Genomic DNA, 288358 nt, shown 5'->3' with positions numbered 1-288358 from the left:
TTTTTGGATCTTGCCTCAACATGCCTCTCCCTCTTTTCTACAGCTGGAAACCGGACCTCCAGGATGCCTTTCTCCAGTCTTGGATGGAGAATTTGCTATATGCCTTTCCCCCATTCCCAATGATTCAGAGAGACCTTGCCCATGTGTGTCATCAGACCGCGGATGTGGTCTTGGTGACACCTTGTTGGAAAGCGCAATCTTGGTTTCCGATGGTGATGTCACTCTCATGTGATCTTCTGATACAGATTCAGTCATTACCGGATCTTCTTTTGGATCTGAAGGGGCTTCCTCATCCTGTAGTGCTCAAGGATCGCTTACTGCTTATGGTGTGGAGAATTTCGGGGGACAATGGCAGGTGCCTGGCTTTTCACAGTAGGCTATGTTCTTCTTATCCCAGTCATCAGTCGCAGTACCCATAAAAGGAATGCTGCACCTTGGCGGTGATAGGTTAATTGGTGTGATGAACGGTGTGTGGATCCCTTGGGGACCGTTGTGCAAATAATAGGGAATTTGTTATCTCGTCTGGCCTCTCAAGGTTTGGCAGAACTTCTGTTCTGCCATCTCGGCGGTTCATCTTCATCTGGACGGTAGACCAGAAGGGGAGCATCCTTTGGTGTGCGAATTGCTTTGGAGTACCAGGATGGTGTGTCCTCCTGCTCTCAAATATTTAGTCTTCTGGGATATTGATGTGATCCTTCATTTCTTGCAGGCATGGCAAGTGAATGAGGATGTCACAAGTAAACAAAAATCTACTAAGTTAAGTCTCCTTTTGTGTTTTGTCTCTTGTCGCTGGGTCTCAGACATCAAGGCACTGAATACAGCAGATAGGGTATTTACTCCCTCTGGAGTGTCTTTTCATATTTCTCAACCCACCAGGACAAATTTCTGTTGTGTTAGTTACCCAGCTTTGCCTAACAACCAAAAGCTGTTTGTGGTTAAATGTATTAAAGCTTATGAGGATTGTACCCTTGAAGTTTGCAGGAATCATACAGGGCAGTTGCTTATTTCTCTTCAAAAAGCTTTTTTCCCAATTCCTCCGGCAGCGCTGGGCGTATGGGTCAGGTGGCTGTGGGCTGAAGTTGGCATTTGTGTGTCCGTCTTTAAGGCACATTAGTGGTGCCATGGTGTTAAGTCCTTCTTTAAAGTGTCTAGACTAGAGGATATTATGTTGGCAGTGGACTGGTCATCTGATTCCATATTCAAGATGTTTTATCACAAAGTTGCTTCAGGTGTGGTGGCTCAGCTTTAAACAAGCGTAATCAGAAGCCTCCTTTCCAGACATATTAAAAAACAAAGTTCTAGCTAATGCGTCAAGAATTTTCAATTGTATTAAGGAGACGGAGGCGAGGATTATCACACCCAATTTATACTTGTTGTATATTGAAATTTGCTGATGTTTATTATGCAATGGTTGGTTAATTACATGACCTTGTAGTTTTTCATGTGTTGCAACAAGGTATTTTGGTACCTTTTTTGTCTTGATAGGCAAGGATTCCAATTGGCATATTCGCTCCATGGGTTCTGATCATTAGCCACAGCAGTTCATGAGGGGAGCTACAGGCCACGACTTGAAGGTCGAAGTTTCCTTTGTTCCCCATTACGGCATCCACGGTGGTGGCCGTTCCTTCTCCCACACCGCCAGCAAGATCTGGAACGCACTGCCCCTCCTCCTACGAGCAGCAGCCTCCCAGGCCGACTCTGGGAAGTGACTTAAGACCTGGTTCTTCGACTGAGACCTTGCAACTCCAGCCCGGGATACCCTCAGGGGTGGTAGTTTTAGTGCTTTACAAATACTGATTGATTCATTCATTGTATTCCTCCAAGACAGCTACACACAATAAAGAGCCTCTAGCAGAACCAACGCATCACCTCTTCTGTGAGGATGCTTCCAGCACGAGTAGTTTGCATCGACCACACAGTTCCCAGACTCATCGCACCATACGGGCCCTCGCTTCACGAGTCCTTCGCTTAAATCTTTTAGATTGCATATCTCCGGTGCTTCTGATTGGATTTTTGTCATTTTGGTCTTGTTTTATTAAATAAAATTTACTCTATTGTTCTAATGTGTTGTGGGTCCTTGTTGAGTGGAGTTTTTACATTATTATTATTTAAAGTGTTGCACAAATACTTTACACGTTGCCTCTGAGTTAAGCCTGACTGCTCTGTGCCGAGCTAGCTGAGGGATGGGCACAGGATAATTTAGGGTTTGCCTGTGGCTTCACCTGGGCAAGGTTTGTGGTTGCTGAAGGAGGAGGGTTTATCTCCCTCAGCCAGTAGTCCAATTTCCATACAGTAACCTAGAATAATGTAACGTAGCATAACATATGACATGTAACATATAAGATGTAACATATTATACCAGCAGAACCTAAAACATATATAATAGCATAATGGGACTTGCATGAAGTATTGTACCTTACCCACAGCTAACTTTGTCTTCATGTGCTCGCACCTGATATAGGTGTGTGTAGGACAGTACAGCGGACACTCACAGAGCATAAACCAGATATGTAGCCACCTGTTCACTGCAGGGTGTACCTACGTAGAAGGATTGTGTGCTGTTGCCTATGTAGAAAGATTGTGTGCTGTTACTCGAAATATGTTCAGTTTCTGGTGGTGGTGCAGAAAACTGCTAGACCATCAACGGCACCTTAATCATTTGAGATTTTGTCCACGGGGTAGAATTCCTCCTTGACTGACTGTAACTGCGCCGGCGAGTCAGGGGAATGAATGTGGGTGTCGCTGTGCGTCACAAGCACAACTGGATGCAGGAAGGAGGAGACTCCACTTTGGGGCACACTAGTGGTCGAAGTGGGCCAGTTCGGAGGGGCACGATGTGCCCATACTTTTTAGATTCATGAAACACCATTCCCCTACTTTTTTATAAAAAGACAACTATCTCGGGAGCATTAAGAAAGTTTAAATTCCTCAGCAAAGGTATCCTTCAGTGAGTCTCCTGTGCGGTGAAACCGAAAGCCGAGTTGACAGCTAAACAAGCCTTCCTGCCAGGGTGCTGCTGCCTGAAAGTAATGCGGATGTGTGCAATGAGTTAATCTGCAAATGTAAAGAATGCTTGAGGGCCAATTGACCTAATCACTGGAAGCTTTGTGATGACAAAGGTTTATTCTTTTTGAGTGGTAGTGCAAAAAGTTACCAACTGGGCTGTGAAGTGTGTGCTTTCAACTGTAATTGTATTTATATATCACACTTATTACACCTGGAGGTGTTGGAGGGGCAGTAATGTAAAAAAAATGCACTACTTATACACTGGGCATTACTAAAATATATATTTTGGAAGAACTATTTTATCATAAACGTTTTGCGCATTTTGTAGCAGTCTATCTTAGACTATGGGTAATGCAGGTTTAAAATAATGAATTGCATATTCACAGTGTTTTCTGCCCAGGCTGTGACCTCACTGCACTAAAAGTCACTTTTCTCTACTGCACCTGTCTGGTTACACACAGATCTCTGCAGAGCATTCACTGGGAGGTTTCATAGTGTACTATCGTGCAATTCCCAGAGTAACAACTTTATAAATTTATTTTTCCTTTAATCTGCATGTTACTTTTTTATGTAGCTACCTGAGGACGAAAGACCAAAAAAACGTAAAGAATATTTGATTTTTTTAGCCGCACCTTTGGCCCCGCCCCGGCTCACTGACCCCCCCCAACCCCCTCGGCATCAGAGTTCCCACACTTCTTCAGTGCACTTGGAGCGCTGGGGCCTCTCACGGTGACGGTGACTGGGCCCTGACCCCCCGTCTCGTCTCTCATCACAAGGTCGCAGTCACAGATGGAGTGTGCATGTCACATGAACCTGTTCCGCCGGTATAGACCCCCTTTGTGCTCGTGAAACAGGCTCACCCGTGACCTGTAACTGTTTTTCTTACCTTCCCCGCATTTCTCACGAATTCTTCCACCAGGCAGCGCCCCCGGTCCCGCAGTTCTCACCCTGATGAGTAGTGGCGATGGTTCTCTCCCCTTTCACTCCTTTCGTGACGTGTTTCTAATGAGCATCGTCCCTGGGCACTGCCCCATCCTAGTTTCACCGGCGCAGATCGGTCGTTGTCGCTCTGGTCTTTGCACACGTTGTCTGGACACTACACAATCACGCCCTCTGCTGCCCGACTGACTTCATGCTGTGGCTGGGCCATCAGTCACAACTCACTCTGCGCCTGCTTGCAGATTCACATGCTGTGTGTGCGAGCCCCTATGTGCAGGTGACTCACTGAGACATTCTTAGAATTTTATACCCGGGCCACCTTGTCCACCACGCGACTTTGGCAAGTAAAAGTCTAGAAATGTCCTCCACGGCCTGAGAGGTAGCTCGTGGCAGGCAGAGGATATTAATATGTTATTTTTATTATTTCTGAGGAAAGACCGCGCTTTTTTGGGGGCGGGGGAAGGAGGCGGCCGTGTCCTCGGAAATATTGGAAGTCACTGATTTTCACCACTGAGGCAGCTCCCGTCCTGGATGCTGGGGCCGATTTGGGGGAAAGGGTCCTATGACCCAGCAGACCTGTTAAATATAAGAGGCACGAAGCCCTAAACCCTCCATGACTGTGGGATGGTTGCAAGAATCGCAGTGGTTAATTTGTAGATAGAAACGTGCCGGTGCCAAAAGCTCTCCTGTGAAACACGCGGCTGCTGCACTGAATACCAAGACAATGTAATCCTAAAGCCATCTCGGCACCTTTATCTCATTTACCGCCACTCCCTGCCCCTTCAGCTCACTCTGGCAGCTTGCTTTCTTTCTTTGTGACGCCTTTTCATGTTTCACTTCCTCCTTTCCCATATGTGTCTTTTGCTCGCAGACATTGCCTAATGCAGAAAAACAAGTGCCGGTCACCAAAAATAAGTGCCGGTGCCCCCGGCAATCACCGAATAAAATTAAGCACCGAAGAATTGTTAACGTGCAATCAGTCGGAGATTTATCTGTGGGGGAAATTCTTTCCATAAATTGTAATCCTTGAGAGCCATCTAAAAATATCTAAACAAATTCTCATATTAGAAATCTGGCAGTAGGTTCGGGTGACATTTTTGCAATAATAACCATATCTCGAAATGACTTTTGTGTGGTAGTTTGTTTGAAAGTACGCGAGGTGTGCCCTTGTGCACCAGGGTCATGGGAGATAACCCCATTTATGTATGTTCCACAGTTTCTTAAGTCATGCGGTAAACATTGCTATCCTAAGATGCAGGGATGCCGCCCGCATCCACCCTCCCCGGTTCCCACCGGACGTTTCTGCTTGAAGACTTAATACTATGTGGAAGGTGTAAATCGACAAAAAATATACTTTATGTGCCAATACTTGTGAGCCCTGTGTTTATATGGCGGGCCTTATAAAAGTGACAGCCGGCAGCTTTAGGAGTGAGGGGCCGGGGTGTGGGGGTGGGGGGGAAGCGCACATAAACACACACACACACACATTCATTCTTTCACACACACTCACGCACATCCATTAACAACACTCATACCATTCAAACATGCACGCACGCAGCAAACATTCATTTTACAACATCACACACACTCATTCTTTCACGCACGCACGCACATCCATTAACACTCATAACATTCAAACATGCACGCACGCACCAAACATTAATTTTAAAAGATCACACACACTCATTCTTTCACACACACACGCATGCACATCCATTAACAACATTCATAACACTCAAACATGCATGTGCGTACCAGACATCAATTTAAAACATCTCACACACACACACACACACTTACCTTCAGCCTCCAGGTCCCAGGAGGGTTGGGACTGCTGCCTTCCCTCATTGGCAGCAGTCCCAGCCTCGTCACAGAGTGGGATGGGCTCAGTGAGACTGCTGACCCCACCCCACTCTTTGACGAAGTGTCACTGATTGACACTCGCCCTGGGCGCTTCAGGACTTTGACCTGAAGCGCCCAGGTCAAAGTCAATGGGTGACGCTTTCCTCCTCACCCAGGGGAGGGCCTCGAGGCAGCTTTGCTGAGCTGAGGAGGTCACGCTCATAGGAGCTGTGACCTCCTCAGCACAGCAAAGTTCAACTCAAGCATGCAGGAGTCTGCCAAATCGCGCATGGCTCACTCCTGGCGGCCTGAGCTGAACATGGAGAGTGTCTGTCAGGCTGACCTTTGCTCAGCCTGACAGACACTCTTCTTGAGGGGCAAAAGGTCGGGGCGTGTGGCCCCTCCGCCCTAAAGGACGGGCCACCACTGCCTTATAATGTCTCTGGCCGCTGCCTCATGACGCTTCCTAGTCCTGGCTTCAAACAAAACCCTAGAGACTGTGAGGTCAGTTCACAAAAGCTGGGCTGGGCTCCTGTTTCTGCATTGGTCTTCACCTAGAGCTAGGTAGCAATGGTTGTACCAAGCCCATGCGTAACGTAAGCCCCCCCCCTGCAAAGTACTTGTGGGGGGGCTCACCCCTGGACGCAGTCAGGGGCCTGCCGCCTGTGCACAGTGTTCTGTGCTGAGGGGGGCTCTGGAGCTCGCTGCCCTCCCTCCCCGCAGGGGCTGTGGGGACCTTTGTTACGCCACTGAGCCCATTTAATCTGCTACAGAGTGGTCGTGGTCCAAGGAGTGAAGTAGACCCTTGCACTTACTCTTCTGCTGGCTGGTCAGTCAGTCCTCCTTCCCTCCCTTGACACCTCCGAGATGCTTAGACTGGATGTTGGCCAAACAGCAAGTTCTTTAGAGCTTTCCAGGAACAAGGTAAAACCACGATGTCCAAAGCTGCCTCTATTAATGTCATTATTTTTTTAATTGCGTTTTTTCCCCATAAGGGTGGCTTGGCTCCTTGTGACCTCACGGGTCTTTACCTAACTTTTGGTCTGGTGCTCATGGAGGGATTCTTGTCAAAGTTGTATGACTTCAACAAGTGTTCTGATAATGTTTGGGAGAACATATCTCTCCCTAGGGCGCCCAGAACCTTATATAAATCATAGCGCTTCACAGACGGAACAGGGACCTATATTCTGTGCAAATAATGGAGTCTGACCACCCTTAAAACACTTTAGGCTTTGCAAGGAGCATGGGAAGGGCTGTATAAATGCCCTTACATAAATAAACATCACAAATCAATAATGGAGGCTGCATTTAGAATACACGAGATAGTAAAAAAGATTTCCCATTTGAAAAAAAAAACAATTTGCCATACAATATCGATTCACTAATCTAAATTATAAATCTTTTTGATTTTTTTTCTAATTTGTAATTCGAATTGTGGTTTATCAACTCATTCTGTCTTTGTGTTCAGATTTTGACAAAGAATACATGAAATATGGACCCAGAGTTATGGTTCAGATGGTCTGTCACATCCCCTTTGCTGTACTGAAAACGTTCTCACATCTCTATCGCTGCAGCCAAGTTATACGAATTCTAGAGGAACAGTATTATCATCCATTTTATGGATACAAAATAAATATATTCTATGATCGAGAGGAGGCGGCGAGGAGTTGTTTTGGCCCTAGAGTGCAACACAACAAAAGTCTCCTAGATACATGAACCTATAAGAGGCACAAGTGACTGACCACCAGACAGATGTAAAGGCAGGGACCAAAGATGGGGAACAGGCAGCACCCGGACACCAGCAGCAAGAGCTGAGACTCTTTCAGTATGAGGAAGAGAAGCACCTCCCTGCAGGTACCAGAGGCCAAGACTGCACGGAAATGTCAGGAGAGAGCTTTAATATCTATCTATCTATCTGTCTATCTATCTGTCTATCTGTCTATCTGTCTATCTGTCTATCTGTCTATCTGTCTATCTGTCTATCTATCTGTCTGTCTGTCTGTCTGTCTGTCTGTCTATCTATCTATGCCACTTTCTTCCATCGCAAGATCAGCGACCTCCACGACAGCTTCGGACACCAGACCCAACCATACACCACTGAACCCGCTTCCCCGGACATCACCCTCAACAACTGGACCCACATCAACACGGAAGAAACCAAATCCATCATGAACTCTCTCCACTCCGGCGCCCCTTCGGACCCCTGCCCGCACTTCATCTTTAACAAAGCCGACTACATCATCGCCCCGCACCTCCAGACCGTCATCAACTCTTCTTTTTCTTCTGCTACCTTCCCCGAATGCTGGAAGCACGCTGAAGTCAACGCCCTACTAAAGAAACCTACGGCTGACCCAAGCGACCTGAAAAACTTCCGCCCCATCTCTCTTCTATCTATCTATCTATCTATCTATCTATCTATCTATCTATCTATCTGTCTGTCTGTCTGTCTGTCGGTCTGTCAACACACACACACACACATATATGTATAAACTTAAAAAAAAAAACAAAGGTTACAGGGACTCACATTTTAAATGTAACAAACCGTAGAAATTCACCTGTTAGAGTTATCTCAAGTAACTATAACTTGTGCCCTAGGGTAAATCTAACTTGTCCCCCCGCCATGCACAGTTTTTTTATGAATAATTTTACAACAAATGTTACAGTGAAATTATAAATGTTATAAAAGATGTCATGATTGCTGTATCATCTGGGGTAATTAGCAGTGTATGGCGACGGCATGAGTTATAGTTACCTTACAGCATGAGTTATAGTTACTTTAAATAACTCTAACAAGTGAATTTGTACAGTTTTGTACATTTAAAATGTGAGCCTAACTATAACGTCCTTGTAACCTTTATTTTTTTCAGTGAATTTCTATGTTTTTGTAACATAAAGTAGCTTTCATTACTATATGTTAATCCAACCATCACTACGCACTTCTAGACCCTGCAGCCAACCCCCCAACCACCCAACCTCACGCTGGGCACAGCCTTTAGGCCTTGCACAGCAGGAGTTGGCCTCCGCCTTTCTCTCTGGGTGTGAGCCGGCATTGCTCCCACAAGCAGGGAGCTGCTTTAAGTAGCAACTCCCTGCATGTGGAAACAATGGTTTCATCTGTCTTCCCTGCTTGCATTTGTGTGCAGAGCGCAAGGGAGAGCTGTTTGACAGCTCTCTCTTGCTGAAAGCAAACTTTGCTTTTGCTTGGTGGGAGCTGTCAGTTCCCACCAAGCAAAAGTAAACAACTCTGTCCTGGGGTGGGCATCCCGGGACATAGAAGGAGCCGCCCATGGAGGGTGGCAGTCCCCAGGACCATCAGTGGCTCCACGAGGAGGGCCAAGCAGCCCCCCTCCAACAAGCATAGCACTGGAGAGGTGGTCCTGTGGGGGTTCAAAACAGACCCCCTATCATTCTTATTATTATAGCCCTGGTGAGGTGATGGTCCTTGGGGCTGTAGGGGCGCGCAGCCCTAAACTCTATTTAAATATAGCCCCAGGGAGGTGGTGGTCCCCAGATCTGTGAGGGGGCAGGGCAGCCCCCTCGCATTCATTTTGATTATAGCCCTGGGGAGGTGGTGGTCCTCGGGCTGTGGGGGGCCTTGTGGACCCCACTGGATTACATTTGATATTAGCCCAAGGGCTGCGGGGGCTAGGTGGCCCCGCACACACATAATTTTATTTGCCTCAGGGAGGTGGAGGTCCCTGGGGCAGGGGGTCCAGGCAGCCACCTGCATTAAAATATCAATGCCCCAGGACTTGGCCCACCTGGTCAATACAGATAAACAAGCGCAGGAGCCCGTACTTTAAAAACAAAAACAAATTCACTGGATTCACAGATCTGCTGCGAATCATGGTGAAAATAAAAAAGGGTTTTTTAGCTTTGGGGTGGTCCCTTTGGGACCCCAGGACCAGAGCTAAGGGGTCAGGAATACTCTACATTGTCCTCTTATGGTTTTTTTTTTTTAATCTTTTTTTCTGGGATACATTTAGCCCTTACTGGGTAGGTGAATATAAATGAAAACCAGTAAAAAAGATATGAAAAATAAAGCGCTACAAAACCCTTGTGATCAGGCTCAGCGCTTATTTTTAAAAGCACACTTTTACTGTAAACATGCCAACTGAAATGGTCAAAGGTAAAACATTTACACTACGAAAACAATAATTTTTAAGGTAAAAACATGTACAAACTAAATAAATAGTTGTTTTAATGTTTTTATCTGATTATGAACAACATAGCCTTTCCCTTAACTGAAAGCGGGGAAAGAATGCAAACCTATGGGCGGTGTATTCGAAAGAAATGTAAACTGTAACAGCACAGTGCGAAGAGCACTTTATCTCTTCCTTGAGTATGAAACAGGATGTGGGACCTGATCCCATCTTGTGTAAACATGGTGATACAGATAGGGATGAAAGTGTCTTAGAAGAGACACTTAAGGTTAGTTGGCAATAACCAAAGAAATGCGAACATCTGTCTGGGACTGTGGTGTCATTAAAGCCTGTAGGAACTTCAACCGGTGACCTGTTGGAAACTCACAAATAAGGAAAGACCGAAAACATAAGCTGGAAAATGATGAGGATAGAAACATACAATCTATTTAGAAATACACACATATAAGCGTGTGAGAGTGTGAATTTTCTACTATGTTTATTAATGATTTTTCTACTAAAATGTGTAATGAATTAACGTGGAAAATGAGTGACTTTTGAAAATGTTCGTATTTTCAGTTCTTAGCTGAGTGAAATTCTAACTAAAAGCCGTGGTTATTCTCCATGATTCAAAAGCTTACATAAAGGTGTTTTTGAAGTTTGTGTAGATGTGTTCACAGCTACCCCTAGTGGGTTGCAGCGTTATGTCTTACAATGTCATGTTTTAACCAAGCATTGCATAAGATGAAATATCCTATTGTTTGAGAATGTTACTAATATCTGGTCTTTCCTCGAGGATGGAAGTGAGTTGAAACAGTAAAAGTTTCTTCCTGAGACAAGATATTCGAGCGGCGGTGAAACAATTGAGCTACAGACGGGACGGAAGAGGAAAAGTTATTCTTGAAGAAAAAGTTATAGTTAGCGTAGATTTGTTGTGTTTTAGGTCATCAATTCAGTTGTTGATTGGCTGAAACCAAACCACCCCATAGACTGACCAATCATAAGCTTATTAGATTTTAGTTTAACAACTTGGGTAGAATTCTTTAGTAGTTAGTATGATTATTACAATTTTAGAGTTTGGAGAGCAGACTGGAGCAGATGAAGTTCGTATTGGCTGAGCGGGTTAGCTGTCGTTAGGCCGTAACTGATGGTGTCCCCTGGCTGAAGCATACTACTTGCTGTTTCTACTTTTACCATCGGTAATGTACGTCACTGTAATGTAATATGTATCTCTTTTGCTCTCTAGGTACCAGCTACAACTTATGACTTAATTGCTGCATAGTAATAATATATTTTTAATCATTTACTGAGATAAAGGGTTTTCTCTAAATTTGTGTTACTAAATTATTTTCACATGAAGCCCAACATGTTGATGCTAATTTGTGGTTAGTGAGGGAACTAATTTTGAAATGACATGTTTTGAAATCATCTGATGCTGAACTAATGTATACTTTACCATTATTACCGGTCTTTGTATTATTAATAAGAGTGATTCTTTTGGAGATAATTTAATTGTCTTGATCAAATTCAGATATATAGAACACTTTAACCAACCGCTATTGATCTTGTATGCTTATCATTTGTGTTTGAGAGTTATTTTCGTGACATCAGCATTGTTAATATAGGGAAAGAAATATATGAATTATTCTTAATAAACTGGTGTGATTGAAGTTTGAACTATTGATTGTTATTAACATTTGTTGTTACTCACGACGTTCATTGATGACATCCCCTCAAACCTATTTCGCTTCGATCCATCGTCCTCTAGCGCGGAGTCCACTATTCACTGTAGAGAATAGCTAGGATTCTGAGGCACGTTAGCAAGCGCATACGCCCAAAATAAATACAATGTACACCAACTGAGGCACCCATTTGAAATAAACATAGTGCGTGTTTATAAACAACGAAAACAAAAGAAATATATATTGTGTGTTAAAAAACCACATTTGGCACAACATAATCACGCTGTGGTCGGAACCCCTCCAAAACATTAGATTCCTAAAACACAAACCAAAAAACAAAGCAATAGAAATATACCATTGATGTAGAAACTAGAATTCCAACCACAAAAGAGCATACGCCCAAATTAATTATAGTGTACATGAGCTGAGGCACCTATACAGAAGAAACATACCATGTTTTTATAAAGGTACGTAAACTAATGAAACATACCATGTGTGTTTACAGACTTGCGCTGTAGTCTGAAAGGCAAAAAAATAAAAATAAAGAGCACAAGCAGGATCTAGAAAACGAAAACAATTAAATTATAACATTGGTGTATAAAGTCCAAATTCAACCACGTTTGCTCATAAGGTCCAAATAAATACAGTCTACAGGAGCAGAAAAAACAGTGTACATTATCAGTGGCTCGAAAACGCAAAAAAACTACTGTGTGTTAATAAAGTTGAAATGGCCCTACAGATGCCACCACATAATCACTCTGTAGTCGTTACCCCATTATAAATAAATACCTAAAACACTCCTATCAATTTTGAAAGTACAAACGTAATATACGGACCACAGAAAACAATAAATACACTCTACGTGAGCTGAGGATACAGTGTACACAATACAATTTTTTAAACCGGCAAACACCTACCATATGTTGCCAAAGTTTAAATGCCCCTACAGAAGCCACCACAGCATCAAGCTGTAGTTATAATCACGTTTAAAATAAGTTGATTCGAAGCGCCAGGGCCGCCATGGGAATGAGCTCGACAGTTATTGGCTCCCTGTGTGAATGTCTAAAAAGGATCGCGGTGGGGATGAAAGGCAAACCAAAACCGGAGGAGGGGCCATCACACGCTGAAATAGGAGGAAGCGTGACATAGTGTGATGGCCAACAGAAATGTTTACTTAGTGAAGTGACCTGGGATGGAACCCAGCACACAAAGCTGGGACATTTCACCAAATGCACCAATAAAAATTAAGCATTTAAGACAAGCACAACAAAGAATACAAAGAATGAATAGCAAGAGTTGGCGTGGTTAGAAGCCCACAGAGAGATTACAACAGACAGAGCGCTTCTGCGCTCGACTCCAAAAAGGGATCTTTCTGTGCCAAGAGCTACCTTTTTGCCAAATTTCATGTAATTCTGTCCAGTGGTTCGGGCACTATTACTGTTCAAAATCTTTATAGGAAAAAGAATGGGGAAAAAGTGTTTTGCCACCCCCCATTTTTCTTGGCCCCTGCTTGATGGATCACCCCGAAACTTTCTAGACAGCAGCGGAAGTGACCACCATTTTCTTGTGAAACATATTGTGAAGATTTATCAAACAGCGCCAAAGTTATTAGCAAAACAATAAATGCTTTTTACATAGAAACTAGGTCTTAACTATAACTACCTAGTGGTGACCACCACTAGGTTATCTAAGATTATATATATATATGATATATATATAGATATGCTTGAATAGAAATCTGATTTTCAGGTGTTTTGGGTCCAATGCGTATACCTCTTTCTGCCTTTGAAGTTGGCAAACTTCAAAGGAAAGTCTCTGTTGTTCACAAGATCCTGCCTTGCCAGGCCAGGTTCCAGGCTCACACCAGGGGGTTGGAGACTACATTGTGTGAGGGCAGGCACAGCCCATTCAGGTGTAAATGCCAACTCCTGCCTCCACTCTAGCTCAGATGGCCCATCAGGATATTCAGGCTACTCCCCAACTCCCTCTGCCTCACTGTCTAGAGGGAGTTCACACCAGCCCAACTGTCAGCCTGACCCAGACAGGGAATCCACAAACAGGCAGAGTCACAGAATGGTTTAAGCAAGAAAATGCTCACTTTCTAAAAGTGGCATTTTCAAACGGACAATTTAAAAAGCAACTTTACCAAAACATGTATTTTTAAAATGTGAGTTCAGGGACACCTGTGAATTGCAGGAATAGTAGGGGGCCATACTTTGTCTGATGTCGCTACCACTGAGGTACAGTCTGGATGGCAAGCTGGATTGACAATTACACCTTGTTTTACTGCCCCGGAAGATTTGTAGGGGTTCGGTTTCGACTTAACACTTTTTAATAACTTAGTGGAAAGGAGTAGTCATCCAGAGTTTTACCTTTTATCTGTGCCACTACAGGCAGAGAGGCCACACTCACTAGTTGTTCTGGATGGCTCTGGGACCTCTTAGTTTCTGCCAAGAAGTGAAGACAAGCTTTCTATAATCAGGAAACAGCAGCAAACTGATTGAACCAAGTTGGTATTTGCTTGCGCTCTGCCGATCAATTTATGTAAATTGTCTCGTTTGCAGTCAATACTGGCCAAATATGTGGCTAATGTGTTCCATAGATCAACTTGCATGTCCAGTTTATCAGAATTATAATTTATGGCCGAAATAGTTGATAGTAATGTTTGTAAAAACTGTGGCCAGACTGGACTAGTAGAGTCTGCTGTGATGTTAGCGGTAGCTTTGGGCTGAACACCCGGGGCTCGCCGCAGATTCTGTGTGGAGAACGATAGATCCAAACAGGTTGATCATTAGGCTCCTTACCATGACTTGGAATTTAAAAGTCTGAGGCCCACCTGTTAAATGCTCTGTAGTACTGTTTGTGAAAGTTGCACTCTTAGATTCCATGCACAAAACACCGCTCTCCTCCACTTCTGCAACAGTAGGCATCTTTTAAAAATAGGCCAAAAGAGTTGACTCACGAGGAGCAAGTCACCTTGCTACTTATTTGGGGCGTGATTCCAACGAGACCAGGAGACATAAGAAGGTCCATGCTTTGAGGATTCGCAGAAGTGGTACCTGATGCTGGTGTTGGAGAGGCCAGAGATGTAATATGTAAAAGCTGCTGACTGCTCCCCTGGCCTGACAGGGGTTAGTCCTTAGTTCCATAGGGGTAGCTCCCAGCCTGCTCTTCTTGCACCTTTGGATGATTAAAGGCCCTCTTCTTGCTTTACCCGTCTGCATGGTCCTTGAAGGTCGTAGTGCCGCCTCACCTGCCCTCATTGGCTTGTCTACTGGTCTAAGGAGGAGGGGCACAAGCACGCTATTTGACTCGCTGATATCGCACCCAAGAACGCTGCTCCCCGGCCACACCACGCCGACTCCTGTTATGCCTGCCTCACCGCGGCTGCTGCTGCTTCATCAACAAAAGGAGGTGGAAACTAGCAGGCAGTGGACAGGGGGTGGGCCGGAGACACAGGTGAAGCAGGTAGGGAAGCAGAGAGCGCATTTCAGCACCCAGGACTTGGGAAGTGAAACACTGGAGCGATGGAGCGGCGAAGCTACTTCCTTCTTCCAAGTGGCCTCCTGATGAAGCTCTGCACAGCACAGCACTCTCTGGAACTGGAATTATGACCACCATGACCACCTTAAGGCTTTCAGGTCTAAGATGCTGGGCTTGCTGCTGGGGCTCCACCCAATGATGAAATTAGGAAAGCAACAGTTTGAGCCGGGGAGTGAAAGCTAAGCTGTCTGCTCATACAGATAAAGCATTGTTTAAGCCAGGATGTTACATGAGCACCCAACATCTCTTTATAAGGAAGGTCCTATATCCTCAGGATGCTAAACAAACATGACTGATTTACACACGTAGTGACATCAGTTGCCAAAATGATGCTTATCCTTTCAGACATTTTACCCCACTGTGGTCATCCAGTGAAAATAATTAGGAGGGTCTTTGAGTCAACTGTGGATATGCTTGAGTAGTCACTGAACTATTACAACAGCTGGTAACCCTTTCTCCAAACATTCATAGCAGACACAAACACACCCCAGACACACATGCCCAGTAAAGACTGACCAATACTACAGGAGAAAAATGCTTGAATGACATTTCTATTTCCATTCCTCCACGTCTATTCTTCCTCGTTACAATCATTTCATCCAATAATAACTAGAACAGGGAAGCTGCCGGGGGGCGGGGGGGGGGCATTTGTATTTCAAAAGTTTATAAATTCAGCAAATTCACAATGTTTCAAACATACAACCCCTGTCATTACCGGACATGGGACATAGGGCTGATGAACATCTACTCTTAAAATACCACAGAGGACAAATGCATCCTGCCACTCCCCAATACATAAGTAGATGTAAGAGAGTGCTATGTAGCTTTCTATTACCATCAACATGCCCTCACAGTGGTGTACTACAATTCTAATAATAAAATAGTCATTCAGCATAAATTAAATGAGGTGTAAGTAAAAGAAACCGTGGCCCAAAACAGGCAAAATCAGTTTTCCGCTGCTGCCTATCCAGCCCTGCCAAGTTTCCCAGGTCCATGAAAGATGTGCTGCCCCAGTCTAGGCTTTTATTTGAAGTCTGAATTGAATAATGCAATGATAAAACAGGACTACAAGTCCGAGAACAAAAAAAAAAAAAAAGAAAGCCTGGCCTGGAGCATCACAGCACGCATAGATTTGGGTTGCTTGGCAGCTATGCAGAATTCACTTCATTTTGTGAATTTCGCCATGCTGCATAGTTATTCAACCATTCATGGCAAAATTCTAGCAAAGGAACTACAAAAATGACCAGAGAACAAGCAGCAGTTGTATTTGGTTCCTGTGCCTTTTCTTTAGTACAAAAAGCGTCCATGTGTTAAAAATTGCCACGATGATAGATTTCATGCTAAACTATAAGTGCTAAATGACAAACTTGCATTTTGTGTATTTATGAGAAAACAAATTATGCAAATTTCTCACACTCCTAATTCCAAGCAGGTAAAAGCTACTTCAAGTAGCAGTCTGCAGGGGCATGGTTGCATTAATAATGGTGACGGGGCGGGGTGGGGGAAGGTGGGTCTTTGAAGTGTGTATAGTGAGACAGAACTTATGCCCTGGGACAAAGAAACACTGACATCGTGGCAGGTCTACTCCAAAGCTGGTAGTGGGACAGACCACGCGGGGATGGGGAGATCCGCAATGGCTATGGGACCTACTGGCACAAGGACATAATGATACATGGAAACTAAAGGAGGGACAGGAAAACACCAGCAACAGGACAGGCAAAAACAACAAACTTGGAATGGGACAGAGACAGACTAGTAGGGAAACACAGGTGCACTGGGATCGGGACATACTGACAAAGTGGACCAGTGTTCCTGGGGCGGGGATCCACCACACTAACTTTGGGGTACAGAGACCCTGGCAGCTAGACTTAGCCTTTTGGGAATTGTCAAGGGACGATGAGTCACAATGTCTCACAAGAAAAATGTAAAAAAAGCACGATCTAGCAAGCAACCGTAATGTATCAACCATGCACACTGTAGCAAGAAAGATGTAAAAAAAAAGCACGATCTAACAAGCAACCGTAATGTATAGAACATGCACACTGTAGCAAGAAAGATGCAACAACAAAGCACGATCTAACCAGCACGGGCAATGTATCAAACATGCACACTGTAGCAAGAAAGATGCAACAACAAAGCACGATCTAACCAGCAAGCGTAATGTATCAAACATGCACACTGTAGCAAGAAAGATGCAACAACAAAGCACGATCTAACAAGCAACCGTAATGTATAGAACATGCACACTGTAGCAAGAAAGATGCAACAACAAAGCACGATCTAACAAGCAAGCGTAATGTATCAAACATGCACACTGTAGCAAGAAAGATGCAACAACAAAGCACGATCTAACAAGCAAGCGTAATGTATCGACCATGCACACTGTAGCAAGAAAGATGCAACAACAAAGCACGATCTAACAAGCACGGGCAATGTATCAAACATGCACACTGTAGCAAGAAAGATGCAACAACAAAGCACGATCTAACCAGCAAGCGTAATGTATAGAACATGCACACTGTAGCAAGAAAGATGCAACAACCTTTCACCATACACTCGGCAAGCATTTTTGTACCAAGAAGCCATAATGTACCAAGAAGGCACGGTGTCCAGTCTGTGCATAATGTATCAAGCACGCTTTATGCAAGAAGAAAGACAGATGTGACAATCATGCATGATGAAGCAGGAATGATGTAACAACTGATATAACAAATACAAAAGATGTAACATACAAGCATAATAAATGAAAGAAATGAAAGAAACAAACCTGATATAATGAGGTTGTAGAAAAACAAATGTGAAACATTATTCATCAATCAGTAATTATACAAAGGGATGTGATGTAACAGTTGTATATCATAATATCAAATTCAGAAATGTTGTCTGACATAAATATGATGTCCTTAAGTTACCAACATATTGTCCAATTGGGCATAGATTTTGTATTATTAACTCCCACTGAGTGATAGCTTTGTAGGCAAAATTTAGGATATTTATTTCAGACAATTTTCAAACAATAATGTTCTGATACCATATTTATGTAACAATCAAGGATGATTTTATAATCAGCTTTTATAATATAGCCCTATAGCTCGCTGCCGAGGGCTATAACGGTTGTCAAAAGCCCTGAACTTGACTTATAGGCCTGAGCTGCCGGCAGGGCCTTTAACACCTGGTGTAGCGAGAGATAAGGTGATTTCCATAGAAACACTGGATGTTGTGCCTCACGCCAAGACTCAAACCTTCCCCAGTTTCCAGGTCGCCGCTCTAACCCTTACGCTAGCACTCGATAGCGCTTCTGTATTCATCTCCATTTTATGAATGCTGAGAGCACAGCTGAAGCTTTAACGGGGAAGGAGACTTCTAGTTAGTGACTAGTTAGTCACTTTGGTACCATAATTACATGATGGGAGCGCCCGCAGTATTCATTTCACCTTAAACAGCATGGAGGCCGTATTTGTGTTCTTCACTGAGACGTTTCTCAACGTGCTAGCGCTGCTAACCCAGGTTACCAGATGAATTTAAAGGGACAGATTTGTGTATCTTCACTATGCACCTGGGCAGTGTCCACATTATGCACCACGCTCCCTGTGTGCCTCATCGGTGCCTCACCATCAGCGCAGCATTTTTCCTGCATCCCAGTCCCTCCATTTCGGCAGCGGGGGCCGCTGGTGTGACCGTTCAAGGATTACCTTAACTCCCTGAAAGGGAGCGCGGGCATGTTTGTTTCCTAGAGGACTGACACCACTGGGGCACATCCCTTTATTCTTAAACAACGTGTTCAGTGGCAACGCGCATCGACCGCACATTGGCTCACCATACTTTGTGTTTTACTGGGGGAAACCGGACCAAGGGATCCCAGCATTGCCGTACTGCTCTCCTCCCCGTCGGGAGCTACATTCTTCATTTTTCATTGAACTCACTACAGACATTGGAACAGAAATACACCGGTTCTACCGCATCAGTACTACATGCAAGAGTCTAAATCCCTCAATGCTGAACTAAAATTACAATATAGGTTCAAAAAAGGAGCCCGGTGCTGAATTGTTGCTATTTTGACTTGCCTGATTTATAGTTGCATATCTCTTGATTTAGGTACGGGAATTTTGTCATTTTGGTCTTGTTTTACACAAATAAATAATCTTTATTTTTCTACATTGGTGTGGAGTCATTTTTAGGGTCGAGCGCACAAGCGCTCCGTCCCTGTTGTAATCTCTTTTGGGCTTGTAACCACGGCCATGTTATCCCTGTCACTTTCATTGGTCCGTGGGCTTGCCTTTTAAAATCTGCTTGCTTTTATTAGTGAAAGGCATGCCTATGTCATGCCTTTTCCGGTGTTTAGCACTCCTCGAGCGCACCAGCCAACTACTGAAAACTTACGAGGCTCAATGTTTTCAGCCTGCTTTCTACACTACTTTATCTTTTTATTTTCCACACAGCACGGATTGCACTGTGTTTTACATAGCGTGATCGCGCTCATTTTTTTCTTTCAATTTGTGTGGCAAGAAAAGTCTGGTTAGGAGCTAATACCTCTAACTCAAGCAAATGCGAGACCAAATGCTTGTTTGGGGTGTTTTCACTATGGTACTGTAAGTATGCCCCTCGCATCGCCCCCTCCTTCATCAAGCACCCTCCCTAAAGTACAGCAGGTCCTACAGCACCAACCCCAACCCCTGCACCACTAGCTGCATTGGCATGCAGCAAACTCAAATCTTGCAGCCACCCCCCCCCACACACCTCCTTTCCCCAAGTAGTGCACCCAGAAGCAGCAAATGTACGCCACGATGTACAGAAAAGGCCCTCAAAGCATAGCCTGCCATATCAATACCACCAACCAGAGCACCCTCGGCTATCCAAGCACCAGCAGCCACGCTCAGCTCCGCCAATGTACATCAACCTCACCTGTGGGACCCACCTCCATTCGAACTAAGGGCCCCTGCACAGCTTCTGCCATGGATTTAAACTCTGGCCTGCAGCCATCACCTCTCTGCCAATGTCGGCACCCACAATCCCCCCTCAAAATATATCTCCGTCCTGACCTGCAGCAAGATTTGCCCCTGTAGTTTCCGGTGCGGAGCCCCAGCACTTATTTTTGAGGTCCGGCATTTATTTTTCTGTCTCAAGCATTTATTGAGGACAAAGTACACATAAGGGAAAGACGGAGGAAGAAAAAAACAAAAAAGCATCACAAAGGGAGAAAGCAAAAAGCTGCAAGAGTGAGCTGAAGGGGCAGGGAGTGGCTGTAAATGGATTAAAAAGGCCAGAGATGGCTTCAGGATTAGGCTGCCTCAGTATTCCGTTCTCGCACATTTAATTGCAGCATCCGCTTGCTTAAGAGGAGGGCTTTGGGCACTGGCACAATTTAATTTACAAATTAAGTACTGAGTACGGGTCATGCCAAAGCGCTCTCCCAGTGCACCTCTCTAATCTTCTTTCTTGAACATTCTCTCTCGCCCTCTCTGTCTGTGTTTCTCTCCTTCTCTTGCCAAGGACAGGTACAGTAATATACATAGTTTGCTCATTAGCCTAAAACGTATTTAAAGTCTCTAGCAGTTACCAGCCTGGACTAATGCCCCATTCGCAAAGGTGTAAATGTATTTTTTACAAAACAAAAGAAAATTATTAATTATTATATAGTCGAAACCTATTGCATTTACCAATGCTTGTTTGCTGTGTTAATGGTCTTAAAATACCTGATACACCCCTTAAATTGTTTGCACCATCTGACTGTGAAGTCCCCGTCATTCCCTGCTCAAACCTATCAATGATGGACAGACCCATGCGACCAAATTTTTTTCCCCAAAAAAATATATATGCATATCTTATAATTCTGGTTGGAATTGAAAAAGAAGCCATTAAAACATGGTTTTTGCTTGCAAACTCGAGATTATCTGAGTTATTCTCTTCACTGCTCCCTTTAAAATCTCTTCACCTCCCGTACTCATGTGCATTCCTGACTTAAACTTTACTGGTGACAGGTGTTGTCTGTGCTTCAGGAGGAAGGTACCGAGAAGTCTGTACAGCACACGTGGGGGCCAGTAATGAACAAATCACTTAACTGCACTGAGAGAGAGGGCCGCAGTGCTCTCCAATGGGGCAGTGAGCCTAAACTGATTAACACACTGTATTATAAACAAAAGACCTCGGTCTGGCAGCTGGGGAAGACACGATGTTGCAGGTAGAGCAGCATTCACTCAGATTAGGCCTGCCAAGTGCCATGCGCATGCGTGATAATGCCCGATCCTTGCGGGGATGTGGATACATCACTGGTATGCGTAACATTAACCCGAGATGCGTGGCACTTGGCAGGCCGAGCGTCCACCAGTTAGCAATCACTGCCTGGACCAAGGGCCTAGGTTCGAGTTCAAAAAGGTGGACCATAGAAACTATAAACATCTTATCTGTCCCAGACATGTCTTTTGATTAAATAAAACACTCACTTGAGTTTTGCCTCACCAGCAAACCTCTGGCCCACTGGAGATAGGATGGAAACCACCACCACACCCCAAAGCAGACCAGAAACCTTGAGCGCAGCTGACACTTCTGAGGCACGTCCAGGACACCACCACCGCCTCCGGCCTAAACTGAGCAATGCGTGCAGCAATGCGGGACATCCGCTTACATCGAGCTTGAAACCTAAATAAAGCTGATTTGAATAGTGAAGCAGAAGCGTCCAATAACATTTTTCTAGCCGGGGGTCATGTATGTGGTATTGTGGGTCTGTCAAACTCGGTGTCAACCTAGTTTCATGCTTCCCGAGTGGAATTGCAATTGGTTGTGACGCTCATCGTTGCACTGACTCATCCACTCATGCATCCAGAGTAAAACATATACACAAACCTAACAAGCAGAATTAAGACACGTTTAAAAGAGTAGAAGTAGGGACCAGGAAAACAGTTGTCCCCAAATGTGTTGAGTTTATGCGTGACATAGAAAGAAAAAGTTACAAGCATTTGCAATGCAGTGGGTCTCGTGTTTGCTCGAGTTAGAGCTATTACCATAGTAAATTCCTAACTGGACATTTGTTGCCACATAAATTGACAATGAAAAGTAAAACAGTAGACAGAAGCGAGCTGATTCAAAGTGCCACGGCTGCCATGAGCGTGAGAGTTATTGGCTCCCTGTGTGAATTTCTAGAAAGGATCGGGCTAGCATGAAAGGCAAACCGAAACCAGAGGAGGGGCCATCACACGGTGTAGCAGGAAAAAGCGTGACGGAGTGATGGCCAAAAAAATGTTCACTTAGAGAAATCGCGGGGGAGGGAGCTCAGCACACAAAGGAGGGACATTTCACAAAATGCACCTATAAAAATGAAGCATTTAAGACAAGCACAACAAAGAATGAATAGCAAGTGTGGGCGTGGTTAAAAGCCCACAGAGAGATTACAACAGGCCAGCACACTTGCACGCTCAACCCTAAAATATTAGACACAAAACAAGATGACAATTGAATGGTGTTGTTTGGAAGCAACAAGTCGGCTTTCTTGAAATGATAAAACAGTGATGCTCAGTCTGCAACTACATTCCAAGATGACCGCTCAGTAAACCTCACACTGAGCAGCGATCTTGTAATGCTATTGGCCATAGTGTGTTGTTGTAAATATCCAAGATGGCTGACATGTTGGCGGTCAACTTGGAACTGTAAAACATTGTTGCATTATGGACAATACTAATACATATGTTTTTTTCACAATTAAAAAATAACTCAGGCCAACTTCCTTTGGCAGAGCTTTTCAGAATGATCAGGTCGGGCCTTTGTTGTAACCTGATATAATAAACACACCAGGCCTATGGCAACTGATACAACGTTTCATAATGAACCAATAGGATGCATTGCTTGATCCTTGGCTTGACACCATAGCCATATCCCACCCACTTTATTGAGCTGAAGCTTTTATCAATTCATGGGAAATACTATTTTTCAGGGGAATCACATGTCTTCTGCCCAACCAAAACATGTACACAGCACCCAAGATATGGGCTGGAGCCTACGGTCCTCTTCTAGTAATGATTCTCAAAGCTCTTGTCATGGTGATCACCGGTCACCCCGGCAGGAACATTGTAATACGCTTGGGGGGAATTTCACCACCATGACGTTCTACTTGTGAGTTTGACGGTCCCACATGGTACCAGCAAACTCATAATGAGGCCCTGCATTTTTTACGATATTCATTTTCTGATATATTTTTGTTTTGATATGTGTATGTTTCAGTATTGTGTCACTGATTCTGAACATTTTACTCATGGCTGCCACAAAAAATTACACAGCCATAAGAAATGTGTTAGTACTGGCCAAGAAGTAGTGGGCTTGCAAATCCAAAATACATAACTTGGATTCACATACTAGCTTCACATGCGAACACATGTATATTAGCATGTTGTAGTGTATTCTCTTGGTTTCTGCTGACCTTTGACCCTTCCCTCCTCCTTCTCAGTCGCGTCTCCTCCGCCATTGCGGAGGAGAGTCACCCTCCGCCAGCAGCAGAAGCTGCAAACCTTTCACTACAAAGAGATAATAAACTATGTTTATTATTCCGTTGTTGTGAAAGGGGCGGGCTATGGGGTGACGAGCAGTGAGGGGAGTGTACCGTGTACTCCCCTCAGTGCGCATGTATGTTTGGCCGGCCGTCTCAGGCCGGCCAAACACATATGCGCAGTAGGCTCTCTCCAGCCTGGCACTGTGTTTCCAGGCTGGAGAGAGCAGACACAGCCTCCCAGTCACCCGAGAGGGCACTGGCTGGGTGCTTTGAGACAATTTTAAAGCTGCTCTGAGAAGCATCAGGATTGGCCGCAGGGCAGGCTGGCAGCCTGTGTCTGCACTGCAAGATGGAGGAGCGGCGTCACAGCGAGAAGCGGAGCGGAGGTAAGTTTATTTATGTTTTTAAGTTTATTAAAATTCCTTCCCCCACACCTGCACGCGACGCCCTACCCCCTGTAACCATGACAAGCCGCAACTGCTCCTTCTAGTGCACGCGGAAGTGCTGCGTAGTCATGTTGTCCCATTGCCAGTAAAGTCAGTGTCTGACTGTGGACTCGGCGTACTGCTGCACCACTGATGCCTACTCCAGTGTTCCTGTATTGCAGATTACAAGCACACACACTTCTGCTCTTCCATGTCAGAATGTGTCTGGGAGATGCGATAGGTAGACAATGAAATCAGCCACACCTTGGGTGGCATTAAGAGGTGTACTGTTAATTTATGAAGATTAACTCAGCGCCAGAGAGGCTGTTCTAATTCACTGAATTACAATAAAGGCAAGCTTTAATTTGTATTAATCAAATTGGTTTGGGCGATAAAACGATGGAATGGGCCTGGGGCGAGAAGAAACATCTCTGTGAGGAGTCAGGACCAGGTTTATAGGTGGCAAAGGCCTTGTTCCCAGAGCTTTTTACCAGTAATGAAGCCATGCCATGGTCAACAGCATGGGGCGTAGCTTCAGGGGGGTGTTTGTTTGGGTGTAACACCTTTCTAATAAATGTATTATGCAGCAAATAGTTGAGAACAGGTGCTTTCATTAGGGTATGGTGAGGTGTCTGTATTTCACCTTGGATGTTTACATGCACAGACTAAAAACACACACAGACAGACTAAAAACACACACACACACACACACTCTAACTCTCTCTTTTTTGAAGTTCTTAAAATGTTGGTCATTTAAAAAAATATTTTGTATTAAGTGCTATTAACAATCTGCACTGCTCTCTCTCTTACCACTGCCCTTTAAGCCCCCTAATATCCTGCTTCTCAGATAATGTGTGTTAACAAGATAAGCCAGAGTGACTGTTGGGGAGTGTGAAGCTCACACCCCTCCAATCTTGCAGCCCAAGCTGGGCCCCTGCAGCAGCGGGCCTTTTCCCAGAGATGTCCGGGTCCCCAGAGATGTCAGGTGGAGGGGCGGTGCCGCAGAACAGGTTGCGGAGGTTGACTTTGGCACAGGGACAGGCAGGCCTGTGCATTCCTGAGGGGCAGGTGGACGTCCGGGTCCCCTGAGATGTGTCAGTTGGAGGTGCGGTGATGTTGAATGGGTGGCCGAGGTTGACGTTGGCACAGGGACAGGCCTGTGCGTTCCTGAGGGGCAGACGGTGTCCGGGTCCCCTGAGATGTGTCAGGTGGAGGTGCGGTGCTTTTGAACAGGTGGCTGCGGGTGAACGTACAGGGACAGCCTGTGCGTTCCTGAGGGGCAGGTGGTGTCCAGGTCCCCTGAGATGTGTCAGGTGGAGGTGCGGTGATGGTGAATAGGTGGCGGGAGTTGACTTTGGCACAGGGACAGGCCTGTGCGTTCCTGAGGGGCAGGTGGAGTCCGGGTCCCCTGAGATGTGTCAGGTGGAGGTGCTGTGATGTTGGATAGGTGGCTGCGGGGGAACGTACAAGGACAGGCCTGTGCGTTCCTGAGGGGCAGGTGGACGTCCAGGTCCCCAGAGATGTGTCAGGTGGAGGTGCGGTGATGTTGGATAGGTGGTTTTGGATGACGTCGGCACAAGGACAGCCTGTGCATTCCTTAGGGCGCAGAGGGACAGGCAGACTCCGCCTTTCAGCCAGGAGCCGGTTTCTCGGTGCGTGAAGCAGAGTTTCAGGTTTGTGACCCGCCCCCTGAGGAGGAAGCGGAGCTGCTTGGATTGGGGAGGGCAGCAGACTCTGTGTCCCGGGACCCCCACCCCTGCATTGACGGTGAGTGCGCGCAGGGGAGGTGCTTTCAGCCTCCCTGACCCACGGCTGCTCAGTGTTTGGTTGTATCCTCATTGGGTCGCCCTGGGTGCTGTTGTCCTGACGCTGTGACAACTGATAGCGTATCACGTCACTGACATGCAAGGAATAGTGCGGACGGTGCCCACCGGGCATGGCATCTCCCATGGCAGAGGTGAGGCGTGAGGGAGACGGCGCTTGCACAATTATTCTGCAAAACTATGCAGACTATCTTTAAACTGAGACCCTGCTACGGAGAGGTGGCGATTGAATGACGGTGGTGGTGTTGTGTGTGTTGGGGATGGGGGGCTAGGGGGGGGGGGGGAGCCTTGGGGGTGACTAACTCTGCTCACCTCCTCATGTCTTGGTGATCATGGCGCGCTCTGAAGTCAGTGCACGGTGACATCGTGGCGCTTTGCTCACAAGCTGTCAAAATACACGAAGAGGTCAGAAGCTCTTTATGGGAGGGAGTGTACGTCACTGAACCGAAGTATGTAGCACAGGGCTTGAGGCTAAACAGCCGCCCCTGTCCCGGAAGTGCACGTTGAAAAAACTTGTGAAGGAAACAGAACTTTCTTTCAGGCTTCACACACGGGCAGATTTCTGTCTTTTTCACAAAGAGCTTTTGGACGAAGATTCCGGTGATTCAGCTGTGATCACATGATGATCAGCACAGAACCCCGGTTACTGTTTGCAGTTCCCTGATTATCTTTCCGTGTTCTTTCTTACATTCAGTTGACATTTTTGAGAATTGTTTCTGTAATCTGTTTCTGTTTGTAAAAGACACGACCAGAATTATTATTTAGTTTTAGGATTTGTCTCTGCGACACTATTAGTCTCACTAGTTTGTTTTTAACGTTGTCTAGTTCCCAAGAATCGAATTTGCAGTTTGAAGTTCCTGTTGCGCTGTTTTCACAATGTGTGTTCTTGGGCAGACGTATGAATTTTCTCATGATCCAGATTGTCCGCCTAGAAAAAGATCCACTGTCAGTGGGGCACAATTACCTCTTGATCTAGACTCGGTGCAAAGTGCGAAATCTGGTGGAAATGTTTATCTGTCTATTCTTGCACTGCAGGGCACCAGGAGAGGTGCAGACATATCAGTCACTCCTGTGTATTGCAATGGCAGGTACCACTGTGTCCGACTTGTTGATTAGTACCCCTTGCAAAATGTGCACTAGGGGTAGTTAAAGGCACCCAATAAGAACATATAGTATTTGCACCTGTTGTAAAGCATCATTTACGTCAGTTGTTGGGTGCACAATCGCACCCAAATGCATGGTGCAAAATATATTTGTGATAGTGTGTTTTTCTACCCATTTTTAAATGACATTCCCATTTGCTTGAAAATAATTGATCACCATACCGTTTCTTTGCGGTAATTTCTGCAAGTGGTACCATTTCACCTTAAATCCATTTATTGCCTGTTGTGTTGCTGTGAGGGAGGCACACCGTGGAAAGTATATTGATAGTTGCTAAGTCACTTTAATGCAGATTCGCTTGGGAGGATAAAACCTGGGAGGGCGTGAAAAAAACAATTTACGTCCATTTTACTCCCACAGGACACTTAACTCTCCACTAGACCGAAGAAATGCTGAATGGATTTTTGCCAGACTTGGCGTCGTAAAGCCAGCACTTTACTCAGAGGTGTGCATCTGCTTGGGGTGGCCTAAATCAATTCAATCGTTTTCTGAGACATTAGCTTTGCAAAAGGGTGTTGGGTGAGCTTTAAAGGGTCAAAGATACAGATACCTTGAAAATTCATTTTCATGTCCTTTGCAAATCCTGATTCTCATTTCTTCCCAGGATGATGCATTCGTAAAAAATACAACTTCAATTGGGAGAGGGAGAATTTCTTTCCTTCGGCCAGGGCAGGATTCACTGATCCTCCAGAGGGTTTTATTGGCTGGCAGCACCTGGGTTTTTTGTTGTGGAAGCCATTACTTGAGATATCTGGCACCTAAGCCTGTGCTCTCAAAATTTTAAATGAACAACAGCGAGGTCATAATTGGGCGATAGAGGACCATCTCACACCAGACACATCTATCCATCCTATCTATCTATCTATCTATCTATCTATCTATCTATCTATCTATCTATCTATCTATCTATGCAACTATCTCTGTCTATGTAACCTTGTCTGTTTGTGGAGTTCTGTCTACCTGACTTTGCAAACCTCTCCTTTTTTCTATCTTTTCAACACTTTTTACCTGTTTGTGATAACGATTTTCAAAAACATTACAAAACAATGTATTAGCAAAGTGACTGGCAGACAACGGCTGATCACTTGCCTTTTTTAGGTCTGGTGATATATTGTACATAGTATTGTGTGCTTTTTGCAAACCAAAATCATTTTTGCCTTCTGCCAAGATTTTTTTAGATTGATAAGGGCACACCAGCTTACTTTACAAAACGTTTTGCAAAAACCACAACAAAAAAAACAATAATTGCCAAAGCCAAAAGGCTGGTGGTTAGCGCCAGTCCTCGTGGCTTTGCCAATGCTTGTTAAAGTAGCTACTTTGACAATCTGCAAAAGGTTCGCTGCAGAACAGTCCTTTGAATTTTTAGTTGTGTTTGGTGATTATGCGGGTCATTATGACCCCGGCGGTGAGTGGTAATGTGGCGGCAGTACCGCTAACAGGCTGGCGGTACATACTGCCACATTATGAGAATGGCGGGTTGGCTGCTGCCAACCCTCCACTTCCCCACTCAGACCGCCATGGCGGTAGCAGCCGCCGGGCCAGAGAGATCAATCTCCAGCCCGGCGGCCGCTTTAGTACTGCTGGTGGCTTTTTGAGCCAGACTACCACCATAGTTTTGCGAAAACCATGGCGGTAGGCCCTACAGGTGACAGGAAATTCCTTTCCTGTTACTGGTAGGTGGCTCACCCACCCCCTAACACTCCCCAGACACCTCCCACCCCTCCTCCATCCACGCTCCCCCATCTGATCCCCGACCCCCCGTACACGCACACACCTGCAGACACGTGCCACGCATACACCCACTCACTCACACTGGCATACATGCATACATAAACACATAAATCCAGTCATGCTCGCACACATTCGTACACATATTCACACTGACATGCACTCACATTACCATTCTTACACGCATTCACACACATGCATACACCCAGGCAAACAATACCACACACACAGACGCATTAACACATACACTCACACATTCATGCACACAACCCCACACACACACAACACCCCAGCCCCCTGTCGGAAGCCCAACTTACCTTCTTCCAGGTGGTCTTCCGGGAGGGAAGGGGCGCTGCTACCGCCAGCAGAACACCGCCAGGCAGTATCACAGGTCATGACACGGTTGGCAGCGGTCTACTGGCATGGCAGAGCTGGTGGTAGCAGCGTCACCTTTCCACCATCGTCCAGTAGGATCACTGCCGGATTTCCGCTCTTCTTGAGGCGCAAGTCCAACTGTGGTCATAATCTGGTGGATCGATGGTACCCGCGGTGATCGTCTTTTGGTGGCCGTCAACTCGGCAGTAGGCGTTTTTTACCGCCAAGGACATAATTAGGGCCAATATATTTGTATTTTAGATCGTAGATGAGACAGGAGATATTCTCCCATTAAGGACTGGTGTAAACACCTCTGAGCTGCTGTTTAGTATGAAAGCCATTTGCTTTACTGTCTTTGAGGTTCTCACATAATTGTCAGATCTATAATGTGTTATTGTAGAGAATGTCAGGAAATGCCACAGGGAGGCCTTAGCAGTGTTCCAGGATTGGCCTGCAACCCTTTTTTGTGATACTATGAGTGACGCTTCACTGCCAGGACAACAAAGCACCTTTGTTCATGTAGTGTGAGGCATCTCAGAAAAAGAGTCCTTTTTGTACAGTGTATTAGTGTAAACATGTCAATAGTCGAATAACTGCATTAAAGCGGCTACAGTGCTCCTGGTGTCTTGATACAAGGTCTCTAACCTACTACTTGCTGCCTTTTTCTAACAGGATTTTCCCTGAAACATTAGTAGTGTCATAGAAAACTGCTGGGCTATTCACAAATGTAACTTATGCTTGTGAGTAATTTACACATGCAATTTACTCTTTCACCTTTGAGCAACTAGGACTTTCAGTTGTCCACAAAATCAGAGTGTAAAGATACTCAAAAGTCTAGACTTACAGATTGACATCCCCTGTAAAGGAGGTGGAGACAAATTTAAGAGTGTAATTTACTACTGCCAAAAATGAAACTTTAACAGGTCCAACATCACACATGTCCAAGCACTGATAGGGCAACATTATCCCATAGGTAAACATGGGTACAGGGTGGTAAAATAAAACCCCATAGGAAATAATGTGAGCACATATTAAATTATTTAACATAGGTTAAAATATAAATAAATAAAATTCATTGTTAACAAATACGTAAAATTAAATCATATTTATTATTAAACTACAACATAATTTAACAACTGTTTTTTATTTATACCTCAATGTAATACTCATTTTTATTAAGAGATAATTAAACTACATTTAATGTATTCTATATATCACATTTAATCATTATTAATGCATCATTTAAGAAAGTATTATTTTTATTTTCAGTGAGGATTTTTTTTTAACTAGTCAGGAAAACTATAATAAATTTAAATGAGTTATCTATTTAATACAGAATTAAGTTAATAATGCTGTAGCATTGTTTTCCTTCTGTTCTTCATTTAAAATAAATATATACAACTGTTTTGCAATAATATATACCATAAAATGGGGTTTCCAATTTAATATAAAGCTTAATAAACCTCATCATCAGGGTCATTCAAAGGCATAAGTCTTGATACAGTGACTGCAATTTCACTTCTTAACACAGTGGTGAGGTCAGTAACAGATTTGTGATTTGGCCCAGAAAACTGATGCCCAGCTCTCCTGGCGTGCCTCGCAGATCACTCTCCTCCAGCGTTCTTAGAAGACCATATTAGCAGTGAGGTCTTGCTGTTTATGGCCTAACCTGGACAGTCACACCTCCTGCAAGGTTGGAAGGCTCCTTCCCTCTCCCAACAGGCAGGAGAGCTTCTGGGCTCTTTGGTCAGATGAACAGCTTCTTCCAGCAAGGCAAAACTTCAGTTGATGTCCACTCAACTTTGAGGACGCTATCTGTGAGGCAGACACCAGCTCTGATTGCACAGCAGGCCTCAGAGTAAGATAACTTTCACCTGGAAAAACAAGTGGATCACTTCCTTCCACTCTCCATCATGATTGAGGCAATGAATAGACCAAGACACAACATTGTATTGCATTCATATAACATTTTCCTAATCTTTAAGGCATGATGCATAAGAAGTACCGCAGCGCAACAAATGTCCATCGAGTGCAAAGGTTTTAACAAAAAACAAAGGCAGCCTACAATGCCGCATGGAGGCATTTCTGTGATGAGGCCTTAAGTAAAGTATTCTTGGTGCATTAGCAAACTTGCATGTCAAGAAAAATGCGTAGTCGACTGAGCAGAAAGGTCATCACACTAACAACATAGTGCCCATAGTTGGAAAAGGTACCAAAAAGTAGCAATGCCTGGGTGGAAACGTGGCAATAGGAACCTCATATGTCTATTAGTCACAGTATGTAGATAAAATAGAAAATCTTCATTGCCTGACAGATGTTAGTGGCTGATCAGTGCCTCAGTCATGGCCTGCCTCTCTTTACAAGACATTAAAAACAAAGCTTTAAATTCCCATGTAGATAGACTACTCAGGGAATTAGGGTTATCAACATGTCATATCTTCCCAGATGACTATATTAATTCCTAATATACTTTATCAAAGGTATACAGGTGGCATTGATCTATTGGATGTCTCAGTTTTCGTCCACAACGAATGCCATAAGCAGAGAGAATGGAGCCTTAATATGTCCACCAGAAAACCCAGTCCCAACTCCCTATGATCTAAATAGTTTGAGGTGCCACATGGGACTACCAGTAGTCTCTTCAATAAATCATTTGCAACAATTTGTATTGACAATCTATGTAAAGCCACATCCCTGTGCCATATCTTGCTACTGAGAGGCACTTTGGGCCAGATGTACGACCTAGAGTTTTGCGACTTGCAATTTGCGACTCGTTTGTGAGTCAAAAATTGCTAGTCGCAAACCATATGTACAACAGTGTACCTCACACTGTTTGTGATCCCCAATGGGGTCGCAAATGACCTACCTCATAAATCATCATGAGGATGGTTGCAATTTGTGACCCTATAGGGAATGGCCACCCTAACAGGGATGGGGGCCTCCTGGGGACAGCAGACCCCCATGTTTGTGATTCATTTTAAATAAAGTAGTTTTTTTTTTAAATGCAGCCCTTCCTTACAGGAAAACGGGATGCATTTCAAAAACAAAAATGAAAAGGTTTTTTTCCATTTTTTCAGAGCAGGCAGTGGTCCGTGGGACCACTGCCTGCTCCGAAAAAATATTTTTGCTACCATTCACAAAGGGAAAGGGGTTCCACAGGGACCCCTCCCCGTTTGCGAATCGGTTAGCACCAATTTGAAACTGCAATTGTTTTGTGACCGTATTCACGGTCACAAAACAATCGTACTTCACACTGCAACTCGCAATTAGGAAGGGAACGCCCCTTCCTAATTGCGACTTGCAAACCCTATTTGCGATTCGGTAAAGAGATTACTGAATCTCAAAATTGGGTTTGTGCATCGCCAAATGCTATTTTCTTGTCACAATCGGCCCGATTCACAGAATCGGGCCGTTTGTACATGTAGTCCTTAATGCATTAGACTGCTCTTCCTTATGGGACTTGGTGCATACAGACAATTGACTTTCAGTGTCCACCCTATAAATAAATCACTAGCTAAATAAATGAATGAATGAAAAGACATGAGGAATGTAAGTCCCATATGGCAATAATCCTGATGCTTTAATAAAGGATGCTCAGAATAAGAAAAACACACACCACTAGGGTACTACTAGAGTACCAGAATTACTCCTGGGGGGTAGCATACTCTCTTACATACCAACTAATCATTGCACTCACGGGGGTTACATCAGGGAGAACTGTATGCAGGAGGAATGGTATAGGCAAAGGCAAGGCCAGGGTGGGAGTAAGTGTTGTGGGTGCTCTAGACAGAGAAGGGGGTGAGTAAAAGAGGGACATCACCATTCTGCAGTTTAAGTCGAGGTAGTGGAGGTTTGGGTGTTATCGTGAACAGGTGAAGTGAGATGATAAGTCTTAAAACTGCTGAGTTCCTCAACCTCTCTTGTGACCTGGAGAGGTGCACACAGCGTACCCACATTTTGCTGACAATGGACTTCTGTCCCTGTCATGGGTTTAGGATGTAGAGATGTGGTGGTAATGTACTATGTTTTGTGAGTCAATAGTTGTGACCAAACTTGTTTATCTTTGTCACTGGAGGGGAGGCCTACTGGCCCCTTCATGTAAAGTTCCAGTTCTGTGCCCTAACACAGGCCCTAGTGCTAAAACCCCAAGGGTATAATATGCATGTTTGTGTATATGGCCTCTATGATACATGCATTGTGTGTATGAGTGAGCCAGAAATGGAGGCTTTTTTTGGATCACCCTGGCCTGTTCTGTACACAGGATGGAGTTAATGTTGTTATCCCAGACAGTGGAAGTATATTATCGACATTTGTGAAGATGGAAGGAGAAGACCTAGACACTTATGTTGGGTCAGGGGAAAAAGGCTTCTTTAGAAATTCAATTAGGCTGTTTGTCGACAATAGCTGTTAATTATCTTTCCAGCAGCAATGTCATTTGGTAGATGGCAAGGATGAAAGGTGGAACTGCAGCCTCTGTTTACTGGCTGAGTATGGCCAGTACAGAAAGCTCACACCTTTTTTAGCTCTTTTGTGGGTATTCCAGGATAAAGATTACCCTGCTGTGAGAAGCATCACTCTACACAGGCTCTGTCTAGAGAATAGCTGCAAAGGACACTTGAAAGAAGAACAACCGCTAACTGGTTCAGAAAGTGCATACAGTAGATTCACACATCCTGTCTGCTATGACTGTATGGAGAAACACATTTCTGGACTTTAGGCTGCAGTTGGTCCATGAGCCCTGCAGTGTCTTGGGTGACCAGGAGGGGGTGTCTTAAATGGCCCTCTCTACAGGGTCACCCCCAAATGTTTTGCCTTCCCCCTCCTACTTTTGCTGGAATTTTGCTCTTGTTGGCCTTAGAACTTTCCACTGCTAATCAGTGTTAAAGTGCTAGTACTCCCTCCCTAAAACATGGTTTAATCAGTTTATACCCAATTGGCATATTTAATTTACATGTAAGTCCCTTGTAGAGTGGTTTACGGCATTCCCAGGGTCTGTAGATTAAATGCTACCAGTGTCCTGCAGCACTTACTGTGCCACCCACCTAAGTAGCTGATTGCAGTGTCTCATTGCCATGTCGACGTGGCTTTTAAAAACCCTTGCTAAGCCTTAAACTCCCCTTTTATTACATATAATCATGCCTATGGTAGGTCATAGGTAGCCAATGGGGCAGGGTGCTGTGTAATTAAAATGTAGGACATGTACTTTTAAGTTTTACATATTCTGGTAATGAAAAACTCCCAACTTCATTTTTAACTACTGTGACGCATACCCCTCCCATAGGAGTCCTTATTACACTTAATAAGCTGTAATTCCTAAATGAGAGGAGGTAGCTATATCATGTTTGGTACCTATGAACTTGTAATAATAAACACTCTCTAATGGTAAAGTCAGAGGTACAATTACAATTTTGAAAATGCAGCTTTTAGAAAGTTGCCATTTGCCTTCCCTTGTGCCTGCAGCCTGTCTTAGGTTACATGACGGGGTGTACTGACAGGTAGGACTGTGAGTAGTCCTCCCAGTTACACAATAATGGGATTATCAGAACCTGAATGGGCCATTAACTAGCTTGATGGGGGACGGAGCTAAACATAACCCCACTTGCACCTCAATAGGCTGTGCCCTGTCTACTCACAATAGGCTTAACGACCCTGTGATGTCAGGGCAGCCAACTTGGACCCTGTGCATGGGAGGCACAAAACTCCCAGAACTTTAAAGGACCTTTACAGAAACTTCTCCCCCCTTCTAGGAACAGGCCACCAGGGTATAAAAGTAGGGCTCTTAGACTCACACTTCAGTTCACTACTGAACTTGCTGAAGGACTCTCAGAAGACGCCTACTGCTGTGACCTGCTGTGCACTCTACCAGCCTGCTGCTGTACTTGCAAGGACTTCTTTGCTGCCTAGAGCCTGCCTTGGATCCTCAGAGGTCAGCCCTGCTGTTGAGCCCTCCATCTTCACCTGCACCCAGAATTTCTTGAAGTGACTTTCAAGGCTAGTTTGCTCAAGGCTCAAGAGGTCTCCATCCATTCCTAGACCCTTTGTTTTGGTGCTAAAAGTACCCAGTTGACCAATTTCCTAACCTGAGTACTTATACAATATTTGACCAACAAGTGCTTTGAGAACCATATGAAGATAGGGACCAACATGCTCGCCTATCCGCCCGAGGTGCATCCCCAGTCAGATTGACTTTGTAGCTTGTTTTTAAAGTATTTCCAAGTTAACTCAGTGATCATAATAACTCCATTCCCTAAAGAATGCCTAGTTGTTTGGAGGTCCAAACAAATGGCAGTTATAGAAGATAAAAGGGTGATCAGACATATTGGCCCAGTTATTAAATGGAGAAATACCAAACGATATGCTCTTTGATTTTAATAAACAGAATTCTAAAGAAGTTGTGGTATGTCTGCAACTGGATGCGCGGAAAAACTAAAATTAGGGTGGCAATCAATACCATGGGGGCGTTCAAGGGGCGGTTGACAGGCACCAATACCGCAAAGGGGATTAACATGCAGGTTGGTTTGATAAAATATGCACTTAAGGTGGCACTTAATAAGGTACCTCTAGTTCCACAATGAAGTGAAAACCTGTAGGCATAATCAAAAACGTGCCTTCCAGATAAGACAGTCTGGGATTAGAGAGAAAGCCTGGATGACCCTGATAGAAACAGTTAATAATAACAATACCTCTGCTTTTTGGATATTAATGAATTTATCATATTTTTGCAAGACTTCTGCACCATCATTCAGGTGAATATTACAGCAGATAAATGGATCAAACATTTTAGTGACATCTATAATAAGCTAGCCATGACCGAGGTTGATGTAGGCTAGAGCTCCAAATGAACCTTTAGTATTTAAATTCTCAGAGGTACATTCGGCAATCAACTCAAGCAGAGGGGAATGAAGCTCCGGGTCCAGAAAGGGTCCCTTTGGACATATTTAAGGCCCATACTGGTACCCGGGCATGATTATTTATGAATGTCTTGAATGCAGTTGACACCTGCTTAATGCCCAATTCATGGTTGCAGTCTATACGTCCATATTTAAGAAGGGTGACAAGAAGATCCAATATCTTATCAGTCTATATCTCTTTTGGACTCACTAATAAAGGCGGTGGGCTGTATCCTAATTGCTTGATGAATTAATTAGGTTGAGGAGGAAACTATCCTAACTGACATTCAGTATGAGTTTAGGCAAGGGCTAGAAACTGTGTGTCAGGCAATGAATCTAAAACTGGCAATTAGTAATACACCCCATCATCTCCAGAGAGTTCCCTTCATCTGGTGTTCATGGATATCTCCTGTACAGTCGATTGTGTGAATCATTCTAAACTATGACTGACAAGGTTGCATATGAGAAATTGTTTAATTTCTCTGGCATCTATACTCTGACATTTCTGCTAAAGTATGTTTGGTCCTAACAGTGAGTGCACCAAATCCGGTATATTGACATGGGGTAAGACAGAAATCTGTTGTAGCACCCTGTCTATTTTTTTGTATATAGGTTTTTATTGGCATTTTAATATACAGTGCATAAGAAAAAACATGAAATCCATAATTTCACATTAACTTACACCTTGATTATGTCCGGACTACTGTTCTGGCAAGATAAAAATTGCTTTACATATAAAATACATATTAGAGTACACGAGAAGGTCGTCCATTCATTCCTCTCCCACCTGTGAGAACCAGTGTCCCGGGGTCCCGCCCCATCTACGTTGGCCTGGAATTGGCCTATGTCTGTCCCTGTTACAACCAGTTCCATCTGCATTCCATTATCAGCACTATCTAGTCTGTCGCTTCCCCCCTCCCTGTGTCTCCTGTCGCTTGTGTGCACACTGTCTCATTCTAGCTAAACAGGTCATTCAGTAAGGTTGCCCAGATATATATGTCCACCCCCAGTTTTGGGTCTCTGCGTGTATGCCACATGTGACATTCATCCACAATTGCCTATTCTAACAAATCCCCTTTCCACTCTTGCAGTGTGTGGACCCTAGACGATAACCAATGTATAGCCAACTGCCGCTTTGCAAACACAGGCCCAGCAGCGCCAAACTTCTCAATATCTTATGGGATTTACTGTAAGGCAAACTCCCCAATAAACAGTAGCCAATTTCCTTGGGTATCATCCTCCAGGTGCCTCCCCCCAATACCACCAACACCTCCGCCCAGTAAGCCTTCGTGTCAGGGCATAGCCACATCATATGGAGGAAATCAGCTTCCTCTCGCTCACACCTCGGGCAATGTGATGGTCATGATGGCTAGATGCTGTGTAAGGTTTTAGGGGATAGATATACCTGGTGAGTCAGTTTAAAGCGGGCATCAGAAGCATCCGTTATGACCCCAGCGTGAGTCGCTTCCCAGTCCTTGTTCATCAGTTGTGTATGCATGGAATTATGCCATCTGTTTTGCACTGGGAGGTCAGTCAGTGGTACATCATCTCTCAAGGCCCTATATAGATGGGAAACTAATCTGCCCCCCCCCAGTGTCAGCATCACTTCCAGCACCTGGGAGGTGGGTGGTGCCTCTGGGAAGGAGGACCACATTTCTCAGGCTGTCGCTGATATCTTTGCATATTGGAGAAATTGACCCATATCGAGTTGAAACACGTCAAGTGCTTCTTGCATGGTTATAAATCTACCATCAGGGTAGAGGTCACCCCCTATTTCGCATCCCCCAGCTTGCAAACTAACCACTGTCACTTACTGTGCAATCTGGCAAAAGGGTTTGAGTATCCATATGGGCATAGCGTCTGCAAAGGGCGCTCAACGTATCACCCCCCTGACATCATGTTGCCATGCCCAACAGACCCTCCAAATTATATCTGGGAGTACCACTGGCCCTGCAGAGCCCAGCATAAGCAGCTCAGGCAAGAGTGGCCCCCATAAGTCCTGGCCAGTAATTGTTTTTCCCAATTTACTGCATCATCGAGCCAGTGTACTGCATGTTGAAGTTGTGAACCTAGGTAGTACCACTCGAGGTTTGACACCTCCAGTCCCCCCGTCCTCCAGGTCCGCCTGAGTGTGGCAAGTCCCTCTCATTTTCTCCCTGATGCTCACAAAAGCTCGAAAATCAGTTTATCTATCTCCCGAAAGTCCCTTCTAGGGAGATCATAAAGCGTCTACTGAAATATATATAGGCAACGTGGGACTACTACCATTTTCACTAATGCCACTTTGCCAATTAATGAAATATGTAGAGCGTTCCAAAACCTAATCGAGTTACTCAGGTTCATCAATATGCCTCCTATATTAAGTTCTCTAAATCGTTGCTCATTGTGAGCTAGGCCTATTCCGAGATATCTGGTGTTATCCACCACCCATGGAATATCCGTATTTGGGAGATCAGCCAATGGCTTATTCATCAGACCACCCATGGGAAACAACTTTGATTTAGACTTATTAACCTTAAGGCCAGTTGTAGCAGCAAAGTCAGATAAGTGCGTCAGCAGCATTGGTATTGAGCACATCAGGTGTCGCAAATACAGCAGCGTGTCATCCGCATATAGGGAGATTACATGTTTCTGATCCCCAGCTGGCACTCCCCAGTCTTGCAAGGCCACCCACAACCAACACACCAGTGGCTCCATGGCCAAAGCAAAGAGCAGGGGTGACAAAGGGCACCCCTGCCGTGTTCCCTGATAAAGTGAGAATCACCTGGAAACCATGTTGCCCACCCTCACCCTGGCCACAGGTTTTGCATATAAGCTGCACCCAGGGTATAAAATATTTTACCAATCCCATTCTGCGCACAGCCTCCCATAAATACTTCCAGGACAAAGAATCAAAGGCCTGCACAATATCTAAGCAGGCCAAGGCGCAGGGGTTCCCCTAGTCCCTGAAAGCATGTCATACTATTGCCAGCCAGCGCATGTTACACGCTGTGTTCCTGTGTGAGATAAACCCACATTGGTCCTTTTGTATAAGCCCAGGAAGGTGGGACAGGAGCTGTTCCGCCAGGATTTTACTCAGTATTTTAAAATCAACATTGAGCAAGGAAATGGGACGGTATGATGATATCTCCTCCCTATCTCTATCTGGCGTTGAAAGCATAACTATTACCGCCTCCCACATAGAATCCGGGAGCGTGCCCTTGTTGAAAGCCTCCATATATACTTCTATTAGCTTATCCGCTATGTGGTCAGCCCTGCGTTGATAATATTCTGTGGGGAGACTGTCACTACCCGGAGCCTTAGCTCTTTTTAGTGACTGTATGGCTGTTACAATCTATTCTTTGGAGATCAAAGCTCCCAGTTGCTCCCTCACCCCTCCATCCAGGGAATGGCGCTCCACCCCCCCAAAATCATGAGCCCGCCCGTAGTGGGTGTTCCTGGGGTTCAACGTATAGTGCTTCCAAGTGAGTGGCAAAGGCCTCAGTTATGTCTTTTGTGAGCAAACTTTCTCCCCCATTCTATTTTGAATTCCCGCCATCAGGGGGGTTCAGGTCTCGGCTCGGTGGAGATGCAAAAGCATCCTGCTTGCCTTGTCGCCATCCATATGTAGTCATTGTCGATAGTGCACACAGATTTTTCAAAGCAGTCCCAGGTCTCCAGTATCCCCTGTCTATCTCCATCCACTACTCGGAGGACTGTGGTTGGTCTACTATCACACGTTCCACAGTGCTTCATTGGTGCTCTAGTGAGTTCAGGGATGTTAACAGTTGTTGCTGCACTCCATAGGCCGCTTTCAAGCACTCACCTTGTAATACCACTTTTAATACATCATACTCCACCCCCTCATCGATGCACTTCTCCAATTTTCCCTAAAGTAATTATCCATGGGGGACTGTATCATATCCACAAACGCCGAGTCCGTGAGGCCTCAGGGCACAGTTGCCACAGGGGTATCCCAGGAGGCTCCCTACATAACCCAAGTTTCACCAGTAAAGGGGAGTGGTCCGAAATGTATCTAGCCAGATAGGCGGCCTTCTCCACACACTGAAGCATGTTGCAAGTAGACAAGCAATAACCTAGATGGCTGTAAGTGCCGTCTGCAGGGACATAAGAGGAATATACTTTAGTCAGAGGGTTACATTCCCGCCACACATCATGGCACCCCATTTTTGTCATAATCTCTAGCAAGGCACCCATCATGGCGGGTTTTGTGTCTGGTCTGGGTGAGTGCCGGTCTAGATCCCCGTTTAGGACACACTTAAGGTCTCCCATGAGGATCAGCTCTCTGTCCATGTACTCCACCATTGCCCTCGGCATTTCACAAAAAAAATCTTTATCAACAGTGTTGGGAGGGGACATATTTACCAAAGCAGACCTCCCGGGCATCCAACATGCCCAGCACTATCACAAAGCACCCATTAGGATCAAGTATTGAGCTCTGAACCACAAAGGCCACCCCAGGAGCCACCCATATTAGTGCCCCCCTGGCATAACTGGAGTACGACGTAGCAAAAAGGTGACCTCTCCACCTGCGCTGAAGCGCAGTCACATTATTACCCTCTGTGTGTATCTTGCAAGAAAGCAAATGACACCCCATACCGTCTCATGTAAGAATATACCCTATGCCATTTTACTTGCTCAGCCAGCTCATGCACATTCCAAGTCAGCAATTTCCAGCTCCCAGCCATGCCTCCAACCAGTTCAAACAAAGTTCACACACATTCCATGCACTCCAGACATCAAGTGTAAGCACTGTAGAGACAATCAGCCAATACCCACCTATCAATATCGAAACAACAATCATTGTATCCCAAGTTAACACCCCACAGGCAGTGAGACTTAACAACTAGGGGCCCAACATATGTGCCCAACCACCAAGCCCACCCGCGCCCTCCCTCAACAAATGCATTTGAACTTGCAAAGAAATAGTCGTCTGCCCGGAACCCCACAAGGTGGCAAGGCCCAACACACTAAAGCCCTCTACTGGGATAGTAGCGCACTGGAGTACTCCTCTTGTCAGGTCCAGATGGTCCTGCATTATTACCCCCACATAATGAAGCATATTATGTGCAACCTTAGGATGAACTAGCACGTCCCCCTTCCACACGAGTTCGGGTAACCATAGAAAAAACATTAACAATTCGGTGCAACAGAACCCGTGTTACAATCCATTATGCAGAGCAAGAGCCAGCTACAGGCTACCCCTTCCTCCCCACCCAGCTACATCGACAAAGGATATATGAGTCATGATCAGCATCCTCCCAAAAGCTGGGAGCATGCACCCTGTGTCGTCACTGTGGTAGCCATCCTTCTCTCTGTGAGCTTGGACCAAGTTAACCGTGTCAGGCACACAGTTGAATTCTGCCAGAGTTCCATCCGGGTACACCACCACCACTCTACCAGACCTTTGGCGAACAGCACTTTGAGGTTGGCCCATGGACTTTCTCCTTTGTCTTGAGCTTTTGTGGCCCTGACCAGGATCCCTCATGCCGTGGGTGTTCCATAGCTGCCGAGACGTGTGACCCAGTATATCAAGCCACTTGTGTGCTGTCTCTGAGGTTGTAAAAAATAGTACTCTGCCCTTGTATTGTACGCCCAGCTTAGCTGGGAACAAGAGGCTGTATCTTATATCATTTTGCGGAGACGATTTTTAACAGTCATGTGGTCTTTGCGGAGGGACTGGACTTTCCTAGTAAATTCTGGGAAGATCATGATGGCATAATCGTCGTATTTGGGAGCTCACATGATGTGCACATGATGTAGGATGGCATCCCAATCAATCAAACATGCGATGATGGGTCATGGGGGGGACCCCAGACTGGGCGCAGATGCCAGCGTGCTCTAGTGTGAAATATTGAGACAGGCGCTTTGGTTGAAGTGTCGTCACTATCCAGCCCCCCAGAAATAGAAATGGACTGTCCCTCTGCCCACTGGGGGGTTTCAAGGAACTAGAGGTTGTTCTGTCGCGAGCGACATTGCTGTCCTCCACTCAATTGTCTAGGGTGTGCAATAAAGACTGCAGGTCAGTGATGTCTTTTTAGGGTGTTGACCTCACGCCGGAGTTCCGAGACCTGCCCCTCTGATTCCATTACCCTCTCCGACAGCTTCCATAGGTCTGCACAGAGGAGGCCCACCTCAATCACCAGTGAGTCTATTTTGGACAGCGTTTGGTCCCTGGATCCTTTGACCTCCTTCATTAGGTCCACCAATGTTGGCACTGGGTCGACCTCTGACACGGCCTGTTCCTGCAGTGCCACGTCCATGCTACATATCGGCACCAGCAAAGTATATTTGTCCATTTTGTTTGTTTGAACTACCTTGTGTTTTGTCGTTTGCCATCTCCCATGTGCACAAGATGACAATGCGTTAACACTCGCAAGTTTACAATTGCTCAGTGTTCAGTTCAACTTTTCTCAGCAGAGCTTCCAGTGTTGCACTTCAAAATTCCCACGCCTACTGCTGATGAGAATAAATGTCTCCTTGTACCAGCCACCCATCACCATAAGCAATTTGCAAAAGATTTCAGGCACATATCTGGGTTGAGTCACAGCTCGACTGTGGTGCCGCCCCAGAACCCCTGCATTTAGTGATTGTTGTTCAGGCACATGAGTTCCAGTTCCCACACTCCATAGAGCCCTACTGGTACTAGGCCATTTCCAATCCTTGTTACATGAGCACTGACGAGCGAAGGCCCCTGCTTTCAGAGGGCCCTGGGCCTAAACTAGCCTGCTCCAGGGCCAAGGAGCAATCCAGGGACGCACCTCCCCCTGGCCCGTACCGCCGTACATCCCACACCATGGGCTTCGCACTATCTGCCGGTACTCGCCCCCACTTAGCCAGGCAGTCTTTGACGTGGCCCGGGCTCCGTAAGCGATCTCCGGAGCCTCGGACCAGACGGGTGTCAGGAGCGGCACCTCCAGGGAACGTGTTAGCAGACTGCCCCTCGTGGGCTCCTCACTTCCTTCGCACCGCCAGTCGACCCGATCATCCTTCTTCAGGCCGGAGGTGCCTCTCTCCCATGGCCGCACTACCACTGAGCTGCAACATAGACCCCGCCACGGCCACCCCACCCCTCCTGTTCATGAGCAGGACACTTCCAATGCAGCCCGAGCCTCGCGCCCCTCATCCAGAGGCCTGGTTCAGCCAAGTTTCAGGAGCAATGTCTCCAGGGGGCACAACAGTTCATAATACTGGTTACCTTGCTTTGTTTCATCTGCCTAATTATCGCAGCTCATTCTCTCTATGCAATACTATGATAGTTTCAATATACATATCACAACCTTATCTCGCATCTCTTTTGTGTTTCGCCTGGGCATACATGAATAATAAAATGAAAGGGTGGGATCTCCTTACACAACTTCCTTGGGAGTCTGAGTGTCATGGTTAGAGTGCCACAATCACCCTCCACTCCAGATAGGTTAGGGGTGCACGTGAGGCACTGTGAGCTAGTTAGAAAGTGGCCAACAGCTTCTGATGGTGTGCTTGAACTTAGTCCCCCACGTTCTGAAGTTCTGTTGTCCTAAAATGCAGTCCTATTTTCTTTGTAGCAACCATACAACAATCATTCCTGCTAGATGTGGGGCAGGACACGCCCCAATTCCGGTGTAGCATTCTATCCCAGTTTTCCTATGTGCAGATGATACAGCTTTGATATCTCATAAAGCTAATGGTTTCCAAAAGTTGTTTGGTGCATTCACCTCTTTTATGCACCAGCAGGAATGGAAAACTGACTTGAGCAAAACCTTCCTGATGGTATGCAGCCCTAAGGCTGCAAGGTCACATGCTCATTGGGTCCTAGGCACCAAAGTAGGTAGATTTGCCACCTTCTCTTACTTAGGGATCAAACAGGATAAACCTGGAAGATGTCTACACTTGAGGAATATTTGGAGCATGCAATTTGAGAGAATTGTAGGGGGATTTTTTATGTTTGCCTTTACAATGATGCACAAGTCTGTCAAAAAAATGTCTACAATCTATAAAACATAGGGCCACATGTACAAAGCATTTTTCTAGTCGCAAACCAGCCAATTTTGCAAAATCAGCCTGTTTGTGACTAGAAAAATGCTTTTTGGGATGTACAAGATCCAAACTGCGATTCGGTAACTTGTTACCGAATCGCAATTTTGGTTTTGTGATTTGGTATTAGGAAGGGGCATGTTCAGGGCGTCCCTTCCTAATACTGAATCTAAATGGTATGTATGATTGTTTTGTGACTGTGAATGCGGTCGCAAAACAATCGCAGTTAGCACCAATTTCAAATTGGTTCTAACACATTTGCAAAGGGGAAGGGGTCCCAAGGGAGCCCTTCCACTTTGTGAACGCATGCAAAAACGTTTTGTAAGAGCAGGCAGTAGTCCTACGGACCACTGCCTACTCTTCAAAAATGAAACTGAAACGTTTCATTTTCTTTCTTTTTGAACACAGCATGTTTTCCTTTAAGCAAAATGGGCTGCGTTAAAAAAAAAAAGATTGCTTTATTTAAAAGCAATCACAGACGTGATGGTCTGCTGACACCAGCAGGCCACCATCCCTGTGATTTTTGCGATCCCGATGGGTCGCAAATTGCAACCTACCTCGTTAATATTAATGAGGCAGGTCAGTTGTGTTACCCCCGGGAATCAGAAAAGAAACTCAATGGAGTTTCTTACATTCGGAATTGCGATTCCCTAATTGCAATTCACATGGAATCGCAATTAGGAAATCGCAAATCCAAATGTTTGTACATGTGGCCCCATCAGAGGTCAACAGTAACATCATTGAAAAAATAAGCAAAAAAAGATTCCAAGTTCCATTTGCAAGGCGTTGATATTTTGAAGCCTAGAGTCACCTGGTGTCACGTGACTGGTATGCAACTTTAGTGGCCAGGCATGATCCGAGCCAGGGCAGGTGGGGGTCTCCCAACCAACAGTTACAAGCAGAAGGTGGTTATCAGGTGATGGGCAGTAGGGCCAAGGAGCCTAGACCATTTGAGCATATGGGGCCATATTACTGGAAGGGTGGATTGTGAGCAGCCAAACCGGCTGTGCCACATGCACACCAATGCTGTGCACCCCTTTAATACAAAAGGTGTTCCCTTCAGAGGTGTTCCAGACACTGTCAACACCTGCAAAGGAGAAGATGCATAATTCATTTACAGGGTCACAGGTGGGCCTGCTGCTCTGTGATGCAGTGCAAGGACCACTTTAGACTGCTGTAACCAAGGCCCACCACTAGAGGGTGTGCTGGCTGTCATTAAACACCTCTTCAGAGGGTTCTTTCAAAGTACCAGGGGCAGGGTGCACAACGGACACAGATACTGACAAAGTGCCCCAGCCTCTCTAGTTGCTTGCATGGTCATTTTTGGTAGACAGTCTGCAAGTACACACTAAGCAAAAAGAATGCCTTTGATTGCATGTGGTCACACCTTAGAGGCTCCAGGAAGAACACATGGGTAGATTTTCTCATATGCAACAACAGACACACATTTGCTCTTACAGAAGAGGGCTGTGACTCAGAGGGCCATTTTGCAGGTTGCACAGGTTTCTGAATATATCATGTGATGCTCTGTTATCCTGTATTGTTGAAATTTTAGGGCCTAGGGAGATGCAATTCAACCAAGCATTACTGCTATATTAAACATGTGAAAACGGTAGGAACGTTTTTTTCATTTTTAGTTTGAGCATTTTTCTCAAACTTTACTTTGCTGTAGGAAATTCATTCATAAAGAAAAGCAAAATAGCTTATACAAGCAGTAAGGATAAGTAATTGAATGCTCCACTATTAATTCTACTATTCCTACTACCACTACTACTTCTACTACTACTGCACTACAATAAAAATAATAATAAGAAGAAGAACTATTATTTGGAGTGACGAAAATTCTCAGGTTTGTCTGAATCCTACAGGGGAATGTCGATCATACAATTGGTTGGGCCACTTGGAGTTATTAGACAGGAGCCGGAGATTATGGTTTGGCCAGCGGTTTTCAATGGTTTATTTTTTAACTATGACAACTATCAGCCCTGACGCCAAAGGATTCGGGCTCCTGTAAAGCATGCATACAGATGCTACATACTGCAAACAACCAGATAACTTTTGCACCACCACAAAGAAGCATAACAAATGACAAAAAGAAGGGAGCTTGGACTATCAATTCCCCAGCAAGTATTTAATACACAAACAGAGCCACTCACCATCCTTTTTATATCAATAAATCCTGGTTAAGATAGGGTAGGATCTAAGGGCATCTGTCCTGATGAAGACCCCGGTTAAAAGTCCAGCAATTGGAGTTGAAACACACAGCATTGACAGATTCAAGGAGGATCAAGAAAAAAGGCCTGATATGAGTTTGTCAGTCCAAGGACCACCAAACTTGCAGTGATGGTCAGACTGCCGCACTCTTGGCGGTCGGACCGCCAGATTATGATCCTGGCGGTTGGACCACCTGGAGACTGCCGCCACCGGCAGGATCATAGATCTCAACAGGTTGGTGGCGGTAGCCGCCATCATCAGGAACATAGATCCCGACGGGGTTGGTGGTGGTCAAAGCCGTGGTCAGCCACGGAGGTGTCCATGGCAGCACCGCCATAGTGATCACAACTCTGCCTTCCACCAGCCTTTCCATGGGCATTACACCACCTTGGAAAGGAGGCAGAAAGCCAGGTCTGGGAGCCACAGGGTAGCCCTTGCACTGCCCATGACGATGTTGTGGGCAGTGCAGGGGCCTCTCTGCCAGCACCCTCTAAATCCGCACTGTCTGATTTTGAGGATGCTTGTGTTTGACAGCATTGGCCTCGGCTCCCTATGGGAGCCACGGTCAATGCCGCCACACTGTTTCCACATCGTAAAACAACATTTCCATTGGTCCGCCCGGTGGAAACATTTTAATCTGACAGTGGGTGAGGTCACAGACTTGTTGGTGGCCTTCTCCCTGCGGTTTTGGTGGTCTGATGGTCAGACCACCAAAATTGTAATCAGGACTTAAGTGTGAATTTGTGTGCATAGATGGTACTTGAAGCAGAAAAAGTTAAAAAAGATTTGCTGTCTCTTTTCTGAAACTCTCCTTGATGCAAATTACATTCTTGCATTAATAACATCTCTTAAGACTGTAACCATAACTAGTTAATGTTAATTTTGGGTACATATTGTTGTTTTACATACCCTTCAAATTGGTAAAAACTATGTGCTTTATTTAGAGTTTAGCACATGGGATACTGTATCATAAAAATGGCAGCTGTAATATGCCCCATATTACGAATACATTATAGCCAATGGCATTTGTAGTTTAGCAACCAGAATATCCTCCATCTTTTCACAGAGCCATCCATCTACCAAACTCTTAATAAGGCAATATGTTTCTTTGTTTCCTTTAAGTAAAATCATTTTGAGTTTTTTTTTTGTATATAATGTGGTTTTAAAGAATATTGTTGTTTCTAAAATTGTTTTTAAATATATATTTTTAAAATACATTTAACATGTTTTAGTTAATACATTAAGTTTAGGTTTTAGAATTGTTAGTATACTTGTTAATAATTATTAAAATATAGTTTGTAATTGTAAGTGTTTTAATAATTTATTTTAAAATTTAAATAGTATTTTATAGTGTAGTAATTGTTTGTTGGGTTATAGGAGATTATTTTGGGAAGTTAATTAAGTTAAAATCTAGGAAAGTGCCCTTTATGTATGGTCACTCCCCACACTTTTTGCCCCTGTGTTGATGGGTATGACTCTGAAAGTGCACTGGTGGCTACTAACCAGGCCCCGGTATCAGTACTCTTTCCCTAAAACATGATGACTGTGAATTGGTACTCTCAATCGGCTGGTAAGGGGTGCCAGTGGTACCCAGAGCAAGGGAGTTAAAGGGGTCACCAGTGCTTGAAACACAATTTGTACCACCCTGAATGACCCAAGTAAACAGATGACAGCAGGCCTGCCATTGCAGACTGTGGGAGCAGTGTGAACTGCTCCAAGTCTACTTTGCCCTCACCAAGTGTGGCAAGGTCAAAGCAGTACTTTTAATATATGTCAGTCACCCCTAAGGTAGACCTCCTAAGCTGAGGAGGTAGGATGCAGTATATTAAGGGTGTGGACATATAAGTGGAGTTTATATGTCCCTATAGTGACCTTTCCCATTAAAGACAACTATAAGTGGTCAGCAGGCCCCAAGCTAACATGGACTGGCACCTGAGCATCTCAAGGTTGCCATCTTAGTGATGCCACTGTTGAAGTATGTCATGTTTGGTATCAAACACCTTGCCTCAATTAATTATTATATTTTTATTATTACTGTTTGAAATTAATTCTATTTACTGTTTATATTTTTATGTTTTTTTTTAGATGTTGTATGTAGTGTGTATGTATATGTCTATATATATTTTCTCTTTTGTCTTTGCTGACTTCTGTTGTGCACCTGAATGTAGGTTTCGTCTGCAATCTCACCACCTAAATTGTATTGCATGTGTGCATACCAAATTGCAAAAAAGATTGTAGAAAAGAGTGTAAGGATTATTGATAGCAAATGTCAAATGTTCCATGTTCATTATACAGCCAATCCAAATCTTTCTACACTGACTATAATAACGTCAAATGACAACTTTTGTGAATAGGACAGGAATAGGGCGCATCTGGACTATCTGTGAGAAAGGCTGTGGGACAGCCGAAACACATAGGCTGTATTTCAGTAGCACATCTAACACATTTGAGCTGTTTTACAATTGTGCAGTCTCCTTCACACAATGTCTGCACCTTTACCATACTGAGGAGAGGACGAGAGGGTTTTTATGTGTGTGCCTATATATATATATATATATAAATATATATATATATATAAATATAAATATATATGTGTGTGTATACATATGAAAATATATATATATATATATATATATATAGTCACTGAAAAAACTAAGATTACAGAGATGTTATAGTTAGGAACTAGAATTTGAAAAAACATAGAAATTCACTGAAAAAAACAAAAGGTTACAGGGACGTTATAGTTTGGCTCACATTTTAAACACACAAAACTATAGAAATTCATCTGGTATAGTTAGAGTTATCTCAAGTAACTACAGTTTGTGCCCTTAGGTAACTATAACTTGCGCCCCTGCCATGCACAATCTTTTCATCGAAAATGTTACTGCAAATATTACATCGATATTATCAATGATGATATCAAAGATGTCATGAGTGCCATCATTTGTGGGGTAATTAGCAGTGCATGGCGAGGGTGCAAGTTATGGTTACCTTAGGGCACAAGTTATAGATACTTGAGAAAACTCTAACTATAACAGGTGAATTTCTAATGGTTTTGTACGTTTAAAATTTGAGACTAACTATAACGTCACTGTAACCTTTGTTTTTTTCAGTGAATTTCTATGTTTTTTTAATGTCCATTAATTTTCATTACTATACGTTAATCCAACGACCGCTGCGCTTGGCCTTTATCTGTGCACGCAGGCGTTGGCCACAGGGCCTGGCCTGGCCAGTGTGAAGGTCTGTGACCTTCACCATTAAGCTACTTTTTTTTAATAACCACTTTTATGTTTGCCCTTTATGGGCTATCTGGGACCGCACGGGGAGCCTCAAGGCCTCTTGTGCGGTCCCAGTCGGCTCTCGGCTCCCTCCTCCTGTGTGAGCCGGCATTGCTCCAGCAAGCAAAGAGCTGCTTTTAATAGCAGTTCCCTGCTTGCTGGAGCAATGTTTTCATTTGCCTTCCCTGCACGCATATTTGCGTGCAGGAAACTCAAATTGAATCTCTGCTTTCTGACATCAGGACCTGTTTGACAGGTACCGCAGTCAGAAAGTGGAGTTATGTTTACTTTTGCTTGGTGGGAGCGATCACCTCCCATCAAGCGAAAGCAAACGGCTATGTCCAGAGTGTGGGCATCCCAAGACATTGCAGGAGCAGGCACTCAGGGGTGGTGGTCCCCAGGGCTATCAGTGGCCCCGCCAAAGTGAAAAAGACCCTGGGAGGTTGCCGTTCCTGGGGTTTGGGGGTCCAAAATGGACCCTCTTTAAATTTTTTACTATTAGCCCTGGGTAGGTGGTGGTCCCTGGGACTGCAGGTGGAGCGTTGCCCCCCCACACCATATTACATAAAAGCCCTAGGGAGGTGGTGGTCCCCGGGGCTGGGGGGAGGCTTTCGTGCCTCCCCCACATAAGAAAATCCTTTTGCCCAGGGGACGCGGTCGTCTCCAGGCTGCACTGCCCTGCACCAAATTGAGCGAATTCCGCAGGGAGGTGGTGGTGCCCGGGGCTGTGGGCGGGCCACGAGGCCCCCCCTATTTAAAAAACAAAATTAACCCAGGACCTGTCCCACCCATGGCTTATTAAAAAATAAGCATGGGGGCCCTGGAACCAGACAGCATTCACACCCTCGTTTCACTTTCTCTTCTCTATGCACACAGGGGCCGTCACCGGGCCTGGCCATTATTTTCATATGAGCAGGGTTTGTTCTTGGAAAAAATTAAACTTGCAGGTGGAACTCCACAGAAAAGTACCTGTCTCCCCAAAGTCCCTGAACTTTTTCCGAGAGTCTGGGAGGACAGGTTTTTTTCTGTGGAACTTTGACTGAAATGTTTGTTGTTTTCCAAGCACATACACCCCGCCACCCATGCAATAATGTCCAGGCCCAGTGCACCCACCACCTGTGCCTCACGTCTATGGGCATTGGGGGTGGGGGCACTGGGCCTGGACACCATTTGCATATGTGATGGGGTGGGGAGCTGGGGGTCTGTGCTTGGAAAAAAGGAATCGCTGTCAGAGCTCCACAGAAAAAATCTGTCTTTGCAGAGTTTCTGAGAAAGGAAGTGGTGTTAGGAGGTATGGTGCTGAGGCTAGCAGGGGGGGTGGTTGGAGACCGGGTAAGTGCCAGCTGCTAGTGGGAGCCCAAAGAAAGTACGGTCTGAGGCTGTATGCAGAGGAAGCGATTGCAAGGCTGGTGCAAGAAAGGGGTTATGCTTGGCCCGCCGCAGCAAGTTTGTAAAGGAGGGCAGTTGGTGAAGGGAAGTGTGCAGGCTCCAGACCGGTGGGCTGTGTCAGAGGCCAGCAACCTTCATTGCCTAGGGCCCTGACCTGAATGCGCCTGATCTCGTAAGCGCTAAATTTCCAAGGTCAGGCACATTCTGGCCAGGGTGCCAATAGGGCAGGCGACACTCCGCAACATGTGGACTTTCACAGAGTTTTTAGCTAACTCCACAGAATTCCATCGAGTTGATCTCTATTCTGATGCTGAGATCTGATTGGCCACTGTAACTCGCGCAATGCCCTGCTGCCTTCCCCACATATTACATCAGTAACTCAATTTTCTATGATATAATTTATAATATAACTGCAACATTTGCAATAAAATTATTGATGAGCAAACTGTGCATGGGAAGGGCGTAATTTATAGTTGGACTGGTATGACCACAGAGTTTTAACTGGAAAGAACATCTACAACAGAAGAACCAGCCAGCCAGGCCGTAAGATGCTTCACTGAACTAATGAGTTCGTGATGTACCTGTCTTATTGCGTTTACCAAAACAGGTGCTAATGTGGGGTGTTGGAGGGACCTTGCAGCACCCCAGTTTATACTCGACAACAGCAAATGGGTCACCAGGGAGAAAGCTCGCACAAAATTATGGAAATGTGTCTCTCGACTGAGTGAGCACTGAGGAACTAGGAAGACGAACAAGAGAAGAAAAGGCGCTTGTGAAAATTAAACGTGTAGGGTGGGTTAAAGACTGCAAGCTGTGTGGTGATTTTTTTAATAGAGATATAGAGAAAGAGGCACTTTGATGAAAGAAAGCCAGAGATAACATATGATGAAAGTCATTAGGAAGTAAGAACAAGAGCGAAAAGAAAGATACTTGACAGTTGTCCTAAAACATTGGTGACAGTTGAGTGCATGGAAAGGAGGCATATTAAAACAAGCGCTTGAAACCATGCATGTTTTTAAAAAAATTTGCCACAGATCCATGAATCTGCCATGATTTTGTGGGAAAATTGAAAAAACATTTGTGGCCTCAGGCCTAGGGGGGCAGGGTATTTCTACCTTGGCCCCTTGTCTTTTTTTAAATGTTTTTTCTTGGGACTTGACCGAGTCCAGGTTCCAAGATGGCTGCTAGCACTTCCTAGTTAAAGTGCTGGCAGCCAATCAGATCTCAGCATGAGATCTGCAGTGGATCCTTATCCCTAGACATACAAACTTGTTTTTCTTTTAATAACTCCAAAGCACAGAAGGGATTTCCAGCAAATCATAAAAAGAGATCTCTGTGGTTCAAGATCTAGCTTTCTGCCAAATTTCATGTAAATCCATTCGGTGGTTCGGGCTGTACTTGTGTCTAAAATCTCTATGGGAATTAACACTGAAAATACACTTTTTTTTACCCCTCCTTTTTCTCGGCCTGCTTGATGAATCCCTAGAAACTTTCCTTGCACAAGAAAACACAGGATTTGTCAAAAATCCCCAAAGTTATAAGCAAGCCCCAAAACCTTTTTTCTATGTAAACTAGGTCCTAGCTATAATGACCGCCAGTAGCTGTAATATATATACATGCATACATACTCGTGTAACAATAAGGTTATATGAATGTGTATATATATTCCTTGGCAAATTCACTTCACTCAGTTGGGACCTAAAAGTTTCCCAGACAAAGAGTTTTTTGTTTTGCTTATAATTTTGAAGCCATTTGATGAATTTTCACAAACTTTTCAAAACTAATGTGCAACTCACTTAAGCTGCTGGCTTGAAAAAATTTGAAAAATAGTTCTTCAGAATTAAAAACGCCAATATATTCACAAATCCTGATACTAGAGCAAAATTGGGAGAAAGGTCACAAATAACATTTAGAAAAGTACCCTAATTTAAAGACAAACTGGTATGAAGTCATTTTCCAGTACCAGGCACAAGGAACTATTTGAACAATTTACAGACTGACTTCGCCAAATGTCATAGCTGTAAGCCCTGCAAAATTGGCAAAAATATGAAGGTCATCAATGACAGAAATCATCTTTCTATTATAGTCAGACACAAAATCACATTTGAATCCCACTATGTATGCAACGCTTTAGAGTGTGATTGCGGATTGAAATATATAGGAAGCATTACATGTATGCTCAAAAAGAGGATTTTGGAACACATAAGAGCTGTACACCCCAAAGGAACCAGTTATGTAGTTGCCACACACTATTTGCAACAATAGGGCAGGGACTGGAAAAGATGCAATACTGTGGCATAGACACAGTTATGAGACACAAACAATGGGGGAGATAGAACAAAAATACTATGACAACATGAATCTAAATGCATCATTTGCTTAAAAACTAAGTCAACTTTTGGTCTCAATAGTGATGAAGAACCTAGGCCCTCAATACGAGTTTGGCGGTATATGGGCAAGAACGCTGTGCAAAATGGCACCACAATACAGGCAGCGGTGGTGGAATAGCGACCGTCGGATTAGGAGTTCCGAAACACAATCCGCCAAAATACAGACATAAAACCAACACCGCTAGGCCAACCTCCGGTGAATGACTGACTGATCAATCACCATGCCCGCCACGCCGACACTATTCCGACCGCCATATTATGAATCAACCTCCAGCACAGCGGAACATGCATGGCGGACACAGTAGGTGGTTCGCACCGCAGTGGAACAAAAAAGGCACAGCGGAAAGCAGCTAACACCACACTGGCCAGTTCAAATATCCCACACGTGACAACCATACACACACCATGCACACCTGACCACGCCACCATATAACCCCCTCACCCACCCAACAATCAATTGCTCCCTAGGAACAGCGCTCTCACCCACCACCCACGCACGCAACCTAGGCTTCATCTTGGACTCCACACTCAGCATGACTCAGCAGGTCAATGCCATCTCCTCTTCCTGCTACAACACTCTCCGCATGCTCCGCAAAATGTTCAAGTGGATTCCCGTCGAAACCAGGAGAACTGTCACCCACGCCCTGGTCAGCAGACGATTGGACTACGGAAATGCCCTATATGCAGGAATAACAACCAAACTCCTAACAAAACTGCAAAGAATCCAGAACACATCTGCCCGCCTCATTCTGGACATCCCACGCCGTGACCACATTTCCCCCCACCTCAGAGACCTTCACTGGCTACCAGTGTCAAAGAGGATCACCTTCAAACTCCTCATCCACGCACACAAGGCCCTCCACAACACAGGCCCAGCCTACCTCAACGACAGACTCACCTTCCACACCCCACCCGCAATCTTTGCTCCGCTAGCCTCGCCCTCGCCTCCACCCCCCGCATCCCCTGCATCACCACCGGAGGAAGATCCTCTCTCACCTAGCCGCCAAGACCTGGAACTCCCTACCGCTCCACCTTCGCCAGACCCAAGACCTCTTGACATTCAGGAAACGCCTCAAGACATGGCTCTACGACCAGTAGCTCTTCCCCCCAGTGCCTTGAGACCCTAACGGGTGATTAGTGCGCTCTATAAATCGTTGAGTGATTAATTGATTGACAAATACAAGCACCATCCACCACACCCGAGACCAAGCAAACACGAAACACAGCAAAGATCACACAGCACACATTGCACAAAGTAACACCCCATCTCACCAGCACACGCAGTCATATACCCCCACATCACCACACACCCCGTACTCCACCTGACACGCACAACACATTCCCACCCTCCAACATGTCTCGCCAGAAGCACCCACGGTTCACCGACAACGAGTTGCAGGTCATGGTGGACAAGGTCATCAGAGTAGAGCCACAGCTCATGGGAGTCCAGGTTCAACAGACATCAATAGCCAAAATGACGGAGTTATGGCAGAGGATCGTCGACAGGGGCAACACAGTCAGCACATACCCATGCACAAGGGAGGATGTCAGAAAAAGGTGGAATGATCTCAGGGGGAAGGTCCGGTCCATGGCCTCCAGGCAGAGGATAGCCGGCAACAAGACCGGTGGTGAGTCCCCACCACCTCCCCTCCAGCTGACAACCTGGGAGGAGAAGGTCCTGGACATCATGTATCCCAAGGGCCTAACTGGCATTCGGCAGAGGGCTCGACACAGGTAAGTCAGCAATACCCCTCAAGCACTAACCACATGTGCCCAGCATGCCATCCCACCACTTACCAAAGCACTGCAACCCACCCCACTGACCCCGTCCAAACACCCCATGCCCCTCCTATGCATGCCACACCACCCCACCATCCCTACTCACACACCACAAATGCACGGATACCAACCACAATGTGAAGAACCACAGCTCTCACAATCCAATCCAAACCAATGTCTGCAGTGCAGCAGGCGTTATTGCTAACACAGGGAAATATGTCGAGCCACTGCCTGCTTACACAACAGGGACACAACAGTCACACAACTCACATCTACCGTATCCACCCACAGGTACCCCTGCCACTGACACCCTGCAGAGGATTCCAGGCTCAGACGGCCCTCCCCAGGATGAAGGCTCCGCAGGATGTCTGGATGAGGGCGACTTGTCTGGGCCATCTGGGGCCACTGGGCAGTCCACCAATGGCACACCCACCCTGGACACACCGGAAGACCCTACCCATGTGGCAACAACATTCTGATAATCACCGCCACCATGACCCCAATCATCACCCCTCACAATTGTACATTACAAATAAACTACAACTGAGCACAGTCCATGGCTACGTGTTTATTTGCCATGAGTGTGTATGGAACTGCCAATACATGTACAAGTGGCAACCCATCGTCCAGCACCAAATGGGAGGGTGATAGCAGAGGCAGCAAAAAGCCGGGAAGTTGATCGTGGAGCATTCAGTGGCTAAACATATGTGTCAATGGAGGCTACAGGCCAGGCAAAGAGCACAGAACACTGCAACATTGTCCTGAAAGGAGAGCAAGACAGGGACAACAATCATTGTAGGAGTCACAGATGCCAACTCCACACAAATGCACTGTAGGAACAGGTATACAGGTAAGATATGTCCACAACCATATGGCCAGTACCAACACACATACACAACACACCAACCCAATGGTACCACCATCACAACACCCAGCGCTAGACCTGGCCCCATACCCACTGCCACCAACGACAATGTTGCACTGCCACCCAATGTAGACTCCCAGGATGGATGCTGCACACATGCAACAACCCTGTGTGGCACACATAGATCACCTGCAGTGGCAACTCAGGGAACTTTCCACTTACACATTGATGACACTAGTGCACCAGTACAACACCTGCCTTACCATGGGCCTGACCTGTACACTGTGACTACCTCAGTCATGAGCACATGTGACATCCCCCCCAACCCACCCCGAGTCTGATCTGCAACCATCACCGACAGTGGTCACAGACAACAGGTGGCATCAGAGAGCAGTTGCAGAGGACACATACCACACAGTTTACACATACCTTCATCTCAGTCGAAGTAATGCCGAATCAGGTCCGCCCTGGAGTCAGCTGCATCCTCATCATCCTCCTCTCCATCAATCTCCATGTCCCCTTCATCAGCCACTGGTACATCTACCCCGTCCTCTGCACCCAGCAATGGGATGTGATGCCTCAGGGCCAGATTGTGTAGCATACAGCATGCCACAATGATCTGGCACACCTTCTGTGAGTTGTAGAGCAGGGCACCCCCGGAAACATGCAAACACCGGAACTTGGCCTTCAACAAACCTAAGCATCTCTCAGTGACCCGTCTGGTACAACTGTGGGCCTCATTGTAACTGTCCTCTGCAGCTGAGGTTGGACGTCTCACGTGTGTCAGGAGCCAGGGCAGGTTGGGATAGCCAGAGTCACCTGTGTGCATAGAGGGAAGATACATATTAGGACCAGGAGGGCAACAGGGCAGAGACACAAGGGTACAGGGAGCTGAGGGGCATACATTTGCAGGGGTACATACCGCTGAGCCAGGCCCGGTTCCTCTGGAGTGGTGCCATCATGTGTGGGACGCTGCTGTTCCGCTGGATGTAGGAATCATGCACAGAGCCTGGGTACTTGGCATTTTCTGTGAGATGTACTGATCTGCGAGACAAACCACCTACACATTGACTGAATGAAAGTTTTTTCGGTTTCTGTATACCTATTCATTCCTCCTGGGTGGCACAAGGCAATGTGGGTGCCATCAATGGCCCCAATAACATGAGGGACGTGTGCCACAGCGTAGAACGCAGCCTTTTCAATGGGCAAAACTGCACGTCGGGGGAACCGCATGTAGTTGCACATATGTTTAACCAGGGTACATCCCTCAGGACGGAGCAGAACATGGGCTGCAACATTCCACTTGAGAGGCCCACTGTGACCTGGAAGGAGCCTAAGGCAAGGTAGTGGAGGACCGCACTGTGGGAGTGATGTCATTGGACCCTGACCCACCCCAATGGCCCGTATATTGGTGGTGGCCTACCCTGAGGTAGATGGGCCCTTGAGGGCAGCACAGCAGCCACATGGGGGTGAGAACTCACTGTCACTTGTGACATGTGTTGACACGGTGGCTCTGGGTGGGCACAATTGGGTAGCTGTGGCATGGATGCTAGGTACACTGATGTCCACCATGGGTTGTGTCCATCTGGGCAGGATTTACATCACAGGTGTAAGGGATGCCATGCTGTCAGTGGCAGCGGGCCAGACTGCTTAAACAAAACTCTGTGGCCATCCACTTGCTGTACCTGCAACTGGATCTTCCGTGCTGGGGTGTCAGGGCATTGTGTTGATTGGTCCTGACCAAGCACTGTGCCAGAGGTGTATCCATGTCAACAATCAGCTGGCAGGCACTGCATGTATGGTGGGGTGGGTGCACAAAGTGGTGACAGTGTTTCTTGACATGAGCCAAAGGGGCCTGCCAACTAGCCATGCAGGATCCTCTTGGGTGATCAGACCTTTGCATGGCTGTATCAATGGCCATGGGTGTGGGCAGGTGCTGGACAGGTATATCGGGCATGACACTCCTCATGTAGAGAATTGCCTCAGTCAGACCATCAGCAGTTGACATGTGCATTGTTGCAGTTTCCCCCATAGTGTCACCAGGTAGTAGGATGTTTAGAGGTGGGCATCATGTATAATGTAATAGCATCAAATGCTGATGTTCTACCCTGTGTGACGGTTGTGCAGGCAATGACCAACTGCACCCTGTCTCTCTTCCTTTCTGTCCCTGTCCTCCTCTGTCTTTGTGTGTATCAAGATCATCTGGCGAAGGAGAAGGGACACTGGTGAGTGTGTGTAGCTGCAGCCTATGGGTCCCAGGAGGCTGACAATAGCGGAGCTGAGAGGACCAGTGGGACGGAGGGCGGGGGAAGTGCCATGGGAGGAGACCGGATTGACTACTACATCTTCAGATTCCTCCTCTGATGGCGGCACCCTGGCGGTGGCGGACCCATCTGAGACCACTCCAGCACCATCCTTGTCCACCACCCCCCATACCAATACCGCCTTCCCTGTAGCTCCCAACCCAGTTGCCCATACCGCTCACCCAAGAGGGTGGGTATCTCCTTTGCCGCAGGCACCTCTGCCCCTGCCCCAGTCGGTCCTGCTGCCCTCAATGAGGAGGCTATCGACCCCTTGAGGTCCATCTCTGTGGGGCAGGCAACTATCATGAATGCCATCCAAGGACTGGCATCCCAGATGCAACAGACAAATACGTTCCTGGAAGGCATTCACAGTGCCTTGTCTGGCCTACAGAGATCGTTTCAGGCTATGGTCTCCTTGTTGATGGCAGCCGGTGTCCCTTCTTCTTCCATCCCCCCTCCAGCTACCAGTTCCCAATCCTACATCCCTCTCCCCTCACCCATCCAAGGCACACCTACTGACCCATGTTCATCCACATCAACAGACACGGTACGCAAAGACAAACAAAAGCACCACAGACGCCACCACCACCATGCACACACTCAACATACCCATGCAGACATGTCAACATCCACACCCTGCACTGACTCCCATCCACCTCCCTCTCACAGGCAACACACCACTCACATCTGCAGTCAGCATAACATCAGTAACTGTTCCTCCCACATGTGCCCTCACTGCCACCGTCACCACATCTTCTGACCCCCATCCATGCACCCCATATACCACTGGCCCAGACACCACAACTGTCAACACACCCACATGCAGCACATCCACCATACCTGCAGACACCACCCCAGTATTCACTCACACTTCCCCCCTTCCATCTCCCTTCATCTCCTCCCCACCTCCTCCCAGTACATCTCATCACACACACTCACCCACCCAACAGTCCCCCAGCGCACACATTTTATCCACCCAGGCACCTGCACCCTTGACACATCCACTTACACACCTCACAACCATTCCCACTCCCTCCACTCCCAAACGTTTTCCAGTAACCTCCCATGTGTACCCAAAAAACCTTTCCTGTGTGAGTTTTCCATGTTCCCCACCTCTGACCCAGTCTCTATTCCCCCCAAGTTCCCTGCTGCCCTTCCTATGCTCCTGCCTTCTACATCCTAGTCTGCCGCTGCCCCTACCCATGCCCCTCCACCACCTCCCACTTCCGCCCCTGTCACTTCCAGTGCTTGTGCTACCAAAACCAAACCCAAGCCCACTTCCTTCTCTTCCCAGGCCAAGCCCATGCCTACACCCCTTGTTAAGCCCTCGCCATCCAAGGGCAAGCCCAAAATGCAGCCCACTACTAAACCTACTCCATCCAAGGGCAAGCCCAGGGACCCTCCAACTAAGGCCCCCCCTAAGGGCCCCCCTCCAGACCCAGATGGAAGGACCCCCCCTCCAAACCAAACGACCCCCCTACTCCCACCCCCTCCTCACCCCTAAGGTGCCTGCATTCCCCATTGATGCCCCTGCCCTGTGGAGGTCTGCACTTTGCAGTCAGGAGTCAAGTTGGGGTGTCATCTTGTGCCCAGTGTGCTCGGGCACTATGGATTTTGGACTGGCCGTTGGCCCTGTATGTACATACGTTTTATATATTAGTTAATATATGGTTATCATGCAGCACTACACCGTTGGTGTTGTTGTTTCCTACATAGACCTGGCTTTCATTCACCATGTATGTGTGGGGGTGGTGGGTATTGGTGTGTGTGTGGGTGTTGGTACAGGTGATGCTTGTGTGTTTGTGTTGGCACGGCTTCCCATATCATGTGTGTGTGTGTGTGTGTGTGTATACTAACGTCGTTCCCTCCAGTGTCTGCTGGTCTGGTGTACTTACAGTTGGTGTCTTGGTCGCTGTCCCCGGTCTGGGAGTTGCAGGGCCAGGTAGAATATTGGAAGGAGTTGCATTTCATGTGCCATGACTCCAACGGGCATGCCTGTGTGGCTGAAGGTAGTGTTCCTTTTATATTGTTCATTTCCACCAGGCTATTGGTGGCGGTGGTTCAGTCCCGGAAATCCTGGTGGTGTGCAACCTTGTAATATGGACGTGGGATGCTACCTGTCGGCCAGGATGGAGATGGTTGCTGCCTGGCGTGCCGGCACTTCCATGTGGCGGGCCAAACGGTGACTTGGCTGTGTTCTGCAAGTACCTTTCAGGACTTGTAATATGACGGTCATTACTGCCGGGCCCACGCCGGTGTAGCCGCCAACTCGACGGCAGCGGTATGCTGACCGCCAAACTCGTAATGAGGGCCTTACTGTGTATTTATAATAATCAACTTTAGGAGATAATTTGAGTGCTGAGATGACCATAAAATCTTGAATTGATTGTATCAGTTTGATGCTTGAGATCTGCCATTATAGGTAATAAGTATTTGAAAGAGAAACGTATGAACCATGTAGTACTACAATTGTAATAGTGCTTTCACAGTGCTATATTTATTGTGGGAGGATATCAATTGACCACTAAGGTTGTGATTTCAGTTGACCTCGGCTTTACTTATTATACATTTTCTGCAATCTGGGACTCATCAATAATCAACTGGGTAAATTATTGCATTATTCGAACATGAAATTAATGCTGACTATAATGCAAATGTGGATGTCTTATTGATGTATTTGTAAATATATTGATGTTTTTAATTCTTAAAAATAGTGGTCCCAGAATGCAACACTGTATGCAAGATGGGCCGTGAGTAGGTAAATGCCCTGGGTACCTAAGTACCATATACTAGGGACTTATAAGGGGGCACCAGTATTCCAATTTGGGTGAAATACTGGGTTACCAGTATGCAACAACAACATTTAAAGGAGATAGAGCATAATCACTGAGGTCCTGGTTAGCAGGGTTCCATTGTACACAGCCAAGCACACTGACATCAGGCACAACATGGGGGTAACCATGGCAAAAAAGAGGGTACTTTCCTACAAAAAATACACTCACTTTTAGGCACAGGCAGCCCAACAATAATTTTGTAACCTAAATTCTGAGGTATAATGTTAACATTTTAGCAAAACTACAAATAAATGTTAGACTAGAAGTTATATAATTTACTAGCTATGTCATTATGAAGCCTTACATGGTTGATGACATTTAAAGAAGTTTTCCGTAAGCTTTCATCTGTATTTTTTCTTTCCTGTATATAAGAATAATCTAATAGTTATGGAAACAGCTGGACATGCAAATCCACTATGAGGATTTTCAGAATGCAATATATTTGTTTTTCTCCAATGTTTTATGAAGACATATGATCATATTACCTGTTAAGGTACTAACTGATGACATACTTGTGTAACAATAAGGTTACTTCTGTCTGAAAAACACATAGAAACTGGAAGTAAATGTCAATATACCAATATTTGTGTTTTAAAATGACTTCTTATATATAGATACTACTATGTTATAAAGAGAAAGAATTATATTCGATTTCTCTATTTATTCAGAACTATGTAGAAAAAAATAAGACATCACTTTCACAATAATCACTATACTATACCAGACATGGGTTACTATATAACAGTTATAAACATTATTACAAATATTACTCAAGTAAAAAACACATCTTTTGACAATGCAAAATGAAACATCACTAAAGTGAGGACCAAATCTCAATATAAAAGAATAGTGTACTTTACACCCCACTATACAACTTAAACACATACGTGAAACTTTCCATGCACTTACCTACGTTTGATATATACTCTGTAAGTATATATATTGATGTTACCTGTGAAAACTGTGTTTAATATTGGCACAATTGTTTTAATATGGAAATACTTTAGTAGTTCTGAAAAGAACCGTTTTCTTTCTTCTCTTTGTGAGTTTTGTATTTTTTTAGTCATTGTTTTCAACAGGACCAACAAAAATAAAATAGGATGAAAAGGATAGGGCACACAATGGAAGGGAGGGTGAAATGAGAAAAACCTCGGTATGTTGGGGAGGGCATTGGTGAGTGATAACAAGCTGATGGACAATTTTGGCATCCCCCTCCCCAGCCACAATGACACTGTGGCACAACAGACAGTAAGTAGCTGTACTATCGTACTGTTCCACTGTGTTACTGTCTTGGCTCAACATGTGCACCGGCACAGCAGTGTCATGGAAGATCACTTTCTGGCACAAGTTGCATGTTATTAGAGGAGCATTAACTTTTTTCTCCCCTAATGACAAAGTAAAAAGCTGCCAGATCACTGATTTACAGGCCTTCTTCTCCTGTTCTCCTCTTGTCCTCTTGTGAAAGCATGTTATCCTCTTCCTCTCTCTCCTCCTGTTTTAGTTGTTCGGCAGGATAATGTCGCTGTGCCTTTTTGAACGGCAGATCCAACAGGGCCTCACAAAATATGAGCGCAACACAGAACACTCATTGAAGTACTCACTAAAAATGCTGAGTAAGGGGTAACTACATTCTGTTTCGTGTGGTTTGCTGTGTTTCTAGCCAATCACATTTTTATTTACAATCGAAAAGTACTGCAGTACTACTGAGAATATTTCTAGATAGTAATGAGGTACTGACAAAATGTTTAAAAAAAAGTGCTTCTATTTTGTACAACACACATTTCAGGAACACTTGAAAATAACTAATCATACAAATAAATTGTCTAGAATTACAATTTACATACACCTTGTGCAGTTAAACTAAACATTAACTCGGGCTACATAAAATTCCCAAACAATACCAAATTTAAAGCATAATAACAAACAACCACACAGCATATTTTCCTGTATACATTTGACTTCACTACTCTATCAACATAGCATTTTAATATTTTAACAAATACCTATGCATAACTTAATATACAAATGTATATATGTGGAAATATTACAGTACTGTCCTACTATGTGATGCTTTCTGAATTTGTACTAAACAATTATATTATTTTATGTTTTATGTTTTACACATAAAAACAATGACATTCAATTAAAGAAACAACAGTTGAATCTTATTTATGGCAAGGAAAACACACTTCTAAAGTTACAATAAAAATGTAAACTACACAAACAATTGAAATGTGTCAGTTATAGTTCTATTACACAATTACAATTGATAACACTCACTACCAATATTATTAGTACTGCAAAGCAACACTCTCTGTCTTGTGCTCCGTAGCTACACAACTATAACTATAGCTTGCTGCTGTAGTACACGTTAATTGCACCATCTCCTATCAGTCACACAATCTAAAAACATAACATATTTAATAACACTTACATTTTTTTTTACATGCCATTCTAACCAAAAACACACATTTTAGTATGTGAGGTATAGTTACAGTTGTATGGTTACTGAGCAAAAGTCCTTTAATGTTGTTTTGCAGTACTTGTAAAAATGGTAGTGAGTGTTATCAGTTTATCATTTATCATGTATTTACATGTGAAAATTGCACTGTTTGATAACATTTTAACTTGGATAACTGCAATCGCTGTGCAGCTACTGTAAATGTAACACAATAATTAATTTTCAATAGCGGTGCATCAAACAAATCTCTGATATGTGGATTTATTTTATGATATTTGCTATAGTTCCCTGAAAACATTTGCAATTTTGGATGCTCTTCCTAGTACAATCAAAATGTTGGGCTGCTTTAAAAAAATATTTCAGTGATGAACTTTGTCTCAAGAAATACATGATCCCATAGCTAGAAAATATCTTAGCCCTTGTCTTAATGTTGTTTATAGCTTGTTTATCTTGTTGTAGATATCATCCTCTTAATTATAAGCAGGATTCACAGTGACACTAGGGATTTTTTATCAAATGAAAAATCATTTTGGTTAGACTATAATTTGTTTAGGGTTGTTTGAATGTTGAAATATTGTAGAGTTGAAACAGCTGTCCTCATTTTCTGATGTATTTGGATCCCCATTTCTGCTATTATTTATTGCAAATACGCAGAAAAGGTCTTCTGGCTGGTGACATCTAACCACCAGCCCTCATCACCACTCTAGCTCCTTTACTCCCTCTCCTCCTCCTCTGCCACTCCTCCATCCCTTGGCCTGCAGGCATAGCTACAAGTAGATCAACTCTGCTCCCTTCACCCTCCCAGTGGAATACTCCTACTTGCGTCCATGCCTTAGGAGCTAAGAGATCCTCCTTGCTGCTTCCTTCAACACCACAAGGGGCTCCTGCATCTGTCTTGACAACCCCTTCTCCATATTACCCCGACTCTGAACTTTACTTTTAACACCTCAAAATCTAATCCTCTGCCCATTGACTAAAGGATCATACCATCCACCCAAATTGCCAGCAAGAGACCGAGGTACCACTTTCTCCACAAAACAAAAACAGGTCCTCAAGTTGATGCAAATTTATTTGAGGATTTATGTTCTGGAAGAAAGTCACTGTCTCTAGATGGGTAGGCACTTTAATGTTCTCCAGAACAATTCTAATAAAAAATTTGTCATTGGTTTCTGTGTTTTAACAGATTTGTGGATGCGCTGAAACCTCCAACATTAAAGCTTCTAATCCTCCAGTGCTTCCCAACAGCGACTGTTCCAATGCAGGAATCACAAGTTATGCGGCTGCAGCAGAAAACAGCATGTATTTGTATATATGTTTAGATGTGTGTCACAAATACCACACTTCTTTAAGGGGGTTCTATGTTTTCAACATCAAATCCTTCTACTATCTTGTGTCATTCACATTTTGCAAGCTCCCCCTATAGCATACATCATGTAGGCAATGGTTCATCCGTCTTTAGACACTGGCAGACTTCACAAATGACTGCATTTTTTCCTTTCGTAATCAGCACTTCCGCGCACTAGGCAGTTCCCCTCAATACCAGTGTTTATGTTTCTACTTTAATGTTACCTTTATGTTTAGAGCCTTATGTGATAGCACACCGTATTCTAACTCATTTCAGTGCATTCCAAGTTTATCGGTTCCTGTCTCCTGCTAATGTTATTATAAATCTCTTTTGAAGTCTGCTATTTTCACAGAATCACAGATTGTGTACGTTTGAAACTGTTCTTTATAAATGTATCTTTATTTTAGTGTGCAGCAATGAAGTGCATTTATAACTCTACTGCTGTATGCCATGCTATTATATATTTTAATTGGAGATAGTTATGTCCTGCTCGTATGGCTTTTTAGTTTCTTGTATGTCATGCTTCAAATAGACATTTAAATATTATATTACTCATTGAAGTTGTGCATTATTGAGACCATTTTTGCCTATAACTAATGCTTTTGTTTAGATTGATGATGGCCCGGCAGCTTCCCTAACAATAAAGTTGTGCAAAAACCATGACAGAACAAAACAAGAATAGCCAAAGCCACAAGCTGGTGGACAACTCCAGACCTATTGGCTTTGCCTATGCTTGTTATTATTTGAAGTTGCTAACTATTCAGAAATATCAACAGTGTGAATTTCAGATGCTGAAATAAGTCATTCAAGGCACTTGAAATATGTTTGTTCCTCTCAAATGAAGGCCCTGAAGATGTATTCTTAGAGGTGTAAATTGTGGATTCCATTTAAATTGAATAAAAATATGTAGTTGCCTAGTCCCAGCATGTGTTATTGTTGGCACTATTTTTATTTTAGTGGCAAGACTTTATGCATGATGCAATTGTATTGCAGCTCAGCGCCACTGTACATAAAAAACGTGTTTCAGCAGAGTAGGTAAAAAGAAGTGTAAAACCATGTGGCAAGATTGTTACTCAACTTTGTTCCTCAAAGACTCTGAAAACTTTAATTCAGATGCAATACCATTGAGCATGGTGTTACCGTAAGGTAATTACCAGTTCTGAATTTCAGCTGATTTTTAATTAAACTTAAGTGAACTCTTTGTGGCTTTTTGGAATACATTGCAATATAGCCAGGGCCACTGGAATTATGCAGCAGCGGAGGACCACATTTTGCAGCAAGGTTGACAATATTATACAGCAAGAAAAGGCAAGTTCTGCAGCATAATGTGGCACACTTTGTCCCTCATTACAACTTTGGTAGTCTTCAGACAGCCAGAGCCGCCAAAACGGTTGGGCCACTGTCGGACCACCAGTTTCCTTCCACTGGAGGGACTGGCGGAGCTGGCGGTCCTAATCTGCCAGGGCAGCATTCCATGCAGCACCACCCTGGGGAGTGCGACTCCCCTCTCTGCCAGCTTTTACATGGCGGTTGCACTGTCATGTAAAAGCTGGTGGAGATAGGGTGCAGGGGGCCTCCTGTCTGCATTGCAGACAGTGAAGAGTGCAATGGGTACTGTTGCACCCTACACACAGCAACGGGTACTGTTGCACCCTACGCACAGCAACATTGCGGCCGGTTTAGTTATGAGACAGTGTCAATGATATCAGCTGTTCGTCGCTGGGCCAGCGGGTGGAAACACAGTTTCCGCCCGCTGACCCAGTGGGGTACTTGTTATGGGACCTGTGGGAAGAAAGCCACACTGGTGGCAACCTGACCGCGGGATTTTCACGGGCAGCCTTTTCTGCCCGCCAAACTCATAATGACCCCCTTTGTGTTAGCATTTCTTTATTATTTTGTTATTTTGCACATGCTAACCAGGTTACCACCCAAACACAGCAATAAGCAATAGAAAGGTGATCAATCCACCTTTGCAAAGAGTCTTCTACTTTACAGCAATAAGTGTAGCTGTTCTGTAATACCGTTTGATCTATTTGAGCTAAAACTATTTGTTGTGGCAAGTGCAGTAAGTCCATAATTATGCAGAAAACAAGGCAGTGGCAAATATGCATAATTCCAGGGGTCTTGAGTTTACAGCAATCTTGATATTACACTGTGTAGCAGAGCAGGCTTGTTAAAATAGCTCCACATCTATGAACGTGGCACAACAAAGACTAATATTGGGGGTGTCTATGATTAATAAAAGACAGTATGTTAGAGACACTGACTCCCCTGATCCCTTTATTGTGTTTTTGAGGTGTGTCAGATTTAAATTCTACATAAACTGCACTTCCAAACATGCACACAAACCCAGGTGATAGATGTTTACAGTGAAAAGTCAGTACAGTGTTTCTCCTGAGTATGGATGCCATTATGGCTGACAAAAGCTATACAGGAGCATTAGTAAATCACAAATTGCCTACATATTTACTTTGTCTAAACACTGGAGGCACAGTGATGGGCAATGTGTGTGGTTGCACAAGATTGTGAGTTTGATGGGGAATGCCCTCCCAATCTGGACTACTTATAAATGATTCTTTGGACTTATGCAGAAATTGTGCAACCAAAAAGACATCCCAATCAACATGCTCACTGTCAGCTCAGAGCATAGAGTAGTGGTTTGAGACACAAACAAATCACTCCTGTGCTAAAATTGTACAAAAACACTGAGATGATTGGTTTGATGCAGACACCCAGTGCATTTTTGTGGCAGGTTCCTTTTCACCAAGGCACAGGTGTATTGGCACAGTCCGATGAATTTTTGCAGAGTGAGTGATAATGCAAAGTTAACATACCATGAGAGTTTATTCGGCAAACATTATCCTGAACCTAAGCTCAGTTTAGAAGAGGTTGCTAACAAAATCTCTGCCCAAAATCTCATATAAGAGTGGGAGAAGGCTACCTGTCCTATGACAGAGCCTTTGGGTACTCTGTTTTCAAGAATGATATGTCCACCTTGAACTGGGGGTGGGGGCTTAAGGAGTTGCAAAGAATGGCAGAAGGTGTCCTTGATGTGCAGAGAAACATTTGCATTTGAAGAAGACTAATTATTTGGAAAAAGAAAATGCACCCACATGTTGTGGCAGCAGTTCCAACAAGCTACTATAGCATAGTGAGGTGTCTCTTACCACAACAGTGCAGTAGGAAAAAACTCACTTCTGTTGCAGACATTTGAAAAAAGGGCAGTCCTTCCTCTGCTTATGTTGTGAATGTTTCCTTCCCCCCACTACTAGTGGATTGAATATCTGTTCCCAAAATTATAAAGTTGTAAATGTGACTTCTGCTGAACTTGGGACAGATTTTAGCATGAAAGAACATGCTCCTAAAATTGTTCCTACAGAGCAGCTATGGCCTGAATATCTAATATAACCACAATCTATTGTGAACTGGACATACGCTACCCAGGATCGGGCCCTTTTTTTAAAACAATCACAGGCACACAAGGCAGGCTCAGTTCAGGCACTGACTTCACCAGTTCAGCATAGGCTGTCTTTGGTCAAATGCATTAATAATTAAGATTGGTTCAGTGCATTGAAAGATGACATTCTAATCAAGAGTGGGGTTTCTAATTCATAAACTTTAAGTACAAAAAGGCTGCATGTACAGCTCTAGTTAAAATATACATGCCAAAGTTTGTTATATGACATTAAGTGCAACCTCCCCCGCCGGTCATTAGAAATCTCTTTCTTCCATAATGATACACATGCTTGCAGTCTTCTGGGTGTCAATTCTTTGAATGTAATCATTTTTTTCTTCCTATCCTGCAGGGCAAATGAATGCAAGTAGCCATGCGTGGGTGACCAGCCGGATGCTTCACTACTTCATGTTGTCATCGTGAGACTCCTCACCACTACACTACCCCAAAGTGAGGTGGAATAGTGTGCAAAATAATGATGAACTGGGGTGTGGCCAGAGTAATGACCAGTGGCTAAGAGTAATTGAAGCATTCCATCCATCACTTTTTTGTTTATTTGTTTTTGTGTACTTAGGGTGCGACTCCCAAGTGGGATGGGTATGCACATAGTTCCATTGAAACCAAGCTACACCCAACTAATGAGCCCATAATAAGGGCAAAACTTGTGTTCTGGTTCAGGGTTGACTTGGGCTGGTAGCTCAGGACAGAACTGTTCCTATTGGAGCAGAGTCACACCCGATTTGCAAATGTATGGGTCCAAACTGAGATGGCATAGTGTGCAAAATAATGATGGACTGGGATGCAGCCCTGAGTAAATACCAGTGGCTGAGATTAATTTAAGCATTCTATGCATCACTTTTTTGTATACTCCACCACTACATCACATAACATGTCCACACACACGTCTGCTGAGCTGCTGTTTCTAAGAGCCATTCCCCTGCTTGGAGAAATCCATATTCCCATTACAGAGCAGCAGTAGGAACATTCAGTCACAATATGAATAGAATAGAAGAAACATCGCGTTAGCCCACAGGTCTTGTTGAACCAGTTTGTGCAACTTCACTGCTTATTACAATCACACTCCTGATATGTGAGGAAAGCCAGTTAGCAACTGAGTCCTATGAACTCACCATTACAAGTGGGATCAAACTCCTACTGCTCACACGCTTGTTGCTCTGGAAGCAGTCATCCCTAGAGAAGTATAAGCTTTCATGGTGACCATGCTTCTTCTGGACTTCAGACTCAGTAGGTCTACACAACTCAGCAGGTAATGCTGAGATAATACTTCTACCAATTCTCATAATTGTCACAATTTACACAGTTATTTTGAGATCAAGTACATTATTGGTTGATCAAAAATGCATATTGATGAGGGACCATTCTTTAATGTTTAACAATGTTCCCTTGGTAATGCAACAGGTTGACAATTTGCCCTGTCAACTAATGTGGATGTCAGGATTCTTTTCCATTCATTATTTTTTTAATGAGATAACATAGTCTCTAAATGATCAAAATGACAGTTTGTAGGAGCAGCAAGGCAACCGAAGCTTGTTTGTGACTAAATGCATTGCAGTTCTGGTCCAAGGCACACACAGCAAATAATCATGGGGTAGGCTAAAGTTGATAGGTGTAATATTATGATCTAATAGGGGAGTGGACACTGTACACATCCTAAACATATTTAAATGATATAAAAAAAAAACAATTAACAAATCATTAATCAAAAAGTTTATATTGCATGAAGTATCTCCTCGGGCACAAAAAGAAGACCGAGGGAGCATCGCTCCTGTTTCAAGATACACCTAATAACTGGGGAAACCAACACATCTTAAAGTTAAACACAAAGGTAAGTTTCTAAGAGCACTAATATGTGTTAGAAGAGACAATCATTGGAATTGTAAGGGCTTGTTAATCCACTTTATTAATGTGAGATCCATCTAAGATATGTAAGTTATTTTGCTGTTTCCTGTAAACAGTGCACTAATATCCTGATTTTTATGATTGATTTGCAATTATTCTCTTTTCAGGGCTTTCTTTGATTGGGTGAAAAACTTTTGTTCAACACATTTTGATGTCAACCCCACTAGATCATTTTCTGCCATCAAGGTAAGTACAGATGGATTCAGTACTCAGTTTACCCTTTATGCGGACCATTCCGGTATTCGCACTGCTTTGGAATAAAGTATATTTAATTTCAAATGTCTCCCATAATAATAATGTTCAGGTATTGGTCTTCCCTCTTAGCCTCCAGTTCATCCCCATAGGATCTGTGCCAGCAGAGTGTGTACAGCTCCTTGTCAAGGTTCGTCTGAAGACAACAAGCCGGCATTCAGGAGCATACAATAATGACACAGATTTCATCAGTATGAAACTATATTCAACCAAGAAGCCTGCACTGAAAGGTGTTTAAGAAGAGGCCTTCATTTTGCTTCAATATTATGATGAAGAATAATATTCAGCTTTAGCACAGCCTTCAAGTTGGTCAGTCTAACAAACCCTCCAACTCCCTTTAAAGGCTTTAGATTATTGCACCTCCTGTTTACCAAGGCCAGCAATGTAAGAAAGCCAGTGAAGCCTGAAATATCTATCAAAATGGCTGAAATTTCAAATCCTTGCTGAGGACTTTGCAAACTTACCTGCTGATGACCACCTTAACTTCAATCGAGTTGTAATAACCCTAACATCAAGGAAATCAAGAGCACTGTTTACATCAATGTGGTTCAAAGCTCTCTTGTCTTCCTTCTTTGTGACTTCTACTCTATTACATTTGTATTCCTATATCATCTGCTGCTATAATATACATAGCTTCCATTAAGTACATTGCAGTAGAGTCTGTTCTGAAGCTTGTTTGCTTCTGTCTAAACTTTAAACAGAAACAACTAAATAAAACAGCAAACCTATAAACTTGGTGTGCGTCAGTTCTATGTTGTTGTTCCAGTGTCTCGACTCAGATGTATGTGTTTATATTATTCTGAGAGAAAATGGAGAGTCTCTGTGGCCTTGATGTACATAAGCATATGCATTTATAGACTGAAAGGTCACAGGAATATACATTATAAGGTCTGGTTAAATGAATGATTTATTTGGAACATTGTTCAGTGTGCATAGCAGAGGATCTGCTGCTAAATGATCCACCTACAGTTTTTTGCGGTCACTGCTGCTACCACACAGTTAGAACACAGGCGCTTACCTTAGTCATTTTAAAGAAAATTTAGAAACCATAGACCCTTGCTCTTCAGATACAGAGTAATTGGAAATTACATTTGTTTTACAATGTCCTAATTACTATGAGTCCAAAGGAGGGAGCGACCAACCAGCTCATTTATGCATTTTTACTCAATGATAAATAGTTCTCTGGGCCAAAAGATGTGCACAAGATACAGACCACACTGTGCATCAAATATGGAACCAGCAGATGTACCATAATATGTGCCCAATACATGTAGGAAAGTATCAACATTTTTACAAATGAACTAAACATTGTAACCAAAAGCATATCCAGTGAGGTACCAAATGAAATATAAAAAAATGTATTTACCAAATAATGTACCATCATATACACCAATCAATGAATGGAATGATGTACCAAACAATGTAACAAAATGTGGACCACTTGCCATAACACATGATGCACAAGTTAGTGTAGCAGTATATTTTTCAGACTTTCTAAAGCATCTATTCAAAAATGTGCCTACAAATGTACACAAAAAACCTACCAAGAGAAATATGGAAATGCATACCAAACAGTGTTACCAAAGGTGTACCAATTGATGTAACAAAGGATGCACCAAATGGTGTGCCACAACATGTGCTAGAAGATGTTCTAAAGTATCTAGCCAAAGGAGTACCTATATATGTAGTAAAAGATGTGTCACAAAACTTAACCAAGGTATGTACTAAAAGGTGTAGTAAAGTTTGTCTTAGATATGTAGGAAAGGATGCATCAACGTATGTACCAAGATTAGTACCAAAAATGTTCCAAAATATGTTCTCAAACATATATGAAAATGTTAACTAAGATACTCGCCAAAGGATGTACAGATTACCATACAATTATAGGTAACAAAGGATCTACCTAAGATGTAACAAAGAGAACATGATTTCGTCTCCAAAATCTGGAAACAGATGTAGTGTTCACTTGAGTGTGGGAGTAGATCAGCAAAGAAAACAACATTAATACAGGAAGATTAACAGTGAAGAAACAGGAAAGGTATTCCAAATGCCAAACTCAAATGTTCAGACTCAGATATATGCCAGGGCATAATAAAATGTTACGAGAGCTGTTGTCAATGCAATGCATTTTCCAGACAAACACATGACTGCACAAGTGTCTAAGATTGTTGTCATTCCAGTGTTTTTAAGGCTAATGTTATCACTGCAGCTGCACAGCCATTGCCAGATAACTTGCTTGTTATTATGATCATGACCAATCAGGAGTCATGTTACTGCCAATGCTGAAATAACTAACCCTGTCTTCTTGTTCTTCCTCCAGTGTCAGGACTTTGGATCTTATTGGCTGCTTTCACCACTTGGGTCCCTGAAGCAGAGAGTGGGCCAGGGACCGACATCTATCGGGATCATTAGTAAACTCAATTAGATCAGAATCTTGTGTGAAAAAAAGAGCATGTGGGTCCTTCTAGAGAAGACAAGCAAATACTATGCAGAACATTGTCACGACATTGTCGTGGGCAGTGCAGGTGCCCCCCTCCCTAGCACCGTCAGAATGCGCACTGTCTGCTGTGCAGACAGTGCGCATTCTGAGGGTGCTGGGGTGCCCCTGTGGGACGGCATTAGACACGGCTCCATGTTGAGCCTAGTCCGATGCCGCTGCACGTTTTACACTGGGCTGACCAGCGGGAACCTTGGTTTCCGCTGCTCAGCCCAGTGGATAACTCATAATGGAGCCGGTGGGAAGACCGCCTTTCCAAGGCCGTTTCCTCACCACGAGTCTGGCGGTCAGGTTTTCCGGCCACCAAACTTGTAACCAGGCCCATAGTATCCTGTCTGCATTGAAAGTCTGAATAGTGTTCTTGCCACCTTTACGTTTTAGATATGTTCAGTGAGACACTTCTGTGTTTTTTTTCAGACCCTGGCCTTGTCAGAAACCTAACTTTAAGCGAATTATCTACCACATCATTTGTTATTGATTGGTCTACACCAGATGGAGGCCCCAGTTCCTATATTGTGAAGGTTCTTGGTTTCCCTGCAGTGAACAAGCAGCTCACTACAGACTACGTCAATATTACAGGCCTGATGCCTGGGAACTACTACACTATCCAGGTCTTTGCACAAGATGGTGTACGCCTGGGAGAAGCCACAACTATACCTGCTTTTACAGGTGAGTGAACCAAAATTATTTAAAGTTTGGGATAAATTATTTCGTAGTTCTTGTAAAGCACTACATTGTTACCTTACAGTTTCCTCTGTGTGCTAAGAAAGTGGAACATGAACTTTGCAAAGGTTGTTGCGTCACTCTTCAGAATTGCAAAAAAATTGCTTTATGTCTTCTTTCCTAACTGCTGAATGTATACCGTTCATTTACAATAATTTAACATTCGCTGTGTGCTATAAAAAACGACATTCTGACTTGCCTATCTTTTCACCCCTCCTGTATCCCAGCAAGATTATCACATAATTCACTTCACTTTTATTTCTCTGAAAACAAAGTGAGGGAAAAATGTACTTTTATACTCAGGCCTTCATTAGGAGTTTGGCGGGCAGAAAAGGCCGCCCGCCAAATTCCCACTGAACAGGAGGTCACCTTCCTGCTGGACGAATTATGTGTTTCCCGCTTGGCCAGTGGTAAGAACTGGCTCAGCAGGAAATGCATAAGATTGACGCCGGCTCATAAAAGAGCCGGCGGCAATGCTGTTGTGCGTCGGGTGCACCAACACCCGTTGCGCAAATCACTGTCTGCAAAACCAAGTGCATGGGCAGTGCAGGGGCCCTCCTGGTAATGCCGGCGGAAACAGGGGTCATGATCCCTAGGGCAGCACTGCTTGCAGCACTGCCCTGGTGGATTGGGACTGCCGGCACCGCCAGGCCGTCTGGTGGCCAAAATGTGGCAATGCTGCCAGTCCGCACCACGGACGCAATGTTGCAGTTGGACCGCAGCTTTGGAGGTGGTCCTACCCCAACCATGACTCTGGCGGTCTGGTGACCACCAGGATCATAATGAGGCCTTCAGTCTTTGAAGCAGAAAATGTGACAAAAATTAAATGTTGACTTAAAAGGCATCTTTAATAATGTTGCTTGGAATTTTGTGGCTCACCAAAAACCAGCTTGGTCATGACCCTCAGTTTGTAAAATGCTGTCCCTTATCCATTATTTTCAGAAAGTAATCCTTGCTACTTTTTTTATTAACAAAACTAATAAATCTTGTTTCAACATAGTGAATAATGTTTCCACATGTTTTTTTAGCAGTTGAATCCAGATATTTCTGTCCTTGCCATTGCTTGTGGTGCACCTAGAAAAGTTCTGTGTTTGCACACAATAGGAAGAACTGATCAGCTGTAGAACAAAGGGCCTCTTTACGAGGCTGATGGTCTTGAGACTACCAGCCTCGAGGTGGGGGTCAACACCGCCGCTGCTGTGGTGATCCCATCGCCCCTAAACAGCCTGGCGGCCTCTGTCTCCCCCAAGATCAGTGCTTCCGATGGGTTGATGGTGGGTGCAGGTCGGCATCAGCCAGGGAGGAGCTGCATCCGGTACCGCCCTGCTGAATACGACCTGGTCCTCCGCCAGCCTTTTCATGGAGGTCTCACCACCATGAAAAGGCTGGTGGAGAACAGGTGCAGCATTGTCGCCGGCTTGATTATGAGCTGGAGACAATCCTGCCGCAACTTTCCCGCTAAGCTGAGTGGTGGAAACCTTGGTTTCCGCCACTCAGCTTAGCTGGAAAGTCTTAATGGGTCTGGCAGGGAGGTAGCCATTGTGGTGGCAACCTCACACTCAGACGTTTGTCGGACGGGCCTTCCCATCCGCTGAACTCCTAATGAGGCCCAAAACTTACTTTTAGTAGATCACCCTTCAGTCAGTCACTTAATTTGAGTTTCTTTCTCCATCTTGGCAGAACAGCGCATGGTTTTGTGTTTACGGAATCACTTTGCCTTCCAAGGACAATCTTGTTTTTCATTTTTTCAGGTTTTGGCTACCTGTTGGAAAGAACTATTGTTTCCAAAATGCATAGAGCAGGCTTTGGTCAAGACCTGTGCTTATGACTGTGTACCTTTTTTGTCTATATCAGTTTTCCCTTATTTATTCAATAGCTTGACTTTTGTGTTTGTGCTTGTCTTTCACAGGAGCATTTTAGTCTCACAGTGTTCCAGTCATGTCCAATTCATTTTTTAGTTATTATTTTGCTTACTTATTTATTAATTAATTTATTTATTTGGCAGAGGTAAGTAGCTGCAACTTGCTGTCAGCCACTTTTTTCATAAAATATGACTTTGTGTGCATTTAATTCTTTATTCATTTAATTTACTGAAGCAAAACTGGCATCCTCGATCTTAGAACAGTAAATTAAAAAACAAAAAACAACACTGTAGATACGTCATAACACGTGCGTGCATGCATCATCATGCATGTATGCACAGAGCACAACATAAATGTGTACATGCCATCACTTGCACGTGGCATGGTATGGGTATGTGTGCAGTGTGACACATGACAGCTGTCTGAGAATTGATTTTCTTGAATAAGAAACGTACTTCAAGGTTTTTATACCTGCATGTGTCTTGATGCAAAGTGTAGTAGGTCAGTTTGTACAAGCTTTGGAAAAGCCAATAAATATTGGCTTACAATTCTCTTACAATTTGTTCTTACTTTTCTGAGGACAGCCTGCCAGTCCTTCTCTGCCTCCTCTATGGAAAAATGTACTTAGCAAGTACAGCATGTGGTGTTTGCAAAGAATACTAACAAAATATTATTGTAATACAAAAATGTTGCTACAAAAATATTGTCCCGCCAAAAATATAATGGGCGTAAGTAATGAACGAAAGAATATAGGCCCACATTATGACATTGGCGGTATAAGCTGCCTACCACCACGGTGACGGCCATCAAAAGGCCATTACCACAGCTAGCATCCGTCCACCAGATATGACCACAGCTGGACTTCCGCCACAAGAAAGGCAGAAATCCAGCCGTGGCCATACTGGATGGTGGTAAGGTGGTGCTGCTACCACCAGCACCGCCATGCCAGTAGACTGCCGCCAGCCGTATCATGACCTGTGATACCGCCTGGCGGTGTTCTGCTGGCGGTAGCAGCACCCTGTCCTGTTCCCTGATGGAAGACCACCTGGATGAAGGTAAGTTTGGCTTTCGACAGGGGAGGAGGGTGTTGTTTGCGTGGGAGAATGCATGTGTGTGAATGTGGGTAAGAATGGAAATGTGAGTGCTTGTCTGCATGTCAGTGTGAATGTGTGTGTGTGAGCCTGACAGGATGTATGCGTGTATGAATTCGTGTATGCCAGAGTGAGTGGGTGTATGCGTGGTGCGTGTCTGCGGGTGTGTGCGTGTATGGGGGTGTGGGATTGGATGTGGATGGAGGAGGAGTGGTGGGCATCTGGGAGTGTTTCGGGGGTGAGCCTCCTACCAGTGACAGGGAAGGAATTCCCTGTCACTGGTAGTGCCTGCCACCATGGTATTCATGGCGTTGCTAACTCCACGTAAACCATGGAGGTAGGCTGGCTCAAAATGCCGCCGCTGGTACTATAGAGGCCACCAGGCAGGAGATTGAAATCTCCGGCCCGGCGGCTGCTACCGCCATGGCGGTCTGAGTGGAAAATTATCATAATGTGGCAGTATGTAGCGCCAGCCTGTTGACAATACTGCCGCTACATTACCACTCAACTCCGGGGTCATAATGACCCCCATAGTTTCTAGTCATGTTGTAATATCTTTGTAAAATATATTGTTTACTAAAATATTGTTGTCTATAATGTCATTTTTGACGATATTTTCATTAAATTCATTAAATTATATTTTTCATTTATATTGTAATTAATGTTTTAGGTTTAAGTATTGTATTTAAATGTTTGTTTTATAAATGTTAAATTTTGAAATTGAAGATTTAATACTGAAAATTTCTATTTTTGTGTTTGATAATTTTTTAATTTAAAAAAATAATTTAAACTAAGTTACTAAATAATGTTTAACATTTACAATCATTTGTACATTTAAGTAATTTAAAATATACTACATTTTATGTAGATGTGTAATTCTTTGTAGATATTTTCTCACTTCTGAATTCAATTTCATTTAAAAACATTATTTTTTGCATTTTTAAAAACTATGGGCCTGATTACAACTGTGACGGATATCCGCCCACCGCATTACGAGTTCCATAGGATATAATGGACTCGTAATACGGCGGGCGGTATATCCGTCACATTTGGGACGGATTACCCCACTCCGCCAAAGTTTTAATCAGGCCCAATGTATTTATTGAAAAAATTAAATCTCAACTTTGAAGTGATTCGTTTGTATTTTTTATAATATTTCTATTATCAGTAAGAGTGATTTTTTTTTATTTTATTAATTTTCAATTTTAGATTTTATTTCTTTTTAAATGATGTGAGTATAGTTTGTTAGTTTTTATTTTACATTATGTTATGTTTAATTTTGGAGCATTTATCTAAGTTGTATGTATTTACTTTAATTTATTTAATTACTTTACAACATTTATTGCATTGTAACTATTGTAATGATTTTGTAAAAATTGTCTTCCATTTAAATGGTTTAGATGGGAGTGAGATCTCTGAGCATTTTTTGTTTTCTGAGAACAAATACCAAAGCAGAAGTTCTTTTTAGAAAAAATGCAGCATTCTTCTTGCTGTACTGGAAGGTTTCCACCAAGCTTGTTTATCCATTGTTTCCCTACCTGGGACATTCCCTGCCTCATAAGTTAATTTGAGGGAGGCAAAATGTGTGACTGTCACTCTGCACTACAAAGAGTAGGGAGCTCCACTGTGACCTTTTGGTGGATGGGCCACTAAATACAAGACTTACAACACTGGAAACATATGAGACTCTGCTGTTGTATACTTTCACTTTTCACCACCTTTGAATAGAGCTGGGGTATCCCAGTTTGGAGGTGCAGACGCAATGGGGCACTTCTGTCTGCCAAATGTGTCTCCCAAAGTATTTCTATTTCATCAGCATATCCCAATGCAAATTACAAAGCCTGGGTGGTACTTCAGTTATGCTTGAGTAAATACAGTGAGTTTGGTAATTCTGAGTTACTCATTGACACAAAATTACCTATAATTATGTGATTACTCCACCTCGCATAATTAAGGCTAATTTGCAGGGAAAATATTACAGCAAGTACACATTTAGCAAGTGCGAGTGGCCGCTACCACTCAATATTTGTGTGCTGTACATTTAGTGAAGTTTCTTAGCACAAAATGCATCCTTGCCTCAAGTCTGGGCACAACAGTGCATTTTGCACAAAAGAAATAGTGATAAATGTATGAAGTAAGTTGGGGGAAATTCTACCCCAAGAGCACATTTAGGTCCTGATTAGTAGTTCATCGGACAGGCCTTCCCATCCGCTGAACTTCCGATGGGGTGGTTGCTGCCACACTGTCTACCTCCCCTCTGGACCCATCATGAGTTTCCCGGTAGGCTGACGGGCAGAAACCGAGGTTTCTACCCGTCAACCTAGCAGGAAACTGGCAACAGCAGTGTCTTGGGCTCGAAATCGAGCCAGCAGAAATGCTGTCTCCGCAGGAGGCCCCAGCTCCTGTGCAGACAGTGAAATTGCGAGGATGCTGGGCAGAGGGACCCCTGCACTGCCCATGCCAAGTGCATGGGAAGTGCAGGGGCCCCCTTGTGCCCGTCTGCACCTGTTCTTCACCAGCCTTTACATGGTGGTAAAATCTGGCAGAGAACAAGGTCGTAATCAGCACGGTGGCGCTGCATGCAGCACACTGTGTCTGATTGAGATCTCCACTACCGTCAGTCTGTCGGGATCACAGATCCCTGTGGAGCCGGTGGTACCCTGGTGGTCTGACCGCCAGGGGCTTAATGTGGCGGTCGGACCATCACAGCAGCAGAGGTCCTGATCGCCACCGGCCAGCCTCGAAATGATGCCCTTAGTGAGCACTAGTGGCTGGTCGCTTTGCTATTTGTGTTCTGCTGCTTTTTGTGCTGTTCCTTAGTGCAAAATGCATCAGCGCATCCATTTTGCTAAATATCTGGAGTAAGTTGGAGGAAAATTCTACCACAAAAGCACATTTAGCATGCACAGTGGCTGCCCATACTCACTATTTGTATTCTGTTGCATTTAGCATGATTTCTTAGCACAAAATGCATCCTTGCTTTCATTTTGGACTCAAAGGGGTAATTCTTGTGCCTAAAAACAGCGCTATAAACAGAATTAATATAATTCCTGGGTAATTCAGCATGATTACGCTACATAGAATTATGCAAGTTATGCATACCCATATAAATTACTGGATGGTATTGAATGGGATTAACCGAAACCTTCCTGCCCTGGGAAACATTGATTTTTGAAAGAGAGAAAAATATGCCAATACGGATTCTATATACTTTGATCATGAAGTCTTGCCCATGTTTTATTTGTAGATTGGTAGGATACCACAAACGTCACTATGAGAGTTGAGTTATTCAATTGGTTACTATACCTGACCTGGGAAGTCTGAGGCTTGTGGAAATTATCATGATCCTGTAAATTTGCAGTGTTTCAATTGGGTTCCACCCATTCAGGAAGCTTAGATTTTTAGGGTTTTTGGATCACCTGTTTTTTTTACTTTTCACTTTGGGTGAGGCTCCCTATATGTGTCTCAACCATGGTAATCACATGGCAAATGGACTACAAATGTTTACTGCCAGTGTCTGTCTTTTAAGTTAAGGCACTGCAATGCAGCAAGCATAAGGGACACTTAGGTGGTTAACGTGAACATGTATACACATGCGTGTATACACGTGCACATGTGTATGGGTTCCAACATGTGACACTACTGTCTTTCACAGCCTGATAATTGCGCACAGGGACCCTCTGGCAGAGGGAACTCTGCAGGATTAGATATGGACCTGGGGTAGGCCTTATTATGCTAGTGTATACTAATAGAGAAAGTCAGTGTGATTTACTGTTTTGTCTTTAGTCACAATTTATTATTTAGGGAGAAAGCTGCTTTAGAGTGGTGTTTCGCTTCCCTTTGGCACACAGAGACCAGTGACATGTCAAATTGGGGTGTAACCAGTGTGAGAAACTCAATCCTGCAATTTCTGCACAAAGACAGCTGTACAAATCATAGGTCATCACAAATTGTCATTTATCTATGGCTCAGCTCAGGATCAGAGCCCAGGCCTTTTGTCATCCTGCTACGCCCAGTTAATTATATTACTCTCAAGCAGCAGGAACCAAAGTCTTCCCACACTAAGGGAACAATTAGGTCCTGAGGAGCTCCTGAGGAGGAAAGGGGTGGGGCAGAATGATCTGCATCAATCATTCACCTGTCATTTTGTACCAGGGATGGGCCTGCCCAAGCCCACTGAACAAAAGAGGGAGCCCAGACCTCTGGAGCTAACACAGGAGGGGGTTCCCCTTTGAAAATCTAGTGATAAAGACCATGGCAGTGATGTCAGCAAGGGGCAGAGCTGAAGTCTCCTCAGGAGATGTGACTAATGACTTCATTTTGAACTCTCCCAGCATGCTGTGAAGAAGGGTTGGGACAAGGGTGGAGAGGTGACATGGCACCCTAAGATTGGCCAGGGATGCCTGGCTTCTGGAACCTTCTACTCCCCTTCCTCTTGCTTGGTGGTTTTCTGCACTTTACTTCTGGCCCCTGGGCCGCCATAGACAGCTGGAAGTAAGAACCCCCTGATGCCCACCAATGACCCAGTTGACCACAGAACCACTGGGTTCCCCTCAAAGTCCAGCTGGGCTTGTCCTCTCACACTACCAGAGGACCAGTTAGGGGGAAGTCCTTGACATGTGTGCCCAGAGAGAGAGACCTGGAGAATGGCTGGCAGAGGTAGCCAGGAGAACTAGCTCTTTGTAGAGTACATCACTTAGAAGGTGAGGATATCTGCTGTAATTGCCCCTGGTGGCTAGAGAATTACCCCCAGGGTGGGCCAAGTCCCAACAGTCAGCGCAAGATTTTTTCATTTAATTCCTTGAGGGAGGAGCAGTGCGTGGATACTCCCTGATTTTACTTTTGACCCCAGGGGCCCCCACCTGCTACCCAGGGGCCAGTGCAACAGTACCGGGTAGCACCATTGTATCTTCCTAATAGTGGTAGCTCTGCCCCCACTCCCTGTGCCCATGTCTAGGCAGCCACCGCATCACACATTCCCTCTGTGCATGAAGTGAGCTGGGGAGAAAAGAGCTTCTGACTCCCACAGCAGCGAGGAAGAGAGACTGCCACGCAGGAGCCTGTGGAGCAGCCATTGTTGGGCTTCCTGGGTTGCCCCAATGTCTGGAGCATATGGGATGCCCAGGTGGGACCAGGCGCCCCCAAAAAGATACAAAAAGGAAGTAACAAGAGGTGCGCACAAGTTTGTGCACAAGAAAATCAAAAGGAAAAGTGTTGCAGCTCTCTTCAACACAGCTGGGTGCTTCCATTTAGACATAGGGGGTCATTCTGACCCTGGCCGGCGGCGGAAGCCACCGGCCTGGCTGGAACCGCCAGAAGACCGTACCGCGGTCAAATGACCGCGGCGGTCATTCTGAGTTTCCCGCTGGGCTGGCAGGCGACCGCCAGAAGGCTGCCCGCCAGCCCAGCGGGAAACCCCTTCCCACGAGGAAGCCGGCTCCGAATGGAGCCGGCGGAGTGGGAAGGGTGCGACGGGTGCAGTTGCAACCGTCGCGATTTTCAGTGTCTGCATGGCAGACACTGAAAATCTTGGTGGGGCCCTGTTACGGGGGCCCCTGCAGTGCCCATGCCATTGGCATGGACACTGCAGGGGCCCCCAGGGGCCCCACGACACCCCTTACCGCCATCCTGTTCCGGGAGGATTCCCCAGGGCAGCGGAAAACTGGCGGTACACCGCCGGTTTTCCATTTCTGACCGCGGCTGTACCGCCGCGGTCAGAATGCCCAAGGGAGCACTGCCAGCCTGTTGGCGGTGCTCCCGCGGTCGTTGGCCCTGGCGGTTGTTACCGCCGGGGTCAGAATGACCCCCATAGTTTGCTACTCATGGTGACCCCTGCATTACAGGGGCACCACCAACGAACTGCAAGAAGCATGAGGGCAGGGTTTGCAGGATTGCTGCAACTCCCCCTAGCAAGTTTTTTTTTTAGTTACTCACCCTATGTTTGCTGGCTCCTCAAATCCAGGGTTCCTCTGGAATTTTCCTAATGTTTCAAAGCACTCTCCAGCCTGAATCTTTGGCTCTGCAGTTAGAAGTGCTGTGCCCCCATGGGCTGATCATATGGTTGCAATTATTGTGGCCTTCTAGGGGCTAAGTCTATGGTGGCAGGTCATGTGATCAAAATGTGAGACTATCCAGGCATGTTTTTATTATTGCATTTTCATGGCTTGAAAGTTTATAAAAAGTACACAGACATGTTTTGCTCATTTTAAATGGATTATTGTTGCATTAATGATGATAGTGCATATGCTCAAAGTGTATACGTTTTACTCACATTAAATAAGTGCATTTTTATGTGATTATTATTACTGATGATTGTATTTACACACACCACACAAATATGTCATTAATATGTGGTTTGCTACTCTTGAACCCTTGACCAAGCCAAAAGAGTTAAATGATATTTTTGCATGACCCTTTTAGGTGGTCAAAGGTGAATATGAGATGTCATCTATCGTATGTTACATCTGCCTAAGGTCATCTTTATAAATTACTCATAGTATGTAGAAGTGTGTTTGTAATAAATGTCCTGTTCCTTTTTATAAAGAAAAAGCACAGACTAGGAAATCATTTATTGAGTGTTACTATTGCATGCCAGTGAATGGTGATTACCAACCCACTCCACATACCCTGAGAAGCCTTGGACTTCTCTGCTTTGCAACTCTGAAAGAGTCAAGAACTACAATGGGGTGCTTAGTTTCCAGTAAGGAGGATTGTGGACCTATTACTTGTGCAAGCCGCATGACTAATAACCTAGTTTCCTACATGTAGAATAAAATTATGGGAGATTCTAGAGATGTCTTGCATATAATGAGTTGAAAAGTGAAATAAATGTTCACATTCAGAGGAAGTAATGGAATGAATGATTCTCATTAGAAGAATAATATGTGCATGAAACCAAAATGGTATATAAAGGTTTATTTAAAATGTCTATATTGTGTGTCTGGTCCATCAGTGTACATATACTGACGTACAAAATAATTTTTGGCTGATGGAGGCAGAATACTCTCTTCAACAACTAAGGTTTCTTAGTCTTCCCAAGGCTGTACAATATAAAGAATGTGTGTAGCTGCCAATACGAGCAATTATATGGGTGATTCCCTTTATTTGCTAGGGCCATGCCACTATTTCCAAAGTGTTTAGCTGCAACTTTGACCTCATTTTGAAATGGGCAGGCATGAAAGCTGAAAAGCAGTATGGCACACCAGCACAGAATTAGGGGTGGCCCCATATTTCTTCCTTTTCATCACTGGAGGATTCCAGGCTTATTGTGCCATCAACTCCTGGGCAGGTAGGCATGGGCCTATCTACCCATACCCTATTATAATCGATAACGCCTTGGTTGACTTTTCTCTCACCAAAGAGAAGTAAGCCTAGTGATTACTTAGTGAGATGTTGTGAGAATCAAGAATTAAGAAAGTCAGGGCCAATGCCCTGCACTGTATGTTGGCAGATGGAAAGGCATTAAGATACAGTGCTTGGAGGTGTAAGGAACCCTTGTTAAAGGGATACGTTTGCAGTTCCATGATAAGTGACATGATTCTTCGAGCAGCTTGTCACAGTAATTGCTCCCATTCTCAGTTTTGCAAGTGTAATTGAACCTTTTGTGTCCTTTCATTTCAGTGCCAGACGTATTGAAGAATCTAATGGCCTCATTTATGAGGCCCTTGTGCCACGGAGCGTCATTTTTAGCAATGCTCCGATGAACGATGAACTGTATGCTTGTAACTACGGTGCACACTGGGTTGTGGAAATGATGCAGCTCAGAGCAGCAATATTGTTTACTGTGCTGTGCAATTTCCTGCTAAATGAGGCCCTGAGTGCCACCAATGTTACCACACAGTCTGTATTCCTAAGCTGGCTACAAATGCAAAAAGAACAAGTGATGGACGGAATGCTGAACAATGTCAAACATTCACCCCCAGTACAGAGATCTGGGCCTAAATCCATAGTTTTTTGCTGCCCATGCCATTCCAGTTTGGACCCAGCCATATGCAAATCAGTCTTGACCCTGTTCCCCATGGAAACAGTCCAGCCCGATCTGCCGGGCCAGGTCTTCCCTGGATTAGAAACAAGAATCCTGGGACCGGTTTCAGGGTTTCACCCCTCATCAGCCAGGCTAGCTTGAATCCAGTGGCATGAGAAACACGGGACCCATGTCCGGGCATACCCTTCCCACTTAGGGCAACAAATGCAAAAAGAACAAGTGATGGACGGAATGCTGAACAATGTCAAACATTCACCCCCAGTACAGAGATCTGGGCCTAAATCCATCATTTTTTTTGCTGCCCATGCCATTCCAGTTTGGACCCAGCCATATGCAAATCAGTCTTGACCTTGTTCCCCATGGGAACAGTCCAGCCTGAACTGCCAGGCCAGGTCTTCTCTGGACTGGAAACAAGCATCCTGGGACCGGTTTCGGGGTTTCACCCCTCATCAGCCAGGCTAGATTGAATCCAGTGGCATGGGAAGCACAGGACCCACATCTGGGCATACCCTTCCAACTTAGGGTGACAAATGCAAAAAGAACAAGTGATGGACTGAATGCTGAACAATGTCAAACATTCACCCCCAGTACAGAGATCTGGGCCTAAATCCATTGTTTATTTTGCTGCCCATGCCATTCCAGTTTGGACCCAGCCATATGCAAATCAGTCTTGACCCTGTTCCCGATGGAAACAGTCCAGCCCGATCTGCCAGACCAGGTCTTCCCTGGACTGGAAACAAGAATCCTGGGACCGGTTTCGGGGTTTCACCCCTCATCAGCCAGGCTAGCTTGAATCCAGTGGCATGGGAAGCACGGCTACCTCCAGTGGGAAACATGAGCTCTTGTGTGGTAGAAACAAGGGACAAGCCATCAAAGACTATTGTGGTGCAGTCAGAATTTGTGATCATCAATGCCCTAAAACCAGGATGTTCGTACACAATGTGGTCTCTGTCCTGGTGACAGGCAACCCTATGAGAGGGGAAAGATGTGCTATTTCTGAACACACAAATAAGGAGATGGGAAGCATTAATTTATCTGATTAATGACACTTTAGTTTTCAGTAATTATCCTGAGTGTGTTAAAGCAATGCAAGAATTATGTGACATGCGTAAAGTGATGAGATGCCCAAAGACGTGATGTGGTCTTTCTGGTATTGTTTTGAAATGTTTTGTGAGTAGCATTATTAGAAATGTTGAAGTACATTTGTACCTCCCAAGTGCAATTTGAGCAGTAAAACTGACCACAAAGATAGGTAAACTGACCAATTCAAAGAAAGTAAGTGGCATTTTTTCTAAGGAAAAAATGCCCTTGCAAATGTGTAGGCATGTAAATTTGACTGCAGTTCACAATTCACAATCAGGACCTGCAGCACAGTGGAGGGTCAGAAAAAAATAAAAAAAGGTTATCAGTTTTTCCTAAAGTGAGCGTTCAGTGTGTTACAAAGCAGTAGGCATGACCATGTTGCACTGCTATCTTTCATTCTTCTGACCTATGTGGTTATAATGATAGACCTTGGAAGCCTATTAGCTAAGCCTTTTAATGTGGACAAACTCTTCCTCTGAATCTACTTTTAACCGCATTTCCGTTAATCTCAACCTTATTACAAATGTTAGATTCTATAGTTGGTAATGAAAAACAACATTTCATGAAAAACCTGGAAGAAATTAATGTGGTTTATGAAGCATGAAGAGAGACTGAAAACTGGATCCCAAAAGTGGAAGCATGATCTGATCCTAGTGTAACAAATATTAGATAGAACTGGAGACATATCCTGGTACTGAGTTGTTCGTGAAAACTGAGCACTTTTACATTTTCATTCTGAGCACAGGTACAGAATCATGACCACATTGCTCTCAAGAGAAGACCTGCCCACCACTGCAAAAATTTGCCTAATGGCCAAGAATCCTCAGATGGGACAGCTGAAGACAATCAAACAGAATGATTTGTGATTTTAACAAGAATAAACAATTAAGAAAGATTAGCTAGTAACCTGAATTTCACAAAGGCAGATGAAAAGACAATGATAAAGTGTTTGGAAGCGAGAAATCGATGTATTTGTTAAAGGCTATCAATAATGGAATCTTCACATCTAAAATGAAAAACTAGACAGAGTACAAAGAAACAAGAGTTAGTAATTCAGAGAGTCCCAACTGAAGGAACTGAACTTTGTGAAGCAGCTGACATGATTGATCTGAAAAGTAATAGCTTTTGTGTGTGCAACACTGATTAGAGAAAGAGAATCAGGCCCTCTTTGTCCTTAAGAAACGTTATGTCACTTCTGCAAATAAGCCATATGTCCTTTGACATGGAGGAGGTGCACAGAAGACGATTGTATAGAGTGTATACTGAGTATCTTGAGAATCAAGCATTAAGAAAGACTGAACCAATGGCCTGAAATACAGATAGGCAGATGGAAATACATTGAACATTCAGTGCTTGGAGATGTAAAGTCAATGAAGCTCATCAAGACGACCTCTCTCACCAGAAAGAAGTTAGCCTAGTGATTCTTAGGGATATCTATTAAGAATCAAGAATTAAGAAAGAGAGAGCTAATTACCTGAATTGCACATTGGTAGATGGACACTTGAAGAACCCCTGTTAAAAGTAATACCCCTGGGTTTCCGTGACAATTGCCATAAATGTTTGTTCAACATGTCATAATGATTGCTTCCATTTTCAGTTATACAAGTTTAATTACACCTTTTGTGTCATTTGATTGCAGTGCCAGATGTAGTGAAGAATCTAAGTGCCACCAATGTCACCACACAATCTGTATTCCTGAGTTGGCTACGTCCTGAAGGAAACATGAGCTCTTATGTGATAGAAGTCATCGGAGAACCATCAAATACTAGTGAGGTGCAATCAGAGTCTCTGCCCATCAACACCCTGAAACCAGGAAATTTATACACCTTTGTGGTCTCTGTCCTGGTGGCAGACAACCCTAGGAGAGGGGAAAGGGTTGCCATTTCTGAATACACAGGTGAGGAGATGGGATTCATTCATTTTAATTCTCTGATTAATGATAATTTAGTTTCAATTAATTTTCCTGAGTGTGTTAAAGATATGTGAGAATTATGTGATGTACGTAAAGTGATGAGACCCCCAAAGACATGATGTGGTCTTTCTGGTATTGTTTTGAAATGTTTTGTGAGTAGCATTATTACAAATGGTAAAGTACATTTGTACCACCAAAGTGCAATGCGAGCAGTAAAACTGTCCACAAAGATAGGTGAGTTGGCCAATTCAAAGAAAGTAAGGGCATATTTTCTAAGTTAAAAAAACACTTACAAATGCTAGATTCCATATTTGGTAATAAAAACAGCATTTCATCAAAAACCTGGAAGAAATTCATGTGGTTTATGAAGCATGAAGAGAGACTGAAAAGTGGATCCCAACAGTGGGAGCATGACCTGAGCCCAATGTAACAAACATTAGATAGAACTGGAGACATATCCTGGTACTGAGTTGTTTCTGAAAACTGAGCACTTTTACATGTTCATTCTGAGTACAGGTACAGAATCATGGCTAAATTGCAATTAGGAGAAGACCTGCCCACCACTGCAATAATTTGCCTAATGGCCAAGAACCCTCAGATGGGACAGCTGAAGACAATCAAACAGAAAGTTTTGTGATTTTAACAAGAATCGAAAATTAAGAAAGATAGTGCTAGTAAACTTAATTTTACAAAGGCAGATGAAAAGCCAATAAACATACAGTGCTTGGTAGAGAGAAATCAATGAAGTTGTTAAAGGCTATCTATGATGGGATCTTCACATCTAAAATAAAAAACTAGAAAGAGTACAAAGAAACAACAGTGAGTAATTTAGAGAGGCCCAACTGAAGGCCCTGAGCTTTGTGAAGCAGCTGCCATGCTTGATCTGAAAAGTAGTAGCTTTTGTGTGTTCAAGTCTGATTAGAGGAAGAGAATCAGGCCCGCTCTGTCCTTAAGAAAAGTTACATCAACTGCTGCAAATACGGGCTATGTCCCTGGACACAGAGGAGGTGCACAGAGGAAGATCGAGCAGAGTGTATAGTGAGTATCTTGAGAATCAAGCATTAAGAAAGACTGAGCCAATGGCCTGAACTACCGATAGGCAGATGGAAAGACATTGAACATTCAATACTTGGTGATGTAAAGTCAATGAATCTAATCAAGATGACTCTTCGTAAGAGCCTCATATCTCAAACAAGAGTGAGACACAATACAAAGTTGCAAACTGGCTCTTTTACAGCATGGTGGGCATCCCGCTATGTCATCAGGGCAGCTGTGCTTTGATCTCCAGTTCCATGGCAGATATCTGACCCATGCAGCTGAGGATCTCTGTAAAGCCATTGGAACCAGAGCTACAACTGCTATACTGAAGAAACTGAATTTTGCAGAGCAGGTGCCTTGTTTGATGAGGGTTCTCTAAAAAAATATGTTTTGTAAGAAAAAACTCTCAAAGCAGAAGTGCGTTTTTGTAAAAAAAAAATACACCATTGTCTTTGATGTTCTAGGAGGTGTCCCTGGACTTGTTTGATCCTTGTGCAGTTTCCCACAGTAGGACATTCCCTGTCTCACCTGTTAATATGAGGGAGAGAAACGGTATGACCATTGCTCTGCCCTACAAAGGGTAGGGAGCTCCAGTGTGAGGTTGCTGCCCTTTGATGGACGGGTCGCCAAATACAGGACTTACAACAGTGGCGGCATCTGAGGCTCTGCTGCTACACACTTTTCATTTCAACCACATTTAAAGAGAGATGTGGTGTCCTGGTTTGAAGGTGCAGAAGCCTTACCTATTTATGGAGATTCTCTTACTCTGTGAACCCTTAAGTGTCCCCCATATTCTTTCTATTCAATTTGCATACTGAAATGCAAACTACTGCAGGTGTATTGAATGTGATTAAAAGAGACCCCCCTGTCCTGGAGATACACTGAGAGATTCTCCTGCTCTATTTAAAGAGAGAAATATATGCCAATAAAGATTCTGTGTGCTCCCAGCACTATGTACTGAGTACATTTTGTTTTTAAATTGGCAGGACACAGCAAATGTCAAGATGAGATTTTAGTGTTTCAATTTTACATGAAAAAAGTGGTTCATAAACATATTTTTTAAATGTCTAATTTGTGAGTCAGACCATAGGTGTGCGTCACCGACTTACAAAATAATGTGTTGGCTCAGTGACGCAGAATCCTCTCTTCAACAACTTAGTTCCCATAACCTTCCCAAGGCCCTCCCACAAAGTGTGTGTCAGTTTGAATAAGAGCAAATATATAGTTGAATCCCTACATTTGCTAGAGCGTTGCCACTCTTTTAATGCTGTTTGACTGCACCTTTTACCTTATTTCGAAATGGGCATCTACGAAAGGTGAAAAGTAATATGGCCAATCAGCACAGAAATAGTGGTATCCCTATATTTCTTGCAGGCATCACTGAAGGACTCCCGGCCTTGTAATGACTTCCTGTCACTCATTATCAGAATGCTGGGGCAGTTCCTGGGCAGTTCAATTTGGACCTGTTTACTCGTACCTTTGTACACTTTGTTATTTAATTGGATGGCCTCTCTCACCAGACAGAAGTTAGCTTAGTGATTCATAAGGATATATGTTAAGAATCAAGAATTAGGAAAGAGAGAGCCAATAACCTGAACTGCACATTGGTTGATGGGAACTTAAAGAACCCATGTTAAAGGAATACCCCTGCGTTTCCATGACAATTGCTATAAATGTTTGCCCAACATGTCATAATGATTGCTTTAATTTTCAGTTATACATGTGTAATTATACATTTTGTGTCATTTGAATGCAGTGCCAGATGTAGTGAGGAATCTAAGTGCCACCAATGTCACCACACAATCTGTATTCCTGAGCTGGCTACGTCCAGAAGGAAACATGAGCTCTTATGTGATAGAAGTCATCGGAGAACCATCAAATACTAGTGAGGTGCAATCAGAGTCTCTGCCCATCAACGCCCTAATACCAGGATATTTGTACACCTTTGTGGTGTCTGTCCTGGTGGCAGACAACCCTAGGAGAGGGGAAAGGGTTGCCATTTCTGAATACACAGGTGAGGAGATGGCATTGATTCATTTTACGTCTCTGATTAATGATACTTTAGTTTTCAGTAATTTCCCTGAATGTGTTAAAGCTATGTAAGAATTATGTGATGTGCGTAAAGTGATGAGACCCCCAAAGACGTGATGTGGTCTTTCTGGTATTGCTTTGAAATGTTTTGTAAGTAGCATTATTACAAATGTTAAAGTACATTTGTACCACCAAAGTGCAATCTGAGCAGGAAAAACTGTCCACAAAGATAGGTGGGCTGGCCAATTCAAAGAAACTAAGGGCATAATTTCTAAGTTAAAAAGGCCCTTACAAATGTTAGATTCCATATATGGTAATAAAAACAGCATTTCATGAAAAACCTGGAAGAAATTAATGTGGTTTATGAAGCATGAAGAGAGACTGAAAAGTGGATCCCAACAGTGGGAGCATGACCTGAGCCCAATGTAACAAACATTAGATAGAACTGGAGACATATCCTGGTACTGAGTTGTTTGTGAAAACTGAGCACTTTTACATGTTCATTCTGAGTACAGGTACAGAATCATGGCTAAATTGCAATTAGGAGAAGACCTGCCCACCACTGCAATAACTTGCCTAATGGCCAAGAACCCTCAGATGGGACAGCTGAAGACAATCAAACAGAAAGTTTTGTGATTTTAACAAGAATCGAAATTTAAGAAAGATAGTGCTAGTAAACTTAATTTTACAAAGGCAGATGAAAAGCCAATAAACATACAGTGCTTGGTAGAGAGAAATCAATGAAGTTGTGAAAGGCTATCTATGATGGGATCTTCATATCTAAAATAAAAAACTAGAAAGAGTGCAAAGAAACAACAGTGAGTAATTTTGAGAGGCCCAACTGAAGGCCCTGAGCTTTGTGAAGCAGCTGCCATGCTTGATCTGAAAAGTAATAGCTTTTGTGTGTTCAAGTCTGATTTGAGGAAGAGAAGCAGGCCTGCTCTGTCCTTAAGAAAAGTTACATCAACTGCTGCAAATACGGGCTATGTCCCTGGACACAGAGGAGGTGCACAGAGGAAGATCGAGCAGAGTGTATAGTGAGTATCTTGAGAATCAAGCATTAAGAAAGACTGAGCCAATGGCCTGAACTACCGATAGGCAGATGGAAAGACATTGAACATTCAATACTTGGTGATGTAAAGTCAATGAATCTAATCAAGATGACTCTTCGTAAGAGCCTCATATCTCAAACAAGAGTGAGACACAATACAAAGTTGCAAACTGGCTCTTTACAGCATGGTGGGCATCCCGCTATGTCATCAGGGCAGCTGTGGTTTGATCTCCAGTTCCATGTTAGATATCTGACCCATGCAGCTGAGGATCTCTGCAAAGCCATTGGAACCAGAGCTACAACTGCTCTACTGAAGAATCTGAGTTTTGCAGAGCAGGTGCCTTGTTTGATGAGGGTTCTCTAAAGAAATTGTTTTGTAAGAAAAAACTCTCAAAGCAGAAGTGTGTTTTTGTAAAAAAAAAAAATACACCATTGTCATTGATGTTCTAGGAGGTGTCCCTTGAGCTTGTTTGATCCTTGTGCAGTTTCCCACAGTAGGACATTCCCTGTCTCACCTGTTAATATGAGGGAGACAAACGGTATGACCATCGCTCTGCCCTACAAAGGGTAGGGAGCTCCACTGTGAGGATGCTGCTCTTTGATGGACGGCTCATCAAATACAGGACTTACAACAGTGGCGGCATCTGAGGCTCTGCTGCTGCACACTTTTCATTTCAACCACATTTAAAGATAGATGAGGTGTCCTGGTTTGAAGGTGCAGAAGCCTTACCTATTTATGGAGATTCTCTTACTCTGTGAACCCTAAAGTGTCCCCCATATTCTTTCCATTCAATTTGCATATTGAAATGCAAACTACTGCAGGTGTATTGAATGTGATTAAAAGAGACCCCCCTGTCCTGGAGATACATTGAAAGATTCTCCTGCTCTCTTTAAAGAGAGAAATATATACCAATAAAGATTTTGTGTGCTCCCAGCACTATGTATTGAGTACTTTTTGTTTTTAAATTGACAGGACACAGCAAATGTCAAGATGAGATTTAAGTGTTTCAATTTGTCATCATAACTTACCAGTGAGTCTGAGGTTTAGACAACCGATCATGGTCCTGTAAATTTGCAGAAGAAAATCATGGGAGATTCTGCAGATGCCTACTATATACTGAGTGGAAAAGTGACATAGGTATTCTCCACTTTCAGAAAAAGTAATGAAGGAATGGATCTCATTAGAATAATTAAATTTTACATGAAAAAAGTGGTTCATAAACATATTTTTAAAATGTCTAAATTGTGAGTCAGACCATAGGTGTGTGTCACCGACTTACAAAATAATGTGTTGGCTAGTGAGGCAGAATCCTCTCTACAACAACTTAGGTCTCATAACCTTCCCAAGGCCCTCCCTAAAAAAGAAAAGTGTGTAAATTTGAAAAAGAGCACATGTATAGTTGAATCCCTACATTTGTTAGAGCCTTGCCACTCTTTCAATGCTGTTTGACTGCACCTTTTACCTGATTTCGAAATGGGCAGGTTCGAAAGGTGAAAAGTAATATGGCCAATAAGCACAGAAATAGTGGTATCCCCATATTTTTTGCAGGTATCACTGAAGGACTCCCAGCTTTGTAATGACTTCCTGTCACTCATAATCAAAATGCTGGGGCAGTTCTTGGGCAGTTCACTTTGGGCCTGTTTACTCACACCTTTGTACACCTCGTTATTCAATTGGATGACCTCTCTCACCAGACAGAAGTTAGCCTAGTGATTCCTTAGGGATATATGTTAAGACTCAAGAATTAGGAAAGAGAGGGCCAATAACCTGATCTGCTTTAGTAGATGGATACTTGAAGAACCCCTGTTAAAGAAATACCCCTGTGTTTACATGACAATTGCCATATATTTTTGGCCAACATGTCATAATGATTGCTTTCATTTTAAGTTATACAAGTGTAATTATACCTTTTGTGTCATTTGATTGCAGTGCCAGATGTAGTGAGGAATCTAAGTGCCACCAATGTCACCACACAATCTGTATTCCTGAGCTGGCTACGTCCAGAAGGAAACATGAGCTCTTATGTGATAGAAGTCATCGGAGAACCATCAAATACTAGTGAGGTGCAATCAGAGTCTCTGCCCATCAACGCCCTAAAACCAGGACATTTGTACACCTTTGTGGTCTCTGTGCTGGTGACAGACAACCCTATGAGAGGGGAAAAGGTTGCCATTTCTGAATACACAGGTGAGATTTGATTCATTCATTTTACGTCTCTGATTAATGATACTTTAGTTTTCAGTAATTTCCCTGAATGTGTTAAAGGAATGCAAAAATGATGTGCTGTACGTAAAGTGATGAAGCCCCCAAAGACGTGTTGTGGTCTTTCTGGTATTCTTTTGAAATATTTTGTGAGTTCATTATTAGAAAAGTTAAAGTACATTTGTACCACCAAAGTGCAATCTGAGCAGAAAAAACTGTCCACAAAGATAAGTGAGCTGGCCAATTCAAAGAAAGCAAGTGGCATATTTTCTAAGTTAAAAAGCCCTTACAAATGTTGGATTCCATAGTTGCTAATAAAACAGCATTTCATGAAAAAACCTGAATTAAATTAATGTGGTTTATGAAGCATGAAGAGAGACTGAAAAGTGGATCCCAACAGTGGGGGCATGACCTGAGCCTAAGGTGAGAAACATTAGATAGAACTGGAGACATATCCGGGTACTGAGTTGTTTGTGAAAACTGAGCACTTTTACATGTTCATTCTGAGTACAGGTACAGAATCATGGCTAAATTGCTCTAAAGAGAAGACCTGCCCACCACTGCAAAAAGAAGCCTAGTGGCCAATAACCTTCAGATGGAACAGCTGAAGGCAATCAAACAGAATGTTTTGTGATTTTAACAAGAATCAAAAATTAAGAAAGATAATGCTAGTAAATTGAATTTTACAAAGGCAGATGAAAAGCCAATAAACATACAGTGATTGGAAGCGAGAAATCGATGCAGTTGTTAAAGGCTATCAATAATGGGAACTTCACATCTAAAATCAAAAACTAGACACAGTACAAAAAAACAACAGTGAGTAATTGAGAGAGGCCCAACTGAAGGAACTGAACTTTGTGTAGCAGCTGACATCATTGATCTGAAAAGTAAAAGCATTTTGTGTGTGCAACACTGATTAGAGAAAGAGAATCAGGCTCTCTCTGTCCTTAAGAAAGGTTATGTCACTTCTGCAAATAAGTCATATGTGCTTTGACATGAAGGAGGTGCACAGAAGAAGCGTGAATAGAGTGTATACTGAGTATCTTGAGAATCAAGCATTGAGAAAGACTGAGCCAATGGCCTCAACTACAGATAGGCAGATGGAAATACATTGAACATTCAGTGCTTGGAGATGTAAAGTCAATGAAGCTCATCAAGATGACCTCTCTCACCAGTCAAAGGTTAGCCTAGTGAATCTTAGGGATATATATTAAGAATCGAGAATTAAGAAAGAGAGAGCCAATAACCTGAATTGCACATTGGTGGATGGACACTTGAAGAACCCCTGTTAAAGTAATAGCCCTGCGTTTCCATGACAATTGCCATAAATGTTTGTTCAACATGTCATAATGATTGCTTCTTTTTTCAGTTATACAAGTTTAATTCCACCTTTTGTGTCATTTGATTGCAGTGCCAGATGTAGTGAGGAATCTAAGTGCCACCAATGTCACCACACAATCTGTATTCCTGAGCTGGCTACGTCCTGAAGGAAACATGAGCTCTTATGTGATAGAAGTCATCGGGGAACCATCAAATACTAGTGAGGTGCAATCAGAGTCTCTGCTCATCAACGCCCTAATACCAGGAAATTTGTACACCTTTGTGGTCTCTGTGCTGGTGACAGACAACCCTATGAGAGGGGAAAGGGTTGCCATTTCTGAATACACAGGTGAGGAGATGCCATTCATTCATTTTACATCTCTGATTAATTATACTATAGCTTTCAGTAATTTTCCTGAGTGTGTTAAAGCAATGCAAGAATTATGTGGTGTGCGTAAAGTGATGAGACCCCCAAAGATGTGTTGTGGTCTTTCAGGTATTGTTTTGAAATGTTTTGTGAGTAGCATTATTGGAAATATTAAAGTCCATTTGTACCAGCAAAGTGCAATGTGAACAGTAAAACTGTCCACAAAGATAGGTGAGCTGGCCAATTCAAAGAAAGTAAGCAGCATATTTTCTAAGTTAAAAAACCCTTATAAATGTTAGATTCCATGGTTGGTAATAAAAACAGCATTTCATGAAAAACCTGGCAGAAATTAATGTGGTTTATGAAGCATGAAGAGAGACTGAAAAGTGGATCCCAACAGTGGGAGCATGACCTGTGCCCAATGTAACAAACATTAGATAGAACTAGAGACATATCCTGGTACTGAGTTGTTTGTGAAAACTGAGCACTTTTACATGTTCATTCTGAGTACAGGTACAGAATCATGGCTTAATTGCACTTCGGAGAAGACCTGCCCACCACTGCAATAACTTGCCTAATGGCCAAGAACCCTCAGATGGGACAGCTGAAGACAATCAAACAGAAAGTTTTGTGATTTTAACAAGAATCGAAAATTAAGAAAGATAGTGCTAGTAAACTCAATTTTACAAAGGCAGATGAAAAGCCCATACACATACAGTTCTTGGTAGAGAGAAATCGATGCAGTTGTTAAAGGCTATCTATGATGGGATCTTCATATTTAAAATAAAAAACTAGAAAGAGTACAAAGAAACAACAGTGAGTAATTCAGAGAGGCCCAACTGAAGGCCCTGAGCTTTGTGAAGCAGCTGCCATGCTTGGTCTGAAAAGTAGTAGCTTTTGTGTGTTCAAGTCTGATTAGAGGAAGAGAATCAGGCCTGCTCTATCCTTAAGAAAAGTTACATCAACTGCTGCAAATACGGGCTATGTCCCTGGACACAGAGGAGGTGCACAGAGGAAGATCGAGCAGAGTGTATAGTGAGTATCTTGAGAATCAAGCATTAAGAAAGACTGAGCCAATGGCCTGAACTACCGATAGGCAGATGGAAAGACATTGAACATTCAATACTTGGTGATGTAAAGTCAAAGAATCTAATCAAGATGACTCTTCGTAAGAGCCTCATATCTCAAACAAGAGTGAAACACAATACAAAGTTGCAAACTGGCTCTTTTACAGCATGGTGGGCATCCCGCTATGTCATCAGGGCAGCTGTGGTTTGATCTCCAGTTCCATGTTAGATATCTGACCCATGCAGCTGAGGGTCTCTGCAAAGCCATTGGAACCAGAGCTGCAACTGCTCTACTGAAGAATCAGAATTTTGCAGAGCAGGTGCCTTGTTTGATGAGGGTTCTCTAAAAAAATTGTTTTGTAAGAAAAAACTCTCAAAGCAGAAGTACGTTTTTGAAAAAAAAAATACACCATTGTCATTGATGTTCTAGGAGGTGTCCCTTGAGCTTGTTTGATCCTTGTGCAGTTTCCCACAGTAGGACATTCGCTGTCTCACCTGTTAATATGAGGGAGACAAACGGTATGACCATCGCTCTGCCCTACAAAGGGTAGGGAACTCCACTGTGAGGGTGCTGCCCTTTGATGGACGGGTCACCAAATACAGGACTTACAACAGTGGTGTCTTCTGAGGCTCTGCTGCTGCACACTTTTCATTTCAACCACATTTAAAGAGAGATGTGGTGTGCTGGTTTGAAGATGCAGAAGCCTTACCTATTTATGGAGATTCTCTTACTCTGTGAACCCTTAAGTGTCCCCCATATTCTTTCTATTCAATTTGCATACTGAAATGGAAACTACTGCAGGCGTATTGAATGCCATTAAAAGAGACCCCCCTGCCCTGGAGATACACTGAGAGATTCTCCTGCTCTATTTAAAGAGAGAAATATATACCAATAAAGATTCTGTGTGCTCCCAGCACTATGTATTGAGTACATTTTATTTTTTAATTGGTAGGACATGGCAAATGTCAAGATGAGATTTGAGTGTTGCAATTTGTCTTCATAACTTACCAGTCAAGTCTGAGGTTTAGGCAACCGATCATGGTCCTGTAAATTTGCAGAAGAAAATCATGGGAGATTCTACAGATGTCTAGTATATACTGAGTGGAAAAGTGACGTAGGTACTCTCCACTTTCAGAAAAAGTAAGGGAGGAATGGTTCTAGTTAAAATAATTACATTTTACATGAAAAAAGGGGTTCATAAACATATTTTTAAAATGTCTAATTTGTGAGTCAGACCACAGGTGTGCCTCACCGTCTTACAAAATAATGTATTGGCTCAGTGAGGCAGAATCCTCTCTACAACAACTTAGTTCTCATAACCTTCCCAAGGCCCTCCCACTAAAAGAAATGTGTGTAAATGTGAATAAGAGCATATATATAGTTGGATCCCTACATTTCTTAGAGCCCTGCCACTCTTTTAATGCTGTTTGACTGCACCTTTTACCTGATTTCGAAATGGGCATGTTCGAAAGGTGAAAAGTAATATGGCTAATCAGCACAGAAATAATGTTATCCCCATATTTCTTGCAGGCATCATTGAAGGACTCCCGGCCTTGTAATGACTTCCTATCACTCATAATCAGAATACTGGGGCAGTTCTTGGGCAGTTCAATTTGGGCCTGATTACTCGTACCTTTGTACACCTCGTTATTCAACTGGATGACCTCTCTCACCAGACAGAAGTTAGCCTAGTGATTCCTTAGGGATATATGTTAAGAATCAAGAATTAAGTAAGAGAGTTCCAATAACCTGAAATGCACATTGGTACATGGACAGTTAAAGAACCCCTGTTAAAGGAATCCCCCAGCGTTTCCATGACAATTACTCTACATTTTTGGCCAACGTGTCATAATGATTGCTTTCATTTTAAGTTATACAAGTGTAATTATACCTTTTGTGTCATTTGATTGCAGTGCCAGATGTAGTGAGGAATTTAAGTGCCACCAATGTCACCACACAATCTGTATTCCTGAGCTGGCTACGTCCTGAAGGAAACTTGAGCTCTTATGTGATAGAAGTTATCGGAGAACCATCAAATACCAGTGAGGTGCAATCAGAGTCTCTGCCCATCAAGGCTCTAAAACCAGGAAATTTGTACACCTTTGTGGTCTCTGTCCTGGTGACAAACAACCCTAGGAAAGGGAAAAAGGTCGCCATTTCTGGATACACAGGTAAGGAGATGGGATTCATTCATTTTACCTCTCTGAATAATGATACTTTAGTTTTCAGTAATTTTCCTAAGTGTGTTAAAGCAATGCAAAAATGATGTGCTGTGCGTAAAGTGACGAAACCCCTAAAGACGTGTTGTGGTCTTTCTGGTATTGTTTTGAAACGTTTTGTGAGTAGCATTATTAGAAATGTTAAAGTACTACGTACCACCAATGTGCAATTTGAGCAGTGAAACTGTCCACAAATATAGGTGAGTTGGCCAATTCAAAGAAAGTAAGGGCATATTTTCTAAGTTAAAAAAACCCTTACAAATGTTAGATTCCATATTTGGTAATAAAAACAGCATTTCATGAAAAACCTGGAAGAAATTAATGTGGTTTATGAAGCATGAAGAGAGACTGAAAAGTGGATCCCAACAGTGGGAGCATGACCTGAGCCCAATGTAACAAACATTAGATAGAACTGGAGACATATCCTGGTACTGAGTTGTTTGTGAAAACTCAGCACTTTTATATGTTCATTCTGAGTACAGGTACAGAATCATGGCTAAATTGCTCTTAAGAGAAGATCTGCCCACCACTGCAAAAACTTGCCTAGTGGCCAATAACCTTCAGATGGAACAGCTGAAGGCAATCAAACAGAATGTTTTGTGATTTTAACAAGAATCAAAAATTAAGAAAGATAATGCTAGTAAATTGAATTTTACAAAGGCAGATGAAAAGCCAATAAACATACAATGCTTGGAAGCGAGAAATCTATGCAGTTGTTAAAGGCTATCTATGATGTGAACTTCACATCTAAAATAAAAAACTAGACAGAGTACAAGGAAACAAGAGTGAGTAATTCAGAGAGTCCCAACTGAAGGAACTGAACTTTGTGAAGCAGCTGACATGATTGATCTGAAAAGTAATAGCTTTTGTGTGTGCAACACTGATTAGAGAAAGAGAATCAGGCCCTCTTTGTCCTTAAGAAACGTTATGTCACTTCTGCAAATAAGCCATATGTCCTTTGACATGGAGGAGGTGCACAGAAGACGATTGTATAGAGTGTATACTGAGTATCTTGAGAATCAAGCATTAAGAAAGACTGAACCAATGGCCTGAAATACAGATAGGCAGATGGAAATACATTGAACATTCAGTGCTTGGAGATGTAAAGTCAATGAAGCTCATCAAGACGACCTCTCTCACCAGAAAGAAGTTAGCCTAGTGATTCTTAGGGATATCTATTAAGAATCAAGAATTAAGAAAGAGAGAGCTAATTACCTGAATTGCACATTGGTAGATGGACACTTGAAGAACCCCTGTTAAAAGTAATACCCCTGGGTTTCCGTGACAATTGCCATAAATGTTTGTTCAACATGTCATAATGATTGCTTCCATTTTCAGTTATACAAGTTTAATTACACCTTTTGTGTCATTTGATTGCAGTGCCAGATGTAGTGAAGAATCTAAGTGCCACCAATGTCACCACACAATCTGTATTCCTGAGTTGGCTACGTCCTGAAGGAAACATGAGCTCTTATGTGATAGAAGTCATCGGAGAACCATCAAATACTAGTGAGGTGCAATCAGAGTCTCTCCCCATCAACACCCTGAAACCAGGAAATTTATACACCTTTGTGGTCTCTGTCCTGGTGGCAGACAACCCTAGGAGAGGGGAAAGGGTTGCCATTTCTGAATACACAGGTGAGGAGATGGGATTCATTCATTTTAATTCTCTGATTAATGATAATTTAGTTTCAATTAATTTTCCTGAGTGTGTTAAAGATATGTGAGAATTATGTGATGTACGTAAAGTGATGAGACCCCCAAAGACATGATGTGGTCTTTCTGGTATTGTTTTGAAATGTTTTGTGAGTAGCATTATTACAAATGGTAAAGTACATTTGTACCACCAAAGTGCAATGCGAGCAGTAAAACTGTCCACAAAGATAGGTGAGTTGGCCAATTCAAAGAAAGTAAGGGCATATTTTCTAAGTTAAAAAAACACTTACAAATGCTAGATTCCATATTTGGTAATAAAAACAGCATTTCATCAAAAACCTGGAAGAAATTCATGTGGTTTATGAAGCATGAAGAGAGACTGAAAAGTGGATCCCAACAGTGGGAGCATGACCTGAGCCCAATGTAACAAACATTAGATAGAACTGGAGACATATCCTGGTACTGAGTTGTTTCTGAAAACTGAGCACTTTTACATGTTCATTCTGAGTACAGGTACAGAATCATGGCTAAATTGCAATTAGGAGAAGACCTGCCCACCACTGCAATAATTTGCCTAATGGCCAAGAACCCTCAGATGGGACAGCTGAAGACAATCAAACAGAAAGTTTTGTGATTTTAACAAGAATCGAAAATTAAGAAAGATAGTGCTAGTAAACTTAATTTTACAAAGGCAGATGAAAAGCCAATAAACATACAGTGCTTGGTAGAGAGAAATCAATGAAGTTGTTAAAGGCTATCTATGATGGGATCTTCACATCTAAAATAAAAAACTAGAAAGAGTACAAAGAAACAACAGTGAGTAATTTAGAGAGGCCCAACTGAAGGCCCTGAGCTTTGTGAAGCAGCTGCCATGCTTGATCTGAAAAGTAGTAGCTTTTGTGTGTTCAAGTCTGATTAGAGGAAGAGAATCAGGCCCGCTCTGTCCTTAAGAAAAGTTACATCAACTGCTGCAAATACGGGCTATGTCCCTGGACACAGAGGAGGTGCACAGAGGAAGATCGAGCAGAGTGTATAGTGAGTATCTTGAGAATCAAGCATTAAGAAAGACTGAGCCAATGGCCTGAACTACCGATAGGCAGATGGAAAGACATTGAACATTCAATACTTGGTGATGTAAAGTCAATGAATCTAATCAAGATGACTCTTCGTAAGAGCCTCATATCTCAAACAAGAGTGAGACACAATACAAAGTTGCAAACTGGCTCTTTTACAGCATGGTGGGCATCCCGCTATGTCATCAGGGCAGCTGTGCTTTGATCTCCAAATCAGGCTCTCTCTGTCCTTAAGAAAGGTTATGTCACTTCTGCGAATAAGTCATATGTCCTTTGACATGAAGGAGGTGCACAGAAGAAGCGTGAATAGAGTGTATACTGAGTTTCTTGCGAATCAAGCTTTAAGAAAGACTGAGCTAATCGACTGAACTACAGATAGGCAGATGGAAATACATTGAACATTCAGTGCTTGGAGATGTAAAGTCAATGAAGCTCATCAAGACGACCTCTCTCAGCAGTCAAAGGTTAGCCTACTGATTTTTAGGCATATATATTAAGAATCAAGAATTAAGAAAGAGAGAGCCAAATAACCTGAATTGCACATTGGTAGATGGACACTTGAAGAACCCCTGTTAAAGTAATACCCCTGCGTTTCCATGACAATTGCCATAAATGTTTGTTCAACATGTCATAATGATTGCTTCTATTTTCAGTTATACAAGTTTAATTCCACCTTTTGTGTCATTTGATTGCAGTGCCAGATGTAGTGAGGAATCTAAGTGCCACCAATGTCACCACACAATCTGTATTCCTGAGCTGGCTACGTCCTGAAGGAAACATGAGCTCTTATGTGATAGAAGTCATCGGAGAACCATCAAATACTAGTGAGGTGCAATCAGAGTCTCTGCCCATCAATGCTCTAAAACCAGGAAATGTATACACCTTTGTGGTCTCTGTCCTGGTGACAGACAACCCTATGAGAGGGGAAAGGGTTGCCATTTCTGAATACACAGGTGAGGAGATGGGATTCATTCATTTTACATCTCTGATTAATGATGCTTTAGTTTTCAGTAATTTTCCTGAGTGTGTTAAAGCTATGTAAGAATTATATGATGTACGTAAAGTGATGAGACCCCCAAAGACGTGATGTGGTCTTTCTGGTATTGCTTTCAAATGTTTTGTGAGTAGCATTATTACAAATGTTAAAGTACTATGTACCACCAATGTGCAATTTGAGCAGTAAAACTGTCCACAAAGATAGCTGTGCTGGCCAATTCAAAGAAAGTAAGGGCATATTTTCTAAGTTAAAAAAAACCCTTAAAATGTTAGATTCCATATTTGGTAATAAAAACAGCATTTAATGAAAACGTAGAAGACATTAATGTGGTTTATGAAGCATGAAGAGAGACTGAAAAGTGGATCCCAACAGTGGGAGCATGGCCTGAGCCCAATGTAACAAACATTAGATAGAACTGGAGACATATCCTGCTACTGAGTTGTTTGTGAAAACTGAGCACTTTTACGTGTTCATTCTGAGTACAGGTACAGAATCATGACTAAACTGCACTTCGGAAAAGACCTGCCCACCACTGCAAAAACTTGCCTAATGGCCAAGAACCCTCAGATGGGACAGCTGAAGACAATCAAGCAGAATGTTTTGTGATTTTAACAAGAATCGAAAATTAAGAAAGATGGTGCTTTTGTGTGTTCAAGTCTGAGTAGAGGAAGAGAATCAGGCCCGCTCTGTCCTTAAGAAAAGTTACATCAACTGCTGCAATTATGGGCTATGTCCCTGGACACCGAGGAGGTGCACAGAGGAAGATCGAGCAGAGTGTATAGTGAGTATCTTGAGAATCAAGCATTAGGAAAGACTGAGCCAATGGCCTGAACTACCGATAGGCAGATGGAAAGACATTGAACATTCAATACTTGGTGATGTAAAGTCAATGAATCTAATCAAGATGACTCTTCGTAAGATCCTCATATCTAGAACATGAGTGAGACACAATACAAAGTTGCAAACTGGCTCTTTTACAGCATGGTGGGCATCCCGCTATGTCATCAGGGCAGCTGTGGTTTGTTCTCCAGTTCCATGTTAGATATCTGACCCATGCAGCTGAGGATCTCTGCAAAGCCATTGGAACCAGAGCTACAACTTCTCTACTGAAGAATCTGAATTTTGCAGAGCAGGTGCCTTGTTTGATGAGGGTTCTCTAAAGAAATTGTTTTGTAAGAAAAAACTCTCAAAGCAGAAGTGTGTATTTGTAAAAAAAAAAAATACACCATTGTCATTGATGTTCTAGGAGTGTCCCTGGACTTGTTTGATCCTTGTGCAGTTTCCCACAGTAGGACATTCCCTGTCTCACCTGTTAATATGAGGGAGACAAACGGTATGACCATCGCTCTGCCCTACAAAGGGTAGGGAGCTCCACTGTGAGGATGCTGCTCTTTGATGGACGGCTCATGAAATACAGGACTTACAACAGTGGCGGCATCTGAGGCTCTGCTGCTGCACACTTTTCATTTCAACCACATTTAAAGAGAGACGTGGTGTCCTGGTTTGAAGGTGCAGAAGCCTTACCTATTTATGGAGATTCTCTGACTCTGTGAACCCTTAAGTGTCCCCCATATTCTTTCCATTCAATTTGCATATTGAAATGCAAACTACTGCAGGTGTATTGCATGTGATTAAAAGAGACCCCCCTGTCCTGGAGATACATTGAAAGATTCTCCTGCTCTCTTTAAAGAGAGAAATATATACCAATAAAGATTTTGTGTGCTCCCAGCACTATGTATTGAGTACTTTTTGTTTTTAAATTGACAGGACACAGCAAATGTCAAGATGAGATTTAAGTGTTTTAATTTGTCATCATAACTTACCAGTGAGTCTGAGGTTTAGTCAACCGATCATGGTCCTGTAAATTTGCAGAAGAAAATCATGGGAGATTCTACAGATGCCTACTATATACTGAGTGGAAAAGTGACATAGGTATTCTCCACTTTCAGAAAAAGTAATGAAGGAATGGATCTCATTAGAATAATTAAATTTTACATGAAAAAAGTGGTTCATAAACATATTTTTAAAATGTCTAAATTGTGAGTCAGACTATAGGTGTGTGTCACCGACTTACAAAATAATTGAGTTGTTTGTGAAAACTGAGCACTTTTACATGTTCATTCTGAGTACAGGTACAGAATCATGGCTAAATTGCTCTTAAGAGAAGACCTGCCCACCACTGCAAAAACTCACCTAGTGGCCAATAACCTTCAGATGGAACAGCTGAAGGCAATCAAACAGAATGTTTTGTGATTTTAACAAGAATCAAAAATTAAGAAATTAAGAAAGATAATGCTAGTAAATTGAATTTTACAAAGGCAGATGAAAAGCCAATAAACATACAGTGATTGGAAGCGAGAAATCGATGCAGTTGTTAAAGGCTATCTATAATGGGAACTTCACATCTAAAATCAAAAACTAGACACAGTACAAAAAAACAAGAGTGAGTAATTCAGAGAGGCCCAACTGAAGGAACTGAACTTTGTGTAGCAGCTGAAAAGTAAAAGCATTGTGTGTGTGCAACACTGATTAGAGAAAGAGAATCAGGCTCTCTCTGTCCTTAAGAAAGGTTATGTCACTTCTGCAAATAAGTCATATGTCCTTTGACATGAAGGAGGTGCACAGAAGAAGCGTGAATAGAGTGTATACTGAGTATCTTGAGAATCAAGCATTAAGAAAGACTGAGCCAATGGCCTCAACTACAGATAGGCAGATGGAAATACATTGAACATTCAGTGCTTGGAGATGTAAAGTCAATGAAGCTCATCAAGACGACCTCTCTCACCAGTCAAAAGTTAGCCTAGTGAATCTTAGGGATATCTATTAAGAATCGAGAATTAAGAAAGAGAGAGCTAATTACCTGAATTGCACATTGGTAGATGGACACTTGAAGAACCCCTGTTAAAGTAATACCCCTGCGTTTCCATGACAATTGCCATAAATGTTTGTTCAACATGTCATAATGATTGCTTCCATTTTCAGTTATACAAGTTTAATTCCACCTTTTGTATCATTTGATTGCAGTGCCAGATGTAGTGAGGAATCTAAGTGCCACCAATGTCACCACACAATCTGTATTCCTGAGCTGGCTACGTCCTGAAGGAAACATGAGCTCTTATGTGATAGAAGTCATCGGGGAACCATCAAATACTAGTGAGGTGCAATCAGAGTCTCTGCTCATCAACGCCCTAAAACCAGGAAATTTGTACACCTTTGTGGTGTCTGTCCTGGTGACAGACAACCCTATGAGAGGGGAAAGGGTTGCCATTTCTGAATACACAGGTGAGGAGATGGGATTCACTCACTTTACGTCTCTGATTAATGATACTTTAGTTTTCAGTAATTTCCCAGAATGTGTTAAAGCTATGTAAGAATTATGTGATGCACGTAAAATGATGAGCCCCTCAAAGACGTGATGTGGTCTTTCTGGTATTGCTTTGAAATGTTTTGTGAGTAGCATTATTAGAAATGTTAACATACATTTGTACCACCAAAGTGCAATGCGAGCAGTAAAACTGTCCACAAAGATAGGTGAGCTGGCCAATTCAAAGAAAGTAAGGGCATAATTTCTAATTTAAAAAAGCCCTTACAAATGTTAGATTCCATATTTGGTAATAAAAACAGCATTTCATGAAAAACCTGGAAGAAATTAATGTGGTTTATGAAGCATGAAGAGAGACTGAAAAGTGGATCCCAACAGTGGGAGCATGACCTGAGCCCAATGTAGCAAACATTAGATAGAACTGGAGACATATCCTGGTACTGAGTTGTTTGTGAAAACTGAGCACTTTTACATGTTCATTCTGAGTACAGGTACAGAATCATGGCTTAATTGCACTTCGGAGAAGACCTGCCCACCACTGCAATAACTTGCCTAATGGCCAAGAACCCTCAGATGGGACAGCTGAAGACAATCAAACAGAATGTTTTGTGATTTTAACAAGAATCGAAAATTAAGAAAGATAGTGCTAGTAAACTCAATTTTACAAAGGCAGATGAAAAGCCCATAAACATACAGTGCTTGGTAGAGAGAAATCGATGCAGTTGTTAAAGGCTATCTATGATGGGATCTTCATATTTAAAATAAAAAACTAGAAAGAGTACAAAGAAACAACAGTGAGTAATTCAGAGAGGCCCAACTGAAGGAACTGAACTTTGTGTAGCAGCTGACATCATTGATCTGAAAAGTAGTAGCTTTTGTGTGTTCAAGTCTGATTAGAGGAAGAGAATCAGGCCCGCTCTGTCCTTAAGAAAAGTTACATCAACTGCTGCAAATACGGGCTATGTCCCTGGACACAGAGGAGGTGCACAGAGGAAGATCGAGCAGAGTGTATAGTGAGTATCTTGAGAATCAAGCATTAAGAAAGACTGAGCCAATGGCCTGAACTACCGATAGGCAGATGGAAAGATATTGAACATTCAATACTTGGTGATGTAAAGTCAATGAATCTAATCAAGATGACTCTTCGTAAGAGCCTCATATCTCAAACAAGAGTGAAACACAATACAAAGTTGCAAACTGGCTCTTTTACAGCATGGTGTGCATCCCGCTATGTCATCAGGGCAGCTGTGGTTTGATCTCCAGTTCCATGTTAGATATCTGACCCATGCAGCTGAGGATCTCTGCAAAGCCATTGGAACCAGAGCTGCAACTGCTCTACTGAAGAATCAGAATTTTGCAGAGCAGGTGCCTTGTTTGATGAGGGTTCTCTAAAAAAATTGTTTTGTAAGAAAAAACTCTCAAAGCAGAAGTGCGTTTTTGAAAAAAAAAATACACCATTGTCATTGATGTTCTAGGAGGTGTCCCTTGAGCTTGTTTGATCCTTGTGCAGTTTTCCACAGTAGGACATTCCCTGTCTCACCTGTTAATATGAGGGAGACAAACGGTATGACCATCGCTCTGCCCTACAAAGGGTAGGGAACTCCACTGTGAGGGTGCTGCCCTTTGATGGACGGGTCACCAAATACAGGACTTACAACAGTGGTGTCTTCTGAGGCTCTGCTGCTGCACACTTTTCATTTCAACCACATTTAAAGAGAGACGTGGTGTGCTTGTTTGAAGATGCAGAAGCCTTACCTATTTATGGAGATTCTCTTACTCTGTGAACCCTTAAGTGTCCCCCATATTCTTTCTATTCAATTTGCATACTGAAATGGAAACTACTGCAGGCGTATTGAATGCCATTAAAAGAGACCCCCCTGCCCTGGAGATACACTGAGAGATTCTCCTGCTCTATTTAAAGAGAGAAATATATACCAATAAAGATTCTGTGTGCTCCCAGCACTATGTATTGAGTACATTTTATTTTTTAATTGGTAGGACATGGCAAATGTCAAGATGAGATTTGAGTGTTGCAATTTGTCTTCATAACTTACCAGTGAAGTCTGAGGTTTAGGCAACCGATCATGGTCCTGTAAATTTGCAGAAGAAAATCATGGGAGATTCTACAGATGTCTAGTATATACTGAGTGGAAAAGTGACATAGGTACTCTCCACTTTCAGAAAAAGTAAGGGAGGAATGGTTCTAGTTAAAATAATGACATTTTACATGAAAAAAGGGGTTCATAAACATATTTTTAAAATGTCTAATTTGTGAGTCAGACCACAGGTGTGCCTCACCGTCTTACAAAATAATGTATTGGCTCAGTGAGGCAGAATCCTCTCTACAATAACTTAGTTCTCATAACCTTCCCAAGGCCCTCCCACTAAAAGAAATGTGTGTAAATGTGAATAAGAGCATATATATAGTTGGATCCCTACATTTCTTAGAGCCCTGCCACTCTTTTAATGCTGTTTGACTGCACCTTTTACCTGATTTCGAAATGGGCATGTTCGAAAGGTGAAAAGTAATATGGCTAATCAGCACAGAAATAGTGTTATCCCCATATTTCTTGCAGGCATCATTGAAGGACTCCCGGCCTTGTAATGACTTCCTATCACTCATAATCAGAATACTGGGGCAGTTCTTGGGCAGTTCAATTTGGGCCTGATTACTCGTACCTTTGTACACCTCGTTATTCAACTGGATGACCTCTCTCACCAGACAGAAGTTAGCCTAGTGATTCCTTAGGGATATATGTTAAGAATCAAGAATTAAGTAAGAGAGTTCCAATAACCTGAAATGCACATTGGTACATGGACAGTTAAAGAACCCCTGTTAAAGGAATCCCCCAGCGTTTCCATGACAATTACTATACATTTGTGGCCAACGTTTCATAATGATTGCTTTCATTTTAAGTTATACAAGTGTAATTATATCTTTTGTGTCATTTGATTGCAGTGCCAGATGTAGTGAGGAATTTAAGTGCCACCAATGTCACCACACAATCTGTATTCCTGAGCTGGCTACGTCCTGAAGGAAACTTGAGCTCTTATGTGATAGAAGTTATCGGAGAACCATCAAATACCAGTGAGGTGCAATCAGAGTCTCTGCCCATCAAGGCTCTAAAACCAGGAAATGTGTACACCTTTGTGGTCTCTGTCCTGGTGACAAACAACCCTAGGAAAGGGAAAAAGGTTGCCATTTCTGGATACACAGGTAAGGAAATGGGATTCATTCATTTTACCTCTCTGAATAATGATACTTTAGTTTTCAGTAATTTTCCTAAGTGTGTTAAAGCAATGCAAAAATTATGTGCTGTGCGTAAAGTGATGAAACCCCTAAAGACGTGTTGTGGTCTTTCTGGTATTGTTTTGAAACGTTTTGTGAGTAGCATTATTAGAAATGTTAAAGTACTACGTACCACCAATGTGCAATTTGAGCAGTGAAACTGACCACAAAGATAGGTGAGTTGGCCAATTCAAAGAAAGTAAGGGCCTATTTTCTAAGTTAAAAAAAAACCCTTACAAATGTTAGATTCCATATTTGGTAATAAAAACAGCATTTCATGAAAAACCTGGAAGAAATTAATGTGGTTTATGAAGCATGAAGAGAGACTGAAAAGTGGATCCCAACAGTGGGAGCATGACCTGAGCCCAATGTAACAAACATTAGATAGAACTGGAGACATATCCTGGTACTGAGTTGTTTGTGAAAACTCAGCACTTTTATATGTTCATTCTGAGTACAGGTACAGAATCATGGCTAAATTGCTCTTAAGAGAAGATCTGCCCACCACTGCAAAAACTTGCCTAGTGGCCAATAACCTTCAGATGGAACAGCTGAAGGCAATCAAACAGAATGTTTTGTGATTTTAACAAGAATCAAAAATTAAGAAAGATAATGCTAGTAAATTGAATTTTACAAAGGCAGATGAAAAGCCAATAAACATACAATGCTTGGAAGCGAGAAATCAATGCAGTTATTAAAGGCTATCTATGATGTGAATTTCACATCTAAAATAAAAAACTAGACAGAGTACAAGGAAACAAGAGTGAGTAATTCAGAGAGTCCCAACTGAAGGAACTGAACTTTGTGAAGCAGCTGACATTACTGATCTGAAAAGTAATAGCTTTTGTGTGTGCAACACTGATTAGAGAAAGAGAATCAGGCTCTCTCTGTCCTTAAGAAAGGTTATGTCACTTCTGCAAATAAGTCATATGTCCTTTGACATGAAGGAGGTGCACAGAAGAAGCGTGAATAGAATGTATACTGAGTTTCTTGCGAATCAAGCTTTAAGAAAGACTGAGCTAATCGACTGAACTACCGATAGGCAGATGGAAATACATTGAACATTCAGTGCTTGGAGATGTAAAGTCAATGAAGCTCATCAAGACGACCTCTCTCACCAGTCAAAGGTTAGCCTACTGATTCTTAGGGATATATATTAAGAATCGAGAATTAAGAAAGAGAGAGCCAAATAACCTCAATTGCACATTGATAGATGGACACTTGAAGAACCCCTGTTAAAGTAATACCCCTGCTTTTCCGTGACAATTGCCATAAATGTTTGTTCAACATGTCATAATGATTGCTTCTGTTTTCAGTTATACAAGTTTAATTCCACCTTTTGTGTCATTTGATTGCAGTGCCAGATGTAGTGAGGAATCTAAGTGCCACCAATGTCACCACACAATCTGTATTCCTGAGCTGGCTACGTCCTGAAGGAAACATGAGCTCTTATGTGATAGAAGTCATCGGAGAACCATCAAATACTAGTGAGGTGAAATCAGAGTCTCTGCTCATCAACGCCCTAAAACCAGGAAATTTGTACACCTTTGTGGTTTCTGTGCTGGTGACAGACAACCCTATGAGAGGGGAAAGGGTTGCCATTTCTGAATACACAGGTGAGGAGATGCCGTTCATTCATTTTACATCTCCGATTAATGATACTATAGTTTTCAGAAATTTTCCTGAGTGTGTTAAAGCAATGCAAGAATTATGTGGTGTGCGTAAAGTGATGAGACCCCCAAAGATGTGTTGTGGTCTTTCAGGTATTGTTTTGAAATGTTTTGTGAGTAGCATTATTGGAAATATTAAAGTCCATTTGTACCAGCAAAGTGTAATGTGAACAGTAAAACTGTCCACAAAGATAGGTGAGGTGGCCAATTCAAAGAAAGTAAGCAGCATATTTTCTAAGTTAAAAAACCCTTATAAATGTTAGATTCCATGGTTAGTAATAAAAACAGCATTTCATGAAAAACCTAGAAGAAATTAATGTGGTTTGTGAAGCATGAAGAGAGACTGAAAAGTGGATCGCAACAGTGGGAGCATGACCTGAGCCCAATGTAAGAAACATTAGATAGAACTGGAGAAATATCCTGATACTGAGTTGTTTGTGAAAACTGAGCACTTTTACATGTTCATTCTGACTTCATGTACAGAATCAAGGCTAAATTGCTCTTTAGAGAAGACCTGCCCACCTCTGCAAAAACGTGCCTAATGGCCAAGAACCCACAGATGGAACAGCTGAAGGCAATCAAAGAGAATGATTAGTGATTTTAAGAAGAATCAAAAATTAGGAAAGATAATGCTAGTAAATTGAATTTTACAAAGGCAAATGAAAAGCCAATAAACATACAGTGCTTGGAAGCGAGAAATCTATGCAGTTGTTAAAGGCTATCTATGATGGGATCTTCACATCTAAAATCAAAAACTAGACATACTATAAAGAAAAAAAAGTAAGTAATTCAGAGAAGCCCAACTGAAGGTACTGAACCTTGTGAAGCAGCTGCCATGCTTGATCTGAAAACTAATAGCTTTTGTGTGTTCAAGTCTGATTAGAGGAAGAGAATCAGGCCCTCTCTGTCCTTAAGAAAAGTTACATCAACTGCTGCAAATACTGGCTAGGTCCCTAGACACAGAGGAGGTGCACAGAGGAAGATCGGAAAGAGTGTGTAGTGAGTATCTCGAGAATCAAGCATTAAGAAAGACTGAGTCAATGGCCTTTACTACCGATAGGCAGATGGAAAGACATTGAACATTCAGTACTTGGTAATGTAAAGTCAATTAAGTTAATCAAGATGACTCTTCATAAGATCATCATATTTCAAACAAGAGTGAGACACAATACAAAGGTGCAAACTGGTTCTTTTACAGCATGGTGTGCATCCCACTATGTCATCAAGGCAGCTATGGTTTGATCTCCAGTTCCATGTTAGATATTTGATCCATGCAGCTGAGGATCTCTGCAAAGCCATTGGACCCAGAGACACAACTGCTCCCCTGAGGAATATGCATTTTGCAGAACAGGTGCCAGGTTTTATGATGTTTCTCTAATAAAATAGTTTTGTAAGAAAAACCCCTCAAAGCAGAAGTCTGTTTTTGTAAAATGAAAATCACACCATTGTCATTGATATTCTAGGAGGTGTCCCTTGAGCTTGTCTGTACTTGTGTAGTTTCCCACAGTAGGACATTCCCTGTCTCACCTGTTAATATGAGGGAGACAAACTGTATGACCATCGCTCTGCCCTACAAAGGGTAGGGAGCTCCACTGTGATGGATGGGTCGCCAAATACAAGATTTACAACAGTGGCGGCATCTGAGGCTCTGCTGCTGTATACTTTTCATTTCAACCAATTTTAAATAGAGATGTGGTGTCCTGGTTTTGAGGTGCAGAAGCCTTACCTATTTATGGAGGTTTTCTTACTCTGTGAACCCGGAAGTGTCCCCCATATTTTTTCTACTCAATTGGCATATTGAAATGCAAACTACCACAGCTGTATTGAATGGGATTAAAAGAGAACTCCCTGCCCCGGAGATACATTGAGAGATTCTCCTGCTCTATTAAAAGAGAGAATATATACCAGTAAAGATTCTGTGTCCTCCCAGCACTAGGTATGGACTAAATGTTGTTTTTAAATTGGCAGGAAACGGCAAATGTCAGGATGAGGTTTGATTGTTTCAATTTGTGATCATCAGTTACCAGTGAAGTCTGAGGTTTAGTCAACGATCATGGTCCTGTAAATTTGCAGAAGAAAATCATGGGAGATTCTACAGATGCCTACTATATACTGAGTGGAAACATGACATAGGTATTCACCACTTTCAGAGGAAGTAAGGAAGGAATTATTCTAATTAGAAGAATAAAATGTATATGAAACAAAAGGGGTCCATAAAGATATTTTTTAAATCTCTAATTTGTGAGTCAGTCCAAAGGTGTACGTCACCGACTTACAAAATAATGTGTTGGCCGAGGGAGGCAGAATCCTCTCTTCAACAACTTAGTGTTCTTAACCTCCCAAGGCCCTTTCACAAAAAGAAAAGTGTGTAAATTTGAATAAGAACACATATATAGTTATAACCCTACATTTCTTAGAGCCTTGCCACTCTTTCAATGCTGTTTGACTGAACCTTTTACCTGATTTCAAAATGGGCAGGTTCGAAAGTTGAAAAGTAATATGGCCAATCCGCACAGAAATAGTGGTATCCCCATATTTCTTGCAGGCATCACTGAAGGACTCCCGGCCTTGTAATGACTTCCTGTGACTCATAATCAGAATGCTGGGACAGTTCTTGGGCAGTTCAGTTGGGCCTGTTTACTCGTACCTTTGTACACCTTGTTATTCAATTGGCTGACCTCTCTCACCAGACAGAAGTTAGCCTAGTGATTCCTTAGGGATATAAATTAAGAATCAAGGACTATGAAGGAGCGAGCCAATCACCTGAATTGCACATTGGTAGATGGACACTTGAAGAACACCTGTTAAAGGAATACCCATGCGTTTCCATGATAAGTGCCATAAATTGTGGCCTACAAGTCATAATGAGTGCTTCCATTTTCAGTTATTCAAGTTTAATTACACCTTTTTTGTCATTTGATTGCAGTGCCAGATGTAGTGAGGAATCTAAGTGCCACCAATGCCACCACACAATCTGTATTCCTAAGCTGGCTACGTCCTGAAGGAAACATGAGCTCTTATGTGATAGAAGTCATTGGAGAACCATCAAAGACTGTTGAGGTGCAATCAGAGTCTGTGCTCATCAACACCCTAGAACCAGGAACTTTGTACACATTTGTGGTCTCCATCCTTGTGACAGACAACCCTATGAGAGGGGAAAGGGTTGCCATTTCTGAATACACAGGTGAGGAGATGGGATTTATTCATTTTACATCTCTGTTTAATGATACTTTAGTTTTCAGTAATTTTCCTGAGTGTGTTAAAGCAATGCAAGAATTATGTGATGTGTGTAAAGTGATGAATTGCCCAAAGACGTGATGTGTTCTTTCTGGTATTGTTGTGAAACTTTTTGCGAGTAGCATTATTAGAAAAGTTAAAGTACATTTGTACCACCCAAGTGCAATGTGAGCAGTAAAACTGTCTACAAGGATAGTTGAACTGGCCAATTCAAATAAAATAAGTGGCATATTTTATAAGGAAAAAATGCCCTTGCAAATGAGTGTGTGTATAAATGTGACCACAGTTCACGATTCACAATCAGAACCTGCAGCACAGTGAATGGTCAGACAAAAAACAAAAAAGTCCATCAGTTTTTCCTAAAGGCAGCGTTCAATGTGTTACATAGAAGTATGCATTACCGTGCTGCTCTGCTAATCTTTCATTATCCCGTCCTATGTAGGAATAATAACAGACCACGTAAGCCTATTGGCTAAGCCTTTTAAGGTGGGCAAACTCTTCCTTGAAAAGCTAAGTTTAACCCACTTCCGTTCATCTCAACCTGATTTCAAATGTTAGTTTCTATTGTTGGTAATAAAAACACTATTTTATGAAACACCTAAAGGAAATTAACGTTGATTGATAAAGCATTAAGAGAGACCCAAAAGCAGATCCCAACTCTGAAGTAATGAACTAAACCCAATGTAGCAAATGTTAGATTAAAAATGGAGACATAAATATCCAGGTTTTGAGTTGTTTGTGAAAAGTGAGAACAACTAGGTGTTGATTCTGAGGAGAGGTACAGAATCATGCATAAACTGCTCTTAAAATTAAGGCATGCCCACCACAGCAAAGTCGCCTAGTGGCCTGGGACACTCAGAAGAGGATTGTTTGGTGATTTATCTCAAGACTCAAAAGCTAATAAAAGTAGGGCTTGTGCCCCAAATTTCACAATAGCAGTTGAAAAGCCAATAAACTAAAGTGTTTGATGGTGATTAGTCAGTGCATCTACAAGATGCGCCATTATTGGATATTCACATCTCAAAGTAACTATGAAACACAATACAAAGATGCAAACTGACGAATTCTAAGAGCCCCAACTGAAGGCACCGAACTGTGTGAAGCAGGTGCAATGCTTGATGTGAAAAGTGAGAGCTTTTCTGTGTTCAGGTCTGAGCACAGGCCGAGAATCCTTTCTTTTTTGTCCTTCAGAAAAGGTATGTCCATTACTGCAAAAAAGTCCCATCTCCTTGGACATGCAGGATGTGTATGGAAGAGGATCAAATAGAGTGCATAGTGATGCTGCTTGAGAATCATTGTGAGAAATTGGGTTGGTGGTAAACTAGGGTGTGAACCCTGGTCAAGCAACAACCACTATCTCCGTCAGGGTGAACCTCAAAATGTCACAGGATTAACCTCTGCTTAACAGTGGGTTGTTTGGCACAATAGGCAGTCAGGCTTTACTTTACTTAGAGTCAAGGTACAAAGTATGCTGCACTCAAACAGTAATAAAATAAAAACACAACACAAATAAAATTCCACACCATGTTCGACAAATGTTTTAAAAGTAGGGTACATTTTATTAAATTATTTGACACCAAAACAAAAAAAATCCAATCAGTCGATCTCGGGTTATGCATTTTTAAAGTTTTTAATAACAAATACCCCCTAAAAGATCAAAGAACCCACTGCCAACAATCAGTTGCGTGAGATCTGCTCAGCCTCGAAGGATTGTGGTTCAGATACAAGAAGTGTATTGTGCGGAGTCAGTGCTTACCTTCTGACTTTGATGAAACTCTGAGAAAAAGTGTTTTGATAAGTTCAAGTTCAGTGGGGCAAGGCTATATAGGAGGTGTCTGAGGATGGACCATAGTTGTCAGATAGCCTTGGGTCAAAGCCACAGTGAAGATTTCTACGTTTGGACTTAGACTCAGAAATTTAAGTCAAAAATCTCCAGTGGGATGAGGAAGACGGCTGTAGCCTAAGACGGTTCTTTGATGCTGGATACTCCTTTTTCGAAGGAGAAGAACATACCAACCAGTGACACATCTCAGGTGGACAGGTGAGCAGGTTGGTTGCGGTCTGCTTCTTGTTCTCAGAGCAGTTTTTGGTCAACACTTTTTAAAGACACCAGTTTTGGGATTTGCCCATCTTGGAACTTTTAGTGCCATAACCAAGGGTCCTGTGCAGGTGGGGCACCACTTTGGGGTTCAGGACTCACTCAGGCTGGGTGCATGTGTGGGTTCAAGATGGTAGGACCCTTTTTGTCTTGTGGCTCTGAACAGGAAGCTATCAGACTAGCCCTTGGAGTCACTCTGGCAGTCCTAGGTTCAGGTGAAGATAAATGGCTCAACAGCAGGGCTGGAATCCAAGGGATTAAGACAGGGTCCAGGCAACAAAGCAATCCTTCCAGGTACATCAAAGCAGTTTTGCAGATCAGCAACGTTTAGGGGAGTGAGAACCTATACTTTATAACTGGTTAGTAGTGGTAAAGTACAGAGCCCAATGGCCAACAAAAACATTTGGGAGGGACCCTCCTGAAAGGGCCAGGTCCAACAATCAAAAATTCAGAAAGACAGAGCTAGTCACATCAATCACAGATTGGCAGATAGAAGACATCAAATATTCTGTGCTTGGAGTTGCAATGTCAGTGAAGCTTATCAAAATGATTCTTCATGTGATCCTCATGCCCAAACAAAAGTGAGACACAATACAAAAGTGAAATTGGCTCATCTACAGCATGGTGTGCACCTGCTATATCACCAGGAGAGCTGGGGTTGGATCACCAATTCCCTGCAGGTGATGCTCTCTGCAAAGCCAGTGGATTCATGTTAGAAATAGGGTTTCTAGTTATGTATGCACCCTGTCCAAGCAGGAACCACCACTCTTGTTAGAGTATGCTAGATACACAATTAATGATAACCTGTGCTCACCCTCTGGTAGCTTGGCACAGAGCAGTCAGGCTTATCTAAAGAAACAATGTGTAAAGTATTTGTGCAACACACACACAGAAACACAATGAAAACATCACAAAAAGTACTCATCGCAGATTTAGACAGGAATATACTATTTTTACGAGTGAAACAAGACCAAAATGACAAAAATCTAATCTAAGTAGTGCTTAGAAATCAATAGCACTGAAAGGTTACTTGAGTTTGTACTAGACAGGGGTAAATGCAAAGCTCAGGCTGACTGGGGTGGAGGGCAAACCGGCTACAGGACGCACGCAGAGCACACTGAAACTGTACCTTGGATGATTGGATGTGTCAGTTCCAATCCACTCAGTCAGGTCCTGCGTCGGTGCTGAACCACTTTTGATGCAGGCAATGCGTCATTGTCGAGCTGCACAGAGATGTACTCAGATCGGCGCTAATGTATTGTCGGACGTTTTTGATAACCCTGGGACTTCAGGAATAGGAGGTAAACCAGCCTTTGAGTCACTCTGTGTTCAAGTGAGAGGGTCCAGTCCTTGTCCTCAGCAGGGCAGAGATCAGCAGGCAGCAAGGGCAGCTCAGCAAAGCAGTGAAGCTGTTCCTTCAGAGCAGTCAACCAGAGTGGCAATCCTTGTAGACCAGCAGTCCTTTCTCCTAGCAGAGTTCTTCACCGGTCCAGTAGTGTACTGTTTTGCCAAATGAGCCTTCGAAATCGGGGTACTTCAGAGCAGTCTCTTGAAGTGCACAGGTTCCCCTTTTCTTCCAGCCTCCAGACTATCAGTAGGGGGTAATCACCCCTGTATGTGGGATAGAGGACACTCCTTATTGAAGTGTGTCAGCTTCATCCCCTTCTTGCACAGGAAGATCAATCAGAATGCAGATGAATGCAGATGAGTTATCTGTCACATCCACCCTTCCTGTGTTTGCTGCTGTCTAGAGGGAATGCACAAAGTGTAACTGGCACCTACCCCAAACGTGTATTGGAGATAAGCTGTAGGACACTCAGAACAGTAGGAGCAGAGAAATGCCAAATTTAAAAAAAGTGGCTTTTCTAAATTAGTAATGTTAAATACAACTTTATCAATAAAGAGGATTTATCATTACCATTCCAGAGATATGAAACATGATACAGCTACTCCTTTCTGGGAAGGATGGGAGCAACCTACTGAAGTGGGTGGCACAATCAGTGCTACAGGCCCACTTATAGCATTTGATTGACGGGCCCTGGGTATATGGTATACCACTTTACAAGGGATGTATAAATAATTGTAATTTACCAGTGTTAAATACACCAATGTTACCATGTTAAGGTGGAGCTGCACATGTGCCTTAGCACTTCTCAGCAGTGGTAAAATGCTCAGAGTCCTAAAGCCAACAAAAAGATACAGAATAAAATTGAGGCAAACAGGCAAAAAGATTGGTGTAAGACCACCCTAAGGCTGACAGGTCTAACAATTCAGGGCTACAACTGCTCCGCTGAAGGATCAGAATTTTTCGAAGCAGGTCACAACTATGATGAGATTTCTCTGCACAATATTTTGTTTTCTGAGAACCAACTTCCAAAGCTAGATTTTGTTTTCATAAAAAACACAATATTGTTTCATACACACATGAATGTTTCTTCCTGAGCTTTTTATGCTATTCAACAAAATCCTTGCCTGGGACATTCCCTGCCTTATACATTAATCTGAGGGAGGAGAAATGAATGGCCATTCCTTTTACCTAGATTGGATGGGGAGCTCCACTGTGACCTTGAAGCACTATGGAGGATGGGCTACCGAGTATGAGGCTTGCAGCAGCTGGGGATCTGCTATTGTAAACCTTACACTTCCACCACCTTTAAATAGAGCTGGGCTATCGAAGACTGGAGGAGCCGAATCCCTGCATATTTATAGGGGTGTGCCTACTCTATCAAACTTTGAGCCTGAATTAGATCCTGCCAGAAGGAATACTCCATCACAAAGATGATAGATATCCCGCCTGCCGTCCATGAGATATTATGGAATCATAATACAGCCAATGAGATATCCGTCCCATTTGTGATGGAGTATTCCCATCTGCCAAGATCTAAATCAGGCTCATTATATCCCAAATTCATTCTGTTTCTTCTGCATATTCACATGCAAATGACTGCACTGCATAGAATGAGCTAAAAAAACCTTCTTGTTGCTTGAAAGCATGGAGAGTTTTGCCTCCTTTATTTATAGAAACCAAAATATACCAGTGGATAATCTATCTGTTCTCAGCTATTGTGCATATTTTACATCTAGATTGGCACTTTGCATAAAACGCCAGGATGATTCTTGAATGTTTCAGTTGGTGATTGTAAGTGAACTGGGAGATCTGTGGTTTGCGCAATCGATCATGCTCCTGTAAATTTGCAGAAGAAAATCATTGGAGATTCTTGGGATATCTAGTATTGTTGAGTGGAAAAGTGAAATAAATATTCTGATTTCAGTATAAGTGGTGGAAGAAAAGATTCTTATTAGAAGAGAGAAAATACATGAAACAAAAATGATACACAAAGATATTTTTTAAATCGCTAATTTGTGAGTATGGTGCTCAGGTGTACGTACACTGACTTACATAATAAGGTTCTGGCAGGGGGAGGTGGAACCCTCGCTCCAGAGATTTAACTCCCAAAATCTTACTAACACCCTCCTATAAAAACAAATGTGCAGAACTATAAATATGACAAATCATATGGTTGAATCCCTGCCTTTGCCTGATGTTCACCTCAGTGATACTAATTTCCTAATGTTTAGCTGCATGTTTTGCCTGATTTTGAAATGGAAAGGTACTAAAACTAGAAGGCAGTGGGGTAAACCAGCACAAAACTGGTGGTAGCCTCATATTTCTTCCTTCAATGGGCAGGGGAATGCATAGGCTTAGAATAATACAATCAGAATGCTGCGGCAATTCTAGGGCTGATAGAATTGGACCTGTCAACTCGTATCTTGGAACACCTCAGTAATCACTAGCTGATTTCATTCTGATGGGCAAAGATCTCCATTAAAATGGATATTCCAGCAAATCCATGACAAGAACAACACACTTTTGAGACAGATCTTGCAATATTTGCTTCCATTTTCAGTTATACACCTTTTGTGTGTTTTTATTTCAGTGCCGGGTGTCGCAGGCACGTGTGCTGTGTAATTATAAATAATTATAGCAGCTACAGGAATTGTTGCTCCTGCAAGCAGCAACAAACGCAACGCTTGGTGCCATGTCCCAGCATCACTATAAGCAACACAGACTGGGACTGAAGGGGAAGAGGAGCGTTAAGTGAGAGGCATGGTGCATTTGGAACAGGCCCCGCTCCAGCTTGTATCAGGTCCTGCACCAGCCTCCAGAGCCTTTAGAGGAAGTGAGGCAGGCTTCAGATTGGTGGCAAGGGTGGGATCGGCTACTGGGCAGCGTTGTTGGGAGGGATAGGACCTGCATTTGGGTAAACTCCAAGTGTGCAGAAGCAGCCCAATTAGAATCAAGTGCAGCTTACAGCCTGGGCACACTCCCCCCACAATGTGCTAGCCTAGGCACTTCATCTACTGTGTTCACCTGTCCCGCCGCATCTCTTGCCCTCTTGGACCACAGTATCCTCACTTAGCTGACACCTGCTGACTCCTGTTGACACCTGCCGAATTTGCCACATCTGCTGCATTACTTTTCAGAAGCAGCTGTCATCCACTAGCTACTTGCCAGTTACTCGCCAGCGTTTAGCCCTTGCTCTAGTAGAGCCCTCATCCTACAGAATTTTTGCTTGTTCGTGCCCCCTCACACTGCACAAAAGTAACCATCAAGAGAGGAGCAAGGCAGCACTAAAACCAATTGAGCCAAGCCACACACCACACGGTACTACTGGGAAAGTAGTTCATGGGACTGTCAGCACTTTACTCCTTAATCCTTTATAATTGCACTTATGGCACCAAGTACTGTACTGTACTGCACTGGTCCTAGGAATCCACAGACCAGGAATCCAATGAGATCAGGGAAAGTAAGGGGACCGCTTCCCATAAGGCCCGCAGGGAAAGAACCCGAGAGGCAAATGCGGGCAGCACAAGTACAATCACAACTACAAACTGGGCTGCCCCTCAATCAATCAAGTTTTTGTAAAGCACGGCTAGTCACCGGTAAGTGTTTCAATGCGCTAAGGGGGGTAGTAGCAGTTCAGTCGAAGAGCCAGGTCTTGAGGTTCTTCTTGAATTGAGGTAGTGAGGGTGATTGCCTGAGGTGTAGCGGAAGAGTGTTCCAGGTCTGATCAGCAAAGTAAGAGAAGGGTCTTCCTCCAGCTGAGTTCTTGCGGATCCTTGGGGTAGTGGTGAGGGCCAATTGGGTGGAGCGGAGGTGACTGGCGGGTGAGTAGAAGGACAGGTGGTGGTAGAGGTACAATGGTCTGACGTTGTGGAGGGCCTTGTAGGCGTGCATGAGGAGCTTAAAGGTGATTCTCTTGTTGATCGGGAGCCTGTGAGGTCTCTCAGGTAAGTGGTGATGTGGCTGCGAAGGGGGATGTCCAGTATGAGTATGGCTGAGCCATTCTGTATTCTATGCAGCCTTGTTTGGAGCTTTTGGGTGGTTTAACTTGCTGCTGACAAGTGCCTGAGTGACTGTTGTCCTGGACTACATGTGGATCCATTTGAAAATCTTTTCAGCGCAGGTGGAAACAGGAAGATGAGATGGCGTTGATTTGGCAGTTCATAAAAATCGAGGAGTCAAAGATGATGCCGAGGTTGCTTGTGTGAACGGTGGGTGTGAGGAGTGTTTCTAAGCGTTGAGGGCCACAAGGAGTTGTCCCAGGTGGAGGGGGTGGATTCTAGGATGAGGACCTTGGTGTTGTCAGAGCAGAGTTTCAGGCAGCTGTCCTTCATCCAGGTGGCAACTGCCTTCATTCCGTTGTGGAAGTTGCTTTTGGCAGTTGTAGGTTGGTCAGTGAGGGAGAAGATCAGCTTGGTGTGGGCCTAGGAGACAATGTTAAGTCTGTGGTTTCTGACGATGTTTGCAAGCGGGCCATATAGATGTTGAAGAGGGTGGGGCTCATAGAGGAACCCTGAGGAACTCCGCAGCTGATCTCTGTCAGTTTTGATAAGGACAGTGGAATTCAGACACTCTGGGTTTGGCCGGTGAGGAGGGAGCAGATCCACTCTAAGGCTTTGTTGCGGATGCTCGCGTCGTGGAGTCTGGTGCAGAGGGTGTGGAAGGGAGATGGCGTCAAAGGTGGTGGAAAGGTCCAGGAGGATGAGGGCTGCGGTTTCTCCTCGGTCGAGGAGATTGCAGATGTCATCCGCTGCTGTAAGGAGTACGGTCTTGGTGCTGTGGTTGCTTCTGAAGCCAGATTGGGAGGGGTCCAGACTAGTTTGAACTCACTGAATTTGGTGAGTTGGGTGTTGATGACCTTCTAGATCACTTTGGCTGGGAAGGGGAGTAGTGAAATTGGTCTGTAGTTTCTAAGGTCAGTCAGGTCAGTGGAGGGTTTTTTTCAGCAGGGAGTTGATTTCTGCGTGTTTTCAGTTTTCCGGAAAGGTGGTGGACTCAATGGAGCAGTTGATGGTGCTGTATAGTTTGGGGGTGATAGTGGTGCCGGCTGGGTTGAAGATGTGGTGGGGGCATGGGTCCGAGGGGGCTCCCAAGTGGATGGTTTTCATGATCTTTAGGACATCGTCAGTGGTAAGGGTCACCCATTTGAGCAGGGTCAGCTGGGAACTGGAGCTTTTGGGTGTGGTGTTTGCCGGTGGGATGGGTGGCTCTTGGGTTGTGAAGCTGTCAGTGGAAGAAGGTGGCAAGGTTGTTGCAGAGGTCTTGGGCGCGGTTGTCTGTGGAATCTGTGCTGGGTTTGGTGAATACTTTGATCATGGTGAAGAGTTCTTTGTCATTGTGTGCATTGGAGTTGATGCCTTCCTAAATGGCCGTTTGAAGGTTGTGTGGCTGTCTGGGGTCTTGCTGCTTCTCCATCTTCTCTGAGTCATCTGCAGGTGCGCTTCGACTCTTGGAGGGCGGGGGAGAATTATCTTGCTTTCTTGGGGTGGTTGTTTGTCAGAGGGTTTCCGGGGGGGGCAGTGTGTTGGCGCAGTCGGAGAGCCATTCGAGTAGGTTACATGCTGATGTGTTGGTGTCTGGTGTGGTCTGAAGTGGTGTTTGGTGGAGGGCGGTGGCGAGTTGGTCTTCAGAGAAACTTGTTCCAGCTTTTGCGTGGGTGGCGGTGGGTGCAGTGTCTTTCAGCGGGTTTGGTGAAGGAAAAATGGAAGCAGTGGTGGTCGGTGCAGTGTAGTTCAGAGGTGTGGGTGATGGAGATATTGTTGCTAGCGGAGAAGACGGGGTCAAGCATGTGTCCTGCTGAGTGGGTTTGGTAAGCGATGTGTTGTGGCCATTGAGGTGTTCCAGTTAGAAATTGAGGATGTCAAGGAGGATGTAGTCCGTTGAGGTGAGGTTGTGGTGTGCAATGAAATCAGCAATGGATTGGTTGAAGGAGGGACGGGGTTCAGGGAGTCTGTAGATGAGGGTGTCTCAGAGGGTGGTGTTCGGGTTGATCTGGATATGGAAGTGGAGATGCTCCAGGTCAGGGGAGGTTGTCGGAACTAGTAGTGAGTCGGAGGGTGTTTCTGTTAACGATGGAGAAGTCTCCTCCAGGTAAGTTGATGCAGTCCTTGTGGATGATTTTGTAGTCATCGGGAATGGCAGTGGCAATGTAAGGGTCTGAAGTGGGGGTCATTCAGTTTTCCATGAAAAAGTCAACGTCTGGAGCTATGGAGTTGAGCAGGTCCCAGATCTCCACTGCATGTTTGATGAGGGAGTGGGTGATGAATAGGATGCAGCTGAAGTGGTCAGATCCGATGCTAGGTGGGCCTGTGGTTGGTGGGTCCAGTTTGCTGAGACAGAAGAAGGCACAGCTGTGGCAGATGAACGGGCCTTGTGTGTCCTTTGGTGATGCATGGTGGCAGGCGGTGGATTGTAAAGAGCTCATGGCGTGGAGGTTGCTGGCATTGTACCGGTGAAAGGTGAAGAGACCAGGGTCCATGGTGCTGGGTGTGGCCCATGCCCGAACGGGCCCCTCATTGCAATCGGAATGGAAATTAGGTATCCATCTGGCAGCAGCGCAGGTGGCGCTTCAAAATTGGACACGGGGCTAAAGGTACAAAGAGCCTTACTCACACCTTTCAGCCGAAAATATACACTACATTGAGCTACCAGAAGGATGCAGGTTTTTACCTTTTCTCAAGTAATGATGGTCTCCCGAGGAGGTAGTCACCGATGCAAACTCAAATTGCAACTAGTCAAGTGCGAGGGACTCCTGGTCAGTCACCAGGCCATGCCCTCACTGAAGATCACAAGCACTGTTTGGGAGCTGGGTTCTAGGTCACCCATCAGCGCTGTGACTACTGCCTATACACAAGCTCATCCTGGAACCAAGCAAGCCGGGCCCACTGACTTCCTGGTGGATGGACACCTTGCCCTAGCTCAGGGGCAGGTATCAGGTTCAGCATGCAAAGTTTTACTGTCCCCGCCCCCACAAAGCGGCAAGGGTAAGTATACCCCACAGGCCCACTGACTCAAGTGGTAGCATGGGCAGGTGAAACCCTAAAGAAGATAAGAATCATTCTGGGGAGTGTCAGGAACTCCAACTATATGAGCCACTAACCATGTCCTGGGGAATCCCCGGAACCTTCTGAAACTGCAAAATTGGACCCAAATCAGATCTCTCTGTGGATCTACATAGCCTCTCTCTGCAGTCCTTTTCACTGTGTATTAGTGATAAATCAAGTCACTCCCTATCTGAGCACCAGGAGGGAGCCCAAGGGATGCTTCAGTACCTTAGAATACCAGAATGGAGGAAATGCTGGCATCATAGCTGCAAGACCCACCCCAGGAAAATATCCCCGGAGCTGGTCCACATGGCTGTGAGACTGGAACTGACCCTAACCATAGGATCGGAGCTGACCCTGTCTGGAACAAAGCATTGGACATGTACACTGAATGGGCTTCTCTCCTGAATACAGTACAGCTGTCAGTGGAGGCACTAAAATATCAATCAAACAAAATGGATATTCAGCAGTCACTGCTCAACACTCTGGCAGTTATTGTGGCCGAAATCGACGAGAAGCTAGGGGGTCTAAACTCACTCATCAAACAGGCACAATCAGAAACCTCTGTGAGACAAGCAAGCTGTACATGTGCCCCAGTTGTTGACAATTGTCTTCTATTTCCGTCATGCTCAGTGAAGAAACCAGCAACCTTGAGTCAGAAGGCTTATTAGTCACTCTAGAAAGTTGCTTACTACAAAATTCGAACAGACCATCTGGGGGAGCATTACCTCCTCCCCTCTTGGCCGAACTGGCAACAATCACCGAGGAGGGCACCAAATCAGATAGAACCCTGTAACCCAAACCAAATGCAAGACAAAGACAGACCCATAAGAGATAAGATTGGAACAAAAAGAATGCTGCGTCAGTCCAACTGGGCATTTACCCTGTCTTCAGACCAGCACCAAGACAAACAGAGGAGGCAACTTTAGAATCGGCCTCCCAACCATCAGATATATTAGACTTGACAATCAGCTCCACCTCAAGTGTAGTGCTGGGCTCAGCACTCATCACGCCATGGAGGAGGAATCTAGCCCCAAAACTGAGGCATCATTAACAACGGAGGGCATGAGTGGTGCATCACCAAAGTCATAAGAAGTAAAAAACTGCTTTGCAGGGCCAGCAGTGCAACATCTGAGAAGCACACCTGACCCTCAAACCAGTGACAAAACTCTGCAAAATACTTTAGGCAAACAATCGGCTTTGACAACAAGGGACATCAGGTCAGAAGGTGGGCCCAGCACAGAGTCTACTGACGTCTGGACAGCAGCTACTTGTACTACCGCTTCAACTAATGGTACCTCAGGAATCCATCAAAATACCTGCTAGACACAAATACACTAGTCCTCATGGCAGAGTGTAAATCCAGAGGGAATTGTGATGTTCTGATTAGGGGTAACATCCTCTTGCTACTATTGTCTACTCCAAACTTAGCCGACTTAAGGTCAACAGCATGCTTTCGATGGAGTTTATCTTCTTTGATGACCCACTAGTGAGTGAAGCCACCAAGAACAAATGCCCAAAGGTATTGACAGAATGGCTTACCTTCCAGAAATGTGGGATAAACATTACCTCTCATTGGACACCAGATTGCCCCTTAGCCCAAAATATTGGACAGTACATTGACAAAAACATACAGGATCATCTTCAGTTTTCTGAACTTCACCTCACCGGCACAGATCAGTCTGGAGTTTAGCCTGCAAAAACAGACCCTGGTCAGACAAGGGACGTTCATAATCTGCTGGAACACATCGGCCGCCAGAGCCTACCTCCAGGAATCTCTGACAGTAACTGGGCTAACTTAGCTCTAGGATATCTCCATCAGTCACACAGCGTTCACAAAAATTTTATGGAAAACAATAAAACTTCTCTACCCGTCTTTGCAGGTTTAACCGATGGCTAGATGACTCTAAACAATTAGAGAACACTCACACCCCAAAAGAACTTCAGTTTAAGGTTTTCTGAGAGACACCAAAGAGAAATTTTCAAAATACCCTTTGTGGCTACTCCCCTCTGTTCTGCATCTTCCCGTTGGCAAAGGGACCCAACATTGCTCGCTTGCCATCTGGGCTGCAATGGACCAGAAGTCCTGCCGCACTTACTATGCTCCTTTGAAGAGCTTTTGGGGAAAAAAGACAGCTGCTTAAAGTCCCCGTTAATCAAAGAGGAATTCATACAAAGATAGTATGAACGGACCCCCTGGTTGCACTGCTGAGATATGTAGAGGAGGTACCTCGGGCAGGCAAAAACTGACTGCGCTCCTGCTGTTAAGCAGCGAGTGGTGATGCATTGAGGGCGTCGCACTGCTCCAAACAAAAAACAAGCATTTACAATGCAACGGGTCTCGCGTTTGCTCATGTTAGAGCTGATCGCGTTGTTAACTCCTAACCCGACTTTTCACCTATCGGGCAAAAGTGCATTTATGTACATAACCCGAAAAAGTGAAATTAACTATGTAAAGCGCTGGACTTCTGCCAAGCGAGATCGCGCTCGTAAATTAGAGAAAAAGAAGTCCACGAGCCCGATGGAAAACAGCGAGCCTCGCATGTTTTCTGTACTTGGTCGCTGCGCTCAAGGAGGGCTAGCTACCTGAAAAGGCATGACGTATGCGTGCCTTCGACTAATGAAAGCAAGCAGATTTTATTAGGCAAGCCCACGAACCAATAAAAAACACTGACGTGACGTCGACAGGGCTCCGAGCCCTTTTCTGAATACTAAAGCGTCTCGCTGCGATACGCATGCGCGAGCGCATGCAACGCAGGCTCGACCCTAAAAATGGCTTAGAGATGCGGTGCATTGCTAAAAATAACGGACTGCTTTTTGGGTGTTGATGCCAGTGAAATCATGCCCTAGGGACATCTTGCTCCCCATGGAGCTATACCTGCGTGCAGAGACTGGAAGTGATGCAGAGGCCAGAAGTGATGCAGAGGTTACCCTGCATGGTGCATCTGAAGCCATGAGTAGAGGAACTAAGCCTGCTCAGCTCGCTGAGCTCCTTCCCCCCATCACGGCCACTCCCTCATTGTTGTGTATGCGCTGTTATCGCTAAGGGGTGAACCCCATCATGATGAAAATAATGGATATGCATGAATCTTGCTGACAGTGTAATCAGAATGATCTGCTATGTATGTGTTCCTCCTCTTTCCTCTTCTTACGTAGGTTTTTGAAATACCAATAAATACAGGGAGTGCAGAATTATTAGGCAAATGAGTATTTTGACCACATCATCCTCTTTATGCATGTTGTCTTACTCCAAGCTGTATAGGCTCGAAAGCCTACTACCAATTAAGCATATTAGGTGATGTGCATCTCTGTAATGAGAAGGGGTGTGGTCTAATGACATCAACACCCTATATCAGGTGTGCATAATTATTAGGCAACTTCCTTTCCTTTGGCAAAATGGGTCAAAAGAAGGACTTGACAGGCTCAGAAAAGTCAAAAATAGTGAGATATCTTGCAGAGGGATGCAGCACTCTTAAAATTGCAAAGCTTCTGAAGCGTGATCATCGAACAATCAAGCGTTTCATTCAAAATAGTCAACAGGGTCGCAAGAAGCGTGTGGAAAAACCAAGGCGCAAAATAACTGCCCATGAACTGAGAAAAGTCAAGCGTGCAGCTGCCACGATGCCACTTGCCACCAGTTTGGCCATATTTCAGAGCTGCAACATCACTGGAGTGCCCAAAAGCACAAGGTGTGCAATACTCAGAGACATGGCCAAGGTAAGAAAGGCTGAAAGACGACCACCACTGAACAAGACACACAAGCTGAAACGTCAAGACTGGGCCAAGAAATATCTCAAGACTGATTTTCTAAGGTTTTATGGACTGATGAAATGAGAGTGAGTCTTGATGGGCCAGATGGATGGGCCTGTGGCTGGATTGGTAAAGGGCAGAGAGCTCCAGTCCGACTCAGACGCCAGCAAGGTGGAGGTGGAGTACTGGTTTGGGCTGGTATCATCAAAGATGAGCTTGTGGGGCCTTTTCGGGTTGAGGATGGAGTCAAGCTCAACTCCCAGTCCTACTGCCAGTTCCTGGAAGACACCTTCTTCAAGCAGTGGTACAGGAAGAAGTCTGCATCCTTCAAGAAAAACATGATTTTCATGCAGGACAATGCTCCATCACACGCGTCCAAGTACTCCACAGCGTGGCTGGCAAGAAAGGGTATAAAAGAAGGAAATCTAATGACATGGCCTCCTTGTTCACCTGATCTGAACCCCATTGAGAACCTGTGGTCCATCATCAAATGTGAGATTTACAAGGAGGGAAAACAGTACACCTCTCTGAACAGTGTCTGGGAGGCTGTGGTTGCTGCTGCACGCAATGTTGATGGTGAACAGATCAAAACACTGACAGAATCCATGGATGGCAGGCTTTTGAGTGTCCTTGCAAAGAAAGGTGGCTATATTGGTCACTGATTTGTTTTTGTTTTGTTTTTGAATGTCAGAAATGTATATTTGTGAATGTTGAGATGTTATATTGGTTTCACTGGTAATAATAAATAATTGAAATGGGTATATATTTGTTTTTTGTTAAGTTGCCTAATAATTATGCACAGTAATAGTCACCTGCACACACAGATATCCCCCTAACATAGCTAAAACTAAAAACAAACTAAAAACTACTTCCAAAAATATTCAGCTTTGATATTAATGAGTTTTTTGGGTTCATTGAGAACATGGTTGTTGTTCACTAATAAAATTAATCCTCAAAAATACAACTTGCCTAATAATTCTGCACTCCCTGTACAATATAAAAAAAAAAAAACCTCCACAATCTCCATCAAAAAATAGGGAAGTTGCTAGATGTACTTGCCAGCACCACACTGCACACTTTGCAATACAGATTCTCAATCTGGCCTGTTGACAGGTACTCAAGCATACTTATTTATACATTTCTGTAACCTCCCTCTCTTGACAAATCAATCTTAAATTCAGCAGGCAAAAAAAGTCTGAAAAGTTTGTAACACCCCACTTCGCTTTTCAGATTCAACTAGGGTGGCTGTGCAAGGCTACTTTCACACTCAAGCATCTATCATTTGTGACCCCCTTTACTGTGGTCACCAGATACACCAATCTCAATGAGCGGCAGGCTATTAACCATGAAAACTCTGCTCTGCCTTACAGTGTCATCTGAGCGTGTGTAAAGATGCTGTGCATGAGCACTTAAGTGCTTTTGAGTACCCACACATTTTTGCACTTCAAATTAATGTGCAATGTCTGGTTGATACCTGATGCTGTTGTGTTTTTTCATTTGCAGCCAAGTTTGCTTTTAACAATTGCTTTGTACTTTTAAACTTTTTTATGCGGTTGCCCACTTTAAGTCTGTCTAGCTGCTACAACTACTTGAGGGAACCAGTGCTACTTTTTTTTATCAATGTGTATTCTTGGTTTTATAGCTTGTTATATTCCTTTCAATGGTTTTCTCGTGGTAACCGACAACTCTATGAGAGGGGAGAGTGTGACTATTTCTGAATTCACAGGTATTTATGGTAGGGCTCAGGATTATTACATCTGATTTCATGGGAAATTTCCAATTGTTCAGCCCATCACTTTGTAATAATTTTACCTGCTTTCAGCATGGCATTTTCGGGAATGGGGTATTCTGGTATTCCTGCTAATTCCAAATTTGACAAGAAACACCCTATATTGTTCAAACTTTGAGTAACACATGACCTGAAATGTTGACCTTAGTGTCAGGAGGCATTTTAAACACTGAAAAGATTCCTGAGTGAAGCAGTTACACTAAGTGCCCCTGAAAATAGTTGAACAGTAGTCATACTACTGGATGCCTCAGCCAATGGAGAAGGTGCCTTCCTGGCCTACCTAGGTTACAAAGACAAGACGGATATGACAACATTCATCGTTGAAATCTCCTTCCCAGGGATGTGAACTGGGTGTGAGTTTTGGAAAGATTGCTTCACTATTGGCAGACAATTGAAGTATTTGTGTTTCAAGATTCACTTCATAGTATAACCAGACAACAAACCCACAAAGCGGCCCATGGCCTTGATGGCTGAGAATCTCATTCTTCTGCAATGATCGATTTCTTTGTAAGGGCAGGACTTAATTTGAGAGTAGACACGTCAGATGTCACAAGGAAATGATGATGGACTTTCAATCAAGTTCACCCAATTGAGCAACTGGGAATCTCCTCCTGTTTTAAACCTTAGTCGGTCTGATTGAGATGAACATAGTGTGAGGTCCCTACTTGTGCTGTGTTTTGCACCACCCTGTTCCATGTTTGATTTTTCTGGATTACTTAGGGCCTGATTTAGTTTTCAGCAGACAGGTTACTCTGTCGCAACAGTGGCGGATTTCCCGTCTGCCGCAATATAAATTCCGAGAGGAAATAATGTGATTTATATTTCGGCAGATGGGATCCATTGTGACGAGGTAAACTGTCCGCTGGATTTCTAAATCAGGCCCTTAGCCTTTTAGCTCTCTGTAGGTGTGATTCCTGGAGACAAACAGTGGGCCTACCTTGCATTTCTGACCTAACCTGATGAATGTTCAGGTCAACTGGACAGGCAACACACCTAAATTATGCCCACACCCAGAATCAAGCAGGATACCTTCTCATCAACAGGCTTTGGAGAGACTTGCAATTGCTTGATGGTAGTAAGTTTCCAGTCGGCTGTGCTGCCATTTAAATCTGCACACCTGGGAGAGGTGTTTTTGGCCACCCGCTAGTAAATATATTCCGTCATCATTAGTCCTTAACTTCTCCTGGTGCATGTGATGTATGATTGTGCATTTTTATTTGAGAAACAGTGACAATCACAACAGTGATCTAAGTGGCACAATGGTCCATATTTGCAGATTTGGAAAGCAACTACTGAGTTCTTCCCTAGAAGCTTACATTTTGTTTTCTGATATCCAACCAGGCATGCCTGGAAACAGAAGCAGGCAGTTTTTGTCAATCCCGCCCAACTTGACCACCACGTCCAATGTATGTTATATGAAGAAGCACAATATTTACTAATGCCTTTGTTACAGACACAAAATTTGAAGAAGGTATTATTCTAAAAAGAACTTTGGATGAATAATTTTCCTTTGGAATCCCCACAGGATAAGACTCTGAACAGATGAAGTTCAAACGGGTAGCTGGGAATGGGTACTTGCTCGAACCAGAAGCTTGTCACCAATATTGAAGGGTCTCAGGGCAAACCAAGTTGAGATTTTGGGCAGCTGAACAATTGCTTTGGCCTCTTGTAAGAAAAGAAGCATTTTTGTCACTACTAAAATTACATGTTCCTCTGTGGGATATGAGGACAAGTGTAGTTAAGAATGACCTGAACGGAGAGGTGCGTCAATGTGAAGCTGGTGTTAAAAACCTATATGATCTACAGTGTAGTTGACAATGTACAAAGCTTTGTAAAAAAAAAAAAAAAGCATTTGGATCCTGAATTGCCATGAATATTTATGTTTAATGATGGGCTCCCCTCTACCTTCATACAACAGATGCAAGAGCCAAACCACCAGGGTCTGTTAGGAGTGTGGCCTTACCACACCTCCACAACTTCATCGAGCACCTTTGGGATGCCAGTACCCAACTGGGAGAAGCTCAAAGTTTGTGCTATGTTAAAAGCCATTTACCATCCCTTCCACGTTAACTAAGGCCCTAATCACGAGAAGTCCTGCAATAAGACCAATAATAATGCCCACTTGATTGTGGGATAGATCCTAGGGGTTCTCTTAGGAATGGAGAATAACAAGGGTAACACTTCTGAATTCCCTAGTGATTCCTCATTGTTCATCAGATTTTTGTCCAGGGAATTTCAGCTGCTTTAAGCAGCCATTATCGATGGGGTAAATTGCCAGGTCATCAGGATCACTGAATTACTGTTCATCCTGATGGGTCAAGAAACTCCCATTACCTGGCCCATCAGCTATTACAATCTTCCATTCACAGTGCTACATTGTTGCATGGGAATTGGAATAATTGCTGCAGCACTAGTTGAGCCCTGTGAGTTGCCTTTGTAAGCTCATGCACTTCTGTCAGTTTGGAGGCCCTGACCTTGACCTACGTTGTGGCATTGTGATTGGAGCATCATAATCAACATTGCAGTTTTCCTCAGGTCTCCGCCAGGAATTTGAAGATAGCACATGATTTGGAGATTGTTTAGTGTTGGGGAACAGTTTCTGTAGATTTATCCTGAGCCAAAGGGCAGTGGTTAATTTGTGAACAGAAAATGGTATTGAATGTTAGGGGTGGCGAATGCTAAGGCCGTGCAGCCTTGATCCCACTTGATTCCTCTTTAATCCTCCACCAGACACTCCCTGCTCCTTTATCTAATTCTTTTAGGTTCTTTTTCATCCTTGCTATCTTTGTCAGTTTTTTTATTCCATCTTTCTCTTCTTCATTCATTACCACTTATGTGATCCTTCTTTTGCTTGCTTTGGTTCCAAGACTGAGGTGGAAAAATAAGTGCCAGTCCCCAAAGATGAGTGCCAGTGGGCCCCACCTGCAGCTACTAAGTCAAATAAAGCACTGCCTTGGGTCAATATTAGTTCAGTGCTTACGTACCTCTAAGGGCAAATAACTTTTATTTGGGATAGTCGAAGTGTGTTTGAGACTTGATTTCCTAAATCAGGCCATGTTAAGACATTTCTCTGACTGGACCTAGGGCTGCAGTTGATGATTAGTTGGAGGTTCTCCAAGTGAGCAGGTCAATAGAGACACAGGCCTTTTCTGCACTGATGGACAGATCACCCAATTTAGAACTCTCTGCCATCCTAGGGGAATCTCTAAGCATCCAGTGAACAGCCTATACTGCAGCAGTACTAGTGACTTTACTGGTCCCACAAGAGGTATCCTTCAGTAGTCACTGGCTACCCGGGTACCTTGAGAAATGTCTGACAACAATGAGGCACACTATGAATTGCTCACTGTGGCTGTGAGCTTTGACTATGTGTGATATTCATCCTGGACTCGTCTAATAGTACCCAGATCTCTGTATATATGTGCACAAACAAATTGCTACAATCTAACTGTGTCCCTTCTTTTGCAGTACCAAATGTTCCCAACAATCTGATTATCAGCAACTTCACCAACGATACAGTGTCTCTGAGCTGGCTCCCACCAACAGGCAACAAAAGTCACTATCTGGTCCAGGTATTAGGGATCCCTTTCTCAAGCAACACAACAGACAGTGAATTTTTGACCATCTTTATGTTGATACCTGGGAATCTCTACACTTTCCTGGTCTCTGCTGTAGCTGGAAATGGGATAAAAGGAGAGGACAGCTCAATAACGTTTTCAGGTATACATTTTCTACTGTTATATTAACAAATGTATTCAATGGTGTTTTGTTTTTGCTGGTGAATATATATTAATTTTACCCTCTAGGTGACTATGAAAATGGGCTCAATTTGACCTCTACCTGCTGAGCAGACACACACTTACCACAAGCGATGACAAGCTCAGCAGAGCTGGCCTTTTTTAAAAGGGGCATGTTCATGGGTTTTAGATGGATAAGAGTGGAGAGATGGAGGTATAGAAACACAGAAGACTGATTAGGCCATGATTGTGAGTGGGCAAGGGAAGGTTTGCTTTTTCCTGCAATACTCATCATCATCATGTGCTGCAGATTCTCCCTATGTCAAGTTTTACTCCTGAAAATGATGAATTACCTGTGAAGTGTGATGTTTTCTGCACTGAACTCTGCATGCATTTGATTGCATGCAGTGTTTTCACTAAGTACATTTCAGCAGGTTTACCTGCTAAAGATGGCAAAATTATTAACCTAAGCATCTGAGGATGGATAGGTGGTTGACTGACTGAAGAGGGTAGGGAGGTTGGATAAATGAACTAATTACAGCATACGAATGAATGGATGGGCAGATTAATGACTGGGAGATGATAGGTAAATTGAGGAATGCATCAGAGTCTGAGAAGGATTCTGTGAATAAATGAATGACCCCTTGGGAGTGTCACAAGGGATGAATGGATTGATGGATAGATGTGTGGGAGGTTGAGAGGATAGAAAAGAGTGTAACCATAACGTAAAAGTGAAGAAGCATTTTGGGATGGAGGTGGATAGACAAGTGAATGAAAATGTGAGAATGAATAAATGGATGAACATTTGAGCATTGGGGCAGAAAAAGACAAAATAAGGACACGTATGCCCTCTTCCCTTAAACTGTGTCTAGTTTTATACAAGTCAATGTTTAGCAATCTGACTAAGTGTCCAGCTGAGCTCAGCTTATGGTTAATCATTAGCATATCGTCTAAATGTTTTCTTCATTGTAAAACCTTCTTTGAACATATGTAAAGCACAGACTAGTTGGTTGATACCAAGTCGGGGGTGTCCAATGGGACCAATTGTTGCAGGAGTAAAACAGTTAATTTCAATCAATGAGGCATTGTAACTCCTGAACAAAGACACTGTGGGACATAGAGGGCATGTGAGCAGAAGGACAAAGGACAACAGAGATGAGATGCCCAACTGATTATATTTTCATACAAGCCTGTTTTTTCAACCTGAACTTCAACTTCAGTATACTTCAGACAGTGGCCACAGGGATCTAAGAGTTACCTTGCAAGTGGAAGAAATTAAGGGCCAGATGCACGACCATTTCATTTTGTGAACCTCTAATTGTGATTTTTGCGACTCGCAAATAGAGACTCACAGAATTAAATGAACTAATGTGTCTCAGAAACATTTAGCGATTCCAATGGAGTCACAAATGTTCTACCTCATCAATATTCATGAGGTAGGTCGCAATTTGTGGCCCCATTGGGAACGGCCAACACTCACAGGGATGGCGGTGGCTCCTGATGGGGATAGCCTACCTCCATATGGTTGACTGCTTTTTAAATAAAGCAGTTTTTTTTTAAATGCAGCCCTTTTTTCTGAAAGGAAAACGGGATGCATTACAAACAAAAAATGAAGAGTTTCCTTTTTATTTTTTCAGAGTGGATCCAGTGTCTGCTCTGAAAAAATGTTGGCACCCCCATTCACAAAGGGGAAGGGGTCCCTAGATCTCAAAATAGCATTGGTACATGCCAGATACTATTTTCTTGTAAAAAATGGCCTGATTCTGCGAATCAGACTATTTGCAACATGAAAACAGCTATGTACATCTGGCCCTAAGATCCCCTTGTCTCAAGACCTGACTCAATGAGAAACATTGAGAGCATCATTCTCATTTTCAGAACATTTAGAGACCAAATGTGGAGGGGCCAAAAAGCAGCTAAGGGCCAAATGTATAAACATTAGGAATACCGATTTCCTAATTGCGAGACTCGCTGAATCCCAATTAGGAATTCGGTATTCCTAACATATACAACTCATTGAGTTTCATTTAGGGATTCCTTGTGGGTTGCAAATCGACATACCTCATGAATATTAATGAGGTAGGTCACAGTTTGCAGGCCCATTAGGAATCTTGTCCATAATAGGGATTGTGGCCTGCTGAGGCCCGCAGACCACCATGCTGTGACTGCTTTTTAATAATACAATCTTTTTTTTTTAAATACATCCCATTTTCCTCAAAGGAAAAAAATGAAACCTTGAAGTCTAATATTAGGAGTGGTCTTAAAAATATTATTATTCCTTCTCAAAGTAGAAAGGTTCCCTTAGGGAGCCCTTCCCCTTTGCAAACGGGTTACCACCAGTTTTAAACTGGTGGTAAAGTGTTACTGTTTCGCGACTGGATTTCGGTCACAAAACAGTAATACATACAATCAATCAATCAATCACTTGTAAAGCACGCTACTCACCCATTAGGGTCTCAAGGCGCTGATGGGGGGGTGGGGAAAGGATTGCTACTGCTCGAATAACCAGGTCTTGAGGCGTTTTCTGAAGGTCAGGAGGTCCTGGGTCTGTCGTAGGTGTACTGAGAGGGAGTTCCAGGTCTTGGTGGCGAGGTGGGAAAAGGATCATACCGATTTGGTATTTGGAAGGGAACCTGCTATACACGCCCTTTCCAAATACGAATCACAAACACAAAATGCAATTTGTTAACAAGTTATCGAATTGCATTTTGCATTTCGTACGCTTGAAGAAACATTTTTCCGATCTCAAATGGCCTGAATCTTGGAATCAGGTCGTTTGTGACGAGAAAAATGCTTTCTACATCTGGCCCTTAGTTCTTTGGTCTGATATGCTCATTAAGGAAGCTGGTAATTGTCTGAAAGAGGAATTGTGCAAAGCGTCCAGACAACTCTATTACAAAAAGTACTGCGAAGGATGCCATTTCATTCAACATTCTGACAACAAAAAGCTAAATCAGAAAGATAAGGAAGAGAGTGACGGGGCAAAGGACCCACAGCTAAATTAATGGCACAGTTCTTACAGGCTTTGTTGAATAAGAAAAAGACTGAGCCTAATATCAGTTGCTGAATTCAAATGTTCTATGTCATTGCTTCACAGGATGTTCAGACATTCTGGAGGTAAATTTGCTACAGAACAGGCTCGAAACCTTCATCAGTTACATGTGTAGTATCAGAGGAGCTTTAGTCAAGTTATTTAAGAGAAGCCTTTGACCAAGGGCAAACTGAGGCATTCTCCTCTAAATATATTAGTGATGATAATGAGATGAATGTGCTATCTGAAACAACAATAAAGATAATTTCTTCTTTGAATCTATCTATAGGAGCAGGTCTTGACACCTTACCTGTGAGTGTTACTGAAAGAAGTACTGACCAGTGGGTAAAGGTTTTCATATGACTCTTTTGGTGGCACACCATTTATGTGAGCTTCTATGAAAGTTGGAAAGGAGCAGTGATTAAGCTCATAAAAAGGATGACCCTTCATCTCCCAAAAAACTGGCTTATTAGTTTTATTGACTTGGATGTAAAAGCTCATGTTAAGATTTCACTTCAGGCTTTGAAGGATTGGAAAGAAGAGTATATGATGATATAGAGAACAGCCCAGAAATCAATTGTAGGGTGAAGGAATTTTGTTCTGCTGCTTTGTCAACTTCCAGTCAGAAATTGCTATTTCGTGGGGCCTTTTGTCAAGTTAGGTGATAGTGAAGGAAGATTTGGGGGTGCATTTTGTCAAGAAAATGTCTGATAAATATTGGCCTACCACAAGGTTGTGTATTAGACCCACTTAGTTTGCCTCAGTATTAGCATCTTTAACCCAGGCTTTAGCAAAAACGTGTTCTTTCTGGCCAAAGACCGGGAGGGACCAATATCCCATGCATGTTGTATGTGGATGATTTCATCATAATGGATTCTAGTCAAGTTGATCTGCAGAGGAAACTACTGGTAGATTACAACTAAATATGGAAAAAACAAACATTTTGGTATTTGCTGCTAAAACATGTCCCTTTTCATGGCCTTCTTCAAAGCAAAACTTAACGAATTGGCAACTTACAGATACCTGGTTGTGAATTTTCAGAAAAATCTTAAATGGAATACTCGGGCAGAACAGTGGAAAACCTAAGCTTTGTTGTAGATCTAAACAAGTAGAACAGACACTTGGATTGTCCATCAATCACACCACTAATAAGAGCATGTAAAGCAATGGTTCAGACTGAGGTTCTGTTTGGTGTTTAAATTCCCTGCTTCTCTAGCAAAAAACCCTGGTACCAAGTAGAGGGGTGGTGTTTGAGACTTCTGGGGGCCCTTCCTAAGTCCTCAATGATTCAATTGATGGTATTAAAATTAAGATTGTGACACTATTTATCCATTCTGCAAACCAAGAGATATTGAAATAAACTTCGACTCTGCACAAAAGTGCCAAGCACTGTCTTATTGAAGCCTAATAGTGAACCTCAGTAGGCTAGTTATATAGGAACACAGGCAACCATAGTGAGAGAGTATTTACTTCAAAAGACTGAGAACTTAAGATCCATATCATATTTGTAAATGGTAAGGTCCACTAGTGTTCTGGCGCAAATGCTGGCTAGAACAACTCCAGCAATTTATGGGGGAGAAACTACAAACTAACCCTTAAATGCTACTACCCAATGACAAAATACAGTCAATCAGTACTACAGAACTTTTGCAGCATTAAGTAAGGGGAAACTAATCAACCTTACTGGGATCAGTCAGAATGTTGGCGGAGCGGCCCTGGGCTCAAGATTTCAGCAGCTCGCTTATATGGCCGGGTAATTTCACAGTACAGAGCTCAGAGGCAGCAAACTAAAGGACAGTCCCACCACCAGGCAAGTACAAGATGCAGGGGATGACATCTGTGGCTGTTGTCAGGGAGGGTGAGCATGGGGATGGCTCTTGGAAACACCACTGAGGAGGGTGTCAGTGATTGTTGACAGCAAGAATATTTTACTGGAAAGCACTCCGAGGTGCGCTAAGGCAATAGAGGCTGTGAGTGCTGTGGCCTAACTAAGGATACCTGCTTTGGTCAGATCTGGCTAACTTCATCGTAAAAACAATGTCACATGGCAATGGTTTCAAAATGGAGGGGTCTGGGAGGTGAACCACTTAGTGAATCGAACAACCCCAGAAATACTTTCGCCAAACCAGGAAAGGAGCAAACCACCTGAGTGGACAAACTTATTGTGGAGAGCCTGCCTGGTATAGCCCAAAGGACAGCATTTTTACTCTGAATTCCTTCCCCCCATTGGGAGCTGTGGAAGAATAGCAGCAGCGAACACATGCTCCTGTGACAGAGGTATGAACATGGATGGTGATAGGATCGCTCCATTCTGGCCTTCTGTAGCACAGAATTGCTTGAGTGCAGCCGGGTGGGAGTGCCGTTTTCCCCTTTGCTGAGTGGACCTGCTCTTGGATGACGGATGATGAGACCCGCCCCTTGCTGTCTGTCCAGCCTAGAAGCAGAGTGGTGTTGGTAGTACAGGACAGCTAAAGTATTTCAGTTTAACACAAAACTCCCAGCGCAGTCTGCTAAGTAGGACTAGGAAAGGGCTTCAATACATGCATGTGACTGACTTCCATATGAAAATGCCGATGGGTGATGGCAGCAAAACAAAGGACAATGCAGAAACCTCCTCATACAAGCAAGACATTTTCCAGTAAAAGCAGGACACCTAGAGACATCCCATAAATGTACCAAGCAGCAGGGCATAAGCAAGCAGAACTGGCACCATTGGCTTAACAACTGACAAATTAGTTGTAGAAAGTGTAGTCCACTAAAATCGATCTGCTTGTGACTCTCTTTTGATTAAAAAGAGAAGCTGGGATCCTAAATTACAACACAAAAGCCACATGGTAAATAAAGCTCTCAATGAGGCTGCCAGATCACATTGCAATGAGAGAAAAAGAAAAACTAAAGCAAATGTTTTCTGTGGCAAGCATCACAATGTGGCATCAGGACCCCGTAATGTACTATCCAATATACTATAAAGATCTTTCTGACCCCCCTCCCAAACAAAGTCAAGGCACAAATCCTGACTGAACTTGGTGCTGAGCACTACTAGATGACTCATTGACGATCTCAGAGATCAATATTAACCTACATTATGTCTTCCACATCTCCACTCATACCGACATGGTGGTTGGAACTGCTGGGCCGGAGATGATCATCACTGACCCGGCGATCCACAGAAGACAGCCGGCAGAATTGGGAGCCGGCCTTCCGACATACTTTCCGTGGCGGTAGCACCGCCATGAAAACCATAGCAGAAGGGCTACCGGTGACAGGGAATTCCTTCCCTGTCACCGGTAGATGGCTCCCTTACCCCCACAGCAAGCACTGGACCCCCCTTCAGCCACATCTCCCCCCTCCCCCCTGAAATCCATCATATGGGCCCGGAGACTTTAATTTTGGTACTGGACCTGCACAACAACAGATCACAAGCCTCACATAGGATCACCAATGCTGCAGCAAGAGCATTTAGGAATATTTGTAATGATCATGAGACACTAGATATATGAAGAACACACCACCCACACTGCAGAGAAGGCAGTTACCACTCCACAATACATAATTTGTACTCCCGGATGGATTACTGGTTAGCGAGCCATGAAATATGCACAAAGATTAAACACCTGGCGAAAATACTGTCTGAGGCTGCCAGTCAGCCTCAGTATAAAACTTCCTCGCACCTAATAGAGTGGGTATTTTGAGACTATCTCCTAGAGTCTGACAATATAGAGTGTTGATGAAACACAGACAGAAATTAAACATAATTTTAATACAAATGAGGGTAACATCAAAAAGGTTTGCTAAACAGCATGGAGTGCTCATGCCCTTTAGATTTCACCTCAGTAAATTAGAACGCAATATAAAATCACTAGAAGATAAATCGAAAGGCTCACTACCTCTGTAAATATGCCAAAGCAAGAATGTTTGGAGAGGGAGAGAGAGACCTGCCATGACAGTGGCCGAAATCATTAGGAAACCTTGAGCACCAACAACATCACACAAATAAAGGGTTAAATGGTAGCTCCAAATATGAAATAGAGGAGATACTGGATGAAGTATTCAGACAATACTGCAGCCTAATTTCATTCCTTTGATCAGATGACCACATATTACTTAACAACTACTTAGAATATTTGATGCTGACATGATTAAGTAATGGAAAGAGAGAAAATGCACTACCTAATAGGAAGGCCCTGGAATCAGACAGGCTACCACCTAAATTCTACGAAAAATATTCTGAAGGTCTCTGGACAGGCGTTTGAGATGGGAAAACTCCACCCACAATGAGAAAAGATGTGCTGATATCTAAAACCGACAAAGCGGCAAAGAAATGTGATTCATGTAGACCTCTGGTGCCCCTTAATAATAATACAAAAATACTCTGGCTAAATAATTGCCCAATGGGTTGCTTCTTTTGCTCTCAGCTATGATTCTACAAAACCAAGCTGGATTTATTACATCCCGTTCAAACTTTCTTCTCAATCCCACACCAGCCTAATCCAGGAACAAAAGCTGTGTCAGTCTTCTTAGTTGCCACAAAGGCATTTGATTCTGTAAAATGGGAATACCTGCTAGCTGTGCTATACAGAAGGGGCCTAGTTACAGCATATGTAAATTGGATACTGTGAGAAATTTGGTTGTTGGTTGAATGAGAGGGTAAACCCTGCTCAAGCAACAGCCACAATTTTGTCAGGGTGAACCACAAAAGTCACTAAATTAACCTGTGCTTGTGCCGTGTGCAAATCTTTATTTAATAGCCTGATAAAAAGTCCACTATCTCAGATTATTACATGGTTGCATTTGCCTGTAAAGCTATAGGTACTTATTTAGAGGTTGGTGAATGGAGTAGTGTCTTTCGGGAAGGTGGTGGACATTAACTCTGTCACCTCAAGGAAACTCCTCCCACTAAGTTTAGGGGTTTCACCTCTGCAGTCATCTTGTTCATTTAAAGGAACCGCTGCCATATGGAGGAAGTATTCCAACAATAGCTAAAGAGGGCTTCATTGACAGAATACTCAAGGTCTGGCCAACTCTAAATGAGGCTGATGGAGCTAGGGTTTGAGGAGCAGAAACTTTGTTGCATTTGTGACAGCGTGCTCTATGCGCCACACTCTAAATTCTGCCCTTAAGGCCTGATTTAGGGTTTGGCAGATGGTACTCAATGACAAATGTGATGGATGTTCCATCCATCTTTTTCCAAGAGCATTATAGCCTATGATACTTGTACTAAGGCAGATGGGATATCCATCACTATTGTGAGGGAGCACCTGTCCTCACAACTCTAAATCAGACCCCTAGTCTTCAGTCGCCAGTATCACAGGAAACGTGTGTCTAATTGACTTCAGTTGTCCACAAATGTCCTTCCAGGTATTTGTACCCTCATACTAAAATAATTAGGGCAAACGATCACAGCCAGAAATTATTTAAAACATTGAAAGTTGGTCCTTTTTATTAAACTGGGATGTTTTCTGAAAGCTTTGGCAGAAAAAATCAGCTTGTGGCCCGAGACAAAAGCTTGTGTTCTTGTATTTTTCAGGTGTGTTGAGTGGAATGTCTAAAACACTTGCTTTTACTGTACCTCTTTCTGCTGAAGATTAGGGAATCAGCTAAACACCTGTACTGTAAATATGCACAAAGCCGGCTATTGACATACATAAAGAAATCATGCAACAGTTACTTTACCTGAACCATGAAGGGTTGCAATTCATATGACTTGATAACAAATCTTGTGAAAATGTCTCATGGTTATGTATGTGTGTTACACATATCAGCTTTGAATTTGGAATAAGTGTGATCAATGCAGAACGATTTTAAATGGTGGCTCTATTGACTGAATTAAATTTAATCTGAATTAATTCTAAGTACAAGCATACTAACTTTATGTTGTCTGATTACAGGACCAAAAGATATCAACATGCTGCGTGTTGTTCAGGCCTCCATCGATTCATTGGCCCTCAGCTGGCTTCCGCCAGTTGGCAGCAAGCGCCCCTACTTTGTTAATGTATCAGGGGACCCTGCCTCTAATGACACAGTGGAAAATGAATCGGTGACCATCTACAATCTAATACCTGGGAATCTGTACACAGTTTCTGTCTCTGCAACTGCTGAAGATGGCTCATTGCAGGAAAAAGGAAGCACTATCTCGACTTATACAAGTGAGTTTTTTACACATACCCCTTAACTTTAAAGAATTTACCCTTAAAGATTTGAATTGTATTGTATTGCATTGTAGTTTTTTGTTTGCCTAGTCTCACTAAGTGGGGAGAATGATAATCACTTACAGGAAGTACTGTGGACTGCAGTGTTTGAGCCATGAAAGTTGAGCAAACAGCATCTCAGTTAGTCTTATCACCAAAGAGGCAGGCTGACCATGAGACCCATCTGGCAGCCTTTCATTGAAATTTCCATTTGACGCCTTTGAGATTTTTTCAAAATTCAAGAGTTTTTTTAGATGTGTTTTTTTGTGAGATAGTGACTTTTTTGATAGATACATAAACATGATCCACACATGGGGTGCACTGGTCTCGTGTAAATATACCTGATGGAATGTCTTTGAAAATTATAGTCATGGAGGTAAATATGCTGCCACTGTTTTAGGAGGGTTCTATATTATGGCCCATCTCTTACTTAAGCTCCAAGAGTCTTCCACAAAGAGAAGTCCCTTCCCTCAATGCCTTTCTCACAACAAAGGCCACTATTTTTCGCCACAGTTAACGCCAGCCAGCACTTTTTAGGTAAAGTCACTTAGCTGGTCTTTTATTCAATTTGCCATGCTGAAACCAAGGTAAAGGTTACTTCCACATAAGGATTACTTCTGGAAACGACCCAAATCTAAAATGCTATTGAGTAGGGCGACATGTTACATTATGCACTATCTGTGGGACACAACCTTTTCTTCGGCTCCAAGTGGCCACAAATGTTTGCAGTGCAAAAGGAATTGATCCACAATCCCCTGCATTTCAAACAGAAAAAGGAGCAGTATATACCACCTGGTAACACATGTCCTTCTACTGTGTGTCTAAAACTACTACATCATCCTACTGCACTGTGCAAAATAGACTACTGCAGCTGTTTGGCCCTCAGGTATGTCTTCCATATGGGCAATATTAGTGCATTTTTTCTTCCTATTTATCTTTTTGGTCGCTCTCTCTCTGCTGTTGTATGTTGTACCTGTTGATGAACGCAGTAAAATTCCCTGATTTGTTAACATCCTGCAGTTCAAAATATTAATATTACATACATGCATTTTAGTGTAGTTGACAGATTAAAACCTGGGAGACACAGTAAGAAACAATAATGTTGGAGGTCCAACAAGCAGAACGACTAGACAGCCAACCTTGTCTGTCCTGTGGACCTAGTGACGTAGGCAACACTGATGCAAAAGACATCCTATGCCAAGCCATGTCTTGATGCCATCCCCCAAGACCGAGCTCTTCCACGCGGTCCTTGCTCCCCTTCAATTGTGTTCATCAGGCAGACCGAGTGTGGCTGACTGCAACCAACTTTCAGGCTTGAATAGTGCCTCTACTACCCACAATGCCTTTGCCTCTAACACAAAGGGGGCTATACTAATAATTTCCCCTGACTCTCTCTCATACTTGCAATGAGGAGTGCATTCACATCAAGGAGCCACTACCTGGGTAACTAGTGGTAAGCATCTAATTTCCAGACCCCAATGTTTGGTGTGACTCTGTTTGATGAGTGTGCAGTTCTGGGACACACCAACGTGTTTATGTATGGCAATGTGTTTATGAACCGCACACTGATTTTAGGCCTATAAAAATACCAATATTGAAATATCATTTTGTGTGGGTGATGCAAACAGGCTGAAGCATGGAGCAGCGGATAGGAAGGATTAACGTTTTTAAGTAAACAAGTCTCCACAGCTAGTAAAACAACAAAGAAAAAATTCAGTGTTTTTCTTCCTTGACCTGCCCTACTATTCTTTATAGTTAGGCTCTTAGTTAAGGTTGCAGTAAAAGAGGGATCTATCCTGATGAATACCTCTAACCTCCTTTAGGCTTGAGTGAGGGCAGAAACATGCTGACTTTGCCATTGCACAGACCTTTTGGGATGCATAGACAAGGTGCCCAACAATGCAAACTGGATGAATGACCTTGATCTGTGCATTTGTACAATCTACAGTCCTTTTCCTTGGCAGAATCAATATAACTTGAAAGTTGTTTTATCTACCACAGATAATAGAGACTAGAAGTATATAGTACCACAATGGGGTCTTGCACCATTCTTTTTTCACAAAAATATTAAATATTTCCATTCCACTGAGTGCTCCCAAAGGAGCCCACTACTCACCCAAATTATTGAAAATAGTGAGGAGAGACACACACTTTTAGTTGTGCTCCTTGAAGACTTTGTTGCAATGTACAGAGACTGTGCGGAAGACTCAGGTGAATCTCTCAAGTTCCCCTCTTTGCCCCTCTTAACTCCTAAACATTCTAAGTAGACCTCACCCCTCACCCCTCACTCATCCTTGATCTATGACCCAGGGTTTGCCTTCCCATGGCATATCAATGCATTTGTGGCTCCTAATTCAATGATACCAAAATTTTAACAAATGTTCCATTCATGGGATTTCCATTTATTTTTTCACCACTTAAACTCAGATGCACAGAACAAGCCCGACATTTCCACCCCCATGATTATGGTTTATAAACAAGGATTACATACTGCTCTGTGGCACCACACTCCAGGTAGTGGTATTACAAGGTTGTGACTGGTGGTACCAAGACCTTCTAAACTCCATACCTTTTCTACGACATACTGCCTCTGGCTAGTGCACTTATCTGCATGTAGTTTTGTTATTTTAGACACATGTGTCAGGCTTTCCACAGTTTAAATCAGCATTAACTTAATTTACAACTCTTTCCAATTTCATCATACAATATAGTATCAGAAGTGTGACTGACAGAATATTTAGACATGTAGGTCCTCATTATGAACACTGCGGTAAACACCGCACCACTGGCGGTGGCGGTAACAACCGCAAACAGACGTGCGGTCCGAACCGCCAAATAATGATCCAACTGAAACACAGGCACCCTGAAAACCACTCACCACCACCAGAGGAGTGCCGACAACGACGGCAGAGCCTGCCCACAGGCCGACGGAAAGGCCCTATCCGCCCATCAAATAATGAAGAACTAGACCGCCGTCAGTTCTAGGGCGGGAACCACCGCCACGCAAAGCCAGGTAGAAACAAACCAAATATAAGGAAACACTCACCGGAGGCTCACACAACACGCCGAAGCAGACATGGAGAGAGAGTTGCAGATCATGCCAGCTGTGCTCCTTGCCATATACCTCCAAAACTGAGACCGCCAATGAAGACGACGCCGGTAAGTACCACAGCCTACTAAACAAGGGAAGAAAGGGCACAGTTACATACCCACCCACTCCACCCACCCTGCAAGGCTCCCACAAGCCTTCTCAGCGTCACAAGCCATACACCCCACAGCAAGAGGTACTTACCCAACACTAGGCAAATCCAACCTGCCCAAAGTACATACATGTGCCCAACACCCTCAAACAATGAAACGAGAGACCACGGATCCAGAGTGTGCCTCAAACAACACAGGCCACACATTAACCTTTATTGTGCTCACTGAGCAACAGAAGTGCATAGAAGGCCAGTGGCCAGTCCATAGTCAAAGAAGTCTGATGGGCCACAATGGCCCCAACTTGACTCCCACGAGTGCAACGGTACTTCACCTCATAGGGGCAACAATGGGGCATCCAGTCACCTCAGGGAACAGGGGGCAGGGGGTTGTGGGGGTGGGGATTCACGACTGGGAGGGCGGCTTAGATTTCCATTTGGAAGGTGGAGGGGGCTTAGGCTTTTTCACAGAAGCTGGTGGAGCGGACTTGGCCTGGGGTGCGGCAGATGTTCCTGGGCCAGCACGGGATCTCTTCCTCACAGGGGAGGTAGCACGGGAATGGGAAGGGCGTACAGGTGCAGGCTGTGACGTGGGAGCAGTGAACAGGGCAAGGAGGTGAGCACGTTTAGGGACGAGACGGGGTGAGTCAGTGGGTTCAAATAGGTCAACAAGGGATAGGAAAAGTTTCTTAGGTGCAAGTGGGGTGGACCTGCAGGAAGGCGTGGGAGTGGAGGTAGAGGGAGTGGTCGTGACAGGTGTAGGTGTGCGTGACGTGGGTACAGGTGACTGGACAGTATGCTGAGGTGTTGTGGATGTGTGATGGGTGGGTGTTTTGGTGTGTTTGAGTGTCTTGGGAGGGGGTGGTGGACACAGTGGGACAGACAGGCTACCAGTGTAAATGGATGTTGTCTGGGTGTCTGCAAGTCTGGTGAGTGTGCTGCATGTGTCAACTAAAGTCGTTGTGGTGAGTGCAGGTGTGGTGTCTGGGGTACATGAATGGATGTGTGCTATTGTGGTGACTGCAGGAATAGGGTCATCAACATTGAATGAGGGTGCAGTGCCTGTGGGTGTGCATGTACAGGGGACAGACAGGGAGGCGAAAGAGGTGGACACACTGGGGGAAGTGGATGTTGATGTGTGTGCATGTGTATGTTATCTGTGTGTATGCTTGTGGTGGGAGGTGTGGTGCTTGTGTTTTGAAGTGTGCTTCTTGTGTGTTGAGGTGTGTGCCTGCGTGTCAGAATGGGTGCTTTAGACAGGTGAAGGGACTGGGATGCTGGAAGGCTAAAGGTGGTTTGAGGGGAGACGGAATGACCAGGGTCACTGGCTGCCGTCAAAGAGGAGGCCAGAGCCTGAAAAGATCTCTGTAGGCCAGACACGGCACCGTGAATGCCATCCAGATAGGCATTGGTCTGCTGCACCTCTGATGCTAGTACCTGGATGGCATTGACAATGGTTGTCTGCCCTACAGAGTTGGTCCTCAGGAGGTCAATAGCCTCCTCCGTGAGGGCAGCAGGGCTGACTGGGGCAGGGGAGGAGGTGCCTGGAGCGAAGGAGACGCCCACCCTTCTGGGTGAGTGGGCACGGGCAACTCGGTGGGGAGCAACTGGGGGGGCGGTGATGGTATGGCGGGGTGGGGGAAGATGACACAGTAGGGGTGGGACCACTAGAGTCCACCACTGCCAGGGAGCTCCCATCAGAGGAGGTATCGGAGTCACTACCTCCAGTGGTAGTTGCCTCCCCCGTGGTACTCCCCTAGCCCTCCAATCCACTGGTCCCCTTGGCATCAGACGACTTTGCCTCCAAGGATCCGTGGGCCACTGCCCCCCCACTCGCCGGTGCCTCAGCTCCCTTGCCAGATGATGCTGATGTACACAGACAACACAAGAGAACAGGGATGGGGAGACAAAACAGGAGAGACACTTGTAAATAGCTGAATGGAGGTACATTGGTGGTTCACACATACACCCACCCAGAAAATATTCCACCAGGCAGCACCTACTGCTATACACATGGCTATGCCCCTGACTAGTGGCCAGAACCCTGCTCTACAGCCATTCCCCAACGAACTTAAGGACCTGACCTACTGCAGACTTGACCCAAACACCCCTACTCCCCACGGGGGGCCATTATGTAGATGGACATCAGTCAGAGTCCCTGCCACTAGACAGCATAAATACGAACACACACACACACACACACACACACACACACATCCATCAAGGAGCCAAAATATGGTATATGTACTCACCTCCTTGTGACTGCTGTGCAGCCTGCAAGCGCCCATCCAGGTCCGGGTAGGCCACCGCCAGGATGCATTGCATAAGGGGGGTCAGTGCCCAACGGGCACCCCTTCCTCGTTGGGAGTACTTCCCCAGCTGGGTCTCACAGATTTTCCTTGCCCAGCGCTGCAGGTCCTCCCACCCCTTCCTGCAGTGGGTGCTCCGCCGGTTGTAGACCTCCAGGGTCCATATGTCCTTCGCGATGGCATGCCAAAGTCCCCTCTTCTGGTGGGCACTTACCTATAAGGGACACACAGAAAAGTAACACTGAGGTCAGACACTGGCCAATCATACACAGCTGGCTATACCTCCACTGTGGGACGGACATTTCAAACACCCTAACAGCACACACACACGCAGCATGTCAGGAACCCTGGACCATACAGTGTCACAAGTGCACACATGTATGCAGCCAACAACCACCATTACACACATCCATGCACCCCAATCCTCCTACTCACTTGTACCTCTGGCCGACCGTAGAGCTTGGTGTACAGGGGCAGGACCCCGTCCACGAGCTTCTCTAATTCCTCATTGGTGAAGGCCGGGGCCCTTTCCTCTGCAGCACGTGCCATTTCCATGACCAGAGGCAGGACACAGCAGTACACTCAGTGGAGTACCTGCATGCACGAGATCTGGGAGTCTAGTGAAGTTGGGGTGACGAGTTTGTGTACATACCGCAGCAGTGTGCACCGTTACTGCCGGTGGCGATCATGATACGCTAACAATCCTCATTGACAACCATGTTAACCAATGAATTTGCGCACATCGGTAAACACCGCCTTACGGTATTACGTGAACCGCTAGCGGTATGAGGTCATTTCCACCACAACACTTCTGGATTACAGGGGGCAGACACTTTGGCCTTAACTATGCAGTTGTGAAACCTTCATCAGCACAATGCAGGCCCTATTGTCCCCTAAACACTCATAGGCATGAAACAATATACATTACCTAACCGGACCAGTCCTGATATTTCATTGTGGTCATGTTGCTGTAATGTCACACACATTAAGCATTTGTGTTGTTGACAATCATGCCAGCAGTGCTGAATGAGAAACAATGTGTGCAGATGTATGTGTGTTCCTCACATGTGTTTTCAACTCCTCCTAGGTACAGACCCTTGTGGCAAGGGAGGGCCCCATCGGTGTATAGACCACTTGTTGATTTGCGGACCATGGTGGAGCGTCACATCATTATCAATTACACTCACTTGTGCTGCTATTGATCAACTTTGTGCATTAGTGGATCCAGCACGGAGACCGGCTAATCGTAATCAGCATGCCATCCTTACTGAAGTGCAGGCACTCTCTGCACTCCATTTCCTGGCCACGGGCTCATTTCAAGTGACACTGGGCATGGGTGCAGGTTTTTCACAGCCAATGTTTAGCATTATACTGTCCAGATTCCTGAATGCATTTGTACAACACCTCCAATCCTATGTGAGGTTTCCCCAAAGTTCTGACCTCCCTGCCACCAAGTCAGACTTCTATGCCTTTGCCAACATACCCCATGTGATAGGTGCCATTGATGGCACCCACATAGCTATCATTCCCCCAAGAGTCAGTGAACAGGTGTATAGAAACAGGAAGAACGTTCATTCCATGAACATTCAATTGGTGTGTACTGCAGACCAGTACATCTCACATATAAATGCCATGTTCCCTTGATCAGTCCATGATTCCTTTGAGCTGAGGAACAGCAGTGTGCCACACAAGATGGAACAACTACAACAGGACAGAGGATGGATCATAGGTATGTATTTCTGGCACTTATTGCCATATAGCAGACAGCCAGGCTGCCTGCCTCTGAGGGTTGTCAATGACAGACCTGTTTTGCACCATTTTCTAGGTGATTCTGGCAATCCCAACTTGCGTTGGCTCCTGACACCACGGAGGAATCCTGGAAAAGATGCAGAGAGGAATTACAATGAGGCCCATGGATATACTAGGAGGGTGATAGAGTGCACAATAGGTCTCCTGAAGGCTAGATTTAGTTGCCTACATATCTCTGGTGGTTCTCTGGCCTATGGGCCTGAAAAGGTGTGTAGAATAGTGGTGTCAGTGTGCCTTGTCATCTAGGGGGGTGTTGGGTCAATACTCATTGCCACTGTGACCTGGTCTGCATAGGACAGGTTACATTATAGTATAATAGTTCAACACATCTGTAGGCACAACAACATGTAATGCTTGTGGTGCATTTCTTGCTACTCAGATAATAATAAATGAGTTATCATACAGTTGCATCCATACTTCACTTTGTTTCAACATAATGACAGGGGACATTGTAACAGGTGAACTGGTGTTTTTTTTGGTGCAGGGATTAAATCGTGCAGATTACAGTGATGGGAGTGGGCTACTGGTGGTTGTACAATATAGCAACATGATCACAGCATTTGTTGACAGTAGTGGTAGGTCCATCAATGTTTACAGGAGTTTGTTGTAGTTTTCACACGGTTTGGTCGTTGATTCAGTGGGACACTTGGAGGACAGTTCTTGCCAGAGTCACTTCTTTGAGGGGGCCTTGGTTTTGGCAGGTGTTCCAGTGCCATAACTGGGCCTGAGGATCCGTTTGGGTGCCTGGTGTTGGCCTGTACGGGTTGAGATGGATGTCCCTGTGTGTCCTGAGAAGGTGGAACATGTGCAGTTGCTGCTGATGCTGTTGTTGTCCGGTCTGTATCCTGGCCTGTAGAAGAGGCTTCCTGGTCTGTGTGGGCCTCAGGCTGTGTTGGGACAAGGTGCAGCAGCGCATCTGCTTTGCTGGCCATTGTGGCATTGTGCAGTTTCCACTGCTCCTTGGCCTCTTGGTGGTGTGCTAGCTGCATCCTTTGACTCTGCTCCAGGGTGGATACTATCTGGGCCAATCTGTCCTGGGTATGGTGATATGCTCCCAGGACCTCGGAGATCACATCCTGGGCTGCAGCATCCATCCTGTGGCCTCCCCTATGGGCCACTGATGCCCTCCCACTGGGCCTAGCCACTGTGTCCCCTGCACAGGTCTGGCGGTACCTCTTGTACTGGGGCCATCGTCTTCCTGCCTATTGGTAGGGGGTGACTGTGGCCTCTGCCCATGTATTCCACCAGTCTGTGGCCTGGATACACAGGTGTGGGGACAGTTGCCCTGGGCTGATGTTGTTGGGTGGGTGTTAGGGGTGTCAGTGGTATCCTGGGTGGGGCTGCTGGATGGTGACAGTCCAGGACTGTGTGAGGGGCCACAGTGATCGTCAATGTCCAGGGATCCATCCCCAGTGTCCTGGGAGGTGCCTCTATCTCCCTGTGGGGCGCTTCCACTCATTGTCCTGTCCGTCAGGGTGGCATGGGTGGTGTTGCCTGTTGGGGGGAATGGACATGTCTGTTACAATTGCATGATCGGATCGGATGCACAGGACTGGGCAGTTTTGTGCAGGTTTTCACACTTTGGGGCGATGCAGGGTGCTTTTGTGAGGTTAGCATTGCATTTTGCTTAGGATGTGGAGGTGCATTGTGGGTGCTGTAGGCCATTGTGATTCCTTGCAGGGGTGGGTGGCTGTGCACAGGGGGAGGGATGTGAGCCTGTTAGTGGGTTTGTGGGCATGCCGGGGGACTGGGTGTAGTGATTGTGGCCTGGGTGGGGTTGTGGTCCTGGTTGTAGTTGGAGGGGTGAGGTGGTGCATGCATTCCAGGTGTGATGGATATGGGGTAATTGTAGATGACTTACCCGAGTCCATTCCTCCAGTGAGTCCAGTGAGTCCCTCAGGGTGCAGGATGGCCAGTACCTTTTCCTCCCAGTCAGTGTAGTCGGTGGTGTTGGTGGAGGGCCTCCCCCAGTCTTCTGGACTGCAATTTGGTGCCTGGATGCCATGGACCTGACCTTCCCACACAGGTCGTTCCATCTCTTGCGGATGTCGTCCCTGGTGCGTGGATGGTGTCCCACTGCATTGACCTTGTTGACTATTGTCTGCCATAGTTCCATCTTCCTGGCAATGGGTATGTGCTGGACCTGTGCCCTGAATAATTGTGGCTCCACCTTCAGGATCTTGTCCACCATGGTCCTTAGCTCCCTTTCTGTGAAGCATGGGTGTTTGAGAGGTACAATGGTGAGTGTTGTGAATGGTGTCTTGTGTGGATCTAGGTGAGGGTGCTCTTGTGAGGTTGGGTGTATGTATCGTGTATTGTGGCATTCAGTGTCTGCTTCTTGGGTTCTCTGTATTAGTTGGCCTAATTTTGTTGCAAAGGATTGTGGGGTGTGTCTGTGAGTGTTTTATACTGTTGTGGATGTGTGTCAGGTGTGTGGGTTTCAAACTTGCCAATGTATGCATTTCTTGCTGTTGGGTCCACATGCCGCCCGTGGCGGTCTGTACCCCCAATGGTCGTTCGGCTTCCACTGACCGCCACAGTGATTTGTGCTTCGTTATTTGGAGGGCGGGGTGTTTGTGTGCTCGACGTTGGCGGGGTGGGAGGTCTAGCATTTCCACTGACACGGTCCTAGCGGGGACTGGTGGCAGGGAATTTTTTGTCCGTTTTTGATTTTTTCATCATTATATGGCGGGTTTCTGTCCACCGCCAATGGCGGTCTTCTGTTCGCCGTCGCCAGGCAGTCGGCGGTGTTTACCGCTGTGTTCATAATGAGGGCCATAATGTCTCTAGAACCAAACTTCTAATTGTTAGTACCCATTATGGTGGTATTATTATTATTATTATTATTATTATTATTATTATTATTATTATTATTATTGTTCTTATTATTGCTTTTGTTGTTATAATATTATTATCACTGTGTTTCACATGCATAATAAATAATAAAGGTTTTTTTCAAATTATTTAGAAATATGTTCCAAAGCAAGAGGGAGGAATAACCTAGGTACAATAAGAATGTTATTATCATGGATACTCTTTAAAAAAAAAAAAAAAAAACACTTTGAAAACAATAGGCATATGTGTGGTCAGTTGGTCACAAGTAGCCTTTTTAAGTCTCCAATAAACCAAATGCTTTTAATTACCTAAGTGTAAAATATTGGACTTGCAGTGCTTCAAAACAGAACATCCTGCCTTGAAAATCCTTCAAAAGAAACCACTAAGTCCCTAATTACATAATGCAGGGATACTGCAATTACGTTGTCCTAAATCAGCTCAACCAGCAACTGGCTGCTCCCTTCCACCAAGCACTTTGATTCTGGAGACAATTCTGTTTCCATTCAGAGCCTAAATTGGAAATGGGGCCTATGTGGCTTGTGAGTCAAAGATGTGAAGGGTAACAGAGGGCAGGGCGGGCTGTGGTTTTGGGTGACTTTGTGTGGCTAAGTAAAAAAAATTATAATAATGTAATGCTGCGCATAGTGCAGTCTTGTGTTACTTTGTGTCAGGGAGGCATTCCCTAGGTGGAGCACTGGCACTAATGTCAGAAAATCTGGGTTTGTGCCAAACTGATGCACCTGTGCAAAAGAGCGGTAATGAGGAACAATATATTCATTCTGCAGAACAGATAGAATATGCCTCTAAGGATTGCTTGTGTGCAGGAAGGTATTCCTTCCTTCCTGCACAAAAATATTCCTACCCATAATGCCTGCCCTCTTGCACTGTGGCCCAAGGGTGCCTACATTGACTCCATGCTGCCGGAAGTGTACCTGCGCTATGAGGTAGCTAAAGTGCACAATATCTTAGTAGATGTGGCACATTTCTGCTCTCTCCATTTCATGCAACGCAGAGCAGCAAGTTGCCTTGTTGCATTGTGTTGTGTGAAAGATTAGTAAATCTGCCCCTTTATTTCATGCCAGCAAAGTGCAGTGCGAAAATGTAACTCCACCAGCTCTTACACATCAAATTCTAGGAGGTGAGCATATCAAGAACTTAGGGCTTGATTATGAGTCTGGCGGTCATAAGATCGCCAGACTCGCGGTGGTGGTAGGACAGCTGCAGCTATGCCGATCCGACTGCCACATGACAAGTTTGGCAGGTGGACTGCCAACTGACCGCCGTCTCCACCAGGATCCATGATATTGAAGGGCTGACGGCAGTCTTGGTTGTAATCAGCTAGGGTGGCGCTGAACTCAGCGCTGCCCTGCTGATTACTACCTTGTTCTCCACCAGTTTTTTCCTAGCGGTTTCCCAGCCATGAAAAAGCTGTCGGAGAGCAATGGCAGGGGCCACCCTGCCCAGCACCATCGGAATGCACACTGTCTGCTTTTCAGACAGTGTGCATTCCAAGGCTGCACATTCTGAGGCTGCTGGTTGGCCCCCTCTGTGCTAAAAGATAGCACTTGACTCCTTTAAGGGAGCCAAGTGCTATTTTGTTGTACTGTTCCCGCTAGTCAGCGCACCGGGAACGCTCTATTACAAGGTTTCCGCTGGTCAGCCAGGTCAGACCGACGGAAAGTTTGTAATAGGACTGGGGGGACACCACCACCATGGCAGTGGCATCAACCCCGTGAGTGTGGTGGTCCCACGTTGGGACAGCCAAACTGGTATTCAGCCCCTTGAGAATATCCTAGAAAGTGTGGAAGAACTCTATGCTGCAGGAAAACTATTCATTGACTGTTGACGGATACAGAGACGTTTGCATAGCATGTCAGTGTAATTCAGCTAGATAACAGCTATGTGCCTCATCTTGATTGGATGTGATACAGAAGGATAAATTGGTTGAGGCCGGACATGTTTGTGTTTCACCCACAGGTGCTAGAACCCAGTGGTACTGACTCACAGAAAACCCAGAACTGAGCAACAATCCACCAGTAAAATCAGCAGGTGATGCTGAGATTATTCTCTAGGTCTAGCATCTTTTCAAGTCAAAACTGCTCAAAGTGGCCAACACTACTATGTTATTTATCATTTTGCAAATGGAGGGGGCATTTTTGGGGCATTCCTTCCAAATTGTGAATCAGCAGCATATGTATGAATGATTCACAAATATAATTTCAGTTACACACCTTGATCAATTACTGACTCATAAGTTGTGGTGGTGACTGGTTGGCAAAGCAGAAGAGATCCACTTTGGTTAACTTCCCCTATGGAAATCAGAGTGGCAACCTCAGGGGGAGCAGGCAGTTGTCCAGGGGACCACTGCTAACTCTCATTAAAGTTTTCCAAAATGGAAACAGCTTCTTTCCCTTTAAGGAAATAAGGCTGCTTAAAAAACGTTTCCATTTTGAAATGCAATAAAAGGCACAGTGTTCTTCTATCCCGTGAAGGCCACCATCTCTGTGATTGTAGCCAATTGCAGGGGGTCGCAAATTGCAACCTAGGCAGGCCATTCTGCCACCCCCAGTGATTCCTTAACTCTGACTGAGTAGGCATTATCAGATCAAATTTGCAAAAAGTTAGTGCGTAATTTACCAGTGTTTCTTGGGGATCCAATTTTAGTGCCTGTGGCCTAATGACTTCTAAAGATGCCCAAATATTCAGTAACTTAAATTTTTTGTAAAAGTGCATATAAAGCAAAAATGAATTCATGAATTTAGGCAGGGCACCGGCATCCTCCTTTTTAAAGGATTCAAATTTGTTTGCATCTAGGGTTAACTATGCATCTACATAAGTATTTTGGGCCAGATGTACGAAGCATTTTTCTGGTTGCAAATGGCCCACCAGACGATTGCTACCAGAAGAATGCTTTTTACAGTGTACCAAAGGCAAAATGTAACTCAGTAACTTGTTACCGAATTGCATTCTGCTTCTGCGATTCAGTATTAGGAAGGGGCGTGTTTAGGGCATCCCTTCCTAACACGGAATCACATTGGTATGTGTGAATGTTTTGGGACCGAAATGCGGACTCAAAACATTTACATTTTACTGACTCCTAGAAGGAGGTGATAATTTATTCACAAATGGGAAAGGGTTCCCAAATGACTCCTTACCCTTTGTGAAAAAATGCAAAAATGTTTTTAAGGGTAGGCAGTGGTCCCAGTATAGTCAAAAAAGTAAAAGTACTTTTTTGTCTATTCATTAAATTTACTGGAAAGTATAGTCTTATATATCTCCCCTTCCACAAACCAGAGGTGAAGCCTAATTTACTAGTGTGAAATTGCTGCATCTCACATGTAAAATGAGATCTCCATCAACAGGGCAACGATCTCGCTATTGGAAAGTATAGAGAAAATGTTTAAAGTTTTTTAATTTTTTTTAAAATATGTTAAGGTAAATAATAATGTAAATTATTTTTTAAATGTAGAACACATTTTAAAATGCTACAGTGCTGATAACTTTATTGTTAGATGAATAAATGAATTAAATATACTAAAAAATTGAAAAACTTTTTTGAAACTTCATTAACAAAAAACCCACCAAAGGTAAAATATTTCTATTTAATTCCTGTCTATTAACTATTATTAAAAGTTATGTATGGAATTATTGTAATTATTTTTAAAACAATGTTTATTTTTAAACTGACTTAATATTGAAACTATTTAAATAATATCATATTTATTTTTACATTTAAAAAAAAAACTTTTAAAAACAGTACATATATTTTTAAAGGTAAAACATATATTTTTGTAAATAAATGAATTCATTTTAATATTATTTCTTATAGGGCTCTATTTTACGCCCGTTCCTCCATTGATGCTGGGCTGTTCTGAGCCATTTAGTACTGTTTGGATCCTTTTTTACTCTAATAACTATAGAAGTACCTGTTTCTGAATATCATAGACTTACTCTTTTGTGGATGGGTGCATCACCTTCCCTAAACCTCTCCTTAACCCTCCCTAAATCCCTGCGTACTCCTCCTTGGCCCCTCCCTTCTAATAGTAAACATTCTCAATTTTCAAGCCACTCCCCTACTCTCTTGAACATTTACTCCTAAAACATATACCTATGTGTGCGGCGATCTCTGAATACCGCCAGAGGTCTTTGCACACAAATGATATAAGAGAAACCTCCACATTTCAATTAGTGAATACCACTTTCTAGTATCTTAAAAAAACTATTGTAGTACTACTAAATGTACTACGAATTACAGTCTGTGAATAGGACCTTTGTTTTTATTAGCCTTTAGATTTGTATATTTATGGAAGCAGGTAATTTGTTTGAACATGGTAGTCTGAATTTTAAGACGGTAAGTGTAACAATTTTTGAAAGAAAGATATTTTACATACATCTGTATGTTGTGAATGGTTATATTAACATATTATGATTTTTCAGGTGAAATGTTGTACACTGTTTTTCTAGTCTGTCTTGCCTAGGTCTCAACAATAAAGAGTACTCCTAAAAATACTAGTACATTTCTGTATTTAACCTGCTGAAATATTCTAAATAGGGTGAACTTATGACATGCATACATATTTCTATGGTCCTAGATTTCTTCTTGGTTTTTGAATCAGACTCTTAGCCTCTAGGTCGCATCACCTCTTCCACATAAAAAGTATGACAAAAATCAAGAAAGTATAGAATTTATCAGCACAGAAGATGTCATTAGTATTGTCCTTAAAGAACAGTTGGATAAGCACTTGGAGGCATAAGACAAGAGAAACATTCTGATGAGATGTCAAATATAGAGGGCATAAATGCCCTTACATTGTCACCTATAATGAATTTCAATCGATTCCTCTCCTGTTATGTTTACATCTGTGGCTTATTTATAGTTTGATGACTTCAAATAACATTTGACGTATTCATTTATTTGTAGGACATAGCTTCAAGTTTATTATCATCGACCTGCAATATTTTCATATCCACCACATTGATCTACTACTACATTCTAATGAAAGAATACATTTGCAATTCCTCATTCCTCCCACAGTTACCTTCTTAGGTAACTGTAAGTGCAATTAGGAAATGTAGTTATCTACTCATTTAACAGTATAGTGGTTAGATTTATGCAATTGGTTCAGTATTGATCCATGTGCTATATGTCATGCTACTTAATGACCCACATCCATATATTTTTATCATTTTCTTAGAACCCTGGCAATGTGCACCTCAGACACAAACACAATTCTCTAAATAGATTTTGTGTATGATTATGTGTCTTCAATCATATAATCACTTACAATTTCCATTATCCAGTGGAATGTTTCCTGTCTCAAATTATAGTTTTTATTTCTTGTTTATAATAAGTTTGTTTTAGTGCATTGTATTGGAGATGTGGGTTTTCCACTAGGATGATGCTCACTATAAAGATTTATATAAGCAAATGCATATCAACAAATGAATGAAAATTTATCGTTTTTTACATTTCAGAACCAAACATAACTAACAATTTGAATGTCAGTGAGGTCTCTACCACTTGGGTGTATCTGAGATGGCATCCACCAACTGGCAACAGAAGCTCCTATTCGGTGGAAGTTTTGGGAGAACCTGCAAAAACAATGAAACCGAACACTGAATCAGTGGTAGTTGAAAACCTGACACCAGGCAATTTCTACACATTTTCAGTTTCAGCTGTCTCTGGGGATGGCTCTTTGAGTGGGGACATCAGTTCTGTTTCTACCTTCACAGGTACAGTTGAAGAAATAAAAACATATACATTTATTTATTTTGGGAAAGCAAGTGCTTTTGTGGGGTGCTGAAGAAGTGTATAATTTTTTTTATTTTATTCAGGAGGAAACATTAAGGAGTAAATACAACAGAAACAATATTGTATTTGAATGGGACATTTACTCAGTGATTCTAAAGCTGTGCTCTCCCATTTTCGAAAATTGACAATGCTAGCATTTTTAACCCTAATTACTTTCTGCTGAAACACTAATATTTAAAGATTTCTGTAGCGTCCTCCCCAGCCCTGGAGCATGAAATGAACCACACCGCAAACTGAGCTCTGTAGCAGACGTCTTTATTCCTCAGCATACAGTCACACACTACACTCTGATTAAGTCATCAACGTTAACAGCCACACTGAAACAACTCCCAGCAAGTTATGTAATTCCTCTGTTGAGTATGCCTAAGACCAGGAGGATCCTAGTGCATAGTCTCATGACACTACATCACATCTCTCCCCTCATTAAATAGAAAGTACTAATAGCAGTTTATAGTTCTTTAATAAGCCGTCAAGGCGATTGCACTAGTGTGCCAGATCGAGTGGTATGAGGTACTTGAGATGCACTCTGGTTGTGCACCGAGGACACTGGTTCTGATGTTTGATCTGCACTGTTGGGTGGCCTCATCCATAATTGAAGGAGCTGATGAGCATCAAGGTAGGAGCTTATAATGTGACCATTCCCTTGTGATGGACTATCGGGTCAATGCGCTGCTACCATATGCCCTTTGCATATTACTAGCCTTGGATTATCAACAGCAAATGGAGTATCTGTTTCCTGCTTTCGTTTCTGTTTGAACAGGACCCAGTCACCTTCATCAAAGACTGTTTCCTGAGATCGTATAAGCCGGTCGGCATATGTTTTCATTTTGCACTTACGAGAAGTGTCTGTGACATGAACCTTATTGGCATTGAAGGGTCGATCCTCTGTCCACTGTGGCAGTTTGGTTCCAATGGCTCTCCCAAATATCAAGGAGGCGTGCCTCTCACCAGTCGTTGAGTGAGGAGTTGAACAAAAGGCATGAAGGACTTGACACAGGGTCTTGGTTTAACCTGATTCCCTTTAGCGATGCTTGTTGAATGACCTTTTTGAGAGTACCCATAAATCGACCGACAGGAGCAGTGCCATGGTATTGACCTCAGCTTCCTTAAGGTAGCAGAGGCCAATACCATAGCGCACCAGCACCCTTGGAATGCGCACTGTCTGCAAAGCAAACTGTGAGCATTCTGACAGAGCTGGGCCTGGGGGTCCCTGCACTGCCCATGCTATGGGCCATGGGCATGGGCAGTGGAGGGGGCCCCCAGTGGGCCCTTGTACTGTGTTTCCACCAGCCTTTGGATGGCGGGTCCCCACCATGGAAATGCTGGCGGACACAGGAGACGTGATTAACATAGCGTGCTGAGTTCAGCGCAGCCGTGGCTGACCACGAGTCTGCCCTCCATCAGCCCATCGGGAACCATGTTCCTGGCGGTCCGACCGCCAGGGTCATAATGTGGCCCTCGGTCTCTTCAGATTCTTTTTGTTTCTGCAATGCCACAATGTCCTTCATGGCCTAATTCAATGACATTCTGTACATTTTTTGAATTTTTGAAATTCAACATCGTCAACAATAGGTCGAGTGTTCCTTTTCCACAATTGAATTGAAATGATGTCTTTGAGGACAAGCATGTTCTTATGAGTCTTATTTGCAGCAATAATCTGTTCAATGGACAGAGCTGATGGTGTGCTGGACCTCATAATGAAGTTAGTGTACTCCTCAGCCGTTTGGATGTCACACTGTGACAATGTTGTGGTACTTTCGAAAAGTAATCGGCAGAGATCTGGTCTTTACCCGGCTTCAGGCCTGTAGCCAGGAATATTTGTTTGGGGGCATGTTCCAGAGTAATAACAGCAACATAAGAGTGTTTCAGTGGATGGGCAAATAAGCTTTCTTGATTAATTGTTTAAAAGATCTTTACATTTTGGTTAGGTGGTAAAGACTGCTGGAAGCATGACAGGCAGTGAGAGTAGGTGCATGCATTGTGGGATAGTGTGGGAAGGGCTCACAGAAGTTCTTTGGTTTGGTTAGTGAACACAAAGACCTTACATAAATAACATATTTCTATTATTATCACTCTTCTTTTTGTAGTTGGTTCGATAGAAAGACTGTTCTTTCCTCCCTTAGATCTTAATGCAACATAAGATTGAACATGGCAGGGGTATGCTACAAAGCTCACTGTTTGTTGTTCTTTGGGGGTCTCTCTCCTTGGGGGTAAAATTAGTATATTTCCAGCCGCAGAAAGCAAATAGGCCTGACATAATGAAGTAGTGTCTACAACTCAACGAGGATGTGGTCATGACTGCCAACTCGCCTAAAATGTGGGGCCAACCTCATTCAGTAGTGTATCATTTAGTGAACAATGTTTGGTATGGGATTTGCAACCTCACTTTTCCAGACAATGTATGAGCTGCATATTGTAAAGTATTGTTGACCGTCAGGTAGTCTGGCTGAAGTTAACAACTGTGACAGTTGACAGGTATTTTGGGTAAGAGTGAAGTAGATAGACTATTTTATTTAAATTAGACAACGTCTATCAATGTTATGAATAAGTCTCATAGAGGCCTCAGGTACTACTTTTGACTTGTGCACTCCTGGTGTTATGTGAGTAAAGTTAGGTACCACATCTATGTACAAGAAAGTCAGAAGATGTAAAGGCATCCACCCGCTGTGATCGTTCATATACAGTAATTTAAGTTTGCACTGTTCTCCCCTCTGCTTTGTGTTGTTTTTTTCTTTCCTGTGTCTAGCATTGCGTTTTTAAATTATTGGCCTCTGTTTATACCCTGCAACACCTTGCTTCCTCCCTGCTTTAGGCTGACTGTCTCCACCTCAACGGTTGGTGTCCCAATATCTCTATTGACCCACAGGTGCAGTAGTTGGGCCTTTTGCAGACCAGTCCCTACTTCCTCTTCTTGATAAATGATGCTTAGCTCACCTATCTTATCTCTCCCATCAAGGTGTCCCTCTCGAGCATTCAACTAAATGGAAGATGAATACAAGTGTCCCCCTGTTTTCTTTTCCAGTTGTGCCTGATAGAAATGAGGCCTAGGGTCAGAATTTGGTCCCCTTCCATCTCTGTTCTCTTATTCTCTGAGCCCCTTCCCACTTCACCCTGGGTGAACTCCATACACTATTGTTCTGGTGGTTGATTCTATGTCGCACATGGATAAACTCATTTGTGGTTTAACAATCCCTCCAATTGGTTACTCCTTTGTTTCTTCTGAGTGAACACCATACATCGCTCTTGATATTTCAACAGTACCTCCAATTAGTTGCTTTTCAGTTTCTCCCTGATGTCTCTAGATAGACTTTACATAATATTTTGAAACCTCCTATTCCTGTATAAAGGCCCATGCCTGATTTCTTTAAAACCGTTGGGTTGGGATGAATCTAGTCATCTATAATGTAGAAACAGCATTGCTGCTCAACTATATTAGATTATTGCAGTTCAATTGAGACATTAGAATGCACGCTGCCAGCAGCCAGGAAGAAGGTAGTTTAACCAATGACTGGGCTGGGTCTTCTTTTTGATATATATTTCTATAAAGAAAAGGTGAACAGCTTTAAGGAGATATTCATGCCAACATGTTTATGTTTTCCACACTGTACGCCACTGCAAGAAAGTTAAAATGTTTCTACACAATCTGATCCACAGCCCTTTTAACCTGACTTGCATTAACCTGATTCTATTATATTTTTGAAACAATTGATGTGCTTAATTTTGACTAGAGATTTTGCTTTTATACTTCTTACCTGTAATGAACAAGAAAGACACCAAGTTCCAGATAACCAAACATTTGTGCTGCATTTGTGTCACAAAACTGACACAAACTGTGCAAAATGGTTTTTCAATTGACTTTCCAACTCAAAACGTGAGTTCCCTTAAAAGAAACACAAAGAATCCCGTAGGTTTGCATTACTCTGCATGGGTTGCAGGTGTTAAAAAGGAGAAATGCTTTTATTTCTGCTAATGGTTACCATTTTGCATGTGTGCTGCACTGCAAGAGGGGCATTGCATGAGTTGTTATTTGGGCGTTTCCATGCAACCACCCATTTTTTATGTAAAACTCTATCCATTAACAATAGTAGACAGGGTTTTGTGCCCAGTCATTTTTTAAGCAGATGTTAAAAGAAGAAATGCTTTTGGGCCAGATGTAGCAAGGCATTAGCGCTAATGGCAACACGCGATGCAGAAACGCATTTTGCGAGTCGGAACCAACTCGCAAAATGTGCTTCCGACTCGCAAATAGGAAGGGGTGTTCCCTTCCTATTTGCGACTCGCACCGCGATGTAGTTACCATCCACTTGAAGTGGATGGTAACTCATTCGCAAACGGGAAGGGGTCCCCAGGGGACCCCTTCCATTTTGTGAATGATCACAAAATTATTTATTCAGAGCAGCCAGTGGTCCAATGGACCACTGCCTACTCTGAAAAAAAAACGAAACAAAAGGTTTCAGTATTTTTTTCTATGTGCAGCTCGTTTTCCTTTAAGGAAAACGGGATGCAGATAGAAAAAAAAAATGCTTTATTTAAAAGCAGTCACGGACATGGTGGTCTGCTGTCTCCAGCAGGCCACCATCCCCGTGAGTGCCAAGGCTCGCTATGGGGTCGCAAACAAGTTAGTCTAAGCATAGTATTGTGGACTTGAAAGGTGCCCTTCCAATGCAAAACCTATGCAAGCCTCATGCAGGCAGCCTTGCATAATTGTGCAAAGGTGTGTGCATGGTACTTGGCTGCCTGATTGTGCATTGGCACTCAGGAGAGAGGAGGCGAGTTCCACATCTCTGTAGATATGGTGCTTTTCTGCTCTCTCCATGTCACATGACACAGCATAGGAACTTTGGTTGCTGTGTTGCATTGTGTAACACTTTTGATTATCTGGGTCCAAGGTTTTAAGAGGTTTGTGGGAAGGGGAGATTTTATACTTGTCCTTTGGCTTTGCTCCACTATATGGTCTGGGAACTCTTTGGTGACTTGCAATATCCTTATAATATATGGCAGGGGAAGCTTTATCCCATTTATAGTATTTCTTGGTGGTTTAACAATGCCTCCAAAATATGTATGGCCTTGTTTTTTTATATCGTTTAATGTTTATAGTTATATATTGCACAAACTCAATCCGAAAGTATTGAAGCACCTTACAATGGCACCAGTTGCATTAAACAATGTCACATTTATTTTTTTATATTAGGCACAGAGAGATTAAGTGATTTGTCCAGAATTACATGATGTTGAGCCAATGCTGAGACTCACGGTCTGGTTTCCCGTTTCCAAAGTCAGCAGCATATCCTCACCCTGTCATACCTCACACTCTTCACCTAACGTGTCCAATAAAGACCAAACTACACAACCACCCATTCAACCATGCACCAAGCAGTTGATACAACATGGCGTCCTTCAATATCCTTGTCACTGGTATGAAGCTGTATATAAATGATGAAACCAGACCATCCAGACGTGTGATTTAGGCCTCGCTAGGGACAGACTCAGTGCTACGAAAAAAACAGTGCAATTCAATACAATAGGTTTCCAATCTATATTTTATTAATTCTAACATTGTGTGCCGAACCTTGACTGCTTTTATACTTTCATTTATCTCGTCTCTAGGCCCAATTATATCTAATGTAGCCCTGCATTTTGTTTTTATCACTAATCTGCAGTCCATGCTTTCCTGAAAAGCATTCCCAGGGCCAGCCTACATTTAATTTCCAGCTACAAAACCAATATGAATTTCTCACTCTAGTCCAGATTGCGTGTATTATACTTGTGAACTGTAGAGTTCCCTGCACTTTCCACTATCTAGAATTCAAATCATCATGTCTGAAACCGCAGTGTTCAAATGGAAGAGTAAAGAGGATTTGTTCATTGTTATAAAAAGAATGCTAAGCTTTTTTCCCCCACAATATTTATTCTTAACTGGAGCACACTTTAGCTTACATACTGAATTTCACCTGAGGTGAAAAATGCCTGGATGGGACAAAGCATTTCTTTAAAAACTCCTTGTCATCTACCCACTGCCAGCAACGTTTAGGATGGGGTGCCGGGCCCTGCTCCCCTTACCACCTTGTAGCTATGGCCCTGCCCTGCTTGTGTATATAGCATAGTGATGCTCTTGCAGTCCCAACCCCCAACTCTCAACATGTGGGGGCATCTTGGTTTTCAGGTTTCCAAAAATAGTGAGCAGTGCTTGGTGGTCTGTAATGATAGTGAAACGTTTTTCATATAGAAACACATGAAAATGTTCGCAAAGCCGCACTACAGCCAAACTCTCCTTCTCCAGGTGAGAATAGGCACATTGTGGGTCAGAGAGGCTTCGGCTGGCATAGGCCACAATGTGTCTCTGAGCATTCAGATGACCATTATATTGTTGAGCAAGGATTGCCTCCAGCCACACCGGGCTCCCATGTACTGTGTCCTCAGTAGGTAACTGGGGGTCAAATAGGCCAGCTCAGTTGCATTCTCAACTGTGTGTTTTATTCTTTTGAAGCTTTGATCACATTCAGAAGACCATTGGAAAGTGAATTTTTTTTTGTCATGCCACTTAATTGGGCACTTGCTGTAGCAAAGTGCAGAATGTACCTTGAGGAATAACTCACCATGCCTAAGAAGGATTGCAGCATGGTGTCCTCATTTGGTGGGCAAGTAGCTGACAGTGCTTGCACTTTATCTAGGTCAGGTTATGTGCACAAAAAATGTAAGTCTGGTCTTCTGAAACTCACACTTTGCTGCGTTCAGAGTGAGTCCTTTATCTACAAGTAACTGGCACACTTGTGTAAGAGCCTTGCCATACTCCTCTTGCGTTACTCCAGATACCAGTATGTCATCACTACAATTAAAAATATGTCTGACAGGTTGAAGTATTCAACGTATAACATCCTGAAATATTCCTGCGGCTGCTGAAACTACAAACTTAACATTTTGTATCTGAACAAGTATGTGCACTTCTCTTCCAACTTGAGTTGATGGTATCTCTTGTTCAGGTCAAGACAGGAGAAGACTTTGGCACAGTTCAGTTACATAATCACGCCCCCTATGTGCAGGCCTGGATGCTTTCTCTCTCGCTCCTTTGTTTGCCTGGTGGATATCAACACTGCACCTCCACTGGCCTTTTCTGGCGCCACCACTGTTGCTGATACCCATGGTGTAGGAACCGTGGCGTGCTTTCTAGTTCTTTCTCAACTGCTTCTTGCAGGTGAAAAGTGACTCTGCTGTGCTGTTAGGCAACAGGGAAAATGTCCTCATTAAGGTGAAGTCACACTTTCATTGTTTTGAGCCTTCCCTAGGCCATGAATCAATGACAGAAGTTAGCTTACAGTTTCAGATTGTGTGTGAAGGGTGTAATTGAGAGATTTCACTCCCATGTCAGAAACTGTGGCAAAACGGAGTAGGCATACACTGGGCGAAGTTTCTTGAAGAACGTGAATTGACGCCTGGAATATCACTATAAATAAATAAATCCAGGGTTTGTAAAATGGGGCAAATCATTTGTGAGGGTCTCAAGGCGCTGAATTGTGGGCACTGGGAGATTATGTGATTCGCCCAGAATGACAGGATGCTGAGCCAGCGATGAGACCTGAGCCTGGCTCCCCCAGCTCAGACCGTTAAGCCACACCCTCTCCCTAACTATGAATGACCTTTCACTTTGCAACAGTTTAGAAGTAGCCCACGTGTATGCCTTCATTTTTGATGGGTTAAGGCATGGCTCAGGAGAGAGGCTATCGAACTTCTCAACTGGCATGATGGTAATTGATGCCCCACTGCCTATGATAAAGGTAATGGGGCAACCGTTGAATTTGAATGTAAGGTTGGGGCAGTGTGCAAATGAATACAATTGTTTTGTTTGATGGTTTTTGTTTTGTTCTTCCTTGCAATCAGCCGAACTGACATGCGCCTGTCGTTCTTTGGTTGACATCATCATCCCACATCCATCTTCTTAGGTGGAACTTGATAATGACGTTAAAAACCCTTCATAGGATGAGCCCGACAATGATTGACTTTGTCTAGTTTCTGCTTGTATTGATTTGCTGCCTTTTGGGCATGGCGAGTATGCTTCTTGAACCTTCTGGCGTGCATTTTCTCTTATCTCTGTGACGTATTCAGTTTCTCTTTCACTTTGCAAACCTTTATGAAATGTTTTTCTTGTTTGCAACCTTTGCATGTCTGCCCTATGGTTGGACATGTGCCTTCATGCGGAAATGAAAACCCACATCGAAAACACAACTTTTTCTTCTTTGAAGATGTCGACAGGTGTGCATCTACCTTGTACTTGTGCTTGCTTTTCATGACCGACGCTGATTCATTTTTCACTGTTCCAGCTTCCATACCAGCACCTTGTTGATCTGCTTTTTCGGCGGCTGTTACAGCCATTAATATTGTCTCTAGCCTGAGCGTCCGAATGTGCGTCTTCTGAAAGGGTCTGAAAGGCATCCAACAATGACCCGGAAGTGTATGGCTTCTTCATCATTAAATTCACTAAACTTTAGGTGCTTATTGAGCACCTCAAGTCTTTCAATAAACTCATCCATCATTTCACCAGCTTGATGTCTCACTTGACTGAAAATGTACCTTTCATAGTCGACATTCGGCATCGGATTGAACTTGGAATCCAATGCTCCTTCGATCTGATTGTACACTACTGCATCAGTCTGTGAGATTTTCTTCAGCACTTCTTTTACTCCATCACTTCCAAGGTTCTTTAAATACTTAATGACTTTCTTGTCATCTACTTCTTCTAAAGCATCTATGAAGTAATCGAACGCCTTGATGCATGCTGTCATCTGGTACCGATATGTTGCTTTTTGGTGGTGTTGAATGGTGGTTTCAAAAACACAGTTGCATCATATTTCTAGCTCTTTCTACTGCCGCTGAGAGCATATGCTGTGCAGATGGCTTCCGCTGTTCGCTTGGACCTGTACCTTCTGCAAGCACTGGCCTTGTGTTCACACTTGGGTCATCACGACCGAACAGAGGTCATAGATCAGCATCTTCTTTCTTGAAGGTGAGCAACGATTCATGACACAGTATTTCTTCTTTCAACCTTCTCAATGCTCTCCTCCGCTGGGCCTTCCACTTCTTTGAGGGCCTTTTATGGGCTGGAACAGATCTTCAACTCCAAGCATGCGAACTTCAAACTGCTTCTTCTCAATATGTGCACACATGGTATGCATGAGCAGTTTGCTCCATTCTTGCAAACTCTCAGGGAGAGCATTCTTGTTTCTTCAGGGCACAGATCCCCTAGTCGTCACCAGTTGTAGTATCCTCCCCAGCCAGGAAACATGCAAAAAACCACACAACTAACAAAGCTCTGTAACAGGCGTCTTTATTCCTCAGCATATGATCACATACTGCACTCTGATTCCGTCATTGATATTATTAGCCACACTTTCACACCTCCCTGTAAGTTACATATTTCCTCTTTTGAGTCTGTGTAGAACCACAAGTGTTTGAGCACACCAGACTGGGAGCCTGTGCAGGCTCTCTCAAGCCCGGCAACTGTGTTGCCAGGCTTAAGAGAGCCTACTGCGCATGTGTGTTTGGCCTGCCCGAGACGGCCGGCCAAACATACATGCGCAGTGAGGGGGAGTGCTCAGCACTCCCCCTCATTGCCCTTAAACCCTGTGGCCCCGCCCCCTTTACCAGAAAACGATCATAAACAAAGTTTATGGTCATTTTCTGGTAAAGGGTTTGCAGCTGCCGCTGCTGGCGGGAGGGCAACGCTCCTCCACCCAAATTGAGGAGCCACCACCTGTTGGAACTGAGAAAGGACAAAGTTGTCAAGTGAAGAGCCAGAGCTGAAAACATGGCGGCCTGGTGATAAGAAACTTGTTGGCACACTCAGCTTAATTGTGCACCTTAATAGTACATTTTACTAAATGCCTTGGCAGAAAAAACTCATCGTTTTTATACAACCCTATCAAATAGCTGAAAAAGCTACCGTCCTCATTTATGCGGGAAAGTCACGCATTTCCATCGCAGTACTCGCAAGAAGATGCCCTAAAAAACAACTATACTCTGGCAATTTACAGAATGTTATCATTCTCTGGAAATTTAAAGTACATTCCTCAAATGCATGTGCTTGTTGTGAATTTTATTAATCGAAAAAGAATTCATTCGAACCAATTTGAACTCAGTGGATCTGAAGTTATCATTTTATTGTTTTCTTTATTAGCAAGAAAATAAGAATGATTTTCCCATAGCAATGTGTTATTAATAAATGGTTAAATCTGATAGACCCCGGACTTTCTTTATTCCTACCCAGACCGTCTCGCAAGAACTTCTTTCCAATTTATAAAAGGATAAGGGGGAGCTTGTTTAGAAAAAAAATATTTGCTCTTCCGTTGTTATTTTAGTGTGTTCCTTGTTTATTTTTAGGAATTCCTGTTTGATTTTTGAGAGTTACCATTTTCAATCCACTTTTGGGATATGTAGCACATATTTTAATTGTCTTTGTCTTTTCAGTTGTTAAATGTATATTGGTGGCTTTGTGCACTGAATGTTTAAATGCATTTATTTTCAGTCACTTTAATTGGATATTCCATTTAGAATCACATTCCCCCTTCAACATTCCTCCCCCATGAGTTCCTTGCTTATTTTGATGGAATGAACATTGTTTTTTTTATATCGCCAAAACAATTTTCTACTTAAAAAACACATACAACTTTGGTTAACAGAGAATTACTTTTTAGAGTCCAGAAGTGGGTTTGTCTTTTTTTTTTAATATATATTTTTCAAGACATGACCTAATGTTTCACTTGCTGAAGTCCCAAATCTGTCATGAGCATCGCTGGTCCCTCACTCTCCTCGATTGGTGACAGTGAGGCAGGCCGGAGACATCCAGGCTTATTCTGAGTCTAAAGGGAATGCCATCTTGGCTACTGACGCGAGCCTGTGCCTGACTTTAGATTCTGACTCCTGCGGGCACACAATATGCATTGGCTTATTTTTCAAATTTCACCGGCATAAACCTGGCAAAATGTATACAGAGATATTGTTTGAAAAGACCATTGCAGACATTAATCTGGATGTAAAACTCGGATTCTAAATGTTATGCCTCATTCGAAGAAGAACAACTGGAAATCTGACAAAACACACATCTGTAATTATCTGGAGTAGCGTGCTACTCGCCGAAAAGCATCTTCGATGCCCCCTCAGGGTTAGTAAGAGCTATATAAATATAATTACAATTTCACTCTGTGGTATCTGTACTTACCAAGTATTATGTCATACTCACATACCCACTCACAACGATCAACATAGGTGTTCCACTAGAACATCGACTGCAGAATATCATGGGTTCAGTGCATAGACTAGATGCTAAACCATCGAGGACCAAAATACCATGACGGCACATTGATAAAGGTAAGCATATGTTTACTATATTAAACTCCTCATATATGTACCTTGATGATATATAAATCTTCCAGATATGTAGATGTGAAGCTAAGAATAGTAAATCTACACTTTGCTGTATGCACTTACCTCCACAATGTTTCGGTCCTCAATATTTTTGTCACAATATTTTGTCACACAACCCAACATAAAGGAACAAATCCCATTTGTATTATTTCCAAGATTTAAAAAATGAAAACTAATTTTCTGACTTTTTTTTGCAGTGCCCGATACAATCCTCAATCTGCGCGCAAGCCAAGACTCGATTGATTCAGTGTCTCTCAATTGGCTCCCACCTCATGGTAACAAGAGCGCCTACATGGTACAGGTCTTAGAGAACCCTTCAACAACTGTGAGAATTTTGAATGAATCAGTAATCCTCCACAATCTAGTGCCTGGAAACCTGTACACATTCATAGTTTGGGCTCTCTCTGGAAATTACTTATTTCAAGGAAATATCACTTCTGTGACATTCAGATGTAAGCCGTTCTCTGAACTATTTACTAAATATTGTAAAATAGTTTAAAGATGTACTTTAGTATATGTAAAGTAATGCACCTGTGTGATAGATTAACTCAAGGTTTAGTCAAGATCTCCCTGGTGAATCTCAGCTATGTGGCTGCGTGAAATAATGCATCCACTCCAGAGGTTCCTGTTTCACCTGGAAGTTAAAGTGTTATATTCAAACAGCTTGGCTCACTCCAAAGTCAGTCTTCCCAGCTGCATAGTTTTGGGTGTGTTTAGGACCGAGAAGCTTCACTGGAACTGAGCATGCACTGACTGAGCTGAGCATGCACGGACTATGTTATGTTATGCTATGTTGGTTTGTTTAGCGCACTAATCAGCCAATGGGTTATCCAGGTGCTTGGAGAGGGATGTAGGTGTGTGGTCACCAAGGTGCTTATGTGAAGTGTCAGGTTTTAAGCTTCTTGTGCAGCTCAAGAAGTGAGGAGAAGGCTCTGATGTGTTGATGGAGCGACCTCCAGTTTTGCCCTTGCGGATGCGGTGAATGTGTACAAGTGAGAGTGAGGCAGAGCATAGTTGTCTGCTGAGTTGGTGAAAGTGTATGAGGTTTTCAGGTATTCTATTCCTGCGTTGTGTAGGGCTTTGTGTATGTGTGCATGAGAAGTTTAAACTGGATATGCTTGTGAATGGGGAGCCAATGAAGCTTTTTGAAGTGCAGTGTGATGTGATTGCAGTGACTATGAGTATTACAGCAGTGTTCTGAATGACCTTGAGTCTGGGTAGGAAGTTGTTTGGAGATTCCAGTGTAGAATGTGTTGTCGTAGTTCAGCCTGCTGGTGATGAATGCTTGTGTGACGGTCTGTCTGGTGTTCTGAGGCAACCATTTGAAAATCTTTAATAGCATGCATAGGATGTGGAAGCTGGAAGTGCACACTACTTTGACTTGAGGAATCATATTGAGGTTGTCATCTAGGATGATCCCTAGATTTCTTAAGCAGTATGTGGGTGTTGGCCGTAGTTCAGACAGCCACCCGGTTGAGTCCCATGCAGAGGTCTTGTTGCCGAAGACCAGTAATTCCATCTTCTCAGAGTTGAGCTGTAGGCAGTTTGCTACCATGGTCATGCAGTTGGTGAAGTTGTTTCTGATGGTGGTTCCTTGTCCATCAGGAAGAGGATGAATTCGGTGTCATCGGCGTGGGAGATGATGGTGATGTCTTGTGTTTGGATGATGTTGAGGAGTGGTGTCATGTATATGTTGAAAAGGGTCACAGTCTGACCTTTTTGGGTTCTTACCGTGAGGAAGAAACAGATCCATTTGGGAGTGGGTTCTTGCATGCCAATGTTATGGAGTCTTCTGATGAGGGTTGTTGGAAAATGGGTTATTGGTAAGGGCAGGTAGGTACCTACACCTAGCAACAAGCCACTAACCTCCACTTAGGTCCAGTTAGGTCTCAGTAAATTAACCCCAGCTCAACCCTTGGTAGCTTGGCAACGAGCGTCAAGGCTTAACTTAGGAGACAGTGTGTAAAGCATTCAAATATCACAAAACAGTAATTAAATAAAACACAGGAAACAGTTTAAAAATCCAAAACCAATTTATAAAACTAGTTTATATTTTTATCTTTAAAATGACACAAAAACGAATAAAATCGGATAAAGGGAACCGGAGATATGAATTTTTAAAGAATTATTATTTTTCTAGCGCTTAGAAACAAAAAGCGCCAATCGGGTCATCTGGTTGCACCTCGACCAGGGCAAAGTCAAAGTTTCAGGCCGACTGCGATGGAGCCCTGCTCGGCTACAAGTCGTGGGAGGCCTCGGTTAAAAAGTTACCTTCTGACTTAGTCTTTATTTTGAAGATTTTCTTCAGTGTGACGAACCTGCCAGTCGAATCCGACCTCCTGGAGCCCTTCTCCGGATACGCGATGCTGGATTCCTCGGTGGAGATTTTTACCTTCGGACTTAGTCGTTTTTTTGAGGTGAAAATCCTTCGACCGGGGTAAACCTGGATCTTGATCCGACGTCCATGGAGCCCTTCTCGGATACGATGGCTGGGAGGTCCCGGTCAACTTTTTACCTTCGGACTTAGTCTCTTTTTCAGAGGTTTTTCTTTACCGGGACGAACCACCAAGTCAGGCCGGGTCGCGGTTGAGGCAAGCCGGCTAGAATTTCCGCGGCGGGTCGGTCCCTCTATGGAGCTTTTTTACAAAAATTCTCAAATCTTCTCCAAACTTCTGGGGCTTCACCCAGATGTTGTTTTAAGGTTCTTTTGGGGTCCACAGCTCACCCCAAGGGTCCAGAAATTCTGAGATGGTCCTTGGGGGGTGCGGACTTCAACTCCCAGAATGCACCTGGCGCAAACTCCTTTTTGGCCACTGGACAGTGGTCAGCTGGTCACTTTCTTCAGGAGTTGGTGCAGGGGACTCTGGATAGCAATTTTTCACCTGTAGCAAACAGGGAGTCCCTCCTTGAACCAGTTGAAGCCAGGCAAAGTCCTTCTTGTGGTGAAGCCCAAGTGTGCAGCTGGTGCAGTCCTTCTGAGTGCAGGTTCCAGGTGCAGGCCAGGGGTCCAGCAGGGCAGTCCTTCTTCTCCTTTAGTTCTTTTCTTGTTGAAATCTGGTGGGGATCTGAGGTGTGGGTGCAGGTCTGCCAGTTTTATCCTTGCTCCTGGGTGAAAAGCAGGGGGGTCCTGGTTCTCCAATCAGGTACAGGGTCGTCCCCCTGTGATGACCACTTCCTGGGAAGTGTGGCAAAAATCCAGCCCAGAAGGCAACATTCTCTAAAAATCCAACATGGCTGAATCTGATTTTTGGAGGATACATCTGGCTGAGCCCACCCACTGGTGCGGCTAAAAATCATAAACACACCCCTCTCCTGCCCTCTCCTAATCTAATCAAGGGGGCACCTAGTTGTCTGGGGTTGCAGGATGTGGGGGTGTTGCTGGTTGCTCCAAATGTCCTTCTCTGCCTTTGAAGACCAGTTTAGCAGCCCTCCCCCTCCCTGCCTCACCATCTGCTGAGGGGAGATTCTCTCCCACAGGCACATTCCTTTGTGTGAAGCCAGGCCACTTCACACCTCATCAAGGCAGATTGGCTAAGCTGCTGCAGGCTGGCCAATCAGAGCACAGCAGCAAAAACAATGCAGGGCTGAAACTGACAACTTTTTAGGTAAAGTCTATAACTTTTAACCTGAACAAGTTATATTAAATCCAACAACTGGAAGTTGTGGGATTTATTACAACAATTAATTTGATACCAAATTCTTGGTATGCAACATTTAAGGAGACTTTAAAATTTTAAATAAAGTCTCCCCATTCTAGCCTATGAAGGCCATTTACTTCAATGAGGGAAAAACGAATTTGGCTGTTTTTACCTCACCAGGGCTTATAAATCTATTTTTATAAAGTCCCTGCTTATAGTTACATGACACCCAGCCCTAGGGGCAGATAGGGCACACCTTAGGGGTGACTTATATGTAAAAATAAGGTAGTTTAAGACTTTGGAACTACTTTTAATTCCAAAATCGTATTTGCATATAGCTTTAATTTAAAAGCAGCCAGCAAGGCAGGCCTGCCTTTAAAATGACACTGGGCACCTCAGCAGTGCACCGATGGGTGCACCACCTATGCTGTGGTCCCTAAACCTACATGCCCTACCATATACTAGGGACATATAGGTAGGTTAACTTAGCCAATTATAATTATCCTAATTTGCATATCCATTTTACACAGAGCACAGGCCCTGGGACTGGTTAGCAGTACCCAGGGCACCATCAGAGTCAGGAAAACACCAACCAAAAGTGGAAAATGGGGGCAAAAAGTTAGGGGGCCTCTGCAATCAGCCCTGTTTTCTCACACAAGCCCCCCCCAGCCCACACGCCCAGGAGACTCAGCCCAACCCTGGGAGAGTCTTCCTGGCTTGTTAGGCGAGGAAGACAGTGAAGAAAACTGGCTGTCCCTTTGCAGGGCCTACTCTGCCTTACATCCTCCTGTCATGGTCACTCCCTCTGGGTAGTGAAGCCATCCCAACAGTGAAAGGACCCATCTCAAGCTGAAACTTCCCTCTAGGGGGGTCTTCCTCCTCTCTCTCTGCCAACTTGGGTAGTGAGGTGCCCACCTCCCCTACTCCTAACTTTGCTAGGGCAACACCTAGCTTTCCCAAAGAGGTCACCCAACACTTGAGCAACCCCACCATGATCAACAGGGTCAGGGGGCCTACTTTGCTATTGGCCCTGGGGTCTGCTTCCCAGGCCAGGTACAGTGCTGCCAGGAAGGCTAGTACCCAGCAGAGGCTACTGACAGCTGTCAGTACCCAGAACCACACCCTAAGCTCTCCACTGACAGGTGGCTGAGCTGCTTTAGGGGCAACTTTGGGGTCCTGGCACCCCTCTTGCTGTCTAGAGTGGGGGGCTACCACCTCCTGTGGCAGACACCCTCCTTCCACTCTCCCTTCTGTCAGTGCAGGGGCAACACCCTGCATCTGGACAGCTGCCTGACTACTCAGGACCTTCTTGGGGTCAGGTGAGGCCTCACTAGTGCCAATTCTGGGCTCCCCCCCTACTGGGGCAGAAGGCCTTTGGCTCCCTGGAACTCTCTTTAAGAGTGGCCTACCCTTCCTTTTCTTCTTTCCTTTTCTTGGGGACCCCTGTCTCCTAACTGTAGGGACTGACTCCCTAGGACTTTGGTTTGGGGGAGCGCCCTGGGCGACCGCCCCATCTGGGACCAGACCCACCTCTGGGAGGTCATTGCCCAGGATACAATCTAGGGGGAGGTCAGCACTGACTACCACCCTAAACCAGTCAAGAATACCCTCCCTCTCTAGGGGCACTATGGCTACAGGTTTGGAGGTGACCTCCCCTGTGGCTATCCTGACTTTCCTTGTCTCTCCTGGGACATACATGTCTGGAGTCACTAACCGGTCACTCACTATAGTGTGACTGGCACAGGTGTCTCTCAGGCCAGTGGTAGGGATCCCATTCACCTGAACGGGGTGGAAGTGCCTACTTCCACCCTCAGGGATCACCAGCTTACCATCTGGTCCTGTCTCCCAGCTCAATGCTAGGAGGACTTCATCATCTGAGGAGTCCTCCTCCATGGCTACACTGGACAGCCCAGTGCTAACCACCTTCTTTGGACAGGCTGCTTCTCCTCTGAAGTGACCTGTCAAAGCTGACAGTCAAAGCAAGCCCTACTGTCCAAGAGCTTTTTTAACCCTGGGTCTCCCTGTCTCTGCTTGTCAGAGTGGGAGTGGGATTTACTCTCCTCCTTCTTAGGGTTCTGGGGTACAGAGGGAGTCTCTGTGGTGGGCTTACCACCTCCCTCCTTAGGTTTTTGGGGACCTGACCCCCCCTTCTTGGAATCTCCCCCCTGGGACTTGACAACCACCCTGGTTCTCAACCACTCATCAGCTGCCTCCCCTAGCTCTCTAGGGTTGGTCTGCTTAAAGTCCACTAGATGCTGGCATAACCTTTCTTGGGTACAATTGGTCAGGATGTGCTCTCTCATGATCAGATTGTATAACCCCTCATAAGTATTTACTTTGTTACCAATAATCCAGCCCTCCAGTGCCTTTAAGGAGGTGTCTACAAAGTCAACCCAAGACTGGGTACTGACCTTCTGGGTGTCCCTGAACTTCATTCTATACTGCTCTGGGGTCAGACCGAACTTCTTGGTTAAGCACCTCTTCATACTAGGGTACGAATCTGCCTCCTCCCCCCTTAAGGTCAGAAGCCTATCCCTCCCTGAGTTGGGGACCAACTCCCACAAAAGGGAACCCCAGTATTGAGGCCTAACCCTTCTCATTTGGAGTGCCCTCTCAAAGGCCTCCAACCATTTGTCTATATCATCCCCCTCTACATAAGCAGGAACCACCCCCTTGGGTAATCTGGGGCAAACTCCCCCACCCATGGACACCTCAACTTCTCTGTCGCTGCCACCATCTCTTTTCTCTTTCTTTGCCCACTTTTTCTTTTCTAGGGCCAGCTTGTCTGCCTCCAAAGCTATGTATGCTAGCTGGGCCTCCAGCTCTCTTTCCCTGATGGATGGGTTCTCTCCTCCTGAAGGGACCCCTTTCCCACCACTAGCTTTGGATCTGCCCCTAGTGACTGTATGTACTGAGGACCGGTCTTCCTCATCCTCACTTAGGCTCAGATGCCCTCCCTCCCCTGAGTGGTTAGAGCTAGCATCCTCCCCTGCTTCTCCCTCCTGTGGAGCTTCCCCTGGGTCTACCTCTTGGGCCTCAGCCCATGCTGTCAGGGATTTGATCAGGACTTGCTTCCTGAGGTCAGTGGTTGCAGGCAACGCTCTTTCAGTACACAACCCCCTAAGCTGGACTACTGTCAGTGTGGGTAGGCTAGCCAGATCAAGCTCCATGGTTCCCTGGTTTTGTGTCAACAAAAACTTATTGCAAAAATTGGAAACAAGAATTTAGAAATTAATCCAAATTAATAAAAAAAGAAAAATTAAAAATTAATAAAAATAATTTTTGCACTAGGACAATTTAAACGATTTTTAATTTGATTTACTTAAAACTGTAACGTGATACTGAACACAAATACAGGATCCCACCGCTGCCACCAAAAATGTTGGAAAATGGGTTATTGGTAAGGGCAGGTAGGTACCTACACCTAGCAACAAGCCACTAACCTCCACTTAGGTCCAGTTAGGTCTCAGTAAATTAACCCCAGCTCAACCCTTGGTAGCTTGGCAACGAGCGTCAAGGCTTAACTTAGGAGACAGTGTGTAAAGCATTCAAATATCACAAAACAGTAATTAAATAAAACACAGGAAACAGTTTAAAAATCCAAAACCAATTTATAAAAATAGTTTATATTTTTATCTTTACAATGACACAAAAACGAATAAAATCGGATAAAGGGAACCGGAGATATGAATTTTTAAAGAATTATTATTTTTCTAGCGCTTAGAAACAAAAAGCGCCAATCGGGTCATCTGGTTGCACCTCGACCAGGGCAAAGTCAAAGTTTCAGGCCGACCGCGATGGAGCCCTGCTCGGCTACAAGTCGCGGGAGGCCTCGGTTAAAAAGTTACCTTCTGACTTAGTCTTTATTTTGAATATTTTCTTCAGCGGGACGAACCTGCCAGTCGAATCCGACCTCCTGGAGCCCTTCTCCGGATACGCGATGCTGGATTCCTCGGTGGAGATTTTTACCTTCGGACTTAGTCGTTTTTTCGAGGTGAAAATCCTTCGACCAGGGTAAACCTGGATCTTGATCCGACGTCCATGGAGCCCTTCTCGGATACGATGGCTGGGAGGTCCCGGTCAACTTTTTACCTTCGGACTTAGGGGGTCATTCTGACCTCGGCGGTCGGTGATAAAGCGGCGGCCAACCCGCCAACAGGCAGGCGGTCAAAAAAATGGAATTCTGACCCTGGCGGGAACCGCCAACGCAGACCGCCACTTTAACACTCCGACCGCCACGGCGGGACAGACAAACAGCGCGGCGGTCACCGCCAACAGGCAGGCGGCAGACAATGTACCGCCCACACTATCACGACCCACCAATCCGCCACCTTTTCCGGGGCGGGAGCCCCGCCGATGAAAACACGGCGGAAACAGACATTTCCAATGGAAAACGCTCACCTCGACACACTCCACGCGGAATCGGGACAGCATGGAACCGGAACTCCACATCCTCCCAGCCAATGCCTTCCTGCTCTTCTTCCAGGATCACGAACCTCGCCGCAGACGACAACGGTGAGTACTGCACCTACGACACAGGGAAGGGGGGAGGAGGAAAGGTTACGGGCACACACATACGCCACACACCCACCCCCACCCTCACCCCCACCGAAATACCTACACACCAATGCAGATTAAAAAGTCAGAGTGACACCCCCAAACCCCACAACAACAAAAAACAAAGACAAAAGCAATGACTGTAAAATTAGAACTATATTATTGCAACAATAAAGTATAGCGATCTTAGCAACATATAAAGAATGATTACACATCTAGAACTATATCCATACAAGTAGCAAAAGTCCGGCACAGTTTTGCAAAGTACAAATGTCCGTGGGCCAATGTTCAGCAACACATGGGCAAAGCCCACACACGAGATCGAGTCCATTGGAGAGAACACTGCTGGGGCATCACAAAAATTAAAAACAGGCACCTCAGGGGGGATGGAAGGGGGGGCACCTCAGCCACATGAGTCCACGACGCCAGATCAACGAAGGGCCTCCATGCCCACTGTGCCATCCTGGGGAGTGCAAAACCACAGTCTCACAAGTCTCTACAGTGGGTGGGTTGCCCACTGTGCCATCCTGGGGAGTGCAAAGCCACAGTCTCTCAAGTCTCTACAGTGGGTGGGTTGCCCACTGTGCCATCCTGGGGAGTGCAAAGCCACAGTCTCTCAAGTCTCTACAGTGGGTGGCTTGCCCACTGTGCCGTCCTGGGGAGTGCAAAGACACAGTCCATCAGGTGGATAACATAGTCCACTGGTCCTGGAGGAGGCATGGTGGGCAGAGTGCCTCGTGAAGCCCTGCCCGACACAGAACCGGGACTGCCAATAGGCCAGCGGTGCTTGAGACGGCGGTGCCCAGCGGAGCGGTGCTTGACAGGAAGGGCCCAGCGGAGCGGTGCTTGACAGGAAGGGCCCAGCGGAGCGGTGCTTGAGATGAAGGGCCCAGCGGAGCGGTGCTTGACAGGAAGGGCCCAGCGGAGCGGTGCTTGAGATGAAGGGCCCAGTGGAGCGGTGCTTGACAGGAAGGGCCCAGCGGAGCAGTGCTTGACAGGAAGGCACCAGCGGAGCGGTGCTTGACAGGAAGGGCCCTTGTTCAGCGGTGCACCTCACGGCGGTCCTTGTTCAGCGGTGCACCTCACGGCGGCCCTTGTTCAGCGGTGCACCTCACGGCGGCCCTTGTTCAGCGGTGCACCTCACGGCGGTCCTTGTTCAGCGGTGCACCTCACGGCGGTCCTTGTTCAGCGGTGCACCTCACGGCGGCCCTTGTTCAGCGGTGCCTGTATTGTGTTTCGGGTGAACCACACCTGGCCAATACTTGTCGCTCAGTCAGCATCGGACCTTTCCATTGCGGGCCCTCCTGTGATGGAGTCCTGGGTCTCTGGGTCTCTTCCGATACCCCCGGAATGGGGCTGGTGGGGCCCTCATGGCCAGGTCGGCTGCTCCCTGCCTTTTCTGTTTTGCTGCCCTTGGCCTCCTTGACAGACTGTCCGTGGCCCTTGGCTCCCCTACCCGTTGTGGCAGGTGACGGTGCAATGCTACCCTCCTTGGGGGCAGGCATATCAGGCCTGTCGCGCCTGGCCTTCAGTTTTTTGCTCCTCTTCCCAGAGGGGGGGCTGGCTGTGCCTTTGCTGCTGGACGATGTCCCAGCCCAAGGAAAGGGCGGACTCCAAAAACCAGACACGACGTTCTTGGGAGTTGCTGGGCTGGTGGTGGCTGAGGTGTTTGTGGAACTCTTACGGGATGGAGGGGGTGGGTCAGGTGAGGAAAAGAGGTCCACTTTAGAGAGGAAAAGTTTTTTAGGAGCCATGGGAAGGGTAGCTGGAGTGGGTATGGGAGTGGAGGAAGAGGATGTGGTTGTAGGAGAGTCAAGTGTGCTGTCTTTGGGTGCAGGTGCATGGGCTGGAGGCTGACGTGAGGTGGATGGCTGTTGGTTGGGTGCCTGCCTGCGTTTGTGTGGTTTGGAAGAGGGGGTGACAGACACACTGGGAGAGGACACAGGGTACGTGTACATGGCAGTGGGGGTGGTGACTGCACGTGTGCGGACTGTACTGGAGGGTGTGCTGGTGATGGGTGTAATGGCTGATGGTGGTGTGCTTGCAAGTGTGAGTGGAGACGTCACAGGGAGGGAGGAGGGAGACGAGGAGGTGGGGGACACAGAGGAGGTAGTGGCTGTTGGCATGTCTGCATCTGTCTCTTGCTTGGGTGAATGCTTGTGTGTTCTGTGGTGCATATGTCTTGATGAGCTGACCTTGGCTGTTGAGGTGTGTGCAGGCTGGTCTGTAGGTGTGGATGGGATAGGCAGAGGAACAGGGGACTGGGACAGGGTGGAGGCAGTTAAAAGAGGGAGGCTGGAGACAGGGACAATTGCTGCCGTCAGTGCTGAGGCCAGACCGTTGAACGATCGCTGCTGGGCAGCCTGACCCGAATGAAGGCCCTCCAGGTACGCATTGCTTTGATGCACCTCCCTCTCCACACCCTGGATGGCATTCAAAAGGGTAGACTGCCCAACAATGATGGTCCTCAGGAGGTCAATGACCTCCTCACTGAGGGCAGCAGGGGTGACTGGGGCCGGGCCTGAGGTGCCTGGGGCGAAGGAGATGGCCGGCTTCCTGGCCGTGCGGGCACGGGCCGAAGGCCTGCTGGGAGGGCGGTGCTGGTGCGCTGGGTGGCAGCTGTACCTGTAGTATCGGTGGGCACGGATGTTGCCGCCACCGCAAGGGAGCTCCCTTCCGAGGACGTGTCGGTGTCACTGACGTCTGCACGGGTCCCCGTGGTGGAGCCCCCCTCGCCCTCCGTCTCACTGGTCATGTCGGAGTCCGTTGCATGGCCCTCCGGGGCCATGTGAGATGCAGCTCCCTCTTGCGCCGATGCCACTTCTTCTCCGCCTGATGATGCTAACGCACACATTCACAGAAAAGCAAAGAAAATGGGGGGGGGTAGAAAACATAAAGACGAGTTGAGTGCATGCATTGGGGACACCGTTGGCGGAGAGGACAGACACAGAAGCCCCCTGCACTACGCTGCGCACTTGGGGTACACAACTCCTTCCATGGGACATGCCCTACATGCCTATGGGCGACAACTGCCCACACAGAATACACAGGTCCATGAATCGCGTTACTAGGCACCCTACAGAGGTGGGGGGCGGGGGCACAGGACCATACCTCACGGAGGGGCCTATCCTACAGAAATCGCCCTGGCCTAGGGATACCCACAGCCCTCCTCCCCCACCCAGGCACCTTCACTGCACGCGAAATAGCTGAATGTGCTGGTACTCACCCCCTTGTGTCTGCTGTGATGTCCTCAAGCGCCCATCTAAATCGGGGTAGGCCACCGCCAGGATCCGGGACATCAGGGGGGTCAATGTACGACTGGCACCCCCCCTAGGTTGGGAGGCCATCCCCAGCAGAGCCTCTGCGGTCTTCCTGCTCCCGCGGCGGATGTCCTCCCACCTCTTGCGGCAGAGGGTGCCCCGTCTGTTGTGGACCCCCAGGGCCCGGACGTCCTTGGCGATGGCACGCCAAATGTCGATCTTCTGATGGGCGCTGACCTATGTGACATGTACAGGGGGGGAAGAGAAACATCATCACTTTTCTGCATGCTCGATGTGAGTGGCCCCCCCTCCCCAAACTTGCCATGTGGCACATGCTCTCATCTGTCGTGCCATGCATTCGTCATTCGCTGCCCTCCCCTCCATCGTACATATTCACCACTCATCACAGGCATACCCACTATGCACTGCCCGCCGTGTACTCACCTGTTGGTCTGGAGGACCGTAGAGTAGCGCATACTGGGGGAGGTACCCGTCCACGAGCTTCTCCAACTCTTCGGAACTGAAGGCGGGGGCCCTTTCCGCAGTCGCAGCAGCCATTGTCACTTCCAGACCGAGCTCACAGCAGCACTTGCAGAATAGGTCCTCTCCTGTGGATGCTCAGGTCTCGTGTGATTAAGTATTGTGAAAATGGCGAATACGGCCGCGGCGGTGCGTACCGCGACCGCCGGCGCTCATCGCCATTGGCTCCTGAAACCCATAGGGTTCAATGTTGTCCAATGCGGCTTTGCGCCGCGGACTGCGACCGCCTACCGCCACGGTGTGCCACGCCAGCGCAATGACCTCACTTCACATTGTCACACTTCACAGGTCAGGCAGCCGCCATTTCAAGGGCCCACTTGGCTTAATTTCTACTGCGTCACACATGGCTAGGCCTTGCTCCGACATTCATACTAGCCATTCAATCCCGAGAGATTCATGTTATGTGCATGCTGTGGGCACTTACCTGTGGGTTGCTTGACTCTGTGCTCCATGTTGTCCTTCCTAGGCACCGTCCGCTGGGACTTGCGAGGAGACGGAGGAATGTTCCCGTGTACAGACCGCTGGTGGACCTGTCGACAATGGAAGAAAGACATGTCATACTCACCTACAGACTCAACCGTGCCACTATACAGGAACTGTGTGGCCAGCTGGAGCCAGACCTGATGTCACCCATCCGCCAACCCACAGGGATTCCGCCTCTAGTGCAGGTGCTGTCAGTACTGCATGTTTTGGCCAGTGGATCATTTCAAACTACAGTGGCCATTTCATCTGGGATGTCTCAGCCTATGTTTTCAAAGGTGTTGTCCAGAGTGTTGTCTGCCCTGATGAAATACATGCGGAGCTACATCATTTTCCCTGAGGTGGGTGACTTGCCCACAGTGAAGGGTGATTTCTATGTCCTTGGACACATTCCCAATATCATTGGTGCCATTGATGGTACCCATGTGGCTTTGGTTCCCCCAAAAGACAATGAACAGGTGTACAGAAACCGAAAAAATTAGCATTCGATGAATGTCCAGGTGGTCTGTTTGGCTGACCAGTACATCTCCCATTTAAATGCCAAGTTCCCTGGGTCAGTGCATGACGCGTACATCATGCGAAATAGCAGCATCCCTTATGTGATGGAACAACTACAGAGACAGCGTGTGTGGCTAATTGGTGACTCTGGTTACCCCAACCTGCCTTGGCTATTGACCCCAGTGAGGAATCCCAGGACCAGGGCAGAGGAACGGTACAATGAGGCCCATGGGCGGACTAGGAGGGTGATTGAGCGGACCTTCGGCCTCCCGAAGGCCAGGTTTAGGTGCCTGCATATGACTGGTGGATCCCTAATGTACTCAACAAAGAAGGTGTGTCATATCATCGTGGCCTGCTGCATGCTTCAAAACCTGGCTTTGCGATGCCAGGTGCCTTTCCTGCAGGAGCATGATCCAGATGGTGGTGTTGTTGCCGCTGTGGAGCCTGCGGAGAGTGAAGAGGAGGAAGACGAAGCGGACGACACAGACAACAGGGACAGAGTGATACTACAGTATTTCCAGTAACACACAGGTAAAAATCTACTCCTGCATTGTATTATATCTATAACTGTAGTGGCTCCCTACTGTCTGACCTTTCACCCCAATGTGTGATTACTTAGTTGTGTATTTCACTTCCTATTTCAGTGATCTGATCCCCACGGAGTGCCCTCTGGTTTATTTCCCCATGGACTACCGCTGTGTGACACTGGTATGTTGTCATCACGATGTAAATAGAAATGTTTGGTTGATTATATCGAATACATTTGGATTTAAATAAATAGATAGCAGACTCCAGTTGGTTTTTGTGCAATAATTGTGTTTATTGAAGTTTAAAAATAGGTGTCTAGTTCAAAAAGGGTGATGGGTGATGGTGGAGGCATGTCCATGGCAGAGTCCAGACTGTCGTTCCTACAGGTGCATTGTCCATATGCCTGTGGAAGGTGGAGCAGGGGCAGTTCAAGGTTGGACAGGGTGAACAAGTGGGACAGTGGGATGACATCCGGGGGGATCCGTGCATGGCGGGGGTCTTGACATCCTACTCTGTCTTCTTCCTAGATCTCAGGCCTTTCTTGCGGGGTGGTTCTTGTTCTGCAGGGGGTGGGGTCCGGGTGGGCCGTTGCTGTTGTGTCGGGGCCTCCTGACCACTAGCGCCGGCGGAGGTGGTGGGCTGTTCTTCCTCCATGCTAGTGGCAGGGGCCCTTTGGGGGGGCCACATGGTCCCGCAAAGTGGTGACAATCTGGCTGAGTGCCACCACCATTGTACCCATTGCGGAACTGATGATGTGCAGTTCTTCCTGGAACCCCATATTCTGTTGCTCATGCAGAAGCAGGATCTCCTGCAACCTGGCCAGGACCGTCGCCATCGTCTCTTGGGAGTGGTGGTACGCTCCCATGATGGTGGTGAGGGCCTCTTGGACAGTGGGTTCCCTAGGCCTGTCCTCCCTCTGTCGCACAGCAGCCCTCCCAGTTCCCCTTTGTTCCTGGGCCTCTGTCCCCTGGACGGTGTGCCCACTACCACTGCCCCCAGGTCCCTGTTGTTGTTGGGGTGGTGGGTTACCCTGGGTGCCCTGTACTGGTAGACACACCGCTGCTTGACCTGTCCTGGAGACAGAGGCATGGGCCCGCTGAGTGGGTGCTGTGCTGGTGTTTCCAGAGGGGGGTAGGTCTGCTGTGGCCTGTGGCTGACTGAGGGTAACCGACTGTCCAGAGGTCCCCGATGGTCCGGGCTGGTCATCAGGTTCTAGGTCGACAGAGCTGCTGTCATCACTGGGGGCCTGTTCTGTGGGTGGGATGGACAAATCTGGACCCTCCTGGCCGGTGTGTTGGCGTTCGGGCCCTGCAGGGGTAAAAGAGTATGGTTATTGCTTCTGTGTGTGCCATGGCGTGTGATTTGTGGGTGCCCTTGTCCCCCAGTGCTGGCATTCCCTTGTGGGAGGAGTTGTGAGGGTGGTTTGTGGGGGGGGGGGGGTTGGGTATGTGCAGTGGTCATGCTTAGGTGATGGGTGTCCATGGTTTGTGTTGGCATTCAGGGGTTGGTGTTGGGTTGGGTGGGTTGTGCTGGTGAGACATTAGCAGGGAGGATGTGTGCTGGGGGGTTGGGGGTGAGGGTGTGGGTTGGCATGCTGGTGGTTTGGGGGGGGTGAAGTAGTTGAGATTAGATTTACCAGAGTCCATTCCTCCGCCTACTCCAGCGAGGCCATCAGGATGCAGGATGTTAAAGACCTCTTGCACCCATGCTGTGAATTCGGGTGGAGTGGGTGGGGGTCCGCCGCCTGTCTTCTGCACAGCGATGTTGTGTCTTGACACCATCGACCGCACCTTCCCCCGTAGGTCGTTCCAGCGCTTTCGGATGTCTTCCCGATTTCTGGGATGCTGTCCCACAGCGTTGACCCTATCGACGATCCTTTGCCATAGCTCTGCCTTCCTGGCTATTGTGGTGTGCTGCACCTGTGTGCCGAAGAGCTGGGGCTCTACCCTAATTATTTCCTCCACCATGACCCTGAGTTCTTGGTCCGAGAACCTGGGGTGTCTTTGGGGTGCCATGGGGTGGTGTGGATGAGGTGTGGGGTGGTGTTTGTGGTGATGAGTGTGGTGGTGTGTGGTGTTTTGTGCGTAGATGTGGTGTGGGTGATGATGTTGGGTTCCTGTGTGTGTTGTGGTTTGCGTTCCCTGTGCTCTCTCTCTGTGTATTGCGCCTTGTCTCTGAATTTCGATTTGTGGGGGTTTGTGGGTGATGTGGGTGTGTGTTTTATATAGTGGTGGGAGTGTTGTTTGTATGTGTATCAGGTGTGTGTACTTCAAATTGTCCAATGTGGCTGTGTTTTGTAAAGGTGTGTGTATTTTGACCGCGGCGGTGTGTACCGCCAATGGAATACCGCGGTTGAAAGACCGCCGCGTGGATTCGTGGGTCGGAATGGCATGGGCGTGTTTGTGTTGGCGTGACGGTGGAGGTTTGGTCATCTCCAGTTTATCGCTGACTGCTGATGTGGCGGCCTTCAGTGGAGGTCGGGTTTTTGGCAGTTTGCCAGTTGTGGGTCAGAATGACCGTGGCGGTTTACCGCGGCCGCGGCGGTGTAATGACGGTCTTCTGACCGGCGGTAAGCGCCTTTTACCGCCGAGGTCAGAATGACCCCCTTAGTCTCTTTTTCAGAGGTTTTTCTTTACCGGGACGAACCACCAAGTCAGGCCGGGTCGCGGTTGAGGCAAGCCGGCTAGAATTTCCGCGGCGGGTCGGTCCCTCTATGGAGCTTTTTTACAAACATTCTCAAATCTTCTCCAAACTTCTGGGGCTTCACCCAGATGTTCTTTTAAGGTTCTTTTGGGGTCCACAGCTCACCCCAAGGGTCCAGAAGTTCTGAGATGGTCTTTGGGGGGTGCGGACTTCAACTCCCAGAATGCACCTGGCGCAAACTCCTTTTTGGCCACTGGACAGTGGTCAGCTGGTCACTTTCTTCAGGAGTTGGTGCAGGGGACTCTGGATAGCAATTTTTCACCTGTAGCAAACAGGGAGTCCCTCCTTGAACCAGTTGAAGCCAGGCAAAGTCCTTCTTGTGGTGAAGCCCAAGTGTGCAGCTGGTGCAGTCCTTCTGAGTGCAGGTTCCAGGTGCAGGCCAGGGGTCCAGCAAGGCAGTCCTTCTTCTCCTTTAGTTCTTTTCTTGTTGAAATCTGGTGGGGATCTGAGGTGTGGGTGCAGGTCTGCCAGTTTTATCCTTGCTCCTGGGTGAAAAGCAGGGGGGTCCTGGTTCTCCAATCAGGTACAGGGTCGTCCCCCTGTGATGACCACTTCCTGGGAAGTGTGGCAAAAATCCAGCCCAGAAGGCAACATTCTCTAAAAATCCAACATGGCTGAATCTGATTTTTGGAGGTTCCATCTGGCTGAGCCCACCCACTGGTGTGGCTAAAAATCATAAACACACCCCTCTCCTGCCCTCTCCTAATCTAATCAAGGGGGCACCTAGTTGTCTGGGGTTGCAGGATGTGGGGGTGTTGCTGGTTGCTCCAAATGTCCTTCTCTGCCTTTGAAGACCAGTTTGGCAGCCCTCACCCTTCCTGCCTCAACATCTGCTGAGGGGAGATTCTCTCCAACAGGCACATTCCTTTGTGTGAAGCCAGGCCACTTCACACCTCATCAAGGCAGCTTGGCTAAGCTGCTGCAGGCTGGCCAATCAGAGCACAGCAGCAAAAACAATGCAGGGCTGAAATTGACAACTTTTTAGGTAAAGTCTATAACTTTTTACCTGAACAAGTTATATTAAATCCAACAACTGGAAGTTGTGGGATTTATTACAACAATTAATTTGATACCAAATTCTTGGTATGCAACATTTAAGGAGACTTTAAAATTTAAAATAAAGTCTCCCCATTCTAGCCTATGAAGGCCATTTACTTCAATTAGGGAAAAACGAATTTGGCTGTTTTTACCTCACCAGGGCTTATAAATCTATTTTTATAAAGTCCCTGCTTATAGTTACATGGCACCCAGCCCTAGGGGCACATAGGGCACACCTCAGGGGTGACTTATATGTAAAAATAAGGTAGTTTAAGACTTTGGAACTACTTTTAATTCCAAAGTCGAATTTGCATATAACTTTAATTTAAAAGCAGCCAGCAAGGCAGGCCTGCCTTTAAAATGACACTGGGCACCTCAGCAGTGCACCTATGGGTGCACCACCTATGCTGTGGTCCCTAAACCTACATGCCCTACCATATACTAGGGACATATAGGTAGGTTAACTTAGCCAATTATAATTAGCCTAATTTGCATATCCATTTTACACAGAGCACAGGCCCTGGGACTGGTTAGCAGTACCCAGGGCACCATCAGAGTCAGGAAAACACCAGCCAAAAGTGGAAAATGGGGGCAAAAAGTTAGGGGGCCTCTGCAATCAGCCCTGTTTTCTCACAAGGGTGTTATGGGAGACAGTGTTGACAGCTGTGGAGAGGTCAAGCAGGATGAGCACTGCTGTTTCTCCTAGGTGCAGGATGATTCAAATGTCACTGGTGGCCGTGAAAAGTGCTGTTTCAGTACTGTGGTTCTTTTTGAATCCTGATTGAGTGTTGTATAGAAGATCATGTAGTTCGAGGTGGGTTGTTAGCTGCTTATTTATTGCCTTCTTAGTCACTTTGGCTGGATAGAGGTGCCGGTTGATGGGTTGGGAGCAGCTCAGTCAATTGAGTTTGTCTATGGGCTTGAGGGTGTTGATTTCTGGGAGTTTCCATTCATCTGGGAAAGTGGTGGCCAAGATGGAGGTGTTAATGTGGGTGAGGCTGGTGCTGATTAGTGATGTTCCCAGGTTGAAGATGTAGTGGGGGCATGGGCCCGTGGGGGCCCCGGAGTGGATGGTCTGCATGACTGCCACAGTTGTTTCTGGTCAGGGCTGTCCATTCAGCCAAGTGGCCTTCTTGGTAGGTGGTGGGTGGGTTAGCAACGAGTTCTCTGGTGTTGGGTTGGTGTGAGAAAAGTTTCTGTAGATGTTTGTGATTTTACTGTGGAAGAATCTGGAAGGTTGTTGAAGAGTTGTTGCAAGGCATCAATCTTGTTGAAGGTGGCTGAGGTGAGATGAAACAAAACAATGGAGAAGATCTTTTTGCAGCTTACCTCAATGCAGTCCACTAGTGTTTTTTTTCTTGGAGTCTCGTATTTGCTGGTGGCCGCTTCTGATTACAGCCTTGTAGGTAGTTCGGTTTGGAGGTTTCATGCCTGGCTCTCCATTTACTTTCAAGTATGAATGTTCAATTAATATTCAAGTGCATTTTCTTAGTTATGTGTTTTGGAGAAGTGCCAAATAATTTTAGTTATTTTTTCAACCTCAAGTCCACAGTGAGGAAACCTGCACTACAATTCTGCAAGTTTATTAGATATAGATGGTTTGTTTGAAGTAACATTTACTTATAACATTTACATTTTAATGCTGCAATAATTTATTTTTCAACTATTTCAAAGCAGTTCCAATAACATAGCAAGGAGCCCAGGGGCTCTTGTGCAAGTAAGGGAAATTGCCCTTTTGAATGCTTTTGGGGTAGAAAAAATACAAGATAATCTGGGTTAAATGGGCGCCTCAGGACTCTTGGGTTCCAGGATCATTGTGCCTGCTGCCCTACAATCCTGGCAGTCCCAAAATATTCTTGAACGTCTGCTCAAAGCCTTCAACTTGCTGTACAGTGGATGGTCATGCTGGTGGACATTTATGACCTTTGAGATAAGCCTTTTGCCACCACTGATCTTTGTCATTCTGAAATATACAATAATGTAATTCAACCAGAGTTCACTTTTAATGACCATGTGCAAAGTCTTACTTGGTATTAATATCATTCTGAGGAGAAATGTACATTTTTCCTCAACACTGCAAACAACTGTTAAATAAAAATGGATTTTTCATTTGAAGGAAGCATTGCGATGGACTGGATAGTTAAGTTAGATCCGTGCTTGGCATTTTTGAATTTAAAAATATTGCTTTACTTTAGAAAATGAAAACTGCAAACTTCCTTCATAGAAATGAAAAAAACAGCAGACAGCTTTGCAGCAGTGAGGTGCAGTTGTGGACACAATTGAAAGTGATGTGCACACAGTGCTGCGCCAGGGCAAATATCACTGATGCACTGGAGTCCACGTATCTGTGTACTGTGGAGCAATCCTAACTAACAGACCTCAAAATATACAAACTGGGCATTACACAGTGAGTGGAGGAGAAGAGGGAGAGAGTATGTGGAAGTAGAAATCCAGCACCAAAAGCGGAGATTTACATTGGAAATCAGAGGATGATGGGCTGATCTTTTAAAGGGCCACCTTGTGAATGATGTCACAATGGGTTTTACATCCCAACCAGACATCATCAAACAAAGCGACATTTCACAATCCTGATTGTTACATAATATTGGTGATTTAATCTTGGTTAAGTGAAGTGGCAAGGCTGCGGGTGGGAGCATAGTCTGCGTAGGATGCAGTGATTGTGGGAACTTTACATTGACATTCAGGTAGCTACATTTTGATGAGGAGTTGTGTGAAAATAGGTGCACTCGGGGCCAAATATTTAAGGTTTTGCATTGCCCTTGCACCAGACAAGGTGATGCAAGGTGGAGCAAAGCCTAGAATGAGATTTACCAAGCCACGCAAGTCCACTGTGGTGCTCGTCGCTTCCTTGCGCAACTCTGCCCCAGGGAGGCGTTCCACAGGTGGAGCATGGTTGTTCCCACACATCCACCCATGCACCTTGGTGCATTCCCAGATTTCCGAAAACAGGTAAACGTGGGAATGCTTCAAAATGCTACACCTTCCTACAGGAGGCGCAGCAAGTAGAAATATTGTTATCTTTGTTGTTTCCTCTGTTCCTGTAGCACATCTATAATGAGGAAAAAGCCTCAGAGAATTGTTTTTGTGCAGGAAGGTACACTTTTCTGCAAAACAATCCTGCCTTCAATGCAGGCATCGTGCACCTTGACGCAAGATAATCAGGGTTTGTTTCGGGCTTTGATGCACGGCAGCACAGTGTGTGCCAGCCCAAGGAGAGGAAAGCAATGCACATTGTAATGTTGAATATGGTGCATTGCTGCCCTCTTCCTTTCACACAGCACATCAAGGTATCTTGGTTTAATATCATTCAGCATGGGGCACACCACACTAAAGTTCACTTTCATCTGATTTTCTGAGTAGGCAAAAACTGAAGGATACGAGCAAAAGCAAGATTTTTAGCTTGGGGACAACACTGTCTTTGTTACCCGACCCTTAACAAGAGAGAGGGTTCAATAGAAAGGGACCTGTTAGCTTATCTGTTCTCCAGGACATCTTGCCTTGGTCATGGCACAGCTCCTCAAAGCGCATGACTAGCATCCAAGAAAGGGCTTGGACGAAAAGTGGAACCAAGTTCTTAAATTTAGAAAACTCCCAATTAGTACAGATGTCTCACCCTCAATTTGCTAAACATTTCATCAAACATAGTAGTAGTTTGTAAATTCCAACATCCTTTAAGATACACAAAAACTCAATTTGCACAGTATATGCCTCTTAAGTTAAAGACATGAACATTTAATTCACATTGTTTGGAAGATGTAGAAAATGGGATCGAAGAACAATGCTTAGAATGTCCTTTTGATGCTTGCTACTTTTAATTGGACCCCTAGGTGACTTGTTACTTAATTTTGCTGTTACTTACCCTAAGCAGTCCCTCACACCTATCATTCATTATTGCAATTGTTATTTTTGTCTATCTACATTTTATTAAAGCTCAAGATTAAAATAGTCTACTGAGATAAAAACCCACGGTACATAGTTATATAAAATTGAATGCATATCTTTTTGTCGCAGTGCCTGTCCCAATAAGCAATCTGACTGTCACCGAGGTCTCCATCAATTCAGTGTCTCTGAGCTGGCTCCAACCAACTGGTAACATAAGTTCGTATTTGGTCGAGGTGTTTGGTGCTCCTTCCACAAATGTGACGATGAAAAACACAACAGTATCCATTCCAAGCCTGGTACCCGGAAATTGCTATACATTTTATGTCTCCGCTGTGCTTGCAGATGGGTCTTTTCAGACTGAGAAGGCTTCTATTTCTACATACACAGGTGAGTGATCTCCAAGAATAGCCAGGAAATATTATTGGAAATAATTTTTTGCAGTAAATAGAAATATTTTTCTCGAATGCTAGTGAGCTAGTGAGGAAGGTAGGAGATGCAGATCATCCAGAGGATGAACGCAAGAATGTTAGTACATTTGTAAAAATGATTGTAAAACATGTATGATGTCTAAAAGATGCCATATTGCTATTTCTTAATTTTCAAATTAAGTTAGCATTTGTCATTATTGCTGTGGACTCGGGATACACTGCCAGAAGTTACAAATTACAATTAGCTTGCCTATCGTTGCCTATTGGCTTATTGCATGGTTGCGAGTTGAGAGACTATGGCCTTCATTATGAGTTTTGCAGGCGGCAGAGGCCACCCGCCAAACTTAAACTGCAGAGAGACCACCTGTGCTGTCCAAACACTGCCGGCACTATTTGGAGGTCACCTCAGGGCCAGTGGTCGAAAACATTTTTTTTTCGCCCGCTGGCCCTGTGGTGACAGGGCCTTAACATTGCAGCTGGCTCATAATCAAGCCAGTGGCAATGTGGCAGTAGGGTGGGTGCAGCAGCACCCGTCGTGCATTCCATTGCCCGTAATTCGGGCAGTGGAATGCACAACGGGGCTGTGTATGGGTGGAACCGCCATGAAAAGGCTAGCGGTTAGGGGACTGGTAATCCGAAAGGCAGCGCTGCTTGCAGAGCTGCCCTTGTGGATTACAACCGCCAGGCTGCCGGCTGGCGGCAACCTGGCGGTGTTGGCAGTCCAACTGTGGCTGCTCTGTCACAGTCGTAATGTGACGGTCCGACCACCACGACCTCTTCGGTCCAAACGCCACTGTGAGTTTGGCAGTCTCAAGACTGCCAGACTCATAATGAGGGCCTATATATCTATGGTATTTATGCACAGCTTTGAAAAATCTGACAATATGCACAATTCTTCTTGGTACAGATGGAGACAGTATTGGCTCTTACCTTCAAACTTAGAAAAAATTTGAAGAAAATGTTCTGAGAAGGTAAAGTTCAGTGGGGCAAGGCTACAGGCAGTGTCAGAGGCGGGAGCATCATCGTCAGAGAGCCAGTGGACAATTCGCAGTGAAGATTTCTACATTCAGGCTTGGTCACTTTTTTGAAAAACGAAAATGTCTAGGGGACCAGGATAGAGGCTTTAATGGACGAGATTTCCATGAGGCCAGAAAACAATTAGCTGTAGGACCGCTGAACAGGATTTGCTGCTGCGGAGACGAAGGTAGTGTTAGCTACCGCAAACTCTGGCTGATCAGAGATGCATCTCGGGCAGATTGTCAAGAAGGTTAGTCCCAGACTTCCCTCGGTACTCAGAGCAGTTTTCAGCCAAAAACTTTCCAAGTCCTACGTTTTGGATTTTGGCTTTGTGAGCACTTTTACAACTATAATCAAGGCTCTGGCATTGGAGGAGCACCATTTGGGGGTTCAGGACTCACTCAGGTTGGGCTGAGGAGTTTGTTCAAAATGGTTGAAGACTTTTCTGTCCCTGAGGCACTGATAAGGAGGCCAGCCAGGTAGGCACAGGAGTCACTCTGGTAGTCATGGGTTCAAGTGATGAAACAAGGCTCAAGCAGTAGGGCAGGCCCTTGTGGGTTCAAGGCGGGCTCCAGGTACCAACACAATTCTTCCAGATGCAGCACAGCATTCCTGGGAAGTACATAGAAGCAGGCAGCCCTCTGGGAGTCTTTCTGCAGGTCAAGGAAGGTTGGTCTGAGAGTACCCTTTTTAGGTCGAGCTTGGCAGCGCTCATTGCTGTCTACAAGACGTGTTATATTGAATATAGGCTTTTTATCACACCCACTCTTTTCCATTCGTTCATTGTTGTGCTTGTCTAAAATGCTTCCCTTTTATTGGTGCATTTTGCTAAATGTCCTTCCTTTGCGTGCTAAGATCCCACCCAGGGAGCTGTCACTAAAAAGACATTTTTCTTGGCCAACACACTACGTTACGCTTCCTCCTGTTACACCGTGTGATGGCTCCTTGTAGGAAAGTACCCTATTTTTGCCATGGTTACCCCCATTTTCTGCCTGATGTCAGTGTGCTTGATTTTGTTCACTGGGATCATGCTAACTAGGACCCCAGTGATTATGCTCTTTCTCCTCTAAATTTGGTTGTTGCATATTGGTAACCTAGTATCTCACCCACAATTGGCATACTGCGTATAAGTCCCTAGTATATGGTACCTTGGAACCCAGGGCATTGGGGTTCCAGGGGATCCCTATGGGCTGCAGCATATCTTTTGCCACCCATAGGGAGCCAATGCAAAGGCTTCTGCAGGACTGCCATTGCAGCCTGCGTAAAAAGGTGCATGATCCCTTTCACTGTCATTTACGCTGTACCAGGTCACTTACAAGTCACCCCTATAGCAGGCCCTCCAGCCCTGAGGGTAGGGAGCAAAGTACCTGTGTGTGAGGGCACCGCTGCACCAGCAGAGGTGCACCCACAACCTCCAGGACCATTTTCCTTGACTTCGTGAGTGCGAGGCGGGGCAGCAATTCACGTGTGTACTAGACATAGGTCACTACCTATGTCCAGCTACATAATGGTAACTCCGAACATAGGCATGTTTGGTATCAAACATGTTGGAATCATACTCGAAGGCTTTTGCGAGCATTGGTTGTGTGATTCCATGCACTCTGGGGGCTCCTTAGAGTACCCCCAGTATTGCCATTACAGCCTTCTGAGGTTTTCCAGGCAGCCCCAGCTGCTGCCACCTCCCAGACAGGTTTCTGCCCTCCTGTTGCCTGAAAAGCTCGAGCCCAGGAAGGCAGAACAAAAGATTTCCTTTGGGAGAGGGGTGTTACACCCTCTCCCTTTGGAAATAGGTGTTATAGGCTTGGGAAGGGTAGCTTCCCCAAGCCACTGGAAATGCTTTGAAGGGCATATTTGGTGCCCTCCCTGCATAATCCAGGCTACACCGGTTCAGGGACCCCCCAGTCCCTGCTCTGGCATGAAACTGGACAATGGAAAGGGAAGTGACCACTCCCCTGTCCATCACTACCTCAGGGGTGGTGCTCAGAGCTCCCCCAGAGGGCCCTGGCTTTTGCCATGTTGGATTCCAAGTTGGCAGGGAACTCTGGGAGCATCTGAGTGGCCAGTGCCAGCAGGTGCTGTCAGAACCCTCCCTTGATAGGTGCTTACCTATTTAGGTGACCAATCCCCCTTTCAGGGCTATTTAGGGTCTCTCCTTTGGGTGGTTCTTCAGATTCGGATTGCAAGACTCCAGCAGAAATCCTCTGCATCCTCCACTTCAACTTCTCAACGAAGAAACTGCATATAGACCCTCCAGGAACTCTGCAAACTGCAAAAAAGAAGCACAATGCCTTCTGCAACATTGTATCTTCAGCTCCTAACACCAACTGCAACTGTTTCCCCCTTGTGCATTTTCTGAGGATAGTCCGTCTTCAGCCTGCACCAGAAAAGCGAAGGAATGTCCCTTGGGGTGAAGGAGTCACTCCCCAGTTCCTTCCTTGCATGAGGGCCTATCACACACTGGCTATGCAGCTGGCATGTTACCCACCTAGAAGTGTCCTTAAAGGCTACGTGCATTTCTTGGACAGCAAGCTCTCCAGCATGGTCGCTACTGCCCCGGCATTCTGCCACGATAGCTGCCACCTCCACCGCAAAGCCGGGGAGGACGACACAGGGGTGTTTCTTCACCTCTCACTTGACACCGTTAGGGGTTCACCAAAATTGCACGGGGCATCATTCAACTTTGCAGTCATGTTGGTGAAAATGTCTGCTCGGGAGTTACAAGAAGTGTGCACCGCCAGAAGTTACTTGTTCTTGGAGAAAATCCCTAATAATGCGAGGCATTTAATTTTGGTATATTAGGTTACATTACTGCACAGAGCAGACATTATTATAAGTCACAGATTCTAAACAAGAGCGTAGAAACATTTATGTACGACAACGATGCTGTTACTGAACCAAGAGTCAGGCCTCCGCCGCCCATATGTGCCCTAGATTGTTGTTGTTATAGATGGAGTAATGTTATATTCTTTTTTTTTCCCCAATGTAAGAGAAGTTTCGTACAACTCACATCCTGAGCTGATGTATTTTGATGTGCTCTTATGTGATGAACTCAAAAAGAGGCACTGTGAAACCAGTGATTGCCCAGGCTTACACACTGGTCAAGTGGAAGCCAGGACAGATGCAACATTTCCTGGTTTCACATTGTGCAGTTCAGCCAAGTATGGTTATCTCCCTTTTTCTCCCCTTTTCCATCAAAGCCTAACTGTTGGTTTTTAATTATCTGTTGTGAAAAAGCAGAGCATTGTGTTAAGTACCCACACTTATTACATATTAAAGCAGGTTGACACAAGAAGCCTATCAGGAAACAAATGGAAAGCTATGGAAAGTCATAGGAAGAATGTTCTTTGTTTTGCTGAAAACATTGGACTTTGGTCCTGTTTGACAAATCTTCAGGAAGCTTTCCAAAAATGTTCATTCACCTCAACTCCTTTCTGGAATGTTTCAGGGTGATCCGCCAAGTGGGGCCATGTGGGGGTCTAGCGGTACTGACTTAAAACAAATCTCTCATTCTTCTTGGCATAGAGGTCTATGCTTCCTGATGGCCAACCTGCAGGTACAGATCTGCTCCCACTGGAATGAGCGCTCTGATTGGCTGTCCGCAACATGAAGAGAAATGTTGTGACTGTCCTTACAGAAGTTGGTAAATCGATCCGTGTATTCTCAAAAATAAACTTAGAAAACATAGAAACAGGCTATGTAAGAATATCTCTCCAATGGGAGCCAGTGTGCTCCCCCCGATTACCTCAGATCCACAAATAAATTACATTAAAGCCCATCCTGTGGAATGGTGCCCAGTTGTCAGGTGTTTTGAGTAGGGCTTGGCAACATGCCAGGCTCTGCATTTAATCCTCCACCATGCACAGCCGAAGGTACCACTTTGAAGCAGTATTTATAATCCCACAAATTACATAACTGATGACATCTGAAATCTATGGGGGTGTGATTTCTACCTAGGAAAGTTTGAGCAATACTTTTACCTGGAGTTCTTGAAGTGTACATCATAGATTTAGCTTTTAGTCTGGGACTAACACATTCTGGAATCTGGAGATCTCATTTCCCTGGTAAAGGCCATCTTGTGCTGCTTGAAATCTTGTTGAATGATAAGATGTGGACTAATGGTCCACACTGTACTGTCTATTACATAAATTTGCTCCTCCTCCTAGTCATGCTTTTACCATACACCTTGTTGCCAATTGTTTCTTTTACAGTGCAAAGTATTGTGAAGTTAAAACATGAATATCTCTGTAGCATATTCCTCATTCATGATGCCTAGCATTGCATTCTCCCCAGAAAATGGCAATCTCACATAGAGAATGTTTCCATACCTGGAAATCTCACTGGGGAATTGGTGGTTGCCTCAAGTGGTATCTCCAGATAAACTGGAATGAAGGGCTGACAAGGGTAACAAAGCTTTATTTTAGATACTTTTGATTTTTGTTAGTGGCTGGTAGACATGCCATTCTTGACGTAGTTTCCCATGACTTTTTCCTTCTAATCCCCTGTTTGTGACTGCTTTGCTGAATTTGGTTTTCTGGCTTTAGGAATCTGGGCACTTTACCACTGCCAACCAGTGCTAAAGTGCATGTGCTCCTTACATAAAACATGATGACATTTGGTTCGTTCACAATTGGCATATTTGATTTACTAAAAAAGTGCCTAGTAGAGTGCCCGGGGCCTGTAAATCAAATGCTACTAATAGGTCAGTGTAGGAGGCTGGCCCTCCATGTAGTATGCAAAGCTAAGCATGCCGTGCAGGGTGTCCAGGCAACCACACTTTGGTTTACAGGGGTAAAAACTATATCAGATAATGCTCTAATTTTTAAGGTAGCTTGGTCGAGCAGTTAGGCCAATCTTGGAGAAGTGCAAAGCATTTGTTGTACTCACAGCATCAATCTTGCAACTCACATACTCAAAGGAATAACTTGAGACCAACTTATAAAAATACTTCAGATTTGTCTAAAAATTTTAAGACCAAGATCATTAAAATTGGTTGAGTGCATTTCAAGACATGAATTTTTGAAGTTTAATAAAAATAGGCTTTTTGTGCGTAATTACGCACCATAGGAATCAATGGTAGATCGCCTTTAAAAATACATATAAAATCACACATTGGGTTTACCAAGTTCTTCTTTTGCAGGTTGGTCGATGTCAACAATGGGCACACTGTGCCTGCTGGAGAAGTTCAGATGGCTCCTGGTTCCGGCGGGAGCAGTGGGAAAATGTCTCTGGAGCTGGAGCAGGGTCACTACCGGGACCACTTGGAAACACACTGCACAGGTAGGTGGAGTGTCCAGGTCGCAAGGGGTGGGAGACCCTTAGGGCACAGCGGGTTCTTCAGTGCAGAGCACAGGATGGCATGATGCAGAGCAAATGAGTAAGCCAGGAGCTGTGCGCAAGGATGCCCTCAGGAGCAGGAGGTAAGTTGGTTCAAGGGTTGTTTGCAGGAGAACGGGAGCACTCTGGCGGGAGGTCCAGGGTGTTCCTGAAGTCTCTCGACTGGGGCTTCCTCCTGGCTCTTTTGCAGCCCAGGGGGGGTGTTTTTCTTGGTGTCTGACAATTTGCTGACCAATACACAAAGTATAAACCTGGTACACTTGCAGAGTTTGTCCTCACGGTCATCAGAATGCAGTTTGGTCCAGCTGCCGTATCCAGTTCAGGAGTTAGCAGCTGGTTAGTGAAGTGACCTTCACTGGCTTGCTGGTTTCCTGAAGTTTTAGAGTAGTACCTTTACTCTGGATGGTGTTCTCTCTCAACTGGCAAAGCCTGGTGGCCCTCTGGGTTTTTTGTAGAGTTGTCCAGTTGTCCATCAGCTCCTCAGAGGCGATTGTCGGGTTCTGGGTGCAGCCGACAGGGTTTGGCACCTTTTCTTTGGTGCAGCAGGTCCACAGTCCTCATGCTTTGGGAATTCTTGGTGCTTTTCTTCTTTTGTTCATCAAATCTGATTTTTTGGTCTAAGGATGTCCACTAAATACGTTATTTCATTGGTGTTTTAGGGGGAATTTCCTAGTGACCAATGGGTCATCTACCTTAGAGTGGCTACACCCACTAAGTGACCAGTTTCTGTGGGGAGGGGTCACTTCTTTAACCCTTATTAGCTATTTTCTTACCATCCAAGATGGAGGAAAATGAAATGGAGGGTCTACCTCGCAGGCACCACCTTAGGGGTAGTGCATGCTGATGCTCCCACCAAACGTGGGGGTTTGCAATGGGAGTTGCTATCTACTGCTAGCAGCAGACCTGGGGGTTGAGTTTCAAAGGCGGCAAGCCCTTTGAAGCTCGCCGCCAGGGCATTGCACATTTCTGAGGGAAGGAGTGTTGGCACATCCTCCCAGGAAGGGCTTTGTTCTGAAACCCAGAGAGCGTGATCTCTCACCCCAAGGTTGTAGATTGGATGTCTGGTGGTGGCAGGCTGGATGGAACCAGTCAGCAACCATGCCAGGGTAGTTGGCATTCGCAGGGGGCACCTCTAAAGGGACTATCAATACATGTTTTAATAAATCCAACACTGGTACCAGTGTGGATTTATCATTCTGAGTAATTTAATACCAAATAACCCAGGGTTCAGAGTGGCCATCTTGGTGCTCGGAAACTCGTACTGGCCAGTGTCCAGCACATGCATTTTAAAATGGCTGCTCTGTTCACTCGCTATTTCCCAGGTTCAGCAAGGGCACAGTTGGGGCATATTGCTCATGCAACTATGCCCTCCCATACACTATAGTGTACCCTACCTTAGGGCTGGAAGGCCTGCCAGAGGGGTGACTTATATATTGCATGCATTGTGTTGTGGACAGGGCACATAGGCAGTGTGCCATGTCAAGTTTTTATTTTAGGATTGCATCAGGGCACTCAGCCTGCAAAAGCAGTGCTGGGTGCACCTGGTGGCAGAGTCCTAGAGTGTGGCACAATCAGTGCTGCTGCCCTCAAAGGTCTACAATTAGTACCTCCTGCCCTGGGCACTTAAGTACCATTTACTAGGAGCTTATGGTGGCAGCCAAAGGTGTCTCCAGTTGTGCCAATGCATCTCAACAGTTTAGGGAAAGAGCTCTGGCCCAGAGATCCTGGTTGGCAGGGGCCCTAGGCACTAACAACTTCTAGGCTATATCATACACCAAGCAAAAAGTGGGGGCTAACCATGTAAAAAAGAGGCCTTTTCTCACAGATGGCAGCATTGATTGTGCCACCCACTTAAGTAGCCCAAACAAATGTCTCTGGTCTGCTACTGTAGAGCCTGTGTATGTAGTTTTAAACTCCCATTTCGACCTCTACAGGTTAATCTAATTGCAAGACCCACACCTTCCTTGTTATTATATATAGGTCACCCTTAAGGTAGGCCTTGGACAGCCTATGGACAGGGTGCAATGTATTTAAAAGTAGGCTGTATACTTTTTCAATTTTACATGTCCTGGTAGTGAAATACACTTACAATTGTGTTTCACTACTGCAAGGCCTGTCTCTCCAATAGTACAACATTGGGGTTGCCTTATTGCAGTTTATTAGTGTAATTTCCAATGGGGAAGAGATGGGATCCATAAACTTGGTGTCTCTGGAATCACAAATTAAAAATACAACTTATGGTGAAGTTGGTTTTTAAATTGCAATTCTGAAAATACCACATTTAGAAACGTGGCATTTACTTAGTGTAACCATTTGGTACCTTCTGCTTGTCTTTGGAATACTTGTCTGGGGTGGGTGAAGTCTGGCCTCCTGTATTTCTTCTAGACATCCACACTGAAAGGAATGGTAGGTTTCAACCAAGTGACCATCTGCATGCTGATGAGTCATCCTGGTGGAATGGGAGGGAGGAGCTGACACTTCTACCTGAAAGAGCTGTGTCCTGTCCCCACACAAAGAGTTGCATACCCCCTGTAGTGAGTCTAGAGCCAGGGTAGGAAAGGCAGGGTCTTGTGCACTTCAAAGACATCTCGTTGGAGTCTCTCTACTTCAAAGGCCCAACTGGGTATAAGTACTGGACCTCTGACACCATGAACTCTGAACACTTCTGGAACTGAGGAGATTTTACCAGGAAGGACTGCTATACTGCCAGGAGGGACTGCCACTTTCCTGAACTGCTTCGCTGCATTGGCCTGCTGCCTGTTGCTGCCTGCCTGGGAGTGAGAAGGACTGGACTAATCTCTCTACATCCCAGAACCAAAGGATCTCCATGGGCTTGTTGGTTTGCCTCCTGTTTCTAAAGTGTCAGGGATATCGAAGACTTTGCCCTGCAACCCGCACCTGGACTCTGCTGTGAGTCCTGCTCAGTCAAGGGGGTGCCACCTAGTCCTGGTCCCTTAGACGTGAGTGTCTGTGCTGCAACCCAAGAAAATCCATGCATCCAGGATGTTGCACCGATTGGAACCAGTGCAGTTCCTGTTGCTACTCAAACCACGGAGACCGCATCACCAACTGCACAACGCATCATCTCCTGATTCCGACGCATCTCTAACTGTGCAGCTTAGTGCAAGCACATTGCTTCCTGCTGCACGCATCGCCTACAGCCCAGCCGTTTGATGGTGACTCATCACCTCGATGTTCATTGCATCTTGACTCACGACGCATTCTCGACTTTGCACAACTTGCAACAAATGCATCGCCTGTCTACAGGATCCACAGTGACACATCACCTCCTTGGCTCCTTGCATCATCCTTGACGTCAGCGCATCTAAGGTACTGTTCAGCTGGCCTGCGTGGCTCCTGTATCAGGCCCGCGTTCCAACGCAGTCAGCCTGTACTTTTGGATTTGTCCCAGTCTAGCGTGACCAGATAACCCCGGTTGGCGATATCTGCTTCTAAGATCCACAGAACTGTTTATTCTTTAAAAAATCATAACTTGACTTCTGATTATTGGATTTTTGTTGTTGTGATCTTATTTTACTTACAAATATTTCGCTATTTTTCTAAACTGGTGTGCAGTTCTTGTGTGGTGTTACAACTGTGGAGGCATCCAAGGCTCTGCTGTTGTGTTCTTTCCACTTCTACCAACTTTAGGAGGCAGGGTATCCAAGTTCGAATGTGCTGAAGCATTGCCTATTTTTGGAGCTGCTCCTGTTTTGCCAAATGTTAAGTGTCTCCAAAAGTCTTTCTAGTCAATCTGAATATCAAAATGCTAATTAATGCACCATATTGAATGGGATTAAAAGAAACCTGCCTGCCACTAAGATACACTAAGAGTTTTGCCTTCTCTATTAATAGAGAGATAATATACCAGTAAGGATGCTGTGTGGTCTGAGCATAATGCAATGACCACATTTGATTTCTAGATCGGCAAGATACTTGAAATATCAGGATGAGAGTTGAGTGTTTAAATTGACCATTGTAACTGACCTAGGACATCTGAGGTTTGTGCTCTGAGCATAATGCCATGACCACATTTGATTTCTAGATCAGCAAGATACTTGAAATGTCATGATGAGAGTTGAGTGTTTCAATTAATCATTATAACTGACCCTAGGACATCTGAGGTTTGTGCAACCGATCATGGTCCTGTAAATTTGCAGATGAAAATCATGGGAGATTTTAGGGATGTCCGGCCTAGAATGAGTATGAAAGTGAAATAAATATTCTACACTTTCAAAACAGGTAAAGGAAAGAATGATTCTAATTAAAACAACAACATTTAAAGGAAACAAAAAAGGGACTTATATATATTTTTAAAATGTCTCATTTGTGGGTGGGTCCATAGATATAAGTACACTGACATATAAAATAATGTGTTTGCTGAGGGAGGTAGAATGCTCTCTTCAACAACTTAGTTCTCATAATATTAAAAAGGCCCTCCAATATAAAGAAAGGTATGTAACTGTGAATAAGGCCAATTATATAGTTGAATCCATGCATTTGCTAGAGCCCTGCCACAGTGCCACTATTTTCAAGCTGTTTGGCTGCACCTTTTACCTGACTTCGAATAGGGCATTTATGAAAGCTAAAAAGTAATCAGGTAAATCAGCACAAAATTAGTGGTAGCAATATTTATTCTTCACTTCACTGTAGGATTACCGGCCTTACTCTAAAACCCTGTTACTCATAAGTAGAATGTGGAGGCAATTCGAAGGCAGATGTTTTTGGACCTGTCTACCTGTAGCTGTGTACACCTCAGTAATCACTTAGCTGACACCTCTCTCACCAGACAGAAGGCAGCCTAATGGTTCCCTAGGGATTTATATTAGGAATCAATAATTTAGAAAGACAGGGCCAATGACCTGAACTGCACATTGGCTGATCGAAAGACATTAATGATGCAGTGCTTGGACATGTGACGAAACCCAGTTAAAGGGATACCCCTGATCTTCCATGACACCTGCCATGAATTTTGACCAACATGTTACACTAATTGCATTCATTTACAGTTATTCAAGTGTAATTGCACCTTTTGTGTCTTTTCATTTCAGTGCCAGATATAGTGAGGAATCTAACTGCCAGCAATATCACTACACAGTCCGTGTTTTTGAACTGGCTGCATCCAGAGGGAAACATGAGCTCTTATGTGATACAAGTCCTGGGAGACCCATCAAAGACTATTGAGGTGCAATCCGAGTCTGCGCACATCAACGCCCTAACACCTGGAAATTTGTACACCTTTGTGATCTCTGTCCTGGTGAAAGACAACCCTATGAGAGGGAAAAGTGTTGCTGTTTCTGAATACACAGGTGAGGAGATGGGAGTCATTCAGTTTATATCTCTGATTAATGATACTGCACTTTTCATTAATTTTCCTGAGTGTGTTAAACCAGTGGAAGAATTATGTGAAACATGCGTAAAGTGATGAGACCCCAAAGATGTGATATAGTCTTTTTTGGTATTGTTTGGAAAAGTTTTCTGAGTAGCATTATAAGAAATCTAAACGTACATTTCTACCTCCGAAGTTCAATGTGAGCAATAAAACTGACCACAATGATAGGTAAACTGGCCATTCAAAGAAAGTAACTGACATATTTTCTAAGGAAATAATGTCCTTGACAATGAGTAGGTGTGTGAATTTTGACTCCAGTTTATGATTCACAATTCGGACCTCCAGCATTGAGGATGGTCTGCAAAAAGACGCAAAAGCCCATGTTTTCCTTAAGTCAGCCTTCAATGTTTTACAAAGCATTAAGCCTGCTCATGCTGCTCTGCTATTCTTTCATGCTCTTGAGACATGTGGATATGAAGACAAACCTCTTAGGTCTGTTAGCAAACCTCTTAAGATGGTTAACCTCTTCATCCAAAAGCCATGTTTAACTCCACTTCGGTTCATCTTACCTTTTTTAAAATATTTAGATTGTTGAAGTAGGCAATCAAAGCATCATTTCATGAAACACCTAGAGGAAATTGATATAGATTTATTAAGCACAAAGAGACACCCAAAATTGGGTGCCAACACTGTGATCATGAATGAATCCAAGGTTGTAAAATATTAGATAGAAATGGAGACATACCCAGGTTTTGCCTTGTTTGTGAAAGGTGAGCCCTTTTAAATGTTCAGTCTGAGTACAGGCACAGAATCATGTGCAAATTACACTTAAGTGATGACCTGGCCACTACTGCAAGCTCACCTAGTGGCCTGGGATACTTAGATGGGGCACCTTAAGATGATCAAACTGTGTGTTTTGTGATTTATCTCAAGGATCAAGAATTAAGAAAGTTAAGGCTAGTAATCTATATTTCACAATTGCTAATGAAACAACAATAAACATTAAAGTGATTACTATTGAGAAATCAATGCAGATGTTAGAGCCTATCCATGAAAGGATCTTTGAATCTCAAATAAAAAATGGGAGACAGTATACAGAAACAAGGCTGAGTAATTCATAGAGGACCAACTGAAGGCACTTAGTTTGGGAAGGAGGGGCCAAGCTTGACGTGAAAATTAAGAGCTTTTGTGTGTTCAAGTCTCTGCAGACGAAGATAAACAGGCCTTCTCTGATCTCAAGAAATGGTATATCCACTACTGCAAATAAGTCTCATGAAGATCGAGCAGATTGCACAGTGAGGTATCTTGACATTCAAAAAAGACAGAGCTAATGGCCTGAACCACAGATTGGCAAATAGACAAATATTGAAAATTCATTGCTTGGAGATGTAAAGTAGATGAAGCTCGTCAAGGCAATTCTTTAGGTGATCCTCATATCTCCAACAAAAGTGAGACACAATACAAAGGTGCAACCCGGCTCATTAATACATGATGTGAAACCTGCTAACTCACCAGGGCATCTGTTGAAATCTGCTCCATGCACGTGAGTATCTTTGTAAAGCCGGTATAACTAGAGATACAACTCCTCCACTGAAGAATCAAAATTTCGCAGAACAGATGCCATGTTTGAAGAGCTTTCTCTGCAAAATATTTCTTTTCCTGAAAAAATCTTCCAAAGCAGAAGTTTCTTTCTATAAAAAACACACCATTATTCTTGATGCTCACCGAGGTTTCTCCCTGAGTTTCGTTGTCCATTGTGCAATATCCCTAACTGGGACATTCCCTCCCTCATGAGGACAAAATATATGACCGTCACTCCGCCTTACAAAGGGTAGGCAGCTCCACTATCATTTTGCTGCCCTTTGGTGAAAGGATCACCAAGACAAATCTTACAACAGTGGTGTCAGCTGAGGCTCCACTGCTGTATACTTTCCTCTTCTACCAAATTTAAATAGAGAGGAGGTATCCTTGCTCAGAGGTGCAGAAGCACTGCCTATTTATGGGGGTTTACTGTTATTTTGCAGGATACCTGAAAAGTCAAAATAAGAGCTGAGTGTTTCAATTTCTCATTAAAAAGTGGCCAGCGAAATCTGACGTTTTTGCAGCCGATCATGGTCGTGTAAATTTGTGGAAGAAAATCATGGTAGATTTTAGGGATGTCTGGCACAGAATGAGTTTGGAAAGTGAAATAAATATTCTTCAAATTCAGAGGAAGTAATGGAAAGAATGATTCTAATTAGAAGAACAAGATTTACAGGAACCAAAATGGCTCATTTAGATATTTCTAAAATGTCTAATTTGTGAATGCGGACCATAGGTGTACGTACACTTACTTACAAAATAATGTGTCTGCTGAGGGAGATAGAATGCTCTCTTCAACAACTTAGTTCTCATAATTTTCCAAAGGACCTCCAATATAAATAAATGTATGTAACTGTGAATAAGACCAATTATATAGTTGAATACATGAATTTGCTAGAGCCTTGCCACAGTGCTGCTATTTTCAAGCTGTTTGGCTGCACCTTTTACCTGACTTCGAATAGGGCATTTATGAAAGCTAAAAAGTAATCAGGTAAATCAGCACAAAATTAGTGGTAGCAATATTTATTCTTCACTTCACTTAAGAATTTGCGGCCTTACTCTGAAACCCTGTAACTCATAAGTAGAATGTGGAGGCAATTCTAAGGCAGGTGTTTTTGGACCTGTCTACCTGTAGCCTTGTGCACCTCTGTAATCAGTTAGCTGACACCTCTCTCACCAGAAAGAAGGCAGCCTAATGATTCCTGAGGGATTTATATTAGGAATCAATAATTTAGAAAGACAGGGCCAATGACCTGAACTGCATATTGGCTGATTGAAAGACATTAATGATGCAGTGCTTGGACATGTGACGAAACCCCGTTAATGGGATACCCCTGATCTTCCATGACACCTGCCATGAATTTTGACCAACATGTTACACTAATTGCATTCATTTACAGTTTTTCAAGTGTAATTGCACCTTTTGTGTCTTTTCATTTCAGTTCCAGATGTAGTGAGGACTCTAACTGCCAGCATTATCACTACACAGTCCGTATTTTTGAGCTGGCTGCATCCAGAGGGAAACATGAGCTCTTATGTGATAGAAGTCCTGGGAGACCCATCAAAGACTATTGAGGTGCAATCAGATTCTGCGCTCATCAACGCCCTAACACCTGGAAATTTGTACACCTTTGTGATCTCTGTCCTGGTGAAAGACAACCCTATGAGAGGGAAAAGTGTTGCTGTTTCTGCATACACAGGTGAGGAGATGGTAGTCATTCAGTTTATATCTCTGATTAATGATACTGCAGTTTTCATGAATTTTCCTGAGTGTGTTAAACCAGTGGGAGAATTATGTGACACATGCGTAAAGTGATGAGACCCCAAAGATGTGATATAGTCTTTTTTGGTATTGTTTGGAAAAGTTTTCTGAGTAGCATTATAAGAAATCTAAATGTACATTTCTACTTCCGAAGATCAATGTGAGCAATAAAACTGACCATAATGATAGGTAAACTGGCCAGTCAAAGAAAGTAAGTGACATGTTTTCTAAGGAATTAATGTCCTTGACAATCAGTTGGTGTGTGAATTTTGACTCCAGTTTATGATTCACAATAAGGACCTCCAGCATTGAGGATGGTCTGCAAAAAGACGCAATAGCCCATCTGTTTTTTTTCAGTCAGCATTCAATGTTTCACAAACCAGTAAGCCTGCTTATGCTGCTCTGCTATTCTTTCATACTCTTGAGACATGTGGATATGATGACAAACCTCTTAGGTCTATTAGCAAACCTTTTAAGATGGTTAACCTCTTCATCCAAAAGCCATGTTCAACAACACTTCGGTTCATCTTACCTTTTTAAAAATATTTAGATTGTTGAAGTAGTCAATCAAAGCATCATTTCATGAAACACCTAGAGGAAATTAATATAGATTTATTAAGGACAAAGAGACACCCAAAATTGGGTGCCAACACTGTGATCATGAACTGAATCCAAGGTTGTAAAATATAAGATAGAAATGGAGACATACCCAGGTTTTGCCTTGTTTGTGAAAGGTGAGCCCTTTTAAATGTTCAGTCTGAGTACAGGCATGGAATCATGTGCAAATTGCACTTAAGTGATGACCTGCCCACGACTGCAAGCTCGCCTAGTGGCCTGGGACACTTAGATGGGGCACCTGAAGATGATCAAACTGTGTGTTTTGTGATTTATCTCAAGGATCAAGAATTAAGAAAGTTAAGGCTAGTAACCTATATTTCACAATTGCAGATGAAACACCAATAAACATAAAGTGCTTAGTATTGAGAAATCAACGCAGATGTTAAAGCCTATCCATGATATGATCTTTGAGTCTCAAATAAAAAATGGAAGACAGTATAGAGAAAGAAGGCTGAGTAATTCATAGAGGATCAACTGAAGGCACTGAGTTTGGGAAGGAGGGGCCAAGCTTGATGTGAAAATGAAGAGCTTTTGTGTGCTCTAGTCTCTGCAGAGGAAGGTAAACAGGCTTTCTCTGATCTCAAGAAATGGTATATCCACTACTGCAAATAAGTCTCATGAAGATCGAGCAGAGTGCACAGTGATGGATCTTGACATTCAAGAAAGACAGAGCTAATGGCCTGAACCACAGATTGGCAAATAGACAAATATTGAAAATTCATTGCTTGGAGATGTAAAGTAGATGAAGCTCATCAAGGCAATTCTTTAGTTGATCCTCATATCTCCAACAAAAGTGAGACACAATACAAAGGTGCAACCCGGCTCATTAATACATGATGTGAAACCTGCTAACTCACCAGGGCATCTGTTGAAATCTGCTCCATGCATGTGAGTATCTTTGTAAAGCCGGTATAACTAGAGATACAACTGCTCCACTGAAGAATCTAAATTTCACAGAACAGATGCCATGTTTGAAGAGCTTTCTCTGCAACACAATTTCATTTCCTGAAAAAAACTTCCAAAGCAGAAGTTTCTTTCTATAAAAAACACACCATTATTCTTGATGCTCACTGACGTTTCTTCCTGACCTTCTTTGTCCATTGTGCAATATCCCTAACTTGGACATTCCCTGCCTCATGAAGACAAAATATATGACCGTCACTCCGCCTTACAAAGGGTAGTGACCTCCAATATCATTTTGCTACCCTTTGGTGGATGGATCACCAAGACATATCTTACAACAGTGGTGTCAGCTGAGGCTCCACTGCTGTATACTTTCCTCTTCTACCAAATTTTAATAGAGAGGAGGTATCCTTGCTCAGAGGTGCAGAAGCACTGCCTATTTATGGGGGTTTTCCTTTTATTTGGCAGGATACCTGAAAAGTCAAAATGAGAGCTGATTGTTTCAATTTTTCATTAAAAACTGGCCAGGGAAATCTGACGTTTTTGCAGCCGATCATGGTCGTGTAAATTAGTGGAAGAAAATCATGGTGGATTTTAGGGATGTCTGGCACAGAATTAGTTTGGAAAGTGAAATAAATATTCTTCAAATTCAGAGGAAGTAATGGAAAGAATGATTCTAATTAGAAGAACAAGATTTACAGGAAACAAAATGGCTCATTAAGATATTTCTAAAATGTCTAATTTGTGAGTGCGGACCATAGGTGTACGTACACTTACTTACAAAATAATGTGTTTGCTGAGGAAGGTAGAATGCTCTCTTCAACTACTTAGTTCTCATAATTTTCCAAAGGACCTCCAATATAAATAAATGTATGTAACTGTGAATAAGACCAATTTTATAGTTGAATCCATGAATTTGGTAGAGCCTTGCCAAAGTGGCGCAATTTTCAAGCTGTTTGGCTACACCTTTTCCTCACTTCGAATAGGGCATTTATGAAAGCTAAAAAGTAATCAGGTAAATCAGCACAAAATTAGTGGTAGCAATATTTATTCTTCACTTCACTGTAGGATTTCTGGCCTTACTCCGAAACCCAGTTACTCATTATTAGAATGTGGAGGCAATTCTAAGGCAGATGTTTTTGGACCTGTCAACCTGTAGCCTTGTACACCTCAGTAATCACTTAGCTGACACCTCTCTCACCAGACAGAAGGCAGCCTAATGGTTCCTTAGGGATTTATATTAGGAATCAATAATATAGAAAGACAGGGCCAATGACCTGAACTGCATAATGGCTGATCGAAAGACATTAATGCTGCAGTGCTTGGACATGTGACGAAACCCCGTTAAAGGGATACCCCTGATCTTTCGTGACACCTGCCATGAATTTGGGCCAACATGTACACTAATTGCATTAATTTACAGTTATTCAAGTGTAATTGCACCTTTTGTGTCTTTTCATTTCAGTGCCAGATGTTGTGAGGAATCTAACTGCCAGCAATATCACTACACAGTCCATATTTTTGAGCTGGCTGCATCCAGAGGGAAACATGAGCTCTTATGCGATAGAATTCCTGGGAGACCCATCAAAGACTATTGAGCTGCAATCAGAGTCTGCGCTCATCAACGCCCTAACACCTGGAAATTTGTACACCTTTGTGATCTCTGTCCTGGTGAAAGACAACCCTATGAGAGGGAACAGTGTTGCTGTTTCTGCATACACAGGTGAGGAGATGGGAGTCATTCAGTTTATATCTCTGATTAATGATACTGCAGTTTTCATTAATTTTCCTGAGGGTGTTAAACCAGTGGAAGAATTATGTGACACATGCGTAAAGTGATGAGTCCCCAAAGATGTTATATAGTCTTTTTTGGTAATGTTTGGAAAAGTTTTCTGAGTAGCATTATAAGAAATCTAAATGTACATTTCTACCTCCGAAGTTCAATGTGAGCAATAAAACTGACCATAATGATAGGTAAACTGGCCATTAAAAGAAAGTTAGTGACATATTTTCTAAGGAAATAATGTCCTTGACAATGAGTAGGTGTGTGAATTTTGACTCCAGTTTATGATTCAGAATAAGGACCTCCAGCATTGAGAATGGTCTGCAAAAAGACGCAAAAACCCATCTGTTTTCTTTAAGTCAGCCTTCAATGTTTTACAAAGCAGTAAGCCTGCTTATGGTGCTCTGCTATTCTTTCATACTCTTGAGACATGTGGATATGATGACAAACCTCTTATGTCTATTAGCAAACCTTTTAAGATGGTTAACCTCTTCATCCAAAAGCCATGTTCAACTCCACTTCGGTTCATCTTACCTTTTTAAAAATATTTAGATTGTTGAAGTAGGCAATCAAAGCATCATTTTATGAAACACCTAGAGGAAATTAACATAGATTTATTAAGCACAAAGTGACACCCAAAATTGGGTGCCAACACTGTGATCATGAACTGAATCCAAGGTTGTAAAATATTAGATAGAAATGGAGACATACCCAGGTTTTGCCTTGTTTGTGAAAGGTGAGCCCTTTTAAATGTTCAGTCTGAGTACAGGTACGGAATCATGTGCAAATAGCACTTAAGTGATGACCTGCCCATGACTGCAAGCTCGCCTAGTGGCCTGATACACTGAGATGGGGCACCTGAAGATGATAAAACTGTGTGTTTTGTGATTTATCTCAAGGATCAAGAATTAAGAAAGTTAAGGCTAGTAACCTATATTTCACAATTGCAGATGAAACACCAATAAACATAAAGTGCTTAGTATTGAGAAATCAACGCAGATGTTAAAGCCTATCCATGATTGGATCTTTGAGTCTCAAATAAAAAATGGAAGACAGTATAGAGAAAGAAGGCTGAGTAATTCATAGAGGATCAACTGAAGGCACTGAGTTTGGGAAGGAGGGGCCAAGCTTGACGTGAAAATTAAGAGCTTTTGTGTGCTCAAGTCTCTGCAGAGGAAGGTAAACAGGCTTTCTCTGATCTCAAGAAATGGCATATCCACTACTGCAAATAAGTCTCATGAAGATCGAGCAGAGTGCACAGTGATGTATCTTGACATTCAAGAAAGACAGAGCTCATGGCCTGAACCACGGATTGGCAAATAGACAAATATTGAAAATTCATTGCTTGGAAATGTAAAGTAGATGAAGCTCATCAAGGCAATTCTTGAGGTGATCCTCACATCTCCAAAAAAAGTCAGACACAATACAAAGGTGCAACCCGGCTCATTAATACATGATGTGAAACCTGCTAACTCACCAGGGCATCTGTTGAAATCTGCTTCATGCATGTGAGTATCTTTGTAAAGCCGGAATAACTAGAGATACAACTGCTCCACTGAAGAATCTAAATTTCGCAGAACAGATCCCATGTTTGAAGAGCTTTCTCTGCAACACATTTCTTTTCCTGAAAAAAACTTCCAAAGCAGAAGTTTCTTTCTATAAAAAACACACCATTATTCTTGATGCTCACTGAGGTTTCTCCCTGACCTTCTTTGTCCATTGTGCAATATCCCTAACTTGGACATTCCCTGCCTCATGAAGACAAAATATATGACCGTCACTCCGCCTTACAAAGGGTAGGGAGCTCCACTATCATTTTGCTACCCTTTGGTGAAAGGATCACCAAGACAAATCGTACAACAGTGGTGTCAGCTGAGGCTCCACTGCTGTATACTTTCCTCTTTTACCAAATTTAAATAGAGAGGAGGTATCCTTGCTCAGAGGTGCAGAAGCACTGCCTATTTATGGGGGTTTTCCTGTTATTTTGCAGGATACCTGAAAAGTCAAAATGAGAGCTGAGTGTTTCAATTTTTCATTAAAAAGTAGCCAGGGAAATCTGATGTTTTTGCAGCCGATCATGGTCGTGTAAATTTGTGGAAGAAAATCATGGTAGATTTTAGGGATGTCTGGCACAGAATGAGTTTGGAAAGTGAAATAAATATTCTTCAAATTCAGAGGAAGTAATGGAAAGAATGATTCTAATTAGAAGAACAAGATTTACAGGAACCAAAATGGATCATAAAGATATTTCTAAAATGTCTAATTTGTGAGTGTGGTCCATAGGTGTACGTACGCTTACTTACAAAATAATGTGTTTCCTGAGGGAGGTAGAATGCTCTCTTCAACAACTTAGTTCTCATAATTTTCCAAAGGCCCTCCAATAGAAATAAATGTATGTAACTGTGAATAAGACCAATTATATAGTTGAATCCATGAATTTGCTAGAGCCCTGCCACAGTGCCACTATTTTCAAGCTGTTTGACTGCACCTTTTATCTGACTTCGAATAGGGTATTTATGAAAGCTAAAAAGTAATCACGCAAATCAGCACAAAATTAGTGGTAGCAATATTTATTCTTCACTTCACTGTAGGATTTCCGGCCTTACTCTGAAACCCAGTTTCTCATACGTAGAATGTGGAGGCAATTCTAAGGCAGATGTTTTTGGACCTGTCTACCTGTAGCCTTGTGCACCTCAGTAATCACTTAGCTGACACCTCTCTCATCAGACAGAAGGCAGCCTAAAGGTTCCCTCAGGGATTTATAGTAGGAATCAATAACTTAGAAAGACAGGGCCAATGACCTGAACTGCATATTGGCTGATCGAAAGACATTAATGATGCAGTGCTTGGACATGTGACGAAACCCCGTTAAAGGGATACCCCTGATCTTCCATGACACCTGCCATGAATTTTGACCAACATGTTACACTAATTGCATTCATTTACAGTTATTCAAGAGTAATTGCACCTTTTGTGTCTTTTCATTTCAGTGCCAGATATAGTGAGGAATCTAACTGCCAGCAATATCACTACACAGTCCGTATTTTTGAGCTGGCTCCATCCAGAGGGAAACATGAGCTCTTATGTGATAGAAGTCCTGGGAGACCCATCAAAGACTATTGAGGTGCAATCAGAGTCTGCGCTCATCAACGCCCTAACACCTGGAAATTTGTACACCTTTGTGATCTCTGTCCTGGTGAAAGACAACCCTATGAGAGGGAAAATTGTTGCTGTTTCTGCATACACAGGTGAGGAGATGGGACTCATTCAGTTTATAGTTCTGATAAATGATACTGTAGTTTTCATTAATTTTCCTGAGTGTTTTAAACCAGTGGAAGAATTATGTGACACATGCGTAAAGTGATGAGACCCCAAAGATGTGATATCATCTTTTTTGGTATTGTTTGGAAAAGTTTTCTGAGTAACATTATAAGAAATCTAAACGTACATTTCTACTTCCGAAGTTCAATGTGAGCAATAAAACTGACCACAATGATAGGTAAACTGGCCAATTCAAAGAAAGTAAGTGGCATATTTTCTAAGGAAATAATGTCCTTGACAATGAGTAGGTGTGAGAATTTTGACTCCAGTTTATGATTCACAATTCGGACCTACAGTATTGAGGATGGTCTGCAAAAAGACGCAAAAGCCCATCTGTTTTCTTTAAGTCAGCCTTCAATGTTTTACAAAGCAGTAAGCCTGCTCATGCTGCTCTGCTATTCTTTCATACTCTTGAGACATGTGGATATGATGACAAACCTCTTAGGTCTATTAGCAAACCTTTTAAGATGGTTAACCTCTTCATCCAAAATCCATGTTCAACTCCACTTCGGTTCATCTTACCTTTTCTTAAATATTTAGATTGTTGAATTAGGCAATCAAAGCATCATTTCATGAAACACCTAGAGGAAATTGATATAGATTTATTAAGCACAAAGAGACACCCAAAATTGGGTGCCAACACTGTGATCATGAATGAATTCAAGGTTGTCAAATATTAGATAGAAATGGAGAAATACCCAGGTTTTGCCTTGTTTGTGAAAGGTGAGCCCTTTTAATTGTTCAGTCTGAGTACAGGCACAGAATCATGTGCAATTACACTTAAGTGATGACCTGCCCACTACTGCAAGCTCACCTAGTGGCCTGGGATACTTAGATGGGGCACCTGAAGATGATCAAACTGTGTGTTTTGTGATTTATCTCAAGGATCAAGAATTAAGAAAGTTAAGGCTAGTAATCTATATTTCACAATTGCTAATGAAACAACAATAAACATTAAAGTGATTACTATTGAGAAATCAATGCAGATGTTAGAGCCTATCCATGATAGGATCTTTGAATCTCAAATAAAAAATGGGAGACAGTATACAGAAAGAAGGCTGAGTAATTCATAGAGGACCAACTGAAGGCACTTAGTTTGGGAAGGAGGGGCCAAGCTTGAAGTGAAAATTAAGAGCTTTTGTGTGTTCAAGTCTCTGCAGACGAAGATAAACAGGCCTTCTCTGATCTCAAGAAATGGTATATCCACTACTGCAAATAAGTCTCATGAAGATCGAGCAGATTGCACAGTGATGTATCTTGACATTCAAGAAAGACAGAGCTAATGGCCTGAACCACAGATTGGCAAATAGACAAATATTGAAAATTCATTGCTTGGAGATGTAAAGTAGATGAAGCTCGTCAAGGCAATTCTTTAGGTGATCCTCATATCTCCAACAAAAATGAGACACAATTCAAAGGTGCAACCAGGCTCATTAATACATGATGTGAAACCTGCTAACTCACCAGGGCATCTGTTGAAATCTGCTTCATGCATGTGAGTAACTTTGTAAAGCCGGTATAACTAGAGATACAACTCCTCCACTGAAGAATCAAAATTTCGCAGAACAGATGCCATGTTTGAAGAGCTTTCTCTGCAACATATTTATTTTCCTGAAAAAATCTTCCAAAGCAGAAGTTTCTTTCTATAAAAAACACACCATTATTCTTGATGCTCACCGAGGTTTCTCCCTGAGTTTCGTTGTCCATTGTGCAATATCCTTAACTGGGACATTCCCTCCCTCATGAAGACAAAATATATGACCGTCACTCCGCCTTACAAAGGGTAGGGAGCTCCACTATCATTTTGCTGCCCTTTGGTGAAAGGATCACCAAGACAAATCTTACAACAGTGGTGTCAGCTGAGGCTCCACTGCTGTATACTTTCCTCTTCTACCAAATTTAAATAGAGAGGAGGTATCCTTGCTCAGAGGTGCAGAAACACTGCCTATTTATGGGGGTTTACTGTTATTTTGCAGGATACCTGAAAAGTCAAAATAAGAGCTGAGTGTTTCAATTTCTCATTAAAAAGTGGCCAGTGAAATCTGACGTTTTTGCAGCCGATCATGGTCGTGTAAATTTGTGGAAGAAAATCATGGTAGATTTTAGGGATGTCTGGCACAGAATGAGTTTGGAAAGTGAAATAAATAGTCTTCAAATTCAGAGGAAGTAATGGAAAGAATGATTCTAATTAGAAGAACAAGATTTACAGGAACCAAAATGGCTCATTTAGATATTTCTAAAATGTCTAATTTGTGAATGCGGACCATAGGTGTACGTACACTTACTTACAAAATAATGTGTCTGCTGAGGGAGGTAGAATGCTCTCTTCAACAACTTAGTTCTCATAATTTTCCAAAGGACCTCCAATATAAATAAATGTATGTAACTGTGAATAAGACCAATTATATAGTTGAATACATGAATTTGCTAGAGCCTTGCCACATTGCCGCTATTTTCAAGCTGTTTGGCTGCACCTTTTACCTGACTTCGAATAGGGCATTTATGAAAGCTAAAAAGTAATCAGGTAAATCAGCACAAAATTAGTGGTAGCAATATTTATTCTTCACTTCACTGTAGAATTTCCGGCCTTACTCTGAAACCCGGCTCATTAATACATGATGTGAAACCTGCTAACTCACCAGGGCATCTGTTGAAATCTGCTCCATGCATGTGAGTATCTTTGTAAAGCCGGTATAACTAGAGATACATCTGCTCCACTGAAGAATCTAAATTTCGCAGAACAGATGCCTTATTTGAAGAGCTTTCTGTGCAACACATTTCTTTTCCTGAAAAAAACTTCCAAAGCAGAAGTTTCTTTCTATAAAAAACACACCATTATTCTTGATGCTCACTGAGGTTTCTCCCTGACCTTTGTTGTCCATTGTTAAATATCCCTAACTTGGACTTTCCCTGCCTCATGAAGACAATATATATGACCGTCACTCCGCCTTACAAAGGGTAGGGAGCTCCACTATCATTTTGCTACCCTTTGGTGAAAGGATCACCAAGACAAATCTTACAACAGTGGTGTCAGCTGAGGCTCCACTGCTGTATACTTTTCTCTTCTACCAAATTTAAATAGAGAGGAGGTATCCTTGCTCAGAGGTGCAGAAGCACTGCCTATTTATGGGGGGTTTCCTGTTATTTTGCAGGATACCTGAAAAGTCAAAATGAGAGCTGAGTGTTTAAATTTTTCATTAAAAAGTGGCCAGTGAAATCTGACGTTTTTGCAGCCGATCATTGTCGTGTAAATTTGTGAAAGAAAATCATGGTAGATTTTAGGGATGTTTGGCACAAAATGAGTTTAGAAAGTGAAATAAATAATCTTCAAATTCAGAGGAAGTAATGGAAAGAATGATTCTAATTAGAAGAAGAAGATTTACAGGAACCAAAATGGCTCATAAAGATATTTCTAAAATGTCTAATTTGTGAGTGCGGTCCATAGGTGTACGTACACTTACTTACAAAATAATGTGTTTGCTGAGGGAGGTAGAATGCTCTCTTCAACACCTTAGTTCTCATAATTTTCCAAAGGCCCTCCAATATAAATAAATGTATGTAACTGTGAATAAGACCAATTATATAGTTGAATCCAGGAATTTGCTAGAGCCCTGCCACAGTGCCACTATTTTCAAGCTGTTTGGCTGCACAATTTTACCTGACTTTGAATAGGGCATTTATGAAAGCTAAAAAGTGATCAGGTAAATCAGCACAAAATTAGTGTTAGCAATATTTATTCTTCACTTTAATGTAGGATTCGGGCCTTACTCTGAAACCCTGTTACTCATAAGTAGAATGTGGAGGCAGTTCTAAGGCAGATGTTTTTGGACCTGTCTACCTGTAGCTGTGTACACCTCAGTAATCACTTAGCTGACACCTCTCTCACCAGACAGAAGGCAGCCTAAAGATTCCTTAGGGATTTATATTAGGAATCAATAATTTAGAAAGACAGGGCCAATGACCTGAACTGCATATTAGCTGATCGAAAGACATTAATGATGCAGTGCTCGGACATGTGACAAAACCCCGTTAAAGGGATACCCCTGATCTTCCACGACACCTACCATGAATTTTGACCAACATGTTACACTAATTGCATTCATTTACAGTTATTCAAGTGTAATTCCACCTTTTGTGTCTTTTCATTTCAGTGCCAGATGTAGTGAGGAATCCAACTGCCAGCAATATCACCACACAGTCCGTATTTTTGAGCTGGCTGCATCCAGAGGGAAACATGAGCTCTTATGTGATAGAAGTACTGGGAGACCCATCAAAGACTATTGAGGTGCAATCAGAGTCTGCGCCCATCAACGCCCTAACACCTGGAAATTTGTACACCTTTGTGATCTCTGTCCTGGTGAAAGACAACCCTATGAGAGGGAAAAGTGTTGCTGTTTCTGCATACACAGGTGAGGAGATGGTAGTCATTCAGTTTATATCTCTGATTAATGATACTGCAGTTTTCATTAATTTACCTGAGTGTGTTAAACCAGTGGAAGAATTATGTGACACATGCGTAAAGTGATGAGACCCCAAAGATGTGATATAGTCTTTTTTGGTAATGTTTGGAAAAGTTTTCTGAGTAGCATTATAAGAAATCTAAATGTACATGTCTACCTCCGAAGTTCAATGTGTGCAATAAAACTGACCACAATGATAGGTAAACTGGCCATTCAAAGAAGGTAAGTGACATATTTTCTAAGGAAATAATGTCCTTGACAATGAGTAGGTGTGTGAATTTTGACTCCAGTTTATGATTCAGAATAAGGACCTCCAGCATTGAGGATGGTCTGCAAAAAGACGCAATAGCCCATCTGTTTTCTTTAAGTCAGCCTTCAATGTTTCACAAACCAGTAAGCCTGCTTATGCTGCTCTGCTATTCTTTCATACTCTTGAGACATGTGGATATGATGACAAACCTCTTAGGTCTATTAGCAAACCTTTTAAGATGGTTAACCTCTTCATCCAAAAGCCATGTTCAACTCCACTTCGGTTCATCTTACCTTTTTAAAAATATTTAGATTGTTGAAGTAGGCAATCAAAGCATCATTTCATGAAACACCTAGAGGAAATTGATATAGATTTATTAAGCACAAAGAGACACCCAAAATTGGGTGCCAACACTGTGATCATGAACTGAATCCAAGGGTGTAAAATATTAGGTAGAAATGGAGACATACCCAGGTTTTGCCTTGTTTGTGAAAGGTGAGCCCTTTTAAATGTTCAGTCTGAGTACAGGTATGGAATCATGTGCAAATTGCACTTAAGTGATGACCTGCCCACGACTGCAAGCTCGCCTAGTGGCCTGGGACACTTAGATGGGGCACCTCAAGATGATCAAACTGTGTGTTTTGTGATTTATCTCAAGGATCAAGAATTAAGAAAGTTAAGGCTTGTAACCTATATTTCACAATTGCAGATGAAACACCAATAAACATAAAGGTGGTCATTCTAACCTTGGTGGTAAAAACCGCCAGGGCGAATGACCGCGGTAGCACCGCCAACAGGCTGGCGGTGCACCCCTGGGCATTCTGACCGCGGCGGTTCAGCCGCGGCCAGAAACGGAAAGTCGGCGGTGTACCATGACTTTCCGCTGCCCTTGAGAATCCTCCATGGCGGCGGAGCGCGCTCCGCCGCCATGGGGATTCTGACACCCCCTACCGCCATCCTGTTCCTGGCGGGTCTCCCGCCAGGAACAGGATGGCGGTAGGGGGTGCCGCGGGGCCCCTGGGGGCCCCTGCAGTGCCCATGCCAATGGCATGGGCACTGCAGGGGCCCCCGTAAGAGGGCTCCACTATGTATTTCAGTGTCTGCTATGCAGACACTGAAATACTCGACGGGTGCCACTGCACCCGTCAATCCTTCCCACTCCGCCGACTCCATTCGGAGCCGGCGTCCTCGTGGGAAGGCTGTTTCCCACTGGGCTGGCAGGCGGCCTTTTGGCGGTCGCCCGCCAGCCCAGTGGGAAACCCAGAATGACCGCTGCGGTCTTTCGACCGCGGTACGGTCTTCTGGCGGTTCCCGCTTGGCGGGCGGCTCCCGCCGCCCGCCAACATCAGAATCAGGCCCAAAGTGCTTAGTATTGAGAAATCAATGCAGATGTTAAAGCCTATCCATGATAGGATCTTTGAATCTCAAATAAAAAATAGGAGAGAGTATAGAGAAAGAAGGCTGAGTAATTCATAGAGGACCAACTGAAGGCACTGAGTTTGGGAAGGAGGGGCCAAGCTTGACGTGAAAATTAAGAGCTTTTGTGTGTTCAAGTCTCTGCAGACGAAGATAAACAGGCTTTCTCTGATCTCAAGAAATGGTATATCCACTACTGCTAATAAGTCTCATGAAGACAGAGCAGAGTGCACAGTGATGCATCTTGACATTGAAGACAGAGCTAATGGCCTGAACCACAGATTGGCAAATAGACAAACATTTAAAATTCATTGCTTGGAGATGTAAAGTAGATGAAGCTCGTCAAGGCAATTCTTTAGGTGATCCTCATATCTCCAACAAAAGTGAGACACAATACAAAGGTGCAACCCGGCTCATTAATACATGATGTGAAACCTGCTAACTCACCAGGGCATCTGTTGACATCTGCTCCATGCATGTGAGTATCTTTGTAAAGCCAGTATAACTAGAGATACAACTCCTCCACTGAAGAATCTAAATTTCGCAGAACAGATGCCATGTTTGAAGAGCTTTCTCTGCAACACATTTCTTTATCCTGAAAAACACTTCCAAAGCAGAAGTTTCTTTCTCTGAAAAACACACCATTATTCTTGATGCTCACTGAGGTTTCTCCCTGACCTTCGTTGTCCATTGTGCAATATCCCTAACTTGGACATTCCCTGCCTCATAAAGACAAAATATGTGACCGTCACTCCGCCTTAAAAAGAGTAGTGAGCTCCACTATCATTTTGCTGCCCTTTGGTAAAAGGATCACCAAGACAAATCTTACAACAGTGGTGTCAGCTGAGGCTCCACTGCTGTATACTTTCCTCTTCTACCAAATTTAGTAGAGAGGAGGTATCCTTGCTCAGAGGTGCAGAAGCACTGCCTATTTATGGGGGGTTTCCTGTTATTTTGCAGGATACCTAAAAAGTGAAAATGAGAGCTGAGTGTTTCAATTTTTCATTCAAAAGTGGCCAGGGAAATCTGACGTTTTTGCAGCCGATTGTGGTCGTGTAAATTTGTGGAAGAAAATCATGGTAGATTTTAGGGATGTCTGGCACAGAATGAGTTTGGAAAGTGAAATAAATATTCTTCAAATTCAGAGGAAGTAATGGAAAGAATGATTCTAATTAGAAGAACAAGATTTACAGGAACCAAAATGGATCATAGAGATATTTCTAAAATGTCTAATTTGTGAGTGCGGTCCATAGTTGTACGTACACTTACTTACAAAATAATGTGTTTACTGAGGGAGGTAGAATGCTCTCTTCAACAACTTAGTTCTCATAATTTTCCAAAGGCCCTCCAATATAAATAAATGTATGTAACTGTGAATAAGACCAATTATATAGTTGAATCCAGGAATTTGCTAGAGCCCTGCCTCAGTGCCACTATTTTCAAGCTGTTTTGCTGCACAATTTTACCTGACTTCGAATAGGGCATTTATGAAAGCTAAAAAGTGATCAGGTAAATCAGCACAAAATTAGTGGTAGCAATATTTATTCTTCACTTTACTGTAGAATTCGGGCCTTACTCTGAAACCCTGTTACTCATAAGTAGAATGTGGAGGCAATTCTAAGGCAGATGTTTTTGGACCTGTCTACCTGTAGCCTTGTACACCTCAGTAATCGCTTAGCTGAAACCTCTCTCACCAGACAGAAGGCAGCCTAAAGATTCCCTAGGGATTTATATTAGGAATCAATAATTTAGAAAGACAGGGCCAATGACCTGAACTGCATATTAGCTGATCGAAAGACATTAATGATGCAGTGCTTGGACATGTGACAAAACCCCGTTAAATGGTTACCCCTGATCTTCCACGAAACCTACCATGAATTTTGACCAACATGTTACACTAATTGCATTAATTTACAGTTATTCAAGTGTAATTGCACCTTTTGTGTCTTTTCATTTCAGTGCCAGATGTAGTGAGGAACCTAACTGCCAGCAATATCACTACACAGTCCATATTTTTGAGCTGGCTGCGTCCAGATGGAAACATGAGCGCTAATGTGATAGACGTCATCGGAGACCCATCAAAGACTATTGAGGTGCAATCAGAGTCTGCGCTCATCAACGGCCTAACACCTGGAAATTTGTACACGTTTGTGGTCTCTGTCCGGGTGACAGACAACCCTATGAGAGGGAAAAGTGTTGCTGTTTCTGAATACACAGGTGAGGAGATGGGAGTCATTCATTTTAAGTCTCTGATTAATGAATCTGTAGTTTTCAGTAATTCTCCCGAGTGTGTTAAAGCAGTGGAAGAATTATGTGACATGTGGGTAAACCGATCAGACCCCAAAGATGTGGTGTGATATTTCTGGTATTGGTATGAAATGTTTTGTGAGTAGCATTATTAGAAATCTAAAAGTACATTTGCCCCTCCAAAGAGTCAAATCTTCTAAGGAAAAATGCCCTTCCAAATGAGTGGATGTATATTTTCTGACTGCAGTTCACAATTCATTATCAAGACCTACAGGAGATGGGAGCGGCAACAGAAAAACACAAAAGCCTAAGTCTCATCTAACAATTGTTTTTGTGAAAATGATGGTAGTTCTTGGAGTTCTACTTTAGGAGTTAATTTAATATTCCCTATTTTCACCGGCAGTATTGTATAAGAAATCCCTTCTAAAGAAGGGCTTGGGCTTGATTCAGAGTTTGGCAGAGGGGTTACAAGTTCCTTAGGCTATAATGGAATTATAATACGGCAGACGGGATCTCGATCACATTTGTGATGGTGCCCCCTCCCAGTCAAACTCCAAATCAGGCTCTTTGTCACTGAAAAGCAGAATAACACACAGAGAGTGCTTTTAGTGCCCTCTTCCTTAAATCTATGCATTTGTGTAAATGTTCTAAGGCCCGTATTTAGACCTTGTCAGTGGAGGCTGGACTCTCCATCCTTTTCCACTTCTTTCAGTTCAGTTTCTGATTGCCATTTATTTGTGTTTTACCTTAAAAAATAGAATATACTTCAATAGTTTCAGGAATGCAGTTTAATTCCTCCTGTGTCCTTAACATCTTCCTTTTTTATGTGCTTTGTTTGAGCTCTGTCATCAATCCTTGTTTTCACCATTTCCCGATTAGCTGGGGATATGATAGTTTGAGCTGTAATAGCTAAAAGATTTCTATATGTGGCCCTTGTATCTCTGCCCTCTGGATAGCTTCATCCCTTTTGTTATTCTAAAGATAACAGATCTATTAAAGTTTGGTTTACTTTATCATCTGAATGGTTGCTAGTTATGTCAACCACTTTTCTTTTGGAAAGCTCTGAATTAAGTTCTATAAGATTATTTAAGATTTTTCTACTGCTATCCGAGTCAATGATTTTAGGTCCCTCACCTGACTCCTTCATTTGCAGCATGAGGTGAGTTAGAGTGTTTTACTACATTTTGCAATAGGGACATGATGGATTCCAGAATACAATGCTTATTTAAGATGAACCTGTTGTCTTCTAACACAACTATTTTCTCTCCAAGAGTCAGTTATGTAGGGATAAGAGAACGTTCTACGTTTCACTGGTAGAATGTCAGGGAGCTTACAATTTAAATCAGGAACTAATGTAGTTTCTAGCTAGATGATGTTTGAACCTCACCAAATTCAGATTTCGAGACAGCAAGGAAAAGTAGGGCATTTCCACTGTATCTTTATGACCCCCCCTCCTCTTGTATTATATCTTGAACTGATTTATCACTAACTAGATTGTTTTCCAGGCTTGATGAGTAGGTACCATCTTTATATTGCCTTCTTTAAATGAATTAGTCCTCTCAAATAATTTCTCTTAATTGGGACCTGGAGCTTTCAGTTCTAGGGATGCTAAAACTTGATTCTTGGTATCATTTATCTGAAAGCCCTCTTGCTGTCCTATTGCATTTTGCACTAGGAGACTCTCTGATAAGATACATATGTATTTCAGCACATACTGTTTATTGTCTGGGTTACCTCCTATGGGCAGGTCATTTGTTCTTTAATCAGTTTCAAGCTCCATTTCTCCACGTAGGATCATATTAACCCTCTTTTTCCCCCATTACAGATTTTGTGTACCCTCACTAAACAAGCTTCCGCTACACATTTTTTACTAGAGTTTTTAAAGAGCCATTTTCCAAATGCCAGAGACCCCGCTTTCCTTTGAACATCTGCATCTCTTGGACTCCTTGCATCACTGAAACTGATTATTTTTGATTCTTCTCAATAAAATTTCAGTTTTAACATTAGGTGCCAGATAATCTATCATACATCCTTATCTATGACTGGTACATTTACAAAACACATGGGCTTTATTCTATGCGTCAATAGGATTCTTAACTTCAGTAGTTCCTGGTCCCAGATGTGCTTGTGAAGACCATTTGTGTTGAACTTCAGTCTTAGTTTTTTGCTTCCATCTGTGGTACAGATGTGGGTATAGGTTTACTCCAATTCAGGTTTCTTACACTGAGATCCTTGATCTTTCTTGTCCTTAATGTTTTTGAGAAAGGGCTATGCTGTATTAAAAAAGAAGATTTATTTTCAGACCATTTTCATTTTTGATTGAAGCTTTACTCCTCAGTGAACCTGAAGCCAATGTAGTTAATGACTGTTCTGTCCTAAGAGTTCTTATAAGTGAACTGTTTTCGTTATTGGCACTACTATTGCAGGGAAACTTGCTTTTCATGTGTACACTCTTTGACAACAATGTAGGGTGAACTTTCACTTTACTTTTAGCCATTGCTACACCTCAATAGATAGACTTTGTATGTGAAGGGGCAGGCTACTAATTTTAATATGTGTCTCTAATATAATATGATGTAGTGTTGCCCAGATGATTCACATAATTTGAATAGGACCAAATGAAGGATGGACTTATCACCCCATAACTAGGGATCACTACAGCAAGGTTTTTTTTTATTCTGATTTGCCAATTCTAATAGTTTGTTAGTCTAAACTGATTGTTTAGAAGTTTTCTTCACTCCAGGTTCTTGTCATTATGTCCTAAGTCCGAATAGGAATAATAGATATCAATAACCCGATCCAGTCTATGTGTCAAAAGTTCATGCAATGCACAGCATCCTTCTTGTGCAGCCCTGGCATAACAGCTCCCAAGTTTGTCTAATCACCTTTTCTTTTTGCTTTCATCCCAGAAGTCTGGCTAATGAAAGTCTTCTTGATTTCTAACTTTTGTCCCAAAAAACACTCCCCCCTGCCTGACCAGTGGTCAACTCCCCTACTCTGCGATTACTCCTACGGTCAGAAAAGTGACCCCCTTGGTCAGGTTTGCCATGGACCAATGATTGGGGAGGGCAGGACAATGAGGTCCATGAGAAGTCAGAAAATTAAAACATAATAGAACCTGAGCACAAACCTGACAATGAACTCATGTGTAGTTACCATACAAAACTTCAAAATACAACATTCTTGCCTGGAAAATTCAATAGTCACTCTGTAGCCACACAAGCCCTATCTTAGCCAATGATAATCCATGGAGGCAAATACCAGGCAGCATCACAGTCTGTCATAGTCTGTGTATCTGGGTATAAGGAGCAGAAAACCCAAAACAAGTGGCAGAGTGGCAAGGTGGCAAATACTATATTAATTATTATGCAAGACAAGTTTGAAAAGGAAACACCGATTGCAGAGGGGAATTGTAGTAGAACAATATCAGAAGACAGGAGCTTGCGCAGAAGCATTGGCAATCATAGAGCGAGTGAGAACATCGGAGATATACACCTAATTGATAGAAGGGGGAGGAAAGGACCTGCAGGCACATGGTGCACTGGCACTAAACTGGGCACCTCTTTGCTACACAAAGACCCCTCCTGGCACTGTAGGACTAACCCTCTTTGGTACGACCCCACTGCTACGACTGAAGAAAACTGCCTTCCTGCCGTCTGCCTTCAGTTCGATGATGAGAGCCATCAGGGAAGCAAATAGGAATGAACAGAGGGGGCTCTGGAGAGACCCTGGCACCTTCTGCAACCATAACCAAGCCAACTGTTCTCCTCCTAGTTACACTAGCTTGGCACCTCTGGCTCCAGTGGTAGCCGCAGCTCCAAATTCTGATGGTTACACTGGCTATGCAGCCCGGCCCCTCCACTGTCCTTTCCTTCTCGCTGACACCTTTTGCCACCAGAGTTACTTTTGTCTCCCTGCAATCACCAAAGAAATATTCTGGCTGCCCAGTTACAAAAACCTCTTTGCTCACCCCTTGCCACATGACGAATGTATGTGCCTCCATTGTGGTTGCTCTCTCCCGCTCTGCATATGAAAATGAGGTGGTTGTATTTGCTAGTGGGATTCCACCACTGGCAGTGGAAAATGTAAGAAGGTTGGGTGGTGGCAGTGGGTCCTGCCACCTCTTACCTCATGAAAGTCAATCACACCATCTCCTGTGAATCTGGAGCCTCCCAGCTTCCATCGTGGGATGCTACAACGAGGATGCTGAACTGGCAGCTGCTGTTTGAATTTCATGTATAACAAAGCAGTAGATGCTAGGTTTCTGCTTACTTATGGTTAGTTGCTGTGAGCATTGTGAGTGACCCAAGAGAGCTCTGCAGATGTTCAAAGTCTACTTTCTCCCCTGCACCCATGAGTCCAATGGAGGCACATTGACATTGATCATGACTCTTGTTGGAGAATCAGCGGTACAGTAGGTACAGATGTTTAGTCTTCCCTCTTTGTATTAAGAGGAGTAATAATCTGTGCCTGTCTCAATCCCTGGAACTTCCCAGCTTACATAGCTTTCCTGTGGTGGGTGCGTGTGCTCAAATCCCTTTGTGCACACTGATCACATTTTGATATCTATTAATTATTTTGTAGATTTATGCTTATGTAAGATGCATGTTTTCACCCTTTTCCTTAAGAGATGCAAGACAGACCTTTATCAGTCTAATGTAACAGGTCCGTGAAACTGACATTAGTAGCTCTCCTTTCCTAAGATATTGTTAACTAAGGAAATATTTTCAAAGAAAACTTTAGCATTGAGAAGAAAAAATAGAAGCAAAAAGTACTTTGAAGGATCTAGGGGCTGATTTAGAGTTTTGCAGATAGATAATTTTCGTAAACTTGATTATTCTGCCCACCTTATTACACGTGTCATAGTATATGATGCACTTGTAGTAATGTAGACAGGATATCCATTGCATTTGTGGTTGAGTTAGCTGTCCGTCCTACTCTAAATTAGGCCCTTAGTTTCTAAGTCTATGCATTAGTGTAAATGTGTGAGGCCATGGTTTGGGTCATGTCAAATTTATACTGAAGCTTCCCTCTGTGAAAAGAACACTGGCTAACCATGACATCCACTTATAATAAGACAGCAATAGAATTCTCCAACTGTAATGAGAAACACTACCTTTAATGACAACTTTCCTAACTACTGTAATTTTGGAATGAGGTGTCAATACTTGTTAGTCTGTTTTCAACATGGCCAGTCCAAAAATAAAAATGGTGGTGCTGTGACTGTGAAGTGTGCCAGCTCTAACTAGATCGTAGCCCATTATTCTCTTAACCTGTGGTCTGGGAGCTCCAATTTTCCTTCATGTAAGGCTGTTGATGCAGTAGTCTGTGGAGAATCCAGAGGCAGCAGGACTTGGGCCCATCCCCTAGAAGCAAAAGCATGTCTATTGCCTCAAGGATAACCTACCCTGTGGGGGGTAAGTACCATGACCAACAAAAGAGTAGTTGAGTTGTTCCCACACAGTCCTTGTGAATAATGGAGCAAATACATCATATTGGCTTTTGTATTAGGCGGTACAAGTGTAATTTCTTCTTCTGCATTTTCTCTTTCCAGTTCCCGATGTGGTGAAGAATCTAAGTGCTATTAATATCACCACACACTCTGTAATTCTGACCTGGCTGCCTTCTGATGGAAACAGGAGCTCTTATTCAATACAAGTCATAGGAGAACCATCCACCTCTCTGTTGGCACCAAAAGAGTCAGTACTCATTGAAGCGCTCACACCTGGAAATTTGTACACCTTTCTGGTCTCTGTCCTGGTAACCAATAACCCGATGAGTGGCAAAAATGTGAGCATTTCCAAATACACAGGTAAGAAGAGAATAGCTGCTCATTTTACAGCTTTTATATATTCAAAGTTTACTTTTCAGAATTTGTCTTATAGTTGTTAAAATACTCCTAGAAACATAGGATATTTGCTTTGAATTGATGAGGTCACCAATTGCTGATATAGTTGTTGTTAGTATTCTTTTGCAAAACAAGTAAACACCTACAAATATATTAAGAAACTTAGGGCCTGATTTAGATCTTGGCGGTACCTGTCACTCCATCGGTTTTCGATTAAAAACCATTCAGCTGCTTTGGTAGTCTGCCCGCTCTATCTAGATGTTGGTGGGACCACAGACAAAAGAACACTCACGTCTCTCTGATTCTGCAACAAATCTCCACCCTCTTCAATGGTGCTATTGGAAATACTGCCTGGTGGCAGGACCCCAGCCATTGTTCCCACCAAGCCAATCACGCTGTGCCTTCCTACCAAGAAAAATATGGCGATGTTACCTCCACACCTGAGTTGGCAGATTGGAATGGAAACAAGGTCAAAACTCACCTATTCAACAATTTCCACTTCAGTTTTCGAGGGCACCTGACTGGACATGACCTGCAATTGCTGCTACTGGACCTTTGAGGAAACACTCCCCCTTCGTCGCAGGACTCGAAGGAAAGCATTTCTGATTACTTGTGTATGTTGCTTGGTCACTTCACCTCAGCTCCGGACCACTGCACTAATATACATGTCAGTAATATTTAAAAAACAACTTGTGACATGAATATGTCTGTAAAATATCTGTATCGGACATTATTGGGGACTCACCTGTATATTACACAAATCGATTATGGAATGAATGCCTGCAACACAATAAAAATAACATCACCATTGTAAAGTATGTTCATGTGTGCACTTTGCGGTGGGACTCGTAAGTGTAATATAGTGTTTCCACTTGTGTGCGTATGTCAGTACATGTATGCCACTGGAACAACTATTCCATGCAAATGACACAATGAATTGTACAGCACTGTGAGCCCTCATGGGGGGCTATCTCATCTCTAGTATGGCTATTGCATACAACACTCTGACTTGCAATATCAGGGGTATGGCATCTCTCATACAACATCACAGAGTTTATGCTTACCTCAGGCGGAGACGCAAACATATAGCCTGCCTCCAGGAGACACACATCACTCCGCCTGAGTTAGACAAGGTGTCCAGGTGCTGGAGTGGACAGGTGTTTGGCACTAAGTATTCAGGATTCACAAAGGGGGTCCTGATTTGAATTGCGCACAGTGTCCCATTTGTACAGTATAGGACACTAAAGGACCCTGAGGGCCAGTTTGTGCTGTTGGAGGGTGCTCTAGATGGGCATTCTTTATCAATAATTTCACTATATGTGCCTAATATGCTCCAGAGCGACTTACTGTGTACCTTGACCCCAGCTCTGCTCACAGATCCCCAGACGTCTAGTCTCTGGAGAGAGGTTTTAATTGTGTACATTGCATAGATTTAGACAGGTTGTTACTCCTTCTATCCAGGACATAGGGCCTCCAAGCAACCAAACATTTTAGGTGCTGGATGGATATAACACAACTACACGATGTCTGCCACTTGAGACACCAAAGGATTGCAGAATATTCTTACTATGCACTGGGCCATCAAATACAGACTAGGCTAGATTACATCTTCTGCAGTGCAGAGCTATGGCCCCGAGTACAGAGCGCGGAATACTTGGGAAGGCCGATCTCAGATCATGGTACCCTTAGGGTGACTTGATGCGGGGGGAAGACAGAGCACCGATCTTGGCCTGCCGCTTGCAGACAAAGGCTGCATAAAGAGAAGCTATTGGAGCTCACTTGCTCCACTATTATGAGGAGAATGAGGGCTCCACGTAGTCCATGGGAATTAAGTGGGATGCCATGAAGGTGGTTATGAGAAGGCACTGTATTAAGACTTTGTGGGGGGTCAGGAGGCCCTTCTCTGAAGTGTATTAGCATTGGAGACTCACCTCTGCGTTTTGGAGCTGGAAGTAGCTACTTCGACTGAGCAGCGTGCATGGCTGCAAGACTGGAGAAGTCAATACAGGGAGGAAGCTTGTGCCTGAATAATATTGACTACAAGGCACCCCTAGCTCAGCAGCATGCAGGTGGTGACAAGCGGGTAGCATGTTGGCATTGCTCCTACACATTGTGGTGCCTAGGACTATCATTGAGGCGATTCGCTCTCCCACAAGTGGGATTGTGGGCTCCAATGCAGCCATATGTGAGGCCTTTGCCCAGTACTCTGAGTCGTTGTACTCTCCCCCACCTGATCCTCTCCCAGACTGCAGTTGGGAATATATTGCTGGGGCAGCTCTCTCCCAGCTCAACCCCCTGCAAATACAGATAATTGAGCAACCCATACAGATTGCAGAGATACAGGATATACCCCGGATGGCCCGCAATATGGTCTTGGGAACAGATGGGTTCCCAGTAGAATATTATGTGCATAATAGGGCTATTCTGGTTCCCAAATTGCTAGCAATGTATAAAGAGGTGTATCAGTGCAGTAGGCTGTCTAATTCACTGTGTGAGGCCTTTATAGTGGTGCTTCCCAAGCCTGGCAGGGACCCCCTAGAAGTGAACTTATACCGCCCTTTGTCAACATTAAACATCGACTAAAAAAATCTAAGTAAAGTATTGGCAAACTGTCTGCTCCCGATCCTCCAGACATTGGTCTACCCTGACCAATGTGGGTTTATCTATCACAGACCCACCTCGTCCAACACGCACCAGCTTTGCCCAATTATGGATGCAGTTGCAAGGTCAGAGGAGCTCCCTATGGTGGTCCCCTTGGATTTCAAGAAAACTTTCAACACCCTTGGGTGGTTGTACCTGCTGCAGGTCTTTAGAGTGATAGGGATGGGTCCTGAGTTCATGGGATGGGCTTGATTGCTATATATGGCCCTGCGTGCTAGGGTGTGATGAGGACATCATATCTCATGTCAATTTACCCCTGGCAGGGTTACACAGCAGGGTTGCTCCCTCTCCCCCGTTATCTTCTCTCTGACCATGGAACCCCTGGCCATGTTACTGTGGGAGAATGGCCCTGCTTGGGATTTGGCAGTGGCCCTAATTGGCACATAGTTGTGCTATATGTGGGAAACATCCTGGTGTATCTGAGGGACCACAAATGGAGACAATCTGATCTTTTTGGTCTCTTGGATTTCTTCAGGACATGACAGGTCTCTGAGTGACTGAGGAAAGCCTTGTATCTTTACCCTAAGGAAAGTGGAGCATACGGAGGAGGGGGTGCTAGAGCTTGACTCTCTGCCTTGACAGTACAAGACATTCTGCTATCTAGGGATGAACATCTATTATCCCAACAAAGACCTTCTGGCAGAACCCTGATATTGCTGAGGCAGAATCTGGGCTTCTTGACGCACTTCTCTTTATCACTAATGGGACAAGCATCCATTGCTAATATGCTGATACTTCCATTGTTCCTGTATTTCTTTGCAGCAATACCTGTGATCCCCACCAGGGGTTTCTTTGCCGACCTATGGAGATTGATCTCCAGTCTAATTTTGCTTGGAGCGCATAAGCAAGTGTCTATAGGAATGCTCCACTTGACCATTAACGGAGGGGAATCTGGAAGTGCCAGATCTTGAATTTTACTTTGCAGCTACGCCACTGCAACGGCCCATGTGCTGGCTGATGAGAGATTCTCTAGTTGAAGGTAGAATGGTAAGGGAAAGCCTGGCGGACATGCATTTGCTGGAAGGGTTGTTGACATCTGGTGGACCTCCCCAGGTGATGAGCAGACTAGAACATACTGCAAAGTACTGCTGAAACAGATACGTCCAATCACAATGTGGCACGCTGCCATATGCCCAGCAGCTACCGCTCTGCAGCATGCCTAGGATGCAGGCTTTACTGGGGGCCCATGACTCAGCACCCTGGTGGCAGGCAGGGGTGGCCAGTGCGGGGACTTTTACACTGAGGGAGAACAGCATTGCTTTCAGGATTTTCAAGATATTAATGATTTGGGAGTGGGTCAAATTTTTACCTATAATGCTCTCATGTTGGAGCTCAGAAATACCTGGACGGTAGGACAAGAGGCACCGGCCCTGCATCAAGGGTTGCAGAGTATACTGAAACATGGACTTGGGCGTAAAACTATTACGGTACTATATGTGGCATTACAGGCTGCTGACTCCCCGCTTGCATTAATCAGTAAGCCCCAATGGGATGCATGTCTTGGAACAGAGCTGACGAGTAAGCAATGGGGATGACCACCGAGCAGGTAAAACTGGTGTCCCGAAACGCTCACCTGAAATTTCCCAATTCAATTACTTGCATCACTCTTCCCTTACACCACATCTATTGCATAAGATGTTTCCGGGGGTGATGTCAGTGTGTCCTCAGTGTGCACACCATGATGTGACTTTTCTCCATATGGTATGGGACATGAGTTGACGTTGACTAACGTGCAGCCCCCACATGACCCCTGTCTCTTTGGTGTCACCAGACATATAAAATGTACTAAGTATTATTTACAACTGGCTGATTTGTCCGTGGTCCAATTTAAGCTACTTATTGCTAAGGCATAAAAGGTGGCGCACCAATATTGGATTGACAACTCAAGTGGACAACTGCTGAGGTCAATGTGATGTCACAAGACCTACAAACGAAAGGGGATGCAGCCACCCGATGGACACAATACCAATCAAACTACAAGACACAGTGTTGTGGGTTCATTCTACACTGTGCTAGGGCACCCATATTTTACCTTACCTTAGGCCTGTAACCTGTGCCCTTTTCCCTACATATCTGCTATGATTTAATTTATTCAGTTTTATTCATTTTAGTCAGCCTGCTTTCAGTGGGGAAGTGTTTATTTTTCTAATCAGCTGTAACTTTGTGATTCTGTGAACGCATTGTTATTAGTATCTTGTGAACAACATTTCACAATGTACCTCTGTCCAAGGCTGACAAGAACAGTACACGATAATCCAACTAGCAAATGTCGCCACAACAGTATGTAAACACTCCAACACTTAGGCACATGTCCACATCAGGCCTTTTCATGGAACAGGACATGTTTCTTATAAAAACCTTGTACAGGCTAGGGGACCATAGGGAAGTCAATCGGCCTGGATTCCACCACCCTTTATGCCATTTCATTACTGACCTCAGTCCTGTCTCTACAGCCAACCCAGGAAAGGGTAGGTAGACCTCTATCTTTCAGGTAATGGGGGTGGGTGCTCCTCTCACAGGCTGAGTAGAGACAGATTGGGATATCACCATAATGCTCTCGCTTAGGAGTTAGGTAGAATTCATCTATATATGTCACTCCAATATGTTGGGTCTGTTTATTTTCTTCTCACTGGTCACCACCATTCTAATACTGTCATGTCTCATTGCCCTAATAATTGCTACTCGTATATTTTATCATAGATTGCAGACTTTTCAATAAATGTATTGAAAACCATCCTGCATCTCTTTCTTTGGCCTCTGTGTGTGTATGAGTTTTTGCTAACGAGACGAAGGGATGGTATTTGTCAACCACGACTTCCCCTGAGAAACCACAGAGTATCATGTTTCAGGCTTCCACAAATCACCTTTTCTTTCACGTTTGGGTGATGTGCTGCTAGCTAGCCGAAAGGGTTGGCTCGACAGCTGCCAAGACAGTGTGGGTCTGGCTCAGTCACTCACAAACGGTGGTGCTGCCCCCTTAATCCAACAGTCTTGTTCTAATAACAGGAGTCCTACGACAGCAGTGGATGCCTTCACTAGACTGCAGACCTAGCCTGCCATGCCCTTGAAAGGGACCTATAATAGGTGCCTTGGTTATCAGGCGATCCGACGTAGGGGATCTATAGGATGAGAAGGTATGGGCAATTGCAAATGACTTATTCCACCTGAGGATGCTCTGGAGACCAGTGATACAGTGAGGACTCCCATACTCATGACCTGCTTACAATTGTCCCCAATCACCCCCTATCCATGTACTTCTCCCTTTGCATCTTTTTCCCTTTGTTCACATATCGACTATGTGACTAGACCTTCCTAGCCACCTTAGGTTTCCAGGTTCCCAGAGAATGTATTTTGTCTTTCTTCATTATAAATGAGATTATATTTTTAATCACTGGTTTTGTTGCATGACAGATATATTTTATGCAGTATTAACTGGAGGGCTGTCATGATTTGACCCACTTCCCTCATTTGGGGGTTGCTTTCTGAATGACAGCAACTTGCGTACCTCTTGTCAATAGAGTTTCTTCAATCTGTTGAGTAATATACCACTATATATCTGAGATATTGTCACTCGTGGTGCCATTGATGGACTGTATGCTGACACACTTGCTATTATCTGCTGATGCTTTGATCACTACTGTAGCATAATAAAAATGTTGCTAAAGAAATAAAAAAAATTAAAAAAAAGAATTGCACAGCAATACACAATGTGGGACACACTGTGTACGAGTTGGACTCGTCATTATACATGTACTCCTACTCTCGTGTATATTATTTTGGCTATGTGACTCATATGTGACAGTGACAAATGCCTCTGGTTATGATGCCCTTCACTTGTCTCCTGCCTATAGGCAGGGGTGTCCTTCTTAAGTATAGGCATCTATTAGGCACATATTTGGTACCTCACAGCTTCTGCTTGAGAGAGATGGGAGAGGATTGGCTGTTTGAGGTAGAGGGAGTTGGAGTGTGTGATGCGGTTGTGTCTGTATGTGTGGCACTTGCATTGAGGTCTGATGTTTGCTGTGTATGTTTGGTTGTGTGTTGTGTTGCTGTGTGCAACATTCAGATGAAAACAAAAACACTGTTTTGTGGTCATTGTTGTGATGTGTGTAGTTGTGCTTCTGCGTGAAGGTGTTGGTGTAGATGGATGTCTCATTGTGTTGGTTGTTGTGGTTGTGTTGTATGTGGGTGTGGTATCAAAAGCGTGTTTATACTGTGCGTGGAATGTATGGTAAGGTGTATTTTCTGCATGCACATTTTGTGTAGTGGTGTAATGGCAATGGATCACAGTGTGCATGTAGTGTGTTGTGTAGTGTATTATGCAGGTAGACACAATACAGGGGTGTGTAACGTTCATGCTTATTCATGTGCACTTCCATTGTACAATGTACATTGGCTGCCCTGACGGGGCTCCCTCCCTTGTACCTGTAGAACTGAAACATCTAAATATGGTCAGTTGGAACCCACCAGGCTGATGGGCCAGGGGTGCACTCCTTCAATTCAGTCAGTGGCTCAGCTGCCATACATCTAAATACGGCTGTCGGAACTCTGTTGACTTGACGAAGTACTTGGGTCCACCTGCGGGACGGCGGTAATAGCATCAGGATCTAAATCAGGCCATAAAAGTCTATTTCAGCATGCTCAGAGAACAATAGAAGAGTAAAGGAATTGTATTTACATAACTTTTGATCAATTGAAAGAAAAGGCAAATATTTGAGAGGACCAAAATGCTGCTTGCAAATATAGAACTGCATTTTGTTGTGGTGTTATCTCTCATTTCACAGTTTGAACCGGTAGTTAGTGCAGGTGCTAAGCTTGAGTCTCAACTGTGCTCCCATGCATAATGAAAAAACAGGTGCAGGGCATAGATCTATTGCGGATTGGAACCTATGTGTATGGTTATGCTGACATAATTCTGCCTTCAGCCAGATTCTTTAGCATCTCCACCCACGACTCCAATGAAAGCACATTCATATTGAATATCAGTGTTGTAAGGAAAAAGGAGGTGTAGCAGGTACAGACTTCCAATCTTCCCTCTGTAGAAGAAGCAGAGGAAAGGCATTTCCTTGCCGAACACCCTGGAACCGAAAACAAAATATACTGCTAGGCAGGTGAATGCATGTGAACACCTCTCTTTTTGGGTGCTGATTGCTACGTATCTTCTAGAAGTTCTTTTTGTGAAGTGATTCCTAAACAAAATATATATTTTCCCCTTTAAAAAAAAAAAGTTCTGTCCTGGTAAGATTTGAGTGTAATTCTTTGGAGTTCTACTGTTGTACTTGTAAAAAATTTAATTTAATATACCCTATTTTCACAGGCAGTGTTCGATAAGGAAGTCTTACCAAAGAAAGGCTTTTTCATTGAAAAGCAGAATAACGCATAGAAGGTACTTTTAAGCACCCATTCCTTAAGTCTGTGCATTAGTGTAAATGTTGTGAGTCCACGATATCAACGTTATCAGTGGAGGCTGGACCCTTCATCCTTCTCCTTTTCCTCCTATTCAATTTGTTTTTAGTTTTTTTGGACCGCCCTTCCTTTGTGTTTTACCTTGAAAAACAGGATTTACTTCAATATTTTCAGAAATGCAGCTTAACTCCTCCTCTGTTTCCTTAATATCCTCCTCATTTATCTGCATTGTTTGGGCTCTGTCATCAATTCTTCTTTTTACCTTTTCTTGATTAGCTGGGACTATGATAGCTTGAGCTGAAACATCTGTAATATTTTTTTACGTGTCCTATGTATCTCCGCTCACCTCACCTCATGGGTAGTAGCATCGCTTTTCTTATTATAAAATTTATAGGATCTATTAAAATGTGTCTTCCTTTATTAACTAAGTGGGGACTAGTCGTGCTAAACCCTTATCTATTGGAAACCCTTGCTTTAAATTATGTAAGATTATATATATATTTTTTAGGAGATCTCAATATTATGATCTGAATCTTTTCATACATTTTCCAATAAGGACATAATGGATTGCACAATACAACTTATGGCACTCATCATTTCAGCACATAATACTGTTTCATAACTATTCTTATCCTCCATACCTTTATTTAAGATTAACCTGTTATCTTCTAATTTCACACAACTATTTTCTCTTGAAGAGTCAGTTAGGTAGGGAACAAAATGTTCTGCGTTCCACTGGCAGAATTTCAGAAAGCCATGATTTAAATTATGAACTAATATAATTTTGGGGCTAGATGATTTTTTAACCTCACCGAACTCAAATTTGCCAGTCAGCATAGAACATAATAGCAGTTTCACTGTATCTTCTTAGCCTCCTATATTATATCTAGAATTGATTTATCACTAATTAGATTGTAATCCAGAATCTGATGAAGAGTGTACCATCTATACACTGCCTTCTGTAATGGCATTAGACTCCTCTCACCATTTCTCTGGAGCAGAACCTGGACTTTTTAGTTCTAGGGATGCTAAAACTTGATTCTTGATATCATTTAACTGAATCCCCTCTTGCTGCCTTATTGAGTTTTGCACTAGAAGAGACTCTTTAATACGATACACATGTATTTCAGCACATACTGTTATTTGGTGGGTTTTATTGTCAGGTTACCTCCTATGGGCAGGTTGTTTGTTCTTTAATTAGTTTGAAGCTCCATTTCTGTATGTGGGTTCATAATAACCCTCTTTTCCTCCATTAGAGGTGTTATGTACCCTCTTCCAACAAGCTTCCACTGCACATTTTGTACTAGAGATTTTAAAGAGCTAGTTGTTTTCAAATGCCAGAGACCCTGCTTTCCTTTGACCGAACATCTGTATTTCTTGGACTCCTTGCATCACTGGAACTGATTCTTTTTGATCCTTCTCAATAAAATTTCGTGTTGAACTTCAGTCTTGGTTTCTGCTCCGATATGTGGTACAGATGTGGGTATAGGTTTGCTCCAATTCAGATTTCTTACACTTAGGGCCAGATGTAGGAAGCATTTTGCATGGTGCAAACTGCGAAAATCGCAGTTTGTGCCATGCAAAATGCCCATCGCGATGCTCATTCACAATTTGCGAGTCGGTACCAACTCGCAAATTGTGAATGCGAGTCGCAAATAGGAAGGGGTGTCCCCTTTCTATTTGCGACTCGCATCGCTATGCTAAATTACTTTGTGACCGCGAATGCGGTCGCAAAGCAATTCACAGTTACCACCAGTATCATACTGGTGGTAACCCATTCGCAAAAGAGAAGGGGTCCCCAAGGCCCCCTTCCCCTTTGTGAATGTTGCCCAAAATGTACCACTGCCTACGCTGAAAAAACGAAACCAAATGGTTTCGTTATTTTTTTTATTTTGCAACTCGTTTTCCTTCAAGGAAAACGGGCTGCAAAATAAAAAAAAACTGCTTTATTTAAAAAGCAGTCACAGACATGGAGGTCTGCTGTCTTCAGCAGGCCACCATCCCTGTGAGTGCAGGGACTCAAAATGCGACCCACCTCATAAATATTAATGAGGTGGGTCTTTGCGACCCCATAGCGAGTCGCAGACGGTGTCTGAGACACTGTTCTGCATCCGATTTTGCAAATCGGAAATTGCGAGTCGCACCGACTCGCAATTTCCGATTCGCAAAATCGGAACTTCCTACATCTGGCCCTAAGATCCTTGATCTTTTTTGTCCTTAATGTTTTTGAGAAAGGGCTATGCTGTATCAAAATAACAAGATTTATTTTCAGACCATTTTCATTTTTGATTGAAAGTTTACTCTTCAGTGAACCTGAATCCAACATAGTTAATGGCTGAACTGTCCTAAGAGTTCTTATAAGTGAACTGTTTTCATTTCTATTGCAAGGAAACTTGCTTTTCATTTGCATACTCTTTGACCACAACTTAGGGTGACCGTCCACTTTACTTTTAGCCATTGCTACACCTCAATAGACTTTGTACATGACTATGCAGACTACTAACGTTAATTGCTGTCTGTAATATAATATGATTTAGTATAGCCCAAATCATTCAAGTCATTTGAACAGGACCAAATGAAGGATGGGGTTACCACCCCACAACTAGGGCCCACTGCAGTGCTGCTGCAAGGTTTTGTTTCATTTTGTTTTGCCAATTCTAATATTTTGGTAGTCTAAAATGCATGGTTTAAACTATTTTTTGCTCCACATTATTATCAATATGTCTTAATGCTTCAACGGCTATAAGAGATATCAAAAACCCAATCCTGTCTATGCATCCAAAATTCCTGCTGTGCTCAATATCCTTCTAGTGCGGGCCAGGCAGAGTAGTCCCCAAGCTGGTCTAATTGTCCTTTCTTCTTGTTTCCACCTCTGAAGTCCAGCTCATGATTGTCTTTTCAGCCTCTAACCTTTGTCCCTCAAATTACTGCGCCCTCCATGACCCAGCGGTCAACTCCCCCACTCCTCCATTACTCACAGGGTAAAGAAAGTGATCCCCTGGGCCAGGTTTGTCACAGGCTGGTGGCTAGGGAGAGCAGGCACCGGGCAACGAGGTCCCTTGGAAATCAGAGAAAGAAAAATGAAGTACAGCCTGAGGAGAAACACACAAATGAACTCTGGTATGGTTACCATACAAAACTTAGAAAATATAAAATTCTTTCCTGGAAAATCCAATAGCCACTATGTAGCCAGACAAGCAATATCTTAACCAACGTTGCAGGCAGGCAATCACCCCTCAGCATGATAGTCTGTCACCACAAGGAGCAGGAAACCCAAAACAAGTAGAAGAGTGGCAAAGTGCAAAAGTTCGAAATAATATTATTAATTACCAGGCAAGACAAGTTTCAAAAGCAAATGCCAATGTAGCACAGTAAATTTATAATAGAAAATTATCAGGAAGCAATAGCTTGGGTAGAAGCATTAGCAACAATAGGGTGACCCAGAGCAGAGGCCAAAAACGACTAATTGAAACAAGCATTGGCAAAGCCAATAGGTCTTGCCTATACAAGAGCTATTGGCTAGTTTTGCCGTATTGTGCACCAGTGTAGTTCCTGTTCAGCATGGCTAAAGGTTAGTGGTGTGGAGTGTCAGAGTGGAGTAGGGGAGTACAGTTTCATAGAGTGGATTTGTATGGATGTTGCAGAGTGGAGTAGGTGGATTAGATGTGTCATAGAGTTGAGTAGAGGGGCGTGGGATTCATTGGCAGAGAGTGTTGTAGAGTGGAGTGGGGTGGGATAGGGTGGAGTGGGTTAGAGTGGATTGAGGTACTGGAATGGATTCAATTGAAGTAGAATGGGGTGGATTGGATTGCAGTAGAATGGGGTGGATTAGATTGGAGTAGAATGGGGTAGATTGGATTAGGTTGGATTGAGTGGAGGGGGTGGATTGGATTTTAATAGAATGTGGTGGATTGGATTGAGGTGGATTGAAAATGGGTGATGTGGATGGGATGGGGTGGATTTGAGTGGGGTGTATTAGATTGGATTGGGTGGCTGGTTTGGATTAGAGTGATGGGATGGATTGGATTAGGCTGGGGTGGGGTGGATTGGATTGGGGTGGGGTAGATTGGATTGGGGTGGAGTGTGTTGGATTGGATTGTGGTGGATTTGAGGGGATTGGAGTGGGGTGGGATGGATTGGAGTGCAGTGTGGAGGGTGGATTGGAGTGCAGTGTAGTGGATGGATTGGGTGGGATTGGAATGGGGTGCACTGAACTGGGATAGGGTGGGGTATATTGGATTGGGCTTGAATGGATTGTAGTGGGTTAATTGTACTGGATTGTGTTGGAGTGGGGGTGGATTGTAGTGGGGTAGGCTGGATGGTTTGTATTAGAGTGTGGTGGGCTGAACTGGGATGGGGCAGGCTGGAGTAGAGTGTGGTGGATTGGAGTGGAGTGGAGTGAGATGGATTGGAGTGTGATAGATTGTAGTGGGGTGGAGTGGATTGCAATGGGGTAGGGTGGATTGGGGTGGGGTGGACTGGAGGAGGTGGATTGGGGTGGGTTGGATTGTCATGGGGTGGGTTGGATTGGAGTGGGGTGAGGAGGACTGGACTGGGGAGGATTGCTTTGAGGTAAGGTAGACTGAATTGACAGGGTGAATTGGACTGCAGTGGGGTGGACTTCAGAGAGGTGAAATTGAGTGGGGTGGACTAAAGTGGGGTGACTGGAGTGGGAAGTATAGGATTGGGGTGGAGTAGAGAGGAGTGAGGTGGATGGAACTGAATGGGGTAGATTGGGGTGGGGTGAGGTAGATTGGATTGAGTGTGGTGGATTGGATTGAGGTGGACTGGATAGGGATGGGGTGGACCTGATTGACCTGGGGTGGATTGGATTGGATTGGGTTGTGGTGGATTGGAGTGGAGTGGATTTTGGTGGACTGGAGAGGAGTGGGGTGGGGTGGATTGGATTGGAGTGGGGTGGATTGGATTGGTGTGGGGTGGATTGATTGGAGAGTGGTGCACTGGATTGAAGTGGGGTAGATTAAGGTGGTTTGGAGTGGGTTGGTTTGGATTATTGTGGACTGGATTGGATTGAGTGGGGTGGATTAAAGTGGATCGTATTGGAGAGGGGTGGATTGTATTAGAGTGAAGTGGATTGGGTAGTGGTGGACTTGATTGGAGTGGGGCAGATTGGTTTGGATTGGGGTGGGTTGGATTTGAGTAGGATGGGTTGGATTGTAGTGGGTGGGATGATTAGAGTAGGTTGGATTGGATTGGAGTGGACTGGGTGGGTTTGATTGGATTAGAGTAGGGTGGGTTAGATTTGAGTAGGGTGGGTTGGACAGCAGTGCAGTGGATTGGACTGGTGTGGTATGGACTGGAGTGGGGAGAGTGGACTGGACTACAGTGGAGTGGGTATGGTAGATTGGGGTGAAGTATATTGGATTGGAGTGGGGAAGATTGGAGTCGACTGGATTGGGATGGATTGGGTTGGTGTGGGTGGATCGATTGCATTGGGTTGGATTATGTGGGGTGGATTGTAATGAATTGGAGTGGGGTGAATTGGGATGGAGTGAGTTGGATTGGGACAAGGTAGATTGGATTGGAGTGGGACAAATTGTTTTGGACTGGAGTAGTTTATTTGACATTGTAGTGGGGCAGGTTGTTTGAATTAAAGTTGGACAGATTGGAGTGGGGCAGTTTGAAATGGATTGGAGTGGGGCAGGTTGTTTTGGATTGAAGTGGGGCAGATTGTTTTGGATTGGATTGGGGCACATTGAAGTGGGAAGATTGTTTTGGATTGGAGTGTGGGCAGATTTGAGTGGAGTAGACTGTTTTGGATTGGAATGGTGCACATTGGAGTGGGGTAGATTGTTTTTGATTGGAGAGGGCAGATTGTTTTGAATTGGAGTGGGGCAGATTATATTAGGGTGGATTGGAGTGGGGTGGATTGTGTTGGTGTGGAGTTGATTGGATGGGAGTGGGGTTGATTGGAGTGGGGTGAATTGGGATAGAGTGGGGAGGATTTGGATTGTGGTGTGGTGTGGTGGACTGGATTGGAGTGGGACATATTGTTTTGGATTTGAGTGGGGCAGATTGGAGTGGGGCAGACTGTTTTTGTTTGGAGTAGGGCAGATTGTTTTGCATTGTAGTGAGACGGGTTGGAATGGGATGGATGGAGTGAGATTGTTGTGGATTGACATGGGGTGGATTGGAGTGGGGCAGACTGATTTGGATTGCAGTCGGGCAGATTGTTTTGGATTGCAGAGGGGCAGATTGGAGTGGGAAAAAATGTTTTGTATTGGAATGCAGCAGATTGCAGTGGGGCTGATTGTTATGACCTGGGACAGATTGGAGTGGGGCATATTGTTTTGGATTGGAGTGGGGCATATTGTTTTAGATTGGAGTGGGGCTTATTGTTTTGGATTAGAGTGGGGCAGATTGGAGTGGGGCAGATTGTTTAGATTGGAGTGGGGCAGATTGATTTGGAGTGGTGCATTTGGAGTTTGAATAGAGGGGGTGAATTGGAGTAGGGCAGATTATATTTGGGGGTTGGGAGGATTGAAGTGGGGTGGGTTGGAATGGACCTGCTTGGGGTGTGGTGGATTGGTGTGGAGTAAAGTGGGTTGGATTGGGGTGGATAGTAGTGGGGCGGATTTGAGTGGGATGGATTGGGGTGTACTGCATGATTATGTGTTAAAGCACCATTTTAGAGATAACACAAAATAAAGAAACACTGTCGATTTGCAATATTATGAACAAGTTAATTGTCATCTTTTGACAACAGCGCCCACAAGCAAAACCAAAAATAAACATGAGTGGAAAGTGAGAAAAGATGATTTGCCAAAATAAAAGAAAGCCAGCTTTCAAAAATAAAACTTTGCTATTTTGTTTGTCCTGTTGGGCACGTTTTTGTCAATCACAAGCCTTCTGTTTGCAGGGCACTAGAAGTTAAATAGAACAAATAGTACCTCGATCACGTCGGGAGCAGCGGAAATGCACTAATTAAGTTGAATCAATTAGTGCTTGATCCCTTCTCCACACAGAGGAAAGGAATTGATGCCAGACGTGCCTTGATGAGTTACCAGGCTGTAAGAAGACTGCCAGGAAAGCCAACAAATGATGAGCAACAGGTGGGCTCCAAGCCCTTTACTGAACACAACAGAGTCTCGCAAGCGAGACACACGTGATAGTCCATGCACTTGCAGGCTCAACCCTAAAAAGGGGAGGAAAGGGCCCATGGGCAGAAGGTGCACCTGTATTAAACCGGCCACCTCACTCCCACACAAAGACACATTATCTGATCTTTGCTGTTTCAACAGCGACGGCTGCCGGCGGCTGCCTTCTGCCTTCATTTCCAAGGTGGGAGTGTGAACAAAGAGGGCTCTGGGAAGGCTCTGACACTTTCTGCACACACCAGCAAACCTTGCTCCTTTTAGTTATGCTGGTTTGGCACATCTGGCTTCAGCTGTAGCTCCAAATTCTGATGGCTCCAGGCACTGCCAGGCCGGGCCCCTCCATCGTTCTTTTTTCCCACTGCCATCTTTTCTCCACACAAGTTGGTTTTGGCTCCCCACCACCATCAAACAATTATGCCGCCCCTGCCAAACAAGCATCTCCTTTCTCACCCTTTGCTGCACATCTCGTGTTTGTGCCTGACCATTTATTTGTGCTCGCTGGCTCCTTCTCTCAAGATGAAAATAAGATGGATGTATTCGCTAGGTGATTCCATCATTAACTGTCTAAAAAGTAAGATTGTTGTGGGATGTCACTAAGGCCTGCCAGCTCTTATCTGATGGTAGTCCATCATTCCATGTCCTGAGCATGTGGAGCTTTCAACTTTCCTTTGTGGGACGCTACACTGGCATGTTATGCCCCACAAAATCCTAAAGAAGCAGGGCATGCTGCCTGTCTACCACCACACAAAGCATCTTGCATATGTAAAAAATAACCTGCAGTGTAGGTTCAAAGTACCACCACCAGAATGCATATTGTGCTTATTCCTATACCATTACTTTGATTGAAAACATCCTAATATTTACTTTCATGAATTTCCCTTCCAGTTCCAGGTATGGTGAAGAATCTAAGTGCTATTAATGTCACCACACACTCTGTATTTCTGACCTGGCTACCTCCAGATGGAAACAAGATCTCTTATTTGATACATGTAACAGGAGAGCCATCGCCCTCTCTGGAGGTGCAAACTTAGTGGGTGCTCATTTAAGACCTCACCCCAGGAAATTTGTACACCTTTTTGGTGTTTGTCCTGGTGACAGATGCCCCAGTGTGAGGGCAAAGAGTGAGAATTTCCAAATACACAAATGAGATGATGTAGCCGTATAGTTTACTGATTTTTCATGATATCCCAAATGTGACAAACCAGTTTTAAAATGAGATGAAATGTGCTTTGAATTGATGTGATTCTAAAGTGTTGATGTTGTCTGGCTGGATATTGTTTCACAAAACCTGTAAGTAGCTACTGTCAGTCAGTCAGTCAGTCAAATTATCATTATTTTGCTAAAGAAAAGCCATTAAAGCACAGACTAAAAGAGTTCACAATTGAAAATAACAAGTTTAAAAAGAGACTAAAAGCAAAGTCTTACAAGAAGTCACAGCCTCGTACAAAAGCAGCCATATGCGTTGGACTTAAAGCATTACAATTCCCTATATGTATTTCTAATTCTCATTGCACAGTGAACAAAGTTAGCCATTGCAACACAATATTCTAAATTGCACAGTTTTTGCAATAAGATAAATCTAATCTTGAACAAATGTAAAAATGGGGTTAGAAAGCACTTCCTGGGTTGGGAGTATAGATGACAAAAAAGTGTAAAGTGCATAATGCTTTGTTTAGAGGTATTATCGCATGGACAACTTGGCAATATTGTGTTCCTATCGACATCCCTGGGAAAGGCCACTATTAAGTGTAATGAGTTAAATGAAAACCTGGTAAAATAAAATCTACAAAAAAATTGATGTTAAATAAAAATCACAACTCAATGATGTTTTAAACAGATTTTAATTGGTACTACTGCCAAGTTTGTCAAAATTTGGCTGATGACAAATATCCCGCCTTTCTCTAAATACCTCTTTCACCTGAGCCACTGCATCAGGCTTAATATTTAACCAATTATAAAGTAGCTCTGGGAGACCTAATTCTCTAATGCCCTCCTTAATATAGTTGATTCACTGGATCACAAGAGCATAATCCTGGGAAAGATAATCTTCCAATACATCCTTCGAAAGTGAAGTTCCCAATGTACCCCATATTCTAATCCAAAGTAGCAAGGGGTCCAACTTAATATTGTCCTCTATGAGGGACAAACCCACCTCTGAATGACACATAAATGAAAGAGTAGATTGGGGGGCTGCCAGAAGCCTTGGTAAAAATGTATTCTTGACCCTCTGCAACTTGCTACAGAAATATTAAGAAAATAGTAGTGCATTTCTATAACTTGAAAGGGCATAAAATCCAGCTTATAGAAAAAAAACAAATATTGTCTCAGAGAAGGGTCACTTGCAAATGTGGGACTGCATTTTTTCCAGATAAAAGGTGTCAATTTGCAGTTGGGGCCTCCGATCAGTAGGAGTTTCAGTAGTCAAGGGCGGATGTTGAGCTTCCAGTTGCTGTTTGGCTTTTCATGCATAACAAAGAAGTAGTTGCAAGGCTGCTGCTACATTGGTTGGCTACCATGAGGTTTATGAGTAACATAAGGAAGGACGTCCAATGTCCACAGTCTTCCGCCTCCCAAGCACCCACTACTCCATTCGGAGCACATTGATGTTGACCATGGCTGTTGTAGGCGAATGGGAGGTACAGTAGAAATAAAATTCCAGTATGTTCTCCTTGTGTCAATGGAAGTGAGAATCTGTGCCTGCACACTCCCTCGAATTCCCCACCACATTTATCTTTTCAATGGTGGGTGCATGTGCTCAACTCACTTGGTGCACGCTGATCACTTTTTGATATCTTTAATTTTCTTTACAAATTTATACTTATAGAAGATGTGTTTTTCCACCTTTTAAAGATATGTGATAGGAGATTCGTAATGGTAAGCACAGAAAGTGGTTTTGCAGGGTCAATGTATTGCTTCAACATGGGTTGAGAGGTGAATAGATCTGTGGCACATTGAGTGGGAACTCCGGGGCCTTGACCGGGTTACCCCAAGGTTCACAGACTAGATGGAGTCACTCCGCGAGCTTCGATAGTGACACCTGTAACTCGAGCCAGACTTGCAAAACTTGACTACAAAGATTATATTGCCAACTTGCATAGTGATGGGAACAGGGCAGGTGAAGTACTGGTGTGGTTTTGTGGGGGGAGATACCCCACTTCCCCTTGGGACTATTCACATCGAGAAGGGGGGACTGAGTTATTACAAGGCCGACATAAATGCAGCGTTTGTGACCTGTTATAGTGCTTTGTACATGTCACATTGCGTTGCTGCATCAGACCAGAATCAAGTTTTCCTGCGAGAGGTCCCTCTCCCCTACCTGGACCCACTCCAGGATGCAGAGCTAGAGGTACCCTTGCAAGCAGAAGAGATCCATGAGGTGAGGCCATCTTACAAATGGCAAGCAATAAAACACCACGGTACAACTATTTCCCGCTAGAATAATATGTGTCGTTCACCACCTTGCTAAAGTCCCACCTACTGAAACTGTAGAAGGAGGCGTCAGAGGTGGGGATGCGTCCACCCATCCTCAGAGAGAGGCCCAAATTGTAGTACTCCCCAAACCCAGAAGAAATCAACAGGATGGCAGTCTTTCCCTGTTGAATCTTGACACCAAAATATTGGGAAAGATCCTTGTGAACCAGCTGCTGCCAGTAATTGGTAAATAAGTCCACTCCGATCAAAATAGGGTTATACCAGGACGCAACACTTTTATGAATATTCATCAACTACTGAACCTGATGGGGTCTCAAGAGGGAGACGCTGCAGATACCTTAGCGGTGTCCCACGATAGGGCAAAGGCGTTCAACACCCTCAGCTCAGGTTATCTGTGTAGGGTGTTGGAGCACCATGGGATGGGCCCAGGCTTCCTGAGACGGGTACTGACCCATGTACTGCAACCCAATGGCATGTGCTAAAATCAGCATCCACATATCAGACAGTATTGAAATACAGAGGGGGCGCTTGGAAGGGGAGCCCACCATCACCGCTAATTTTTTTCAATTGCCATTGAGCCTCTGGGGCGCTGTCACAGCACTAAGGCAGAGGCTTAGGTGGTACAGGTGGCTGTTTACCTGCACATCGTGTCGCTATACGGTGATGATGCCTTGACTTACTTAGGGGAGGTCAACTCTTTCCCAGAACCTCTTGTGTCCATTCTGGACAGATTTGGGGGCCTATGAAGCCTGTACATAATTTGGCCCAAATCCTGTTTGTTCCCTCTCTGAAACATGGATGAATACACACATTAAAACGTGCTGTGCACGTGGTTAGCGGTTCAACACAATTAGATACTTAGGGGTGACCCTATGTTACTCCGATGTGCATCTAATAGGTGAAGATTTAGAAAGGGCTGTCGCTCCCCCTGTCTTCCATGGGTCAATTGGCGATCGTGAAAATCTTGGTTTCGCCCTGGCTACTGTATCTGTTTTCTCCACAGCCACTGCTGGTGCCGGGATACTGCCTAAGGGATTGAGAACCCAATGAGAGGTGAAAATGTGTGCATTTGTGTATACAGTTAAGATGACAGGAATCACTAATTTTGCAACTTTTATATATTGAAAGTGTGGCTTTTAGGATATGCCCTGAGTGTGGTAAACTAATTTTAGAAGGAGGTGATATTTGCTTTGAATTAATGGTAAATGTGTTTTTTCCTTTGTGTTTTTTGCAAAACGTGTAAAGAGATACATATGTATTCAGAAATTAAAAGTGCATTAGCAGCTGTCAAAACAAAACCAACTTGAAAAAATAACTTCTGTTTTTGATGTTTCATCCTATTGAAGGAAATGAAGACAAATATTTGTGAACAACACAAAGCCTCTTGCTCATGTGCAGATACATTTATTTCTTGCTGTAGAGTCCGTTGGCAAGGGCAGATGCTGATCAAGGGCAAAAGCTGAGCTTGAAGCTGCATTCTGGCTTTCCAAGCATAATAAAGCTGCATGTGCAATGCCAATGCTCTGTTATGGACTGTTGCCTGTGAACAGTATGGGTATCCAAATATGCAGGGCTGAAGTGAGCCATCTCATTACACTTCTTGCAGCCAGCTTCAGTGAGATTGCATTGTTGTTTGGCATAACTATTGTGGAAGAAGAACATGAAATGCAGCAGGCACAGATTTCCAATCTTCCCTCCAGGAATGGTGGAGACACTGTAATCTGTGCCTGCCGCGCCCCCTTGGATGCCTGCCACCTGCAATGCTATAGAGGCAGGACCATGCAGGAGGTGTTGGCTAGGTAAGTATTTATCATGATAAGGATTAACTAAAAGACTGAAAATATCTCATTCCAATTTTGTGCATTAGTTTTAGTGTGCCACTATTTTTACCTTGGCTATCTATACCTTGGCTAATCTCCCTCCCTCACAGTTCTACCATCAGAGCTAGACCTCCAGTTACATTAAACAAGGGAGTTTGGGTTTTTCCAATCAAATCGGGTGATTCAACTAACTCATATTTTTGGACTGAGATGTATGTACTCACTGTGCTATGGGCAGGACATAATGGATGTTGTTGTTGATTAGCAATGGGGCTTGGCAGCACTGAACGAATGGTAGAACATCCATTTCTGCACTCCTGTCCCATGGGAATGTCCAGGTTTCCTTCTTGGCATTTTACACTGGCACCGGCAGCTGTGAGAAACCTGCTTTACCCAAGCACTAACGGTACCTCTACAACCCCTATGGCTTCCTATAATGGGCTCTCCAAGTAGTCTCAGAAAGAAGAATATACCAGGCATTTCTGCCCCATTACTGAATACATTTCATTAGAAATTCTTAATCATTGCTTCATTGCTAGTCAATCCAAGTGAAATTGCTTCTGCATATTCTTTTTTTCAGTTCCAGATGTGGTGAAGAATCTAAGTGTCATCAATGTCACCATGAGCTCTGCATTTCTGAGTTGGTTGCCTCCTGCTGGAAACATGAGTTCTTATTTGATAGAAGTCAGAGGGGAGCCATCAAGCACTAGAGAGGTGCGCTCTGAGTCATTCCTTATTGAAGGCCTCAACCCAGGAAACTTGTATACCTTTTTGGTCTCAGTCCTAGTTACTGATAACCCTAACAAAGGAGAAAGTGTGGGCATTTCTAAAAACACAGGTAAGGAAAAATGATACATTTGTTTTACAGGTATTTTTTTCATGAAACTGTTTTTTAGGAAATGTCCTGAAACAGGTAAATTTCTTTTACAAAGAGTGTTCTTTGCTTGGAAACTATGCGGTTTATGGTTGTTGGTGGTGAGTACCTATATATAGTTGAAAAATCTATCAAATTATTAAGAGCCTAAAATACTTTTTGTATATGATGGATCCAAACATACAAAAAAATAGAACCTTGACTTTAGATACACTGTCCTTTTGAAGATATGCATCATGACAAAAGCATTGGTGATTGTTGCCAATTGCTCCAAGATAATCATCAGACAGGCACTCACAAATCCAAGTCAGATTTGTCGATACCAGGTAGTGAAATAGCATGATAATGTCAGCCCCCTTCTAACACAATCTCAAACCTTTATCTTTAATATGAGCACTCAGTGAGATTATGTTCTTAATATCCCTATTTTTAGCTGGAATAGATAATCCTCCAATGATCGAGTTGTGATCACTGAAGGCACTGGACTTCTTGTCCCATACATTTATCATTCCAGGAACAAACACTTAATCGATTATAATCCCACACTACCCAGTATAGTTGGATGTTGTGTGTGTAAGTCATCCACCAGTTCCACTAGTTCCTGCACATTACACACATCAAAATGTATTCCAAGTTCTTAAAGCACTGCCCCTGTTGTATCCATGTTGGTATAAGAATTATTTGAATGACTGGCTACATTCAAATCAATGAAAGTTTGGCAGTTACCAATTTTTGCATTAAAATTCCCTCCAAAAAATAAAAAAATTGCTGTCCAAGACAGGTACTCTGATATCTAAAGACCTGAATTGCAGAAAAAAGACAGGCTAGATTCTCAATGTTAGGGCTTTAAGTAGAGTCAGAAGGCCGCCCTTCACAGGGCTAGAAAGGGACAGACATACAAGCACTATGAAGCAGCAATAGCCACCTAAAAGTGTCATGAGCAAATACCATATCTCTTGCAGCATGATTGCATCAAATCTAGTGATAAAGTGAATCCAATCCCTATCTGTTATTTTGCTGGCAAGGCCGGAAATGTTCCATCTAGTATTATCTAAAGAATTATGGTGAGTGCTCCCCTGCCCTTACACTGTTATGCAGTAGGCAAAACATTGCGTAGGATGAAAATACATTTGGGGACACCAACATCATTGGTACAACAGGTTTTCTATTCAGGTCACTCAGTCAGTCCACCATGTTCAGATCAGCCAAGACTAGGAAGCGGTTCTCTACTGGAATAGGATAGGTAAATGACAGAGGATGCTCTAACGGTGCTCCAACATGCTGCTGATAAAAGGTGGACTGCAGATGATGGGCAATCAGTAACAACAGCTCAGATGGGGGAAAACTGAAGTAAGCTTCTAGCAAGGGAGGCCTGCTTAAAGTAATTACAATGTAGTCTCCCTTTTAGCCCTGGGTAAAAGAGCCAATCCAGGCTGTTCTCCTCATGAATTATCTGTTTGCATAATCACACTATTTTGGGGTTGATCTGCGGATTCTACAAGTGTTGAGGTCAATGTTGGAAAATTGATCATCATGGTCATTTAAGGACAGGTTTTGGTGAAAGATGTAGACTTGGTAGTAAAGGCAGTGGACGAGGCCATGTTTGAGCCAAATAGCAACGGACTAATCTTGTTTGAGACAATTGGCAATCACCATTTGCATAAACCATGTGTTCTTGCAAGGTGAGCCTAATATGCAAGGGGCTACCAGAAAGGCATGCCACAGGCCAGAAAGCCTCTGGTAAAGCACAGAAAATGTGACTTGGCTCAGAAACTAAACCGATAGCATGCCTGCTCAGACAACTGACAGTTAACTCAAAACATAGGTTCTATAAGAGTCACCCCCATAAGGAGTGCAAGAAACTGATATCTTGGTTAACATTAAACTGATTGAGTTTTCCATGGCCACTAACCATTGAAAGGGGCTCAAATTACTAGCAATGCATGCTTTCAATTTGCTAAGAAATATGATCTGCGTTAAATTGTTCTTGTTCAGTCTCAGACACATAATAAGGTGTTTCTTCAACAATGAGGAATGATTGGAGGTTGATAGAAGACCATGCCCTAATGTTTTTTTCCTTCTGGCCACATGTCCCAACTATTGAGGTGAGGGAGAATTCAGGTTCTCGGGCTTCAGGGAGCATTCAGTCCTCCTCTGCTCTCCTTTAGTATCCCGCACAGCTGGAGTGATGGCCGCACTTTATAGCGCTGCTGCAGGACAGGGCAAGGGCCTCCTCATTAATCTTCACTCCTTCCTGTAGATTTATGAGGCTTGCACTATCACTCCACTTTTCGTTGAGTTTAAAATGTTACATTTTAGTAGACATTTTTACTGTTTTCACCTATTACGTCAATTTAACCTTTATTTTTTCATAGAAAACATGGTGAGAAAAAGTAATAAAATATTATGAGGCCATAGAACATTTATTTTAAAATGTTTTAGTGCAATTCATAAAATGAAAGGTAGAAATTACACACAATCACTAATAAAATGAATGCATCAAAGAACAGTGTAACAATTGTAGAATGCAATTCAACAGTAAATATATCAAATATAGATCAAAAGAGTCTTAGGGCCTAATTACGAGTGTAGCGGTCCTAGGGCCGCCACCCTCACAGAGGCTGTCGGACTCCCGTGGTTGTGGCAGCCCTGCCAACCTACCGCCAGGATCGAAGATCCCAATGGGCTGACAGCGATGCAGGCTGGAATTTGCGCCACCCTGTTGATTACATCCTGGTTCACTGCCATGAAAAGGCTAGCGGAGAACATGTGCAAAGGGCAGAGCAGGGGTCCCCCTGCACAACACCCTTATAATGCGCACTGTCTTCTATGCAGACAGTGTGCATTATGAGGGTACAGGTGCCCCTGATGGGGGCAACATTGCCGCCGGCTCCAGTACGAAATAATTGTAATCATTTACAATTGACCCCACAAAGACAAAAAAGAGGTGACAATTGTTTTGATGACTGTCTGACTTCATTAAGCAAAATGGAGTCACTGATTGAGTTAAAGTAAAGAATGCCAAAACATTACTTTTACTGCTATTCCAAGCAGAAGTTGTATCCTTAAAGCTTTGGTTACAATTTAGTTACTAAGCAGCATTATTTACGCTTTGTGAATGTTTAATTTGTATCCGGATATGGCAGAATATGATGTTAAAATCTCAAAAACTGCTGAGCTAGAAGTCCGATCTGTTATATATATATATATATATATATATATATATATATATATATGTAGTACATCATCTGAATTTATTTTTGTGTCTTTATGTTTATTTAGGAAATCTATGAACATTTTCCAAGTAGACTTCTAAGAATAAAATAAAATGTAGCGAAGAGAGAGGGTGTCCCTGCCTAGCGCCATAATTTAGTGACAAATAACAATATTTTAGAGTAATCACAAAAATGGAAGTACTAGGGGCAGAGTAAAGAATAAATGATGTTTAAAAAAGTTCTAGAAGTATCCATAATATACCTGCCTTTGCCAAACCCAGATTGTTATATTCCAACTATGCATGGAATGTAATTATTAATGCATAGAACTACAATTTTTACAAACATTTTACAGTCTGTATTAATTACATATCCCTTGCAAGGTGAACCACAGAAACTAAATTAACCTGTGTTTAACTCTAGGTAGCTTGGCACAAAAAGCAGTCCGGCTTAACATAGAGGCAATGTGTTAAGTTTTTATGCAGTACACAAACAGCAATGTAGTGAAAAAACAACACAATAAAAATCCTCAACCAATTTAGAAAGAATAGAGACAATTTTAATAATGTATTTGACACCAAAACCATCAAAAATCATCAAAATCCAATTAAAGTAGAGTTATGAATTTGTAAAGTTTTATGATTCAAAATAGCGCTTAAAAACAAAAAGTGGCAACCAAAGACATTTGGTCAACTTTAGCACCACAACTAAGGTTCCAGGAGTGGGTGATGACCTCTTTAGTGTTCAGGACTCACTCAGGCTGGGTCCTGATGTAGGTTCAAGATAGTGGGAGCCTGCTATGTCCCTGTGGCTCTGAACAGGAGCCTAACAAAACTAGGCCTTGGAGTCACTTCTGGAGTCCTGGGTGCAGGTGAATGTGTAGGGCTCCACAGGGGGCTGGCCTCTGGTAGCAAACACTGGTGCTCTGCTCATAGAAGGTGGGAGACGTTTCCAGAAAGTTTCTTTGAAGTTCCAGGAGTTTCCTGCCTCCCCTGCCGTGGCTCCTAGCTGCTGCACTGACAATACAGGATTGGTTATGTCTCTTGTGTGGTGACAGAACACAGCCTATTCAGGTGCAAGTAGGGCTGTTCTTAGCTCCACAGGCCATCCAGGCAGTTTATGGCCCATTCAGGTTCTGCTAATCCCACTATTGTGTGACTATCTAGGAGGAATTCACAAAGTTCTGTCAGTTACACCCATGTGACCTAAGGCAGGCTGCAGGCCCAGAGGGCTATGGGCAGGAAAATGCCAAATTTCTAAAAGTGACATTTTCAAGCTTTTCATGATAAATTCAACTTTACCATTAAAGAGGGTTTATCAGTACAAGTTCATAGATACCGAAGATGATATAGCTGTCTCCTCTGGTTTAGGAATTACAGCTTATTAAATATAATAAGGAATTCCCAGTGTTATCCTCTGTGGGGTATAGGCCTCACAGCAGTGAAAAACAAATTTCAGAGTTTTTTCACTACTAGTAAAACTGAAACATAGATGTCCTACCTTTCAATTACACAGCACCCTGCCCTATGGGCTACCCAGTGCTTCCCTTAGGGGTGACATGTGTAATGAAAGGGGAGTTTAAGGCTTGGCAAGGGGTTTTAAATGCTAAGTCGACATGGAGGTGGGAGTTAAAATTATAGGCCTGGGGCATATTGTAAAGTGCTACTTAAGTGTGTGGCACAATAATTACTTCAGACCCACTGGCAGAATTTAATTTACATGCCCTGCATACATAGAGTACCACTCTACCAGGGACTTACATGTAATTCGAATATGCCAGTCAGGTATATGCCAATCAAGCCATGTTTTAGGAAAGAAGCACAGCATTGTAGCTCTGGTTAGCACTGGTAAAGTGCACAAAGTCCTAAGGCCAACAAGCAAAACTCCAGCCACAAGTAGGAACATGAAGCAAAAGGTTTGGGGGTGAGCCTGAGAGAGGGCCATTTCCAACAGAAAGAAAAAGAAAAGAAAGGGGACGGGAAGGGAAGCAGGTTCTAATACTGCATCCTAAAGTGACAGCAATAGAAAAGATGGTAAGACGTTGAGTTGCATCCTAAAGTGACAGCAATAGAAAAGATGGTAAGACGTTGAGTATATATTGACTAAATCATTGTAGTTAGAAAGAGAATAACACACAAATGTAAAGGAATGTTGAGACACAAGTTTGAAGATGAGTTCAAATCAAGAGCTGCATCCCCTTTGAATCAGATACTGGAAATAGAAAAGAAGATAAACCTATGAAGGGGAGAAGACAAAAATAGGAAGATGAAGACAAAAACATCTATGTAATAAAAAGAAGAAAGTAATGGCAATGTCTTCATGAATCAACATAAGGATAGACTAACCTCAGTAAGGGCCAGGAAAATGACAACAATGGAGAGACCACTTTTGTAAAATTCTGTGTCACCATGCACAGGTTTTTTTTCATACTTTTAACGGTACAAGACACATGGTGCTAGCTACCTAAAGTCTTTGCAATATGTTTAGGATATTTTATCTCCACACATCCCCCCGCGCAGCATGCCACCTCACAACTCCACTTGCATTCTTGGCTCCACTGGTTGCCATGAGTTAAATTGTTATTAAATGACACACTCCCACTGGAAGCCTGTCTCTAGTCAACTGCTTCTCAAGGTGTAATGAAGATGGCATCACCTTTGCATTGCCGAATGGGCCTTTCCAAGTGACTGCATGCAGATTCCAGTGCATCTGTTCCCACATGTATTACTGACCTCAAGCTGGTCCGATCAATGAATACCTACATCACCCCAAGAGGCCTTCTGATGTTAGGAGGGATACCATGGTAAAGTTATTATAATTCATTAGGAATTAGGTTCTGCTTTGGACAAATTAGTGCTGTCTAATAGAGTGGCAGGCGGGACCATAGGAGCATGCCTATGCAGTGCTTGGTGTTTCAATGAAATGAATGCAGAGGCCTGAGATGTTTCTCAGGAGCCCATTTCTAGTGCTCAAGACTGGCTGGGCGGCAGAACACCAAGGTTGCCTAGTTTCATGCCTCTTTCTTCAGCCACCCTACACTCCTTCACCCTTCATCTCATTCTTCCAGGTTCTTCTTCATCCCTGTGTTCTCTGTTTGTCACTGTGTTCCTATCTTTCTGTTCCTTATATGTTCTCCCTTTTCTCCATTTATCTCTTGTGTTCCGGGGAAAAGTTTAATAGTGAAAAATAAGTCCGGGACCTTCCAAAAATTGAGTGCTGGCACCCACTACCTGTAGCCACCTGCATGAAGCCCTGACTTTATAGTCTCTGACACATCCCACTGTTCCGTGGTGGCTGACAAGGACCTGTTACAACTTTAGCAATTCCACAGTAACAGAATTAGGAAATACTCCCGTGAGCATAAATATGGGCATAGTGTATTTAACCACTCTTTAGGCCATTTCTAACTTGTCTGTGCTGCACACTTTCACAAAGCTTTCCCTTGCTAAGTGCTAAAGGAGACACCATTCTGCAGATTAGACAATCTAATCCCCTCACCCATGATGGCTTAAAGTATCTATATTAGATGGAGAAAGCCTACATCTAATTCCTAGTCTTCAGGGGTATCACTTGGGCTCGTATACATCCTGGCACCAGCCTAGGGTGAAAAGGTTTGGCTTGTAGTCTGGAATAATACTGAAAGGATATTGAAAGGCCACAATATTATGACTAAAATATTGCAAGCAAAAAAATCATGAAGGTAAGTGCACCTGGAGATATAGATTTATTATTCTTACCTCAAGATACTTATATCATCAAGGCACAGCGATGCGGAGTCCGGTAAAGAAAACCTATGCATATCTGTGGATGTTTTATTCCTCAATTTTCTGGTCATGATATTGTGACACACTCGGTATTTGTTCTGCATTAATCTGGACCAGCAACAAAAGGTTGTTGTGTTGATGACAGCTGATCAGGCCATAGGGTAAAAAATATCTCCCACGATGTTCAAATCAGATGGACGTGTAAATGCATTTCCCCTTGTACTAATAAGTTTATGTTCGGGGAAGGATTTAATGCTGTGTGCTCTCTTTCTTTGCAGCTGGAGGACTCCTCTACCTATCTGTGCAAGTTACTACAACACTCACTGCAGGTGAAAGACAAGTGCGTTTACTGGAAAAGGTAAAATGCAAGGATCACTTCTTCTTGGGTGGAATGGGAAGGTGTTGATGAGAAGTGAAAGTTGTGCTGCTGTGAAGGACAAACAAGCATGAAAGATTGATGAAAAGCATGTTGTTATGTTTGTGAATACCAGACTCTAAACCTGGTAAACGACTGCTATGAGGTAGCAATAGAGTTATCTTCCACTGTTGTTGCACCATAAAGGAGTTCCAGGCTGCTCTGACTGGGCTGTCAGACTCTCAGAGATCCTGGCAGTTCACTGATGGTTCTCCTCTCCTACAGAGAGCAGAGCTTTGGGGGTGAAGCCAGGCTGAAGGCACAGAGGGGTGAGGGGGCTTCTTTCCTTACATTTGGGACAGGGGATAGAGGCCATGTATGTGCAGTCGCCCTATTACTCCTCTGCAGATCCATCACAGGTGAAAGCATGGACAGATAATGTTTCCTGCCATGCTCAACATCATATTAAGTATGATTGAAAAGTGAATAACAAGGATGTTATTCCGCTCTGGATTCTGAGTGGCATGAAAGACAACCTGACCTAGGCTTTAATTGTCTACTTAATGTCAGTTACAACACCATGCTGTAAAATATCCCCATTATTCACTGCTACCGATCTATAAGTCCATATACAATAAATATGTAAATCAGTTTTATTGGTGTGAATACTTAACAGAGGGCCCACGACCTCCATTAAAGGTCACTGTGACGTCACGTACACTACCAGACCTCGCCAGTCAATAGTGGTCTTGTGCCTATCCTCTATTCATAGAAATTAGAGTTGTTCTATAGCACAACATGATCTCCCTGAGATCTACAACACACACACACAGACACACACACGTGTTGCCCCCATTCAAAACTGAACCAAACCAAACCAAACCAAACTATAGCATGCAGATATCATCACGAGTATGGTACTAATGCCCTAAGAGACATTTCTTGATGATTACAATATCATTTGATAATCTGTCCACATATGTGGAAATACGAAGAAATACCAATAGGGAGCATGCTGGCCTCATGTTCAGCCATCCAGGAAGTCATTATTACCATGGAAAGCATGTCTAATGTTCAGTTCTATATCACAGTGTAATTCTAAAGCCACAGTAGGCGTGGACAATGTGATCTGTAAATATCCAAGACGTTAGTGATATTTACAACAATAACTCATATAGTACACTCTGACCATGTCGGATTTCAAACATGACAATAAATATTAATTTCATCAAAAGCGGAAGAGAAGATAGTGGAAGAGGGCAGATAAAACAACCATATCACAACACGCACTCATGTAATGGTATAAATTAGTCAAGGGAGAAACAATGCACAACGTGTGCACAATGTTAGCATGAATACTGCATAGATGCTGGGTCACCTAATGCACAAAAAAAGAAACATCTGCAACTTATTCCAAACTAATGTTTGTACTTGTACACCAAAGTGGAACCGTTTCGGTTGCCCACCTCAGCTTACAACAGCCTTCTTCAGGACCTTTTTGCACTTAGAAATAGTCAACAGTGTGCCCGAGTGTTTGCTACACTTTGATGTCTTACATGAGAAAGCTACACAGCCTCCAAACCTTCAAAATAATGGCAAGTTGTCAAGTAAGACAGCCTCGGATTGGGCCATTGAAAATAGTAGCCCTGACATTAGTCCAATGATTTCAGTTTTATCACCGGAGGCTAAAACTGGAGGTCCATGAAAGCATTTCCTGATGTCTGAGGGGTCTGGTGGGCATCCCCTAAGGGCCTGATTTAGAGTTTGGTGGATGGAGTAACAGCAGAAAGGGTGACAGAGGACTTTACGTCCACCACCCTGCCTGCCACATTTAGAGATGCTAGCTAGTCCCAGCTCTATACACTGACAGGAAAACCGTCATGAAGTTTCTGTCTATGTAGAAAAAGTTTGTCAGATGACTCCATGAAACCTGACTGCCGGCTGTCAAACTTTTGCAAACTTTTTTTTATTTTTCAAAAACGAACTCCCAAAGTGGGAGGTAGTTTTTGAAAAAAGAAATACTAATGACCCGCACACTATTGTCATTTTTATCATTCAAATTAAATTTTAGCATCAAAAAGAACAAAGACCAACCGTAGCTAACTAGTCTCACTAGATCAGGACGAAGTTAAGGTTTAAGGCCGGTCAGATTCGAGACCCAGGTAGGTCCCAGTGAAAGAGTTATCTTTGAACTTAGAAGTTTTTCAGGAAAAATTTGGTTGTTGATGAGTCATCTGCTGGGCAAGCTGCAAACTGAATCCAAGTTGAAGTTAGATTACAGTAGGTTGCTGAAGACCAGGGTCCCTATACTAAAAAAAACAATGGTTCACACTAGCATCAGTCCCAATAGAACAGTGACATGTCCATAGTAGTTTAAGGCAAAGACAAAGAAGAAACAGGCAGTTAATCAATACTGTATTTCAATTAATTTACTCATTGCATACTTTCATAATTTTAATGTTATTTTTAAGTGTTATAATAAAGATCCAGTGCTCACAGTTAAGTGAAGAGGGGTGCCTTGATAGGTGATGTAGGAGCAAGAAACAAATGTGCATCGCAAATAAAAAAGACATATGACTTCTTAGAGTTATTTTCTACAATATAAGAGCAGCCAATATAGGTATATTGTCGATGGTATTTCGACCTCTGGCAAGGTGAGGTCATCTTCAGTGGTTGCAAATCCAGTCTGCAGGGACAACCTTGAAGCCATGCTTTTTCTAGTCAGTTTAGTTGTGCCACAATATGTGCTGCAGTACACTAGTGACATTTAACTTACAGGCCCTGGGTACACTTGTTACCATTTATTAGGGACTTATATGTAAGTTAAATGGGCAAATCAGGTGTATACCAAATTTACATGTTTTTAGCAGTCAGAGCATATACACTGGGTACTAAACACGTGTCCTTGTGTGCAGAGTCCAAAAACCAGCAGAAGTGGCCACGAAAAAGAGGCATTTTCCTTCACCAGTCAGAAGTCTTAGGGCCTTATTATAAGTTTGGTCTGCATAATTTCCTCCATCAGAGTGACAGAGTAAAATATTCTTTGGGCCTGACAGAGTAACCGGACTCAAAATCTAAAGATGCCTGTCTGCCTAGCGGACATCTCTTTACATTTGCTGAAACCACTGTCCTGACAATGTGTTAAAAGTTTGAGCTGCATTAAAAGTTTGACATGACTGGATTATCCACCAACTATTATCATGTTTTTGTATTTTTAAAAACAAAATCCAAAAGCAGGATTTTGTTTTGAAAATACAAAAACTAATGCTCCCAACACCGTGGGAGTTGTCTCCCATGGTGTTGGGGTCATTTTGTAGTTTTAACTGCTCTTTAATTCCAGCTTTTAGCTTACAGTGACAGGCCTAAAAAATTGGCCATTGAATTACCCACTCTAAATCGGACAGGTGGTCGAATGGCCAAATCTCTGATGGCTCTTAATTTGTTGGGCTAAGAGAGTAGTATGCCAGGTAGCCTCTGTCACTGATATACTTAAGGTCTGCCTGTGTCTATCAGGAGGGTGGACCTTTAGTTTGGAGGGGAGGATACTCGGTCGCTGTTGCGATGGAGTAACTTCTCCGTCAAACTCTGAATCAGCCAATTAGAATGTTGGCATTAAAGGAGCCATCTAATGAACTGATATCAAAATACATCTCAAAACCTGTACAGATATCTTGAAACACAGCAACATGCTTGAATATCTATTTTGCATCATTGTTAAAGATGCAGGACTGCATAAAGAGAACAGTTTTTTTTCTCTGTTCTTGATGGCTGTTTTACCTTTTGCTATTTTACCTGCAGTTTAAGTGTTCCTAACTTGAGGGATTGTGGCGCAGGAGCATGAAGTAAGTGGAGCAGTGAGATTGTGGCTGCAATCACATGCTGCATTTTGCACTACAAAGGTGGATGAGTGACAGTCACAGCACTACATCTTCAATTTGAATATTTTGGAACAGCATATTTTGCCCATGCAGTTTAGCTCATTCTTTTGACCACCGTGGGAATGACAGATCATTCAATGCTTAGTTTGTTAAAGAAAATAAGTTCCAGGTCCATAGTGAGAGCCACTGCAACTTGCATCACCCACTTCCCAAATCAGGACTGTCAATTGACAGTTCCAAAAATACCTATTAACCCTTGCTGTACAACAAGTGTGACCATTCCATGTCAACCAAAGCTGTCAAGATGGACTAGAAGAGCAGGTATTATTATTTTTAATATATACTGAATTGTTACAAACTGTTGCTGGTGTGCATTTGCACAAATTAGTCAGACAGTGTCACCATGTGCTGGGATGTGAGAAAGAGGTGCCTGTGGAGATCACTGCCAAACACTGGAACAACGTAAGCACTGGCATTAGGTGCCTGGTTTCAAGACACATTACGTGTTGTTTCTTCACAAGCTCCATCCATCCTTTCCACAGGTCAATCATGAGAGTGGGGGATGTAGAGGTAGCTGCTTCGATGGCTGCTTGCTATGTAGTTGTTTTTAAAAAAAATTATACTCACAAGGGCAGAAGATGTGCGTTTTCCCCTAAGTAACAAAAAACACTTTTGAAAAGGCAGTTCAGAAAATAAATGCTGTTGGACATGGTTCTCTCTGCAGGCTCATCCATGAACTAATTCACCCTCCTACTTTTTCTGAATTCATTTTTGTTGGCCTTAGGGCTTGTGCTCCACCGTAAAACATGATGAAATTGGCTTACATCTGATTGACATATCTGATTTAGTTATAATTCCCTAGTATAGGGGTATACCATTTACCCAGGGCCCTGTAAATTTAATACGACTAGTGGGCCTGCAGCACTTATTGTACCAACCACTTAAGTAGCTCCTTGAAACATTTCCCTGGTCTGCAGCCTGAATATAGTTTTAAACTACTATTTTGACTTGACCCCTTGCTAAGCCTTTAACTCTCCTTCTATTGCATATAAGCAACCCTTAAGGTAGTCCCTAGGTAGCCCATAGGGCACGGTACACTGTAAATAAAAGCTTGGAAATGCACTAAGTTTTCCATGTTCCGATAGTGAAAAAGTCTACATTATTTTTTCACTACTGTGAGACCTACCTCTTTCATGGGATAACATTGGGTTACCTTATTACATCTTGTTTGAGAGCACGTAATCATTTAATGTTTGTTGTCTGACAAATTGTAATTAAACATTCTCTTTAATGGTAAAGTCGGATTTTAAGTTACAGTTTTGAAAATGCCTCTTTTAGAAAGTTGGAATTTTCTTACCTTAACTACTTGGCGCATGCAGCCTGTTCCTGGGTCACATGACTGAGTGTAGTTGGCATTTGGACTTTATTTATTCTTCTCTGACAGCCAAACCACAGAGGTATTAGATGTGCCTGGATGTGCCATCAGCAGGCAGGATGGGGGTGGAGCTGATTACAGCCCTCACTTGCAACTGAATGCCTTCACACAAAAGTCTTGTCACCTCTGCGTTGTTCATGCAGCCAGCTTGGAGCAGGGGTGTTAGGAAACTTCAATCAATTCACAGGGCAGTCTTTAGATATTTCTCCTTCTAAGGTATAAAAATAGGCCCCTCAGACCCAATCTTCAATTCACTATCTGGACCTGCGTAGGAACTCTCAGAGGACTGCCTGTTGCTGTGGCCTGCTGTGGCCTGCTGTGACCTCCACAAGGCACTTTGCTGCATCTGGAAATACTGCATTGCTGCCGGGAGCCTGCCTTAAATCCCCAGAGGTCTGGCGTGCTGCCTGAGCCCTCTTTCTGCTGTTAAACCCAGGACTGTCAGAGGGGCTCGAAGGGGAAGTTGGATGGCCTCGTGATCAGAGCCTCAGGGACAGAAAAGGCTCCACCCATCTTGAGCTCCACACCTAGACCTAGCCTGAGTGAATCCTTAACACCCTCAAGTGGTGCCTCTCCAGTCCTGGACCCTTGGTGGGGATGCTATAGGTGTTCAGATAGCCACAATCCAAAAATTGGGACTTAAAACATTTTTGGCTAAAAACTGCCCCGAGAACTGAGCAAACCAGGACCAACCTGCTCATCTATCCACCTAAGGTGCAACGCGGTCAGTCTGACTTTGCAGCACCTCCCGCTACATTCTTCTTCACAGCAGTAAATCCTGTTCAGCAGTCTTTCACGAAAGGGGTGTCCTGCCTTGTGAAACTATCAGCTGCTACTGCCTCCAGCCACATCCCACTGAAGATTTTGACTTTCAAAAAAGAGGCTAAATCAGAACATAGAAATCTTCACCCTGAGTTCATCCAGCCACTCCCTAATGACAACGCTCCCTCCTCGGACACTGCCTGAACTTGACCTTCTCAGAACATTTTCTTCAAAATTTCTTTTAAGCCTGAAAGTCCGCTCTGACCGGGCCCCATCCAGTCTTTGTATCCGACCCGCCCTCCATCTCGGTCGGCCATATTTTTTAACTTTGACGCTCGTCTCACATGACTAGATGTCAACAGTTGGCGCTTTGATCTTTGAGCTGCTAGTTTTTTTAGTTTAAAACTTGAAAATTCATAACCCCGGTTCTACTGATTGGATTTGTGTTATTTTTATGTCAAATAAATTATTCACATTTACTCTAGTTTTCTAAATTGGTGTGTGTTGTTTCTTGTGTTGTGTTCTTACTTTATTACTGTTTGTGTGCTGCATAAATACTTTACATATTGCCTCTAAGTCAAGCCTGCCTGCATTTGTTACAAGCTACCAGAGCGTTGAGTACAGGTTCATTTAGGGACTTTTGTAGTTCACCCCCTGACAGGGATAGTGGCTGTTGCTTTAGGAGGGTTAGCACCCCATTCAACTAATGACCCAATTTCTTGCAAATATCCATTTTAAGTATTATAGACTACCATATAAATAGTGGATGTTCATAGGTCGCATACTTACATGACAGTTTTGTATGCCTGTGTTTGTCGCAGTTTGTCAATAAAATAAAGTGAAAACATTAGTGTTTGACTGCAACACAGGGCCGTTGGCAGTGCTTAACAGGGGAATGTTGGATTGGCTGTCCTGTGCTTGTGTTTTCGCTTGTGGGGTATAATGTTTGTTGTGGATGGCTCTGTTGCATTCCTCACACAGGTCAGCACTGAGAGTTAAGGCCTCTGTGTCTGCATGTGGTCAAAGGGTTTTTAGGGTTAGATTAATGCTAATAATCTTGTTGATCACAACAGTGGCTGGCCTTTAAATGCTGTTTTGTGCCCAATTCTCTTGCACTTTGTGCCTAAGGATGACACAATTAACAGCTGTCTGCACCAGGAAACTTCACTTAAAAATTTTAAGAATGAACTTCTTCTCCTTTTTGGATAAAATTGTTATGCTGTAAACAGCTAAGTTATAACCACTGTTATTTCTTTGTCTTTTAGTTAAAGCAACGCATAGAAGGACGTTTTCCTGGGCTTCCTTTTAACTTAAAATGGCTCCAGGAAAAAAATAAAAATAGCTGAAGATAATGTCCTGCAGAATCTCAAGAAAAGAGTGGACATCAATACAATATTTGGGACATGGAGGAATTCTTGCACTGCACCAACCTGAAATATGAGGATACTCTGAAAGAAAGCCTAATGTCTTTCTAACAGGAGCTCGTACAAAAAGGCAGATTAGAACTGGATTAGAACCGGTGCCTTAACAAGATGCATCTCAGTCAAATTTTGCACAAACTGTTGACTTTTTTCACTGTTGATCCTTTCCACCACTAGTACATATTTTTTTCTAAGAGAGGAACCAATGGGATTCAGCTAAGGGTACATTACATTCTTCACATAAATTTATCTTGAAATGGTGTGTTTCTTTAATGCTGCAAACTGTGTAATTGAATTCACAATCCTAACGGTGTTTTAGTTCCCACAAGAAGTAAACTTTTAGCACAAAGGCCATCAATTTCAATTCGCCTGGATAATAAGGAACTTTTGCTCAAATATACCAGATTTTATATACATTCGTAGAACCTACCAACCAGCATCTAAAAGTTATCTAATAGTCCTCTCAGTAAATTAACAGCTGCACTGGACTTTTGTCCCACATACTTCTCCCAAGGTCCTCATGATATATTGAACAGACAAAATATCTTGAGGCTGTTACAAACATGATGAACTTGCTAATATCAATTCTAAGCAGTTGGTTAGTGTGAAGTTCTTTGAAACCTACAAAGGAAGGAAAATTACACACGCCCTATGGTCATCAGATACATGGCTATTTCATATCATGGCCAGGAAAGAAGATTTGCCAGAATGGGTGATGATGGTAAAACTAGTAAAGAGATTAAAATATCCCTATATCTTAGGACAACTACATCAAAGAAACAGAGCTTGTTCACAACCTGTGTCTGGTTCCTTCAAACTTTTTGATAGCCCTTACTATCTCTCATCTAATGAATTAGACAATTTAAAAATCAAACTCTCTAACTATTCTGTACATAATGGCTAGGTTGTGTCCGCCTTCTTGCCTGGCAACAAAGAATCATAAATTGAATCAATATTTGGCACTAACCAACAGGATTCCGGATAACTTTGCTCCAAGACCAAGTCTTGGTAACAGCGAATTATGGAACTGTTCTTGAAATATTGCAGACTTAACTAAAACAGAGTAACAGCTTTAGTCAATACTCATTCCTAGACAAACATAACATTAACAAGAGGTTTCAGTGCTAATCCTTTAATGAAATAGAAGATTTTTATTTGGTTCCTATTTCACTACATAAATCTTCAAATTGAAAAGCTGTAGATAGAATCATAAACTGTTTTACAAACATCATCCTAAAGAGAAATTCACTAGTGACCACCTATATGACTTCTAGAAAACAATCTATGATAGATTACAATTTTATTCATGTTACTGACTTTGGAATAGTTTCTTTTGTTTCTTCCACTTTAACATGCACCCAGCATCCACAGTGATCATAAGCTGTTACCATTTAACAATTTAAATAAAGACATAGAATGAATTTAAGAAAGCGTCTCCCTACTTCATCGTCTACACATAGAGACACTGAGATGTTGCATTCAAATGGGGATGCTCTAAAACTGGGCCAAGTAAAATGTCTCATCCTGCATATGCCGGCAACTTGGTAATCTTTTCAACAACTAAAAATGTGATAGCTTCACATCAAAGCAAATACTTGAAACCATCTAATACAAAAATACTTCTCTAGTTCAGCTGGGAATAAAGAAAACCCTATACCATCATATTTCACAAAAACCATAAATGAACAGATGCTACCAGACTTTTTTACCCTTGTTAAGATGGAAAGGAAAGCTTGCAAGAAGCTAATAAAAGTTACCATAAATACTAATCAATCCAAATCAGACATTGCAAAGCTCTTAAATTGAAAAGCTCTCACTACATATTGTTCTTATATACCACTCGAAAGCAGCCATATATTGACATTAACTGAAATACTTTCTTAGATTTTGCTTACTGTATATACATCTTCTCTAATTTGAACGATCTTGGTAAAAGTATGCTGACAAAAACTTTTTATGCCATTTGTGTTTTCTTATAACAAGACTATTGACATTTATTGACATTTATTCTACCTTACATGGAACATACAATCGATAAGTCAAACCAATTTTAATAATAATAAAAGAAATAGAACGAAAAATGTCTGTTCGGCCTTGTGCTTCGGAAAAAATAATTGGTTGTCTCATGAAATGTAAGTCCATTGAAGTTTATCTTTCAAAATCATATGTGGTTCCTGAACAAATATGATTAAAAACATATGAAATACAGATCTCCTTTGATGCTGCACTAAGTTACAATTTGCTAATTCCATCCTATTTTGTCTTATTACTCATGAATTTCACTATTCATAACGATTGAGATGCAAGAAATAGTTTCCACTCTTACATTTGGTGTGAAAATATACAGAAATATAGATGTATATCTGTTAGGAATTTATTTGTTGTACACATGGGGTTCCAAGCGAAATCAAACAGACACACAAAGCTCAAGTTGTTGATGATATTATGTAGAACTCGAGGTGGAAAAAATACTTAATGTTATTGATAGCTATGCAAATATTAAGAGTCTTTTCATTCTTTTGAGAGTACAACAGAAGAAAGTGTTCTCAAAGTAGACACTTCTTCCCTTGATCTAACCAGCCACAGCATCCAGAAATATAATTTTGAATTTTATTGGGCCAACAGTCCACTTTCCTTGTGCATGGAGAGAGGGGTCAGGTGGAAAACATGCACAGCAAGGCATCACCTCCTTCCTCTACTCAGTCCCTTCCTTTACTCAAAGACTGTGCCTGTGTGGTTTTGAATTCCCTGTCATCACAGGTTGGCAGATAGCAATGGGTGGTGGAGAAGATGGCAGAGTGCCATCCAAATTGTCCTACCTCTCTCGGGTCTGTGGGGACCCGATAGAGGTGAAGGAGTGTAGGTGTGATGAGCAGCTGCAATTGTGCAGCTTAGCTATGCTCTCAGGAGACCAGGGCATGCAAGGGGACCACTGGGAAAGTAATCGCTTTGCCTGGTGACGTCAAAGCGTTGGAAAACACTGTTTATTCCATCCTGTGGATAAGCAGCAGTGAATAACCAAAATACAATCCAATATTTACACTTCTAGATTTCGTTACTTTTAGCCCTTTTCTTTGTGCAACTTTTGGGAACCATAAAGCACTATCAGATGAACCAAATTTCTCAACTGAGCCTGGTCAACAAAACATAATATTCAATAAATGTGAAGAACATTACACTCCACAGGAAAGACAGAGGGCCTGATAGCGACCTTGGGGGATGGGATTACAAACGTGATGGATATCCTGCCCACCACATTACAAGTTCTATTATATCCTATGGAACTTCTAATACAGCGGACAGGATATCCGTCATGTTTGTGGAGGAGTAATCCCCTCCACCAAGGTCCCAATCAGGCTCAGAGTCTGATTAAGTTTTCTAACCATGAAAGTTTATTAATGGTTAAAGTGTTAGAAAAGGCAATATTCAGATTAGTAGCACTAAATGATCGAAATGTGTAGGCCCGATCAATATGCATTTCAAATTAAATCAAAATCTCATACATCAATGGACAAACCAGCATGGAGGTGCAAAGGAAAGACAAAGGGAAGTCAGTTCTTTCATTAGAGGAGGTACTCTAAAATATCCTACTCAGCTCTAAACTAAACTGCATCAAAACACACTTTGAACTATATTCTCATATTTCACTCACTTAAATCACACAATTCTAACATTCTACACACCTGCATGCAGTCCTCGTGAGACTACTGAGTTGGGTTAAAGCAGATGATATAATTATATGCTGGCTAGGATCTCAGGACTCGTCACCATACAGTCTTCTCTTTGCGTCCTTCAAACTTATACTATCTACAACAAGATAAGGTACAGAGACCCGCAAGTACTCAGGTGTCTTTAGGCATGTGCTACTCATTAAAATAATCCATGATTATCCCAAAGAAAAGAAAACATTTCTTCACATGGGAAAGAAGGCAACAGAACATTGCATTCAATAATTAGAGCTCCAGCTTCACCTACAAAAAAGTGTTCGTGTGCCACAACAAACTGTAATAGCAATTCTAAAATTCAGACTTATATTAGCTATGGTCAATCTAAATGAAAATGAACATAACTTTCTCTACAAATTGCATGAGCATGTCTAAGTATTAATGCATTCATGCAAAATGTTTCATAGAAAAAAACACATCACAATTAGGAGCCATTCACAAGATTGTGAGTGTTTCCCAAATATAGTTTGTCATGGAAAGCCAGGTGGATTTTGTGCATGAAAATGACAACATTGTGCATTTTAAAGATAAGAACAGTGGAAAATGTATACAGTGGATTGGAGCAGTATTAATGCACCCGGTATATACTGCAATGTGTGGTACCAGTATTTACCAGGTGTGGTATTGCCGCCCAAAAATATGGCTCCTCATAATAAGTTGTTTATTATTGTTTCCAGCATGCATAGTAAACAAGTTACACAACAGTACAAGCTGTATTGCACAGGATTGCTAACTGTTTTTAAGACTGAAGTTTAAATATCTGTATTTAATTTTTTGCCCTTGTTCTATTTTGCACATCTTGAGGGCTGCAATGTAACACAGTTGAGATCAGCTAAAAAATATTTTTCTTATTTGGGGACACCTAGAGGTGCCATTTTTTTGCAGGGGCACACCAGCTGTCTACAAGGCCTGGTGCTTATTACCTGTAGAGGAGGTGCAATATATATCTGTAAAAAATAGTGTTTTTGTATTTAACAAGGGGTAGCTGTAGTGTCTTTCGTGTTAACAATAACAGGACCTGTTTTGGTACCTGATGGACTCAATAGAACTGTAACATAAGTGTTTAGGTGTGGTGAAGAGATTTCAGGTTAGAACATTAAATTTGCAGTTACACCCAGCACAATAAAGACGTGTAAGATGGAGAGGATGGAGAAGAACCTACAGCTGTCTACAAGGGCTGATGCTTATCACTGGAAACACTCCACACCAGCTCTAGGGTAATTTGCTAAGTTTGCACAGGATGGCTGTTTAAAAAAAAATAATTTTAATTATGTGTTGAATTTGTTTGCACTCACACTATTTTGTACATCTTGAGGGCTGTGTATTAACTTAGTCGAGGGCAGCAGAAAGCAGCTAAACAAAGTTTTCTGGGAAATCGTCCATTTTTCCTACACATGGACAAATAGAGGCACCATCTTTTGGCAGGGCAAACTCTAGCTGTCAACAAGGCCTGATGCTTATAACTGGGGACTCTGTCTGGATGCAGCGGACGAGCACCAAAGGTAAAGCCCATATACGCCCATCAGCGTCAAACAGCAGCCAGCACCAGCCACCATGCCCTTAGTCTACCAGGTGGTATCCTGCGTACTTTCTACAATAGAGACATACTGTGCAGCTTAGCCCCTGACAAAAATTCACAGTACAAATCCCACTCCCTACATTGAAGGAAGGCCATTCCTGTTCTCAATGTGGCTTTCAAGTAAAATCTTCCATGCATGGCAAAGATACTGCCCCCACTCCTCAGGTTAGTAGAAACAACATGCAGTTCCCTGCATCGTTGATCAACGTGTGCTCACTGCAGAAACATGCTACCAACATTTTTGATTTTCATAGTGAAGAACACCTGGATATGATGTTTATGACTGAAACCTGGCTATCAGATGTCTCTAACCAATCAATTATGAAATCTATTTCTAAGGGCTACAAAATATATAATAAAGACCGTCTCAGTGCTCTGTTCCCTTCCAGCCGAAGTCATTGGGAAAGCAGTCAATGCCGAACTCACCAAGTTCATCAAAACCAACTGCATCATGGACCCCCTCCCAATCAGGCTTCAGAAGCAACCACAGCATCGAGGCTACTCTCCTCGCCGCAACAGACCACATCTGCAATCTCCTCAACCGAGAGGAAACCGCACCCCTCATCCTCCCTGACTTCTTTGCTGCCTTCAACACCGTCTCCCACCATGCCCTCTGCACAAGACTACACAATGGCGGCATCTGCGTCAAAGCCCTAGAGCGGATCCTCTCCTTCCTCACCGGCCAAATCCAGAGAGTCAAGCTCCCTCCGTTCTCGACCGAACTGAACAGAGATCAGCTGTGGTGTCCCTTGGGGCTCATCCCTGAGCCCCACCCTCTTCACCATCTACATATCCCCTCTTGCAGATATCGTCAGAAACCACTGGCTCAACATCATATCCTATGCCGATGATACCTAACTGATTCTCTCCCTCACCAATGTACCCGCAGCCACAAAGAACACCTTTCACAACGGGATGAAGGCAGTTGCCACCTGGATCAAGAACAGCTGCCTCAAGCTCAACTCTGACAAAAGAGAAGTCTTCATTTTGGGAACCATCCCCTCTGCCTGGGATGGCTCCTGGTGGCCTGTGGCGCTATAAGCCCCCCCCACATCGACCGACCACGCACTCAACGCTGTCTCATTCTGCTCCTTCCACATGCTCCACCTGTTCCGAAAGATCTTCAAGTGGACCCATCGAATCCAGAAGAACAGTCACCCAGGTACTCGTCAGCAGCAAGTTGGACTACGGCAATGCACTCTACACCAGCGCCACTCAGAAGCTCCCAAAAAAAAGCTGCAAAGAATCCAGAATGCTGCCGCCAGACTTATCCTGGTCATCCCCACCGCTGCTACATCTCTGGGTGCCTAGGAGACCTCAACTGACTCCCGATGAACAAGAGAATCACCTTCAAGCTCCTCACACACCCCTACAAGGTTCTCCACAACATCAGATCCACATACCTCAACCATCGCCTCGCCTTCTACACCCCCACCAGACAACTCCTCCCCGCCCACATGGCCGTGGTCACAATTCCAAGGACCCGCAAGACCACAGTCAGAGGAATATCCTTCTATATCTCGCTGCTAAGACCTGGAACTCTCTTCCTCTTCATCTCAGGCAATCTCCCTCACTGCCTCAATTCAGAAAGGACCTCATAATCTGGCTTTTTGACTGAACTGGCCATCCAGCTCACCGACGGAATGGCAGATTTCCCCACACCATCGCCTTGAGACCCTAACGGATGATTAGCTGTGCTCTACAAGAACCCTGGTTGATTAGTGGAAGGGGAGGAAGGGTAGCCATAACTTATAGGGAAAACTCTAACTGTCTAACGATTCCAATTGAAGACCTAGAGAGAGCGAAGTGCTGGGCTTCTGCTGCACCCTGTCTACTCATCAATACTCATGTACTGATATACAGACCCTGGCCCCTGCAGGAGCCTTTCTTAACTCCTTGGGCAATGATTTTGCACATTTGGCCCTAAGATATGTGCAATTCACGATGTTCTGAGATTGTTTGTTAAAGGGGTGAGGCATTGGGTATGACAACGATGAGGGGAGTGCACTGTGGACTCTCCTCAGTGCGCATGTATGTTTGGCTGGCCGCCTCAGGAGTAGAGCTTACTTACTTACTCTTTAGCATCTCCATACATTTTGGATCCTGAGAGTAACACATTTCTCTATGACTGTCTATTAGTCTATGATTCTCAGCAGAGACAGTCACACACCGGCAAATGACATTTATTTTAAAATAACCTCAACAGAATTAAAGAAGGATACATTGAGCTGGCGCTCCACACTCAGGTTCTCCTTTATGAGGCTCTAGCGCCACAGTGCACCACAGGAGCTTCATTTTTTTTATGCTCCGGTGGAGCCTTGTTCCAGTCCATTTGTGGAAGGCCACGCAAAGCCACCTTGAGCGCCTTTTCATGGCCTTGTGAATATCATATATCAAATAAATATAAGATCATCAAAATCGGGTTAGTACTTTTTAAGTTCCGATTTTTCAAAGTTTAGAAAATGTCTTGTTTCTTTGTATAATTACGCACCATTGGAATCAATGGGATAAAATTTTAAAAAATGCATATAAAATCAGGCAATGCGTTTACCAGTGTCTCCTTTTGTTTTTAGGTCAAGGGGTCGTGTGGATCAGCAGGAGAAGTTCAGGTGATTCACGGTTTTGGCAGGATCAGCTGCAGAAAAGTCTTTGGAGCTGGTGCAGGACCACTGTGGGGGACCACTTGGAAAAGCAATGCACAACATACTACAAGGTGAGTCTGTTGGGTCCCCTTGGAATGAAGAGGTCGCAAGTGCTAGGGGACATTTAGAGCACAGCTGGTTCTCCATTGAGGGGGCCCAGGAGGACGGGTGCAGAGCAGATAGTTGAGAGCTGTGTGCAAAGGTGCCCTTGGAAGCAGGAGGCAGGTCACTTTGAGGTTGATTGCAGGTCAGCAGGGCCACTCTGGGGGGCTGGTTCTTACTTGTCCTGAGGTCCCTCAACTGGGGATTGCTCCTGGTTCTTTTGGACTCCCAGGTGGACTTTTCTTAGGGTTGTCTGACATTAGGGGACCAGTACCCCCTGGCTATTGCACAGTTCAGCCACTGGAGGCCGTAGTGCCACCAAACTTGGCACCCTTACTGGGGTTGTCCTCTGGGTCTGGGGGTGGATTTTGGTCCACCTGCTGTGTCCAGTTCCTTGGTCAGAGGCTGATTAGTGAACTGGACTTCACTAGTCTATGCTTTTTTTGTTGCAGGGAGTCATGCCTTCAATCTGGATAGAGATCTTCAGGAATTTTCAGAAGGGTGGAGGTCCTCTTGGGTTTTGTAGAGTCTGCCTAATGTCCGAGCTACCCCTCAGCAGTGATTGTCGTGTCCTGGGTGCAGCAGGCAGGGTTTGGCACCTTTTTCTTTGTGCAGAAGGAATGCAGTTCTCAAGCCTTGGGTCTTCTTTGTTGCTGGTCTTATTGTGCCCTTGGAATCTGATCTGCAGGCCTGGGGTGCCCATTAAATGCTGCCTTTAGTGGGCATTTAGGGAAGTACCTAGAGTGACCAATGAGTCATCTACGTTAGGGTGGCTACACCCACTATGTGACCACTTCCTGTGGGCAGAGGTCATTTCTCTACTCCTGATTGGCTATTTTCCTACCATGCAAGATGGAGGAAAATGAAATGGAGGGGTCACCTCGCATGCAACAACTTAGGGTGGTGCTAGCTGGGGGTGCTCACTCCTCCTCTCCTTTGTGCTTTTTCCTGCCATTGATCGTGCCAAAAGTGGGGTTGTGCAATGGGTATGGCCATTTGCTGCTAGCAACAGCGCTGCAGTTCAAGTTTCAAGTGCGGAAAGCCCTTTAAGCTCGTAGGCAGGGTTGTGTATTTTTCCTGTGGGGGGGAGGTGTAACAACTCTGTCCAGGAAGGGCTTTGTTTTCTGAACCCAGAGAGCAATGGTTCCATCCCCAGGGTTCTGGAATTTGTCAGGTGGTGGTAGGCTGGTTGTGACTAGCCAGCAACCATGCCAGGGTTAGTGAGCTTTTGCAGGGGTCACCTCTAAGGGGGCCCCTGGGTACATTTTGCAATAAATCTAAAACTGGAATGAGTCTGGATTTATTGTCGTGAGTTGTTTGATACCATACTACCCAGGGCTCTGAGTAGCCATCATGTAGCTATAAAAGTTGTACTGACCACTGTCCAGCACATGCATGTAAAATAGCTGCTCTGTTCACTTACTATATACCAGGTTTAGAAGGGACACTGTATGGGCATATTGTTCTTCCATCTATGCCCACGCATGCAGTATAGGGCACCCTTCTTTAAGGCTGAGGAGGTCTGCCAGAGGGATGGCTGTCATGACCACACAAACTTGCCAAGTCAAATCAAAGAAGTGCATGAGAAAAGCAAAGAGATATCCTCAGTGGAGACAGCAAAGCCCAAACTGGAAGAAGGTTTGCAGAGTAATCTTGCGCTTATTTCAAAGGAAGAATCAAGAAGAGAAGATCCAAGATGGCCGCTGTGAGTCCTGAAGGCTAGTTACAGTTCTAGTCTTGCAATCGGTTGGTTGCTAGGTTACGAGCTCTCCAGCTGGAAGCCTTGCACTTCAACTGAGGTCTGACAGGAATCAGCTGTGTGGAGAGAGTGCCCGCTTCAGAACAGAAACTCCTGTGAGGTAAAATTACATTTGAAGATTATATTACAGAAAACAGATAAATATTGTCAAGGTTTATTCGAAGAGTTTGATAGTAGACCGTTCCCGTGGGAGTCGGCAAGGCTACAGAGTTAATGTATGAATTAACCTTATGTTTACAAGGTTCTTGTTTAAGATATTAAAGTCAAAGAAAAAACTAACTTTAAAAGAGCAAGTATTTACAAATGTGAAGGTGATAAACGAAGGCCAAGTTTAAAGGAGAAAAGAACTATTAACAAACAAGCATTTACAAGTTCAATGGTAATAAACCAAAATAGAGTTTAAAAGAGAAACAAACTTAAATAAACATGCATTTACAACTACAAGTTATCGACAGATGTCGAAGTAAGGAAGGAGAAACTAACTGTAATAAACAAGCATTTACAAATACAAGTTATCAACAAATGTCGAAGTAAGAAAGGAGAAACAAACTTTAATAAACAAGCATTTACAAATACAAGTATTGACAGAAGTCACAATAAGACAGGAGAAATTAAATAACATCAGCTGAATTGAAGAACGCATTATCACCAACTATATATATATATATATATATAGCAACATAAAGCCAATCTCTAACAAAGGTTGAGAAGTTCTTCCAGAATCAGTAATAAGCATTTTTTTAAGAAGAGCTATCATTTATAGAGAGAAGCAAGGCTACAGAGAACTCAGGGTGAGTGAAGAAATAATAGAATTAAAGAGAATTAAGTGTTGAGAGTAGAAAGTGAAAAACTGATGTTGTATGTCCCTAGTAATTGCGACTGTGACTCTTGCAGGTGCTGTATCCAATCTTAGATGTGAAGAGGCAGACTGAGTACTGGCGTTCATCATCTCTGTGGCAGTCTCTCTACCATCCCATTCCCCTTTCCCCCTCCGGGGTACTCAGCACAAAGGATTAATATTCGTTGTGAGTAGTCGGGTCGGGACTGAGGAGTTATCTTCTGCTTCTGAGGAAATCGAATTGAAGTATCCTGACAGATTGAAGTGCCGTCACACTAATTTTAGGGAAAAAACAGATTTCCTCCTGAGCAGAATGGCAGAGGGAATTGATATAAAAGCATTAGCCACCGTTTTGGAAGGGTTACAGAAACAATTAAATAACACCATAGAAGAAACAGTCCAAATAAAATAGCGAATAAATGAGTTAGGGAACACCGCTAAATCAAATGAATCTGTGTTTTCACAAATCCCTAGCCCTTCACAGTCTGCAGGTATATCCACTCAAGTAATTCATGCAGTTTCCCCTATTATTCCTTTGGCTCAACCCGAGCGCTTCGGTGGGGATCCAAATAAGGCGCAGATTTTTCTGACCCAATGCTCATTGCATTTTTTATGTAGACCAGTCATTTTTTCCGAAGACCAGTCCAAAGTGGCATTTATATTGTCTTATCTGACAGGAGATGCGGCCGCATGGTCCATGCCAATAATTTCCAGAAATGATTCTGTTTTATATAATTTCCAAAATTTCAAGGAAGAGTTCTTAAGAATATTTGATCGGCGAACTGCAGCTCAAGCCACTGACAATGAACTACTGGAAATCAGGCAAGGTAATAAAGATCTAGTAGCCTATCTGACTCATTTCAATAAACTCATTGTAGAGACTGCCTGGCCGGAGTCAAAAAGCGCCACCATATTTTATCGTGGACTGAGAGATGAATTGAAAGATGCCTTAGCACAAGTTCCAAATAGACCCACCGAAATTTCAGAGTTAATTGATCTTGTGATACAGATTGACCACCGGTTAACTGAACGAAGAGCAGAAAAGAGAAGAGAGTATCGACCATTCCCCCTGCGAATTTATCGTGTAAGAAATGATCATATGAGAGCCGGAGAAGGGATAACGATAGAAGAACCAATGCAAATTGGTTCCACCCGAGGTCCTTTATCTAAGGAAGAAAAAGAGAAAAGAAGAGTGAATCAACTATGTTTATATTGCAGTGCATCTGGGCATTTTGTTAAAAACTGTCCCAAGAAACCCAAAGCTCTTCAGTCGGGAAAAGGCCAGCTTCATCAGTAGAGGGAGTTGCCCTGATGAAAGCAGAACCCAAGACAACTCCTTTAGATCAACGAGTGGTGAATACCTTACAAACCGCAGCGCCACATTTGGTACAAACAGTATCAGTTAAGACCCTTGAGAAGGAAATTCAAGGGATCTCAGTTATGATAGACTCTGGAGCTACGGGCAACTTCTGTGATATCAAATACGCTCGTAAAATGGGTATTCGATTTATCAAGAAATCTACTTTGGAAGTAGTAAGAGCTGTGGATGGAACCAATCTTTCTTCAGGACCCATTTCCCATGAGACCGAACCAATTCAGATGCAAGGTTTTGGTGGACATCAGGAGCAGATAATCTTTAATTTGATAGATGCTCCACAATTTCAACTCATTTTGGGTCTGCCCTGGCTTACAGAACATAATCCACAAATTTATTGGAGCAAAAGAACGATCAAGATGAATTCCTCTTACTGCAAAGAGAATTGCTTTCATGATGGAGTGGAAGTGTCCACCAAGTCCCAAGCGGCCTGTTTATCATCACACTCTTCAGTGATCTGTGCACTAAAGACAGCAGAAATCCCAAAAGAATATGAGGATTTAGTCGCCGTTTTTGATGAAAAGGAGGCTGAGAAATTGCCACCACATCGACCCTACGACTCCAAAATTGAACTGGAACCAGGTGCGATATTGCCATGTAGCAGAATATGCGCATTGACCGAAGCAGAGAATCAACATTTAAAGGAGTATTTGGATCAATATCTTGCTAATGGTTTTATCCGTCCTTCTGAATCTCCAGTGTCATCCCCACTATTTTTCATACCAAAGAAGGATGGGAGTCTTCGAACTTGCATTGATTATCGAGCCCTCAATCAGGTTACCATCAAGAATCGATACCCACTGCCTTTAGTGTCAGTTTTATTAGATCAAGTAAAGAATGCTAGAATGTACACCAAATTGGACCTGCGAGGAGCATATCATTTGATTCGAGTGGCTTCAGGGGATGAATGGAAAACCGCTTTTCGGACTCGATACGGATTATTTGAATATCAAGTGATGCCTTATGGGTTATGCAATGCTCCCGCTGCCTTCCAGCATTTCGTTCATGATATATTACGAGAATTCCTCGACCAGATTGCCGTGGTTTATATAGATGACATTTTAATCTTTTCCGACAATCTACAGGAGCACATTTCCCATGTTGGATCCATCCTCACAAGGTTGCAAGAAAACCATCTCTATGTAAAATTGGAGAAGTGTGCATTTCATGTGGAACGAGTTGAGTTCTTAGGATTCATTTTGTCACCAGAAGGAGTTAGTATGGATCCTGCCAAGATAAAGACAGTGCAACATTGGCCTTCTCCTTGCAATGTCAAAGAGATCCAGAGTTTCTTGGGGTTCGCTAATTTTTATCGAAGATTCATATCCAATTTTTCTCAAACAGTTACACCCATTACTCGATTGTTGAAGAAAGGAGTGAAGTTTGAGTGGACAAAAGAAGCTGAAAATGCTTTTAATTTTTTGAAGAATTCCTTCGTCTCAGCTCCAATCTTGCTCCACCCCAATCCAGATGAGCCATATTATGTGGAGGCAGATGCTTCAGATGTTGCCATAGGAGGTATCCTTTCCCAGCGTCATAAAGATACAGATCAATTACATCCAGTGGCCTATTTCTCTCGAAAATTAACACCACCAGAGATAAATTATTCAATTGCGGATAAGGAGCTATTGGCAGTCAAAGAAACTTTTCGTGAGTGGAGGCATTACATTTTGGGAGCTAAGCATAAAGTGACCGTTTACACGGACCACCGAAATTTACAGTTTTTAAAATCAGCTCGAACTCTAACAGCTAGACAACTGCGTTGGTCCATATATTTTGCAGACTTTGATTTTGTTATCACTTTCAGACCAGGAAAAGTAAATGGGAAGGTAGATGCTCTATCTCGAATTGATACCGGTGCAGTTAAAGAGCCTCCAGAAAAAGAATTGATTATTCCACAAGAGAAGTTCATATCTGCCATATTCTATGAAAATTTAACCAAAGAAATTCAAGAAAACTAAACATTCGAAGGAATGCTGAAGTGGTCCAAAGAAGGCCAATGAAGAGAAATCAAAAAAGGTTTGCCATACTTTAAAGGTGCACTGTATGTTCCAACTGTGGAGCTGCAAGAAAAAATTCTTCAGGCTTATCATGACGATCAATTGGCTGGACACAAAGGAATTCAAAAGACTCAAAATCTAATACAACGAGAATTTTGGTGGCCAAAAATGAAAACTCAAATAAGACAATATGTGTCAACTTGTGACAAATGTCAAAGAGGGAAATCAAATAGAACAGCTTCACAAGGTCTGTTAAGACCTTTGCCCACTGCACCCCATGCCTGGCATACTGTTACTATGGATCTTATAGTGGACCTCCCTAGTAGCCAAGGTTTTAACACTATCCTAGTTTTTGTAGACACTTTCCCTAAAATGGCGCATTTCATTCCTTTGAAAGAAATCCCTTGAGCCCCACAGGTTGCACAGTTGTTTACACAACATACAGTACGCGCCCATGGTATCCCAAAAATTCTAGTTTCAGACAGGGGATCCCAATTTGTTTCTCGCTTTTGGAAGGCCTTTAGTAAAAGATTAGGAATTGATTCTCGTTACTCTACCAGTTACCATCCTGAAACCGATGGGCAAACAGAGAGAGTGAACCAAGAGTTGGAACAGTATTTAAGACTCAATTTATTCGATAAAGAGAAGGAATGGCCCGAGTTGATGTGGGCAGCTGAATTTGCTTACAATAATGCTGTTCATTCCACCACTGAGTTCACCCCCTTTTATCTGAACCATGGTAGACATCCTAATGTAATGTTGGGTAAAGAAGATGATTCAGTGCCTGCAGTAGAAGAGATGGTGAGGGATTTGCAGACCACGTTAGTTAGGGCTAGAAAAAACATCATTCAAGCAAAAGACTCATATAAGACTCAGGCTGATAGAAAAAGAAGAGAGAGCCCCATTTATTCTAAAGGAGACAAAGTTTGGTTATCCACTCGTCATTTACGTCTCAAAGGAAATCGCAAATTTCAGCCACGATTTATAGGCCCATTCAAAGTTGACAAGATGATCAATCCAGTGGCAGTTAAATTGCAGTTGCCAACTCATCTAAAGATACATCCTGTTTTCCATGTCTCCTTGTTAAAGAACAGTCCTCCAAATTTACGCCAAAACTCCCCTCCAATTCCTATCCAGATTAGCTCTGCAGAAGAGTATGAGGTCAATCAAATCTTAGATTCCAAAATCCGTAATGGCCAGCTTTATTATCTAATTGATTGGAAAGGTTAAGGTCCAGAGGAACGATCCTGGGAGCCGCACGAGTATGTATATGCTTCAAGATTAGTGAGAAACTTTCATAGAACCTACCCAAGCAAACCTAAATTGGAGAACTGTTCCTTGAGGGGGAGTACTGTCATGACCACACAAACTTGCCAAGTCAAATCAAAGAAGTGCATGAGAAAAGCAAAGAGATATCCTCAGTGGAGACAGCAAAGCCCAAACTGGAAGAAGGTTTGCAGAGTAATCTTGCGCTTATTTCAAAGGAAGAATCAAGAAGAGAAGATCCAAGATGGCCGCTGTGAGTCCTGAAGGTTAGTTACAGTTCTAGTCTTGCAATCGGTTGGTTGCTAGGTTACGAGCTCTCCAGCTGGAAGCCTTGCACTTCAACTGAGGTCTGACAGGAATCAGCTGTGTGGAGAGAGAGCGCGCTTCAGAACAGAAACTCCTGTGAGGTAAAATTACATTTGAAGATTATATTACAGAAAACAGATAAATATTGTCAAGGTTTATTCGAAGAGTTTGATAGTAGACCGTTCATGTGGGAGTCGGCAAGGCTACAGAGTTAATGTATGAATTAACCTTATGTTTACAAGGTTCTTGTTTAAGATATTAAAGTCAAAGAAAAAACGAACTTTAAAAGAGCAAGTATTTACAAATGTCAAGGTGATAAACGAAGGCCAAGTTTAAAGGAGAAAAGGACTGTTAACAAATAAGCATTTACAAATTCAAAGGTAATAAACCAAAATAGAGTTTAAAAGAGAAACAATCTTAAATAAACAAGCATTTACAACTACAAGTTATCGACAGATGTCGAAGTAAGGAAGGAGAAACTAACTGTAATAAACAAGCATTTACAAATACAAGTTATCAACAAATGTCGAAGTAAGAAAGGAGAAACGAACTTTAATAAACAAGCATTTACAAATACAAGTATTGACAGAAGTCACAATAAGACAGGAGAAATTAAATAACATCAGCTGAATTGAAGAACGCATTATCACCAACTATATATATATATATATATATAGCAACATAAAGCCAATCTCTAACAAAGGTTGAGAAGTTCTTCCAGAATCAGTAATAAGCATTTTTTTAAGAAGAGCTATCATTTATAGAGAGAAGCAAGGCTACAGAGAACTCAGGGTGAGTGAAGAAATAATAGAATTAAAGAGAATTAAGTGTTGAGAGTAGAAAGTGAAAAACTGATGTTGTATGTCCCTAGTAATTGCGACTGTGACTCTTGCAGGTGCTGTATCCAATCTTAGATGTGAAGAGGCAGACTGAGTACTGGCGTTCATCATCTCTGTGGCAGTCTCTCTACCATCCCATTCCCCTTTCCCCCTCCGGGGTACTCAGCACGAAGGATTAATATTCGTTGTGAGTAGCTCGGGTCGGGACTGAGGAGTTATCTTCTGCTTCTGAGGAAATCGAATTGAAGTATCCTGACAATGGCTTACCTATATTGCATGCAGTGTGTAGTGAACAGGGCACACAGGCTGTGTTGCATATCAGTTTTGCATTTTAGGATTGCACCAGGACACTCAGCCTGCAATGGCAGTGCTGGGTGCACTTGGATGCATGGTCCCTGAGGGTGGCACATACTGTGCTGATGCCCTCAGTACCCCATTCCTTGGAAACAAAAGTACCATTTACTAGGATGTATAGTAGCATTTAAAGGTGTTGCCAATTCTACCAATGCATCAAATCAGTTTTGGGAAAGTGATCTGGCCCAGGTAACCTGGTAAGCATAGGCCCGGGCATAATCAACATCTTTGAAACCATATAAAATATCAGGCAAATAGCAGGGGCCAAACATGGCAAAAGAGGCACTTTCCTACAGAATTCCAAAGTGTGAGTAGTCCCATTCATGTTGAGGGAGAATTTGGAAAAATTGTTTAGGTTATTGCAAGAGTTTGATGTTATAGAAAGAGTGGAATCTTCACCAACTGTTTTAACCCTTGTAGTAGCCACCAAGTATAATGGAGATATGAAAACGTGTAGATTCATGCAGTTTAATCAAGGGAATATGAGTTGATTCACATCGACTTTCTAACGCTAATGAATTATTGGAGAAACTTGGTGTGTCTGAATAGTCTAAGATTGATCTAGCATTCACTTACCACCAAGTGGAATTAGAAAAATCAGATAGGCATTTCACTTATTTAACTCTGCTATTGGGACTTCCAAAACAGTTGCATACCTCATAGACTGGCTTCTGCTGAGTCACTATTCCAGAGAATCGTGTTTAAGCTTCTGGGTGGTTTAAGTGGTGAGGTTTTCTTCTGGGACATTGTTTTAGTTTTCACCAAGAATTTGCAGGACTATGATAAAATGTATTTAATGTTTTCAAGATTTTTTTCTGATAGAGGCATAGTTGTGAAGAAACATAAATGAAAACTTTGTACAAAAGAACACTTAGGCCCTCCTTACAAGATTGGCGGTATTGACCGCCTACCGCCACAGTGACGGCCGCCAACATACCGCCGCCGTGGCTACCAGCCAGAAACGCGTATTATGACCGCCGGCTGTATACCACCAGAAATCTGGCGGAACACCGCCGATGGTCATGGTGTTTTGCTGGCGGACACTGCTGCTGCCAGCAATGCCGCGGACCGTCTCCAGCCGGAGGACCTCCTGCAAGCAGGTAAGTTGGGTTCTCTGACCCGAGAGGGTGGTGTGGGGTGTTGTGTGTAGGTGGGTGGGGGGGTGTATGTGTTGGTATGCATGCATGCGGGTGTGAGTCTCGTTGGATGCATGCGTGAATGAGTGATTGTAAGTGTTGTGTGTTGTCAATGCATGTGTGTGACAAGGTATGTTGGTGTATGTTGCTGTGTGTGGGTATGTATGTGTGCATGCGTGGGTGGTGGTGGGTATGTGTGTGTGCGTGTGTGTATATTGGTGCGCGTGTGGGTGTGCATATGTGCGGGGGCAGGGGAGACCGCTACCTGTGCCAGGGAATGGATTCCCTGACACTGATAGTGCCTACCGCCATTGTTTTCGTGGCGGTACAGAAACCACGGAAACCATGGCGGTAGGCCGAGTCATAATCCCGAGGGTGGGAATGTGACGGCCGCCAGGTTGGAGACCGAAGTCTCGAGCCCAGCAGCCCTTACCACCCTAGCGGTCGGTGTGTTAAAGTGGCGGTGTTGGATGGCAATAACCGCCAGGGTCCAAATCCCATTTTTTTTACCGCCGGCCTGTTGGCGGTATTACAGCCGCTTTAACACCGACCACCAGGGTTGTAATGAAGGCCTTAATTCTTAAGTCATGTTATTTCCCAGGACAGGACTGGAAGAAGAAGTGTATTGTTCCATTCTGAAGGACAAAATTAGCTCATTCAAGGTCTTTGTAAGTTTGGTTTGAAATTCATCCCTGATTACACCAAAAAATTAAGGGTCTTTCCAGCATGCTAATATTTGTTCCTTTGAATGTGTTAAATTGGAGATGATCAGTGCAAAAGTTCTCACACTAAAAACTGTTGTTGAAGAAGATACCATATGTTTTGTGTCAAGAGTTCTGAGAGGTTCTTCAATAATTGGAAAAGAGGTCTTGGCATGTTTTGGACTATAGAGACATTTTGTGTTTTTACATTTGGGGCAGAAGGTTTACTTTCCAAACAGACCGCAAACCACTTATTTATATTCTAAATAGTGAAAATGTAAATAATGCCACTACACATAGGTAGGCTCACCATTAAAATACTAGAATACAATTTTGAAGATGAGCACACTCCTGGTACTGGCAATCTTACATCAGGTTTTCTGTCCAGGGTCCCATTAACAACTTAGAACCTCTGCATAGTGAAGATGATTTGAAAACTGACTTACAACTGCTGTTGACATTTATAATTATACTGCATGTTCTGAAGAGGTGTGGATGAAGGTTAGCAGAAATCATGAAGTTCTCAGAAAAGTACAACATTTTACCAAAGGTGGTGGTCCTCAGAAAGAAATGTTAATGTTGGGATTTAACCTTTGGTGAAAATAATAGATTAATTGACAGTTGAAGACCATGTGGCACTGAGAGCAAAATATTAATACTCCCTTACAATACTTGACTCATTCGGTCAATGAAGGTTTCAACTTTCAAATGTTTAAGAGACCGTAAACCAGCATCAGCTTTGTTTCCAGCTTGGCTGTCTTAATGGTTATGCACGGGGTGGTGGAGATTTGTTTCTATGATGATGAAAATAATACCAGAAAACACTCTTACCAGTGGTTTCCAACTTGTGGTCCGGGAACCTCCTCAGGGGATCCGCCACTGCTTAGAAAATAAAAAAATCTTAACAGTTTAGGTCCCCATCTTTCAGTAATGACTCAATGGGGGAGTCCCCAGATTCCAATAATGATTTAGTAGGGGTACACAGAAGTCAAAAGGTTGGGAACCACTGATCTAAGCAACTTTTATATTCATGGGAGATGCTTCAGGAAACCAGGTTTTATCAAGAAATAGGATATGAGTTCTAGCTACTCTGTTATTTTAGAGATGTTTGTGGTAATCCTGCTAGAGTCTAAGATGCACTCTTCATATATCTACCCATGTCAAACTACTGCCATGGAAATTTAGTTGAATAAACAGTGTATGCAGCTTTCCTTCACAGTATGTGGTTGTCCTTTGCTTGAAAGTGTTAGTATTTGTTTTTAATTCGTTTCTCACCTTTAGTTGTTTAATTCTTTCCACACCTTAGGTTATAGTTTGCTTACTGTTTTTTGTTTTAAATTGCCTGTGTTTTGGCTTTAAGTTATTAGGAAAGCTTTTTAATTTTGTTAAAAGGAAGAGAATTTTGTAAGCTGATTTACTTTGTCAGAATTACAGTAGAATGTTCCCTCTCTATATCATATTGCTATGCTAGGAAAGTTAGATATGTACATTCTGTATGTTGTCAGTTGGAACTTTGACAAGCGGCTGACGAGACCTGCATTGAATTTGCTGTTACATAATTAAGAAGCAAAGAATCTTGATGCTCAATTGGCTTCAGATATGTTACTCATCATACTATTGTGCATAATAATACTAACAATAAATAGAATTATAGCTGGATAAGCGTGAATTACAGGGATGTTTTTCACCTCGGAGTTCTGAGTGAGATCAAATAGACAATGAAAGCTCGAGTTGTCTATGATGTCCCCGTAATTCACATTTGCCCTTGTATAATATTGTGTTATGTGTGGACCCCAACATAATTTACCCCTGCTTTTAACTGCTATGTAGAGGAATAATGGGGGAGCCACACACTACCTAGCCTCTGTTATGTATCCCAGTTCCAAAAAAACAAAAAAACTTTACCTGCTATCTTGACCAACCTCTAACACCTTGCCTGCCTTCCATCTCCCTCCTGCAGCTCTGCTTTCTGCTTCCATTCAAAGCAGAAAAGCAGTGCTGCACTGACAGGTTCTCGGAGAGTCTGTCAGCCTGGCCTGAAAGGTCTTTATGACATCACAACAGTGGGTAACCAGTTTTGTAATCAACTGTTGATACGTCATAGCAGTGAGTTAACCAGAATTAGAAACTGAAATAAATAACTGTAATGGTAATATATAGAATTATACATGAGTAGCAGTGAATTATGGGGATGTTTTTTATCTGTGATGACACTCAGAACCCCAAGGTTAAACACATTATCAGAATTCACTTTCTACCAATCTATATTTGTATGATGTGTGCGCTCCCCAAAACCATTTGCCACTGTTTTCAACTGCAGCAGAGGAGTAATGGGACACCAACACAGAACATGGCCTCTCCTCCCTGTCCCAAGTATTAAAGAACATACCTGGCCTCCTGCTGCCCTCCTCACCACTCTCTGTGCCTTCACTTCCCTCTTCTCTTTAAGCTGTGCTCCTTGCTTTCCAATACTGCTTTGACAGGTTCTATGAGACCTAGCCAAGCAGCGTAGAATTCCTTCATGACTTAGCTAGGGGTGGGCAGAACTCGACTTTCATTCTGCAGAAATCCGAGGCATTACAAAAAATCTCCACGAAATTCCACAGAGTTCTGTAAATGGGTTGGATTCGGCACATCGCTATGGCCACACAGATTTTTTGCACTGGCAGCTTCTCCCCCACTGAGAAATCGGCATGAATAGCACCACGTGGCATGCCAGAGGGTGCTGCGGCTCGAGCTGGTTATGCTGTGGCTCGAGTAGATTTTCTGCTTCAGCATCAGTTTTTCCAACGTGAATGGTTGCAACTGCCTGCATTGGGAAAATCTTGCAGGGCGCCCTACTAGCATCCGAACATCATGCAAGGGGCCACCAATTCGAGCCTTGCAAGAGAAAAAAGACATCCACGCAGGGGTTGGCAGAATTTAACAGAAACACTGCATTACATGCAGTAAGCTAAACTCTGCGAACACTGGCAGCGGAGAGGAAATTATCACCCACCCCTAGACATGCCATCAGCTTTTGGGAATCACTGTTGTTATGTCATAGCAATGAATGAACAGATTTAGATTTCGAATCTGGCATTCATGTTAATGACTCTGAGAGATAATATTAATGATAATAATAATAATAATAATAATAATAATAATAATAATGAAGATGCAGGATCACTTTAAGCAGTTCTAAAGGAGGCTTCCTGCTCTTGGACCTCTCAATCAATCACTCATGGATTTGTAAAGCGCGGCTAATCCCCCATAGGGTCTCAAGGCGCTGGACACTTCCTGCCCTTTGCCAGTGCATGAAAGCTGCAGAATGCGTCTCAGTGGCAAATGAGGAGGAGCTTCCTGCTCTCTCATTACCTCTAGAGATGGATATTTATAGTCACCTGGCTTCTGAAAGGTGCCTCCTCCATGCTGGTGCAGAGAGGCTGCACAACGCTGCAGAACTCCTTATGTCTACACTGGGGGACTCTACGTTTGTATTCAAACAATAGTGCCTTATTTAAATGTGCCTTAGTTAGCATAACTAGACCGCACAAGGCGGCAACACAAAAGGCACCTTCTATTATTTCATGTGTTATGATTTTGGTTTTATGCTAAACCCCTTGACCCTAATGAGTTTTGCTTTCTGTACTGATACAAATATTTGAATTAAACTTCAGGATTTTCCCTTTCCTGCCAATAGAACCTCCTTAATTAATTTAAGGTGGCACGTCAACACTGGGGGCCCGATTCACAAAGGTAAGCTTACACCAAAAGTCTAAGTTTAGTCCTAAAGTGTAACTTTACTCATAGCAAAATTAGACTTTTGGTCTAAACGTAGACTTTTGGTCTAAGTTTACCTTTGTGAGTTTGTGCGTAACTCCTAGAAATGACCTCCTCCCAGACATATAGTAGATGTAATTAGAGCTGAACTTGTGCGTAACACTCCCAGCCAGATACACATCCTGCATAATTTCAGGCTCCTTTATAGATAACTTGAATGATCAGGTTGAGTGAACTTGTGTGGAGGGGGAGGCTGACCCCATGGATGTGTCTAGGTGTGCCTAGAATCTGAGACCAAGAAGGGTGGGTATTTTTGTTTAGAAATGGAGTGAGTACATAGTACTGTTTGGTTCTGAAACAAGTATTGGGTATGACACCAGCCTTATCAAATGAAAAGAATCTTAAACCCTGCTAGTTGCCTGTCCAAGGTTGACATGACCTTGGACATGCATGTACTGCATGTGCTGCTAGTACAAGCAGGTCTGCTATTCATGCTTACTGGATAAGGATGTCACACTGAAGCAAACGACTGACTATGATGCACTGTTTTTACAGCACTCTTTTATCGTCTCGAAATCGACAGCGACTAGCATTAGCAAAGCTTACAAGAGTGGCTTTCCTATACACCATGCACAGGAGGACAACACTGCAGGTTTAAATCAATGCACAGAGAATGGATACACCCACAACACATAGGCCCAGATTTAAGAAGGCCTAGCACCTCCTTGCGCCACATTAGCGTCATTTTTAATGACGGTAATGTGGCTCAATGAGACCAAATTCTCAGTGCCAGATTTACAAAGTGACGCAATGCAAGCATTACGCCACATTGTAACCCCTTGCAGCAAATTTTGCCTGCTCCAGGCATAATGCATGCAAGGGGGAGTACCCCATTAGGGGGACCTCAAAAATGGTGCAGTAGAATCTATGAGATTCCACTGCGCCATTTTTAGTGGCTATTTTTACCGCCTGCACAGAGCAAGCATTAAAAGGGCGCACACCATTATTTTTAATGGGCACCTTTGTACCTTGCAGGATTAGCACAAAACGTTTTGGCTCTAATTTTGTAATATACTACAATAGCATCAAAAATGCTGACGCTATAATCCGTAACCTGCGCCATGGTGAGCAGTATGTCTAATACGGCCCACACATGGTGGCATTAGGGGGGCCATAGAGCTACACAAAGTATCCAGGGACAGTCATTCCACATGCATATATGCATCTCCAAAGCTGAGCATAGATGGATGTTTGTTTGTGTTGTTTGCAATGGTAAGGTGTGTACTCATGTCTCCGTATATTTTAATAACACAGAAAGCACACATTACAAGAACAGAAATACAATAAAGAAATTACTATTTTTCCCAGGACCAGTGGCAAAAACTTGCTGCTCGTCACTTTTAAAGCAGTGTTTCATGTGGGTACATGAGGCAGGCCTTCACACCCATGGGAAGGGGGAGCAGGTTTTGTTGAAAGGAACATCCCCGCTATTACCAGTAAACTTACACAATTCTACGAAATGAAAACCAAACCTTACGCCATGATTAGATGAAATTCAGATGTACTCATGTTTTAAATGTCCATCTTGCAGACACGTCTTTGTTTTTGTGCATGAGATGTTTTAAAATGTGGGGTTTCTGTTTTGAGAGTTTGTTTGCTCCATTATTGTTCCAGCCCTTTGTGATGGTGAGAATGCTTGCAGGAAGGATGGGGTTGACAATGTGCACTTAAAATGTCATTCTGGCCTGAACTAGAAGCCAATCCGGTTCCTTTTAAGCTCTTGAGATATGATCACATTTTCATCA

At 43.5% G+C, this 288358-nt stretch overlaps 1 protein-coding gene across 3 annotated transcripts; it reads left to right on the top strand.

The window, feature by feature from the left end:
• Positions 1-73239: 73239 nt before the first annotated feature.
• On the top strand, positions 73240-266377 carry LOC138273992 (tenascin-X-like). 3 transcript variants are annotated; one of them, XM_069218925.1, is made up of 27 exons: positions 73240-73698; positions 87412-87669; positions 90479-90736; positions 93735-93992; positions 95419-95676; positions 98676-98933; positions 100362-100619; positions 102406-102663; positions 105732-105989; positions 108989-109246; positions 110677-110934; positions 113915-114172; positions 133719-133970; positions 142907-143164; positions 158832-159089; positions 170781-171035; positions 191858-192115; positions 203559-203816; positions 206863-207120; positions 210169-210426; positions 213477-213734; positions 217959-218216; positions 221893-222150; positions 227735-227992; positions 249046-249303; positions 256597-256676; positions 264014-266377. In XM_069218925.1, the coding sequence occupies exons 1-27, from the start codon at positions 73413-73415 to the stop codon at positions 264092-264094; spliced, it is 6630 nt and encodes a 2209-aa protein (XP_069075026.1). In that variant the 5' UTR covers positions 73240-73412; the 3' UTR covers positions 264095-266377. The 3 variants fall into 3 exon arrangements, with proteins under 3 accessions (XP_069075026.1, XP_069075028.1, XP_069075027.1); XM_069218927.1 differs by lacking the exon at positions 108989-109246; XM_069218926.1 differs by lacking the exon at positions 170781-171035.
• Positions 266378-288358: the final 21981 nt, after the last annotated feature.

This window comes from Pleurodeles waltl, unplaced genomic scaffold, assembly GCF_031143425.1.
Source record: "Pleurodeles waltl isolate 20211129_DDA unplaced genomic scaffold, aPleWal1.hap1.20221129 scaffold_135, whole genome shotgun sequence".
Lineage (NCBI taxonomy): Eukaryota > Metazoa > Chordata > Amphibia > Caudata > Salamandridae > Pleurodeles > Pleurodeles waltl.
The sequence above is the reverse complement of the archived record's forward strand: the minus strand, read 5'-3'. Positions and strand labels throughout refer to the sequence as shown.

Coding starts and splice junctions, on each gene's coding strand:
- LOC138273992 (XM_069218925.1), top strand. CDS start 73,413: ATGTTCAGTGAGACACTTCTGTGTTTTTTTTCAGACCCTGGCCTTGTC. Junction 98,934..100,361: donor CGCCATTTCTGGATACACAG/GTAAGGAGATGG, acceptor ATTTGATTGCAG/TGCCAGATGTAGTGAAGAAT. Junction 218,217..221,892: donor TGCTGTTTCTGCATACACAG/GTGAGGAGATGG, acceptor TTTTCATTTCAG/TGCCAGATGTAGTGAGGAAC.